Genomic DNA, 252,702 nt, shown 5'->3' with positions numbered 1-252,702 from the left:
TGAGGGTTGCACCAGCTAGAGGGGAAATGGGGATTATTTTTTTTTTTTCTGCGTGCTTGTCACATCGAAATGGTCTTTATGAACGTGAGGAAGTTTCAGAGGTTATGATTTCCTGCTTTATTTTCCCTTAGACTGTCGAAAGAGGCTATACATGTTGTCCATCAAAAAAAAAAAAAAAAAATGAAGACCGTCAAAAGGAAACATTTTTTTCCCCTTCTCTCTTTGGGTTATGACCCAACAGGCTATGTACCATTAATGTAATTAATTTATTTGAATTAGTTTCTAGCATACAAATGTATAGGATTTTGGTAATTAGTATGTCATCCTAGGTTGATTTTACCCCTCGTGCTTATTTATCGAACCACAGACCAAGGGTGCATCAGAGATGCAAAATTTCTTTTAGAAGTCTCTGGAAAGATGGTTTGCTTTCTAAAGCAGTGAAATTCTGTTACAGGAAAGAAGTACAGGTTACCAAAAAAAAAAAAAAAGGTATTTTTCCTTCTTGAATTAACTTTGAAAATAGTTTAAATAATGATTATTAAATTATTTAATTTAAGTTTGCAGCCCCACCTGGTCCCAGGTAAACGTCACCTTTTAATTATTGGGGCCCTCAGAGCCTTCCTATCGTAACTTATTTATTTAACTTATTCAGCATCTACGAAAGGTGCACTGTATAGTTTATAGTTTTTATTTAAAACAGTGGAGAGCACTGCAGTTTGTTTGCTGTGGGAACAACAGAGCAAAGTCTGGGGACGAGCAAGGACTATTCAGCCCGAACCTGTGCATTCAGAAAACACGTGTCGAGACCCTGCTTCACCTGCCCGGATGTCGGGGCTTCTTTGCAGAAACTGGGAAAAAAAAAAAATAAGTTTTCAAAGATCATAACAGCAAAAAGAGAGAAACCCTTACACTAGCTGCTTCCAAGAATGAACTCTGTGTGTGTGTAAAACCACCAAACAAAAAAGGGAAGAAAAAAAAGCAGAAAAAAGAAAAAAAAAAAAAGGAAAGACTTTCTATTTCTAGTGAGAACCAAAGAAGGCTACCTCACTGACTTTTTCCATTTGTAATTTTAATCGTGTTGATGACACCAAAGATACCAAAGATTTCTTTCTCTGTGCGGTCTGCATTTTGCTTGTGCTCTTTTATAATTTTAATTATTCTCTCTGACATATGGTATGTACAGCCACAGCTCAGATACCCCCAAAGAAACAATTGTCAATGTGGCGGTGGCTGCTAATTTGGGAAGGGATATTTTCTGTGTTTCTCTCATGTGTTCACGGTCCCCTGCACACGTTCAGGATTCAAGTTCAGATGCTGCTGTAATTGGACTCCTTAAATTCCAATTCCAAATTGGTGAAGAAGACTGGTTGGAAGTGACCTTGATTCTTAGCCATGACCTCTGTCCTCTCTTTGGAGCTATCCCAGTACAGATTTCTAATGTCCTGAACCATAGAGATTCTAATCATTGAGTGAAGGAGCTGGAAGGGACCTTAGAAATCCTTTAGTCCAAGCCCCAGAGGCCTGGAGGAGTGAAATAGTTGTCCAAGTCAACCGTCTAGAGCCAAAGCCCAGGCAAGCTCCAGGGCTATACCCATTGCTCAGAGTGCCCTTGGCACGAGATGGGCCACATGCTGGCAAAGGGAAAGGGGCTGTCCTTCAGCAGTGAGTGGGGCCTGGGGCTTCTCCCTTAACCTTTTCACTCTGTAGAAGTAACCACGGGCATTTCCATGTCTGTCTGGTTAGAATCTCAACCTAAAGTCACATAGGATCAGTTGCCTGGAAAGGCGACCAGTCCCGAACTATTCAAGCCCACTGAGGGGTTTTGAGCCTGGAAGTTATGCATCGATCTGGGTGACCCCCGTTGAGTCCCCGCATCACAAAGTGTTGCTAATGTAAACATTTAATTCAGTGAGAAGAGAAAGTTCCTTCTTGGTCTGTCGAGCTTCAATATTAGACATATTTTTAGGTGATATTTATCAGAGAAAGGGAGTGTCATCACTGCACATGTGACAGTGATGCTGTTCAGCTTCTGTCCTATTCCCCTTGGCTTGTGGGTGTTGATACTTTGTTTCTAGGCCAGCTCTGTATTTATGAGAAGGTTAAGCCTTACATCCGCAGGTCCTTAAGGATTATTCATTGTAAGTGAGAGATGACACTAGAATTTCAGAGAAATGGATGGGCCACTTTAAGAAATGATTACTTAAAGTTACTTCTCTCTTCCCTTCTTATTCATAAAATTAATGGGTCTTCTCTAAGTTTCTTTTGATTCCATTAAAAGATTAAATCACTGTTAAGACCCATTCATCAGAGTGATTTGTATGTTAGCCAATGAATCATTCTCAGCTTTGGACCAGATGGGTTTCAGACGTGTGCAAAGATCCACCGTTAGTCTGTGTTTACTGAGGACTAGTAGTTTTCACTTCGAATACTGTAGTTATCTTTGAGCTTTTGAAACGACCATTAGACAAGCTAAGAAGGGAAAAGACCATTCAACCCACCAGCCCATGCATCCAAAGACTAGCTAGTGGAGGAACTGAGAAGACAGATTGACAGCCTAGGAGACACCTAACCCCTTTCTGCAGTTTCCAGTACAGACAGAGGTGCAAGTTCTCTCTGGTCCAGACAAGCTCCAAGCTCCATCCCCCCGCCCCCAGACGAGGCAAACTGGTAAGGCCTTCCTTCCAGATAGCGAATGACTTTGGTTTTCTTCCCTAATTCCTCTTAAAAATAGAATCCTCAGAATACCTGAGAGACATAAATAAAGAAGATCGGCTGGGAGGACAACAAAGTGCTCCCCTAGGAGCAAAACACACCCACCTTACCCCCAAGACGCACACACACTGCGCTCCCCTCCCCTTCAAGAGGGAACTTAGCGAGAGCAATTACAGCCTGAACACAGAAAACAGAAAACATCCCCGGTTGGCAGACCCCTCCTCAGCAATCCCCCCCCCCCACCCCAGCCTCATGCTTCACTTGCAAAGTGTGACATAACCACGGGACGAGTGCCTTGCTTGAACCAAAGCAATGATTTAGCCAGTCTGGACCTCTCTGTGCTTTTTTTAATCCTTTCTGTGAATACCTCAGCTTCATCTGGGCCTCCATACGGTAAATGGGTGCGCTCATTGTACTGTGGTGCTTTGCAATGCAGCCCTGCAAAGAACAAGATTTGTACTAATACCAAAGGTTCTTTCTCTCTGTCTCCTCCTTCTGCCTCCCCCCCCCGCCCCGTTCTTGTCCCTTTTCTAGTTTTTCACGGTTCCAAAGCTTTAATATGAATCTGGGCATGATGGCAATGCAGACCGCGCAAATCCTTACTGAATTTTCTCAGATATACCTCATAGATACTAGTGTTTAGAGTAATGTTATTATAGCGTATGTAATAAATTATTCACTGTTTCTTTTGGTAACTGTGATTTAAAAAAAGAAAAAAGAAAAAAAAGCTTTATACGTTTTAGGTTGTGCTTTTGTAATAGACAAAAAGGTGCGCTTAAAAAAAAAAAAATGTATGTTCTTTTCCCCCCCGCCCTTTGGATTTTATTTATTCTGGATTGGGGAAAGTTGCAGAATGAGCCCAAAGTTTACAGTTTCATATTTTGCTGAAGAAACAATCTGTGTTCATTTGCTCTGTTGAAAAAAAAGTTATTTTCTACATTTGTGCTACTTGGTCTGAACAATTAATTGTTCTGTGTTAACAGTGTAGTATTATAATTAGCAACTGCCAATCAGTGCTATAATTTTATGCATGAGGCTAAAAATTTAGCAGTGTGATGCATTGTGGTCTTAATAGCAACATTTTTCATTTTGAACTAGATCTTCCCCTTTGGTTCAATGGACTTTATTTATGCATGGGTGCCGAGCGTTTGTTAGCCGTTGTGGAACAGTTGTGTATACATTAAACTGTGAAAATGTACACAGTTCAGCCTCAGACATTGGTAATATTGGTTTTATTGGGAGATGTCTCACCTCAAAAAAATACCTTGACGTCTGTTGGGATTTCAAAATGAGTCCAACTGAATCGAGTTCAAATTTTAGGAGAAAGGTCATTCCAAGTTTGAGTTACCAACGTGCATTCCACAAATTGAGATCCTCAGAGCCCAGCAGTATCGCTATATTCGAGAAGGGGTTGGAAACAAGCGTGGAAGAAACAACTCAACTCTGCATTTTTAATTTCCTCGAAAAGGAGTCCCTTTGGTTTTATGTTCATGACCTCAGACCTAACTGACCATGTAGATGAAGATGTGAAATCATCCGGCCCTAGCTTCTCCGACATCTCTGCTTGGGAATGGCCACTTAATGCTTAGTTTCTTCCTGTATTTTGTGGACAAGTCAGTTCTCAAAAACAACTCAAATGGTGTCCGTATCAGTAATTATTCTGGGCTTTTTTTCCCTTCTCTTGGACAACCCACCAGCCGTTCCAGTGATTTAGGTAAAAATTGATGGCCATTCCCCCAAAACATCCCCTGTGCAGTCATCTCATGGTTCTCCCTCTTGAGGGTCAGAGGTGACCCTATTTCCTACCCGACAAGGTTTCGCCTATCCTAAAGGGAGTATAAGAAGTTTTGAACCCCAGTTTTGGAAAACCAACTTGGCTTAAACTCCCCCGTTTTCTGAAGCCTCTCTATCTCAGAAAGTATTGTACGGTTGCAGTGGATTGGGCAAACTTGTTCTTTCTTACATTTGGGGTCTGAAACTCATTCTCAAGTTTTGTACTGATTTCCCAAACCATTGTGCTTGACATAAAGCCAAACCAACTGCCCAGCCCCCTTTCTTCTGCACAGGAGAGTGCAGTTTGGGAGACAGTGGTGGGAAAGCAGAACCAGATCTACTCTGCAAAATATCAGAAACCACCAAAAATAGAGCATTCAGAATACCAGTCAATGAGAATTTGGGGGAATGTGCTTTCATTAATAAGAGAAACAAACATTTTTTATTTGACCTTATAAAGTAGATTGTGATCACAAAAGCTTTGTAAAACATATTCTTCTTAATTTTTTCCCCTGATTAATTTGCCAAAGATGGGAATGGATATCAGAATTTTAAGTTGGCTTTTGTAAGACAGTTAATGATTGTAATAGTGTTCCATCTTCCAGAAAGCTTTATATGATCTTCTGCAATAAACCAAACAGATAATTTGTTTCGGTGAAATTCTCCTCACACGAACCCACAAACTACTCCTCCTGATGCAGATACTGTAATATCTACGAAGTTCAAATGCATCTTCGATCCAAAGTAAACAGAGGAGTGTCTGAGACATGAGCGTGCCCAGCCCTTTTTATTACAAGCAACGCCTGGGTCTGGCTCACTAGGATTTGCCAAGAAGACTTGTCTTATGAAACTCAAGGTATATTTTGTTATGCCATTTTATGTCCTTTTTTTTTTTAACTTTTGTGGAAAGTGATATGTTGAATCAAGTGTAAGCTGAGTTTTTCAGACAACTGAAGTAGCTACATCGTGAATGTTATTTTGTTATTAAAGGGTTTTTACTCAATGCTTTGTGCCAGTGGATGTCCTTTCCTTGGAGACACAGAACTATGGAATTCCCTCAGCTTGGCCTGGATTTCACATCTGCTGTCATGGGGGAACATGGGCCCAGACTGGGAAATCAAGGTCATGGGCTAGAAGGTAGATTTGGGCACTAGGAAGAGATCTATCTGCCTGAGTGTCACTTTAAAGAGAGCTGGGCCCAAGCTCACTAACCTTTCTCTCTCTCTCTCTCTCTCTCTCTCTCGACCCCAGCACTTCTCTGAGATCCCTTAGTGTTGAGCCCATGCCAGCATGAAAACAGACCCCAATTTGTACAGGAAAGGGAAGGAAGAAAAAATAGCAACCCCAAATCTTCGGTGGCTCTCCAGGCTCTCATCTCTCTCCAAGCTGGGCTCTATCAGCCAGGACAATGGGTGGGCCATCTGGTTGGCTTTACCATCTTGACTACTGTAAAGCATCCAGGTCTCCACAATCCAGTGGGGCTCTTTCAAACCAGAATCCCCCTTACCACTCTTTCTCTGCATCCTGGTAATCTAGCTATTTTATCTATAACTTTGTATACAGTTATTGAGAAAACAAAAATATTAATAGGTTTTCTGCCATCTTGTTTCTAATTTGTATTTTAGCTATTCCCAGGTCTTTGATCGGGAAGGATACCAGAAGGCAAAGGAGACCCCCACCTCCTCTCTGATCCGTGCTCTTCTCCGAGGGAGAGGGGCAATGTACATCGCCCATGGTATTGATCTTTTGTGGGGGATAGGCTGAGTCAACCAAGAACAGGGCCTGTCTCTTCTGGAAAGTCCTACTAAAAAAAAGAACGTGGGGTTTCCCCCATCTTCCTTGCTTTGACTCAACTTGGCATTTAGCTCAAGAGTTAGTTTGCTCTCTAGGAAAGGGTTTTCAGATTATGACTACCTAGAAAGAAGGTGAAGTAACTTTCAGATGACGACTACCTAGGAAGAAAGTGAAGTTTTTTTTCAGATTATGTCTACCTAGGAATAAAATTTTTTCAGATTATGCTTCCTAGGAAAAAAGGTGAAGTATTCAAAGACTAGCTATTGGGTCGGTAGTCATACCATTAACAGATATTTCCTTGAAGGCAGAATATAATTTCCTTTCTTTGCTAAGTTATTTGGTGTCTAAATGGTGTCAGCAAACTTTTTACCATGTGAGGTTGTAAGACATCTGTCCAGTTGAAATTCCTGAAACAGGAAGACAACTCTCACACTAAAAAAGTCATAAAGAACATCCAAGTTTGGCAGGCAGGGACTGGGGTGATGTGGTCATAATATTGGCATTGGCTTTCTTTTAATCCATGTCTCCAACCACCAAATCTTATCCGCCCCCTCAGTCCTAGGGCAGTTTAGGCCTTTCTCCCCCAGCCTAGGATGCCAAACAATTTTACGGACAGATATCATTAGGAATTGACCAACATTTCAATTAGTTCTCTTCTCCATCCTTTGCTTTTCTCCCAGAAGGTGTTTTCCTGGACTGCAGAGAAAGAGCGTGGCCGATTTTTTCCATCTTTCCTATTCTAATAGCTCTATCCAAATTAATATTTTATTAGTACAGTTACAGTAGATTCTTTCTTGGTCAATGAATCCTTAGTAGAGAAACTATCCTTCCACCAAAGTGAGTGACAAGAAGTTCTAGGATCTTTTCTTTCGTGGGCTTTTGTTCTCAGCCTTGAGTAAGTCCTAGCTATTTTCTCCCTTTAGGCCCTGACCTCGAATATTGATTCGGGGGATTAAAACACCTTTTAATTTCACATGCTGGCTTGTGGGGCTTGAATCCTTCCTTGCAATCCATTGGTTGTTTTGTGGTTTAAAAAGTGACTAAGATTAAGAGAAGGGAGGAAGAGGAAAAGAGAGAAGGATCTGCCCCAGCTCTATTTAAAGTTTTAAAATGTAAGGAAGAGACTTATGAAGCCATGGGAAAATGGCTGTAGAGTGGCTAATATCCCCTGTACTCATTCAGAACCCATGCTCTGCCATGTGGCTTCTAGCTTAGCTCTTCTAGAAACCCAGTCCTGTAGTAGAAACCCAACTACCTTTCACAGGTCTCTGCCCAGATTCCAAAGGGACAAGAGATCAAAGAGTCACATGCACATCTCCTGTCCTATTTCTTGGTTTTTCAGATATTTTCTCCAAGAAAATCGCAGAGGAAAGCTTTAAACTTTATTTTTAGTCAGTCCCTTTGACATCACCTCTTATATTGAAAATCAGGAAAACACCCCCCCTAAAATTTGCACTCCCTTCCGTTTTGAGAAAGAAAACCCACACACTAGTTAATCCACATTCTTCTTTTCTTACACCCCAAGCTGTAGTTCCAAAGCATTTTCTAACACAGATTTCGCCCCATCTCAGACATTGTAAGTCAGACTGTGCTGAAAGATATCCCAGCGATGGTCAACAGAATATATGTTCAGTGACCGCCCTGAAATCCTGGTGGGGATGAGGATCACACACCATTATCAAGGGGCTGCTCACCCCTTGATAAGCTCCCAGTCCTTTGCAAGATTTCTTTGAGTGTTAATTGCATTTTCAATTTTGCTCCTTTCCTACCCTGATGTTTTGTCCACAACATTGCTTACACTGGATTCTTTCTATTTTTATTCTTATCATTAAATGGTAGTGCTGTAAATTCTGCAATTAATGTCAAATAAACTGCTTTCATCCATTGACCATGGCTCAGTTGGCTTCTTTCTCTTTTCATGGAAAGGATTAAGCATCCTTCTCCTATTGCCTCCCCTTGTAGTTTCCTAAAGAACAGTAAGGTTGCTCGGCTTAGTAGGATTGCAACTTCATGAACTCTCACAGGATGCGAGGCACATTTTATAATCAACAAATCTGTCAACCATGTTATCAACCACAAAAGGTTAGGGATGCCTTGTAAAGACTGAATTATTCTTAACGCATTAAAACATTAGAGATGACCTAGCCTAAATTTGTCCTTATGAGGTCACATGTGGTGACTCAAAAAGGGTATCACTTTACTGTCACCATATAGAATATGAAACAAATGAAAACAAACACACACATCTGGGGCCAGAGACCTTGTGTGGAATTTAGGCTCTGCTGTAAATTATATAGTTTTCAGCAAGTCCCTTAAACTCTCTGGGCTTCAATTTTTCCAACAAGGTTAAGGTTAGGATAGGTTATATCTGAAGTCCTTTACATCTCTTGTTAAAATTTTTGAAGATATTTATAATTTCCTGTAGGTCATATCTTGACTCATTATTTTTTTAAAGTTAATGAGTTAAAGAGTTCTTTTATTCATTTTAAATTTAAGTATCCCCAAGCTGCAAAGGAGTTCCATTAGGTAAATCTTTGCCCTAAAGTAGAAGACCCACCTAAAACCCAGCCCACGAAGCACTAAGTTCCTTTATCTAGGCTAGTGGTTTCCAATTCCGGCTACATTAGAATCACCTAGAGAGCTTTTAAAATATACTGAACTTAGGTTCATCACAGACCAATCATATTTGAAAAGACCCCAACCATTTATGTATCATTAGCTTTTGTTATGTAATGAACCACTGTAAAACATAGTGACTTAAAGAAACAAACATGTTCAAACACACACACACACACACACACACACACACACACACACCCATGTTATAGGTCACAGTTCTGTTGGTTGTCAATTTGGACTGGTCTCAAGTGGGTGGTTCTTCTGGTCTTGTCTGGCTCATGTATCCACATGTCAGCTCCCCAGGGGGACTGGCTGGTCTAGGATGGTATTTCTTTGGACCCCTTATGGCCTGGGAATGGAATTGGTATAATTGCTTCTGTCCTATCCTACTGACCCAAGAAAATAGTAATAGGTCTAGCCCAGATTCACAGGGAGAAGAATGGAAGGAGACTCTAACCTTTGATGGGAAGAGGTGCACAATCACATTGCCAAAGGAGGAGTGGAATAATGCAGCCCTTTTTTGCAATCTGCTATAATCTACATGTTTTAAAGTTCTCCTAGAGAGTCCAATGTCCAGGCAAACTTGTAAAATACTACTGTAAAGCCTACTCTGTCTCTGTTTTTTTCCACAACCCCAACCCTAGTCTGTGCCAACTTTTTCAAACACCTTGGACTCATTTTATGAAAAAACTATTGATAATTTCCAAACTCGCAGTGTAGGTATCACCTATAGGCTGACTTTATATAATTGAAAAAATCTGCCACAGACCAAATGATTTAGACACTTACTTTCTTGGCAGATGAGCTCCTAGTCTCAGCTCTTGGTGTCTGCTCACCAAGCCGTTCGTTCCATGTGGAGAGTTGGTGGGAAGCACTGGAAAGGCACGGACTTCTTCCTGCTAGGACACTCTGGAGGAATTCTGGGCTTCCCCAGCCACATGCAAGTAAAAGCCCTGGGCCTAGCACGACCTTGGGGCTAATCGTGGAGATCTTGAAATAGCATGGCCTTTGGCTCTAAGATGGAATCCCTCTTATCTGCTATTGGCATCTTTTGTCCCCATATGGCTTGCCCTTATTTATTCAGCCTACTGGACAGAGAAAATCATCTTAGAGAATAAACATGCTAGGCTAAGTCTAAACTAAATGATCTCCAAAACCTCTTCCACCTCTGATATCTGCTGCCTGAAATAATCCATCAGTGTTACTCAGAATGTTAAGCAATAGCTAAAGTTGGAAAATTTCAAGGATAAGAGACCTCTGGTCTCACTTTAGCCCTGTCAGGATAGCAGAAACAAAAGAAATTCACAGTCTAGGTGGATCCTTTGAATGGCCCTTTGAATTGGGCTCATTGAGGAAAATACTTTTTCATGAGGCCATCTGTCTAGCTTTTGGTTAAAGCCATTTGATGGGATGGGGTATCCTTAAGTCAAAATACCCCAAATTATTAGCCACAGTCCTGACAAATCCCCTCTCTTACTCTTATCTGCTTCCTGGACTCTTCCCTCCTTAAATGGGTCTATTTTTAAGTGCGGGGGGGAGTACCTGTGAAAGGAAAATAAAAAGTAGGAATAAACAAATCCCTGTATACCCACCAAACACAAAGAAACAGTGGTCAGTCCACAACTTCTCATGGACAACAATTATTTCTGGAAGGTGCTAATAATGGTGGTAGCCCATGCTGGAAGCACTCATCCTGCTGTCACCTCCACAACCCTCCCTCCTTGCACAGCACAGCAACCCCGTGCAGCAGGCTGGGGCAGGGCTCCTCATGGCCCTCTCACAAATAGTAGAGTGGGGATGTAGCAATATATATAAGGAGGAAGCAGCAGAACCAGCCTTCAGACCTAGACCTCAGAGTTGATCTCCTTGTACCTACCTGGTCATAGTCATTCAGTGTTGCACCACAAGGACCTGGAGATTAGTGTGGCATGCTTTCTCTGGGCTGATAAAACATAGACCATGAAGTCACTACTACTCTATAGTCATCTCTGCTAGATTCCAAATAAGTGGCATAAACAATTTTTTTTTAAATGCCAAGAATTCAGAAGAAGTGGGGACCACTCTAATCTGGGTTGATCCAAAAAAAAAAAAAAAAAAAGGCTTCTCACCTCCTGTAGATTTCTACATATTACATTTTATTAACAAGCTCAACCAAGCACAGCTCAAGCATGGCCAAGAAATCTAGATTTGGGGGAAGAGATGACATGCCTCCCCCTGCGTAACTAACCTCTAATGTATGGTATTCTCTTCAGATGATTAATATTTAGATCTCTGAATCAGGCTTTCATTTTTACCTCTAGCTCTGATTCGGGAGGGAAACCAAGGTTTTGAGTCAGATGATCTGAATTCATGCCCTAGGTCTACCACTTACCAATATGTAAAAGTCACTTAAATTCTCTGATCTTCAGTTTTCTCATATATTGGGAATAAGAATATAACAGTGTGTTACTGCCCTGCCTAGTTCACAAAGTTATTGGGAATATTAGGTAATGTGGTACATATGGATATGTGCTATTAAAGATAGCTATCATTTCACAAAAAAAAACAACAACAACCAACCAAACAAACAAAAAAACCGAAGTCTGAGGCTCAGAGAGGTTAGGTGAGTAGTTGCAGGTAACACTAGTGGAGCCAGGATTTGAGCCCAGGATTGTGAGTTTTCAAAGTCCATGTGAAAGTCCCTATTGAAACATGGATTCCCCAAGGGAAAGGTGAGGCGTGTTTTGGTACTTGCAGCAAAGCCCACCACATCATAAAGCATTAATGAACAATTAGCCCTGACAATAGAAATGTAACTAGTAGAAGAGTAAACTCACTTGTTCTACCATGCAAAGACTACTCATAAAAATTGTCATGAATTGACTAAGCCAATTTGGTCACGCACAACATTTAGGCTCTTTCCGGTGGCTTTGAGATGGGCAAAAGTTACCTACTTCCCCAAAACTCCCTGTCAGATTTTACAGAAAGTGAGCCTAAGACCAAACACTGCGACACACAGTATTAGAATTAAATAAATTCTATTGAGCAAATTAGTCACTACGCTAGGCATACTGCCTGCTCTATGACCTCAATGAAGCCCAAGTTCTCTGTCCTGTAGGGAGCTCTAAACATACCCTACGCAGACCCAGCAACATTCCAGGGGCAGGCTATTGTTAGCCCTTGGGCAGCATCAGACAAGAAGCAACTTCCAAAACCAAGGTTGAAACACAAGGTCTCTTAGGGATCAGACCTCCTGGATATTCCCCAGCTGTGCAGGCTAAAGGTTTCCCTGGATCCTGACACCTTATGCCTGCAGAAGAGGGTGTGAGGGGTTCTCCAACCCACTGTCTTAAAGACCTTCCATCTTACCTAACACCAAAATCCTTTTGTCACATTTCTCGTGATAATTGATAGTCTACTATTTTCACCATTAAAACTCTGCTTCTGTACACAAAAATTAATTAGTTAATTAATTAATAAAACTCCACTTCTGGGTTCAGTATGCTAATTAGCCGAGCTGGGCGTTGACTGGGATGTGGACAGCTGAAGTACTGATGTGAGTGGTGGCTGCCCCAGAGTGAGACCTTTCAGAAACGATGTTCACTGACCACCCAAGGCTGTACACCCTTGATTAAGACAACTTACTGCCCCCCAGACGGAAGCACAAACAAACTGACACAAATTACACCAAACTATCTCTGCTAACATCTGCTAAAATAAGTCACAGTCATGGGACGCCTGGGTGGCTCAGTTGGCTAGGTGTCTGACTTTGATCATAGCTCAGGTTATGACCATAGGGTCATGAGATCGAGCCCAGCGTCAGACTCTGTGCTCAGCGTGGAGTCTGCTTGTCCCTCTCCCTCTGCTCCTCTCCGCGCCCCCTGATCTTTCTCTCAAATAAATAAATAAATAAATAAATGCAGTCTTAAAAAAAAAAAAAAGTCACTGTCATTACAGTAAAAGTTTGTGTTTTATCCACATCCTATGTTAGAAAAGATTGAATAGCATTTGTTAATTTCAATATAAATAATAACATTTTACACTGCATTTATTTTTATTCATCTCATTTTTCTCTACAGCCTACAGGGCAGGTCTTATTATTCCCAATGAATAATTAAGTACTAAGAGTTTAAATCACCTTCTTCACCTTCACCTAATAACAGCTTAGGAGGATGGATGTTTACTATGTGCTGGACATTGTGCTAAACTCTTCACACGGTTTATCTCGTCTTGTTCTCCCAACTACTATACTACTATACGTCAAACTACTACAGTTCGAAAGAACTGGTGTTCAGAGATGAAGTAACTTGCTGCAGGTCACTACCAAGCAGCCTGACTCCAAGGCGAAGTTCTTATTTCTGTAGTTTCCTTCAGCTCCTAGTGGAGCTTAGACTAGTTCTCACAGCCGGGAACCCCCTGTTCCTACGTTCTTTCAACAGGAAATCTTGACTATTAAGGAACAGACATGGGTAGAAGTGAAGGTAAACATTTCAAATGCTCTTCCAACATCTCTATACAATGTGCTCACAGCTTGATGCCATAGTTTAGGGCTACTAGGAACTGGCTGCCGCTTCCGAGTCTTCATTTCGCCCTTGGGGAACTCCATCCATGACATGCTCTTGGAACTCTAGGGAGCTGACACCTAAGATTTGGGACTTCTCAACCACAGAGAAGCATACAGAGTGGGAGTAAGAGTTCATTATCGGCTGTGTGTACTCAAAGTGTCCACAAAAGTGAATTTTAATTCAATTTTTTAAAGGTTTTATTTATTTATTTAATTGACAGAGAGAGAGAGAGCGAGAGAGGAAACACAAGCAGGGGGAGTGGGAGAGGGAGAAGCAGGCTTCCTGCAGAGCAGGGAGCCCGATGAGGGGCTCCATCCCAGGACCCTGGGACCATGACCTGAGCCGAAGCCAGACGCTTAATGACTGAGCCATCCAGGCACCCCTAATTTAATTATTTTAAAGATTTATTTATTTTGAGAGAGAGAAAGAGCAAGAGTGCACACATGTGAGTGGGGAGAGGGCAGAAGGAGAGGGAGAATCTCGAGCAGACTCCCCATTGAGCACAGAGACCAACGTGGGGCTCAATCTCATGACCCTAAGATCATGACCTGAGCTGAAATCAAGAGTTAGACGTTCAACCAGCTGAGCCACCCAGGCATCCCAAGAATGAATCTTTAAAGGATGCTAATAGAGCTACAAAATTGAAGCCACAAAGAAAGCAGCCAGTATTGGTATGAGCAGTGGCTACAAATACCTCTCCTTATAGAACTGTTTTTGAATAACCTCGTCTGAGCGCTAAATGATCCTCACCGTCTTTGTCATAGTTATTGTCACATTACCTTCACTTTCACCACTCCGGCTGGATTTTCAGACCAATAAAAAATCCTCCTGTCTTCTCCTAAACTCAGAACTAATTGAGAAATGAGACACAGAAATGAAAGTCTTTTTTTTTTTTTTAATCCATTTTATTGGTAGAGCTGAACTGGAGAACATGCATTATATTTGCGACCAACGGTGTTTCCTAATATAATCCTCCTGAACTGAACCTTTCCCCCAAACCGCCAGCCAACTTTTCCCTCTTCTCCATCCTGTTTTCCTTGCCCCTCCCAGCGGCTGCTCCCAAGAGCACTTCCTGGTAAACCTGTGGACCTTGGAGTCTCAGGTCTTCCTCCCAGAGAACCTAACCCAACACACCTACTGATATGACTTCCTCCACTCCACTCTCCCCTCCCCTAACAAAAGCAGACATTAACTCAGGGAGGAGGAAGGAAAAGGGAAGAAATCTATAAGACTGAACTAGTTCCTAAAGTAGATTGTTTGAACAGTAAGAGACAGAGCTGGTATTAAATGATAAGACTAAGTTCCTGACCTATTCCCCCAAAGCACCTGAATAGGGCTCTTGAAGATCAGAGATTTAAAAAAAAAAATTAAGAGGCTCTATCCTCTTTAAATATCTAAGACATAAGCCAAACTAACACTGTGACTCAGTGACACAAGAAGTGGGATCCAAATTGGCCAAAGGCTGAAGGTTCTGGGTGTTTGAGTCCACCCGGGAGTATGGGAGGCAGTGCTGGGAGCCAGATGTCCCCCAAGAGGAGAACACAGCCATCCCCAGCCTGTGTTGGGGATGGACATGGGGTATGAACCAACTTGAAGATAGAAAGTTGGGAAGTTGTTGCTATTCCTGAGCATATCTTATAAAACTAGTATCTTTCCAAGGATATTTTCATTAGCACAATGTTTGTGATGACAACAAGCAGATGTTAAAAATAGAGTAAAAGCAAATCATGGAACAAGAGACAACACCATCAAAGGAGGTAGCCCCTTTTTTCCATGCTCATGCCCCCAACTATAATGGCTCAGGTCACCCCAACCTGCTTAGCCTAGCTCCCTTCCCACCCTGCTGTTGGAATATGGCTGGTCATCTGGGACTGAAGATTTGGGGTTTTAATTAGAGTTCTATGGCTGCATAATAAATTAAGACAAACTTAGCAGCTTAAAACAACAATCATTTATTATCTCAGTAGTCCAGAGGTATTGGCAGGACCATGCTCCCTTGGAAGGTGCTAGGAAAGGACCTCTCCCTGGCTCATCTCTTAACTTCTGGTGGTTTGCTGGCAATCTTTCATCTTCCTTGGTTTGTAGACACATATGGCTCCAATCTCTACCTTCACATGTTCACAGGATGTCCTCTCTGTGTATGGATCCAAAATTCCCCCTTTTTTAAGGACACCAGGCATACTGCCTTAGGGGCCTCCCCTATTCTGATCTTAACTAATTGCATTTGCAATGACCATATTTCCCTATAAGGTCACAGTCAAAAGTACCAACACTTAGGACTTCAACATATGAGTTTTTGGAGAATACAACTCAATCCATTAACAGTCAGTATGAGAAAGTGTGCCTGGTCACTGGACACTTGAACTTTGATCAAGACCTCTTGGTTATATAGTTAATTAATTAGTCATTTATACTTTTTCTGCTTCATTTTAGATGTTCTTATAATTTGCTCTTAACATTTTGTGGAAAGAAGATAAAGAGATAAGAGGAGAAATAGGAGGTGGGGAAGGAGAAGGGGGAAGGGAAAAAGAGAAGAGAGTGAAGGAGAAAGATGGTGTGTCACTTATTATAATGCTGTAAGGCCTGGAATTGGCAAGTAAGGGCTTAGGTTCTATAGCCTCTTTTTCCAGAGGTGTATCAAGGGTGGCTGTGTCCCCAAAACTGTCTTCAACATTACTCCAACCACAATATCCAAGATCAAGGTCACCCATACAGATTAAATCTTATGACATATGTTCATAAGCCTTAAATTTCACAAGATCTAAAATATTCTTCCAGTGGATTTTGTGGCAAAGGAAGGCTGACAAGAGGCATCAAAGTCCTCTACCCTCCCCCACACACTGGCCAATCTACAATTAGGGACATTCCTTTTCTAGAAAAATTGCCCAAGGTGAAATATCAGTGTTCTCTAAGTTCTGCTGTGAGGTCAATTCCAGAGCCATGGGCAGCTTCCAAAACCATTTTCTGCCCACAAGTTCTCATGACCGCCCACCACCGCTCAACTGCCTCTCTCCTGGCTGGACCTCAGCTTGCTCAGCATCTTCCAGCAAGTCCAGCAGAGGCGAAAGGAGATCAAGAGTGTAGGTCTTGTGATGCTTCAAGTCCATAGGGAAAGCAGAGCAGAAGAGAAGAAATGGGGGGACCCAAAGAGAGATTTCTACCCCAGGAGAAGTTCCTCCACCCATGAATGTGCTACCATCCATTTTGGCAGGCCGCGGGGTATCTCCTTTTATTAAACGTGTTTTCTTAACTTCTAAGGTAATTTTAGTTTGCAGGGTGTTTCCTTTTTCCAAAAACAGTTTCAAGTATAAATCAAGAGGAACCACCTAGAGAAACAGAAGCACATCGGAGACCAGATTCTTCTTAAAGGTGTTGGTGCTCCTCTGTGATATTACTCATGCTTAAGTCATTCAGCTTGCCCATGGGATGTGGGGATCAATAAAGTGATATAACCACAAATAATAGATGCCTACCAGTGATATATGAGCAACGAGTCTTTAAAGTAGGCAACTTTTAAAGAAGGTTCAAAAACATTCCACTCTGAAAATGGCCATCTCCAATGTCGTGAAGCTGAAGTCCCTTCCTGCAGAGTTAGTGAGTGGCAGACAACGGGCTCTGGTTGTCAGGCAGATGGGACTAAGGAGCCCAGAAGACCATCTAGGGGTGTCAGAGGGCCTGGCCAGATAGCAGAGAGCCCCCAGAAGGGAACTGTGCTCTCAATAGCTGTGCTTTGAGGGCCAAATGTTCTCAGAGGTGGGTAGGGACAAAAACCTTTTTAGAATAATAGCTCCTTTGGGTCAGAAAAAGGATTTTGCAAAAACTCCAAGTCACTTTCTAGTGAGTTTTGCCCTCTCAAAATAAGGGATAACCACTAGGCTACCCTTTTAATCCACTCCCACGTGTCTTTAGGCAACTAAGCTGATCCCGTTGGACATCCCATAGGCGTCCAGGTCAGAAGCAGAGCACCTGCTCTCTGCCAGGTACTGGGCTCCATGTTCAATAAGCAAAAACTCATACCCATAAACCACTACAGTGGTCCTAGCACATGAAATAGATGATTACCATTATTCAACATCTTCATCACCATGATTATTAGATCCTAAAGATCCAGAAATAAACAAGACAAAGTTCTTGCTTCTAGACAGCTGGCAGGTAGCATGGAGATATTTAATAAATCATTAAGCCAAGGAGCATGTAGAGTAATAAGTGCAAGGAACAGTAAGTGCAGTGGCAGAAACAGAGCGCCAGAAGAGATAAGACATTATGGGCTCCTGAAACTGGGGTTCGGTAGTGGAGAAGAGCTCTTTGAGAGGACGCTAGGGTCTGTGGTAGACTGGAACTGTGTCTGCTTAGATCCTTATTCCCCAAAATTTCCTTACCTGCCTAATTCTGGGTTAGCTGAGCCATAAGAGATATTTTGCATAAGATCTAGAAGCCAGAAGTAAAGCAGTGCTCCCCACATCTTTTCTGCTAAAAGTAAGAAGGTTGATGCAGGGCTCTAGCACTGCTGCGCATCAAACATGGGGTTGCCGATCTGCTGATTCTCCTTGCTTGTAGGGGGCAGATGCCCATCCTGTCACTCCTGTCCCACATCTTCCTTCGGCTGCTCTAAATCAGCAGGTAACCAGGCTCCATGGTGAAGGGCATCAGCTTTCCCCCCCATCTTCATCAGGGAGGTCGGTCTGGAGACAGGGACAGATGAGGATTCCAGCTCACCCCGTGGGTTCCAGCTCATTCTTGCTCCCCGCACCTCACACAGCCTCTTCTTTGGTTGTAGTTTTGATGTCATATATAAGAAACCATTCCCTAGACCAAGGTCATAGAGATTTACACCTATGTTTTCTTCTTCTAAGTTTTTTTTTTATTTTTTTAAAAGATTATTTATTTATTTATTTGACAGAGAGAGAGAGATCACAAGTAGGCAGAAAGGCAGGCAGAGAGAGAGGAGGAAGCAGGCTCCCCGCTGAGCAGAGAGCCCCATGCAGGGCTCGATCCCAGGACCCCGAGATCATGACCTGAGCCGAAGGTAGAGGCTTCACCCACTGAGCCACCCAGGTACTCCTTCTTCTAAGTTTTATAGTTTTAGCTCTTTTGTGCAGGTCTTTGATCCACTTTGAGTTCATTTTTGCATGTGGAGTGAGGCAGGGGTCCAGCTTTACTCCTTTTCATATTCTTCCGGCAACATTTGTTGAAAAGAATATCCTTTATGGGGATAAACTGTCTTGACAGCTGCCTTACCTCACATTCTCACCATCAACGTGTGCAGTTTCCAGTTTCTCAACACCCTTATCGACATTTGTTATTGTCTGTCTCTTCGATCATAGCTGTCCTACTGGATGTGAAGTCATGTCTCATTCCGGTTTTGATTAGCAATTCCTTAATGACCAAGAATGCTGAGCATCTTCTCATGGGGACATTAATTTTTTAAATAAATCTTACTTTTAAAAAAAGTTATTTATTTATTTGACAGAGAGAGACACAGCGAGAGAGGGAACACAAGCAAGGGAAGTGGGAGAGGGAGAAGCAGGCTTCACGCCCAGCAGGGAGCCCGATATGGGGCTCGATCCCAGGACCCTGGGATCATGACCCAAGCCAAAGGCAGACCCTTAATGACTGAGCCACCCAGGTGCCCATAAACTTTACTTTTTTAGAAGAGTTTCAGATTCACAGAAAAATTGCCAAGATAGTCCTGAGAGTTTGTTTCCCTATACCTCGTAACCAGGTTCCCCTCTTATTAACACCTTATATTAGGATGGTACATTTGCTACAATGAATGGTTCAATAATGGCACATTATTCTTAATCAAAGCCCATATCTTATTCAGATTTTCTTAGTTTTTGTCTAATATCCTTTTTTCTTCCTTCAGGATACCATTACATTTAGGCGTTGTGTCTCTTTAAGCCCCTCTAAGCTGAGACAGTTTCTCAGATTTTCCTTATTTTTAATGATGTTGACAGTTTTGAGGAGTACTGGCCACGAATTTCGTAGGCTGTTCTTCCATTGGGATTTGTCTGATGTTTCCTTCATGATTAGACCAGGATTAAGGGTTTAGGGGAGGAAGATCACAGAAGTAAAGTGCCATCTTCCATCGTCCTCACATCAAATCAAGGGTTTATATGGTCACTGAAACTCCCCCCTTGGCTGGTCAAGGCAGACACCCCCACCCCCCCACTCCCCGCTTCCAGGCAGTGTTATCAGTTTTCCCCTCTGGGAAGCTGCTTTCTTCCCCCTTCTACGCCATCCTCTTTGGAAGGCGGTCACTACAGGCAACCGCACTGAAGGAACGAGGTGTCTTTCTTTGTATCCACTCCCTACTCCTGGTTTCCCAGATTTTCAGAATTGCCAGCTCAGCTCGAGTCTAGACCGAGGCTAGGAGCCAGCCGCCACAGAGTCGAAGCTCGCTCCCTTCCCACCCCTGGGCTTTCCAAGGGAGAGGAGCAGCCCTGTGTTTTTGAATAGTTCACCTGTCGCTCGTCATCTCCTGGAGGCAGCCGTCCGAGTTCCCAGCAAAGTTCCAGTCCTGGCAGTTCTGCACAGCATTTTCTAAATATGCTTTAGTCCCCAACGCAGGAAAAGACAAACAAGCAAACAGAAAACAGTCATCGGATCAATAGCATGCACACACACACACACACACACACACGCACACACACGCACACACTCACACACACAGTGTGTATGCAGAGCGGGCCTTCCGCAAAACTCTGAAGCACACACAATTCAGCCTCAGTGCCCTTTCACTGCTCTTTCAGGCTCTTCCCAGAGGCCTGCGGGTCCCCGTGCTGACTGCCACACCCAGGCCTGACCCCACTGGCCCTAGATCTCTTGGCAGCCCCCCTGCCTCCTGAGCCAGGACTCCATCACAAACCGATTAGTAGTTCGGCTTGCAAAACTGTAGCCTGGGCCGGAAGGGTGGATGGAAACAGCAAACCTTCTCCAGCGGAGGAAAGAGGCCAGGGAGAATGGTTTGGCAAAAGCAATGATTTTGAGGCTATTTACCTGTCCTTTTTGGAGACCTTTGAAAGTTACCTACCTCTGTGCTTCCAGCCTGTAGAAAATGTAGGCATCACCTGGCGGTGAGAAATGGATTCTGCCTCCCGGTGTCTCCATGTCACAGGGGATCTGGGAGCTGCATTCCATGCAGATCCGCATTTCTGTCTCTCCCTCTCCAAGCCTGCTTTCAGTACCTGGGTTTCCCAATAGCCCCACCATGGCTGCCAGCCACCGTTGGCTTCTCGCGTTCCTAATCGAACTCCACTTTGGAGCTACAAGTCATTTCTCAGAAACTTGGGAAACTTTCCACTTTCTCCCTGTGTGAAGCTTCAGGAAAAAGGTTTATCTTCCCCTCTAGGCTTATTTTTACTGAGCTGAAGTCACTGGAGAAGCCATACAGAGACTGCGTTTTGATCAGACCGCTTTCTTTTCTTTTCTTTTTTTTTAAGATTTTATTTATTTATTTGTCAGAGAGAGAGAGAGAGAGCTAGAGCACACGCAGAAGCAGGCAGAGGCAGAGAGAGAAGCAGGCTCCCTGCGGAGCAAGGAGCCTGATACGGGACTCGATCCCAGGACCTTGGGATCATGACCTGAGCCGAAGGCAGAGGCTTAACCGACTGAGCTGCCTAGGCGCCCCAGACCTCTTTCAAATGCGGCAGCCCTTTAGCTGAATTTCAGTGACTGTGCTCAGCGATTTGCAAGAGAGAATAAAACAAAACAGAAGCCCACTCCCAGAGATTTCCCGTTGGTAAAAGTGCGGACAACACAGCACTTACCGTCTACTCTCACAAGTACATTGTCTCCTTGTTCCTTTCACGGATAATTATGGGCGTTCTGCACGGGGGCCCCTCACCTATGTTGGCAGCCACGCCACATGCGAAGCATAACGTGGTCCACTTTCCTTCAGAAGTTCACAATCCCATCAAGAGGCAAGGTACGTACATAATATGGTTAAATAACCTTATACAGTAACGGGACTGTGTTTTAAGCAAATGCTCTAAGATGTACTAATGGAGTTCTATGCCCAAATTCCAGTGCAGGAGGGGCTCCCACACATCCCAGAAGCAAGCACTTCTCGGACGCAGTGGGGCATCTTACAATTTAACTCCATTCTGACACTGTCTTCTCGGAGACAGCATCAGACGCCACAGGGTAATGGCTCAGTGCTGTATGACTACCCTCCCTGTTGACACCAATTAACCACGGCGCTTCTGACCCACCAGCCACAGACTGGACGTTCTACCAAATCCTCCTCAGGTCCCACTCATTAGCTAGAGTAATGCACAGAACTCAGAGAACTTTTACTCACTGGACTCAGGAACAGCCTGGTGGAAGAGATGGGTAGGGCAAGGTATGGGGGAAAGGTGTGGAGCTTCCCTCTCAGTCCAGCACACCACTCTCCCTCTCTCTCCCCATGTCCAGCAACACAGAAACTCTCTGAACTCTCTCCTTTTGGATTTTTATGAGGCTTCATTACACAGGCACGATGGACTAAATCACTGTCCCCTGGTGGATGAACTTAATCTCCAGCCCCTCTTACCTCCCAGGAGGTCTACAGGTAGAAATGAAACTTCCAACCCTCTATTCAAGATTGGTTCTCCTGGGTGGCTCATTTGGTTAAGCAACTGCCTTCGGCTCAGGTCACTGATCCTGGAGTCCTGGGATGGAGCCCCACATCGGGCTCCCAGCTCCACAGGGAGTCTGCTTCTCCCTCTGACCTTCTCCCCTCTTATGCTCTCTCTCTCTTTCTCTCTCTCAAATAAATAAATAAAATCTTTAAAAAAGAGAGAGAGAGGGATTGGTTCTCCTGGCTTGACAGTAAGGGCTGAATCGTATTCATATTTGTATCAACAGCATCTTATCTTGTATATGGCAGGACATGAGATCTAGAGGCAAGTGGGAAATGAGAAGACTAAGAAAGATCAGGGCCACTGGGGAGAGGAGCCAAGAGCCAATCAACCAAGCAAGAGAAGCGAGGTCAAGAATCAAACAAGTGTTAGCGGCACATTAGTTGGCAGAGGACCGACCAAAGTAGAGAGGAGGTATGAGCGGAGCTCTGTGGAGAAGCAGGGCCCTGGGCCTCAGGTCAGTCTGCGCCACGAAGCGCTAGCTAGCGCTTCCTAGCTAGCTAGGAACATGCCATCCTATGGCTCCGGCAAGCACCAGCGCTGGGAGGGCAGGAAGGCGGAGCACCACGTCCCATGGGAAGGCTCTGAGAAGCGCCCAGATGCTGTGGCCCCTGATGGCCACGTTGCTGAGAACACTCAGATCCTACAAGCCCGATGCAAGACACAGACTAAGGTGCATTTGTTGGAGACCAGAAGCATGAGCCCTGGGCAGCCAAGAGAGCACTTGGCTTTATTCCCCTTCCGGAGGAAATGTATAAGGACCTTGTGAGTTTCTCCAGCAGATTTTCCAGAACCTCAGTGAAAATTTGTTTCCTCTCTGTGCCCATCTCTTTGACAAATATACACACAATGGCCGTGACGAGAGTCTGTCTCTCGTGAACTCCCATCTCTCCATACCATCCCCTGTGAATGTTGATACAATATTTATTAAGGCTTAAATAGCACCGTTAAGTGCACGCGTTGATTTAGAATGATGGAGAGTGTCCACGGAAAGAAAAGGAATTCAGCCGCAGAGTAGGGACTCCCCAAAGGACAAGGAAATACATCATTAGCTAAAGACTCAAGCTAGCAAACGTCACCAGCAGGGAAAAGCAATTCTTGAATTAGGGCTTTCTTTACACCGATTGTTAGCACCAATTTTTTATAAATACATATTTTTTTTTGTATCTTTACTAAAGCAAATCAACATACAATGTATTTGCTTCAGGGGTACAGGTCTGTGATTCATAAGTCTTCTACAATTCCCAGCACTCACCACAGCACATACCCTCCCCAGTGTGTGTACTTTTAAGATATTCTAAGATAATACATGCATAGAGTTAAAAATTCAAACCACATGGTCTGGCATCAAATGAAAAGTACAGTCATCTGTCTCACCCTCCCTACCTCCACCCAAGTCCCACAGGTCGGAGGAAACCCCTGTTAACCCTTGGTATTTAATTCTTCCAGGTTTCTACCATAATTCTAAGTAATACGCCCAGATCTCAATTTCTGGACTTCCCGAGGGTAGAGAACATCAAGTCATTTCTGTTCTCTGGGAGAGAGGAAGAACTAACCCTACAGGTCCCCTCATCTCCCCCTCCTCTGAGTTTTGTCAGTTACGCCAGTGCATTTACTTCCTCTGTCAGTGGCCTTGATGCTCTTAAACACACACGCTTATACGTCATCCTCTATGTTCCACCTTCCCTACCCGGTATCTCTTGCCTCATCCCGAGGTCAAACGGGGAAAGCCACACCCTTCGCACGCCTTCCCGCACCCGGCTGCCAGCTGGAACTCATGGGAGCATTGCCTTTACCCTGTCAATTGTTCGCACATGCCTGCTTTTCTATACCATCAATTAAGGCTTCTGTTTTGATTATAAAAACTGGAATTAGTAACCATTTAATTATGACTGTGTGAATGTGATTGGGTGAATGTGATTCATAGTCATTAGTCACAGCAGAAATTGTGCGATTGGGGACACCTGGGGGGCTCGGTCAGTTGGGAATCCAACTCCTGATTTCAGGTAGGGTCAGGATCTCAGGGTTGTGAGATCAAGTCCCGTGTCAGGCTCCATCCTGGACATGGAGCCTGCTTGGGTTTCTCTCTCTCCCTCTCCCTCTGTCCTTCCTACCCCTTCCCCTCCCCTTACATACTCTCTCTCACTCTTTAAAAAAAAAAAAAAAAAAAGAAAAGGAAAGGAAAGAAATTGGGTGGTTAGATCCATTGAAAAATATGTCACTGATCCTCTCAAAGGAGAATGTCCCAAGGGCTAAGGTTAGATGGATTTTCTTCTATTCCATCAAGCACTCAAGATCGAGACACATTTTTTGCTACTTTGTGTTGAAGCAAAACTTTCTTCTCCAGGGGTGTCTGGGTGGCTCAGTCGGTTAAGCATCTGCCTTCGGCTCAGATCATGATCCCAGGGTCCTGGGATTGAGTCCTGCATCGGACTCCCAGATCAGTGGGAAGCCTGCCTCTTCCTCTCCCTCTACACCTCCCTCTCATGCTTGCTTGCTCTCAAAAAAAAATAAATAAAATCTTTTTAAAAAAAGTTTCTTCTCTAGTTTTTCATTAGTTTTCTTAGCATTTCTAATTGTTTTTTCTTGCCAAGAGGGGGAGAAAAAATACCTAACTCTTCTTCCTCATTGGGTTAAGAGCTCCCAGCTTCTTTTTTTTTTTTAAGATTTTATTTATTATTTATTCAACAGACAGAGATCACAAGTAGGCAGAGAGGCAGGCAGAGAGAGAGGAAGGGAAGCAGGCTCGCTGCAGAGCAGAGAATCTGATGTGTGGCTCGATCCCAGGATCCCAGGATCATGACCTGAGCTGAAGGCAGAGGCTTTAACCCACTGAGCCACCCAGGCGTCCCGAGCTCCCAGCTTCTTAATTGTCCTACCTATTAAAGGATCCCCATTCTAGTCTTGGAGCAATGTTTAGGGTTTACTTTCTTTATGTTTTAATTTGGGTCTTTAGGTATGCTGGAGAGGTCACCCTGGGATGCTTTCCATTTGAAATCTAGAAGAGTACCACTTTTCCTGGGCCCATAGCTGCTTCTCTCTCTCTCCTGTACTCGTGGGAGAAGACACCCTCAAATAAGTGTATTAATGAAAGATATCTTGGTACATAAAGATTCTGATCTGCTCTGAACCCAGCATGGTTGGAAAACTGTCTCTTTTAACTTCATACATACATAATTTAAGGATTTTCTAGCAGCCACATTAAGAAAGTTAAAACTTGGGACACCTGGATGGCTTAGCGAGTTCTCCCTCTGCCTTCGGTTCAGGTCATGATCCCAGGGTCCTGGGATCGAGCCCCGAATTGGGTTCCCTGCTCAACAGGGAGCCTGCTTCCCTTCCTCTCTCTCTGCCTGCCTCTCTGCCTACTTGTGATTTCTGTCAAATAAATAAATAAAATCTTAAAAAAAAAAAAAGTTAAAACTTATTTATTAGATATTTCACATTATTTTTCTCCTACTAAGCCTTTGAAATCTAGTGTATATTTTGTAGTTGTGGCATATTTCAATCTAGACTAGTTACATATCGATAGCCACACATGGCCTCTGGCCATTGGACAATGCAGGTCTAGAACTTTCTCTTTATCTTTGCGCTGTATCACTTCACCTAAAGATGTGGGTGTTTTTCCCACTTTCTTGCCTAGAAATTAGTATGACTTATAAATTTTAAAACTTGTGTTTTTCTGTTAGATGCTCATACCATAATTTACATCATCACTTCTCTCTTGTTCTTTCTTTCTGGACCTCTCATTACTTAAATGCTTGAGCTCTTGTACTGATATTTTCTGTCTTAATTTTCCTCTTTTTTTTTTTTTTAGGATTTTATTTATTTGACAGAGAGAAAGATCACAAGTAGGCAGAGAGGTGGGGGGAAACAGGCTCCCTGCTGAGCAGAGAGCCTGATGCAGGGCTCCATCCCAGGACCCTGAGATCATGACCTGAGCCGAAGGCAGAGGCTTAACCCACTGAGCCACCCAGGCACCCCATCCTCTCGTATTTTTCTTCTCTCTTTTTTTTAAGAGATTTCACTTATTTATTTATTTGAGGGGGAGTGCAGTGAAGAGGGGCAGAGAGAGATGGACAAGTAGACTTTGTGCTGTGTGTAGAGCCCAAGGCAGGGCTTGATCCCACGACCCTGAGCTCATGACCTGGACACTTAACCCGCTGAGCCACCCAGGCGCCCCTTCCTCTTGTATTTTCCATCTTTTCACCGTTTTACTCTGTTCTGAGAGAGTTCGTGAAATTCATCTTCAGCCATTGTATTTGATTTTTATGCTGGCAGTCGTATATTTTCTTTCCAATAATTCTTTTTGTTTCTGCAGGCTTCTTTTCGTCTCAGCCTGTTCTTTCTTTTTGGGTACGAGATCTTGGCTCTCTCTGAGGACTCTCATCAGATTGTTAAAACTTCTTTCATCAATTATACTTCAGTTGAAAACACTCTTTTCATTCCTGAGATATTTTTTACCTTTGGGTGTCATTTTTCACACCCGTCTTCTCCGTGTGCTGCTTGTTTCCTTCGCCTACTTGGATTGCCGTTGGTATTTACGCAAGAAACACTCAGCGGACTAACTCAGGAAGCCATGATGGGTTCCCTCCAGGAGGGTGTGCGTTTCCACACATGACCTGGCCCCTCACCTGCATCAGGGCAATGATGGTGGTTGATGGTGAACTTAGTTCCTGTGAACTGGCAGTTCCCTATACCCCTTCCCCTACTGGGGATTAAATGAATGGTTCAAGGCAGGTGTCTTATTCTAAGGGCCTGACTGCTAAGGGTCAACAGTGGTGATCAGCCTCCCTGCCAGCATCCAGGCTGGCATGCAGAGTGAGGCTCTGCCAGCTCTCCCAGAGAACTTTCCAGAAGGACTTTGATGATCCTCACAAAAGCAAAGTAGGCGTAGATAGCTCTGGTCACAGCCTTCACAAGCCAACAGCTTCCCATGTACAAAGTACTCATGCACCACCAGGAAGGCTGGCAAGACGAGACAGGGTCTACAGGAAAAGGTTGGGAATTATGAAAGGACCCTGGGTAATTAAGTCTCACACTCTTCTTTTAGAGATAAGGGCCCAGTGGCCCTAAAGGCAATGGGACTTGCCCATTTAGGGACAGAGCCAAAACTAGAGTGTCTCATACAATTGTCACATATCACCCGGCACCATGCCCTAACCCATGAAAGTCCTACTATTTTCAAACACTTCTTGGAGGCGTCCCTTTTTGATGATGCCAAGCTGGGTTTCGGGAAACTGACCTAAACCACCTCAAGCCCAAGAAGGCTTTGGACCCAGGGCACCTAGGTGGCTCAGTGGGCTAAGCCTCTGTCTTCAGCTCAGGTCATGATCTCAGGGTTCTGGGATCGAGCCCTGCATCGGGTTCTCTGCTCAGTGGGCAGCCTGTTCCCCCCTCTCTCTGCCTGCCCTCAGCCTCTCTGCCTACTTGTGATCCCCAAAGTCATGCAAGCATTGGCTGGGACTCAGAGCTTATGAGATATCCTTGGGGGGACCACTTCCACTTGTCCAGTGCCCAGGCCATTCTCCTTCCTGGGGACCTCCAGCATTCATTCGACGGAGTCCCTGAGTGGCAGGAGCATGCATCTCCATACTTTGGGCCAAAGCCCCAAACTGCCCAGCATATTCCAGGCCTGCACCATTTCCAAGGGGCCCTAGGGCCCTGCCAGAGAAGGGTAATGGCAGGAAGCCATAATATATTAAAACAGTAGATTAAAACAAACAAGAGCATTTTGGATCATATTACACATCACTTTCCCCACGTCTGACAACAGAAAAAAATCAAAGGCGGTAAAAGACAATCGTAGACCATAATGGTCTAATAACTTGGTGATAAAAGTGCTTGTGGGAGCAGCGTGGGAGCCGTCTGCTCCCGGTGCAGGAATCAAAGCTCTCCTCCAAATCCACAGTGGCGTGCTCGGAGGCATTACTGCTTAAGTGCTCGGTTAAGACTTCCTCCAAAATGCAGCACTCTCACTGGAGAATCATAATTAGGCCTCTGTTGTGGGCCATATTCACACATTGTGCGTCATCCTTAAAGATGACAGAAAAAAAAATTACCCAGGGCCATGTGGAGTGGATATTAGCTCTTCTACCATTGTCCTTTGCGGGGAAAAAAAAAAAAAAAAAAAATTAAGAATTCCCCTTCTAGACCCACAGCTTTCTGAATACTGAGCACGATGACTGTTTTTTGTATTGCAACTGAAGAGGAAAGGGGGAGGCACTGTGGGTATGGATGTGCTCACGTCCATAAGGAAGTAAGCGTGTCGGTCATTTTCTGTTCCTGGGGCGCTGTCAAACCCAAGGGAGACATATATTCCAGAAAACTCACAGAGGAAGTTCATCAGGAGTACTCCGGGCCAGAGCTGATTCAGCCCTGGAGCGTGTAATCTTCTGAAGACCCCTTTGGACTAAGAGTTTGCATGATGAGGGCTCCCAGCTCCCGGGGAGTCTGCTTCTCCCTCTGACCTTCTCCTCTCTCATGCTCTCTCTCACTCTCTCAAATAAATAAATAAAATCATTACAAAAAAAAAAAAAAAGAGTGTGCATGATGAACTAAAATGCCATGAAAAGGTCCAAGCGTTTTTCCATCACGCCTTCTTTTCTGCTCAAACTTCTCCCTGCAAACCCACTTCCTGTTCCTAAGTTTCTGCTCCTGAGGAACAACTTTTTTTTTTAAGAAATTGACAAACATATCTGCTCATTGCTCAGAGTGTCCACACCAGCCCAGCATGGGGGTACCTCTCCCCTGAAGACCCGTCTGTTCTCATCCCACCCCCTGGGGGAGAGGGGGGGTTGCACCTAAACCTGATCTCAGGCCATCTTTCTTTGCACTCGGAACCTGCCTACTGCTGTCATTTCTTCATGCCCTTCTCTTCCTTGGTTGTTTTCTTCCTACCTCCCATCACCAGGAGCACTTACAATTCCCACTGGCTCTTCTGGGACCCAATTTGGACCTTGGCTGTGTATTGCCTTAGTGCCCTTGGCTTTTTCATGGGCTGGTCTGCCTTCCTTGAACACGTGACAGTCTGTCCTATGGCACGTGTCTCTCACCAAACCCTCGCTCAGTGCTCACAGCAGACTCTCAGTCCATCGTTGTGCAGTTGACTGAGTTGCTGAACCCAGCCACCTGTCATCTGGAGACCTGGGGCACAAGGACAGCAAAATCTCTAGACCGTGCCTGAATTTAATTTCTGCAGTTCATTTCTTCTTGTGCTGTAACCTCCCACCCTTTTCCCCCCAAAACCATTTTCTCCCCATTTTTATAAGACCTGGGGGAAAAAACAGTCCACCTTCTCCTCTCCTGGCTTTGGCAAGACGTGAATATGAGCAAAGAGAGACACAATCATGGAACGGGAAAATACAAAAGGCCTTATAATCCTCATGGTGCTTCCAACCCTAGGGCGTCCATCGTTGCCTGGACATCATCATGTGTGTTTTCTGTACAAAAACGATGAGCACTTTGGCATCTACTTTTGCTTTCCTTTCCTCACTTTTGTGAGCCACCAAAGCATTTGTAGAATGTTTCAGAATCTGCGAAACCACTTCACACAGATCTATCTCATTCGATTTTCGTGACGACTCTAGGTGCCCGGTCACAGATTATTATTTCCATCTTAGAGCTTCTAAAATCTGCCCTTTAATAAGAGCCTCACAGTTAATAAAGGAGGTATCACAAGTCTGTGAAAAAGGGATACATTGTTCAAATGTGATTTTAGGAAAACTGGCTCTCCAGGGGCAGGAAACATCTAAACCCTCATTTCACATGACAAAATAAAATAAATGCCAGACACGTCGAAATTACAATACCCAAAAATTACTTTAAAAATTACTCTAAGAAAAGGTAGGTAAATATTGACTTATCCAATCTCTGCATTGAGATCGAGTAAAGCATTTTTCCAAGCACAAAACAACACAGGGAGTCCTAAGGGAAAAGACTAACGGATTCTATCACACAAAGATTTTAAACGTCCAGATATAAAGAATAAAATAAAAGCAAACAATAAACTGGAAAAGTGTGAGCCCTACGCATAACAGGCAAAAGACTAATATTCTTACTACATAAGATATCTGTATAAATCAGTAAGAAAACAAAATTTAAAAATGGGTAAAGGCTATGAAGAGACAATTTACAGAAGAGGAAATAGAAATGCCTGCCAAATTCACATACGAAAAGCTATTCAGCCATAAAAAAGTAATCTGAGAAATTAAAGACAGTCGCCAGATACAGCCTCTTGCTTATCAAATTAGCAAAAACGATAGGAAGATTGATGGCACCAGATGCTACAAAGGTGTAGTGAGAGAGGAATATAAATCGTATGACCTTTCTGGAAGTTGCTTTGGCAATGGGCTTCCAGAACCTTGAAAATAATCATACTCTCTGCCCTGGTAACTCCTCTTTAAGGACTCAGTCCTAAAAAGTGATCAGAAATGTGGGCTGCAGTGTCCGTACAAGGCATTCTTTAGAAAGTAATTTACAACAATAAAATACAGAAACAAAGTCCCCCAAGAAGAGAGTCGTTGAGATTCTGACATTTCAACAGAATGGACTATCGTAACACCATTAACATTTTGGAATCATGTCGGTGGCGAGGAAGACATTCCTCACATAGTCAGAAAAAAATAATTGAGATAATCCTCAGTGTTTTTCATGAAAAGATCTGGAAAAGGTAAATGGCATAATGGAACGCAACCTCTAGTCACGTGACTCCACCTCCGCTGTTCCCTCCGCCCATCGTGCTCCCTCATTTCACAGAGGAAAAAAGATCCTATGCAGCCACAAAGCCCGCCTTACTCTAAAATCACTTCCAAGTTGGTGAATGCACATGGTTGCAGTTACAGTTACTAGAAACTACCTCTAATTAGTCCTCACGAGTGCTTCTGTGTTCTGCCTCTTCTGTTTACCATTATTTAATATTTAAGTTCCCATGTATCAGTAGAGTCAACAAGAATATCACTTTATTTCTTTAAGCTTTTATTTATTTATTTATTTATTTATTTATTTATTTATTTGAGAGAGCATGGGGAGGAGAGAGAGAGAGAGCAAGCGAGCACAAGTGGGGTGAGAGGTAGAGGGAGAAGCAGACTCCCCAGTGAGCAGGGATCCCGACACAGGACTCAATCGTGGGACTCCAGGATCATTACCTGAGCTGAAGGCAGATGCCCAACAGACTGAGCCACCCAGGCACCCCCATGCATGTCCTTTTATTGATGTGGCAGTCATTGCTATGCGTTCACCAAACCCAATTGCCCTGACCCTCTGGGCGTGTCGTGAGACCACATTCCCCAGCCTCGTAGTTGGGTGAGAACAGATGACTGCCTTCTGGCCACTAGAGTGTGGGTAGTCATAATCCTGCCCCCAGAACTCAAGATCTAGCTCATGAAATCTCCCTTGTTGTCCTCTGTCATCCCTTCCTTCCCTCATGCACCTACCAAATAGAGAGAGGAAATGATGTAGCCCATAATTGTCAGGGGCCCCGGTCCCTGAGTGACTCTGTGGAGTGGACTCATCTGACCCACACAGGACTGTGATGTGGGCAAGAAAACGGCCTTTGCTGTGATAAGTCACCCAGCTTTGATGTGGTTTGTTAAAACAGTTCCCCTATCCTGACCCTGACCTTAGCTACTATCCTCAGCTGCTTGGCTGTTACTGGAACAGATCCGTCTGCTTAACCACTGCTCTGTCTTGGGCGTGTTCATGGGGGCTAAATAATGCCACGATTACATTCGAACAAATTTTGGTTTCTCATTTGCTCCTCTGGCTCAGACTCCTCGAGCATATTCTCCAGAGGGGATGGGGGGGCGGGGGCGCTACCAGTATGCTGCCAAGATTAACTATCTCACAGCTCCTGTTGTGCCAGGCGGCTCCTAGAAATCCTGGAACGAATGAATGCCACACTGGCAGTGCACTGTGTTTCTCCGCATCCGCGGTCACACTGGGTTTTATTATTTTTACTTATGTTTGTTAATTCCTCAGCACCCATTAGAAGGTGCGTGTCGAGAGATTTTACTAAGGTCCCTTACACTCGCAATACCTATGGGAGCTCCTCTCCACTCCGTATGAGGCAGAAAGTGTTTTGTCCTACCGACCTCACCCTACTCCTTACCCTTTGGCCTGCCCACAGACACAGGCCGCTGCGGCGACCTTCTGGGTCCCGCATTAGGAAAGTGATGACACTGCAAAAGGCAGTAAAAGGAATCCAGCTTTTGCTTCTACATTACAAAATAGGCTTTTGGAAACTCACAGCAGAGACTATAGTTTTAAGGGTGGGGGAGAAAGCTTTCTGTGTTTCAAAGTGTGGCTTTTGAGTGTAAGAAGCCTCAGGCCTGAAGGACTCCGGGCATACTGGTGAGACATAAATAATAGATTTGGAAGAATACGTGATCAGTCAGCACCAGACAGCTCTGCCCCAGGCTAGATAAAGTTTCTCGGGGCTGAGGCAGCGGGGAGGTAGAGAGGAAGAGAGGGCTTAAATGGCGGGTCCCAAAGGCAGAGGTGTGTGACAGGAGCCCTGAGGGGCAGATTGTAGCCAAGTCCCAGGGGCTCCACACGTGCCCAGGCAGTCGGGGACAGGGACGGGGGGGGGGGGGGGGGAGAGACGGGGGGGGGGGGCAGCGTGCATTCAGGAAGTGTCCATGCACGCCCACTGTTCTGAACACGGTGAGTACTGAGAGACTGAGCCCTTGCTCTTGTGGAGCTGACATCCTAATGAGGGAAAAAGACAATAAACAAAAACATATGGCTTATACACACACACATACATATATTGGGTTTATATCCATATGCATTTCCACATACATACGGTCAGTGGTGACAAGTGCTCAGAAGACGAAACAGGACAAAGAGGGATGGATGACGCTGTTATTTTAAATAAAGTGCCAGAGAAAGCCTCTCTGAAAGTGTGACATTTAAACAGGGGAGTGGGAAGGGAATCATGAGCGTATCTGGGCATAGAGCATTCTAGAAAGTGGGAACAGTGAATGCAAAGGCCCTGGGGCAGAAGTGTGTCTTGGCGTAGATCTGCAAGGAGGCCACTCTGGGGATGGATTTAGAGAGACAGAGAGAGGGCGGGAGAGAGAGATGAGTCAGAGAACTAGCAGAGAAGCAGAATACAATCAGCTGCTCTGGTCAGAAAGGACAGAGGGAGCCTTAATACTGGGGACTCTCTCCTCCTTTTCTAGAGCAGTGTCTACTTTTCTGGCGAGGAAGAGCCAAGGCAATGAGGGTGGGGTGTCACAAGAGGGAATGTCTGGGCTGTAATCACATCAGATGTGACCTATGGCCCCAAGGTGTGCACAGTATCCTCCGGGCTCCTCACTGCCAGGTCATTGCCCACTGTCCTCTCCGGAGCTGCTCCATGGTCTCTCCCCAGCACACGCAAGACAGCTGGCCTCTCCCGTACCTTGTGATGGGTGCTCGCAGGGTGCTAAGCCAAATCTGCAGGAGAGACTGGTCTTTGCACCCTGCTCCCCTCCTCTGCTCTGCACCCTCGTTAGCTGCCTCTGCCCACGCTGCCGTGTGCACCGGGTTCCGACACCCCCGACCCTTCCCTGGATTCCTGAGGAATTCAGACTAAAGCAATCGCATTATGTGAAGAAACACCATGTACATCAAAATGGAATAACCCTCCATGGAAATGAGTTGTAAGTCAGTCTCTGATTAAGTGAATGTGGAAGGGGAGGGTTTGGGGGTTTTTTTGTTTTTTTTTTTGTTTGTTTGTTTGTTTTTTTAGCAGTTTCTTACCTATTTTTCTACCAGAGAAGGTGAGGGCACACATGCGCACACGCACGCACGCACACCTGCATCCTCCCAGAAAAACAGGGCTAGGGAGTCTGGCACCAGCTATCGACAGATTGCCACTCCTGCTCTCAATGAACTGCCAGCCTGGGCCTCCTTTTCACCTCCAAGGCCATTTGGCATCACCCCATTCATCTGCGCAGACTGTCAAATTCTCTCTCGCGGACTTCTCCCGTGACCTTCATTTTATTCTCTGCTCATGCCTGAGTGTGGCAGCTGAACCGGATTGATTCAAGTTTTAGCCCTGTCTTGTTTTAATTCAAGAGCTAAGCGGAGCATTTGAATGAACTCGCAGCCTGGCCCGCTGTCAGGGTTCCAAAGTCTGGTTCACGGTGCTCCCTCGGCTGCACCCCTCTCCCCGCCCCATTATCCGTGCTCTGTCTCCAGGTTGGCTTCTGGGTGATGTTCACGGTTCACGGTTGGTTAAAAATGACATCATCGGAGTGACCGAGAGTAGATTAATGTTCATTTCCATCTATCCATCCATCACTGGAGTTCCTGGGTTCATTAAGTGTGCTCCAGTCACAATGTCCCTCCGTTTCCCATAATTCATCGAGGGGCCTAATGAACTAGAATGGAGCTTGTCAGTTTCCCCCGGTTCTGAGTAGAAGGGACAACGGTTCTTCCGTGCCAGGCGGCTTCTATCCTAGAGAGAGAACGTGAGGGGAGGCGGGCAGAAAGGTCTGGCACGGTGACATAAACACATGGTGTGCTCATTCATCACGGCCATTTACAGACACCGCGATGAGCTCCCACCCGGCCGGGGATGCTCGACTCACACCTTCTTCTTCTGTCCTTGGTCTTCAGTCTGATTGCTCCTTTTCAGATAGTCACCTGGTCCCTCCGTCCTGTTATCTTAGGGCTGGGTCAGGCATAAAATGTCACATCCAGGCCCCCATTGAATTCTCAAGACTCTGCTCATCCCCCTACCCATTTCTTCAACTCACCAAATATTTATTATTTGCCTTGTATGTGACAGGCCCTGTGCCAGGTGCTGAGGTATTCTAAAACCTGCAGGGGATCTTGGTTTTATTCAGGTTCGGGGAGACCAACAGACCAGGCAATGGCCAGCACCAAAAGAGAGCTCGCTGTGGCCCTCCCAGCAGCCCGACAGGTGCCAGGCTGCTGCGGTGGAATGCCACACAGCCACACAGCAACAAAAAAGAACAAGCTGCAAACACGAGCAGAAGCTGGGATGAATCTCTGGGAGCAAGGACGAGTGTGAGAAGACAGGTGGGAAAGAGATCGCCTGCTGCAGAGTTCAAGACCATCTAGGGGCGCCTGGGGGACTCTGTCATTTAAAGGTCTGCCTTCAGCTCAGGTCATGATCCCAAGGGTCCTGGGATCGAGTCCCACGTCGGGCTCCCTGCTCAGCAGGAGCCTGCTTCTCCCTCTACTGCTCCCCCCGTACTCGTGCTCTCTCTTGCTCTCTCTCTCTCAAATAAATAATATATAAAATCTTCAAAAGCAAAAGAAAAAAAGAACCTCTAAAATTTAGAGAAGTCAGAGTCATGGTTACCTCCGGGTGGGTGGGTATTGACTTCGGAGGGAACCCTCCAGCAAGCTAACTGGGTTATTTAAGGTGCTCTGCGTGGTTGTTACATGAAAGAATGCAAATGTAGAAGGGAAAAAAAAAGGAAAAGATAGTTCATTATCTACAGTTGCTAACAGGAGGAGGGGCACCGCGCCGCACCACGTGGGGCCACACAGAGAAGCACCAGGGTCAGTCAGAAGACAGAAGGAGCAAGTGGAAAGTCATGGGCAAAAGCCCTTCTTGTGGTTTTTGTGGGAAGGAGTGGGTGAGGTAGGGTAAACAGCTTAGCAAGCTCGAGGTTGGATAGTTTCAAGCATTTCAGCAGGCTCTCAGCTCTAGGGGTGGTTCCCACTCCTCCCATAGCTGGCCCTGGAGTGGGTGATTTGGGGCAGGAGGATTGGTTGGAGTATATGGATTTGGGATTGGCGGGTTTGCAGGTAAGTTGTTTGCTGTCCCTGGGAATTAGCTAAGGCTAGGAGGGGCAGTCCCTGCCTGGGTCTGCAAGGCCCCAAGATGTCAAAGCATCATAAAACAGAGAAAATTAAAGATGTAATTAATACACAGGCTCTCCAAAAATGACAGTCTCTGCCCTTGAAGAAGTCACAAACCTCAAAACAAAAACCATTGTGGTGAAGTTTGCTACCATAATGGCCCAAGAAGAGGTACCAGTCACATTTGGGGATGTCTGCCCGGCTCACAACCTGCCACTCCTAGGAAATACACCCCAAATCTAAAGGAGTAGTGATCATCAGGTTTGTAATTCGTGACTTCACCCTCCCCCGCACCCCCTGCCGTGGCTAACCGGATCCAACTAGCCAGCCAATCCCATGTCCTCTCTCATTAATCTGGAATCGACATCCAGAGACCACAGACCTCTTGTGGGTGGGAATCGTAACCATTCATCCCAAGAACCTGCAGAGAGTCTTACCTCACCATACAGACCGGTGATCCCCAGCCCTGCAGGCCCATCAGAGCCATCTGGGGGGCTTGGAAGAAATACGTACACCTGGGTCTCAACTCGAGCCCCTGACATCACAATCTCTGTGGCTGGGGGAGCTAGTGTCTGCACCCCTGCTCCCAGGCTGACTCCCTTCACAGCTGCAGCAAATCTGAACTCCCTGACACTCTCAGACCCCCAGAAGCACCACTGTGTGCAAGTGACACGGGACTGGGCTGTCACTTGCATGGCTAGCCCCCGTATCCAGGGACTCATGGGACATGGGCGCGGGGAAGCCAGGGGGATGCTCCATCACCGTTCTCCCACTAAGGCTTCTAATAAAATGAGCGTCCATCAGAGGAAGATGTGTGGTGCACCCAAGAAGTCGATATGTCAATTAACCAAGAGACATTTTTAGAGAGGGGGGATGGAGGAGAGGAGTCCCGGCCGAGCTGCAGGAGAGGTTGGATGCCGAGGGGTGGAGGTACACGCTCATGGAAACACACACGCACATGTGTAGTCTGTCTGGTGGAGAGGAGGAGACCGAGCGTGATACACACGGAACCAACAGCACCCCGCGCAGTTAGAAAAGAAAAGCCACTCTGATGTGGCTGGTCCAGGAGGACTGCCCGGAAGTGGGGGGATTTAACCTGGTCTTTTGAGGAAAAGTAGGTTTCAGACAAGTGTTAAAGGCGGGGGGCCCGTGGGCCTGGGTAACGAGCCGGGGGCTTGAGGGAGTTCTCCCCCCCTCCCCGCCGTGCTGTGGGAAGCCAGCCCCGCCAAAAGGCGTGTTCTCTGGCCTCTCTCCAGCCAGCTCCCAGAGCTCTGGTCAAAGGAACAGTTCCGATGTTCATCACTCTCTAGCAGACTCAGGGTTTGCCCCTTTTTCCCATCGAGCAAACCAGAAAAACTCAGGGATTTAAACTGCCATGAGTCCAGATCCAGGAAAGCACAAGGACCCAAGCGTGGCCTCTGATCTCTGGGAGAGCAGCCCGGTGGTCTCAGAAGAAAGGACACCCGGGGACTCCCCCCGGGGCAGACGCCACCTTTGAAAGGCACAGGTGCATCAAACACTTGAAACTCAGCATCCTCACCTGCAAAACACCTACTCTGAGAGGCAGGAACAGACAAGAGTTTTGTTCCTCTGGCTTAGCTCTTCCCAGAATCCCTCAGTGCCTGGGGGGCCTGGAGTAAGGAAAAAACCCGGCCACTCCCAAGAAAATATGCACAGGCCATCCTATGCACATGTTTGCAAATCCCTCTCCAGTTTGAGAACCAGCCAACCCAGTGAGAGCCATCTTCCCTCCCCACCTCTTCTCATTTCTATCAGCTGCCCCCGGCCCTCCCTCCTCCCTCTTGCCACCCCACCTGGACCCCTCACTCCTCAGCGGCAGTCCATTCTCAAGAATTTAACCTCAAACTCTCAAATCTGGATTTCTAAGGCCTTCAAACCCACAGCCTCCATCTGAGTTACAGAGCAGGGGTGTCCCCTTTCCTTGCCCTTGGGGGGAGCTCAGATTTCTACACACCCTTTAAAAAAAAAAAAAACAAAACCCTTCCCTCCATTTGGGCATGAGAATTAACATCTGGGGACAGATGTCTCTGGGCCACCTTTGTCCTGGGGCTCCGTCTCCCCCTATGTGCAGTCCAGAGTGGACGCTGACCTCTCTCCAAGGACGACCCCTCCCCCTGCTCCTGATCCTGTTTATGGGCTTTTTTCCATGATGGCAGCTTCTTTGCAGCTGGAGGCTTTCAGCCTCGCTCAGCTCTGCTCCTTTCTGCTGCGGAGGAACATTTCCCATGCCACTGGGGAGCAGAAATGCTCCTCCCATGCATTTTTGAAAGACCTCAGAAACCTCTGCATAAATCAGAAGAAGTTCATTTATGGTTTTAGAATATTCTGGATCATTTATTTGGTGTCAAGGTGCCTGAGCCTGAGCCTTCCCTTTTCAACCCGCGCCCTGCAGGGCTCTTCTGCATTTCCTTTGCATGATTGTTTTGGTTTGCCCTGAAATGCAAGCCAGCCACAGGGAGACCTTTATCATTATTCCGAATAGATTTTTCTCCTTTCTAATGACAAACTCTTTGGAGGTTTGACACGGAGCCAGTGCCTTTTCCCCTTTTAAAAACCAGCAGCTCCTCCAGAGCTCTTCCTCCCCAGCCACGCAGGCCGGGCTCTCAGATTTCAGCCTGTCCTTCCTGAGAGTTGGAACAGCACCCAGACATCCTCCCGGTGACTTCCTGCTGCCTTCATGTCACCCAGGGCAGGCAGCCTAGAGAAAGGCGCCCCAGATTGTGGGGACACCCTTGGAGAATGGCAGCTTACCCCGACAGCTTGCAGATTTGGCATGCTGACCTCCTGGGGGCTGTCCTACCAGAAATGCCCAGAGAAACGAAACACGCAGCTGACATTTTTAGCAGTTTGCACAATGGCTATCCCTACTCCACCCCACCCCCAGGCTTTTTTTACAACCTTCCCAGCTATGGATTGACGTTTGGATGGCCGGTGTTCCCTGCTTTTTGCTCTCTCAGTATTTCCGCTACCCCAGATCATGTGACGGAGACCTAAACTCCTGTCCTCAGAGGACAATCAGAATGACACCTTTAGCGTTTGTGCTTGATTTTATGGCCTCGTGATCTTGTGCCCTTTGGAGTTCAAAGGTCACATCAGGCAGCAGGCAGGAAGGTTTTTGATGTAACCTCTGAGCCCCAGAAAACAAAAGGCCAGAGGCCCACAGAGACAATCCATCTAAAAATGGCCATATAGAGAATGCAACTCAATCAGCCTGGACCATGCAAATCACCCAACATTTTTATGGAGCGCCCTGATAAATTCAAACTTATCAGAAGAAGGGACACAAGCCCCACAATCCCAGTACATAAATCAAAGCTTGAGAAAAGCAAAGAAATGAGTTTACAACCGGTTCAGAATGGAAGGATTTGCAAGATGTGATTTATAAATTGTCTTTCTCCCCCCTCCAACCACACACAGGCATGCGTGCATGTGGGGCGCACGCGCGTGCGTGCACACACACACACACACACACACACACATACACACTGGTCAGTACTATGCCACTGTTTGAAAATCAAGCATTTTCTTTTCTAAAGGCTTGCCCAGCGCTAAGTTGGACAAATCAGTGAGACCCATCAAAGGCCAAGTGCTTCCTCCTTTGCCGCCGGAACCATCCTCAGAAACAGGCAGTAAGTCAGTAGAGCGGGCAGCGGACAAGAGAGATGAGGACTTGTCCCATTCTGTAGAACAGATGTCACCTCCCATATGACACAGAGTGTCCTTCCACAGCCCTCAATCCCTGACACACGTGCCCCCAGGCAAAGGTCAGATTCATTTTTGAATTGGTTAGGCTGTGGAGCAGGTCGGCCCCCTGTGTTCCATGACTATTACAGTTTTACTTCTCCAAGAAAGAAACACCTACGAGTGTGTGTCTAGCCTGGCAGAGAAGATGCTGGCACTGGGACATAGGCCTTTAGAACTTTGCCAAATGAGTCAAGAGGAGCGAGAGTGGTGTTCAGAGAACAGACCACAGGCAAAGATGGGCCTTACCCTTTTAGACGAGGACTGGGTTTGTGGCTAAAGCGCGCGTCCTCTTCTACGGCGAGACTGAAGCGGTGTGCGGGAGCTCCCAGATTCCCAGCACCGATCCTCCGTGTGGAAGAAGTTCTCTCCGCCCTGTCTCACCCAGGCTCGTCCTCCTCTTTCCAGTTTTCGTCAGACTGTGATTTCGCTGGGAGGGAATACATCGTTGGCTCGATCTGAACAGTAGCACAGCTGCGTTTGATAAAAATGTGCCCCCAACACCGGAACCCAAAAGCAACGTCAGATGGGATTAGGAATTCCCAGAAAGAAGTGAGGAAGGACGAAGCCCGGTCCTACAGCTGGAAGGCCTTGAACAGGCCACCCCGCCTGCCCCCAAGCTTCACTTTCTTCATCTGTAAGTTGGAATCACGCTCCTTTCCTCTGCGTAGACGCTACCCCAAGGGTCCAGACAGCACCGTATTGGCTCACGATTTCTCTGGTTCTGGACACTCTAATCTGGGCACAGGAGAACAGACTAAACCACTATTTCTGTAACCCTGTTCTCCCACTCAGGACTTCCACAGATTATATCCTTCTCATAGAAAACTGCAACCACGGAAACCATTTTCCAAGTGATAACTGAGCAGCAAACATTATTGTTAAGTGGGCCACAACATCCTCTGGGCTCTTCTGGAAGCCCATCCCAAGGTGTGGACAGGAACTAGTTGAGAGCTGGTGCAAACTGAGGTTCCAGAGCCTCATAGTTCCGGTTGGGTCTGCCGGACAAGGGCTCCAGGCCGTTGTGGCTGGAAAGGCCAGGGGTCTCTTCATTAGATCACCGACTTTCTACCCATTCCATAGACACTCTGACACTTTATCCAGTTCCACGGGGGCCCGCAGGAGGTCACATGGCTGGCTGGGAAGCATCAGGCTGGGAGTTGGACTTCTCCATCACCAGGCCGTAATAATCCTATACTAGCGAGTGGTTACTGTGGCCCAGGGCGTGGGCTATCTATGAGCTACATCGGCTCATCTCTGTGACCGTGTTATTCTCCTCGTCTCAGAGATGAGGAACCAGAGTCCTGAGAAGTTTGATGGCTCAGATCTCACACCTGGTCTCTGGGGAGGCAGGATTGGGTTCCAGGCCCGTGCTTGTCGCCACCCACCTCAGCCCTGAGACCCCATTTCTATGCTCTGACCATACAGTGCTGTCTCATAAGGGGGATATGTGAACTCAGCTGATCCTAAGGAGAGTGGGGGGTGTGGAGGGGGCTGAATGGTGTCCTCTGGAAAGACACGTCTGTGTCCTAACCCCCCCAGAGTCTGCGATGTGACCTATGTTGGGAAAAGAGTCTTTGCAGATCATAATTAAGGATCTCAAGGTGAGACCATCCTGGATTATCTGGGGCAGGCCCTCAATCCAGCGACAAGTGATTCTTATGAAAGAAGACCCAGAGAAGGCCGAAGGCCACGTGAAGACAAGGCAAAGACTGAAGCGATGCAGGTACCAGCCAAGGAACATGCTGGAGCCACCGGAAGATGCAAAGGTTCTCCCCAGAGCCTCTGGAGGAAGCGCAGCCCTGCCAACACCTTCATTTTGGATTTCTGGCCTTCAGAACTAGGAGAGAATACATTTCCGGATTTTTTTTTTTAAGTCATTCAGTTGGTGGTACTTTGTTACAGCAGCCCCAGGGAACTGAGACAGCGTTTCTTGTCAGAAGTGTTGTGTCGTCAGCATTTTCTGTCAGAAGTATTGTGTCATCAACATTTCTTATCAGAAGGGTTGTGTCATCAGCATTTCCTGTCAGAAGGGCTGTGGCGTCAGAGCGCCTCCCGTGAAGCCAGAGCAGTTCCTTAGGTTTCTGAGGCCACAGCCGTGGGTTCTGTCAATGTGAAATCTCCGTCCTTCCAGGAAGCGCGAGAGCTAGAAGGGCCATGTGGTAAATGAACGCCAACCCCAGCCCAGGCCCCGACCTGCTGTCCTCAGGCCCCTGACCATTGCAAAGCTGCCAGGAGTGGCTCTGGGGACTATTATTCCATGTACTTCTTGCTTAAGGGCACCCAGTTCCTTTCTCTTAGGGAGACTTGGCAACTGAACCCAGACTCGTTCTAGCCTGAGTCAAAAATGTAGATTTACAAATTAGCCAGCATGGGCGTATGTCGGAGGAAGGTTCTTCACTCCGTGGAAGCTTTCCTTTAGATTCCAATCCCTCCCGAACAGCCTTGCAAGGTCACTCGATTTACAAAACTCACTTCCCGTGCAAATGTTTAGGATCACGCCTCTCAGGAAAAGCTTGGTCCATGGTGCGGACTGCCTGCTTGTTCACGCTCAATGTCCGGGTTCTGGGGTGAAGGGCAGAGGGGCGCACTGGGGGTGACACAGTTCTGGGACCGAGCTCAGCACAGACCCGGCGGGACGCAGCTCCTCATTCCCGCTGCTGGAGGGGGTCATCCTTCCCTGTGCCCCTGCTTCTCACCTGTAAACCGGAAGGGCCACCTGCCCCAAACAAGGACAGCTGAGGAGAGATGGCACGGCTTGCCCCTTGCACCCTGCGCTGTGGACATAGGCGCTCATTCGATTGTCGCCCCTCGGACTTTCTTCCAGGGATCCCCAACCTTTCTCGGGTAGGACGCAGGCCACACATCCTGCTTTTGCTGGTGCTGGTGACGTGACCAGCCTGGGGAGTGCGGCCGCCTGGAACCACACCTGGCCACGCCAAGGGCTGGGGGACCAGTAAGCAATCAGAACACCGAGAAACCTGCCCCAGCACAAGAGTCACGAGGCTCTGCCCTATAAAGCTTATTTTCTGCATGTATTTAATATTTAATGAACCCAATTTTTAAAAAAGTGATACAGTTCCAATCCTCAGAAGCAAATCTTAAGAAATACAAAAATATTTCAAGATGCCTCCTCCCAAGCAGATAAAAAGAGAGTGAAGTTTTTTTTTTTTTAAATAGAAGCTTATGCCATGGGTTTTGATACAATGAGATCACTGAAATAAAAAATTATCCAGGACTCTGCTCCTACCTGTGAATCACGTCGACAATGAACCACTTTGCCTTGGATGCTGGAAAAAATCCTTGTGGACGTACAGTTTGGGGAACAAATAAAAGCCCCACTTTCCTTCACTTTCGGGACGGAAACCCCCTTCCTCCCCCCACCAACCCTCTCAACCTTCAGGTGAGCGCACGCGCACGCGCACAGACGCAGCCACGTGTGCACGTGCGCGTCCTCGTGCACACGTGCACGTGCGCGTCCTCGTGCACACGTGCACGTGCGCGTCCTCGTGCACACGTGCACGTGCGCATGCCCCCTCCCCCCCACAAGGAACCAAGAAAGGAATGAAAGGAGATCGGTAATGAGAGAGCCCACTAATGGATTGGCTTAAGTATAGAACAACATCCCATCACTGTTCTAGAAAATAATCAATCAAGCACTTAATTTTAAACATAAAAGTAAGCTGCCAGGAGACTGTTAATAGATAACCAAATAAATTAACAGTGGTAGGTGGGATTTGAAACCAGGTCAGATTTCCCTCTCCCCCACGCTCCCAGCCCATGCATATAAAGGGTTTCCCCAGCTTGGCACCTGATCTCACACTGTTTCAAAGCGAAATCTCCTTTTAGCCAATATCCCCTCTCAGCGGGCTCGTCACTTCAGGGAATTGTCCTTTGTGCGTCTTCCATAAATTTTATAACACCGCTACTTTAAAATATTGATGGGCAACTTGGCCTTGGCCCAGACCCGCAGTGGGTTAGCGTGGACATGAAAACCTTCGGGAGCATAGAAGCAGGAAGGAACATATCCCCTGCTGACCTTTCTTAAAGGGACAATTGTGTGAGTGCGGTGGTTACCTGAGCTGGAGGCCGGCCCGGCTTTGATGGCGGTCCTGCCCTCTGGGAGTCCATCTCAGAGGCACGAGGGGACAGGAGGGTGTGTGGGACACACACAGGCATTGCTCAGGTACCCGCAGACCCGTAAAGGGTAAGTGAAATGCACACATAAGCCCCCAAGTAGTTCTAACCCGAGACTCCACTTTCTCTCAACGCTCAAACTCTTTGCAAAGTTATTGACGAATAAGCATTGACAGCTTCAGAGTCTGTCTCTTCTCCCTCTACTCGTGACCTTCTCAGGGCAAGTGACCAAAAGTAAATGCAACAAGGAACATCAAAGGCAGGACTGGAGAATTGATCTCGGATTCCTGGAGGCTCCGGGAGTGCTCTGAACTTCAGCGATGACATCCATTCCACCGTCACGCTCTCTTCTAATGTCCCCCGAACAACAACCCAGAAAATTCCACCTCCTAGAATAGTCACCACTGAGACCAATACGGCAATTGTCTGCTAATCAAATGAATAACAGCAACAGCTGTCATTTATGGGGCCTTTCTCTCTCTCTCACACACACACACACACACACTGAGCACCACACTGTAGTAAATACATTATGCATGTGATTTCATTGAATCCTTTTTTTTTTAATCTGCAAAAATATCCTTTGATTCAGAATATCCACTTCTAGGAATTCTTCTCCTAGAAGAAACTGAGGATACGTCCAAAGATTCTGTTTATAAGGGTGTTTATCCAATTTAAGCAAAAAATTAAAATAAGAAAAAGTTCCAACAGTGGACAGGTGGTAGAAGAATTACAAGGTATCCGTTCGATATAATACTGTGTAGCCATTTAACACTATGCTGTGAAAGAATATGTATTGACCGATAAAATATGTCTAGGAGGGAGTGTTCGGTAAGCAGAAGAACAGTAGGAACAATAGGACTATATTTACGAAATTACAGAATGTAATACATATAATGCATAAAGTATGTGATGAAATTCATCAAAGTGTCATAGATCATGGGTGGTTTTTTTCATTTTATTTCTCTTAATTTCTAATCTTTTATAATTTCTAATAAGAAAAGTATTTTTTATTATGACCTAGGTCCTATGTCCAAATATTCATAGCTCTGCATTAGCTTAAGAAGAGCCCGTAGCACAGACAAAGCCCTCTCTGGTCTATAATGTGGTTTTGCCACAGTCTCAGCGGACCCTCACAGCAACACTTTTGGTAGACAGAGATGTTTGGGAAGTGCAGAGAATCTCAAACACACACAAATGAAAGAGAATGGTAAGAAGAAGCCAGAGGTTCCCCTCGCCCCACGGGCAGGTGGGGCGCAAGTCCGTGCGGAGCAAGGCTGTCCTTGGCCATGACCCACGGCCCTTCCTCCCCAAGCCCTCCACGTCCACCGTGGGGAGTGTGGCCCCACCTGCTGCATCTGGGGCTCTCAAAGCAATCTGCCTCGTTCCTTCTTTGGCTTCTCCAAGCCCTCCCCTGCCAGGGTTCAGGTTCTCCAGGATTCCTCTCAGCCTAGAGTGGGATGGGTGGGCCAACATTCCAGAATACCTGGGAAGCAGAATCTTGACCGGGATGGGAGTCTGCAGTACCAGGGAGCTGCCTCTGACCCCTGGAGGAAAGTCAGTTATTGGCATCTCTTCCCAAGCCTGCCATCAGTGACATCACAAAAGTAGCTTGGCCGTGGTGGGACTATATACACCATGGAAAGCGGCAGATGCTAAAAATCGGCGCTGCTTTCTTCCCGCAGAGAGCCGAGTTACACAGTTACCAGCCTCCCACTGCAGTGTCACAACTAGAAGTCCATGTACTGCTGTGAAAGTCCCCCTACGCACACCCCGCTTTCAACAGGATTCCGCCTGCATAGACTAAGGCAGGACGTGAACGCTCTGAGGATAACACGTTATTCAGAAAACTCCCAATATTTACAAAACCTTGCCAGTCTGCCTCCTCGCCACCCTCCTTGCGACCACTTGAGTTTGTTTCCGTTTGCTGTGTCCTCTGCCACTTAGCACCCTTCTTTCATTTCTAAACTTGATGGTGGCAGTGAGTAGAGCGGTCCGCTCCCCAGTAGGTGCGGGGTCCGGCTGCGAACTCGGTCTTGGCCCTGAGGCTTCCCTGGGGGACCCTGGGGCCCAGCGGCCTGTCCCTGGGCCACCTCTGCTGGCGCTGCGTGAACCAACTCTGCACTTTCTGCACTTGCGGGCTACGCGGCTGGGAGGGAAACCTGATCAGGAGATAATTCAGTCCAGACGTTGCTAATGCAGACAGAAACAACAGGCAGAAGCGTTCACTGGGGCAGGTCCTTAGTCTGGGGGAACCCATTTAAATTTCCTCGAGAAGCGGCTGTCACCGAGCTGCCACGTACCCACAAAACACTACCCCACGCTGCACGGTGGCCATCCGATGTCTGAGATGCTCCTGAGAGACGCCCAGCTCCCCGCAAGGTAAGGCCAGGTTAACCTCCTCCACCGGAGAGCCCTACCACGGCTCCGCTACGGACTTGGCCTTGGGGGATATGGGAAGGATCAGGCATAAAACCCGCAAGATCACCCCGGCTCCCGGGGATCAAGGGATTGCGACCAAGGATCACCCAGGGCTGGAAAAAATTAAAAAAGGCCTCTCGGAAGCCCAGCAGGCTGACGCAGGCTGCCAAGAGAGGACCTGTCTCTATTCTGGTCAAGTTCTGAGGCGTACGAGGGGCTGGAATGCACTGCTCGACGCAGCTTTCTCTTCTCTGTCACAGACTTGACATAAGAAATTCAAGGAATACTGTTACGCTGAATAATAATAATAAAAACAACAAAAAAAGAAAGACACAAATGAAAAACGCCTGTCTGCAGAGCCCAGCGCTGGGAAAAGGCCCCTTGGCTTCAGGAAAAGTAGAAACTGTGGAAACCAGAGGCACTAGGGAGGGATGACTCTGCGGTGAGGGGTGGCCCTAGTGTGAGCATGCGGGGCGGCTGGGGACCCAGCGGCTGTCGCTCTCTCTGGCTGTCACGGACATCATGAGGTTGGGCCTTCCCGAGGAGCAGACGTGAACCAGGAGCAGACCCTGGCCGAACCCCCGCGGCTCTCGAGAGACTGATTCACGTTCCCTGAGCAAGTCCCAATGGCCGCGGTGGCCCTCACGTGTGACAGTTCTCTGGGGCCGCGGGAGAGGAGAGGCAGCCCAAAGCCGTCCTCTGCAGACCCCTGCCAGCCCCCCTGGCTGCAACTGATGGGGCGAGTCACACATCTCCACTTTCCAGGGATTCTGTTGGTACAACAGGCTCGTGGAATCTTGTTGGAGACCATTGGAATCTTACTAAAAAGATGAAAATTCCTCCTTACCGTGGGGCAGCCTCCGCTCAGAATACACGGTGACGGAGAGAGTTGCCTCCGTGCATCCGAGGAACAAGCATGCAGTCCGCATGGACCATTCCCATCACCCCAGAAGAGTGTCCTTTCGGGCTCTAGTGTTTGATAAACGCTCACCAACCAGCTCTCTGGAAAAAACCACCTATGCATCTGTGAGTGTGTATTTATCGTAAATTTTAGCAGCATAGGGGCGCCTGGGTGGCTCAGTGGGTTAAAGCCTCTGCCTTTGGCTCAAGTCATGATCCCAGGGTCCTGGGATCCAGCCCCGCATCTGGCTCTCTGCTCCGCAGGGAGCCTGCTTCCTCCTCTCTCTCTCTGCCTACCTGCGATCTCTGTCAAATAAATGGATAAAATCCAAAAAAAAAAAGAAAAATTTAGCAGCATAAAAGATATGACACACTTTACACAAACAATAATAAAACACACACTGCTCTTTACTGGAAACCCATATAGTCAATGGGTCCTCAAAGAAAGCCTTTTGTTGATTTTTACCAAGTTCCTGCATCTGTAGGCAGCCTCTGGTAGCAGTGGGTCAACAAGTAGAGGTCTGACATGAATGCTGATTTTTTTTTTTTTATGAGTAATACAAAAGTTAAACAATTTCTTTGGATGCTGAAACTTCATTTGGATCCTTCGGATAATAGTTTTCAAATAATGGAAGGGTATTTCAAGTTTTTGCACTATTCACAATGTAATGGCTACAGATGACAACTTTTCTTTTGCATTACTGATATTTTTTCTGTCACTTTCTTAAGTCTAGATAATCAACAAAATAGTCAAGTCCTAATTTATAGTATTTGCTGATTCCAACAGTGTACATAGCCCCCATCTCAGCCCACTGCAAGCTACCATGATGTCACTGCACTGACTTGGAAAGAGGCAAGGTAACTCGTCATAGATACTGTTTCCACAGATAGCACAATAAATGTAAATGAGCACTACAACAACCATAATAAAATGGAGTAAAAGGGGCACCTGGGTGGCTCAGTGGGTTAAGCCTCTGCCTTCCACTCAAGTCATGATCTCGGAGTCCAGGGATCAAGCCCCGCATCGGGCTCTCTGCTCAGTGGGGAGCCTGCTACATCCTCCTCCCACCTGCCTCTCTGCCTACTTGTGATCTCTGTCAAATAAATAAAATATATTTTTTTAAATGGAGTCAAAGAATTGAGATGTGATGAATTTTGAATATTTGCTACTTTTGGTTTTCATATAATTTAAGATAGAGAATTTTTAACAACTGCTGTTTAATAGACATTTTAACAATCGACCTGCACACCCTGGCTTATATGTCTGTGCGGTCAATTCTATATATATATATATTATTTATATATTTCTATATATTATTTATATATTATATGTATTTATATATAAATATATATCTATATTAAATATATATGTTATATATATCCCCCCCCCAAGGAAAAGACTTCATGAATTCTCAGTCTATTGCTTCTTAACCTGTCAGGCAAGTAAAGCTTTGACCCACAGGGGAGACAGCCGGCAGAAAGGTTGACCCGTGCCTTCCCATACCAGGAGGAGCAAGCGTGGAATGTCAGAGTGACAGCTCTCAAGCAACCAGAAACAGGACCCGATTCCTGCCCAAAGGATTCAAACAAAGGCTCAAAACAGGCTTTTTTCCAAAAATGTTTTTAATTCTAACATCCATCTTAATGGCTTACTATAGGCTAATTTGGCCAGTAGTCTGTTCTACTAAAAATGGAAGCTAATGATTTCAGCTAAAAACAACCAAGCCAGTACTATCAGAGTATATCGTAAGAAACCAATGATCACTGGCTGCATTGGTTTTCCACATCCTTCTTCCTGTAGAGAAGCTTAATAAGATTCCCACAGCAAGAGCAAAAGGCTGTCTTCCTCCCCAGGGACCTAGGTTACGAATGTGTTCTCTAGGGGCATCTACCCCCCAGAGCTCCTGGAAGACTCAGCTCCTGCACCAGGCACTCCTGCGGTCGTGTTAGGTCCATGGGGCAAACACGGACGACATCACCTTATTCCTCTCCAGCACCCACCGGTCCCCACAGCTCAGCTGGGTGTTGTCTAATTCAGCACACTTATCCTTTCCAAAGTAAGTGGATTTTGAAAAGAGGCACAACATTAAGGCAAAGATCAGACAGTAGTCACAACACACAACTGTCCAGCTGGAAGAAATCTAGCAAAAAACAAAAGTCAGAAGTTTTCAGGTGCCACCGTGTAAAGTAACCAGGAATTCTAGTTAGGGAAGCGCCTGAACACCATTACGGCATGACTAAATACTTTAACTGGCAACGATTCAAGCATAAGGCAGGTTTCCTAATTCAGATTCAATCCACTGGATGTATGGACTCTGAAACCTTATGACACTAGTTTCTATAAAGTGAAATATAATATAAATAATATATATAATATAAATGCAGCCAAAAAGCCACACCTGGACTGAGAAGCTACTGAAGTGACTCGTTATGAAGGAATCTCAATTATTAGGCAATGAGAACTAAACTCCTAATATTTACAAAGCCTTTCTGGGACATGACCGTGATGACATGTTTTGAATTTTATAATTTTTAGAAGTCATAAAAGGAATGGTTAGCTTTTGTCTTCCTCTGAGGATTCCCCATATTGCTATTGAGACTAAGAAACTGAATGATTTTAATTCAGGGCACTAGTTTTAGCAACAGCTCCAAACTTGCTTTTCTGCCTTGTGACATCTCAACAGATTGTCCATTTCCATCCAGTGTTGGGACGTATGTTCCTGTGCCGTCTTCAGGATTCCGACAGAAGGGGTTTCTCAGGCGAGGTTAAGAGCTTAGAGTCAAGGTACTAAAGGCCCCCAGCTTAATGCACCTGCGTCCACACGTGGGCACACACAGACATTGAGTTCTCGCTCTGGCCGCCAGCTTCAACTGCTCCTCCCAGCTCTAGCTACACCAGCTGGCCCCTTCCCCCATGACCTTCGACCCCCAGGAGGGAGGAATGAACACAGGGGAGTTCTAGGACCGTCGGCCCATGTGGTTCCTGATTCTGGGTGATTCCTGATTCTGTTCCTCACCTGCTGGTGAGACCGTCTTGGTTTGGTGACATACATTGAAGAAACACAGCGTCACCTGATTGAGCAAATGGCCTCTCTTCCATACCTTAGAGTTTCCTGGATTAAATGCCCAATTTATGAGAACAGCTTGGCCAAGGGGAAAAAACAAAATGCAACAACTTTATTCTAAGAACCTCATCCCACCAAATCAGTGTATTTTCCTCAAAGATAAATTAATCTATTTTCAAGATCAGCTGAACATGTAAAATGACCTACAATGACTTTAGGATTGTGGATCTGAGGTCACTTCTGATGGGCTTAATTTGGGCAACGTGGAGCGGAAAATCCCCCTTCTCTTCCTATCTACATGGCCATCCCTGTCTCAATAATTTCAGTCGTAGAGAAAAATTTAACAGAATCCTTGAGAAATGTAACGTTCTGTCCCTGGGGTTACTGAGCGAGGATGAGTCCTCTGAGGTACTCTCAGGAAGTCATGAGGGCTCCCTCTGCGGTCAGCACCAACGAGTCACTGAGAGACATTTATAGGGCTTTTAATAAGGAGTTTCATTTCTCCTCAAGCAGACTGAATCTTCATTGAGTGTAAACATTTCTTTAAATTTAAAAAAGGTTAAGTAGTTCCAGAAGGCAGATCCTTTAGGAGCGTTCCGTCCTTCTGTGCTGTCTGTCCAGGGAGCTGAGCCTTCCAAGGACCCCGGGAGGCTGCACCGCCTCCTGGCCACAGCGCCCGAAAGTCCCCTGTGCGGGTTGATGCATCAGGTGGAGCCAGGTCTGTTCCCAAGAAGGCGCTGCCCACAGCACACTAGCTAATGAATTACCAGGGCAAACATGGAGACTTCAAAGTCAACACAGAGCATCACTGAGAAGAGCAGTCGTGGGGGCGCCTGGGTGGCTCAGTGGGTTAAAGCCTCTGCCTCCAGCTCAGGTCATGATCCCAGGGTTCTAGAATCGAGCCCCACATGGGGCTCTCTGCTCAGCAGGGAGCCTGCTTCCCCCCCCCCCCACCCCGCCTGCCTCTCTGCCTACTTGTGATCTCTGTCAAATAAATAAATAAAATCTTAAAAAAAATTAAAAAAAAAAAAAGAACAGTCGTGGATTTTGTCCTACCACGTGCCCCCTCGAGTGCAACCCTTCTGCGTCTTTGGTGAAGAACAGTCCCAGGTAATCCTGCTCAGGACAACCCATGCCATGAACACAGATCCCAGTAACACCCTTGGCCTCACTACAAGGGCCCGTCTCGTCCCGCTCACAGTCAAGGATATTATTTCAGACAGCCCAGTCACTGTGGATTGACAGGTTTCCTTAGCAAATGAGGGTTTTCAGATATCCTAGCAAGACTCCTGAATTGCAGGTGCCTGGGTGGTTCAGTCTGGTCAAGCATCAGCCTTCGGCTCAGGTCATGATTCCCCAGGGTCCTGGAATCAAGCCCTACATTGTGCTCCCTGCTCCGGAGAAGCCTGCTTCTCCCCCTCCCACTCCCACTGCTTGTGCTCCCTCTTTCACTGTGTCTCTGTCAAATAAATAAATAAATAAAATCTTTAAAAAAAAAAAGAAGAAGAAGAAGACTCCTGAATTGGAGTTTTCTGTAACATCTGCATAATACAATCAAAGTGAAGCAGGCCCTTAGCAGATGTGCTGCAGGGAGAAGGGCTCTGAGCATATCCTGCCTTCCAGGGCCATCCCACTGACCCAGAGCATTCACTCCACCACGCGACAGTCACCTGGTCTACCTTGAAGTTAATCCCCCCAAACTGATGGAAACAGCCGACTATCCATGCCTTGCACCTTTCTCTGGAAACACAATCTAATAACAGGAAAACAAATTTGGAAAAAAATGCACCTGTTACTCAAACTTCAGAGCTGTTATCAGTGTGGGAAAATTATTAACTAAAATGGACGGCATGTTCCCTTTCTTGTATTCCAAAGTAAATTCCTCCTATTTAATAATTTTGATTATTAACTAACTTGCATTAGTTTTGATTTCACAGAGAGCACGGATCAAGTTGTTAAAACCCTAATGATGTGATAATATTTATTAATATAGTAAATCCCGAATATAGAAGATCTATCACTCCTCTAACACTTCAGTTTAAGAACTGGCTTTAAAAACATCAAAGACATGCTCTTTTGAAGAACAAAGTTTTACAGCTTGGAGGAAAGAGAAGGTAATCATTACAAATTCATTACGGATCCATCAGAGATTTTTTTAATCCATTTAAATCCAGGTATAGGAGATCAGATTTTGATCTTACATTATTTCCACATTTTTAGAACAACTTTTCACTCATAAATTCAAGGTTACAGTAGCATTAAAAATATCCACAGGAAAGGAATGGCATGAGATATAACAACATGATTAATGGCTGTTGCATTAGAGTGGTTATTTCTCTTTTCTCTACTTTTCAAAGTTCTAGTGGGAGGGTTATATAATTTTATAATAAAAATTGTAAGTTAAGAAAGAATTCAAGATTACAAAACATAGCTAACTTTGTAAAATAATGCTTCAAACAAGTAGGCAGAAAGAAGACATTCAACCAAAATGAAGATGTCCCACAGAAAGCTTCACTCGGTCCTGGGACAAGCTTTACAGCTGAAGCCCGTCGTGAGCATTTCCCGGCCTCACCAGCCCTGGGGACAAGAAGCAGGGGGAGCCCCCCTTTCCTGTTGGTGGCACCACAGAGCACAGATGACAAACGCTGGATTTCTATATGTCTATCAGCCTTGTGTACCTGGGGAATCTTAAAGCGCTTCCAGAATCTGTACTTGATTTGGTTTTAGGGTGAAGAAAGTGAGGTTCACACGTTAAGTCCCCAAATGACAAACGAATTGAGACATCACTGGCAGGAACAGCCATTATAGGCAACCACGCCACCTCAGAGGCACTCTGGGCCCCACAGGCTTAGGGAAAGGCCAGGAAACAGTTCCTTTTCAAATTATATTTCCTTTGCTCAACTACGTTCCCTTCAAAAACAAGGACCACCAACTATTTGCACGAGCCTGGAAACAGAGCTCATGCACGCTGACAGCCCACAGCTATCCTTGCAGGGGTTTGGGGCAATAAAACCAAAATCTTTATTTAAAATATGTGTGCATCTATTCAGATAAATTTTTAAAACTCATTTTTTAAATAGCCTAGTGGACATTCCAAACTGGTAACTCTACCCACAGAGGGGGACTATAAATGCTTACTGTACTGGCATTCAAAAATAGAAAACCCCAATAAGGATTTCAGAGTCTGTTCTTCAAGAAATCACACAATTTGTGCCCGAGGGCTGTACAGATACCAGTGTAACTTTCTTTCTTGACCTCTAAATACATCTCCTCCGCAACAGGGGCATCTGGGGGTTGGGCATTTGCCTAATCCCACGGGGTCCTCTGGCGGGGGGTCACAGCTGCTGGCTGGTGAAGAAGGATTTAGTCTCCCTGCAGACAGGATTTACACAGAGCGGACAACTCAGAGTCAACTGCTTGGAGCACAGCTCATTTGACTGGATGTGTGAGAGCACCAGATCGGCCAAGGCCTGGAAGACGGGCGACAAGAAGCAGAGATTCCTCAGAAGCAAAGCGTCTGCTGTGTCCCTGCGCACCTCCCCCTCCCATCTGCCCCAATAATCACTATGGCTGAGGGTTGCTTTTTTATGTGAATTATGACTGCTTTGAACTGGATTCTCTAACATCTTCATTTCTTAAGGACCCTCGGCTTAGAGTAAAGTTAAAATAGAAATTTTAGAAGACATCCTCTTACCCTACCTGCTAAACCCTGCCTCTGGAAGGCAGGTCTTAAATCCGTCATAGTTATAGACGGGAGAAGTAAGAAAATTGGGGCTATATAAAGGAAAAAGGAGCAAGAGTATAAGGAATTCGATTTTATTTTTGTAATTAATTGGAACTCAAAATGTTCTAATATGTGAGAAAACCAATATTCTGTAAGAGTTTCTCAGAGGATTTCTCTCCGATATGTTCTACTAAAATGGTTGTAACACTATAGATACCTTGGAGAACAATGGATTTCCATTAAGAGACTCTGCTCTTCTGATGTTTTCAACTCCACACTGAATCAAATGAGAAAAAGAAGGAAAAACACATACACGTTTTATTTTCCTTTTTTTTTTTTTTTTAAAAAAGAAACCACTACAAAAAAATAAATAAATAAATGGACTTAGATGCATACACAACTTAAAAGCCTGACTTCCAAAGTGTTCCCAGACGGCTCAGAAATGAAAACAGTCTCGGGCCCAGACACAGATGTAGATTTTCACCTCTGTTATCATAAAACTGCTCTCAATTCCTATTCCTTCCCCCACCCGACTACCTTCCCCATAGGTGCTCAGTTTCTAAACCGTTTTCTGAGGCTGTATTTGACAGAATTCTCAAGGAACTCAAATCTGCTTACTGTTCTTTTTTTATTCTACCTTTCTAATACACACTTTGACAGGCTCTACCTAAGCAGAATGTTGCTTTAATTAAAAAATCTTTATGCCTGTTTTGATTCTAAGTGCCAAAAGAGGTAGATTAATTTAAGGTATATTGAATCTAGATGGGTTCCAATGCACATTGGGGTTTTTAAATATATTCTTACATAGAAAAACCCAAAATAAAACCCGAGGACTGTTTTACTATCATCCTTGCTTCCCTCCAAAATACCCAGTTGATTATCCCCCAAATAATTAAGAAACATCTAATTATTGTTCACTCAGGTAGTCAAAATCTTCTCTTTCCCTTTCCGAAATGCTGCGATGGCTTTTCAGTTGTTTCATCTTTTAAATTAACTTTAACCAGCATGTGAAAAATGGTGATTCAGCAAACACATAGTTCTCAACCCAAAAAGAAACTGTATTCACAGTGCTTGGGTGACTCAGTTGGTTAAGCGACCAACTCTTGATTTTGGCTCAGGTCATGATCTCAGGGTCTTGAGACCAAGCCCCATATCAGGCTCCATGCTCAGCAGGGCGTTTGCTCAAAAGTCGCTCTCTCTCTCTCTCCTCCCTTTTCCCTCCTGCCCCCGCCGCCCCCCTGCACGCATGTGAGCATGCTTGCAAACTCCATCAAATAAAAAATATATCTTTTTAAAAAGATAAAAGGAAAAAAGGAGACTATATACTAAAACTCCATGTGGAAGTCAGTGACAACAAGACAACCAATGCTGGCAGTGTTCTTGAACACTCTGGTTGGGAGAGTCAAAGGACACAACTCTGTAGGGCAATCCAGTAAAACATCTATCAACATTTAAATTCCATTTCTAGGAATTCTTCCTAAGAGAATAAATAGAAAAAAAAGAAAATGATGTTTATTACAGAGCAGTTTAGGAAAGTAAAAAGTTGGAAATATCTTAAATATATATTGATCAAGGATTCATTTAAAATAATTATGTAGATCTAATTACATTTATTGATTTAGGTCCATATAATATATTTTTAAGGGGAAAAAAAGGTTACAAAACAGTATGAATAAAATACCATGCAAAAATGGTATTTTATTCATAAATATTCGGAGAAAAAGGGAACTTATTTTTATTTTAATATTAACATCTCTCAGGGTAAGATTTTTTTTTTTTAAAGGTGGGGGGTCGCCTGGGTGGCTAAGTTGGTTAAGCGGCTGCCTTCGGCTCAGGTCATGATTCCAGGATCCCGGGATGGAGCCCTGCATCAGGCTCCTTGCTCAGCAGGGAGCCTGCTTTTCCCTCTCCCTCTGCCTGCCACTCTGTTTACTCTGTTTACTGCCTGCTCTCTCTCTCTGTCAAATAAATAAATGAAATCTTTAAAAGAGAGAGGGAGAGAGAGAGACAGTGGATGGGGAGGGGGAGGGAGAGAATCCTAAGCAGGCTCCACACTCAGTGCAGAGCCCAATCTCAAACCCTGAGATCAGGACCTGAGCCAAAATCAAGAGTCAGACACCCAACAGATTGAGCCACCCAGGTGCCCTTCTCAGGGGTAAGATTCTGAATGCACTCTACTCTCTATGCAATACTTCTCTGAATTGTCTGAGCTCTTTATTATTTGTATTACCAAAAAGCAATCATTTCATCTTAAGAAAAACTCCAAACTATTTTTTAAAGAAACTCGTTTTAAACACAGTCTATTCTCCCAACAAAACAATGAAATAAACTGTAGCTAGATGGTTTTCTTTATTCTCTCTATGGTCTAATTTATTGGTCACTAATAATCCATTTGATTACTGAGGAATAACCTCGGTTTAGTGATATTAATGAATGTGAATTATCATTCAACACAAACAAAACTTACTTTCCAAACACACTGGAATGACCTATATTTGCATGTCTCTTTTTAGCAAGTTCACAGTTAGTCAAGGTCAGGGTGGGATATGGAAGGCACCATTATATGAAATCCGCAGACAACCCTGCAACCTCACTTTAGCCAATTACAACTTCACCATAAAATCTGTATCAGAACTATTGACAAGCAATTTACGCACCCTCTAACTTCTCAGCGTTTGATTGATGACCAGCACACATTGCATAATCACAAACCTGTGGGGCTGGGTGCTGGCTAAAGCTGTCCCCAACCCACTCTCACCCTGCCCTGCACCTGCCACCCAGTCCCGGAGAGGGTGAAGTATCCTTTGAGGCCGGGCCTCCATCAATCACGCATGGGAAGGACCAGGATCAGTTCTGGCAGAAGATGAGAGGGGGAAGCATTTCCTGGGTCCCAGAGTTACCACCATTCCCCACAGAAACAATGCTATAAACTGGACTCAGGTTTCAGGCCGGCCCTCGAAAGCTGTGAGGTAGGAGAACAGTAAGTTTTTCTCTGCTGTGGATGATAACTCACATCCATCTTAGATTACAAGACACTAAGGATGGTATTTGTTATTTCAACAATCAGATTGATCACAACACCGCCGCAAACAGCTAATTAAGTGAGTGTACGGAAGAGGTCAAGGGAATTAGAACACACACTGCTTCGCTGTTCATTCCACGGTCTTCTCCTAAATGACAAGGACTCTTCTATGCCTCAAAACCCACCAAGAACCCATGTAAAAGCCCCAAGTAAAAGGCGCCATCAGGCCAAGAAAAGGAATGATAACACAAGACAATTCTTTCCCTCCAAACTGGTGAGAAGAACAATTATTTTTTTCTAAAGAAAATGTAGTTTATCACTTCCAGGTAGTACAATGACTCACACTGGACAAAACGATGTTGCTGTCAGTAATGCCTGCGAACCAGGTTTCACACAGGAACAAAAGGGCTTCCCTACCGCTGGGCTGACACGGAATTACCCTGATGTGTGCAGACGAACTCAGGCTAAGTGTTACCCAGAATTAGGAGGCCACGGTACATGCAAAAGTTGTAGCAAACAATGTAATGAAATTTTTTTTTCCAGTGTAGTTAACACACTGTGTTCTAGTTTCAGATATACAATATAGTGATTCAACAGTTCTGCATGTTACTCAGTGCTCATCAAGACAGGCTGTGCTCTGAACCCCTCCTCCTACTTCCCTCATGCCCCACCCACCTCCCCTCTGCTAACCACTGAGCAATACTTTTAAATGATACAATTATATCGTTGCACAGTTTCCTTTCAAAACAAATCACAGTTCGTGAATGGGCTTAATAATCACACTCACCTGTTTAGCTAGAATTTGAGAGTACTCGATGTCCAGTTCATAGAGCGTTTCAATGTGATCGCTGGTAAATGCTATTGGAACCAAAAGAATGTTCTTCCTTCCCCTCTCACAAAGCCCTCTGATAGTCTCATCTGTTTGAGGGCCCAGCCAGGGCATCGGACCAACCTGTGAGAAAGGAGAATGGAAGGCACACAGGGACCCACTTCTCCCTGTGTCTGTGGCACACCACAGCCTACTGCCCTGGACACACACATACACACACCCCTCCTGGTAAGAGCGAGGGCCACACTTTACATCTATGTTAGTGGCTTTCAGTATTTCTGTATTAAGTTTGAATCCTTCTCGAAGTTGGCATAATATAAATAAGTCACAATTTCTGTCATTACAACAAAAAATAATACATTAAATCAATGAAATTCAACTAGTCACTTGATTTCTTGTCCATTTCTTGTCCTGCTTGCAGAGTTCCACTACTTATAGTGAGCCATCAAGTTAAAGAACATTCTGTGTATATGAAAGAGCCAAACTGAATCATTTTATAACTAAGTCCTAAAATAGACGTCCTTGGAATTGCTGACTGCCCTCAAGCATATGGAAACCACCTACCTTAGACTGCCACACCAGTCGGTAGGGGTTGGAGTAATCCAGCTTATCCATGACTCTCTGCACAGTGGCTCCCACCTCCTGAGGATAGGGGTCCCCTCTGTTGACCACCTGCAGCGGAGACACACGAGTGTTCAGTCGCCAACACAATGAAGGGTTCTAAGAGCCTCAGGTTGTGCTGTGAGGTGCTGTGATCCAGTGACCAGAGTCCCCCCTTTTGTCTTCTGCACTAATGATGATGCAATCTGAGCTCATTCACCAAACTCTCCTTGGATCTATGTCTTCAGAGCCCAAAGGAGAACAGTGTACTCACGCATCTCTAAGTACCTAGGAATATGCCAAATTCTACATCTGTGTTATTCATGGGAGGATGAGTCTCTCCATTCCCACATCTGAAGTAGGGAAGGCAGGATTGCAAGTGTTGTATGGATGGCGTATGGACCTACTGAATCCATGGGGCCAGTCAACACAGGAGCAAGTGCTGCTGAAGTAAGACAGAGGGGAGAAGCAGCACGGGGGTTCAGACTCCAGACTCCTCGAGAATACCACCTGCGCCTTCTAATCCCTTTAGTCTCCCCATGTGCCCCACAGCAACAGACAGCAAGTTGAGCGCTCTGTGCACTGTGAATGTCTGACTGGTCCTGACACAGCAGCGTGTTAATACTCTTTAAAATGTTCACCAGGAATTTTATTTTTACTGCTTTAACATTTAGCTGTGTACAGGCACCCTAACCCCTTGTATGGCTTGATTGCTTCCCATACCACTTATTACCTCCTAATATACCGAACTATTTTCTTCTGTACTATGTTTATTATCTGTCCCCCACCCCTGCTCTCTGGGGGGGGATGACTTCTACCTATTTTGTTCATTCCTATATCCTATGACAGTGGAAGGAACAGTGCTTAGAATACAGTGGATAGAATAGTGCTCAATAAATATTGTTGAAATGAAATACTGATAAACTATTTTATGATATTACTAAAAGTTAGTTTAAAAACCATTAGAAACCTAAATACAGAATGAAGGAGGGAAATAGAAAAGTCGCCATTAGAAGAGCACAGAAATAACTGCTCCAGGCAAGATCTACTGGAGCGTGCTAAAATTAGTGGGCAAAAGTCAAGGAACAAGGAGACATTTACGTAGTCTCAGAGCATGTCACCTAAGATATTTGAAATTACAAGGAGAAAAACAGAAATCTTACAACACAGAAATCCAGCAGACACTACCTTACACAAATGGCCGAGGATGACATCGCCAGTGGTAGGATGTCTGTCATCATGTACCCCCACACCATGCACTGAGGACAGAGCAACCTGGAATGTTCTTCCCAATACTATAGAGCCTCAGTCGAATCACGGGGAAAGAGCAGACAGATCCAAGTGCAGGAGCATGCTGTGAAATGACTGACGTTCCACTAAATCATTCTTCAAAAGTATAAAGGTCACGATCAGACAGGGAAAACATGAGGACTGTCACAGATTGGGGGATACTGAGATGTGCCAACGAAATGTGACATGGGATGCCGGACTGGATCCCAGAACAAAAAAGGACCATTGTGGAAGAAGTGGTGAAATCTGATCCACCTGGCCTTGGCTCATGGCACTGCACCGCTGTTACCTTCCTGGTTTGGGTCACCGACCTATGGTTATGGACATGTCAGCAGGAGGGGACGTACAGGGAGGGTATATATGCATGCTACACTATGCTCTGTACTGTTTTTGCAACTTTGCCTAAAGTCTAAAATTACTTCCAAATAATGAGTCTTTAAAAAGTCATGAAGGAGGAAAAAGTCATTAGAAGCAAGCCCGGGGGAAAAGAAAAGCCCCCCCGAACAGACTTCTCCCTTCACATTCCCTTGTCTTTCCCCACTCCTCAGTCCCACAGGGGCCCTGGGCGGCAAAGAAGGCTGGCAGCAGCACGCTCGGTCCCTGAGGAAGGAAAGGGAAGTGCGGCGGGAGGTGAGGGAAGGGCAGGCCGCACCTGGAATCGTTCACGTAGAAAAATGTGTTAACTCCGCTCCGGGTTCAAGAGCTCCCCCTTCGGACGTGGCCTCATCACACCTAGCTCGGTTACGAAAAGGAAGCGGCCAGAGCAGCGGGACGCACATTTGAAGAGGATTTGCATGACACCAGAAGAGAGACTATGAACTTGTGAAAATAAAATAGGCAGGCTTCCAGAAGAGAGAAATTTCTCTCCCGAGCCACCTATAGCTGAACCCGCCCCGGCTGGGTGGAGATGGCGGAGTGGAAAAGCGGTAAGGGCTCGACCCCAGGGACCAGCAGGTGGCAGTAAAGACTGATTAGAAGAGTGGCACCAGACACTCAGGTTAACTGCATTAACTCTGGAGTCAAGCCCTAAATGGCACCTCCGAAGACCTCATTCTCCACCTCTCTGGTTCAAAAGCACTGTTTTGGGGCCCGATGATAGCTCTGAGCTGATGAAACTGGCTGCTCATTCCATGCACATCTCTGTACCACCCAGCACACTAGCTCGATCATTCTCGTTTGCACATGCGCAACGAGGAGGGCGCGTGGAGGTGGTATTTTAGCGAATACCCAGCATAACGTGAAAAACTCAGGAGCAACCAGATCCTAATAAGATAACTCCGTATTCACTTGCCAAAATGTGGGCTCTAGTCCTAGCAGATTAAAAACTGTAATCACTTCCTGGAATTCAAATAGCCCCTACCCAGTCTTGACAAAAGAATGAGACCTAAGATAGTTCAGTGTGACTAGAGGCCCTCAGTGCTTGACACTGACCCTGACATCAGATGAGCTCCTTCAGTGGGGCAGGCAAAAGCAGCCTTCCTCTACCTGCCCCATGTACTGAAAATCCCTACTCATGAATACATCTTCCAGTTATCATTTCAAAGGGGGTTATTAGGACAATACCTATTCACAATATTATAATTTGAATTAATTATAATTGGGTTTCAAGAAAGGAGTCTAGTTAAAATGAGCACCTAGGTAAGTCTGAGATGTTAGAACTCATCCTTGTACTGGGCTCAGGATGTTTGAGAAGCTGGGTCCCGTTTGCACATTCAGAAATCCTCTACCAGTCATCCGACAAAACGCTCTTACTTACAGACATCGGCAGGGAGTGAGCTGAAAACAGAATGACCACCTCACTTCTCTTCTCAAGTGGAAAATGGTCCAGTTCTTTCACTATATGGTCTGCAAAGCACTGTGGGGACAGTAAGAAAGGAGGATGAGAAGGAGGTGGGAAGAACAAAATAGAAGGAAAAGAAAATATGTTTAGAATGAGAGCTATGACAAAAATCTCCTGGCAACCCTCAAAAACTGGAACTCTCTTTTTAAAAAATTGCAAACAGTACAGCCTCTTCTCGCTTTGGTTCATCATGAAAATGGCTCATAACAGTTTCAGGGGCCTAGGGAATTTGATGGGAAACTTCTGAAGCTCGCTAATGGCTCACTGAAAATGAGCGCTCTGGATCTGCTTCCCCTCGGGAGGAACAGGGCACACTTCCAGATGGAAAGAAGACACAGATGGGAAGGAGAAGTTGTTTTAAGACCTCTCATTTGCTCGGTTAGCAGGAAAACAGCTTACAGGCTCTTTCTAAATCATCCTCAGTTTGGCTTTCAGGCTTATGACATTAAAATACATTAGACACAAATAGGAGAGGAATAAGAAAATACTATTCTATTTTTACAACCTTCTCTTTCTGAGCCCAGTATTCTCCCTCAGCCAGTCTTCGTAACAACCTTCATAACAACAGATGAGAGGTTGTCCAACTCTCATTAAATTCACAGAGGGGGGAAGAGGCGGCCGGCCTGGGGTCCATTCAGTCACATCTGCGGGACCCGGGCTGCCAGGCAGGCCCCGCCTCTGCCTCCAAAGCTCTGTCCACCAGACCCGTTAATTCCCTCGTCTAGTTGGCACTTTCCGATCTACATCAATAGGTGCTGAAACGCCCGATGTGAAGAGGCTTTCTTTCATCTTCTACTTTAATCATTCTTCGTCACTTAACTCAGAAAGCAAATGCTACGAAGGACATTAATGGGTCAATTGACAGAATCGGAATATGAATGTAGATCAGATGAATTTAAGTATCGATGGTAAATTTACTGAGGTTGAATACTGGATCATGGTTATGGAGGAGAAGGTCCTTGCTACTTAGGTGTCAAGGGTGGTTTTACAGAGACAACTTACTCTCAAAAGGTTCAGAAGAAAACTGTATGCACACACTCGTACAGAGGGTACCAATGACGGAGCGGAATAAATGCTAGTAATCTGTGAATCTAGGCAAAGAGTCTAGTCCCTGCACTATTCTTAGTCTTGGGACTTTTCTGCATGTTTAAACTTACTTCCAGGGGCGCCTGGGTGGCTCAGTGGGTTAAAGCCTCTGCCTTCGGCTCAGGTCATGATCCCAGAGTCCTGGGATCGAGCCCCACATTGGGCTCTCTGCTCAGCAGGGAGCCCGCTTCCTCCTCTCTCTCTCTCTCTGCCTGCCTCTCTGCTTACTTGTGATCTCTGTCAAATAAATAAATAAAATCTTAAAAAAAAAAAAAAACTTACTTCCAAATAGAAAGGTTTTTGAAAAATCATAAAGGATGATTTACCAGAACCACGTACCTTTGCGCTTGTTGGTATTTTGATAAATCAGTGGTTGATACTATAAGAGGAGCAAATAATTCCCTAATCAGCACTGAGATATTACTAATCTCTCCAACCCCTCCAAATTTGGTGAAGAAATGCATGAAGGTACAAGTTGGTGCCCAGAGACTTTCCTTTTCAAAATTTATACTTTATCTACAGAGTAAATATGATTAGATTAGATATAGATTTAAAAAAAAAACAAAAAAAACAGTATTTTCTGGTGGTCTTGCTGTGCCTAGAAACAAAGGATGCTCAGGAAGGACTGTGTTTGGACGGACAGCAGCCCAGGGAAGGAGACCCACTGCGAAGCCTACATGGGAGTCTGAACCTGAAGCTATGTTTACTCCTTTTACCCCGGCAGCTCACCACACAGCGCTATTAGGGATGACAGTAGAGGAATGACAATTTCAAGTAATTACTACCTAAAACAAGTAGAAATGTAGAGTAAGGTGTTATTTTCAGTGTTCGTTTTTAACTGTATTTTTAGTTTCCGATTAGGGTTTGACTTGTTTTTTAAAAAAATCTCTGCTAGATATCAAATCTCCTGTCAGCTCCGTGACATGAAGCATAAAACCTATCTATAAACTTTTGCTTCTAAAAAATGTTAGCATTTTTCGTTTTCTCTTCTAACAAAAGAGTGAGCAGAAACACAATTTGTTCCGGCTTGCAACAGACGCTAAGCCATAGTCTACACCGAGGAGCCAGGGGCCAGGAGGAGGCTGCTTAGATCACCATCATCCATCTGCGGTGTCCTCCACGCGCAATCTCACTGCGGAATGGAGGAGGCAGGCGGCTCTTAGAGCTTTCAATCACACCATCTAGAAGGGCAGATAAATGCCCCGAAAATTCCCTTTCATTTTGTGAGCGGAGACTTCCTCAGTTAAGAAACCTTTCCGTCTTTCTGCTTCCCCCTTTTCAAAGGGCTGAATTTTAATGCAAACCTAATTGCTCGGTGGATCAGGGCAGGCAGATGCTGTGCAGACCCCTCCGCTCTCTGCTACCACATGTCAGTGCTGACCCGAAAGCCCTCGCTCCCAGTCGCAGGCTGCCCAGAGCAAACTGGGAGGGGCAGGCTGGGCTTTCCGCCCAGCGGTACAGCAAAGGGGTGGGGGGCCCTCAAAGCAGAACTACACCCATCCCTGAGGGAAGGCACCTCCTTATCACTTTTACTTAAAACTGTTTTCCACCTAAGTGTTAACCCTTGACATCACCTCTGTGCCTAAGGATCAGGGCCTGCTGCAGGGGAGAGCGGGCCCGTATTTACCGACGTCTGGCCCCACCTAGTGGTGTGAGCTTTTAAGGGCCTCCGGACTGTTTTGCCAGAGAAATGTCCACAGAGTGAAACACAAAGTGGATGAAACCTAAATCACTTCGTATGTCTCCTACCTAGACTAACTCAAAGGCAGAAATCTCCTCTGACAGAAGAAGACTATATTTGTACATTTTAGGGCAATTACCGATACTACTCTCAAGTACAAATGGCAAAAAAAATAAATAGTAACACCAATTCAAAGCTACTGGCTTTCAAATTGTAGTTTTAATTGATTCTCCAAAAACCAAGCATCTGTTCATGAAAATATTACAACTCTATGGGAGAAATCTGAAATTTCTTCTAATATGACTTTCTCAACTGAAATGTTAAATCTATTTTCTTTTTTTTTTTAAGATTTTATTTATTTATTTGACAGAGATCACAAGTAGGCAGAGAGAGAGAGCGGGAAGCAGGCTCCCTGCCAAGCAGAGAGCCCAATTCGGGGCTCGATCCCAGGAACCTGGGATCATGACCTGAGCCGAAGGCAGAGGCTTTAACCCACTGAGCCACCCAGGCGCCCCAGAAATGTTAAATCTATTCTCATGTCAGAACATTTAGATTTAGTACCTTGAATTTTAAAACCTTTTGTCATTTTAAAGGATTTAGAAAATATAGGATCTGTCAGTCATTCAATATATAAATGTAAATTAATGGAAACACTTTGTATAATCTTTCATGTCCTGGTTATTGGGAAACACGAAACTGAAAACATAATTCTGCTCTAGCTTGTAACTAACACTGTTAATCCGAAGAAAGGAGACTCTAACCTTTAATCTTCAAATTTATTTTCTCTTGTCATAACAAGTCGAGTCTCTAATACTTTTTTTTCCCCCCAGCACACAATTTAAGCAAGAGAACAATACGGCTTGTAAGGACATCACACAGTAGGCAGGGACAAGAACCTGACCCACCCCAGAAGCTGAGCAGAGCGGGCTGCGGCCAGTGCCACCTTACCTGAATGAGGAGCGGGTGCGTGGGCCACCTGTCAATGGTGCTCCACTTCATCCCAGGCTTCTTGCCCACCTGGTTATAGTATCTACAAATGGCATTTAAGCTGCTGCCTGAAACATACAGGGGACCACTTAATAGATGCGTGTTGATGATAGTGAAAATGAAAAACAGACTAGTAGAGGCAGGAAGTTCAACATAGGTAACTGCTTCTGTACTGAATTGGTCTAATTACAATCATTTCAACGCTCTAAAATGCAGATAGATTTAACTACCCTGCAAATGAAGATCACTAAAAAGCAATCAGTTGCGATGGCCTTTCAAAGACGAGTACGGCCGTTTCTAGTAAGAAACAGGATGGTAGAGGATTTATGAAATATAACCACCGCTATTTTGAGGAACGAAGTCTAACAACTGAAAGCATGTTAATCCCCTCCCCCCATTATGAAGGTAATCAGCCCCAGCAGAAAAAGTAAGGGGTGGGGAAGAAAGAAAAAAAGAAAATGGCCATGACCCAGCATGCTAATACAGCCATCGTTTTATTCTAGCAGAGTTCTTTCCTGTTATTTTCCTGTATAGCTGTTTCACAAAATTGTAATTTTAGCATGTATGCAATTTTGTATCCTGAGTGCTTGGCATATTTTTATTTAATATTATGAGATGCATATTTTCTACTTTACAGTATTGATAGCCATCTTTTTAAATGACTTGTTGATAAGAAGACTAGCTTATTTAGGTTTGTACGAACATTCTCTATTTTTATCTGCTTCTACAAGATTATCATCATTCCCCAGGGTTAAGTTAAATGGGTAGCAAATCCTTACCAGTAATCTAACAAAACTTGTATTTTTAACCAAGAGGTCAAAATCACAAAAATTCAAAGGCTGAAGGAAGGCATGTGGTGCCAACTCAATGGAACAAATTGGGCAAAGCCTAATCCTACGCAACCAATCCTAACACGGAGGCTCTTTCTCAATGTTAACATAGGGTAAATGTTCCACAACATTTCCCTGCTTCCCAACATCAATGCACCGGTTTCTGCAACGATGAAGGCTGTTAATGTGGTATGTCTCCAGATTAAAATAAGAGCCCGGATACAGCCCATAGTTAAATCAAACGTACACTTAGCCTAAAACTGAAATTCTCAAAAAGATAAATGAGTTTCGTTCCGGAATCCAATGAGTCAGATAAATCCAAATTGAGTCCACTGCATGTTCGAAAACAATGTCTCCAGAAATCCCAGAGTCCCCAGCCTAGTCACACTGCAAGCCACACCGTACAGGCGAATATCATCCTCGGGACTTCTGAAGCCACAGAAGGACTTCTGGAAGCCACATCAGTTCTTCTGGGTCACTCAGAAACATTTGATAAACTACCCGAAGTAGTAATGAAAGGGAAAATAGAACCAAAACAACTGCATGTGATTGAGATACAGGCTATCCTGGCTCTGCCCCAACAACGTGTGTCTAAATGATACAACAGGTAAACAACACTTTCCTGGCCTCCAAGGATGGATGCACTTCCCAAAGGCTTTCGGATCTCTGAGTGAAGATGTACCTGCCTTTTCATGTGAGATGGACCAGGGAAAGGGCGCAAAGACTCTGATAACTGAGACCCACTGGGAGACTCAGCTGTGAAATGAAACCCAGTCAATCCTCTGATACACAAATTACCATCTTCTTAACTTGTCTAATTTTGAGAGCAGACATCTACAGTTGAAGTATACATTTCTTTTAAAGATTTCACTCATTCATTTATGTATTTATTTGAGGGCATGTAAGAGAGAGAGTGCGCACAAGCAGGGGGAAGAGAAGAGGGACGGGGAGAAGCAGCTCCACACTAAGCGTGGAGCCTGACTCAGGGCTCGAGATCAGGACCTGAGCTGAAATCAAGAGCTGTATGCTCAACCAACTGACCGAGCCGCCCAGGCACACCTACGTTTGAGGTCTATTGTGTAAAGCAAGGCAAAGCTATGCTTAGAAATTTATAAAATCTGACTCCTTCTCCAATAACATATTAGCAGACATTTTGAGTTGCAGAGGTATATTTCCAAAAGAAGTTGCAACTCAAACTCTTGAGGGTATCTGAGAACTCAGGCATCTTCATCTCTGAGCGAACATTTAAGGCATACAATAGGCTTTGAACATCTCCTCGGACAGCCTTTTGCTTCCCTTCATAATTATAGAAACAGTACGCACTAACATCCAAAAACAATTTGGGAGTCCAAATGTGCTGAGCCCAATCCTTGAAACAGAATGCAAACAAATGTATTTGTGGGCAACAGTAGAAGCTTTACCTACTACCAATTCTACAGATAAGGACAAACATGACTATTCTCCTGCTCCATCTAAATATACAGGAAACAGCACACAGTAATATTTTCCAAAATCTAGAACACTGAGAGAAGTTTACAAAGGGAACCTCAAGCTGGGCTTTGGTTTAACCAGTAAACCAACCCATAAGTAAAACACAATGAAAAAACATACCAATATTTCTCATGCCACCTGGGTACCTCTGATTTCAAAATGGAAACAGCTATCACCTTTGCTACGTTACTGAGAATATTAGGGTTGCCATAAAAATAGGGTTTATTACGCAAATATAAAAAGTGGCTTAACGTTCATCTCTGATCCATTACACAACTGCATTAAAGCACTGAGGAGCGGTGACCGCCTTCCAAACCCACCGTTTGTGACTCTCAGGCGACTGGCCCATAACTCAAGGACAGACGAACCCTGAGATTTCAAATGGACTGAGCTGTACTCTTGTGTTTCAAGCGGGCAGGCTAGACTTGCCATTCAAATAGAAAATGATTTATCCTTTCCTGCTGCATTCCCTGGTGATGGCTGCCAGGGCCCGGCATCCCTCGCACCCACGGTCAAGGGGAAGGCTCACCTGTTGTGGAGCAACTGTACTGTGGATACTGTGTGAAGGCGATAGCCCTTTCGATCCCGTCTCTCTCCATCTCCTCAATTGCTTCTTCTGTTAGAGGATGGACATACCGGAATCCAATATAGTATTTGTGAGGGGCTATTAGGAGGCATGTGTGGAAAGGAGAAAGTATTAATCTTTATATAGATTCCTCAGAGTGCCAAACGTCATGCAAAGCCCAGAACAAAGAACAGTTAACCTCATTTCCTGGGAGGCTGATACTGGGGGTAAGTTTAGAATATTCCTCAGATCTTACCCAGTCTTTGCTAGTGCTGGAACTTTTAGGCACTATTTTCCGGGATCAACCTCCACGCCCCACCCCCACACCTTTGCTGAGCACAGTGTTTTTTAAAACTCAAACTTCTGGGAGCACCTGGGTGGCTCGGTGAGTTAAAGCCTCTACCTTCGGCTCAGGTCATGATCCCGGGGTCCTGGGATCGAGCCCTGCATCGGGCTCTCTGCTCAGCAGGGAGCCTGCTTCCTCCTCTCTCTCTGCATGTTTCTCTGCCTATCTCTGTCTGTGAAATAAATAAATAAAATCTTTAAAAAAAAAAAAAACAAACAAACTCATACTTCTGTTCTTTAGTCTCTGCTCCTGACTGAGCGAAGAGACACTCAAAGGCAGGAAGGAAAGAACTAGCACTTATTCTTGAAATATAACCTCCTCTGATGTGCCAGATACCATGGTGGACACTTTGCTTCTGTTTTTTCTTTCATTCAAGCCCCATTATTCAGATAAAGAAACTAAAATTCTCCAAGGTTAATGAACCTGCCCAAAGTCACACCAGCAGATGGTGGAGCTGAACGTGAATGTGGGTCTTGCCCCTCCCAAGCCTGTGCCCCTTCCTGTCCCCACCCCAGCCTGCTTCCACCCAGCCTGTTCCCTCCTGCTCCCTTAGGCTCCAGGTCACCTATGTGAGCTCTGGGATACTCAACAGCTGTTCACGGATAACAAACGATTGAAATGATTCTCATTTAATAGAGGAAAGAAACCCAAGAGCAAAGCTTAAATTCGAGACACCCATCCGGATTTGAAGTAACAGCCCAAGTCGGGGTATACCCTTGCCTCCCTTCCCTCGACATTCCTTACACACCCCTTCTCCTAGCCATCCTTTGTCCTTCTCCATCTTTTTGTCCTGGATCTTAAAAACACCCGCCAGCACACAATTTCTTAGGCATTTAGAAAATCATGAAACTGAAAGTTTCCTGCCATTTCATAGGACAAAGCTATCTCCCACTCAGGGATGACACTGGGAATACGCAACATAAATGTTAAGCCGTAACAGAATCAAGATGATGCTACTGTCCTAGCGTGAGCAGGGGCTACACTAAGTATGGGTCATGAAATAGCCACAAGAAACATTTCGGCTGCAGTGAAAGAAAAGGTACACGTTCGTGTATCTGTATAAACAGTTCCTCAGCAACGGGACACAGGCAATGGGCAATCAGGGATACATGTTCCCAAGGACAGGCATGGACGACAGAAAGGAGAGAGAAATGTGTATGTGCATGGGAAGAACGGGCTGCTCTGATAGTCTCTGGCTAGCGACCGCAAAAAGAGGAAGGAAGGGGTATAAGGGGAATCCTATTCAGCAGTCTGTCCCTTCTAGGCTACCAATTTTATGTTCTCTTTTGTAAAATGATGAACTGCAGCTAAAATACACCAGAACGCCTGATGCTGTAAGCAAAGTCCAAATGACTAACTGACTCGCTGAAGATTACAGTGTGATTCATCTGAAAACTGCCATCTACCACCTACCAAGCCCCCCTGTCTGAGGAGCTCTAGGGGACCTAAGTTGAGGTTGAAGTGGAATTTGCCTTCTAATCTATTCTGAGACAATCCTATGACTAGATTGCTAGGATAAGAGCCTCCAATACTACCAGCCGACCAGCTTCCGGCATTTTCCTTCCACCTGGGAAAAGTTGCAGACTAAATGCCTAGGGCCTAGGAGTTACTCCAATATTGTAGGCAAGAGAGGTAGAGTGAGTGCCCCTGCAGATAAAGGCAGGGTGGAGACCTCACTTGGAAGGGAGTGAGGGTAAAATATTCTGTAAGGAACAGATAAGACTTGCTAGACTATTCCATTAAAGATAGCCTGCACAGAGTACTACTGGAGAAGAGCAATGTGCTCCCTCTCTCTCCGACCCTACCTAGCCTGAGGAAACACATGTTTCCCCGAAGGCCACTCGCCGCGCTCTCCTAGTCTACCCTTGGAGCCACCAACCACCCAGAAGTCTTTGGTGACATGTGACCAGGAAAAGAAAAAAAAAACAAAACTGATTGAATTTTTGAGCCATGAAACTTCATTCCTTTCCAGCCCACAGATCAAATGTCTGATTTGTACATGACTCTGAGAGAAAGTTGTGAAATAGCGTAATGCTTTTTGAGTTGTATCATGTCAGGAGCCCTAGGCCAACAATGAATCATAATAAAGGCTCACACGTACTGAATTTTTAACATGTACCATGCACCAGGCTGATGCCTTTCATGATTGTCTTGTGTAATCTTCACAATGATTCTAGTAGTTGGGTTCTGTGATCACCCCCATTTTCGAGATGAGGCTTAGTGGGGTAAGTCATCTGGCTGAACTCCTACAAGCAGGCCCAGGGAAGCCAGCTCCATCTGAAGAAAGCCCATGCTCCTCCCCACCGTTGATCCTGTAAAGAACCACTCAATTATTCTGCAGCGCAGCACATACTTACAGCTGCCTGAGAAGCAGTCACAGTCTACAAAACCAAACTATCATTTTTCAAATGTGTTTGAGATTTAGACTTTCATGAAGTGATGACACTTCTCATCTATTTCCTTCTGTATTCCCTCAATTCCTGTAATGCGGTGTAATCACATGAAACCAATTCCAAGTTATATCCCCTTGTTAAACTGACCGTAGGACTTAACAGTCAATTCTACACAAAGCCAGAGCAAGCTGAGATCTCTTCACCAGCTACTAAGCAATAAGTACTTCCCTAAAAAAATAAGAGTTTGAAACATTTCTATCTGTTCGTAGTCATCGCACTGTTTTGCCTAAAGAGAACTTTCTCTCAATAGAAATAAACAAATAGACATAGTTTAAAAGCACACGTTATGGTTTTGTGTGAAAGTATGAGAAGGGAAGAGGAAGGAGAAAGAGAGGAAAGGAGGGAAGGACAGAGAAAACGGGAAGGAAAATCCACACGAAGCGGGTGAGGGGCCTGGGTCTTCAGCACTGGCTCAGAGCCATTCATTCTGCCAAGCCTTAGACAGCAGGACAAGGAACCTCTTTCTAGGTAATCTGGGCAGGCCCCTGGCAGAGCCACAAAGCCCCACCTGATAATCTTGGTCTTCAGCACAAACCTCCCCCAAAGCGGTTCCCAAACCTCGAGACTATTCCATTTCTCCTCCGTCTGCATTCTGTGTGATCACTGGTCCACCTGTTTTGTGTAGCATTTCTCCAGTTAATCTTAAAAGATTTTCTCTCTGCCCCTTAAGCAGACTAGGCTGCAACTGCAGGGTCTCCCTGGACTGGAAGCTTCTCCTAAGTAGAAACCATGTTTTTTGACTTTGAAAGGCAGTATCGAACAGTGCAGGGCACTCGGGCACCATGGATGAATGAACGGATGGCCAGTCTTGGGCCTCATCAAGCTTCGCTACCATCGCCCCAGAGCAGTCTGCCGAAACTGCCAGGTGGCCATCTATGGTGCAGGAGAGAGCAATAATTCAACCTGCCTGCTCCGAGGGTCCCAAGTATGGGCCACAGAGAACAGTGGTAGGTCAAAGGGTCATCAGCACCAAAGCCCTCCCAGGACCAGGCCCTGGACAAGGTTCCCAGATCCAGAGAAACTAGAAGCAGCCTGAGACAACTCCCTGCCTTGGTGACAATGACCAGGTCACTGAGCTCCATGAAGGTAAGGGTGTGACGTACTCACTACTTTATCCCTTACCACTATACCGTACCTGAGTGTGGTCAGAGTGTGGTCAGTGCTTACAAACACCTGGCGGCCGGCTGGATTTAAGAATGGATGGAAGTGGGAATTACCGCGTGAAAAGAGCAGGTAATTCCCAGTGAATGGAGCGAGAAAGGAGGAAAGATGACTTCTTGTCACATTAGTAACGATTGAGGGACTGGAGAGGCAAGCCACTGAGTGGACACCCTAAACTTATCCCCAAAATTACAAGGAAGAATAATAGACTTTACTTTTTCAGATAAGTCTCTGTAAGATGGAATGCTTAATAACCGATCATTTAAAAATCACAGTTCTGACTATGAAGATAGAATACTGCACTACTACATCAATAGAAAGAAATGGCATCTTGCCCCCTCTTTTTTCCACTGAAGACATCACAGCAACTGAAGGTCTGATTCACACTAAACCTTTTATGGTGATAAACTGTTTAGGACCAGGGGGCTTGTTCTCTATCAGGTAGGTGTGAGTAGGGCACAGCCAAGCTCTCCTCCCCTAATATTTTCAAGACACATTGTGGTGCAAGTGGCTGAACCGTGTAGGAAATGCCCTTGAGCCACCAGCGAAGGCAGGAAGCACACCCGATGCTCAGAAGCATGACTGAACAATTTTCCAAGTGAGCTGAGCTGAGCTAGAGCCTTTGTCCCTGTGTGTGACGGGAAATGGTGGCTTCTGAGAGCCGCTTGAGGGGACACTCAGTGCTGTTCTCTCAGAGCAAAGGGAAATGCTTTTGGTCCCACCTGGGGGGGGGGGGGCGGTCCTCGAGGCTCCTCACTGTATCATACTCCTGTCCTGATTCTGAAGCCCCAAAATGCACCTGTAATGCATGTATTTCATGCACCTTACGTGCACATCTCTTGGTTTAACATTTCTCATATTGGCCCACCTCTGCAACAGATGCTGTCTTAGTATTAGCAGGCAGAGTTTCTTGTCTCGGTATACATAAAAATGATGGTGTGTCCAGCAACGTGCAATGGGTCTTGAATGCAGCTAACTGCAGCACTTACAATTCTTTTCGTGCAGTGAAGGCTTCATTCTGCACATTCTTCTTCTGCATTAGAGGTTCTCAGAGGACAGTTACTAGCTGCATGCAGTCCTCCAGCGCCTCATGCTAGCCAGTATCGCTGAACACCGAGAGCAGCTGCTGAAAGTTGCTTACGGTCTCACGGTTGCCCTGACAGCTAGCGAATACTGCTCTGTTCATCTAATGAGCTTTCTGCACAGAAAGGAAAGGCACTAACAGCAGCCCTGTTCCATTTCCCAAAGATTTCTTTCCGGGGCAATGAGATCTGCATCTTTTCTTCATGGTATGTGGCCTCTTTCTTATGACCTAGCTCAACTTAACCCACGCCTCAAACCTCCTTTTGAAACTAATTGTTCCAAATATTTTGCTCTTTCCTCTGCAACATAAGGAAGTAACAGGCTACATGGCCCACGACAAAGGATAATGCCTGGAGGACAGAGTTAAGGGACCATGCATCACACAGGAACCCCCCCAGAACTGCACCCACCACCCAGTCGTGTTCGGGATGTCAGATCTGATTTGCAAAAACAAGCCTAGTGAGATGGTGATTAAGTACCTGTGTGTGGGGACAACTCATCCAGCAGCTTCACCATGCCTTCTCCCTGCGTGGAGGTCCACATCTTGATGGGAGACCCGCCTCCAATCCTGCGATACTGCTCCTGAATTTTGGGGGTTCGGCGTTTGGCGATGATTGGCGCCAACTTGCTAAATCATTTAACAGGTAGGTAAGTGGGTCTTATTCCACCTGAGCAACCTCAGAAACTACTCAACAGAAAAGATAAGCAAAATTATAAGAAGAGCCTAAGCATATCAAGCCTTTAGAAACAGAAGACTTGAGTGACAACAGCCAGCTCTTTTGGCCTTGAGTAGACCGCAAACTAAACGCTCTCAGAGAGGTGGCCACCTCTGCCCCACGTGACATTCTAGCAACACAGCCTGAAGAAGCAGGACACCGAACATTCAGGCACAGCCCCTAGATGCGTGCGAGCCTCTGTCTTAGCAATGTCTGATCCTACACCTAGTAGGAAGTGGGATATAGAAGACATTGGGAAGCATATATTCCTCTTACTTTAAGAAAATGCATATTAATCATAGATACATTTGCACCTATGAGCAAAGATGTACGCAAACCATACGAATGTTCATTTTAACACGTAAACAACGTAAATGTCCACCATGAGCCACACGTTAAATAAATTAAGGTATGACTCAACAATGCAATTCTATACAGTCGTGGAAAAAAAAACAAGAAACCAGATCTATGTAATCTGTTCTGGAACAATCTCCAAGATACATTAAGTTTAAAGAAAAAAATAACAGCAAATTGTTAAATAATGTACATAAGTACATTCACACTTGTGTCAGAACAGGGAGGATATACATGTACATGCATACCTATATATCTATATCTATAAATAAAGATATGTATATGCTTGCATATGCACAAACTAGTTCTAAATGTAACCAGAAAGATATCTGTACAATTACAGATTTCTCTATTTCTGCTTACACCTGTAACCTCCCAGTGGGTAACTGGAAGGCCGGAATCCCAAGGAAAGGGATACTTGCTTTTTACTGTGAACTTTTTTCTGCTATTTGCATTTTTTATCATATGCATATATACATTTTTCTTTATAAAAAACTATTTTAAAAGAGAAGGGAATAAATAAACGGGGCAGTGGGGCGGGGAGATGAAAGGGGAGAGCCACAGTCCACAGTCACAGTATGAATGAATACTAATCACTGCTTCCCTATTAATCAGCCATCGAGTGCCAAGCACAAATATCTCTGTAACAATCTTTAATGGGACCTCAGCTGTGTCAAGACAACTGCAATTTCCAGAGCTCTGAGAAAGAAAGGGCTCAAGGGGAATTCTACCCGCCCCCCACTTGCTTTCTCTCTCCACTGCAATTCTTGCAGTATCATATTCCTCTTATACCTAATGGAAAATAATAATGCTGCTCTAGCCACTATCAGATATGTATTAAAGCCACTTATTTTTTTTAAACTAAAGAACTGAGGTACACGTAAGGCAAGAGGTGCTGCATAAGTGAGGAAGAAGCACAGGTGCTTAGACATATCTTACTTTTGAATAGGAAGCGTCATGAGGTCTCGGTCCAAGAAGAGCCTCAGAAGGAAGTCGTGAACATCCCCCAGCGTTTCAGGGCCTCCCATGTTTAGCATCAATATTCCAGTTTTCGGCTTCCTGCAGAAAACAAAATGCAATGGTTGATTTGTATCCTCTAAGGTACAGTCTTGGTTCAGGAGCAAATTCACATCCAATCTGTTCAAAGCAAAGGTACAGAGCTACAGAGCTATGCACTGGCATCCCATGGCTACCTATCTGGGAACGCACGAGGCTTCCGGTTCCACACAGATCCAGCTCTGACTTTGACCTTGGTCTCCTAGCTCCCTCCATGATGCTGGACTCTCTGGGCTTAAAACGTTTCTCCACTAAATGGTCAGCCCTGAACAAAGATCCCATGCTTTAGGGACCAAGAGCCAGGTATAAATCTACAATTGTCCCGTGGTTGGAGCAACTGTTCATGCGAATGCCTCACGAATACACAAATGACTTGGTCTCTCTGAACATCGGTTTCCTCATCTATAAGATACAGAGTCCACCAACTATCTCAAATGCTGTCTGGAGAACTAAATAGATAGTGTACTTAGTTAATTTGCATGATCTGGAACACAGAAGTTCTATTATACACAGAGAAGCCATGGGTTTCCTAGAAGTTTAAACCTCCACAGTATAAAAGCAGCCTATATCTAATTCTTTATCTGCTCCCTCTCCTTAGTTATTAAATTATTACTGACAAGTTATTTCTTGCTACTCTGCTACCTTCTCCAGAGGCTGCCTTTACTCCTTCTTCGTGTCTCCTGCTACAATAAAGTACACACACTTCTCACGTTGCACTCACCTCTCCACCCTTGATCTACAGCCACTGCTTAGCTGATTCCTACAAGAAACTGCTGTATCTTATTCAAATAGTTCCCAGTCTAAAGAATCAAGCACTGAATAAGCCAGAAGAAGCAAAAAAAGAAAATCAAACAGTTTGGGGGAAGTTAAATAAACAAAAGGATTATGCAAACTCCAAACCTCTAAATTCCAGAGCCGCTCTGGAGCCTGCACAGACTAAACGGAGCCAGGCCAAGATGAGTTCCCCATCCCTAAACCCCTTCAGGGTGCAGGATGGAGCCAGAGTGGGACCAAGGGCCTCCTGCATGCTTCCAGTAGCCACCAGCAGCCCAAGCCTGGAGACTTGGAACTCTGAGGTCACAGCCAGAGATGAGAGGCCAGAGACTGCAGGCCTGTGTGGTCCCATGAGTGGTAGCCCTGTGACAGCAGTGAAAGAGCCTGTTGTGGGGACACTGAAGGACAAGGAGTGTTTCTTCCATTCATGTGCTTTTTTCTTTTTTTTTTTTGCATCTGTAAAAATTTATATATGATTTACATGCCATAAAATCTGACACTTTAAACTACAATCCAGTGGTTTCTAATATATGCACCAAGTTATGTGACCATTACAACTATCCAATTCCTAAACATTTTCATTACCCTGAAAGAATGTCTGCACCCCGCAACCTAGAGACATTCCCCATTCTTCCTCCTGCTCCTTCTTGGCAACCCCTGATCTGCCTTCTGGGTCTATGGATCTGCTTATTCATAGAAATAGAATCACATAGGGGCGCCTGGGTGGCTCAGTGGGTTAAGCCTCTGCTTTCAGCTCGGGTCATGATCTCAGGGTCCTGGGATCGAGCCCCGCATCAGGCTCTCCGCTCAGCGGGGAGCCTGCTTCCTTCTCTCTCTCTGCCTGCCTCTCTGCCCACTTGTGATCTCTGTCAAATAAATAAATAAAACCTTTTAAAAATATATTAAAAAAAAGAAATAGAATCACATAATATGTGGCCCTTTGTGTCTGGTTTCTTTCCCTTAGCATACAATTTTCAAGGTTCATCCATGTCACAGCATGATTATCAGTACTTCTTTCTTTTTTCTGGCTGAAGTCATCTCCATTCACTCTTGATAAAGCAGCTGAGAAACGACCAGACTGCAGTTTATGTCAAACACCATTGTTACAAATGCGGAGGGGTCCCACTTTCTAACCCTCCTCCGTCAAGACTACCTCAAACTACCGCAGTGGCTGAGCTGGCCCTGCCGAGATGGCTCATTTGGAGAACCAGTCCTAATGTGTTCTAAAAAGTCAACAAGATCATGAGCACATCTTTATTGCAATTTTAAAGAAACACTAATGTGGTGATGATGTGAGCCAGGACAGTGTGTCAAATGTATACAGGTGGAAACTGTTTGCTTAAGCAAACACAAATGAAGCAGAAATCTGAATTTCTCAACCTAAGTTTCCAAAATAAGAACCAATTCCTGGGGTAAGGGCAGTGTTGCATTCCAGGGACGTCAGGGATCTTCCCATTTAGGATGAACTAGGTCCACTTGTCACATCACTGTCTTGGGCCAATGAAGTAGGTCCATTTGTCACATCACTGTCTTGGGCCAACCCTTCTCTTCCTCGGCACTCCTGGCATTCTGGGCTGGACGGTCCCCGGCCGTGGAGGGCTGTGCTGCATGTCGCAGGGTTTCGGTAGCATCCTGGCCTCTACTTGCTGGGTGGCAACCGCACAAACCCTACCCGAGTTGTGACCACCGAAAATGTCTCCATACATCGCAAATACGCCTGGGGAGTGGGAGAGGAGAGCTCCCCCCTCCCTCTGCTGAGAACCACTGGGTTAGAGGAAGGGGGTTTCCTCTCTTTTTTACTAAACCAAGCAACTACTTTGGAAGGTGGTCATTGTCCTACAACTTTTCCACCTCCTCTGTCCAAAAGTCCTATCAATGAATTAACAAGCTGGTATTTAGTTTTCCTTTCTTGATACCTGAAAATTCCAAATTCATTACACTGTGAAACTGTAATACTCCTTTAATCTTTCTTTTTAGACCACCAGTGTTCTGGGATCCTGTGTCTCACCCTCAAAATCTGTGACTCACAATAAATTAAGCGCTTTTTCCCATGGACTGCTGCCAGTTAACAGATTACTGGTTAAGAAACCCCAAGCTAAGAGACTTACCTAAGCCACAGAGGGTATCAATGTGCAAACGAGATTTGGAACTGTTTTCCATCTATAACACCTGAGCTCAGAACAAGAGTGGCTTTGAATTGGATGTTACTCTGCTCTGCAAACCCATGTTTTGTAAACCATGATGAGCTTACACATGAAAGAGATGCACATGATTTGAAAATACCTAAATACACACGCACTTAATTCAAAACTGTGTTGTGCATGACGAATGGCGCATTAGCGGTCCTAGTCCGACACCCTCTATGCGAGAATGTGAAGTGCAAAGCTTTAGCCATGATCTGTCTCTCCTCCCCTCCAGACACAGCCCATCTGACACCAAGCTCTGAATGTCAGGTTCCGTTTGTTTGAATGTAAAAGTATAAAAGCATAACATATTTAAAACTTCTCCCTCCAAAAGGTTTCAACACTTTGCCTATGGCTCTATCCCCCCCCAAACCTCAGTTTCCTCAGTGTTCAGTCAACGTACCCAGAATCACACAATGAAAAATAACACACACAAAATAAGACTATCCATGTTCATAGCTGTATTGCTTTCACGGAACAGCCGGTCTAGAAGAAAAGTCAGGAAGTTAATAGCTCACGGCAACTTTCCTTCTTTCACCCTGCTAGGGTTGGAGTGTGCTATTTCTGTGAACTTATCTAAATGATTGCCTTTTAGAGTCTTATGCTGCCTCTGTACCAAGGAAGACTCAGGCACAGCTGTGGCTTCTGTTATGGAAGAAGACACCCAACAACAACGCCATGCCCACTGACGTCCACCAGCAAACAGCAGGCCCTTTCTTCCTTTAATAAATCGCAAATCATATTATTTCATTTCTAATTATGTTCACTGTGTTAACAGTGAAAAATAATGGGCAGAGTTTACTATATATACTCTTGACAGATTAGTTATTCTTTATCCTATACAGGACAGACATTTCATAGGGGTAATTATGTTAGGTTTGTAAATACACTTCCAGCATACATATAATTTGTGTTACATGACATATTCCAGAACTAAATTCCTACATGATTTGCAGACTGTACTGAGCTATGTGTCCTTTAACAAAAGCCCGTGGGATTTTCATTTGTCAAGCATACCTCAATAAAGCTGGGAAAAATTTTTTTAATAAAAAATTTTAAAAATTTGTAAAAACTTTCAAAAAAAATTTAAAACCTTGGAGGGGGGGTATGTTTGTGTGTGAGAGCTGTACTCTTCCTGCTATTGAAAGGAAGCCAAGACTCTAACATCCCACTCTTACATGCTGGCATGCCCCAGCAGCTTTCTCCTCAAGCAGCTTGCATCCACAAACACAAATTCTTAGTAGTACCACAAGTTAGAGTCCTACCTCTTCCCCGGTTGCACCTGTGGTTTTGGGCTTCTGGCACGTTGGGCTGTTTCTGCGGTAGCTGTTGCCGTGGCTCCCATGGACTGGCACCTCCATGGCTGGCAGGTCCTCGAGCCGCCATGCACCACTGTGACAAAGTTAAAGCAGCAGCATGAAATCTAGCGGGGAAGTAATTCCTTTGGAAGAGGTCCTCAGAGCAGCAGTCCTGGATTTAAAACTTAAAGAGATGCTGTAGCACAGGTTTTCCCAGCATTTCTCTGCACATAGGTCAAGGCACTTAAAATCCCTCTGACGAGGTGGGGTGGCGCCCCCTAGGGCAGCGTATCAGGACTTGCAGGGAGCTTTTTAAGAAACACACCTCCTCACTCAGCCTCGGCAGATTCTGAAACGATCGCTGCACATTTCTGGAAGTTAATGGCAGCAGCGTGCTGCTGATGTGAAAGTGAGAAGCTTGCAGGACAGGCTAAGAACCATTGATTTAACCATCAAGCCAGTTTTCCACTGTCAGTTGCAGACCTCATCAGCCTATAAACTTTCTCACTTAAAGCACCTGTGCTAGGGACCCCAGGGTGGCTCAGTCAGTTAAGTGTCTGTTTGGCTCAGGTTGTGGTCCACTGTCCTGGGATCAAGTCCTGTGTAGGGCTCCCCCTCCCCCTGCCTGCCGTTCCCCCTGCTTGTTTCTCTCTCTCCGTGTACGCACTCTCTCTCTCTCTGACAAATAAATAAATTTAAAATCTTAAAAAAAGAAAAAAAAAGCACCAGTGCTGAGAACCCTAGCATTGCCCTTGGGCCCTGACAAGGGTACTTTAGAGGGCCCATTCTGGCCCTCCTCCTGCTGCAGCCCCCCCGCAACAGGGTATGTGGTCTGCACAGCCAAGGATTCAGGGACCCCAGAGTCCATGGCCCACATTCCTGACCAGGCTCCCAGGACCCAGAACCCCAGGATTCCCTGTCCCCAGAGCCCCACACTCAGCGCCAGGGTCTGCACTGGCCTCCTTCCTAGATCTAGCCTCCTGAGTGCTGGTTGTACCATCCATGCAAGCAATTCTTGACCCGAGGGAAGCTATGTGCGGGGGCAAGATCAGAGCTCAAACACGCAGCCTGGAGTGTCCGCCCAGGCATATGCACAGGACCCTTCACCATGCAGGGCAGAGCCGGCAGTGGAAAGAGAAGCAGGGAAGCCTACAGGCCAGAGGTAGCTCTCTACAAGGCAGCAACATTTTCTGACATTTCTGACATTTCTTCCAGGGCACGATGAAGATCTAGCTGCCAGTAGTGGAGAACATATCTCACAGCTTGCTAGCTGGCTATCCCACATATGATATGTGGGTCTCCATCTGCACTCTTGTCCTGGCCCCACAACAGTTAGGTGTGGGCCTGGAGAAGCCACCAGAACTAAGGAGTCCATGGGCCCTATTTAGCTGTAGCAGGAAGAATCTTCATCCTTAAACGACCTACAGTGAAATTAAACTGAAGCTATACAGTAGGTCCTCAAGATGGCAATGTGGGACAGTGGTTACTGCCCCACCCTGTACACATGACCTCTCCCTTCTCTGCTCTCAAACCAGTTGGTCTGAAAACAGCTGAGATCAGTCTCCTTCTACCCTCCTCCTACTTATGAGTCAGAGGAGACCGGGTGAGGAACTCAGGCTATGTGTCAGCAGATCTGACTGCCCCCAGTTCTGCCACTTACTAGTAATGTACTGGGGCCAGGCTACACTCTTTCTGAGCCTTCGTTTCCCCAGTAAAATGTCGACACCTTGCTACCAGGATCCTTGTGATGATTACAGCCAAGGACACCCGTGACGCACTCCCCACAGCGCCTGCCATAGATGATCAGTGCTCGCATTAGCTCCATTTGTAAGAGCATAGGGAATACACCTGCTGATTTTTTTTCACCTATCCTGTCTATAAGATATAGGAGAATGGTATCTCCAGGCCCTTTAGATTTCCAACTATCCATATTGTGCACATTCCCAACAGAGCCAATTACGTGAGCTTGTGCTGAACAGTCCTTATTAACTCAAAGTGAAAGTGCAAGAGATTGACATAAAGAAGTTCAATTCTGCTCAAATGAAGTCTCAAACCAACTCACATCTCCTTATTTTAGACAAGTTTAATTCTGAACTGCATGAGATTTAACCAGGTTCTCAATCATGTCACAATGTCTGTGATTCCTTATATGAATGAGATTATACTGGGTTCCATGGGGTATCAGAATAGAATTGGGGCATTACATGATTTGACTGCTGGTAATAAGATTTCCCCTGTGAATCTTAAAAAGGGAGTGGCAGAAGGGAATGAGAGTGAGACTAGAATCGTTAACTAGTACATTAGTACTTCCTCGGACAGCTGGGAGCTTTTCAAGCTGCTGATCTGTTGAGCCATGCCCTACGCTTACAGAATCCTCCGTAGTTGAACAAATTCTCAGGGCACTGCTGCTAATAATGGGTCCTCTGTGCTCGGGACTTAGGGTTAATATACCCACCTCTCAAGAACTTCTCTATGACACTCCTCTCCCCTAATGATCTGAAGATTTCAGAGAAACAAAGAGTAGTCTCCGACCAATTAGTATACACGTAGCTAAAGTTGTTTAACTATTCAAACAAAGGATCAACTGAGACTCCTGAATATATACTCAGCTCACAGCTTAAGAGAAATCCAAAGGCAGAGACAGCATTGTGTGGCACAGAGTGTCCGTGTTCCAGAGCCAGAGAGATCTCGTGGAAACCCCTGATAGTACCAAACAGGCTGTGTGGCAGCACCTGGGCAACTCAAAGAACTATTCCAAGCCTCACTTTTCTCATCTGTAAAATGGTGATAAGGCTAACCCTGCAGGACTGTTGTGAAGATTAGGAAAAAAATTTTAAATCTACGTCCAGCCCTAACAACAGTACCAGACACACCACATGTGGTTAAATGAGAAGAATACTCAGTAACAGGGACTTGCCCACTTATGAACTAAGACCAGGTATTCTAACCCTACTTATGACATGAACTGCTCGTCCACCTGTGGAAGGCCTACAAAACCATGAAGGCTATAAAACTAAGAAAATGCAGAAGAGACTAGAAAGAAAGCAAAACTTCCTAACTCCTGGACAAACCCAAAAGGTGAAGCATTCAACAGTTTATCCGTAACTTAAGTTCATGGGTATCAACTGGTTCTCCAAAACCAAATTAATATTTTGGATGCTTAGGGTTGGGGAAGGGGAGGGTATAAAGGCACACAAGCACTTAAATATGTAACGGAGCCTTTTCCTACCACATAGGGGATGAGGTTTATTTCAAAAGGTACTTACAAAAATAGGTACCATTTTGAAAATTAGCAGAAATAATGTACTATATGGTGACTATTAATAAACACTTGGAGAGGGGAGGTTTTAAAAAAAGAATTATTTTCTGGTATGGCACCAAAATGTTCTAGTGTCCCTAATTTATTTATTTTTTTAAAGACTTTATTTATCTGAGAGAGAGAGAGATCACAAGTAGGCAGAGAGGCAGGCAGAGAGAGAGGGGGAAGCAGGCTCCCCGCTGAGCAGAGAGCCTGATGCGGGGCTCGATCCCAGGACCCTGAGATCATGACCTGAGCCAAAGGCAGAGGCTTTAACCCACTGAGCCACCCAAGCACCCTAAGTGTCCCTAATTTAACACTAATGCTCTTTTTTTATTATTCCAGAATTTTTTTTTCTAATCATGAAAGACATAGGTGCTTAATGTAGAAAATTTGGAAAGAAAAGGCAAAAAGAAAAAAACAATAATTCATTAACCTACCCACTTTCTAATTAAAAAAAAATATATAGTATACACAGTATGTGGCCCACCCCAGGGAGGTTCTTACTGATTCTGTAATATGCTAAAAACATAGTATAAGACTTTGCTTTTACACTTGTACCTTCAGAATTTGTTTTCAAAAATACTACTCAATTTTTTCCAACCCGATGTTAATTCCTTCATTTCAACAAGATGATTAAGGTATTATAACTACATCTTAAAATCAGAGTCCATAATTCAATTGACTTCAAATCCACTTTTGTTATGGTCTCTGAATCCTTCCACTTAGTTACTTATAATCTGAACAACAAATCATTTAAAGTTTCTCATGCTGTTCTATGACCTCAAATGTAGAACCTGTCAGATTTTCCACAGAAAGGGCGGAAGAAAGAAAACACTAATTCAATCCACCTTTCAGCTCCATTACTGGCACTGCGCGTCCTCTTCTTAAAAGTTAATGCCTTTTGCTCCCAGTACCCTTAGGGACCTGACCCTCAGTATAAACTGGGTCCTAACCATCTTTCTACAAAGGCACCTGTAATAAGTTGATGGAAATTCAAAGTGGATTCTCTCCATTCCTTCTCAGTGGGCACCAGACTGGGGAACTGGGGAACTGCTAAGAAAAAATAAGGCAGGTCCGTGCCCAGTCACCATTCAGCAGCAGTGGGCACGCTGCGACCACCATCACCAGGGAGGGAACTCCAGGACAGATGCCTGCGGTGATGACCACGATGCCTTAGTTATCATCCTCCCTGGCAGGTCCTTAACACACCCTCCCTCCCCTAACGTTCCCAACAACCCCCTGACGCCCATTTCTGATTTTACATGTAAGAACTAAGGCGCTGACAAACTCCCGCACTGCTCAAGGCCACCCAGCTGACCCGCGGTGCTCCCGGACCCCTCCCGGCAGCGCCCCGCTGTTGACCCACGTACTCTCGCCCTCCCAGACGGCCACCCCTTTCCGGTCCCACCTCCACAGCGCCCCTCGCCCCGTCGCGCGGAGCTTCCTGCGCCGCTCCCAGAAGCCCCCAGGCCCGGGGTCCCCGGCGCCGGCTGCCCCCGCCGTCTCAGGGACGCCCGCGGCGGAGGCGGCCGCGACAGCCTCACTTACGCCGGTCGCGGAGCAGGGCGCCCGCAGCTCGCACGGCCGCAGCCATGTTTGTGCCTCCTGAAAGCATTCCCGGGGCAGCCTCGCCCGGAACCCGGGTTCCTCCCGCGGTGGCGCGATCGGGTGCCGGGCCCCCAGGCGCCGAGCTGCGGCCACCGCCACCCCAGGCCTTATCTCGCGTCGTCGCCCCCCTGAGCCCTCACGGCGCGCCTGCTCATTCGCTGCAGGCCGCACCGGGCAGGGGCCTCAGGGGCGGGGCCAAGGAAGACACGCCCCTCGCGGGAGCCGGCCACACCGCGGGGCGGTCCCGGGGGTAAAACCGTCCCCGAGCAGCCTTAGTGGCGGTGCCCCACCACGCGGCCGTTCCCGGTGCCGGAGCCGGGCTCGGCCCCGGATCACCCTGAACGAATGCCCTGGTGGCCTCTGCCAATTCGGCCAAGTCAGGAACCACAGCCACAACTCAGCAAAGGACTTTCCAGACATTTCCGACACTCTTCCCGAGATGCCGAGGTTGCCTGTGCCTCAGTTCTCCAGTCGGCTTGCCTTGTTACCGCGCAGATGTGCCGACCCACTTTCGTTATGCGTGGTTTGCAGAGTAGGGAAAGGAATTGTTTTACGAGACACTCGTGAGTGACATATTACTCGATTTCTCTGTAGCGTCTCCATATCGCAGAGTTTGACAGGTGGGACCAGAAAGCAAACATTATACTGCTAACAGGAGGAAACAGGAACCTAGGAAAGGGAGGCTCAGTCCAGCAAACGCGTTTCTGGGAGGGATGCCGTGCTGGAGTTTGTGGGTATACTTGCACACCCTTGCAAGGTAGCTCTCGGGCCCCAATCCCGCACTCGCGACAGGCCCCTCCCTCATTTCTAGCCATTCCTGCATTCCCAGGCTTCCGCCTGCCCACCCTGCCCACTGTTCTGTGCATCTCAGAGTACAAGACCAACCTTGGAGCACAAAGGTCTCAGACGTTATTCATTCGTTGAACAAGTACTGACCACCTACTGCGTGCACTGGAAGACAGCAGTGAACAGACCAGACAAGTGACTTATGTGGGGGTTAAGGGAGAGACAAAATAATGAGAATACGTATTATTTGAAGTGATGATAAGCGTTAGAAAGAAGGAAGCAACGTGAGGGAGATGGGGGAAAGGGAATTTGACGTAGATGGGTCAAGGGACGCCTAGGTGGCTCAGTCAGTTGAGTGTCTGCCTTTAGCTCAGGTCATGATCCCAGAGTCCTGGATCAAGCCCTGTGTAGGGCTCACTACTCAGCAAGGAGCCTGTTTCTCCTTCTGTCTGCCACTGCCCCTGCTTGTGCTCTCTCTCTCTCTGACAAATAAATAAATAAAATCTTTTTTAAAAATGAAATAGATGGGTCCGAGAAGTTCTCACTGACATCTGGACAAAGGCCCGAAGGAAATAAGGGGGCAAGCTTCGTATAACATTCCAGGAAGATGGAATCCAGATTGAGTTAAAATCACCTATCTGAGGCTCCCGGGTGGCTCAGTGGGTTAAAGCCTCGGCCTTTGCCACAGGTTATGATCTCAGGGTCCTGGGATTGAGCCTCACATGGGGCTCTCTGCTCAGCAGGGGGCCCGCTTCCCCCACACCCCTGCCTGCCTCTCTGCCTACTTGTGATCTCTTTAAATAAATAAAATCTTTTAAATAAATAAATAAATAAATAAAATCTTTTTTAAAAATCACCTACCTGTAGCATAAAATTAATGTTCCTGATTGAGTTAGTTTATTATTAAAGTTGGCCCTCCCTCTGGTTATAAGCCAAATGTAAAATATCATATGAAATGGATTGTCCTTCATGTTACCTGTGTGATCTTCAGATCCAAGTAGGAGATGTTCCCTGAGAAATGAAGAATAAACTTGCTCCAAGTTCCAAACTGCTTTCCTATATATTTTGCTAACTCTACCCTCATAATTAAAATTACATTCATTTATTTTGCCCTTTAGACATGCTCTTTATAGTGTACTTCTCTACCTAAAGCTTAAACCCATTTCTTTTAAGGAAGCTGCACAAAAAAAGCTCTACATTTTGAACTTCTGTTCTAGACAAAGTGCAGACTTTGTCCAGAGAACAGGTCCAGAGAACTAGGAAAGACTGAGAGTTTTAGATGTTTGAAACGCATGGGCTCTTCTCAGCTACTCTGGAAGGCTCTGGATGAGTCACCTCTCCTTCCAAGGGCTGTGCCCTTTCTGCTAGGTAGAGATAACAGGGGTCTTCTGGCCCCTCCTAGGGAGATGCCGATGATTAGTGACAATGCACAAAGGTGCCAAATCTCATAATCAACAGCTGTGACAGGTATCTGACCACAGAGGAGAAAGGAACTAGCAACGCATGCTCTATTAAATATATCAACATAATAACATTTAAAAAAAAATGAATTGGCACCATTTCATGCATTTTATTTACATCTTTTATTTTCATTTGTACTAGCTTGAAAAGGACTCATTCAAAATCCCTCATGTATAAAACCTCCCTGATCCACATATTAAGACTCACAGGTCAAAATATTAAAATTAAAAATAAATAAATAAATAAAGACTCAAAGGTCATAGATGGAAACAGAACTTCATTATTTCTCCAGAACAGAGAGTATCATAAAAATTATTATTTCTAATCTATGGCTTATTTCTTAGAAACATCAAATATAATAGCTTTCCAACAAGTAAATTTTTATGTTTTTATGAAAGCAAATAAAATGCATTTTATACAGGTCCTTTTCAAAACTGATTAGAAAACACAGCCCTTAACCCAGAAATTGTGAATTCTAAATATGGATTGATTGATTTGAGAGAGAGAGAGACACAAGGAGGAGGAGGGAGCAGAGGGAGATGGAAAGAGAATCTCAAACAGACTCCATGCTGAGCATGGGGCATGACTCATGGCTGGATCTCATGTCCCTGATCGTGACCTGAGCCAAAAACCAAGAGGTAGATGCCTAACTGACTGCGTCACCCTGGTGACCCAGAAGTTGTGAATTCTAAATGTGGGTTTGCTAAGAAAACCAGAAAAGACCTTAAAAGGCTAAAGAAATTTATAAAAGTGCATGGCATTTGTGTGTGTGTGTGTGTGTGTGTGTGTGTGCATATGTACATAGAAATGCATTTTTTCCTGGCTTACATATTTGTAACAAAGGTATATACCACTTCCCTTAGCAAACAGAAGGCCAAAGACACAGTCTCTGCGCCAACTTGATAAGCCGCACCCCTATCACAGGGGAGAGGGTTTGTCTGAGCCCGGGTGACTTAATTAGTGAAGAAAGCACTCTCCTGTCACAGACAACACTCTGAGTTCAGCCTTTGGTCTTAAATGAAATGAACTTGTTGGTTTCAGCTCAATGCTTCAGGGAAGGGCAGGGGGATCACCTAATTCATTATTTGTCATGATTGGCACCTCTGTGGTACACACACCAAATTTAGATTACTCAATTCTGTCTCCTTAATCAGAAAAGCAACAGGGCAGGAAGGGGCGGTGTGTGGTACAAGAGAAACAGTGGCTGGGCGAGGCAGGCAAACGGTGAGCTATAACGATCACTCTGAGACATCAGATCAATGGTCCCCACATTGTTTTATAGCAAGGAGGTGACCCAGTTTGGGCCAATGTGGCATGCATTTTGAATTCCTCTCTTCACCACACAGAGCCTTAAGCCCACAAGTGATGATGGGTTTGTTAGTCCATCTGCACTCATTCCTGAGAGTCCATGATAAGCAGAGAGTACAGATGGACTAACAAACCCATCTGTACTCTCTCACCATGGCGCTGGGGAGGGGAAGGATTAAGAGTTAAGGTCAGGGGCAAGCTGGAAAGTTCTCAGGCCTTGGACCTTTGTCTGTAATGGACTGGTGATAGTCATGACAGTCGGTGTTCGGGGCTGTGCCCTGGGGAAAACAGTTGAGCAAACAGGTTCAGGCTACAGAGTGTGCGACAGTCGCGGCGGGGAGAACAGACAGGAGACAGTGCTGGCAGTGTTTTGTTTGCTTTCAAGCACAGACCTAGAAGGATGGGGGGGAAAGGGAAAGGGAATCATGGCAACGGGATTTTGGAAGCTGGAGGGCAGGTGGATACATGGTTAGTGATTTAGCAGACCCAAGAAAACCGACTCCTTCCCTGGCCATCATCCTAAGACAAGAACCTCGGAGGTTTACATGACAGAACCCCTAGGCGGTTCAGAGTTGGTAGTACCAGGCACCTCTGGAAGTGGGGATGACGAGAGATTCCAGAATGAGATGGACTGAAAGAGGGACAAAGAAGTCCGATGGCCCAGGTCCCCCTACAGCAGCAGCCGACTGACCCCACGCACCCAGCGGCTGGCTGGGGGTCATGTTGCTGGGGAGGCCACACCTGGCTCTGACCTGAAGATGCCAGGTGCAGCGCTGAGCAAGTGCACGTCTCCTCCCCACACACCCGAGCATCTGCATCCCTCCTGGGAATTCTCAGCAGGTAACTAAGCACCACCCGACAACCGAGGAGAGACTCTGACAGGAGAAAGAGAGACCCAGCCAAGTAGAAGAAAACCATATGGAAGAAACAGGGAAGACGCACGAAGAAAACCTGGATGAGAGAGACCATAAAGATGGAACGTTTTGAGGCCAGAATAAGAATTTTTAAAAAATTTTCTTCCCCCTTTACTTTGCTAAGAGATGAAAAACCCAATAGAAGAATTGGGGAAAAGTAACTCCCAGAAAATAGAAAGCAAAATAAATAAATAAATAAAAATAAAAGAACATTTCAAAGGCCTAATATTCGAAGGCGCTGGCTGGGTGGCACAGTCAGTTAAGCATCCGTCTCGTGGTTTCCACTCAGGTCATAATTTCAGGGTCAAGAGATCGAGCCCTGTGTTCGGCTCAGCATGGAGTCTACTTGGGATTCTCTCCCCCTCTGCTTCTGCCCCTCCCACTCGTGCTCGCTCACTCTCTCCAATAAATAAAATCGTTATAAATAAATAAATAAATGGCTTAATACCTGAATAGTAGCAGTTTTAGTGAGAAAGCAAAACAGAAAAAAAGACTTTCATGAATGAGGCAATTTTAGAAACTTTATCACAACTCAAGAGCTTGATTTCCTGGATGCGAGGGTCCTGTCAACCACCCCGTGGAATGGACGCAAATTCCCAAGAAATAGCGTCATGAAATTTCAGAAGAGTGGGGACAAGTTTCCGAAATAGGTCATATGTCAAGGACCAGGTATGAGAATGCTTAGGGATTCTCAGTAGCAATACGGGAACCCAGGAGTTTGAAAAACTGGGGGGAAAGTGCTTGCTAACCCACATTTTTCTATGGAGACTATGATTCAAGCGGGAAAATAGGTGAACAGATATTTAGATACTCAAGTGTCTCAGTGAATTTCCTTTCCCCGCACCCTCGCTCAGTGAGCTACTGGAGGATATGCACCTCCAAACCAAGGAAGTGAACCAAGGTGGGTAACATAGGACATAGGAAATGAGATGTCCGATATAGAAAGAGGGTGTCCAATAGAGAAAGGCAAGGGGATAGTGAAAGATAACCCCAGGATACCTGTGCCACGAACAGAGGGTGGTTCATTCAGACTAAAGCACACAGAGGCTCCGGAAGCTTCTGTGGAAAGATGTAACTATGGCTGCCTGGTGTTCCTCACTGATCAGCACATTAGTAATGAACCATGAGTCCGAAAGAAATTTCTCAGTGTGAGAAACCCAATCATTTAATTCACCAGCAATTGCCAAGGACTAGTATAGTATTTGGACATCATGGCATCCTTTTTTTTCCCTAGAAGGGCTGAATGAAACATACTGATTCTCAGTTTAAAGTAGTTCAAGATCTGGAGTTTAAAACTTTATTCTGCCACTTAACTACATGTGCAGCTTTGGGCACTTTTGGCGGGGCCGGGGAGCCGGGGAGGACTTAAGGGAGAATTTTAAGCAGGCTCCACACCAAGCCCAACGCAAGACTCGATCTCACAACCCTGAGATCATGACCTGAGCCGAAATCAAGAGCCGGACACTTAACCGACTGAGCCACCCAGGTGCCCCATTTGGGCAAGTTTTTAACCTTTTTCAGCCATTATCTCAGGGCTAACAGAAATTATCCAAAGTTATTATGAGGATTAAAGCCCAGGACTGGGCATGGCCTGACACAAGGCACTCCTGCATTAGTGGCAGCTCTCATAACTTGGAGCACTTCTCAATACACCTTGAAAGCTAAATGGAAACACACGGAACATTTTTGTACCCATCGGCTGATATCGAACAGGCTTCACTTGCCCAAAGTTTCCAGTTTCCCCACAGGGACTAATGAGAAATAATTAAATGAGGACCTACAGTGATAATGCAAAGCTTAAGGTTGAGTTTAGAAGTAGCGGGGAGGTACTTAGTGACGGTCAACCTAGTCCTGGAAAAGCCTTGCCTGGGGAGCTTCTAAAAACCATCATGGACCCATCCCTGAAATTTGGACTCCATTTGTCTGGGATAAGGCCCGGATACCAGTGTTTTTCGGGTCTACAAGTGACTCCAGTGTGTAGGAGGTTGCTTCTGATAGAGTTGAACTGCTATATAAAGAAGAAATTACTGGGAAATGCTAGAGACGTGTAGATGCAGAGTGGGGAGGGGAACTGAGCCACAAGGGAAAAGCAGGCTGGCTAGATGGGCTGCAGGACACGCAGAAAGAGGGAAAGTTAATACCGAAGCCCTTCAGTTTCCTGGAGTATCAGCCCCCACGTGTCTCCAAAACCTCCAGCAGGTCTGCTGTCAAAGCGAAGAGGGTTTTGATGTAAGAATCAACTTGAAGAGCCACATCAGGAAAGAGCTGTGAGAGGAGAATCCCATAGGAGCAGAACTCAGACCTGGGGTGTCTGTGGCTGGACACACGGCGGGTCCATGGGACACCAGATTGCAGCGACAATGACACAGTCAAGGGAAGAAAATCCTCGCGTATGGAGTTTGCTGCTCGCTATGCTCAGATTCTTGGCATCGTGTCACCACAACCTTGACAATCTTATCCCCACCTAATTCCACAGCTTTCCCTCAGGATTTAAAACTCTCGATTCATTTGCACAATTAAAATTTAGGTTAACTGGGTCTAACCTCTTCCTCAAATTCTGAACTGCCTAGATGAATCCAATTAGAGCTCATTCATTCTTGCAAATATTTTTTATTTTAAAGATACAGGCCAAATATACTATAAATGCCTCATTTCCATCTGTCATTTCACTTAATTGAAAAACAGGATATAATCTAATGTGTTGAAAAATAAAGAAGATTCTAAAACATGACTAGAACCTACACCTAATGTGAAAAAATTGTTCCTTTTCATTACCATGTGTTTTTAGTAGTACCTACTAAATTTAGTAATATCTAATTTCACATATATACATCATGAAAAATAAAAAGATTTTTAAAAATGCAAAACATATGAACCAATGTAAGACTGAGGCGTTCAGCTTTAGAAAAATTAAAGCCAGCAAATAGTTTTTAATGTGTGTCCATTTATTGATTGCTGGGAATACAGCCTACTGAGAATACATGACATGCATTTTGGGAGAGAAATTAACCAAATCTGAAATGAAGCCATTCAATAAGCCTGCTGGGAGTTAATAAGGTAGCAGATTAGATCTAAAGTCACAGTGTGGGAAGAGTCAAATGGCCACATACAGTTGTCATTAAGATTCCAGCTGCAAATTCTTTTGGAACTTACTTATTCTTAATTACTTAGAAACTACCAGGAAAGAGAGAAGATCACTCTGCCTCTTTAGCTTAAACTAATGCAAAGAACAACAACAACAACAAAAAGAATTTGCTGTTATTTCAAACTGTTTAACGTAAAATTCCCATTTTTTTTAAATCTCTCCACATCAATTTTGTATGCTTTAGAATTATAAGCAGCTATAGGATTAGAAAAGATTAATAACCAAAGCAAAACTGTCTTTGTTTGATTCCAGTATCTACCAATGAATTTCACTAATCCAGCAGATTTTTTACACCACACTGTCAATTTTCCCTCAAGATGTTTGCTGTAACTTGCCTGTACAATAAAATGATATAAATTAAAGAATTCCAGTTACACTTAACAGGGCGGAAAGATTAAGTTACTGGAATGTCTTAGATCATAATTAAAATCTGCTTTATGATATATGTGATACGGACGATGCAAAAACTACAACCTATAACTGGATAAAATGCTGAACTGGACTTCTGACCGTAGTGTTACACGCCACATAGTTCCCCCAAACTTTGTGATGGATGGATGGTGTTCCTCAAAATGCTAACACTGACATCACTTGATATTCACATGATTTGGATTGCTTTTCATGGGAGAAAAAAGAAATGGCCATACACCAATGGAATAAAAAAGGGAAGATTCTGGCTTTTTGTTTTTGTTTTTTTTAAAGAGGCAGTCTGTTCCTTTCATAAACTGTATTCTTTCCTTAATGCTTCTGGAAGAACCAGTTATGGCTTGCAACGCTGGACAAATCGTGGGTACAAGCATACATCTCGGATGTGATACCTATTCAGAATCCAGGTCAAGAATCGCTCCAAGCCCAAGCCATATCCTCCATGAGGACACGTGCCGTACTTTCTCTGTTTAAAAAAAAAAAAAAGAAGGACTGCGTTGAGCAAGGCCAGCAGCTGGGTTGTTTTTCAAATTAAGTCAACGTATTAGACAAAGACAAAACTAGTCACATGCCACATTACAACCATGAAACTGAATACAGCTCGTTCCCACATCAAAGTACCACACTGAATTCTCTCCTGTTAAGAATTCCAATTTATACAGAACTATTAAAATGAAAACCATTTAAAGAGTGTTAAAAACAGGGCGCCTCGGTGGCTCAGTGGGTTAAGCCTCTGCCTTCGGCTCAGGTCATGATCTCAGGGTCCTGGGATCGAGTCCCGCATCGGGCTCTCTGCTCAGCAGGGAGCCTGCTTCCCTCTCTCTCTCTGCCCACCTCTCTGCCTACTTGTGATCTCTGTCTGTCAAATAAAAAAAAAAAAAAAAAAAAAAGAGTGTTAAAAACAAAGCACAAAACTGTTTACCTGATCTGTGTACCAGTAATAGGGAGTGGGGTCAATTCCTTCCCTTTTATAACCTGCCAGTATTTCCTCACTATCCCAGATACGCATTGAGCCTCCCACAATCTCACCGACGTTGGGCATCAACACGTCAACCTTTAAAAACAAGTAAATAAAATGCAGTTACTACCAGGCTATAGTTTCAAAGAAAATCACAATTAAACTCATAGCTAAAGGAGCACTATGGTCATGTAATACTCAAATAATCAAAGCCTATAATTTAACAAGATATGTTAAGCCCAATCAGAGGACAAAAGCCACTTCTTTAAATACTGCCATGCTATATGTATAATGAAATATTTGCCATGAGCTCTATCTTATTCCAGTGGCAGTCCCCACCCCCTTAGAAAGCAAAATTACTAATACTATTTGAATCACAGACTGACAGATTCTGTAAGGCGGGAATCCTCAGGACATCGCTGCATATAGAAGGACTTGATCTCTACAGGAAATCGACACAGCAAGATGGGCTCATTAATGGTGTCCGTCATCAGTCTCTCAGGAGCTTCTGGGATATCCTGAGGTTAAACAAGACTTCATTAACATTTACAACTCAAAATGCAACAAGACAGAAGCAGCTCTCACCCATAGCAGCCCTTCATGTTATTAATGTAACGTAGCAGAGACTACACAGCCATCCACAACCCATACACACGGTGGAAGCAACACTTTCTTCCAAAAACAATAAAGATATTTTAACAACTCACACGCAGTTATTAAACCAACTGCAAGAAGACCTGCTTCCCATTACAATAGATCTCAAGCGCCATCTGCTTGAGGAATGAAAACCCACCCAACAAACCCCCAAAAATAAAAAATTAAAAAAAAAAACAACAAAAAAACCACTTGAAGCCATTATCACTGAGACTAGATACTGCGTAGTTATTTTTTTCAGTGGCCAGTTTTACCAGCTCTGAAGCAAATGTGGTCCACTTAGTCCCGTGAGGTATAAGACAATCAGTGAATGCTCCAAAACATCGTTGGTCTATGCACATCCTGTGTTATTAATAACACCAATCCTTAAACTTTCTTGTTATCTGGACTTCTTGCCTGTTACAGTACATCTATATGGCTTCAATGGTGGTAAGAAAGAGCCCTAAGACAAATAACCAGTGTGAAATTTCCAAGTGTAACTACACCTGGAACACTTAGCCAAGAAATGTCAAATAATGATGAACCAAGTTAATCTGCTCCTGTCTCAAAACACCCTTCAGTAACCCACATATAAACTCAAGGTAATACTGAAAACTCTCGTCCCAGGACAAACCGATTGAGAGAACTCGACAAGACTCATTGATTTGTTTGCTTTAAGAACCAAAATGGGGGGGCGCCTGGGTGGCTCAGTGGGTTAAGCCGCTGCCTTCGGCTCAGGTCATGATCTCAGGGTCCTGGGATCGAGCCCCGCATCGGGCTCTCTGCTCAGCGGGGAGCCTGCTTCCTCCTCTCTCTCTGCCTGCCTCTCTGCCTGCTTGTGATCTCTCTCTGTAAAATAAATAAATAAAATCTTTAAAAAAAAAAAAAAAAAAAAAAAAGAACCAAAATGGGGCTCCGCAATCTCCTGGCACAGCTGTCATGAGGCCCCAGGCTCCGGAGACCCATTGGAGATGAGTGGGATGGTTCTGGTCTCTCAGCTTTTATCTGCTCTATATACCACAGTAAGATTTAACTGGGGGTAAACAGTCTTACTGCAGGCTCCAAAAAGTTGGAAGATTCATCTTCCATTCATCTACTGGATGTAGGACATGGAACATTCATCTACTCTGGTGACCTCATGTGCATGGGATGACATCAGAATACGATAAATGCTGACAAGCATCAAGGGCTTCCTGAACCGTGGACCCTGCCAGGATTTTAGCTTTGAGTCCTCACAACTTTGCAAAGCAGCTGTGATCTCTGAGGAAAGAGGGTGGGGTCACTGGCCTTCTGTCACACAGCAGTAAGGACACAGGTAGGAGCTAAGCCACCTGGGGGGGGGGAATTTCCTCCAAAGATGGGGCTCTTTTCACTCCATCACACTACTTTGCTAAGTTTTAGGTAATAACACTTCTTAAATGTTTAATACAAAACTTTGTCACTCTATACCACCAACAAATCATGAAATGGTAAGAATAATTTATATAGGTCAAGAGTCCTGTTTGTTCTCTCTGTAAATTCCTTCTAAAAATTAAAGCTCTAAGCAGTAGCTGCTCCTCTTTTATCTATAAAGTAGACTTGTAAATACTATGTAAGAAATGGTTAAATGCACTGGGAAGAGGCCTTCACAGTCTACACCTCTAGTATGTCCTCTCAGTGTATCTGGGATGCCAGAGCACCTTCCCCAGTCAGGCCTTCTCTCTTGGGTTTTGCATTTTAACCAACAGCTGTTTTCTTCTTTGACTCTTCTCCACATGGAGGGGCTTCAATACACTCCTTTGCAGGAGGCTTCCTTTTTGAAAGAGGAGGATACTTTCTCCAAACAAATAAAACGAATATACGCGTATCAACATTTTGCATAAAATTTTAAAGCCTGAAATTTTGCATGAAATGTCTGAGGCATCGTGCCAGCCTAAAGAGCTACCCCTAGAGTAAAGTCAGGAGCATGGACTGACCACGGAACAAGAGGAAAAAGGCAAAAGATGAGCTGAGAAGCCTACCATGGCGCTAATATTTACTGACCGCCACAGAAGTGGACTAAGGCCGACTCTACATCTGTGGACTCAGTGAATCCTCAGACAGCCCCAAGGAGGGTCTGTTGTCGCCATTTTTTTGACAAGCAGCTGCCTCCTGCATTCCTGGTTCGTTCACCTCAGCAGCAATACACTTAGGCGACGCATACCTCTCCAAATTCATAGAAAGTTCCATCTTCTTTCTTTATGTTGTGTTCCTTGAGCCACACAATAGCATCTGAATAGTTCATCCGCTTAAAAGGCCGTTTGGGAGGCTTGAAGTTCTACAATAGCAAGAAAAAACAGAGTGTATATAAAGAAACCGGAACACTAAAATTTCCATGTTAGGGAAAACTATCCGTTGTTAGTGTAAAATGTTATTTCAGACAAGAAAACAATGAGGACATTCCTAAAAATGGAAAATACACGTGCCCTCCTCCTATGTAAAATATTATAAAATTATTGGCAATGACTAGTATCAAATTTTACTCTTAAAAATACAGGTACAGAAATGAGTGAAGGTGGTCAAAAGGTACAAACTTTGAGTTATAAAACAGTCAGTTCTGAGGATATAATGTGCAGCAAGGGGACTACAGCTAACAATTATAAATGTGAAAAATTTGCTAAGAGAGTAGATCTTAGAAGGCTGCAGCATAAAAAAGAACAAACTGTACCAAGGTCTGGTAAGAGATATTATCTAGACTTATGATAATCATTTCATAATACATACAACTATCAAATCATGATGCTGTACACCTGAAACTAACATAATGCTATCAATTTTACCTCAAAAAACAAAAAATAAGAATATAATATGTGTATACATATGCACTTAGAGCAAAGCCTGCCACGCCATTAAATCTATAAAAACCGAAGGTGAAGACATTATCTCCCCCCTTCCCCCACCAAATCATGACTTTGCATTTCCATAAACAGCGCACCTACCGGGTTGAGGTCACGCACTATGCTCGCTGCAGGTGATTTCAAGACTCTATCTACCACGTCACAAACCAAGTCCTCCAATCGGTTCAGGAGCTCATCAAAGGTCAGGAAAGGACACTCTGCTTCCACATGAGTATATCTAAAGAACAAGACACGAGCTGGCAACCGCTCTACTTTTCTGCGAAGTTTCTCTTAAGTAAGGATTTTAACATCGCAAAACTGCACAGAAATGTAAAATTCCAGCACCGCTAACCAACTCCCCACTCAGCACATTAGCTTTATTTCAGTTTGTTTGGTTTTTTTTTTTTTTAAAGATTTTATTTATTTGTCAGACAGAGACAGCAAGAGAGGGAATACAAGTAGAGGGAGTGGGAGAGGGAGAAGCAGGCCTCCCATTGAGCCCGATGCGGGGCTTGATCCCTGGACTCTGGGATCATGAGCTGAGCCAAAGGCAGACACCCAACGACCGAGCCACCCCAGTGGTCCACGGGTTAGTTTTAGAGTCCCTACCTAAAAAGAGTGATTTCTTGTTTATTCTTAACATATAAAGGATCAAAGAAAAGTGAAAGAAGAGAACATCGCTAGCTATGGCCCAGGAGGCAAAACTTCATACATGGCTTCCATTAATTTGTGGAATTGCCCTCCACACACTCTTAAAATATCCAATTTTTTCACACTGCCTACATAAAGACTGCTACACTAAACGTATATTCTTAAAAGTGATTTTTTAAACAAAAATAAAAAGACAATTCCGTACTCAGCCAGGTGCCTTCGTGTTCTAGACTGTTCTGCCCTGTATGACTGTGCAATACAAAACACATCTCCCAGAGCTGGAATGCAGGTCTCCAGGTACAACTGAGAGGACTGAGTCAAAAATGCCTCTTCCCCAAAATAGTCAAGCTTGAAGAGCGTGGCACCTCCTTCCACTTGGGTTTGCACTAACGTTGGAGGAGTAACCTGTTCAAATGAAAAGGGGGAGTAAGTTGAGGCCGACTGTGAGTGCCACTATTCAAGTTTTAAAACGGCCAAAGCTATTGTTTGTTTGCAAAAGATGATGAACACACACTTACTTCATAGTACCCCCTATCAAAGAAGTGATCTCGAAAGCACCGGGTGACCACGGAACGTGCTTTCAGGATCTTGGACATGTTTTCTCCCCGGATCATCATGTGTCGGTTGTTGAGCTGGACGTCCACGTCAGACTCCTCGTTAATCAAGTTATCAGCACCTCCAGCAGGGGCCAGCCCAATCAGTTCCCAGAAGTCACAGCTCAGCTCATGGCCACCAGGGGCCTCCATTTTAGAAAGGCGGGGGGGCAGGGAAAAAGGAGAGAGAAGGAAACAAAAAACTAACATTATTGGAGATTTTAATTTACATCAAAATTGTTGGAAAGATATTTTTAGACATCATCATTATCAGCCTACCCTTCTAGACAAAGACCTAATAATCTGATTTTATTTTGATATTTAATATTCCTTTCAGAGTAAATCTACACATGATTTTTAAACAACAGAAAAGCAAAAACTAGAAAATAAATGATAATCTTGCAACTTGGAGTAACTACTAACTGCTGTTATCATTTGATGTATCTTCCTAACCCTTCCCCGTTAAGTTAAAATATCATTTTATCGACACTGAAACACTCCTTAAAAGCAAAGGTTTTACTGAAAGCTGTTTCTCTTCGGAATGGATATATGATAGAAATTTAAATTCTCCCTAGTAATTCCATTAAAAGCAATTTATTTTAGAAGCCACACATCACAGAATATACAATTATCTTCGTGCCAAACCCTGGAGAGCAAGTAACATGTCATAACAACTCCGTTCTGCAAATCACATTACTTCAGTGAACTTGAATCAGATATTCATGCTTAATGTAGGTTCTTTTACATGAACTCTGGGAAACCCTCCGATATCGATATTTCTAGTCTATTAAGGAGTACTCTCGGGGCTCCCTCTGGTGGTTAATAGGTCACATTTGTTTGTTTTCTTTCCCAGCCAACAAATATAACCACAGTAATTATTTGAAAAGTAATTACCAACAAGTAACCATTACGTGCCTGTTGGCTGGAGAAGAAACAACTCTCTGAATATCAGAATTATATTTAACTTTCTCTAAAAGAAACTTTCAAATTCTATTCAGGAAGTTTCAGATTTAGATTACTGCTCTTTCCTGAAGTTTTTAGGTAGTTTTTTTTTTTTAAGATTTTATTTATTTATTTCACAGACAGAGATCACAAGTAGGCAGAGAGGCAGGCAGAGAGAGGAGGAAGCAGGCTCCCCACTGAGCAGAAAGCCCGATGTGGGGCTCAATCCCAGGACCCTGGGACCATGACCTGAGCCAAAGGCAGAGGCTTTAAACCCACTGAGCCACCAAGGCACCCCATGGGTAGATTATTTTTATTTCCAACTGGCTGAAAAGTTATTCATGCATCCACAGCAAAGTGACTGTACTATGGCCTATGAGGGTTATTTATGAATTTTATAAAGTTGGAAATCCCTGAGTGTGTGATATCATATGAGTTGTACGGTAGACATATTTCCCTGGAAGAGGAAAAGGCATCCTAAATTTATCAAGTACATCGCATCTGTGTATTTATTCACCAAATCCCTAAAGTACAAATAAGAACACTGGAGAACAAAGACACACTTACTCACCCACTGAGAAAATCAACCTACTCACCTGCTTGCCCTTTGGGGTCAGATTTAGCATTCCATACACTGCAACACTACTCTCCGTGGCCAAGACGACCCCATTGTAACACTGACACTACAAAAAAGATAAAGTCCGTATTTACTACTCACATTTACATTAAGATGTATGTTCTGATGTATAGAAAGCTAAGCAGATTACTCAAATAAAAGTTACCTGTCTAAAACTAGTAAAAGAAGATGGCCATCGATTTTTTTTAGTATTAACCAAGAATAGCTATTTTTATGGGAGGGTTCATCTACAGAGAAATATGTATGTAAACAGATATTTTACATATATACATATGCATAAATGACAGTAGCCCACATCCCTTAGAAACATCTGAACAGCTTATTTTATTTTCTTTAAAATTCAGACTGCTGGGATAATAAACCATCCACCTGGGCTATGATCAACACTTGCTAAAACCGCTAGGACAGAAGTGACAGGTAGCTTTACAATGGAGGGATCAGGCTAACAACACTTCAACCCACTATCATAAAATCATAAAAAAGGCAAGAGGACATTATGTGTCTTTGATGTGAGACAATGAGAAGCGCACAGCCTTGCCCATGAAGTAGTTGTGCCAAAAAAGATATCAAACTAAGTCAAACAAAATGAAAAATCCCCCAAGCCTGAATTTGATAAGCTTGTGAGAACTACAGAGGAGAGGAACACGTTAAATGACCCCTGAGGAGGCAACCAACCGGACTTGGAGTGGAGGAGAGCCACTGGACAACGAAACAGGTTGTTTTAAACAAATATGGTAGAAAAGACAATAGAAAGGATGAATGGTTACAGATTGAAAGAGTTTCAGAGCCACATCAGCTCAGTGCAGTACAGAGATCTCGTCTGGGTTCTCATTCAAACCAAACAACTGTAGAAAGACGTTATGAATCAACTGGGAGAATCTGACTGATATTTAGGAGTTGCCTGTTTGGGGAGGGTGTAATTAATATTAGCGTGGTTATAGCACAAATACTTTTTCTTGGAGATGCGTATGCAAGTGTATTTACATAAAATGATACGATGTCTAGGGGGGTCAGGGGGTGAGCAGTAAACCAGAATTGGCCATTTACTGGTCATTACTTGTTAGGGACTTAGTGTTTTTGTCCCTCCAAAATTCCTATGTTGAAATTCTAGGCCCCTGTGTGCCGGTATGAGGAAGTGGGCCCTTGGACAGGTGAATAGGGTGAGATGAGGGTTTGCTCCCCCTTCTGCTCTCCACCACGCTAGGATGCGCCAGGAAGCTGGCAGTGTGCGGCCTGGAAGAGGGCCCTCCCCGGAACATGACCATGCTGACACCCTGAGCTCGACGTCCAGCCTGCAGGACTGTGAGACAAATTCCTTCGTTTATATGCCACCCAGTCTATGACTAAAACCTTACTAAAGCCAGGTGATGAGCACATGAGGTTTCTTTATACAGGTGACTTCGAACAATTTGGGGATTAGGGGTGCTGACCCCCTGAGCAGTCTAAAATCCACATACAACTTGATTCTCCCACAACTTAACTAACGGCCTACTGTTGACCAAAAGCCTTACTGACAACATAAAGTCAACATACATATATTTTATGTGTCAGGTGTATCATACTGTATTCTTATAATAAGTTTGAGAAAAGAAAGTCATAAAGAAGAGAAAATTCACTCATAGTATTGTAAAAAAAAAAAAAAAAAATCCAGGCCCCAGCAGACCCATGTAGTTCAAACCCATGTTGCTCAATGTGTGCCAGAAATTTTCTCTAACAGTTTAAAAAATATATACAGATTCTAAAATTCCCAAAACTAACAATAAAGGAACTTACTGAAAAAAAACAAAAAAACAAACAAAACACCAGATTTTCAGTGAGAAATAAGAAAAAATATCTACCAGATCATCTGACAGGACACACTGAAGATAGCCTGTACCGTCCCGCAACACCAGAAACATTAAATTCTTTCCTAAAATGAGAAAGAAAAATGAGTCCTGACCGCTCTCAAGGCACTTAAAAGTACTTTCTCATAATTTAATCTTATAATAGGCAACTCCACGGTGAAATTGTTACGAGTTCAAACCTCCCGCGTGGCCCCCTTCCTCTCAAGTGGCCGCTGGAAACATCACTACTCAGTATCTGTGCGGCATTTCACCTTCTTCCCCGTATTTCCGCATCCTATGTGAGCCTCATGATCCACGTGATCATGGGAAAGCAAGACTGTCAGAAACTTGACACGAGGGATTGTGTCTCCCTCACCACTGAATCCCCTGCAAGGCCTAGCATAGGGCTGTGCACTCAACGGGAGGCAGATAAATACTGCTGCCCAGGGACGCCTGGGCGGCTCAGTCAGTTAAGCCTCTGCCTTCAGCTCAGGTCATGATCCCAGGGTCCTGGAATCGAGTCCCGCATCAGGCTCCTTGCTTGGCAGAGAGCCTACTTCTCCCTCTGCCTCTGCCTGCTGTTGCCGCTGCTTGTGTGCACATGCTCTCTCTGTTAAGTAAATAAATAAAATCTTAAAAAAAATATATATACACACATATATATATATATATACACACACATATATATGTTTATATATATGTGTGTGTATATATATATGTGTGTGTATATATATATGTGTATATATATATATATGTTGCTGCCCAGAATCCCTTTTCATTTATGCCCCATCTCTTTTTATGAAGGATGTGTAACTACTTATAATAAAATACATGTAATAAAATAATAGAGCAAGCAAAAAGTCAGGACTGAGAAAAGTAGAATGCAAATACACTAATTATAAAAGCCAACACTACTGCCGGGAATGAATTTCAGAGTTGGCTCTGCCCTTCCTGTAACACATCCCTTTCATTAAATAATTAAATTCAGCTAGACAAATATTTACTGGATACTCCTGATCTCTGTGATTGCTTCCAGTTAAATAGCACTTAAGTAATTTTTAAACTTGTAATAACAAATTTAGGATGTAATTCACTATCTTCTTTTATAAACTAGCACCCTAAACTAGAAATATCCCCCACCTAAGCAAATGTTTTTATGTTCCTCTTCGTCTAGACCAGGGATGTTTAAAATTAAAGAGAGACGAAAGAAAAGCTCCACCATTTACCTTGCCTACGCAGCCTGTGGACCCAGCCAAACACCTTTACTCTTTGGCCTTTGTATCCTCCGAGGGCATGAATCTTCACCTGCGAAATTGAAGTCAGTAACGTTCGACCGATCATGTTATTTATTACATATCAGCTTCTCCACTAATGCTAGATGGATGGCGGTAAAGTATTACAAATTCACAAATGATGCAAAATGACAGTCATTCTACAATAAACGTTCATCATATTGGAGTGGTTAAAAAAAAAAATCCACATCCTTCTCTTAGTGCAAAACTGACACTGAGAACCATCTGGAATTTCAGATACTGCTACATAAAATCAGTGAATAAATGAATTCGTAAGAGCAACGAGTCTGCGTGAACCCCTCCTGCCCTCACAGGTCCTCCCGACACACAAGGCAGAAGCTAGCCAAGGCTAGCTATTGGTTTGGAGGAGGAAGGACAGAGGAGTACAGGAAGGGGAGGGTGAAAGTGGCCAAGACAACTTCATCACTAAGGACACAGGAAAAAGACGACCACCCACGAGCAGTAAGAACTATTTGAAATCTAAGCATGGCCACTCGCAGCCCAACATCTGTTCTAAGAAAAAATGCAGAGGAATCCAAGTCACAGAATCACAGAACATTTTATCTATTTCAAAAAACCATGAAAATCATGGATTTTGACCTCCTCATTTTACAGTGAGGAAATGGGACACGTAGGGAGGGCGACACTTAGCTGGCTTTTAGGTGGGGCAGGAATCGTTCAACACGTAATTACTAAACTTTATGATAAAGTGAACCCCCAAAGGACCAGCTTCATGACTTTAAAATGTTATTTTCTCTCTATCCCTCCTAAAAGGAAAGGAAGGGCGAACAGTGTCAAGGAGCACACCAGCCGGCCCGGCCCTCGGACACAGAACCGACAGTCTGACAGGGTGTGACGGCGATATTTGGGACGATATGTGTCACACTCACACATTTTGGCTCGGGAAGATCTGGATCATTTTTAATGGTAATCTTCTTTGCTTCTTCCAGGTTCTTTTCTCTCCGCAAATTGTCTTCTGCCTAATTTTTAACAATAAAGCAGTCTGTTAACACAAGGTTTCCAGTATTCTAACTTAAAAAACATTCACAGCGGCAAAATCATTGCTCACCTCTTTCTTTTCCCGGGATTCACTCTTCATTTGTTCCCTATGCCACATTTTTTTAATGTTTTTCATCTGTGATTTAGAAATAACATCCCACCTCTGGAGAGAAAAAGAGATATTTATTTTTTCCAGAATCTCTATGTTATGATGAAAATTTATTTACAAAATATAATTCGGTAGAGTTTTTGGCTCATCCTACCTCATTTTCTTTTTGTGAATCTATGTAAATGGTTGGAAACGGTTCTTTTCCTACTGTCATCAGAGCCTTGAGCGGGAAGGGAGAAAAGGAAAATTTAATATTGTACCATATCTGACATCAAAATAATATCCTAATTATGAGGTAACTTCAACCATCTAGAACACCATCAAGAGCCAAGAAGAGGGATGTTTGGGTGGCTCAGTCGGTTAAGTGTCTGCCTTCAGCTCAGGTCATGATTCCTGGGTCCTTGCTCAGCAGGGAGCCTGCTTCTCTATCTTCCTGCCACTCCCCCTGCTTGTGCTGTTTCTCTCTCTCTCTCTCTCTGACAAATAAATAAACAAAACCTTAAAAAAAAAAAAAAAGAGCCAAGAAAAAAAAATAAACCCCAATGGCCAAAAGTGAACACTGAAAGAATGACTGGTCGGACATACTAAGAAAACTTTGCTTAAAGCAGAAGCCATCCAGTCCTTTCACAAACAGTTCTAGCACATGTGTCTACACAATACAGTTGATCCCTGAACACGGGTTTAAATTGCGTGGATCCACTTACATGCAGATTTTTTCCCACAGATACATTACAGTGCTGTAAATACATTTTATTCTCCTTATGATTTTTAGCATGTGCTGTTTTCTAGTTTACTTCTTTGTAAAAATACAGTACAGAATACACATAACATTTAGAATATGTGTTGACTGTTTCTGCTATTGGTTTATGTTACTGGTATGTTACGGGCTTCTGGTCAACTGTAGGCTATCGGTATTCCAGTTTTAAGGAAGTTGAAAGCTGTATGCAGACTTTTGACTCTGCAGGGGTCAGTGCTCCTAGCCCCGCGTTGTTCAACAGTTGAGTGTATACAGTTTCCCGGTACAAGTAGACTAGAAGCAGCAGATTTCCAGTGGCTGCGGGACCGGCAGGAAGTATACTAACACCAGAGGAGAGACAACTGACAGTAAAAGTCAACTGAAGATCACACCTAAATGGCTCTTCTTCATTAAGAAATCAGGGAAGTTGTTTCTGAAACTCTTTCAGAAACAAAAGTAACGGTTAAGAACATAAAAGGCTAAGCTTCACTTAATTTGAAAAATTCCTATATGTAGAATACCTCTTTTCATAAATACGAGGACATGTCAGGGGTTGCTGTGCCATCTGTATTTTATGGTTTGTATTACTTGATTAAGTCAGCCAAGAAATGTAATAAATTAATCTCTCTGGTTCTATGATCTGAAGCTTGTGGAAACAAAAGGTCTAGTTCCAGACCTGGAAAATACTTTTCATCTTCTTTTAACACTAACCCCAACTCAATGATCACCGCAGAGGAGGGAACATGGATCTCTTAAAAACATCTAAGAGAAAAAAAAAAAAAAAAAAAAAACATCTAAGAGAGGGGTGCCTGGGTGGCTCAGTGGGTTAAGCCTCTGCCTTCCGCTCAGGTCACAATCCCAGGGTCCTAGGATAGAGCCCCACATCGGGCTCTCTGCTCAGCAGGGAGCCTGCTTCCCCTCTACCTCTCTGCCTACTTGTGATCTCTGTCTGTCAAATAAATAAATAAAATCTTAAAAAAAAAACAAACATATAAGAGAGTTCTTCTTTTAATAACTACACTTGAGAGGTACCTGGGTGGCTCAGTTGGTTAAACGACTGACCACCTTGGGCTCAGGTCATGATCCTGGAATCCCAGCACTGAGTCCCCACATGCTTCTCCCTATGACCCCCCCCCACTCTCTCTCACTCATTCTCTCTCAAATAAATAAATAAAATTTTTAAAAAAAAATTACACTTGGTAGAGATGTTTGTAAATCACTAAGAATTTGCTACCTGAAACTCTCTATTGATCCCTCCTTTTTTTAATCACCGAAATTAAGAGTTAGAAGCCAAACTGTAATTCCCCAAATGAGAACAGCACACTTTGCTAATAGTGACATTTTGCAAACATTCTCCTAAATGTTTGGGGAGCCATAGGAATCACCTCAACAACTGGAAATGAGAGAAAGATTTCCTTCCAAAAATTGAAAAGCAAGACTAAGCTTCCCCAAGTCTCACTAAGTTCATGCCCAGATTTCTTCTTTTTTTAAAAAGATTTTATTTACTTATTTGATGAAGATTGAGAGAGAGAGCGAGAGCAAGCACAAGCAGGGAAGTGGCAGGCAGAGGGAGAGGGAGAAGCAGGCTCCCCACTGGGTTGAGAGCCTGAAACACAGGGGAGGGGACGGGACTGGATTCCAGGACCCTAGGATCATGACCTGAGCTGAAGGCACACACTTAACCAAGCCAGGTGCTCCTACCCAGATTTCTTCTAAATGGACTCCTAAGAGGCCTCTTGGTGAATTTACCACTAGAATCCAGATGTGATCCTGAGCCTTGAGACTCAAAGACTTAACTGATATCCGTACACTAAGAACGGACTCATCTCTCGGAGCAGACACTCAGTAACTCATGAGTCTGGAATGCTAATTTACTAATATACTATTACTTCTCAGGATCTAAAATCCTCAAGTGAATTTAGCATATTCTCTCAGCAGGATTCGGAAAAAAAGAAGACACATGTTAAAAATGTTCAAATATAAGTTTAAATATATTCACCCAATACTCTTACAGCTACACAGGTGTATACATTCCTCATTTTCTCTTTTCTGAAAATTCTCTCCAAAATCTAGTGCCTGAGATAGTTATTGACAAGTCAGATATTAACAGACACTAGTAATTAATAAATGTAGTCATTTTCTGAATGAGAAGAAATACTACCTTTAAGCCCGTTTTAAAAGGTTTCTCCTTGGTTCCATCACCTGTAGCATCATTTCCCTCTCGATCGGAGACATAGAGCTCTGCTGTTTTACAAAAGGAGAATGAGTTATTCATTTGGGCCAGTAATTATTAGTCATTTCATACTGTAACGACTTCATGCATTCTTTATCTTTGTGAAGAGAACAAGCATCTGATTAGTAAAAATTACCACGGCCCAAAAGAAATTATATCACGATTCTTTCCCACGCCTCTAACTCAGTGACCTCTATCCCATAAAAACATACTAGCTACAAATCTGGCTTTTCAAAATGAACTTTGATGATTTTAATTTGTGATACTGCTTCTAGCTCCTTGATGAAGGCTTTGAAGTTGGCCAGACCAGACTGGAATGTTGGAGGTTGTACCTTAAAAGCCAGGATGACTCCGGGGAATTTCACTTAACCCATCTGAGCTTATTTGTCTAGGAAATGAGGGGGAAAAAAACAATACCCATCTTGAAGGGCTGTACTGAGGCCGCAATGAAGTAACACGTACCAATCAGCTATCCCAGTGAGAGTGCACCGATGTCAAATAAATACCGCTTCCTTCTGATCTTTAAAGGAAATAAAGCTCTGAGCTTATCGAATTGCACAAGACCTTACAACTAATTAAGTGTGAACACCAACATCAATCCTGGTCCCTTTTTTCCTTTTTCTATTGCACCACACGGTCTCCCCGGAAATCTCAATATAAATGAGGCTGTGTGAAAGCGAATTAGAATTCAAGAGTCCCTTCCGGACGATCACTTCGAAGAGCTTACATATTTGGGGGTACTCTGACGTCTTATAGTGCCTCGCGGTGGCTAAGTCTCAGCTGAATCACCAGACTGTTTGCAGGGGGGCAGGGCGAGAGGTGGCCGCCATCCCAGTCGCCGGACAGGGTAGGGGTGCCCGAGGAGGCCTCGAGGGGGGACCAGCCCCGCCCAGCGAGTCGCGGTCCAGCAGGGGTCCAGGCTCCTCCCTCCCCCACCCAAGCCCCCCCCACCCCCGGCTCCAATCTTTCTGGTACAAATATCAGTGGACCGCCCACTCGAAGCCAGGCCATCTGCCGCAGCTCGGTTCCTGGCCCATGTAGTGTTCCCGCTCCACTTACACAGCCTGGAATCCCCGGGCTTCACTCACCTAGTACCATCCCGGCGGTCGGCCCGGTCACCTCCAAGGACATCGTCTCCAACACTCTGCCGCCTTGTCACCCCAACGTGCACCGGCGGCTTCCTCGACTAGGACGTTGCATCAGAACGTCATGCATAGGTCGCCCCAGTGAGTCACCCGAGCGTCGCGGCGCCATTGGTTACAAGAGGATAGGATAAGTGGGCGGGTGTCGCTGCTGCAGCCATCTTTGAGCCGGGCAGAGGCAACTTCCGGGTCCGCCGGTCCGCCCCGGCACGCTCGGGCTTTCCCGGTCCCGGCTACCCCGGACTCCGTGGCCGCCTAGACCCACTAGGGGCAGCAGTCTTCTCTGTCTTCGGTCCTCAGCTTCCTACTTTTTCTACTGAATTGTCCAGTTTCTCCCCCAGCTGTAGGTGCGGTGGGGCCCTTTTGGAAACTAGACCAATTTCGTTCCTTAGCCCCAAATGTTGGAATGCTTGTGGAATTAATGTCATCATCAAGTGTATTGAGCACCGGCCACGAGGAGGGGTGGGAGCGGGTGTCAGGGGCGTGAGAGTAGTCCTATCTCACGTGCATTGCCTGTTGTGAAATATCAAGGCCGCTTAATTTTGCAACCTACGTGGATGACCATGTAGTACTTCTGTATTTATGATTCGGATTATTGATACTTTTATTTAAAGTTATAAGGATCGCTATTAGGGAGGCTGTAATAATGTTGTGGGAAAAACTAGGGCTTCAAACCCGCTTGGAATTCTGGTTCAGCCTTTTACTAACTGTGCTTTGGGAAGAAGTTCCCAACCTAAGCTAATTTCCCTGTTTGTGAAGGATGATGTAAATTCACTGCCCAGCCATAATAGATGCTAAATAAAGGGTAGCTAAAATTATCATACTTCGTTGAGTGAAATACCAGAGTTTGTCTTTGAGTGGAAGGAAAACTTACTTGCATTACGAGAGAAACTAAAAATAACTCCAAACATAAGTTCAGACTCTGGAGAATATGAACCAAATACTTTTCTTCAAGAGTATGTCATCCAGTTTCATGGACTTCCCCCTTTCCCTCTTCGCTAACTTTTTTTGTTTGCCCACACATATAATCATTATCTGTTGCTGCAAAGCAAACCCCAAAGCAAATTAGAGCTTTGGAGCTTAAGACAATGAACATTCATTACTTCACAGTTTCTGAAAGTGAGGAAACCCCAGGGTGGCTTCATTGGGGATTGGGTCTCCAGGTCTCCTGAATCAAGCTGGCCGGGGTCGCAGTCTTCTGAAGCTTGGCTAGGTGAAGATCCGCTACCGGGCTCACTCATGGAGCTGCTGGCAGAAGACCTAGGTTCTTTGCGGGATGGGCTCCCCATAGCGCTTCTAATGACAGGACAGCTGACATTTCCAAAAGCAAGTGATGAGAGAGAGAGAAAGCTGTATTAGTTACCTATTGCTGTATAATAAATTACCCCCAAACTTCAACAACATTTGGCTTCTCACGTTGTCTGTGGACCAGGAATTTGGGTCTCTCAAAAGGCGACAATCCAGGTGCAGGCATCATATTTTAAGACTCTGAAGTCTCACCTGGGATGCATCCTCTATCACGCTCACTCAGCTGAGTGCTGGGCTCAATTCTTTGCCACGGGGGCCTCGCCATCAGGCAGCGGGCTTCATCAGAGCAGGCAAACAAGACGGAAGCCACAGTCATTTGTAACCTATCCTTAGAAGTGACATCCCTAACCTTCATCATATGCTGCTTTATTGGAATCCTGTCACCTGGTCCAGCCTACACTCCAAGAAAGGGTTTTACACTAGTGCATGCCTATTAGGAGGTAAGGTCAATGTGGCCATCTTAGAAAGCTGCCTTCCCAAACTGCGGTGCCTCTTGTCACCTGATTAGTGAGGTGACATTTCATCATTTCTACTTACTGTTTTGGTCACATGGACCAACCCTCGTACAACACGGGAGATGACTACACAGGGGTGAAGACCAGGAGGTGAGGCTCAGCGGAAACCTTCCCAGGGGCTGCCTGCCACCAGCAGGATGAAGTTCTCTTCACCCTGCCCCGGGCCCCCAGAGGCTGACTGACGGGGACTGCATCAACGTGCTGTCTTCTGGTCAGATACAGCTAGAGGGGAGCCCAGGCAGGAGAGCAAGAGGGAGGACAGTAAGCTCGGGGTATTTATTCGCCCAGCTGCCTTGCCGCAAGTTGGCTGCATCTGGCTCCAGTCAGGTGGCACTAAGAAACCGTCACCTGGACTGCCCTTCATGCACTGTTTGGCTCACAGTCTCAAGGAAGCAGAACTTTCCTTGCAGTGTCACTTAAAGGGGTCACTTCCAAGAACAAAGTGAATGAATGAAATGAAATGAAAATGAATGGCATTGCTCTTCTGTCTCCTCATCCGACTCTGGCCAGCTGGGGCCGCCCCCTTCTCGTGGTCCTCGACTGTCGGTCTCGGCGCCCACTCAGGGTTGTCCCAGTCTGGGCTAACTCCTACTTCTCTCCAATCTCCAGATGCGAGTCGCAGTCTTAACACTGTGATGGCCCGCATGGGCCACCGTAGCAGACAGCCTGTTTGAACTCAGGGCGCGCGACGCCGGCGCCGCCATGTCGTCTCCGGGCATTTCCGCCTCTCGCTCACCTGGTCCTGCCTCGTGGCTCCACCCATTACCTCCAGGTGTGGGAGGACGCTCCGGGGCCGGCCCTCGCCGCTGGAGCGCTGCCCTCAGGGGACTATCTCGGAGCAAACCCCCAAGTGTCTATAGCGTACTCTTGTGCACTTAGCGATAAGTTCCTCCAAAGAGTCTCCAGAGAGAGAATAGGCAAACATCACTGTAAGCACCTTTGAGGCTCCTTTACCTGTCCTCAAGCCGGGAACGGCGGCAGGGTGGGGGAGGGGAGGCCCAGAGTTTTGGTAATTAGCGAGTGGTCGAGCAATCCAAAAATCTCAGTCCTGTTTAAAACTGGCTCGAAACTGCAAAGAAAGAGTGGGAGTGGGAGTGATTACGATGAAACTTCAGTTTAAGCAATTGTAAACGTAACTTTCCTTTTGTTGTAAAGTTTAAGCGCTTAGGTTTGCTCGTTCATTTCAGTGATTTCCAGGCTTCATGTTTGTGAACTGCTCGTTTATAAGCACCGAATCTATACTCTCTCCCTTAAAAAAGAAAAAAAAAAAAAAAAAAAAAAAAGGAAAAGTCATTCTAAAGTTCTGCTAGATGCTTTCCTGTAAGGAGGTGAATGATGAAAACTCTGCAGCTGGGGCTCTAAAACCATAGGATACATGCAGAGGATACCAGACTCTTCCGTTCTGCTTCAGTGACCCTGACCCGGTTCCTTCACATCCCTGAGCCACAGATTTTTCCACCTTAAAATGATAATCTGGAAAGGTTGTTACTAGATCAAGTATACAGAATGCCTAGTATATGGTTGGCATCCAGTAAGCCTTCTGTGTTAGGTTAGAAATGGTATTAATAATCACTGTTAATCTCTTGTTTCATGATTCTGCACGATTCAAATCTTCAAGCCTTGGACCAAACTGCTGAGGCTTTCCCGCGGACCTGCCCCATTTGCACATTCACTCCCTCCCTCTTCATTTCCTGAAAGTCTCAGGAATTCAGGATTCAGCATGTCTCCAAATCTGCAGACCCTTCTCACTGCCCCACTTCTCAGCAAATGACTTGTTTCTTGCTCCGGGCTGTTAAATAGGCGCTGTCTGCCTGTCCTCCCTCAAACTTCCCTATTCAACACCTACGCTGTCCTTCTAGGACAATGGACTAGTGTCCTCTCTCCTGACAACTCCTGGGCAGGTCTCCCAGGTCTCCACAGCTCCCCAAGCTAATCTCCATTCCAGCCCAAGAGAATACTTAAAAAAATAAACCCAACCATTTTATTTTCCGTTGGCAACCTTCCACAATTTCCTTTTGCTCTCAGGATCCCCGCCATGTGCCCATGCAGACTCACCAGGCTGAGTATGGTCCAGCCTACCGTTTCTTCCTAAAAGTACAGTTAGCATCAGCTTGGGCTAGTTTCTTCACTGATTGTCTTGGGTATGATGGGAACTTGGGATAGCCTTTAAGAAAGGTGAAGAGAGAGGTGCGTGGGTGGCTCAGTGGCTTAAGCCTCTGCCCTCAGCTCAGGTCATGATCTCTGGGTCCTGGGATGGAGCCCTTGGGCTCTCTGCTCAGCAGGAGCCTGCTTCCCATCTCTCTCTCTGCCTGCCTCTCTGTCTACTTGTGATCTCTCTGTCAAATAAAAAAATAAAATCTCTAAAAAAAACTTTAAAAAAAATGGATGTTGAATTTTATCAAATGCTCTTTTTCATCTACTGGGATGATTGTATGATTTTCATCATTTATTTTGTTAATGTGCTATATCACATTGATTTGTGGGTGCTGTATCACCTTTGCGTCCCTGGAATAAATCCCGCCTGACCATTGTGTATAGCGCTTTTAATGTGTTCTTGAATTTTGTTTGCCTATATTTTATTGAGGATTTTTGCATCTATGTTCATCAAGTATATTGACTTGTAATTTTCTCTTGTAGTATAGTCCTTTGGCTTGCTATCAGGGTAATGCTGGCCTCAAAAAATGAATGTGGAAGTATTCTTTCTCTTTTGATTTTTGAAAGAGTTTTAGAAGGATTGGCATTATTTGGTAGAATTCACCAGTGAAGCTCTCTGGTCCTGGACTTTTGTTGGTTGGGAGGTTTTTTGATTACTGCTCCAGTCTCCTTACTAGTAAATTGGTCTGTGTAGCTTTTCTGTTTCTTCAATCTTGTAGGCTTTAGGTTTCTAGGAATTTATCCATTTCTTCTGAGTTGTTCAATTTGTTGGAGTATAAGTTTCATAGTATTCTGTTATGATCATTTGTATTTTTGTGGCACCACTTTTTTCTTGGTGTGTCTAAGGATTTGTAAATTTTATATATCTTTTCAAAAACAGCTTTTTTTAAAGATTTTATTTATTTGAGCGATAGAGAGTGCATGTATTCATGGGGTGAAGGACAGAGAAAGAAGCAGACTCCCTGTTGAGCAGGGAGCCTAATGCAGGGCTGGATCCCAGGACACGGGGATCATGACCTGAGCCAAAGGCAGAGGTTAACTGTCTGAGCCACCCTGGCACCCCAAAACTAGCTTAGTTTCATTGATCTTTTTCCCTTTGCTTTTTTAGTCTTTATTTCATTTATCTTTGCTTTGACCTTTGTTTTTGTTTTTGTTTTTTCCTTCTACTGAGTTTGGGTTCTGTTCCTCTTTTTCTGGTTCTTTGGTGTGTAAAGTTAGGTGTTTTTGTTTTTTTTTGTTTTGGTTTTTGAGATTTTTCTTGTTTCTTGCGGTAATGGTTTATTGCTCTGCACTTCCTATAGGTTTTGGTATTTGTATTTTCATTCGTCTCAAGGCACTTTTTATTTCACTTTTGATATTTTTTTTGACTCATTGGTTGTTCAGTAGCATATTGTGTAATGTGCGTATGTTTGTGAATTTTCCAGTCTTTTTTTTTTAAGATTTTATTTATTTATTTGATAGACAGAGATCACAAGTAGGCAGAGAAGCAGGCAGAGAGGGAGGAGGAAGCAGGCTCCCCACAGAGCAGAGAGCCCAATGCAGGGCTCCATCCCAGGACCCTGGGATCTCAACCCAAGTGGAAGGCAGAGGCTTTAACCCACTGAGCCACCCAGGTGCCCCCAGTCTTCTTCTTGTAATAGGTTTCTTGTTTCATCCATTGTGGTCAGAAAAGATGCTTGGTATGATTTAAACCTTCTTAAATTTATTAAGACTTGTTTTGTGGCCTAATATGTAATCTCCTGAATAATGTTATTTGTGCACTTGAAAAGAATGTATATTCTGTTGTTTTTGGATGGAATGTTCTATATATATTTGTTATATCTATTTGGTCTAATGGAATTTTTAGAGCAAGTGTTTCCTTATTGATTTTCTGTCTGGATGATCTATCCATTGATGAGACTGAGGTATTAAAATACTGTAATATTATTGTGTTGCTGGTTATTTCTCTCATTATGTCTGTTAATATTTGCTTTATATTTTGTTGCTACTATTTTTGGGTGCATATATATTTACAAATGCTATGTGCTCTTGGTGGGTGATCCTTTTATCATTATGTAATGACCTTCTTTGTCTCTAATTATAGCCCTGGTTTTAAAGTCTCTATTATCTGATGTAATTATAGCCACCCCGCTTTCTTACTGTTTCCCTTTGCAGGGACTGTTTTTCTGTCCCTTCACTTTTAGTCTGCATGTGTCCTTATATCTGAAGTGAATCTTTTTAGCATATAGATGGGTCTTGTCTTTTACCCATTCAGCCACTCTTTGTCTTTTGATTAAAGAATTTAGTTCTTTTACATTTGAAGTAGTGTGTATCAACTATAGATGTTTGCTTTGTGGTTACTGTGAAGCTTACACTTAACTTAGTAACAGTGTATTTTAAGTTGATAATAACTTAAGTTTGAATACCTTTTATTTTATTTTTTTTTAAAGATTTTATTTATTTGACAGAGAGAGAGAGATCACTAGTAGGCAGAGAGAGGGGGAAGCAGGCTCACTGCTGAGCAGAGAGCCCTATGTGGGGCTCGATCCCAGGACACTGAGATCATGACCTGAGCTGAAGGCAGAGGCTTAACCCACTGAGCCACCCAGGCGCCCCTAAGTTTGAATACCTTTTAAAGCTCTACATTTTTAACTGCACCCCCCCACACCAGTTTTATTTTTTATCAGTTTGTCTTTTTATTTTGTGTATTGCTCATTAAATTATTATAGTTACAGCTACTTTTACTATCTCTGTGTTTCAACTCTATACAAGCTTTTTTTTTAAGATTTTATTTGAGGGGCGCCTGGGTGGCTCAGTGGGTTAAGCCTCTGCTTTCCGCTCAGATCATGATCTCGGGGTCCTGGGATCGAGCCCCACATCGGGCTCTTTGCTCAGCAGGGAGCCTGTTTCTGCCCCTCTCTCTGCCTGCCTCTCTGCCTACTTGTGATCTCTCTGTCAAATAAATAAAATCTTAAAAAAAAAAAAAAGAGAGAGAAAAGATTTTATTAGACAGAGAGAGACAGAGATAGTGGCAAAGATAGCACGTGCGTGTGTGGGATCGGGGTTGGGGGGAGACACGTGTGAATGGGGAGGAGAAGGAGAAGCAGGCTCCTTGTAGCAGGGAGTCCTCGATCCCAGGACCCTCAGATCATGACCTGAGCCGAAGGCAGAGGCTTAATCGACTGAGACACCCAGTCGCCCCCCTATACAAGCTTTTTAAAATATCAATCCACCACCTTTATATTAGATTCTGAATTTCACTGTATATTTACCTTCACTAGTGAGATTTATACTTTTGCGTTTTCCTGTTATTAATTAGCACCCTTTCATTTCAGCTTATAGAAGTACCTTTAAGCTTTTTTTTTTTTTTTTTAATATTTTATTTACTTATAGGGTGCCTGGGTGGCTCAGTGGGTTAAGCCTCTGCCTTCGGCTCAGGTCATGATCTCAGGGTCCTGGGATGGAGCCCCGCATCGGGCTCTCTGCTCGGCAGGGGGCCTGCTTCCCCCTCTCTCTGTGCCTGCCTCTCTGCCTACTTGTGATCTGTCTGTTAAATAAATAAACAAAATCTTTAAAAAATATATTTTATTTACTTATTTGGCAGAGAGAGAGATCACAAGTAGGCAGAGAGGCGAGGAAAGCAGGCTCCCCGCCGAGCGGGGAGCTCGATGCGGCGCTCGAGGCTGGGCTTGATCCCAGGACCCCGAGACCAACCCTGAGCTGAAGGCAGAGGCTTAACCCATTGAGCCACCCAGGATGCGGCGCTCGAGGCTGGGCTTGATCCCAGGACCCCGAGACCAACCCTGAGCTGAAGGCAGAGGCTTAACCCATTGAGCCACCCAGGTGCCGCCACTTTAAGCTTTCTTCTAAGACCGGTGTAGTGGTCTTAGTGGCTTTTGCTTGTCTGAAAATCTCTTTATCATTTCTGAAATTCTGAATTGAAACACTGCGGGGCACTGTAATTCTTAGTTGAAAGTTTGGAAGGTTTTTTTTTCTTTCATTACTTTGAGTATATCCTGACACTCCCTTCTGGTTTGCAAAGCTTCTCCTGAAAATCTGTTGATTGTATAATGGGGGGAATCTCTTTTACATAACAAATTGTTTTTCTCTTGATGCTTTTAAAATTCTTTCCTTGTCTTTAACTTTTGAGATTTTAATTATAACGTGCCTTGGTTTGAGTCTCTTCAGGTTCTTATTTGGAACTCTCAGGGCTTCCTGGATCTGGATGTCTGTTTCCTTCCCCAAGTTAGAGAAATTTCAGCTAGCTGTTCTTTCTTCACGTGAGCTTTCTGCCGCTTTCTCTTCTCTCCTTCCTCTGGAACCTTGTAATGCACATGTTGGACTGTTTGATGTTGTTTCTTAAGCCCTATAAGTTATCTACCTTTTTACACTAGGGTTGGGTTTTTTTGTTTGCTTGTTTTTGCTGCTCTGATTGGGTGAGTTCTACTGCCCTGTATTTGAGTTTACTTGTCCGTCCTTCTTCTTCATCTAGTTTACTGTTGAACCTCTCTGGTTATTTTTCAGCTCATTGATTATATCTGCTAGCTGCCTCATAGAGGAGGCTCTACGGCAGCACCTAGATTCAGGCTGATTGTAAGACCCCCTAGGGCAGCAGCTTACAAATACATACAGTCCTACAGGACAGCAAGCATCGAGTCCCACTGGCTACCTACGCTGGGCACCTTGGAAGTGTCCCTAGAGTGTCAGTCACAAAAATTGGGGTGCCAGACAACTATGTGAGTTCCTTTTTGGAGGATACCAGCAGTCTGAAGGAAGGCCGGTGGAGTGCACAGGCTGGCATCCCCTGACTTCCGTCCCAGTACAGCACCTTAGAAGCTCCCTAGGTGTTCGTCAAACCAAAAGCCTGCCCCTTGGGCCAGAGCTCCAGGGCCAGCAAATAGTCCTTTATCACAAAGAGTGGGGGGCGGGGGTTGGTGTTAGCCCGTGTGTGGTGTGTGTGTGGTGTCCTGGAGTTTGTAGCAGGCCACAGTTGGCCTCCCCACCTGTTACAGTCCAGTGGGCCACAGGAATGCAGATCCTGCGGGCCACCAGAGCTAGGTGGTGAAGGGCCGTCCACTGGGTGGTGACTGTCCACAGCAGTCAAGGCCTCGGACATAGAAACTGGTACCAGACCCGTGTACAAACTGCCGCCTGGGCGATGCTGGCACACTGGAGCGCGGCAGAAGGAGAACACAAAGCTGGTCCTCTGAGGTCCCTGGAAAGGCTCTCAGACGGCCCTCAGATGTGTGCTGGGTTAGAAGTCTACCCTCTGACGTAGCTGTGGAGATGAGCTCGTGGGCCTCTTTCACAGGAAAACTCAGCTCCTCGGACTTGCCTATGGCTGTGCTCTGGGAATGGTAGCAGTTAAAAACTCTTTTCTCTGTTGGTTACAGTCCCGTGTGACCCATGCTAGGCAATCTAGAGGTGTCACCTCATAGCACCCGCAAAAATTGGGGCACCAGGTGAGGGTATAAACTCCTTTCTGGGAGATACGGACTCTAGATGCGTGCCAAACCAGAGGCCTGCCCCTTGGGCTGACACTGCTGGACAAGCACATCACAGAGAGCCTGGGCATTTATTTCAGTGGGCTGGCTGTGCAGGACCCTGGCAGCCAGCCGAGATCTTGTACCTGATTGATACAGTCGTGTGGGTCCCCGGAATGCAGGCCCTGCTGGCCCCCAGAGCCAGGCGATCAAGGGGTGTCCACTGGATGGGTGCTTGCAAAAACCGGGTTGCCAGGTGTAAAAATGGTATGAGAGGCAGTGAAAAGCTCTCCTCTGGGAGATACTGGTGCTCTGGAGGGCAGCGGCGGGGGCGGCATGAAGGTGGTGCTGAGATTAACAAGTGTCCGCTGGCCTCCATCCTTGGAGAGTACCCAGCAGTCCCCCAGATGTGTTAAGTGAGACACCTGCCTCTCAAGCTGATGCTTTTAAGAGCAGAAAGCCTCTTTGATGTCAAGTCTGGCTGCTCCTAGGCTGGGCTGTAGTGTGTGGGAGAAGCCAGGGGCCTGAGGCCGGTCCGAGCCATTTCTCAGTTTGCTCCCTAGCCTTTCAGGCCTCATGCATGCAATCCTTGTTGGTTTCCAAAGCTCTAAGTTTTAGGGCCTTATTTCTCAGGCGTGGGTCTTAAAAGTTGGGCTTCCCGATATGGGGCTCAATGCTGGAGGTGGGGTTTTCAGCAAGACTACTTTTCTGCCTTGCCTTCCTCGGTGTGGGGGATTTGCCCCAAGTTACGAGTCCCTCAGCTTTTGTTTGTTTTCGGAGGAAATCGTTCCGGGTGTAGCTGTGGATCTGCTGTGTCCATGGAAGGGAGTGGGTTCAGGATCTGCCTTATGTCTCCATCTTGAACTGGCCTTATTCCTTTTTATGGCTAAATTATATTCCGTTCTCTCTATAGCCCACATTTTGTATATCCACTCAGCTGGGATGGACATTGAGGTTGTTCTGCCTTTGTTGGATGTTGTGAGTAGTGCTGTTGTGAGCATTCATGTGCAAATATTTGAGTACCTGTTTTCAAGGTTTCGCAGTGTGTATATATGTATACACTTTGGAGAATTGCTGTTAATATGGTAATTCTGTTTAACTTCTAGAGGAACCGCAGACTGTTTCAGCACTGGTAGCCGCGTTTTACATTCCCACGAGCAGTGGATGAGGGTTCCGGTTTCTCCACAGTCCTTGCTAACACTTATTCCCTGCCCCATCCCCAGCCTTTTAAGTAAGCTCTACACCCGACATGGGGCTTGAACTCACAACCGCAAGAACGAGAGTCCCGCGCTCTACTGACTGAGCCAGCCGGGCGCCCTTCCTTTTCTACTGATCGTCATCCTAGTGGATGTGACGTGGTATCTCATTGTGGTTTTGATTTGCATTTCCCTGATGACTAATGTTGTTGAGGATGTTTTCATACACTTTTTGGCCACTTACAGGTCTTCTTCAAAGAAATGTCAATTTAAGTCAAGAAAATCGTTTTTACAGTGTTTTCTGACAGGCCTTTTTGTAATTATAAATGCACCAGATGTTTTATTGTAGCCATAACTTTTTTTTTTAAAGATTTTATTTATTTGACAGAGAGAGACACAGTGAGAGAGGGAACACAAGCAGGAGGTATGGGAGAGGGAGAAGCAGACTTCCCACTGAGCAGGGGGCCCGATGCGGGACCTGATCCCAGGACGCTGGGATCATGACCTGAGCTGAAGGCAGACCAGGCGCCCCTGTAGCCATTAACAGTCTAGCAGATTCTGATGGGACTCTTAGAAGCTGTCTTATAATTTTCCCAAGTTTCACTTACATCACACAAAGGCAACAGCTGCTAAAATACAGAGTCCGTTGGGGCACATTTGGTTTTGCTATCACATTGGAGTCCCTTAAGAACTACTTTATCCCCATTGGATATCATTACTGAACAGTTTCTGGTATTGATCGTCAGTAAGAACCTTTAGGTGGTGCTCTTTGATTAAAAACATATATTCCTCAGGTGCCTGGGTGGCTCAGTTGGTTAAAGCCTCTGCCTTCCACTCAGGTCATGATCCCAGGGTCCTGGGATTGAGTCCTGCATCGGGCTCTCTGCTCAGCGGGGAGCCTGCTTCCCCTCCTCTCTTTGCCTGCCTGCTTGCTTGTGATCTCTGTCAAATAAATTAAAAACAAACAAAACATATATTCCTCAACCCCTTTAAATACAGTAGGACATCCTAGGGGAAAAAGTGCCCCCCCTTTTAAGGGACTATATCCTATGTCTGCTCAGAACTTTTTCTTATACAATTTTTCTTGCAGAGTCTGATCTGTCCCGTGTCCTTTCACCCCATTTAAAAAGGATTGCTCTGGTATAGACGTTAAGTTCTGCTCCAGAAGCCAACTGTCAATTGTGAAATAGCAAAGGTGGGGGGGGGGTCCTAATTTTCCACCTTAGAAAGCACCCAGGCTGAGGCTCTCTCATCACCTGCTGTCAGTTTTGCCTCCCAGACAAGTCCCCCACGGATGTCCTTCTACAGAGAACCTCCATCTCTGTGGCATAGTCCTTGGGCGCCTGGGTGGCTCCATCGGTCAGGCGTCTGACTCTTTGATTTCGGCTCAGGTCCTACAGGGTCCTGGGATACAGCCCTGCATCGGGCGGTGCTGAATCTGCTTCAGATCCCCCCACCCCCAACTTACACCCATGCTCTGTCTGGAAAAAGTATGGCATAGTCCCATTTCTTTGGTGGGGTCACAGTTTTCCATCCTGTCCAGGAGCGGCCTGTCCGTCCTATAGCCAGCCAGTCATGCTCCGCCCTCTCCCAGCCTCAAGCCTCCATTCCCCTTCTCCTCATCTGCTCTCTTGCCCCTCAACGCCTTAATTTCCCTTTGATCATTTACTCAGCCCCTACTTTTGGTCAAAGGTTACCTTTGCTTTTATTCTACCTTCAGAATTGAGGTCATTTTTAAAAACTGCGCCTTACCTAAGTATCCAAAGATGCACCCTGTCTGGACACAGTTGCCCTTGCCGATTATTAATCCGCATCCGCCGGCCTTTTACAGTCTGAGGGCCTCTTCTCTCCCGTCTCTGCTAAGACTTAGCACCCTGCCCCAACTTGTATTTCTCACCGCAAGAGGACCCCCGTGTTTCTTTAGCTCCTGTCACATCCCCTACTTAAAAGATACATTCCAAAGATTTTACTAAAGCATTTATTTTTTAAACAAAAATATACATTAAATCTCAGATTTACAGAATATAGAAATAATTTATCCAAAGCAATTTGCATTTTAAAATTGTTAATATTGCACCCGACAGTGTAAGTCTTTGACACATTTGCATTGTCAACTTTTCCCACAATTCACAAAACAGGAGAGAAAACTGAGAATTATACAAGCAAACTTTGCTTTACCAAACAAAAGAAAAAACAATTTTTTTTAATTTACAAGATAAAGTTGTAAACTTCCAGAAATTTACTTCCATAGGATAAAGACCCATACATTCTTTCATCATACCTAGAATATGAACTATATACATGTTGTGATTTTCTTACAGGAATTCAAAGGGGACAGATATTGGGAACATTCACAGCCTAATGGTAAAGAACAGAATTATTGAAAACACTTCTGTATCTTCACTAGGATATGGAAATTAATGTGTGAAAAACACAGAATGAGAAAAGCCTCTAGAAGAATAACTTTTGACTCTTTGAGGACAGTTTCCATAATTGATTAAAATTAATTTCAATTTTTGAAGGATACACTGTTAGTCTTAGAAATGTGGCTGCCAACAGCCTTTTCTTTGAAGACAAGACAAGTGAAAATGTGAGACCCCTGTTCAAGTCCCTTATAAAATACATATATAGGCAGGTATAGAGTTTGCTTTTCAAAAGAAAGCTTTACCCCAAAAAATCACAATTTATCACTGATGTCCTTAGTTTTTAAGAACTTTTTAAAAAAGCCCATAAATATTTAAACACATCTTTTAAAAATGAAAGTAGGGAAGGAAGTGGCTAAAATAATATGCAAAGTAAGAGTAAACATACATGATGCACACTTTTAACCTGGTAGTAAACTTAGCAGATGGAAGGCTTGTACTTATGAAATGTGAAGTGGTTTCCTTGAGCTATTAAACAAATATGAGGAGAAGAGGAAACCACGCAGTTCATTACCAACTCTGAAAAAGTCATCGGACCACTTTGCTTCCAGGTGATGAACATTCATGAATTTTTTGTCCTTGCCATTATAAATACAAGATCTTTGTTAAAAAGGTAGCCTATGGGGAAGAAAGCAGCCTCTGGAAATTCGTGTTGAAGGTCCCAGGTGGGATGATCTAAATGTGATTTTACAACGGGTACCATTTGAATTGAAATAGAAGACATTTCCTAATTCGAGACTGGATTAACACGTTCCCTTTGAATCATAAAGAACACAGGTGAGTAACAGGACTTGGGAAGGTATCCTTCGCTATTGCAACAGTCCAGCAGCCCTAGGAGCTTGTGATGAAGGTGGCGTCTTTAACATCCTCATGACAAATTCAGGGTTTTCTTGTCTTAAAAAAGTCCTGAGAATCTTTCCGTAAAAAAATAGACATTTGTACCCGGGGGGCAGGCGCGTCAGCTCTCCACGGTCCGCCGGTATTCGGCGGTGCCCTCGGCGATGATGGCATCCAGGGGGGAGCGCTTCTTGCGGATGCTGCGCCCAGAGGAGATGAGGTCCGCGTAGCCGCGCTGGTGCGAGAAGGCGTAGGCGGAGCGGCGGGAGGACACGCCCCGGCGGAACACGTGCTGCCGCCGCTTCCACTGCTCCTCGGCTTTCAAGCGCTTGCGGTGCTTCTGAATCTGCGGACAGCAGAGACACGGAAGGTGTGGGATGGCGTGGGACGCCGCGTGACAGCGGAGGGGGACAAGGCAGGCGCTAACGTGGATGGGGGCCAAGCTGTCTCCTGGAAGGCGGCGGCCCCGGCCTCCTCTGATACAGAGAGGTTACGGGGCACTGCCAAGGTCTCCCAGCCAGAAAGAGGGAGCCGAAAATGCCACTCGCCTACGCTACTGGATGGCGCTCCCAGGAGCTGGACCGGGGACTTGCCTCGCTCAGCACCGTCCAGGAACAGGCTCGAGACCTGGTCTGGCCCCAGAGGCCTGGCAGGAGTGGGCGGGGGCCCTCCCATGCCCCATTCCGGGGCTCCTGAGGGAAAGCTTCTGGCGTCCCCTGGCCAGTGAGGTGTCAGGAGATGCCCAGAACTGCAGCAGCCAACCCCCAGCTCCAAGCTGAAGCTATAGCGAGGATAGCAGAGGGGAGCGATGGAAAGAACCCCAGTCTTTTCTAACAGACATTAAGGTGCTCAGTCCCCTTAGATGACTTAAGGTGCTCAGTCCCCCAAGCCTGCTAGTCAGTGTGCGAGCTGGAGGGATGCATTATTTGGACAACTTGTAGCTCAGAGGATCCTGCCAGAAAAGGGGGCATTTTTCTTGAAATGAAGAAAACCCCAACCTCTTCGCAGGGAAAAATGTTAGTATCATAATTGTTAAATTGAGCAGATAGACCTATGGGGTTCCTTATACTATTCTCCCTTTGATAATGTTTAAAATAAAAAGCATGCAAACAAAAATCCCAGTCCCAAAGGACTTATTTGCAAGATGGAGTTAAAGAGAAGTAGTATGTAGTATTAAAAAATGTTCACACCAAACTTGCCACGGATTTAGAATTTTGCAGCAAAGCTGCTTTGGGGACAGGCCTTGCTTTCTGTGAGGGGCACTCAGAATGAGGAGAATACTAATTTTTCTGTACCTTATCACTTTCTGATGGCCAGATGGTCATTGACAAGAACCGTATGGCGACGACGGGCAGCAGGCACACGGCAACGGTCAAGATGATGGTCAGCCAAATGTATGGTTGCCTCAAGGCGTTTGAGGCTGTGCCTGTAAAAACATGGACGGTGAGTCCCAGGGTCCTTCGTCCTCAGGGCAGAGTGACCATTCCTTAAGCCTTAAATGATTGTCTGTGGTAAACTTTCACAGATTGGCCTCCCCAGAACATCCTGTCACTGCTGAAGGAATGAACATTTTAAAAACGGCACGAAGCAGAGTGCCTGGGTGGCTCAGTCGCTAAGCATCTGCCTTCAGCTCAGGTCATGGTCCTAGAGTCCTGGGATCGAGTCCCGCATCAGGCTCCCTGTTGGGCAGGAAGCCTGCTTCTCCCTCTCCCACTCCCCCTGCTTATATTCCTTCTCTCGCTGTCTCTGTGTGTCTGTGTCAAATAAATAAAATCTTTAAAAAAATAAAAATAGGACTAAGCAAAGCAAAATGAGGAAGGCAAGTGTACATCACTGAACCACTAAATAAGGAAAAAAGAAAGTGTTTTTTGACATTGCATTAGGTAAAAATGCAAAGTTAGGCCATCTATACGAATACATTTTTCCAGGAATTTACTTTCCAATTTTTAGTTTGAAACTCCAAGTAACAGTAGTAACTCGCCCTGCCATTAGTATGACAGCCCTTATGGCAGGTGTTTTATGCAGGTCATGCCATTTAATTACCTCTGAGGGATGAAGAGTAAACTTCTTGCAACACAAGGAAATTGAGTTGTGGAGAAGTAAAGATTTCCCGGGGTAACAACTAGCCCTGGCAACTCCTAAATTAAACCCTATATCCATCTGACTAGAGCCTCGCTTTTTCCACTGCAGTTCGGCAGCTAATTTATGTCAGAGAAAGTAATAATTCATACAACTAGATAATCATATATAACGACCCAATTTTATAATTAATATCCCTTAGAGCCAAATCTATAGCAGTGTTCCCTGTACTTACACCGTAAGTTTATAAAAGTAGTGGCCTTAATTTTTGAAATGTGTTTTTCACTGCTAAATAAAAAACACTCCCTCCCTTTGGGAATATTCTAAGTACACGGCGTACTAATAAGCTTTTTAAAACACAGAGTCGGGTGTTGTATGAAAGGAGAGAAGGTTAGCACTCTTCTTGACAAGGATGGAAGAGGCCCTCGGGCCTGACAACACGCATACGGTTAAGGCATTGCCACCTACTTCGTGGCATCTAACCAACATTTGGGACGCCTGGGTGGCTCAGTTGGTTGAGCCGCTGCCTTTGGCTCAGGTCATGATCCCAGGGTCCTGGGATCAAGTCCCGCATCGGGCTCCTTGCTCAATGGGGAGCCTGCTTCTCTCTCTGCCTCTGCCTGCCTGCCTGCTTGTGTTCCTCCTCTCTCTGACAAATAAATAAATAAAATCTTAAAAAAAAAAAAAAAGAGTCGGTGAAGAAAAACAATCATCAAAAAAATGACCTCAATCCCAAGAAAAGGGTTATTACCACAGCAAATGTCTTTTTACAGCTGGCCATTAAAAAAACCTCCAAAAACAAACTAATTTTTTTTTTTAAGAATTTATTTATTTGACAGAGAGAAATCACAAGTAGGCAGAGAGGCAGGCAGAGAGAGAGGAGGAAGTAGGCTCCCTGCCCAGCAGAGAGCCCGATGTGGGGCTCGATCCCAGGACCCTGAGATCATGACCTGAACCGAAGGCAGAAGCTTAACCCACTGAGCTACCCAGGTGCCCAACAAATTAATCTTTTACAGGGAAACTAGTTTATGGGGGACTTTTTTCCTCATTGTGAATCCAAGCTACTCTATTTAATAAATTAAGAAATTTGTAAATTCTAATTCATGATATTTAAAAATTTATAATTGGTATGAAATAGTTCAAATTCATTTTAGCATTTATCATTTGTCCTATTTTATACAGCTGTAAACCATTTCCAAACTATTTTTGTAAGTTTAGTTATTGCTTTGCATACATTTTTTTTTAAAGGTTTTATTTATTTATTTGACAGAGATCACAAGTAGGCAGAGAGGCAGGCAGAGGGGGGTGGGGGAAGCAAGCTCTGTGCTGAGCAGAGAGCCCGATGCGGGGCTCCACCCCAGGACCTTGGGATCATGACCTGAGCCGAAGGCAGAGGCTTAACCCACTGAGCCACCCAGGCGCCCCTCTGCATACAGTCTTCTAATGATGTGGTAGGTTTTCCACTTTTGAATTCTAAAATTTCATCATATGGGACTCATACCTTGATTAGCTACTATAATATTAGGTCTTTGAACTATTTCCATTTTTAAAAACAATTAGAATTGCAGTGGTATAATCTTTGATTTTTCCAAAAATTGGTATGTTTTATCTTTAGGTGTTTTCCCCAAGTGGAAATCCTGGGTCCAAATGTATGAGAAGTTTATGGTTCATTATATATTTCCAGATAGTGCTTTGGAAACATCATATTATCACGCTACCAGCATTATGTGATACTCGATTTCCCAGGAACATACCAATATTAGATTTGGGGGGGGGGGATCTCCTGTCTAACTGAACAGATGCACAATTGTATCAAATTTTTAAATTTTGCTTTCTTCCTGTCACATTATCCCCACACTTCCAGCCCGCCACCATCATTTAGCTACCAGTCAGGACGTTAATTTTCACTAGCAATAACTTACACGTCATGTTATTACTTAGAAGTTACCTTGGAGTCTAAACCAGTAACACTTTTCTATACCTTTATTTTTGGAATTTAGAAAATACCAACCTGTAAATTGAAATGCAGAGGGAAAGAGGACATGTATTCCAGCACTATGAAAGTCAAACATGATGCCAAAATAAAGAGCGATGCTTCCAAAAATGGAGAAAGCATTCACAAAAGTCCAGTAAGAAGTATCCAAGCCAATCTGTAGAGAAACCAGAGAAAAACAGAGCATTCACTTTTGGGGAGTTACCAAGGAATAAAGAATCTAAGGATTCTGAGAATAGAATGCAACAACTCAGGCATGATTTGGCTTGAATACCAAACAATCAAAAACTATCCTTGGCTCAGGCAAGAAGCAGGAAATGTGCTCAGTGTAAGGGGTGCAGAGAGCATTTGCATTTTGTAAGGCGGCCGAGGCTCAGCGGGAGGGACAGTGGGAGCCAGGTGCATGCACACACTGGTCCGTGAACAGAAACGCGGGGAACTGACAGATACTGGGAACAGTCGACTGACGCCATGTACCTGGAAATTCACTGTTATTATAAGAGCAGAAGCAATGGTCACAGCAAAAGACTGGTAGTCTGAAGGCGCCTCTCCATCCTGTCCCACAGTTTGCAGATACGCTCCCAGAGGTATGAAGAAGAGAACCATCGATGTTAAAATTCCATGCACCAAGCTTACAAAGAACTTCTTGTAGTTGAATAGTAAGTCTCTTTGTCCTACGACGTACAACCCAGGGAAGCGGAGGCTCAGTTTGTCACTCACATCCTTAAAGGGAAAAAACACACGAAAAATAGTTGTGTACCATCCAGGACCCAAGAGCTCCGAGATCCATTCCAATTTCTCTCCCACAAAGAGTTTCAGCTTAGTTTTAGGAAGGCAAAACCTCAACAAGGTTAAGTCCTGAATGGTTACAGTGTGCAGAGACCAACCCCTTTACTTCAGTCCACCGTTATTTGCTATTTAATTAAGAAAGGGACTAGGTAGAGATCTATTAGTTTGCTACTCATAGAAGGAAAGCCAACAGTCATGTCAAAAAAAAAACTGTAGGGAAACTATTTTTACCTCCTGGGAGCATATATTTTAATTTTTTTTTTAGAAAGTCTTTTCACATCCAAGTTGACGGGTTAATTCCAGATTATTCTTTTTATTCATTAATAACAAAGAACTGCTCCTGGATGAAATGTGCACTAATTTGGGAAATTGAACACAGACGTTTGGAGAAAGAGTAAAACAATTTTAAAGTCACTCCTCTAGAGACAGACTATACTGTCAGGTGTCTTGACAAGAAACTCCTAGTGTCCAAAGGGGAGATAATAAAACTCTCCTGTCCATGAGTTCAGCCCAGGCACAGAAATCCCCTTTTGTCACTGATGTACAGAAGTACAGCAGCTATTCTGGTCGCCAAACAACAGGACAAGAATAGGGTTTTCTCGGGAAGCCATGAAAACCAAAAGAATGCACTGAAATAGTCGCTTTTAACTTCTCAAACAGGGGCCCAGACGGCCCTGAAGTGTCCATGTCCGCACAAGGCTCCTACCTGGTCAAGCAGCCCCATGAGGAGCACGGGCAGGCTGGAGTAGAGCACGTTGTAGAGCGTGATGAACCAGTCCTCATACGCGGTCTGTGGGGAGAAGACCGTGGCCGTGTCACCAACCAGCACCCGCTGCCCACCCAGTCCACGCGTATTCCCCTCTCCCAGAGCGGGCAGGGCCCCGGCTGTGTGAGGCCTCTGCCAGAGGCACATCCCGTGGAATGGGCAAAATCAAAGAGCTGAAACAAACCTGCCTTCCAACATAGATGGGGGATACACACCAAAACATGTTTTGCAAAAGGAGTCCCTTCCCTTTGACTAATGCTGGCAAATACGTTGGTGCCTATCCTTTTTACATCCCTTGATTAATGAATTAGAATACATAACACAAAAACCGGTTCAAAAAGCACGTAAGGTATCGTTCAAATGTTCTTTTGCTTTGCGAGTCTCACGTTTCCATGTAAACATCACATGCAGAAAGTGAATATGAAAAACGGGCTGCTGGAAGCGTAAGCAAGACCATGCGCAAATGGGCCCTCAGGGTGGCGGAGAGAGCTGGGCTCACTCATCGCCACCAGCTCCACACAGGCCTGCGGGGAGCAGGTCGAAGGCCCTCACTGTGCTCAAGGCTGCCCCGGGCCCTCGGGTTTGGAGGCTCTTCTGATACCACCTGTCTGTGGCATCAGAAGTCTGGACAACCACAAGCACTGATTTTAGGTTCATTGTTACTAATGATATTTTTCTGCTGTATCACCATTTCAGCATGTTCTGTATGTCCCCCAGTGCCATTTCAGCACTAACAAAACCAAAAATCAACAGGTGAAGAGAACAGATTGATGATCATCCAAAATTTATATAATCCCTGTAGCCTGTCACAATATCATTTTATATGTTCAGTTTTGAGTAATTTGTTCTCACTATTAATGGCAAGGTGACCAGGGAAAAAAAATCTAGGGTAAAGGCAAAGACACGTAACAAAAGCCAGTAGGTCAGGAACTAATCCCAACTTTCTGAAGGGAAAAGTATTTTTTAAGGCACCAGAAACCTTTTAGGAAAGTCATCTATAATCTCAACCCATGCCTCAACTGTTGAGAGAAAGAGAGCATACAAACCCCAAGTATGGAGGGGAAATGTTTTGGAAGTAGAGTTTTATTTATGGAAGACTTCTACTCATCAGATAATACTAATGATCGCTGTTACCTGCGCAGAGTACCCATTGAAGAAGGAGTACCAGAAATGAACCAGAGTGAATGCGAAGTTCTTATAGAAGAAGTAGCGCAGGAACTTGCACATCCGTATGTAGGACCACCGGCCGTGCACCAGGAGCAGCCTCTGCAAGTATCGGAACTGGGCGAAGGAGTAGTCGCTTGACATGACCGCCTGCATGCCTTCTTGCCCGCTTATGCCAACGCCGATGTGGGCAGCTGTGGGGCAGGGGGAGCACATACGTGAATCGTAAGCTAATTTTAAGGTGAAACACTGAGGTGATGAAAGTGTTTCCACAGCAAAACACAGAAACACATTCTTGGAACAATACACGTGAAGACTCCTGCTCACTGCCCCACCCAAGCTTCTGAACTCGATGTCCAATACGGGTTGCTCAAAAGAGCACACGCTGGGGCCTCTAAAAGGTATTTGTGGAAGGATCTCAGGTGGGTGGCAAATTCCATTAGGATTATTAGCCCAGCTCGTTAGCCATCCTTCCCGCCCACGGGGTCAACCCGAGGAGTCCGTGCAGACTGTGCGTCCCTGGTCCCTGCGTCCCTGGCCACGGCTGAGCTGGCTGAGGGCAGATAGGTCCTCAGCAGCGGATGCTACACACTGGCCCTCCCAACCTCCCTGCCACCCTTGTTCTATGGGAAAGGTGGGAAACACACAAAAACCTCACACCGCTCAGACTCCCTGGCACTAATTCTGTTTGTGAATTGGGTTCCATTGTTACGACCCACTTGAAGTGGAAGTCGACGCGAGCTGTAGCTCAGCACCCCTTTCTTTTTTTTGGCATTTCTGCAGCACAGTTCATATCCTCTCTCCAGCTGCCTGGATGTTGATAGACAAAGGCTGCTCAACTGAAAAGCCCTTCACAGGAGCCTCAAAGCTAGAAGCTCCTCCAGTAAGTGACTAAGATGTTAGAGACTCGTGCTAGCACCTGCTTTCTTCCATCCATCCAGAGCTTTCATGAGCACCTGGTCCCCTGTATTAATTACTTCCTGCTTAAAGTACCCAGCGGGGTCTGGTTCTTGTACTAACCTTGACTGAAAACCCAAGCTGGTGTGATCAGTGTCGCTTTCACATTTTGGAATTAAGATTTGGGCGTGTTTGTGTTTGGAATTTTAACCTGTACATTCTTGAGTTGTGGGACAGAGAAAATATATATATAATCCCCCCCTCCCGCCCCGAGGGGCAGAGAAGTGAAGTCGTCTAGAAAGAGGGAGAAACCAGAAGCTGGGTTCCTGGTGCAGCTCCAGGTCCTGGTTCTAGCATCTTTCTGAGGCCTGGCTTCTTGGGAGGCACAAAATATCCTTTTTTTTTTAAATTTGGGACAGAGAGAGCAAGAGTGCAGAGGAGAGGCAGAGGAAGAAGCAGACTCCCCACTGAGTGGGGGAGCCCGACATGGGCTTGATCCCATAACCCTGGTATCACAATCTGAGCTGAAGGCAGACACTTAACCAACTGAGCCCCCGCCCAGGTGCCCCCATCATCTTTTAAAATAAATATCTTTTTGTCTTGAGCTTACTTTAGTTGTTCTCTACTATTTGCAATCAAAAGTATTTTAACAAAGATAATATTAAACTTTCAGCATTTAATCGTGGCCCACCATGACCTTAAGAGGCACAGTTTTTTTCTGGGGAAGGTTCCAGAATGGATAAAAATGAAAGTCAAATTTTTATCCGTCCTTCCAAAAGTCACTTAGTCACAGTTTCAACTTTGAGAATTACGAACTTTATCTAGGTCTTAAAAGACATGGAAGTAAAGATGTACTGACATCAATTAGAGAACATGTGTTGGAGAACACAATGTATTTTTGCTTAGACCTGAGGGCGACTGCCAGCTCAGGAGGGTTTCCAACTGAAAGATGCTCCCCAAATCCTGCTGTGGTGGCAGAATACAAGGTCTGGCAAATTCAAAGGAACACAGTGACTTGGCCAAACCTAAGTTTTCAGCAGCACTTTGCAATTCTAAAAAAGAGAATAAACTGCATGTCTCAATGTTTATGATTTCTTTCAAAACACATCAATAATTCTTATGACTAGTCATGGTTGCCAAACTGCCCTTTCCTCCCAAACCGTGGCCTTCTTTCCTGAACAAGCAACAAAGGGAAATATGCAGATGCTCCTGGAGCCAGGGAGGAGGAACGCCCGCCACAGGCCCTGATGTCCAGCCCAGCCTTTTTGCTGAGCACACCAGGGACAGTATGTGAAACGAACACGGCCACAGCTCACAGGGGATTCAAGGCAACTGAACAGATGTACTTTGTAAGGCCACACTTTTTTCCCCCTATGATCTAAATATAGACACCTGAAGCTTCAAAAATGTAATTTCAGATGCCTTACTGGTAGGCTCCTTCATAGCTGTTTAACAAACCCGTCATGTCCTCACGCTTTTCTGCCTCTGTCTCCCCTCTCATGCTGCTTGTTCCTTCTTAGGGTGTTAGACCTTCTTAGGGCACCAGCCAGCAGACCTCTTCCAGCCCAAGAGAGGGAGAGAGGGCGGGCAGCCCTGGAGAGTCCTGGAGTCCATATGGCAGGTTTCAATTCCCTCCACCTCCACTGGGCTACACTACTAAACGTAGAACATGCTAACAAATGGCCAGATTTTTGGACATTTAAATTTCACTGTACTTCCTTCTACGCAAATATCATTTCTGCATACTATTTTTTATGCAGACGAAAGTGATGCCAGTTTTTCTAAAGTACAAAAAGGCACTATCAGTACCTGGACTTCTGAGAAGACCTGCATTTCTTTGATTTTCATCCCAAATGGAAAATGAACTAGAACCGGCTGTAGGGGCAAGAAACTGATAGCATTTGGAGCAAGAATGCCAGTCCTATGGGAGGGTGAACACATGCAAGACACACTGGAGAGGAATGACAACTAGCGGTGGCCACAGACATACACATGATAAAGAAGACATACGTCATACAGCTGACTCCTGCTGAGGAAGATAAAGTTGGAATATTCTTAGTATAGATCGAGAAGGAGGAGGAGGAGACTCTAAGAAAAGAAAAAGACATGAATTACAAAATAGGCTGAATTAAGCCTAGTATACATTATACAGTTAAAGTAGCCAGCATAACAGGACATGGGTGGTCATGTAACAAACAGTTCATCTTAATCATACCACAAAACTGGAGGGGACATCAAAGAGAATATTGTTTTTTAGATGAGAAAGCTGAGCCTGAGCATGAGCCCAAGGTGACATAGCATGTTGGCATCATAGTGAGGACAAGCATTCAGGTCTTGCTAGCTGGGGCCTTTCCATTATGAGAAGCTCCCTGACAGGAACACAGGGAGAGAAGAAAAACGCAAAAACCAACCCAGGATTCAGACATGTTGATGAGGGTTTGGTTCTGCACACTTTACTACGAGCACAATGTATTTCTGCGTGACAGGACTCGGTTCTTCCATTTTGAAGACCTAGGGTGCTCCAACCAGTGAAATGACCCTTGACACTCTTCTAGGAAGATCAGGAGGCTCGTGAGACCACGTTGGAGCTTTGCTTCGGTGCCACGTATGTTACCCTGGTCACCCAGTTTGCCAAGACCAAGAAGAAAGCCCTAGAAAAAGATGCTCAGAGGAAAAAAAAAATGCTCTCAAAACCCAAGAGAATTCACTCCAAGCTCAGCAGAGATTTTTGCAAAACTACTAAATAGCAGGATTTTTTTTAATAAGCCTTAAGGAAATATGGAGAAGTAGCAAGAGAAGGAAAACAAATCCACATGTATGTAAAAGAGGGCAACAAATAAGGCTAAGTTCCCCCATCTGGAACTCATCTTCCACTTGGCATTTCCCAAGTGGCACTGTCCTCCCTGCTCTCGCCTACTGGGTAGCCTGAGCTTCCTGAGGGCAGGGTCATAGGTGTCGTCGTCATGCGAAAGGCCTTTGTCAGGCATCTGCTTTATGAAAGCCTGAGCAGTGACAGTCGGAAAGACTACGCCCCCCCGCCCCAAACATCCCTGCCATTGCTTCTCTCTGGCAGCTCCGGTGGCACCGGCTGTGGGCAAGACTCACTTTTGATCATGTTTACATCGTTGGCCCCATCTCCGATCGCCAGCGTGATGGCCTTCTTGTACCTCTTCACCAGGTCCACCACCATCGCCTTCTGCTTGGGGGTGACCCGGCAGCAAATGACGGCGCTGCACTCGCACGCCAGGTCGACGAAGTTCTTCTGCCGCTGCTCTTTCCTAGCTTCCAGACACCGCTTACTTTGCGTGCGCATGCGTCGTTCTTCCTCGGTCCTTGGGAACTTCAGCTTCAGAATCTTACTTCTCTTGGTCTTTTTCTCCAGAAGAATCTCATTCTGGGTGGAATCAGAGGATTACAACCATTTGCGTTTTTATGTCAAGAGTGTCATTCCCAAGACCTTAATCATGTGATGGTTCTTGGGTTACATCATGGCGGATACTGTTCTGACTAGAAAACCCATTTACTATAAAATTTAGAAAATACAAAAATGTACAAAGAAGAAAATTAAAATGACCCATTGATTGATGAGGCAGGGATAACCACGATTACCAGTGTGATATAATTCCCTTTGTAGATCATATAATATTAATTCTCAAACTTGGGAAATTGCCCATTCATTTGCAGGCTAAGAGATTTTTAGGTTGGCAGTTAATATGGGAAAACATCTCAAATCAGTCCACAATGAACTGCTTTAGTTTAAGCCAGAGGTACAGATACAGTAATGATACGCACCAGCCAAGAACCAGTGATTATCAAGGCACGGTTTTCACCAGATGGAAAAAAAGGTTCATGCACTGGGGGTACAAATTTTGCATAGACGCCACCTCTATTCCTCTGGTTTTCCATCCTTGTGTGAAGAAGAGCACTGGGGGGAAAGAAATTTAAGTGTTTTAAGAGTACAAGACTATAAACCGGCCCTTGACTGTGAGATATTTTAGACAAATAATCTTTTTAAAACTGTGATTTAAAAAACACATAAAATTTATCATAACTATTTCTACTACGTATACAGTTCAGTAGAATTAAGTATATTCACTTTGCTTTGTAACCAATCTCCAGAACCTTTTCATCTTTCAAAACTGAAAACTCTATACCAATTAACTAACTCCCCATTTCCCCCTTTCCCTGGTCCCTGGTCACTACTACTTTATTTTCTGTTTCTGTCACTCTAGATAACTCCTGTAAGTGGAATCATACAGTATTTGGTTTTTGTTTTTGTTTTTGCAATTGGCTTATTTCACTGTCCTCAAGGTTCATTCCTATTGTAGCACATGTTAGAATTTCCTTCCTTTTTAAGACTATCCCACTGCATGGCTATATTACGTTTTGTTTATCCATTCATCCCTCCATCGATGGGAATTTGGGTTGCTTCTACTTTTGGCTATTGTCACTAGTGCTGCTATGGACTTGAGTATGAAAATCTCTCTTTGAGTTCTGGCTTTCAATTCTTTGTGATATATATCCACAAGCAGGATTGCTGGATCATATGGTAATTCTATTTGTGATTTTTCTGAGGAATCATGATACTGTTTTCCATAGTAGCTGCATCATTTTATTTCCTACCAATAGTGCACAAGGGTTCTAATTTTCACATGCTTGCCCACATTTGTTATTTTTTGCTTGTTGTTGTTGCTTTTAGGGTTTTTTATTATTGTTGTTTTAGAGATTTTGTTTATTTAAAAGAGAGAGAGATAGTGAGAGAGGGCACAGGAAGGGAGAAGAGAAGAGAATCAGGCTCCCTGATGAGCAGGGAGCCCGCCGTGGGGCTGGATCCCAGGGCCCTGGGATCATGACCTGAGTCGAAGGCAGACGCTTAACCGACTGAGCCACCCAGGCGCCCTGCCCTATTGTTGTCTTGATAGGAGCCATCCTAAAAGGGTATACAGTGACAGGTTATGCTGGCTTTAATTTGCATTTCCCTAATGTTTAGTGATGTTGAGCATCATTTCATATGTTTGGTGGCCACTGGTACATCCTCTTTGGAGGAAAGTCTATTCAAGTCCTTTGCCCATTTTTAAATCTGATGACATAATCTCATTAAGTCTTAATTCCTCCCGCTGTGGGGCACCATGTGCTTGGTGCTTTGTTATCTGCCAAAGACAGCTCACGGAAGACACAGCTGAAAATATGTTCACAAGCAACGGAAGAAGGCAGGCAATCTTGATCTGAATTTTAATACCTGGCATGAACCCCCGGTGTATCATAAGCAGTGGCTACTAGTTGGCAAGAAGCAGCTTACTCCCACAAAAAGTTATGTTTGCTTTTGAGAAATTCTCAGTGCTTTATATCAACAAGTAATTGAGAAGACCGCATATACTACATTCATGTGAAAGAAAAATGAGTTATGGAATTTGGGAGTGGAAGGGTCCACAAAGATCTCACCCAGACTCTTCCTTTACAAATAAGGAAATCAAATCCAAGAGACATGAGGTGATTGACCTGCACCAAACTGATAGGAAAATGGCAATGAAAACTCAGGTCTCCTTACTCTCAGCCCAGAGCTTTTCTCATGACACACACACAGCCACTGTTCTCCACCTTAGCACTACTATGTCTCGGGGCCACGGACTTCTCTTCTGTGTGTGGCTGTCCGTTGTGTCATCCGATGTTCAGCAGCATCCCTGGCCCCTACCCCAACCCCCACATTATGACAACTAAAGATGTCTCCGGACATTGCCAAATGTTCCCTGGAAGGCAAAATCACCCCCGGTTGAGAACGAGTGCCCTAGAGGATTAGGTATCTGTTACTTTTTTTTCCTGCATTAATTGTTCATTTTCAAGTTGAAATTAAGGAGTCATCAAGACAAATCACTAAAAGGCTGGAAGAGAAAAAACAGAAAGTTCCCCATCCAAACCATTATATAGGAATCACCCTTTCAGGAAGCATCTACAGAGAAAGATGGAGTCAGCCCTTTAGAAAGTAAACCTAACTAACAGCAGGCTCACAAAATTTGCTACTTGCATAGATTTTTACCTTCTAATTTAGCTCAGGGCCCAATTTTCAACACTTGAGAATGAGAGACCCGAACTCTATTAAGGCCCCCATCTATAAGAACTAAGCCCATCTGGCCATTAGCCAAATCACTTGAAACCAAGAAACTACTTACGTAAACGTATTAGTATTTATTTGTCTATCCCTATTTTTTAAAAGCTAAAAAGCACAAAGAGGCATGGTTTATGCAAACAGAACTGATCTATTTAGATGTTAGAGCTACCCGATTTTGTCTAATTTAGCTGAGTGCCCAGTATACTGGAACAGCTCGCAAAAGCTCTAGCACCATCATTAGAAGAAAGAAGACTAACCACGACCATCAACTCCCTCATCATCTTATCACTTCTCCGCCTTTGGGCTAAGCTCAAGCATAAGTCCCTCATCATCCTACCAGACTAGGCATGTGTATCTGCCCACAGCTTCTGGCCTTGGGACAGCCTGGGGGAGGTGTTGTAAGGAAATGATTTGAGAAAGAAATATAGCTGTCAGGACAGCACCACCCAAGAACTTCTGAAACACATTCTCAGCTTTTTAACAGGACACGGCTCTTCCTGATGCCTTTCCAGGTCCGCGGTGCCCCTGGGTTCTCGAGGGTTCAGGAGAAGCTATGCTTTGAAATATCCCACCCCATCCAGACAAGTCTGGAGGTACATCTCATCCAAGCAAAACTGTGGCGTTCTTTCCTTCTGTATTTCTTTCAAAATGTAATTCTTAGAAAAGGCAGCACATGGAGAGAATTCAGATTAATTGGCTAGTTAACATCTTGATCTCTCTCTCTTTTTTTTTTTTTTTTTTTGGTTAGCAGGTAAGCACAGAGGACTCCCCAAGGAATAGAGAGAAATGGCCCCTGAAAGAGTAAATAAAGGCCCCAAGCTCCCCTAACTCTAAAGTCTCCGCAAATAAAGACCAAATCATGATATCTTGGAACTACCTGGGTTCTCCTGCTTCATTTAAATGTGAGGAAAACTGTCTGAGGGGACAGTCAGCTCCCATTTCTCCCCATCTGCCTCTAGTTTTGCCTTTACTTACTTTATATCTTCCCCATAGCAGATAGTGGTGTCTTCAGTCAGAAGTTCACATGCAAATCCTATATTTTCAGCAGTTTCTACAACAGAAAAATATTAAGTGAGGGTATGTGTTGTAGTGAGTGCTGTGTATTGTGTAAGACTGATGAATCACAGACCTATATCCCTGAAACAGGTATATAATATATAACATTATATGTTAATAAAAAATAAAAATACAAAAAAAATCTAAAAATAAATAAATTTTAAAAAATTAAGTGTTGTTCCAACTGATGAATGATGGACTTTAGCTAGTAATGAGACTTTTTTTCAAGTCATGAAATAGGCAGATTCAAGCCAGTATGCTCTTTTTTTCTGTAGCAATGTATAGAAATCACACAAAGGGGAGAAAAAGCCCATTTTCTGTGATAAAATAAGTGAAGTCAAAGTCTTGTTTGAGATGTTTTCAGTTATAAAAAGAACTGTATCATCAAACACATGAACTGGTTATTTAATAAATCAGTGTTCACTGAAATACTAAGCAGTCAGTTCCTGTGGTTTAATCATTCTGTTATAGAAGAAAAGAAAAGATAACTATTTCCACAAACCTTTACACAGGGCTCCTACTGGAGATCCCCCCCTTTTTTCCATTACCACCCATTGTTACTTGTTTAAGGTCAGGACTTCCCTTAGCTTATCAGAGTGTGTAATCCATTAACAACGTTAAGGTAAGAGAAATTATCCATTTTCCACAGGAGGCTTGTGGAGTGAGGTAGCAATGCCAAACAACTCCTTGTTGAGCTCTGGATTTAAAAGATAAGATCATCCCTTGGGTATAAAATTTTAATTAATCATTTTAAAGCAATAAAATGGGTCAGAAAACAAGTGGTTGATCAGCATTCTGTTTTGTTCCCTTCTGCGCCCAACATAATGGCAGAGTGCTGGGGAGGACAGAAGGGACAAAAGGGATGGTCCTTTCATCAGAGGAGCTCACCTCTGGCTGGGGACATAAGACTGATCCCAGTCAGCATGGTCTGTCTAACCAGGAGCTCAATGATAAGACATAAACTCTGCTACTGAGGGGGTTTGCAGAAGGATGCTGTCCGAGGGAACTGGGGTATTGGAGAAGGTTTTCTTAAAGAAATGGACAGTGTTTGTGCAGGATGGAAAGTCTGAGAAAGTCATCTTGGGCAAGGGAAATAGGAGCTATGAATATTTAATGAATTAACAGATACGCTTCTCCGCAAACGGAATTACCCTTTTTGTCTCCAGTGAGTACCCAGATCTTAATGTCGGCCTTTGCGAGTTTTGAAATGGTTTCTGGGACTCCATCCTGGAGCTTGTCTTCAATTGCTGTCGCTCCCAGTAGCTGGAATGTACATTTAAAACAAACAAAAAAAAGAATTAGCGAATAAGGTCAAAATATTCTGTAATTGCAATCTGCCAACCTGTAACCAGAAGAAGGGCTAATTATACCCCCTAGTCGGTGTCCCGCTGGGGCGGACGGCCAGCAGTGACTGGGAAGGCTGCTGTGTTTCGCACTCACCAAAACCCAAAACATTCAAAAATTTTTTTCTTAGTTTACCAAGATAAAAACCTAAGTATAAAATTAAGGACATTAAAAAACCACTTTCATTGTCTACATACTTCCTCAACGGACACAAGCCACTTCCTTTCACTAAAGGTCGATACTAGCTCTTTGTTGAACATATCCTTCTAACCTAAACTCTCCAGGCAGTAAGTGTTCAATTTTGAGAAATTTCACTTAAAAAAACGGTATGTTTTTCTTGTTTCAAGGTTTTGCAAAATAAAAATCATTTCAGTGATTCTCAAAATGTAATGAATATGTGCTGGCTGGTTATGTAAAAATCATAATGCATTTTAATGAGTGATACAAAAATAACAGAATCTAATTAGAATCTCCATGTTTTCTGTCTTTTGGTTTCTCATAATGGCAATTTCTGTTGACTGCTGAACAAAAGAAACTCAAATGACCTAGTTCCATTGTACCAATTTGAAATGCTGAAGTTAGAATTCTCTTTCAAGTATGAGATTAAAAATATAACAAAACTTAATAAAACTTCCAATTCTCTTTAGAATATCGAGTTGGGAAGGTTAAGACTCACAATTAAGTCTTTTTCAATCTCTTCATACACTTTATCCAGAGCTTCATCTCGGTTGGTGGAAACTAAACTGGCGGCGATAAACTTTTTGTTCCATTCTTCATACTCTTTTTCTTCAATTTCCTTGTAGCAAAGGCACAGAGTTCTAAGAGTCTCGCTTGCAAAGATCTATTCAAAAGATAATCCATCCAACAAACAATAGTTAATTTTATGTAATTCAAGATCGAGTTTTTTGAAGTTATACAGTAAGAATTTAAAAAGAGGTCATGAAAGATAATGAATTCTGAATAAATACATTCTGTGGACGAGATTAAACAAATACTTTGTTTTTCTAAGTATTCCCAGGATCCTATCTGTAGTTCCCAAATTAGTTAAAGAGAAAAGTATAGATTGCTTCTACATCAGGTCACTAGAGTGAAAAAAACTTTTTCTTGTAACGACTCAGAAAATAACAGACGAGGGAGCTGCCTTGGGGGGTGTACTGATGTCGTAAACACAGACCTGACAATTTTATAACTTGTTCCCATAAACTGTTACGAGCCGAATCAGCTGTGAACTCTCAACCAAGCATTGTTTCCTCAAGCCAATTCTGAAATACCTGAACCCCTGTTAAAGGTGAGATAAAATATTTAAATGAAAAAGAGTGTCTGGAAAATTTAATCATGGTGAACACATTTAAGCTATTTTAAATAGCTCAAGTGTGTGCCAGTAAAAATGCTTTATTACTTCACAGCTGCATCTTGGCTAGCCAAGATGGCAGAACTAGTTCCACCAACTGACTGTTCACTTTCGAAGATTCTTTGGAAGGTTGTGCATCTGTTTGATTAAATTGCCATTTTTCATATCCTCATGACAAATTATCCATTGTAACTGCTTTGACAGCCTATCTTAACTTAAAATGCGATCCCAAGAAGTAACATATAGAGGCTTCTTCCTGAAGGACCTTTGCCTGGTCCCAAAACTCAACCAGACCCTTAAAGTAAAGGGAAGAAACTACCCTTTACTAAGCACTTACTAAATGCTGGGAACTGTGCAAAATGCTTTCCCTTGCAACAACCTTCCTTGGTAGGAATTATCTTCTTCCTCTTCCTCTTTCACATGGGCAATTAATGCTTCAGTGAAACACAACTGTTTCTCCAAGAACACAAAACAAAAAGGCAGGACTGGGATATCAGGACCGATGGATGTCCTCCATACTTCATTGCCATTATTGATAGAACCAAAACAGTAAGAGGATTGGTAGGCAATTCCAAGGGCGACATTTACAGAAGCATTCTGAATTAATTGCAATTATCACTGGACTAAGTTCACACTCCCCTCAGATAACAAATTTGAAGTAATGAAGACCAAACTGATTTACTGACAAACACCTCAAACTCAATTATCCACCTCATTGCTTTGTCATGCCCCATCATACACGAATGCTCTTTCCTTCATCGTACACTAAGAGGCTGGTGGAATTCCTGGAGCCCACACAGATACTAAGACCACAGCTCGCTATGGTTATGTAGCTTGCTCAAGGTCACTGGAAGAGAGACCAGTCATTACCCTAGGCCAGCCCTGCAGATGCTGCCAACCTGGATGCTGGAAAAGACAGCATGGCCATGTCCCAGGAAGTCAGCAGCAGGGGCAGACCCAGAACCAGCCTGCCATATTCCTACATTCATGCCCTTTCCACACAGCTACATCGAGACAAGGGAGGGGCCAAGAGTTAACACAGAACTTTCACTTGATCTTACAAGAGAGTATCAGAAAAAGGGTTTGCAATCAGTGGCATAAAGGGTAAGGGTGGGACTTACATCCAGGGCATCCTGTGTCTCCTGCTTTGTTGGATTCATCTGATGTAACCGTTCGTAAATCACCGTGTCAGCCCCTTTACAGTAAAGCCTGATATTGCCTTCTGGGGTTCTTACTAACAGCAAGAGAAGGAAAAGCAAATAATGAAGGTGGGTCTGATTTTGTAATAGAAAACCACATTTATAAAGCTAATCTGAAGGTTAGTCTGCTAATAATTCACCATTAATTTAAAATCATGAATGTGCCTAGAAAAACTTCATTCACTCTGAACAAACTCGGCAAACCACCACCTACATACAACGTAAGAGTGACATAAATATGAAAAGATTCCTTTTTTCAGCTCAGTTTTTCATATTCTTACTTAGTTTTGCAGCAAATATTGACCGATTCCCAACCGTGTGCCAGATTCCCAACTGTGTTCTAGTTTCTTCCATGATGCCTTCTTTGTCTATACCGCAGGAATCTTTCTTTTACACATAAACTTAAAGCCTTCAATATTGGGAAGTACTCATCCTCTCTACTTGGTGGCCTGTTGTCCTGTGCCTGGACTGGAGGTACACTCCTGCTTCCTAAGCACAGCCTTGCTTTTCTCTGAACCCCTCTCTTGCCGCCTCTCCCTTCCCTGATCCCAAATGCAGAGCAGAAGTGCTCGGAGGGCCTCACAAAATAACGTGTGTGGCTTGACCACCCACCGTGTTCCCACCCTCGAGTCAGCACCTGGTGGCTCATATCGTGGAAGAAGGCCAACATTTGCAAGATTCAGAAGATATACTGCAGGTGTCCCTTTGAGTGACGGACACCAACCAGAATGCCGGGGAAAAAAACGGGTTTCACTAAGTCTGTGGCAATTTCCCAGGAGCCAAGTGGTTCATTCACTGCCTGTGTTATTCTGGGGACGTTAAATAAAATGTGCAGAAGGCAGCATCTAGGACGCCTGGGTGGCTCAGTTAGTTAAGCAACTGCCTTCATCTCAGGTCATGATCCTGGAGTCCCGGGATCGAGTCCCTCATTCGGGCTTCCTGCCCCATGGGGAGTCTGCTTCTCCCTCTGACCTTCTCCCCTCTTACACTCTCACTCACTCTCTAATAAATAAAATCTTAAAAAAAAAAAAAAAAGGCAGCATCTAAATGATTGATAGAGGGGCACCTGGGTGGCTCAGTCATTAAGCGTCTGCTTTCAGCTCAGGTCATGATCCCAACGTCCTGGGATCAAGCCCTGCATCAAGCTCCCTGCTCAGTGGGGAGCCTGCTTCTTCCTCTCCCTCTCCCCCTGCTTGTGTTCCCTCTCTCGCTGTCTCGCTCTCTGTCAAATTAAGTAAATAAAATCTAAAAATAATAATAATAATAATAAATGAGTGATACACAGACACACTCTTGAAGGAGACCTACCAATGATAGACATTCGCTTCCGGTCACTGTTGAAGTCCAAAATGGCAAGAACATCGTAAGTCCTCTCAGTTCCCAACTCACTGATGGTGATGGTGTTCTGGGTCCTTGCGAGGAAGGCAAAGCCAAAGTTCCGGGCCGCGTTCACTAGAGCACCTTCGTCGGGAGAGGCCGCCTGGTAGTTGAGCTGACCTAACGGAGAAAACCAGGGAAGCTGTAAAGCCAGATGCAGAGCTCACCACCCCGAGCTCACGGCTGGCGTTCACGTCGGGGGTAAGGATGTAGTGCAAAGCCCAAAACCTCCCCAAGAAAACAAATCTCTAATTCTTTTTTTTTGGGGGGGGGGGTTGATTTACTTTTTATTCTTTTTTTTAATTAACATATAATGTATTATTAGCCCCAGGGGTACAGGTCTGTGAATTGCCAGGTTAACACACTTCACAGCACTCACCATAGCACATACCCTCCCCAATGTCCATAACCCCACCACCCTCTCCCCAGCCCTCTCCCCCGAGCAACCCTCAGTTTGTTTTGTGAGATTAAGAGTCTCTTATGGTTTGTCTCCCTCCGGATCCCATCTTGTTTCATTTATTCTTTTCCCACCCCCACAAACGCCCCACATTGCATCTCCACTTCCTTGTATCAGGGAGATCATATGATAGTTGTCTTTCTCCGATTTACTTCAAATCGCTAATTCTTAAGAAGTATGCCAACATTAACACTTGTCAAACTTTAAGGGTTTTATTTCTAATTATAAACAGTAACATAAACTAGAAGTAAAACAAAACAAGACAAAAACAAAACAACTGGCGAGGAATAGGGGAAAGGATTCCTATAATCCCACCATCTGGAGGAAAAACAACACTACTGACACTGTTACAATTCTTTCCAGTCCTTCTGAAAATGCCTATTTTGGTAACAGTTTCTATCATATTGAACATACATTTACACCCTGGTTACTTAAACCTTATATTTGGAGCATGTTAACATAGCTTTAAAGATTCTTTCTAAACATTATTTTAATGAATGTGAACATGTCACTATTTTCCCATTACAGTCACTTAGCTTATTTCCAAATTTTTCTGTTCTCAAAAATAACATCGTAATAACTATTTGGTCTGTGTGCAGAGGTTTTGCTGACTATTTTCTAAGGATAGCTTCCCAGGAGTGAAATTACACTGCTGAAGAATTCTGATAATTTTTAAGTCAGCTGGCAAATATTACTCATTTATTTTCTACAAGGATTGTACCCTTTATCGTCCCTCTGGAAGAGCATGCTTCTGTCACCACAGCCATAGTCCCATACTAAAAAAAAAAGAAAAAAGAACCCTCAAAATTCATCTGTTCCATCGCCTGATGTTTAAAGTTAATTAACGGAAAGTTGCCTTCTGCTCATAAGCACACTTCGACAAGTGGGATAAATCTCACCACGTTGCGCCAAAAAAGGCAGACATGCAAGTCTACACGCTGTGACTGTACTTATACCGACCACAAAACCAACAAAGCTAAACCGAGCTGTGCCAAGTCAGGACTGGTTAGTTCCCTCGGAGGGACACTGACTGGAAGACACAAAGGGACTTCTATGGGACTCGTAATGTTCTGTTTTTAAAAAATCTGGGTGTTCATGACACGGGAGGATTAGTTGGTGAAAAAAACTCAGCCATATGCTTGTCTCCATATACATGTTGTACTTCAGCAAAAAGTTGAAAAATGTTTTCCATTTTTCTTTTTTTCTTTTTTAAGATTTTTACTTATTTGAAAGTGAGAGAGAGAGATCATGAGCGGCGGGGAAGGGTGGAGGGAGCAGCAGGCTCCCCACTGAGCAGGGAGCCTGACACGGGGCTCGATCCCAGGAGCCTCGGATGGTGACCTAAGCCAAAGACAGACACTTCACCAACTGAGCCACCCAGGCGCCCTGCCATTTTTCTACTTCAGTTATTCTGCCTCAAAGCAGAAAGAAAAGTACTTCTACGGTGAGGTGAATTTTCACAGAAAAAGGCATTTCGTTTCCCTCCATGGTTTGAGCAGGATGCAGACCATGGAGGCATGGGGAGCTTTTTACACCATCGGTCCACCAGGAAGGGGGGATGCTCTGGGGGGAATAAGCTATGGCGAGAGTGGCACCTCCATACCTGGCCCCCCCACACCCACCGCCCCCACACTCATCCCCACACAGACCCGCTTCCCCCTCACACCCGCCCCTCTACACCTGCTCACATGGCTCATTCTAATTAAGTCCATATCAATCAATTCCCAATTAGTAACTTAAGATGACACTTTAGATTTTCTGTTCACCCAGAAAGTCATATACCAGAAGTTACGAACATACAAGCTGAATCCATCCATTCCAGATGGATCCAGATGGATCCATACACTCCCGAGGGCAAATATTTGACCAGAGCTAAACAAGCAGCAGTGGGGACACAACCCCTCCCCTGGGCCAGTGTGGCTGACACCCTGTCGTATGGTGCTGATGGCAAGCTTATTTCCAGCAGAAAAAAAGCAATGAAGTGATAAAAGGTGGTAAAGTTCCCATGACTAAGACAATCCTATCTGGAACAAGCACTGATACTGTTATCATTACCCAAAACCACCCCCTTTCCATTTGGTTCTCATAATGGGGTCACAGAATTGCACACGAGTAGAGACAGGAAGGAACTCAAAGAGCTGGTCCAAACTCCAGCTTGATGTTTTGCAGGAAGAAACTGGGACAAAAAATATCCTTCAGGAACCATTTCCAAAGAGAACTCCTTATTTACTGTACAGTTGGAGGCAACCAGAGAGACACTCTTTTCTTTCAGAAACTAATTTGTGGACCATGAAACCCGCGCAGATAAAAAGATTCTCCAACCACAAATCACATCTTGGCAAGCCTGCCACCAGAGCTTTCTCTGGCAGGTTCTAGCCCCCCATTTCCCTGTCACCAGCCCTGAAACAAGGGACCTCTTTAACAACCCCCTCAACAACCTCACCCCTTGCAAAGCCTTGCTGAACGTCTCCCCCATTCAGGACTTCCTGGTCCTTCCCACAGACCCCACCCACACCCAGGCCCACAGCGCATCCAGACTTCACAAAGAAAAGGCCTCCAAGCCTTCCACACTCTGCTTGCACACAGCTCCGCGGGAGGCAGGAATCAAAGGTAGCCCTGGGGTTCCTGCCCACTCCCCCAATACCACCCACCCATGTACACACACCTCCTCCAGGTTATTCAAGTGCTAATCTAGGTCCTGCTGGGAACGGATTTTGCAGGTGTCATTAAGGTCCAAATCAGTTGACCTCAAGATAGGGAGATTATCTGAGTGTTCCCAACCTAATCAGGTCAGACCTTAAAAGGGACAGGGCTTTTCCTGGGGAGAAAGATTGGAACCATGGAAGGGGTTCCATGGAAGGGGGATTCTTGTTTCCTGGCTTTGAAGACAATAGGGGCCACGTGGCCAGGAAGAAGGGAGGCCTGTAGGAGTAGGGAAGGAAGACCTCCGTCCTTTATGGAAAACAGAGTCCTGCACTCTTCCCTGTGAGCTTGGAGGAGGACTTGGGAGCTCCAGATAAGCACATGGCCTGACCTTGATGTTAGGGAGATCTCCAGCAGGGAGCCCTGGCATACCATGCCCAGACTTTTGACCTACAGGACTAGCAGCTCATGAATGTGTGTTTCCAGCTACTGAGTTGTGGTCACTCATTACAGAGCAACAGAATACCAAAGCCACATCTCCAAGCTCTGTCCCCAGGTGCCTCCACAGGGACCCCACTCTCGAGTCACAGAGACTGCCACTGAGCTAGTCTGATGGCTATGGCAACATGTGTGAAAGGACTGCCTCCCTCTCCTGTTGATGTGATGTGTGATGCATAGTGAAAGACTGACCAGTCTCCATTATTTCTACAGAAGAGAAAATGCAAGAGCAGAAGCAAAGGCGCCCAGCAGGCGTCTGGGACTGCAAGGGGACGCAACCAGAAGGGGTCTTGCTTGACCTGCTGCATGGGTCAGGCAGGTCCATGGGCCTTCTGGGGCTGGATTATCGATCACAGCTGGAGGAGCAGTTCCCAAGGTCCTTCCAAGGGACCCTTTCAAGGTACTTCATATATCAAACCCCAACCAATTTCTCTTTTAGCCTCCTGCGCCTAGATCCAGCTGTATTTTTATTCGCGGTGGCGGACAGCAACTGCCCATCATGGACTGTGTGAAAGAAGTTTCCTCGAGACGTACAACTCTCGGCTTCAGTGGACAGTGGGACCAAGAGCTTCACAACATTCGGCTGGAAGGACACACCAGATCGTGAACTCCACTGAACTCCAACCTTCCACCTGCCAACACGGAGGACACTGGTGCTCGGACCCAAGACCTGGTTCTGTACCATGTGCTGTGGCAGGAACCCAGATGGGGCCGGCCCATCTCTAGCAGAACAGGGCTCTTCCCGTAATATTGCGGGGAGGAGAAAAGAACATATAGGCCATAAGATTGAAGGATGTTTGCCTAAGTCAGCTGGTTAGTTCTCAAAATACCGCCACATGCTATTGGGGGGGGGGGGCAGAATAATGTTACTAATGAGTCAAGACCTAAGAGAACCATGTTGCTTAGAAACATCACAGTGGATCCTTACTGTATGAATAAAATGTGCTCGGCTAGAAACAGACCTTGGTCAGCGTGTTGGTTACCCACGACCTGGTGTGTCCCTGTCTTCCCCCACTTTGCCCGCTAACAGGCTTCCGTGTATCTGTCCCCATTTGAATTCTGTGGTTATCTCACTTTACTGCACTGTGAGAGCCAGCCTTGGAATGGGTTTCTTTGAAATCTACTGAAAGCAGTGCACGGAGCTTGTACACATTCAGCTTTTCTGCATATTCCTTCCCCCCAGAGAGTTCATACTTGCCACATGTGAGGTCGCAAGGTCAGAAAACAGAAAGGCCCTGTCCTCTGACCTGAGGGGAGGCTGGAGAGGCAGACCATGCTTCATTGCAGGAGTGCCAAAAGGGTTGCTTTTGCACTTTCGATAATGCGCAGGTATATTTATATAACTTACTGTAATGTCTGTGTGTGAAAAAATGGCTAGCTTTCACTGACACAGGACCACGTTGCGGCAACAAAGCTGGCACAGCTGTATTTAAGAAATCTGCAAAGCGGGGTACCTGGTTGCCTCAGTCATTCAGTGTCTGCCTTCGGCTCAGGTTGTGATCCCAGGATCCTGGGATCGAGCCCCACATTCGCTTCCTGTCAGCAGGGAGTCTGCTTCTCCCTCTGCCCCTGCCCTACTCGTGTGTACTCACTCACTCTCTCTCTCTCAAATAAATAAAAATCTTAAAAAAAAAAAAAAAAAGAAACAAACAAACAAAAGAAAGAAAAAAGAATTCTGCAAAGGAACCTACAAGTCAGCTTTGCTGGCTCCCATGCAAATACACATTAATTATGCTCCTTCCCATGAAAAAGGCACCTTAAGTGAGCCTAGGCTCTGGTGGGTATTACTTCAAACCCCAAACACATCTGAATCCAGAAAATAAATTCTCTCTGAAATTATTCTGTAGCAAGATTGTTCAAGTTCAAAGTCCCCTTATGATCCAGATAAGGCTTGACTTTTCACTCTCAATAAATGTCAAGTAATAGCAGGGAGGGAAGATTGGGATTCTTCCAGTAATAATGCAAGAGTCCATCATTTCTGTTAACGATAAGATTTCACTTGCAAAGCGATAAACACATCTGGAGCCATAACTGTGAAGCAGATGTGCATTTTCAGAGCCTGAGAGCTGGTTTCCTATCTTGCCACCTCCTACACCAACGGGGTGAGGGCTCGCTGATGTTCACTGAGTAAAAGAAACACGTCCGGTACCTTATATGCACGTGAGTGCCGAGTGTGAGTTACCTGTGGACGAGAACCCTGTTCCCTGCATCCGAGATGCCAGAGACACACTCACCGTCCAGACGCTCCACCATGACCGTGTGGCAGACCGCAAGCAGGAAGAAAAACTGGCGGACTTCCGACTCTTTCCCCGACTGGATTTGCTCAATGAGATAGTGGTCATGAAACACAAGCTTTCCATCAGCAAACGTATTCCAGCTAAAGTCGACTTGCTGAGAGAAGTGGAGGGAAGAAACGCACATGAGAGTCTGAAAATGTGCACGTGGGTTTCACAAATCAGAGCCGCCCGTCTTCGGAGCCAAGTCGTTCTGGAAAAGTGATCTTGGGATTTTTAACACACTCTTTAGTGTCAAGAGGCTCACACCTGTCTTAAAACAAAAAGGCACCCTGTGGTGGGTTTGAATGGTCCCCCAGAAAGATACATGGAAATCCTGACCCCTCTGGTAGCTGTGAGGACGACCTTATTTGGAAATAAGGTCTTTGCAGATGGAATCAAGTTACGATGAGGTCCTACTGGATGACAAAGGACACTAATCCAGTGACTGGCGTCTTTGTAAGAGGAGGGAAATTGGGACGCAGACACACAGATGCCCAGGGAGACCGTCATGGGACGACGGAAGCACACATTTTAGGGTTGGGGTCTGTACGCCAAGGAATGGCAAGGACTGCAGTCCACCACCAGAAGCTAGGAGGAGGCAAGGGAGGATTCTTCTCTAGGACCTCAGAGGGAGCATGGCCCTGCTGGGAGCTTGATTTCAGACTTTGGGCCTCCAGAGCTGTGAGAGAATGAACTTCTGTTGTTTTCAGCCCCCCATTCTGTGGTACATTGTTTCAGCCATCATGGGCAACAAATGCACACCCCTGAACCCTTCCCAAGGTGAAAGGACTCACCTCAATCTTGCTGTGACTGTTTTGCAAAGCATCCCGATGGTCTCCTGAGGAGCAAACAGGACACAAGAAATGGGAGTCTCCTCCCGTGTGTGGAGGTCCTGCCCCACCTTGCTTTGGTTCTATGGGTCTCAGCCTGTTTCTGGATAGCCTTCAAGATTAGAACGACTTTCACATTTTTCAAGAGTAGTGAAAACAAGAGAACCTAACAAGAAAATCTGATGCCAACGATATACGGCCTGCAAAGGCTCAAATGCTTTCTACTTGGCTCTTTACACAAGAAGTTTGCTGACTGCCCCCCTGGCCCCCATCTAGAGGTTCAAATACTGGTGCCTCTGTCCTTCCACACAGCATCCTCCTTGGGGGCCAGACTCCTGTCCCTTGAAGTGCTTTACTTGGCCCCCCTCCATCACCATGTACATGAGAACTACCATTTCCTGGACCCCCCAGTGTCCCACCACCTTCCTCCGGACCCCACATCTGAGACGCTCCTTACGTGAAAACACATTCACAGTATAGTTTTCTACAAGAGAAAAGCACATAGTGCTCTAATTGCTCTTGTAAAAAAAATCGTATGAAGTGGGTGCCTAGTTAACTCAGTCAGTTAAGCATCTCTCTTTTTTTTTTCTTTCTAGATTTATTTATTTATCTGAGAGAGAGCGAGAGAGAGCACACAAGTTGGGGATGGGGGCAGAGGGAGAGAGAGATTCCTCAAGCAAACTCCCTCTTGAGCATGGAGCCCCACATGGGGCTCGATCCCAGGACCCTGAGATCATGATCTGAGCTGAAACCAAGAATCGGCCACTTAATCAACTGAGCCACCCAGGCGCCTGACATCCAACTCTTGATTTCGTTGGGGTTGTGATCTTGGGATGGCGGGATCGAGCCCCACGTCGAGCTCTGTGTTCCACACGGAGTCTACTTAATCCTCTCCCTCTGCTCTTTCCCCCGCTCGTGCTCACTCTCTCTCAAATAAATAAAATCTCTTAAAAAAATAAAATGATTAAAAACTGTATTAAATCTTTATTTAAAAGTCAGAACATTCTAATTGAATACAGTATTAGCCTTAATATTTTTATAAATATGCGCATGTTTCAGGATATTAGAATGCACATCAGCGTTTTCAAAATAATTGTGGGGACATACATACAAAATTCACCATGTTAACTATTTTTTTATTTATTTGACAGAGGGAACACAAGCAGGGGGAGTGGGCGAGGGAGAAGCAGGCTCCCCACCGAGCAGGGAGCCCAATGCAGGGTTCGATCCCAGGATCCTGGGATCATGGCCTGAGCTGAAGGCAGACATTTAATCGACTGAGCCACCCAGGCGTATCCCACCTTAACCATTTTTAAGTGTATAGTTCAGTGACATTAAATACAGTCCCATTGCCATGCAGCATCACCCCCCACCCACTTCAGAGCTCACTCATCTGGTAAAGCTGAAACTCCGTACTCATTAAACAGTAACTGCCCATCCTCCCCTCCCCCCACCCCCTGGCAACAACCCATTCCGCTTCCCATCTATGTAAATGTATGTCCTTTTGTGACTGGCTTCTTTCACAGAGCATGGTGTCCTCCAGGTTCACCCATGGTGCAGCGTCTGGCAGAATGTTTTCCTCTTCAAGACTGACTAATATTCCAGGTGTATGTGCACCCCACATTTTATCCACTCATCTCCTGAGGGACACTTGGGTTGCTTCCACACTTTAGCTATTGCGAATAATGCTGGCAAGAACATGCTTGTGCAAATCTCTCTCCCCATCCCTGTTTTTGGTTCTTTTAGGTTCACACCAAGAAGTGGAATTGTTGGATCACACGGTAACTTTATGTTTAATTTTTTGAGGCACGTGTGCCTACTTCTGACTGTTGACCTCTCCCATGCATGTGTTCCTGAGGCCACCAGCGAAGCCACCTCAGAACTCAGCCCAGAATGGCCACTAGGGCTGGGATCAGGGAGGACACCGGCAATTCTGGGAAGGCGGGCCCTGGTCACACGGACCCCGGGGGACCGAGCGATGGCTTCCACTCACCATAAATTTGCCCATTGATGCAGCACTTCTTAAAGGTCATGATGTTTTGCGTGAGTGTCCCTGTCTTGTCTGAGAAAATGTAATGGATCTGGCCGAGCTGCTCATTCAGCGTGGTGGTTCTGGCCTTTGCAGGCGTGTCCTTCTCTGGATAGTACATCTGCAGGTCCCAGTTTATGAAGTAACTCTGTCCAAGCCGGATCACTTCCACACTGGGAAGACAAGACGGAAGGTTACTCTGGATGGTGCTCTCAGATCCGAGAGGCAGGGAGCGGACTTCATCTACACTCGCGTGCACGGGACGGGCTGCCCATGAGCCCTGCAGGGTCCACGCGCCCAGCCTCCGGGTTCTCCTGACCAGACACATCTTTCTCCAGCCTTGATTTCTCACGCAATCCTGAGTATGTCTGACCCCAGTGCCCTGTGGGACTGCGACATGGTGACAATGTAGCAATCCCTCTCTCATTCCCATGGCACCTGGGGATGACTGGAATGGCTATGCTCACCTCTGCCCCCAGCTGGAGGGGAGGGTCCACGAGGTTACAGACCCTGTGTACTCACAAGTAGGCCCTAGGGCTCTTGGCAATTAACTCCTACACTATGATTCCACACTGTGAAAAAGCAGGTTTTTTTTTTCCTAAATTTTTATGGAGATAAAGAATGTCCTAAATAGATACTCTAGAAGAATCATCTCAATTTTAAAACTCTAAGGGATTAAATATATTGCAGTTCTAAGCAAGCTGTTTACATATTCAGCCAAGGTTGAATGGGCAAAAGATGTCTTAAAATAAATTAAAGAGATGGAAAAAGAACTCCTCTCACCCTATAAGTATTTCCTGAGTGCCCTCTATGTACAGACACCATTCTAGCTACAGGAGGCCACATTAGGAAACAGAACAGACAAAATCCCTGTCTTTAAGGAGGTTACCTTCTACTGGGGACAAATACAGAAACCTGTAAATACAGCATGTGGTGAAAATTCCCCACAGAACATCAAAGCAGGGTAAAGGGAAGATGGAGAGCAACAGGGAACGGAAGTGACTTCTAAAATGGAGTGGGTCCAAAAAGGCCAGCGTGCTAAGGGGATGTCCGAACAGAGGCCTGAAGGAAATGAAAGAGCAACCATGTAGGTTTCCAGGCAAGGACCAGAGCAGGTGCAAAGGGTCTGTGGCAGGTACTGGCACCACCCTGAGGAGTAACAATGGGGCTGGAGTTGAGGGAGCCTAAGGAGGGGGCGAGGTATAGGAGATGACGAGGGGGAGGAGGAGAGCAACAGACCATACCAGGCCTTGTGGGTCATAGCGTGGCCTCAGTAATGAGTTTATCCTGAAGGCAATGGAAAGCTACCATAGGGTAGAAAACAAAGCAGAATGACCTGATCTGACTTATCAGATCTAGAAGGACCTTTATTTCCAAGAGAAATAAGGAAATCACATTAATCACGACATGATTTTTTAAAAACTGAAACTGACACACAGTTTATTTTATAACACACAGTTTTAAACAAAATAATCTGTTTAACAGCTCCCTCAACAAAGGTAAAACTCATCTCAGTTTTTTGTTGTTGTTTTTTAAGTGACTGCAAACACATGGCTCCCCAGGCCTCTACTCCATGGTGAGAGAACAGCAGTAACTACATATAATAAAATTACAAATCAAACAAATGCACATGTAATAAAATTAAAATAAAACAAGTGCTTCTAATTACAGAAGTATATGTGATCCTGTATGTCTCTGGGCTGTTACTTAATTGGAACTCAGAGGAGACTCTGGCTCCTGGGTATATTCCAAGACACAACTCCCCATCCAGGGGGTCTAAAATCCAACTGCTGAATGACAGCAGGCCTTGAGATTAAAGAAGGAAAAAAGTGAACAAGGAAGGAATCTCATCAAGCAAGGTGGTCACCACTGTCAGAGACAGGACCTTGACTCCTCTATTGTGGTTGAGATTGAGATGAGAAACAGAACATTCTGAGAGGCAGACTGAGGGCGGGGAGAGGGGCATTCTCCATGGAAAGTAGTGGCCAGGAAGCATTTTACAAGCAAGGGATGTGCCAGGTGGTAATAAGAAGACCCAGCTAAGAGATTAGGAAGGCTCCTGAAAAGGAAAACAACTAAGTTTCCCCACGATGCTAGAAATCTCCACCTGCTCCCAAGGCCCTTTCTGAAGCTTGGGCTCTGAAGTCCACGGAGAAGGAATCTTACCAAGGAGTGACTTCTGGACTCTGGTGGTCTCATCTGCAAAGTGGTCAAGACACAAGGTGCTGTGCCTGGCACGGACCAGACACTCCAGTGTTGATTTCCTTTCCCCCTATCACCCCCAATTCTGAAATGAATGTTATCTTCTTACTTGTTCCTTACGGCCTCAAAGACCAACAATTACTGATAGAACTAAAGGTGCGAAGTTGGGAAAATGTGCTCACACTTCCCTTAAAGCAGGAGGCCCACGAGAGGACAGCCTTACCTGACATAGAGAGAGATGGGCACCATGGTGTTTAGAATGATGATGTAGCCCCAGAAATTTAGGAATCCACGGTAGGACGGTGTATAGTCTTCTCCATCATAGAGGTACCAAGAATAGTTGCCAATTTGAGCTTCCCAGTAAGCATGGCCAATGGCAAGACCGGCAGAAACCAGGATGAGAACAACAAAGATCTAGAAGACACAAAACACTGAAGTATATTTGGAAGACAGACTGCAATCCCAGAATGTCACAGATGCTAATTAACCTTGCTGAATACCTCGCATGTCAATAATTTAGTAGTCAGTAAAAACAACACACTTAAAGGGAAAACGACACCAGCGGGATGCTTTGAAAGCCCATTTGAGTTCTGTGATTGACTAATTTGTCCTACGTCACACATATAGGCACAGTTTTGTCCCCAAAGCTATGGTTCAAAAGAGAAAGTGGTATCTTATGTTCAAATCCTTAATCGTCCTTTAATGCCTATAGGGCATTCAATCCATGACCTTCAGTTTGAATAATATCGTACTGCTTGGGGAAGGTAACTTATGTGAAATAATTTCAAACAATGCTGACTTGGGATGCTTAGAGAAAATATCTGAAGGAATAAGTTTTTTAAGCTAAGAGAATTTCATCCAGATTTGGGTAATTATTCCTAAAGATTTAATTATCACTTCAAGTTTAAGGTCACTTGAAAAGTGGTACCGTAAGTATATCCTGTTGGGGAAATTATGAGGATACACTTAGGGGATGAATGCAAAAGTCCACTGTCCTCATGGTATCTGGTATTTATGGGTAGGAATACAATTTCCGAGGACTGATTTAAATTTCTGGACACAGATTCCAAAAGTGCTCTATCTCAAAACCATGTGGCTCAGCAGGAGAGGAGAACTCATTGTGAGTCCTTTGGCCATAACCAGGACAATGATGCTGAAGATGCACTTGAAAAGTTCAAAGTTTTCATGAAATGTCGGATCAGAGAAAAAAAGAATTCTTTCTCAAATCAGTATATTACTTTTATATGACTTTGAACATATATATGTAAAGTACTGTAAGTTTTAGAATTCCCCAAAACCTTATGAATTCAAATTAACCTAAATACTTGCGAGAAAGTGAATTTTCACTGGGAAATCAGAGGATTGCCTAATATTTGGAGCCAAGCCTGAGATGCTATCCTTAAATGACCTTGCAAGGTTTGCCTTTGGCTGACATCTGGGAACTTAGATGGAAGGGTTTCCTTTTCCCTTATTTCCTGATAAGAACGGCTCTTTGTGCCTAACTGTAAAACAATATGGTTTATGCCGACCACCTGCGTTCTTCCAGGGAATCTGGAATTTTGATACCCACCTGGCCAATGGTGCCTGTGTGAGCAGATCCCAATAAAACCCCAGGCATAGACCTTCCCTGGTACGGACATTTCACATGGCCTGTCAGAAACTGTTGCTCAGGGAATTAAATGTGTCTTGCCATGTGAGCCTACTGGGAGAGACTCTTGGAAGCTGCCACCTGGCTTCCTCTAGACTCTGCCTCATGGGCCTTTTGCCTTTGCTGATCTTGTGTAGTAAGTTACAGTAAGTCATAGCTATGAGGCGAACTAGCTGCTCTAGTCTATGAGTCCTCCTAGTGAACCACCAAAGCCGGGGGTGTTCTTGGGGACCCCTCAACACACCTTATACTTAGCCTTGCCCTTTATGTAGACTTATACAGTGTATGTCAGGGGGAAAAGTTTGTGTTTACAAGAACTACCCCTTGGGGAAACTAAGAGCAATAAAATCAGCCCTACATTGACTCTAGGAGCCCAGTCCCGTGAACTTATCTTGGGCTCCCTGGTCACTCTAGTTATAAGACGCTCCATCAGAGGCTGCTACAACTGGAATTTCAATTCCCAAAAGGATTCTCCTATTGGAGGTATGGCATTTCTGAGAAAAAAGTAAGCGAGTCCTCTCTCTCCCATCTAGCCTTGGAACACCGCATGCGTTCTTCTCCTTGGCTCGCAGAGGTAAGATTTCTCTGCATAAGAAAAGCCTAAAACAGGGGCACCTGGGTGGCTCAGTGGGTTAAAGCCTCTGCCTTCGGCTCAGGTCATGATCCCAGGGTCCTGGGACCGAGCCCTGAATCAGGCTCTCTGCTCAGTGGGGAGCCTGCTTCCCCCTCTCTCTCTGCCTGCTTCTCTGCCTACTTGTGATCTTTCTCTGTCAAATAAAATAAAATAAAATAAAATAAAATAAAATAAAATAGGCTAAAACAGCATTACAGCAAAAGACAGTAGTCTAGCCTCTTATATACTGAAATAGAAAATAAGTACCGTATAAACCATGTAGTTCATCAGGTAATCGATTTTAGTTCTTTTAAACCTGGTTTTCCCACTATTCTTCATTATTTTCGTGTCAGCACCTAAAAGCAGAAAATTCAGTATGATTAATACTTGGGAAAATCAATTCACGGCCACGTCAATAAAATTACTCTTTCTTTGGGGCACCTGAGTGGCTCAGTGGGTTAAAGCCTCTGCCTTCGGCTCAGGTCATGATCCCAGGGTCCTGGGATTGAGCCCCACGTCAGGCTCTCTGCTCGGCAGAGAGCCTGCTTCCCTTCATCTCTCTCTGCCTGCCTCTCTGCCTACTTGTGATCTCTGTCTGTCAAATAAATAAATAAAATCTTTAAAAAAAAAAATTACTCTTTCTTCAGTTTTGACGGACAATGAACAGAAAAAACAATCCCCTCTTTAAGACTTAAAAGCAAGTATCAGATCAATATCCCAAGAAACTCCGATATTACCTGCAAAAATGACCAAACCATGGCAGAAATCCGTGTTCCTAATTACACAGCCACGTAACAAAATTTTGTCTGCATCCAGAGGAAAACTTGTGTTTCTCCAAAACAGTGTTCCTGTAAATTTATCTAGTCGATTATTGGGTTCTTCGCATTCAATAAAACCTTTAGAAAAATATGATTCACATAAGTACTCACATACAAAAGAGCTTGTGGTTTTAATTTTAATTAACTGGGACTGAGTTGAGCAACTAAAATTTAAAACAAAGACAGACATGTTTGCACAAACCATCAAATGTTGTCAGTGAATTTTCTCTTTGGAGGTATTGGTGTGTGATTTCAAGTGCCATTTTGAACTTTAGATTGGTTTCTCTAAAAGGAGAGGAAAAGAAAATTAAATGAGTAAAATTTGGAGCCTGGAAAGGAAATATATGAAAAATGCTACAAAATAACATTAGGTATGCCTGGAAGCAAAAGCCAGGTCATTAGCTTTTCCGATTTTCAAACTCTGTTTGCCTTGGAACTTTGGATTTAGTGAGGTTATTTCCAGAACAACATAAAAACTTCCTTGGCAATGACTTGGGCCATGTTGGTCCCCTTCGCTGTTTGTTTTTATGGGCCAATATGGTTGGGACGGAGGCACCCACGTGCTTCCTGTCCTCCTCCTTACTAACTTCGCTTTCGCCACCCGCCTAGACTATCAAACTGCTATTTATTATTATTTTTTAAAGTTTTTATTTATTTATTTGACAGAGATCACAAGTAGGCAGAGAAGCAGGCAGAGAGAGGGGGAGGAAACAGGCTCCCTGCTGAGCAGAGAGCCCAACATGGGGCTCCATCCCAGGACCTTGGGATCATGACCCGAGCTGAAGGCAGAAGCCTTAAACCACTGAGCCACCCATGCGCCCCATCAAACTGCTATTTAAAAACTTAGTTCCTGGGGGCACCCAGGGGGTTTAGTCACCTGAGCATCAGACTCTTGATTTCAGCCCAGGTTGTGATCTCAGGGTCACGGGATCGAGCCCTGCATTGGGCTCTGTGCTCACCACAAAGTCTACTCGAGATTCTCTCTCTCCTCTGACCCTTCCCCCTCCCCCTGCTCAGGCTCTCTCCCTAAAAGAAACAAATAAAATCTTTAAAAAACAACAACAACAAAACTTAGCTTCTAATATTTAATCACGCTAAGATGATTCTACAAGACGTATTTGTTACAGAAAGTGCTTGGACTCTGTCAACCTATTATTTCCAGAGAGAATAACTGGATCCCTTATCTTTGAAAGAGAATTCTATGTAGGAGCAGAGGTGGGAGACTTATCCTCCAGCACGTGGCATTTCCCACCCACAGAGCAAGGAAGGTGCACGCTCTGGAAAAAGGAGTCAGGCTGGGCATCTGGGCGCTGGACGTCCTTTTGTGGGCTCCCCGAACACAGACTCTGGGGTTCCCATATATTCAGACGCTGACCTACGGCCCTCAACCTTCCCATTTTGTCTGTTCTGACAGGGCCTGTTGGGATTTGCTACCTTTGAAAAGTTTTAGAGGCTCTCACTCATGGGGATAATGGCTAGTTTTATAGGGAAGACTGATCAGCTGACCAACTTACAGAGCAAAGACAGACCTGGTGCCTCTGAGAGGACTTCAGCTCTCCACAGAGAACTTAGGGGTATCTAGGGTGTGAGGTAAGGTGCTCACCTCAGAGGGGGAAGTGCCAACACTAGCTTGGAGAACCAGCACAGGGGAGCAGCGTCCCAACCCGGCCACTCGCTGTGTGACCTTGGGCGGGCTACCTCATATCCTTGTGCCCCCCTTTCCTCACGGGTAACGTCGAGGTGGGGCCAATACTTGTCTCACAGGGTTGCTGAGGAGACTAAATGAGCTAATACATAACACTAAGGCAACACAGTAAGCACTCAAGCAATGCATTCCAAACTGGTCAAAAGCAGTGGCAGTGTAGTAACCAGAACCAACAAAGGGAAAATCCAGGAGTGCCTACTGACAGATACTCTTTAAGAATCTGGTTTTTTCTAAAACAGATTATACCGACAGTCATTCATATGCATCTCGACATCACGACACTGCTCAGTTGTGTACAAAGGGCTCAGGCATCCATGCTTCTACGTTCCCTCAAAGTTGGGGGAGGGCATGCTTGAAATCCCTACTTTACAGATGGAATTGGGAAAAAGAGAGGCTGGTCTGCTGGGGACACTGTTGGGTACCCAGCAAGCGCTGGGGGCAGGGCCAGACCTCAGGCTCCTTTTCATGATGCAATTTTCAGTGGAATGAATGTACCCTCAACCGTCGGCCTCCGAACAGGCCCAGTGAAGACCCACTTACCCGTCCAGTTCGGCTGTTTCAACATAGCAGAGGCTGTTGGGCTCCGAGCTGGACAGGAGCAGGACGTCAGCCTGCTCAGAACAAAACACACTGATCACACACAGATCCCCAAGGCAAAACTGAGCACCAGAGCCGCTGGGAGGTCAACACACGAGGCATGCAGGGTTTATTCACTTACGGGAATAAAATCATTTTTTTTCAGGCGAATGACATCTCCAACTTGAATCTCTTTCCACTTGGCAACTTTGAATCTAAATGTTAAAAATATTGATAGTTTATTGGCTTTTTCAAAGTTACTGGCAAAAGATTTGGAATTATTCTTTCTAGAAGCCAACATTCTGGGGAAAGCGGGACTATCACAGAGAAAGGGTTTTCCTCAAAGTACAGCCATTGAATGATGAAACCACACTGAGTGGTTGTGGGAATCACAGTCTCCTCTAAAGGAAGTGGTGGTGATGGGGACTTTTGTGACCTGTTCTTTCCTAGGTTACATAGTGAAGGCTAGAGGGGGCTACTTAAATGTGCAAGCAAGGAGGGATACCGGGCACCGCCTTTGTTTTTGCTCACGTCCTGTGTGCTCCTACCTCTCCTGCTCTCTTTCCTTTGGGCTGTCCACCACCTGCTGAGGACGCAGGTCTCAGGTGATCCCGGGGCTATTTTCAGTCTTAAATTTCATAGGAAATGCCCTTTAAATATCTCACAAGTCAACATCTTTTTTAAACATCTTTTTAAAATATCTTTTAAAACAAGTAGTCTGTTTTAAAGATGTTCATCTATAGAAAAGGTATCCCTGATAGATACTGCGAATCTATCATAACTAATAATCTTAATATCTTTGGAGGCAGAAATCCAATTACTATGTGTGTCCTCCCATTAATTCATGGATAAAAGAGAGCTGGAGTTGAAAATGGGTATTTTTTTTTTCAACTTAAAATACATCTTAAATATATGCCTATACACCAGTTTCACCAATTTTATTAGAATTTAATACACAATTCTTAATCTTAGCATCAAAAAAAAAAGCTTGGCTCATCTGTCAATAAATGAAGTGGTAGTTAGTTTATATGTCAGTATCTGGGAAACTATAAATTAGAATTGGCATATGAGTGTCAAATTACAAATGAACAAGTTAAGAACCTTCTTCCCACAGCTTTTTGGGGGTATGAGAGACAATTCGGTTGAACCCTTCCACTGTGACATCTGGTTTCCCCTTGGGAGGTCCCCTGCCCTCCCAACAAGGTCCAAGTCTCCACACAGGCTTAACCCTAGTCCAGGGGGAGCTGGGGCCACAGCCCCATCCGATATGCACCCAACCCCAAATTCAAGGCCACTCGGAACTACTCTTTATCAATGGAGTTAACCAGGCTGTGGCCTATCGCCGGGGTCGTGGGGGCTGGCTGTGAATCTTACCGATCTCCCTGACAGTGACTCTAAGTGATTTGAAAGGAAACCTTCAGAACAGAATCCACTTATCGGGGCAGGAAAAAAAGCCATCCAAACAGACTGACAGCGTCTGTATGCAAATTAGACACAGCAGAACTGTGCATCTAAGTCACCTTCTTTTTCTCAGGGTCAACATCTAAAAGAGTCTTTGAACTGGGCCTTCACACTATTTTTTTCTTTTTCACTGAAGTGTGATTGATCTCGAATATCCTAGTTTCCGGGGTACAGCACAGTAATTTGGCATCTTCTCAGTCACTATTTTTAGCCCCTGACTTGTGGTTCTGCCTCCAGGCCCTGCAGAGAAAACAGCTCATTCCTGGTCTGTGACTTGGCACCTCGGTCACAGGGGACGGTAGTTATTTAACATTTATGGAGCACTTCCGGTGTGTCGGAGGCTCTGAGGGACCAAAACAAACAAACAAACAAAAACCCCACAGAAACCCTAACCGAATACCATCAGGACAGTCTCTTTGAGAAACCTAGAGTTCGGGACAGCTGAGACGCCAACACCGATAACCCTAATGAAAGTCAGGCCACGAGACGAAAGAGCAAAGCAAAATGCTCTCGAAGTGCAGAGAAGGGAGAAATCCCTTGAGATGGAGAATCAGGAACGATGTCCAGGTATTTGGGCGGGATCTTGAACACATCGGTTTGGGAACTCCAAGCTGAAGGAGTGAACAGTGTCAACAGTGCCGGGGCGCCTGGGTGGCTGGGTCAGTTCAATGTCTGCCTTCGGCTCAGGTCATGATCCCCGGGGTCCTGGGATCAAGTCCTCAGCGGCAAACCTGCTTCTCCCTCTTCCCTCCCCTGCTCAATCTTTCTCCCTCTCAAATAATAAATAAAAATTAAAAAAAATAAATAAACACAACAGTGCTGAGACCGTAGGGCCCGTAACCCAACTTGGCTACAGCCTCTGGGTCGCGAGGAGGAGACCAAGTCTTAGTAAATTAACATTTCCCTTCAAGGGAAATGGCCACTGTGCTGACAGCCTTCGGAAGGGTTGAAGGTCGGAAAGGTTGTCTCGAAGTCTGTTTCTGAGCACAGTGACCCACTCTATCCCTGTAACTAAGTGGCAAACAAAGGAAGGCACGGTACCTGCCATCCTTAATGACTTCACACGTCCTATTATTGACTTCGTTATCCATTTTATGGCGAGCCTTTAGAAGACAGAAGGCAAAAGGTTATTTTAATCATCTCAAAATAGAAGGTACGGATGCCGCCTCGGCGAGGAGAAAGCCGCACGAGCGATCCTTACCACGTCGTCCACCAGGTCCTTGATGGCCGTGATGCCCAACACCACGAGCAAGGGGAACAGGGTGGTGTACCACGCCAGGGTCGAGATTTCAGGTATCGCCTACCAGAAACACAAGGAAGACGTGTGCCCACGGAGGCATGGCCTCTACAGGTGACTGCTAACTCCAACCTCCCCCAACACCGAGTCTACGCCCTGCAGAGCCTGGAGGAAAGGAAAGGCATCCGAGCCTCCGGCCAGCCTTCTTCCTGCTGCCCTCTCCAGCTTCTGACCTCCAGAACAGATCCCGGAGGACATGCAGAGAACAGGCTCTCCACGGCTGCTTGCCCAGCCAGTGGTCTCTGAGGGTCTCAGGATGGAGGTCAGGATGCATTAGGGAGTGGCTGAAAGCTCATTATTGCTCTGGGCATCTTTGCTACTGGTCCAGCGAGAAAGGGGCTGCTGCCCTCCCAGGAGGCCTTGTCCCCTTGAAGACAGGAACAAAAGATTGGGAGGCAAAAATAGTAAAGATCTCTTGTAATCGTCCTATGGATCCTCAGACCACATAATGTAGTGGCTAAAAGGACAAGCTCGGCAGAGAAATTCCTGGATCCAAATCCTGTCCTGCTCTCTCACTTAGGGCTTTGGGATTTGGAGCAAGTTCCTGTACCTGCCCAGGCCTCAGTTTCTCTGCAAAATGGAGGTTATGATAGCCCTTGCATCACAAGAGAAGAATTAAGTGAAGTAACCAGGCAAGCAACTGGCTATAACTTATTCTAATTTAAATTGCTTTTTCCTTGGAGAAGATGATTAGGGGTGGGCTGGAAGACAGAAAGATCACTTGCCGCATTATTCTCACTGTGTGTAATTCCCCTTTTCCTTGTTTGAGGGAAGGCAGGCAGGGAAGGACAGCTCACCTATCACAAAGCAGAGCCTTCAAATTTTAGTGTTTGTCTCCACACAGGCCTATTTCAAAGGTCCTTCCTGATAACAGGACCATTCTGTACTCTCATGCCTGGAGGTTTCATATTCTACCGCATCTGTCGGGTCTCTGTTTCTCCCTCGGGTTTCCTCGCCACTGCCCGCACCCTGCATCCCGACCTGGGCACACACACACTCCCATCTCATGAAGCCTTCCGGAGGGAATCCCGGCAGATGAGACCGTTTTCTAAATCCAGTTCTGGTTGTAAAAAAGCTAGTAAAACCAAGTGGCTATGCTGCCCTTTGTAACCTGCACATCAGGGGCTAAAGGTCAACATTCTGGCAACGAGAGGGTGTAAAGTTCCTCCGATTCTAACAACAGTTACTACACAGGGAAAATTAATACTCTCCAGGTAAGTGAATCCTTTGCCACAATGGGGACAAAGACTGAGGAAAAGGACAGGCCTTTTGTCCATGTAAAAGCAGCTTGCAAAAATAATTACTGAGATTTATGACTCAAATATTAACACAAATTAATATTCTTGAGGAAATCAAGCATCTGAAGAAAAAACAAAGGGCAAGCAAGCACACAGAAAACCAGAATTTTAAGGTACAAATAATTTTACAAAGTGAAGGTTTTAACTGTAGTCACTTTGGGGAAACCAGTTTTAACACATCAGGATGAAATGGAATTTTTTAAAAATATACAATTAAAATATCTCCATTCGCTTCCTTTCCCTGTTCATGGGACACTGTCGCCCTGGTTCTGGTTCCTTTACATTAGTGTAACTACTTTCAAGATTATACATGTCCACAGTTTCAGTGTTACTGAGTCATCCCAATTCAAAACAGATTTAAGATGCCAAAGGTCATTACCTGTAAGATAAGAAGAATCAGGAAATAGAAATTGGCTGCTCTCTTAAACTGCTCAAACAAATTCATCGGTAGAAAGGAAAACGCATTATACTTGTATGTTTTAATTGCATTATTCTGTTGGGGAAAAAAAAAAAAGAAAGTCACTCTACGTGAGGTCACACATTTGTCCCAGTGTAAACACACCTGCAAAAATCCCTAAAGCCTGATGGCCTATGGTGACACAGAGACATTGCCCAGAAAGACACTGAGATTTCCTTTATGCCTTTTATTCTAAACAGGGTCTCCTTGACTCCTTGGAGGCTCAGGTCAGAGACAGTAACAAGAAGTAGACATTTGCCCTCAAAGGATCTCCACGGCAAATCTGGCTAGAGGACAAGTAGGTGCTGCTGGCAGATTCCTCGACATCTCAGAGCCTCTTAGAAAATGGAGCAAAGCGAGATGTCCGCGTGGACCACAAAGCTGGAGAAGGGACACTCTTTTACTTAAGGAGGGATGAAGGCTACTATGTGCTGAACTGTGTGCCCCAAAAGATATGCTCGATCCTAATAGTAGGACCCATGACTGTCATCTTATTTGGGAATGGGGTCTTTGCAGATGGGATCATGTTACAGCGACGTCACACTGGATTAAGGTGGGTCCTGATCTGACAACTGCCATCTTTAGAAGACGAGGACAGCTGGACACAGACATGGGGACACACAGGGACAAGGCCATGTGAAGATGAAGCCAGAGATTAAAGGGATGTGTCTACAAGCCAGGGGGTGCCAAGGATTGTCAGCCACCTCCAGAAGCTAGGGGAGAAACTTGGAACAGACCTTCCCTCATGCCTTCTAGAAGGAACCAACCCTGCTGACACTGTGATTTTGGACTTCTGGCTCCCCAAACTGTAAGAGAACGAATTTCTGTTGTCTTAAACTAGCCCGTTTGTATCCCTGTTACAGCTGTCCTAGAGAGCTAAAAGACATGTTACAACATGTAAGCACACACTTGACAGGTGTTATCATATTTTAAAGGTAATCAGGATTATTTGAGGTGAAAATATCTTCAAAGTCTCTAAGTCTATCACAGGCAGAGAAGTGGGAGAGAAGTTATCAAGATTCCTTTCAAATTCCTATTACTTTCAAACACAAGGCTTCTGTGACATTATTATAAATTCTTACATAAAACATTAAGAGAGCTCTGTGCACATAGGGAAGATTCCAGTCTACATAATTTTGTTTTGGTCCATGTCAAGCCACTCCTATTCACGTTTATAAAACTGGGTGTGATGAATAATCATGATACTCTATAGAACGGACAATGATTACCAACGGCCCGGGGCCAGGGATAATCTGGAAGGCAGGTGTCTCGTGGAGCTGGAAAGCATAAGGGCCACTGGAGGACGCTGGCTTTTAGTAAAGAGTTTTTAGAAAGTTAAAATCAACTTACCGAGTACTTGCTCTCCTTAATACAAAAGAACCTTGTGTTCATGAAGTGAGGTTGTTCATGGAAGCTTCGATCATTTGCTTTGACTTGCCACGTACAATCTTTTAAAAAGAAAGAGAAAAAAGCCCATCGGGCAGAGAATTAGCATATGGGTATGGGCTGAATTTTGTCCTTCCCAGGTTCAGATATTGAAGTCTGAACTCCCACTCCGTGCCTCGGAATGTAACCTGATAACATAACTTTTTTTTTTTTTTTAAAGATTTTATTTATTTGAGAGCGAGACAGTGAGAGAGAGCATGAGGGAGGAGAAGGTCAGAGGGAGAAGCAGACTCCCCATGGAGCTGGGAGCCCGATGTGGGACTCGATCCCGGGACCCCGATGTGGGACTCGATCCCGGGACCCCGGGATCATGACCTGAGCTGAAGGCAGTCGTCCAACCAACTGAGCCACCCAGGCGTCCCCTGATAACATAACCTTTATATTATACGATGACCTGACTTCCAATTCGGGTTACGGCAGATGTAAGCAAGTTAAAATGAGGTCATTAGAGTCGCCCCCAACCCAAGCGGACTGATGGCCTTCTAAAACAAAGTAAATCTGCACACAGAATGCACAGTGGGTCGAGGTGGTGAAGTCACAGGGAAAACACTGCCACCTCCAAGCCAACAGGCGAGGCCTGGAACAGACCCTTCCTTCCCTTCCAGCCTCCGGAGGAACCAACACCTGCCCACACCTTGACCGCAGACCTGCAGGCTCCAGATCGGAGATAATTAAGTTTCTGCTGTTGAAGCCACCCAGATGGTGACACTTTGTTACGGCAGCCCCAGAAAACTAGTGGACATGTTGTCATTTGACCGACTGTCCACAGAACACTGGGGTTCTAAGAATAATCCTCATTAAACACGAGCCAAACACAATCCCAGAGCCTCGGGAGGTCACAGCTAAATGAAACCAAATTATTATTTTCACACTCACGTATTTGGTTTGTAAAGTTTCTAACCCATTAAATAGGGAGTGAATGGATAAGTCAAAGAAAAGGCCATCATTGACTAATTCAACACTCTTGGGACCTGATCACAGATCAATGTCCTCTGCTCTACCTCACGCGCTTAATGTCACACCCGCAGTGCTGAGTGGACTTGTTCCACTCAGTCAGCATAGACCCAAATTCCCAGGAACCTGAGAGTGTCCACCGCATCTCTAATGCTGGGGGGAACATTTCTCACCCAACAGGTGTCTCATTAAGCCCTTCTCCCTAACCACCCCCCTCCCCCACCGCCCAGCACTAGCTCTTCCTAACCTGATTCTCCTTGGAGATAGTTTTCTCCATGGTTACTGGAAGACGCTGTCTATGGGTTTAGAAGAACAATTCCTATCTCCTGGGAGATCACATCTTCCTCATTCCCACCCTAACCACCAACCACATTCCTAACACCTGTGCTTATCATCCCCTTATTTTTCTGTATAGGTTTATCAAGTACGCACCCCCCAAAATAAGTTGTTCAGGCCAGTTTTAGCTGTATCACGTGGATTCTTCTGTGAATTGCTTTTCCACCTTCAACGCTATGTGAGTTTCATCAACACTAGTGTGGGTAACTGCGCTTTACTGTCACTGGCTTATAGTACCATGTGTATACCACGGGTTATCAGTTCTTCTGTTGGTGAATATTTGGGGTGCTTCTAGCATCTTGCTATTACAAATTCTTTTGCTATAAACATTCTCAGATCGTCTTCTGGAATTCATAAGAATTTTTTCCAGGTATCTGTTTAGAAGCAGAAAGTCTGCGTGATGACTCTCCTCTTTTGGTTGCCCACAATTCTTGCTGCAGCCTCCTCCTACTTCTCTTGACTGCCCCTGAAGGGACAGGAGTCCAGTCTACATTCAGGGACATGGGGCGTTGGGGGGTGGGAAGAGGAAAGGGAGGAGGTGGTGGTGGGATGACGTCAGCTACAGCATTGGAGAACCAGTCAGGAAGGCCTGAGGCAAGATGGCGCCCTAATACTGTGTCTAAAGAGCCGGAGGGTGAGGTGGGGGTCGTCTGACTTCAAGATTGGTATCTCAGCTTGCACCATGGTGACATCACACAGTCAATCCACTGTGAGGTTACCACTAGGCTGTGGGACATAGAGATTCCAACAAAAGATGTGTTCCACTTTGAGATGGCCTGTATATTTATCTAGCCCACACAAAGGAAAGCTGGAATGGTCTCCAGGAAGTCTTCTCTGAGCCTGGGCCCCCACAGGAGCTTGCCCCTGTCTCCTTTTTAATGAGACAACAAGGTTACAGCTTCCTTGCTCCTGAAACCCAGCCACAGTGGTCTCCATGTTCCTCCCTCCACAGCCTGAGACACAACACCCACCTCTCCACCTCACGGTGAGACCACTATTTTGTGGTAGGGCTGGCTTTAAAGTTTCTCAACAAAGAGCCAACCCAGTGGCTCTCTTACTCCCAAAACCTGAATCAGCAGGAGATGGGCTCCTCCCTGATATGCAAAATATCCTGGGGTCCTCTGTGGTATGGCTGTAGCTGCTGCCTCCTGGGCTGGTCCAGACTCGTTTCTTTTTGTCATTTCTAGTGGGTCCACAGCCAGCTAAGGACTCGCTGGAGGTAGATTTCTGAGTTGACCTGTCACCCCCTATGTTATAGCAGTTGTCAGCCATCCTGTGGTGATAGGAACTCCTCCTACTGGGTATCTGGTCCTCCCTTCTTTCCTCTCGAGCTTCGGTGCTGGCCTTGGAGACTCCCTGGCTTTCAACCTGTCCCCTTACATGGCCTTCACTCTGCAAAACTGAAACAAGGGTCCCACTACTGCAGGCTTAGCTGCTCTGGCGACAGGCATGCCAGTGGTCTCCGGGCCTGCAACCAGCTCACCGGGCAGACTGGGGCCCCCCATGATGTGTTGAAAGTACCCATGGAAGATATGCTTGCAGACCTTCCTGATGACTAGGAAAGGTAAAGCTCACAAGATGAGATTTAGTTTACTTCTGGCTCAAGTCCTCTCTGTCGCCACCGATGCCCTATTGATGGAGCCCAGAACCTAATGGAAATTTCAGCGAAAGGGACCTTCTCACTGAGCGATGATGCACCCAGCAGTCAGGCTACATCCACAGAAGGAAAATATTTCCACCCGCCTGGTCTGTTTTATCCACCTGCTGCTTGACTTCTTCTGGCCCATGACGTGTGGCCCCGGAGAGAACATTTGCTCAGTGCTTACTACATATAAGACATCATGCTAAGGAGTCCAGTTTCTCTGACCATTTGGCTGTATGCACTGGGCCTTCTTTTGCAATCTATGCTCCACACCACCCCGAGAAGTCTGCCCACGAGCCGAGATGGGAGGGTTGCTTCTGAGCACAGGGTTGACTTTTCCACCAGGAAGGGCGGAAGTCAAGTACCCGACCTCGCTTGGTTTCCTCACAGGAAGGGATAAGCATAGGGCTACTATGAAAACTCAAGACAAGGATGTCATCCATCAGGAAGGAAAGATGAGGAAGCGCCTCTTGCCATCAGGTCTTCCGCGGACTTGGGTTTGAATGTGCATACCAGACAAACTTCCTTTGTAGGCCATACATGAGTGATCAACCCAGCTGGAATGAACCCCTCCGCCCCCTCCCTGGCACACCGGTGAGAGAGGGAAATTAACAACTAAAGGGACTCAACTATTTATGGAGATGGGAATATATTAAAGAACATTTACAGGTAAGAATTCTAAAATTATTATTTTTTAAAGATTTTATTATTTGACAGAGCAAGCATGAGCAAGCACAAGCAGGGGTAGGGGCTGAGGGAGAGGGAGAAGCAGGCTCCCCACTGAGCATGGAGCCGGATGCACAGCTTGATCCCGGGACCCTGGGATTATGACCTGAGCCACCGAGGTGCCCCTAAAATTATCAATCCTATACAATTATCAAAATAAAGATATACTTCTGAAGATACTGTATTTCCGTTTTTAAAGGATTCCTTTTCTGTTTTACTTTTTTAAAAACCACAATACCATTACTGCCAATTCCTCTTGCCTCACCTTGGCTGCCCTTCATCGGGTCATCATCATGATCGTGCCATTACAAATGGAACTGCACCCAGCTCTTTCTAGCAGAAGTGCAGTTTTACCAAATGGGAAAATTAAAACGGAACCACCAGACAACTCATAAGCACTGTTACACGACCAGAATATGGCGTACACGCGATCAGAACAGTTCTCCCCCCGCTGGAACAGAAGATCTAAATAAAAAGAGCTAAAAAAGAGATTTTAAAGGGTGATCTTGAATCCATTCTAGGTTTTGGTAACTTGAAAGTGTATGTGCTTTTAACAGTTTCTGTTAGCATGCAGATGGTTTGCGACACAGCTCCACCTACCAGTGTCCCAGAACCTCGCTGAGCTGCTGTTCTAAAACCCACGAAGGCTAAGAAGGAAAACAGACTGGATTCCTCAAGAAGCAAGAAAAGGCCACAGGGAAGGGATAAAAATCAATCTCAGAAAAACTCGAGAGGAAAGAATAAGCTGCCCAGTTAGTGAATGAGCTAGATTCATTGCCTCCCCAGTACCCCGTGGTTCTTTTTTGTTTTAATTTTTTATTTAAATTCAATTTAGCTGGGATGCCTGGGTGGCTCAGTCGGTTAAGTGTGTGTGTGCCTTTGGCTCAGGTCATGATCCCAGGGTCCTGGGATCCAGCCCCCCACTCAGCGGGGAGTCTGCTTCTCTCTCTGCCCCCTCCCCTGTTCCTCCACTCGTGTGCTCTCTCTCTCTCTCTCTCTCTAATAAGTGAATAAAATCTTAAAAATAAATAAATTCAATTTAGTTACCATACATACAGTGCATTAGTTTCAGGGTAGGATTTACTGATTCATCAGTTGTGTGTAACACCCAGTGCTCATTACATCAAGTGCCCTCCTTAAGCCCATCACCCCACCTACCTCCCCTCCAGCAACCCTCACTTTGCTTGAAATTTCCCCCATAATTAAGCCCCTAGCCAGTGGTTCCTCCGTTTGTCCTGCACTATGCCTCATCCCCAGCCCATTCTGATGTTAGTTGCTTCCGACAGAAAGGGTGTCTGACCTCAAGCAATGGCAGTGAAGGGTCTACCAGAAATGCCCTTGGTCTCTTCATTTTAGGCTGTGATAACACCTTGGGGAGACTGGAGAAAATAACCAGTAGGTCTTGATCTGCAACATGCTGACCTTAACCACAGGAATTTTCTAGTTAATTTTAGAAACATGACTGCAGTCAAATAATCAAGAACCACCCTATTTCCAGCAAGGTTCCTTGACTGGCATAATTCAGGCAAATCAGAGGGCAAACAAACTAATGCCTTCTCCTGATTCTCCTCTGAGTGTTATGCTAATCGCTTGAGGAAAATTTCAAGCAGGGATCCTAAGAAAAGTGAAGACAGTGTTCTGGGGTTTAAATGCATTTGCAAAACACATTATATCTTTCTGCATCCCTCTTTTGGACCTTCAATGGACCCACTGGCATATTAAGGGCTCAGAGAAGAAATGTATTTAATTGTATTTAATTTGGTCTTTTCAAAATTAATGTGACCACTGGCACATTTTTTTTTTTTTTTAAATCAACACCTACTAATACGGTATGAGAAGCTCTGTGCTAAAGCACATGCCTTTAGGAAGGGCAGCAAAGTAACACCTGGAAATACTCGTCTCTTTGATCAAACATTTACTAAATTACTCACTTGGAACAGAGAACTTTACTAGACATTTGGACCACAAGGCTAATTTACAGAAAAAGAAGAGAGCTTATCCCATTTTCTAGAATGGAAATACTAAGAAAAGAGAAGAAATAATAAATTGACCAGCAAAAAATGCACGTATGGCCCTTTGGTAAAAAGCTCTGAAGATAGCAACTAACAACATTTATAAACCCATCAATTCATGTGTTCAGAAATGCACGTGACATCGGCCAGCAATGGCTCAGAATCATCCCCAAATTTGGTAAATGCATATTCAACACATCTAAACATTGCCACACGATGTTCAGAGTGCTCCCACTGGCACCCAAACCTTTGACAGCTGCCATACAGAAAGTAAGTTCCCCTGGACCCTTATCCTTACTGCTGGTTCTGATTTCTTGCTTACAGACAAGCCAACAACCAAACAGCTACACGGGTTGGTACGAACCACAATGGAGAAGCAGAATAAAAAGATCTCAAGTTTAACATCAAAAGGAAAAACCAACAAACCACAGAAGAGAGAAATGGGTAAAGGGCATGAACAGACATTTCATACAAAGGGAAATTCCAATGGTTCTTAAATATGTGAAAAGATACTCAAGTTCATAAAAAGAGAGTGCAGTTCTTCGTGGAGTTACCAATTTTTAGCCTACAATGGCAAAATACTGGCAAAGAGCAAAGAATCCGATGACACGCTGGGTTGAAAAGAGAGTAGAGGGTCAGGCCCCCTTAAGTGGTCTCTGTGAACAGCAACTGAACCACATCTATCAGATTTTAACACACCCATAGGCCCTGGCAGATGGAGCAATTTCACTTCTAGGAATTTACCCCCCACGTATGTATTCATGCACAAGAGAAATGATACGTCTTGGCACTATTCAACATAGCCCTGTTTATCAGGACGATCAGAAACAATGCCACCATGAGCAACTGGTTAAACATCTACACGACAAAAGTCTATGCAGTCTGCAAAAAAGAGTAAGGCAGCTGAGGTGCTTTTGTGGTTCCGTTGGTTAAGGGTCTGATTTCAGCTCAGGTCGTGATGTTGGTTGGGGTCCCGCGAGCGAGCTGAGTCTGCTTGTCCCTCTCCCTCTGCCCTTCCCCCTGCTCATGCTCTCTGTCTCTCTCAATAAATTAAATCTTTTTTTTTTTAACATTTTATTTATTGATTTGACAGACAGAGATCACAAGTAGGCAGAGAGGCAGGCAGAGAGGCAGGCAGAGATGGGGGGTGTGGGGAAGCAGGTTCCCTGCCGAGCAGAAAGCTCGACGCGGAGCTCGATCCCAGGACCCTGGGATCATGACCTGAGCTGAAGGCAGTGGCTTAACCCACTGAGCCACCCAGGCGCCCCTCAATAAATTAAATCCAAAAAAAAAAAAAAAAGGAAGAAGAAGGAAGAAGAAGAAGAAGGAAGAAGAAGGAAGAAGAAGAAGGCAGCTTTCTATGTACTCACAGAAAGATCTCCAAATCACATTAAGGGGCAGAAGTGTCAAGTCAAGAAATGGGCAGAAGACATGAACAGACACTTCTCCAGTGAAGACATAAAAATGGCTAACAGACACATGAAACAGTGCTCATCATCATTAGCCATCAGGGAAATTCAAAGCAAAACTAAACTGAGATACCACCTTATACCAGTCAGAATGGCAAAGATTAGCAAGGCAGGAAACAACAAATGTTAGAGAGGATGTAGAGAAAGGGGAACCCTCTTACACTTTTGGTGGGAATGCAAGTTGGTGCAGCCACATTGGAAAAGACTGTGGAGATTCCTCAAAAAATTAAAAATAGAGCTACCATATGACCCGGCAATTGCACTACTGGGTATTTACCCCAAAGATACAGATGTAGTGAAAAGAAGGGCCATATATGTACCCCAGTGTTCATAGAAGCAATGGCCACAACAGCCAAACTGTGGAAAGAGCCGAGATGCCTTTCAACATACAAATGGATAAAGAAGATGTGGTCCATACACACAATGGAGTATTACTCAGCCAACAGAAAGGATGCATACCCAACTTTCATATCTACATGGACGGGACTAGAGGAGATTATGCTGAGTGAAATAAGTCAAACAGAGAGAGAGTCAATTATCATATGGTTTCACTTACCTGTGGAACATAAGGAATAACATGGAGGATATTAGGAGAAGGAAAGGGAATCGGACGGGGAGATGAACCACAAAAGACTGTGGACTCTGAGAAACAAACTGAGGGTTTTATAGGGAAGGGAGGTGAAGGGATGGGTGAGCCTGGTGGTGGGTACTAAGGAGGGCACATACTGCATGGAGCACTGGGTGTTACATGCAAACAATGAATCTTGGAACACTACATCAAAAATTAATGATGTATTGTATGGTGACTAACATAACATAATTAAAAAAAAAAAAAAAAGCTGGGGTGTCTACCGTACTGTGCTTCCAGGCATGGGACACACAAAATTAATGCACAATAGGGATGCATGCTTATACACATACTGACAAAGTGTGTTTATATATCTGTAAGTACACGGGGACACAGGTTTGTAAGTATTCTTTGCATATACAAGTGTACGTGTATCTCCGGAAGGTCATTTGAGAAACTGATGACATCAGTTTCTTTCTGGGAAAGGAAACCTCATGGGTGAAGAACAGAGGAGACAAGTTAGGACACTTCATCTTCACTGTTCCCTCCTATAATTAGGATCCATGGGCATGCACTACCTTTTAAAACAATATGCTTACAATTCAATTCCTTCCGTCTATAGGTTTACATATGAAGCCAGTATGTAAGTTGCTTGATTTTCTTATGGTCATTATACCATTGTATCTACTACTTTATTTTGTTTTTTTAAAGATTTTATTTATTTATTTGACAGGTAGAGATCAGAAGTAGGCAGAGAGGCAGGCAGAGAGAGAGAGAGGGAAGCAGGCTCCCCACTGAGCAGAGAACCCGACGCGGGACTCGATCCCCGGACCCTGAGATCATGACCTGAGCTGAAGGCAGCGGCTTAACCCACTGGGCCACCCAGGCGCCCCTGTATCTATTATTTTAAAAAGTACTTTTCTAAAGGCACGGATGGGTGGGAATAGATCAAGAGCGAAGAGTACAGCACTGGGTGGCTCAGTGCGTTACAGCCTCTGCCTTCAGCTCAGGTCATGATCTCAGGGTCCTGGGATCGAGCCCCGCATCAGGCTCTCTGCTCAGTGGGGAGCCTGCTTCCTCCTCTCTCTCTCTGCCTGCCTCTCTGCCTGCCTGTGATCTGTCAAATAAATGAATAAAATCTTTAAAAAAAAAAAAAGTGAACAATACAGGAAAAGATGGAAGTCTATGCGGTCATGGGTTCTGATGTCCAGCCAAGCCGAAGGGATTCAGGACAGGAGTAGCTGGTCAGATCGTGGTTTTCCCTGGTCACACTCAGAGCAATGAGCAGGATGTATTTGAAGAGATCAGATCTAGAGGCAGAAGACCAGTGCAGTCACTGAAGGGACAGTGGATGGGAGCCTGAGCCAGAACTATGGGAATGCAAATGGAGAGAAGCCAGATATAAGAACTGTAGATCAATGGTCTGAATGTGGGCAAGGAAGAATGAGAAATCAAAATGAAGTCAAAAGGAGAAAAAGATGACGCCAGGGTGCCCGCTGGGGTGACTGGATGGGAAGACAAGCCACGGACGAGCTAGAGGACACAGAGGTGCAAGTCTAGCTGGGGGACTGGTAAACTGAAGACACCTAGAGGACATGTGGGGGGGACATGACCATCCAGGAGCCACAGAAACAGATCTGGACTCCAGGCTGAGGTTTAGGGCAGAGACAGAGACTGAAAGGTACTAGACATGCAGATGTGGGTGGAAACCAGGAGCATGAATGGGTTATGTCAGAAGCGAGCGAGGAGGAAACAAAGCTACGAGCAGGCAAGATATTTAAGTAGTGGGAGGAGAGGAGGAATCCAGGAAAGAGACTGTGAGGCTCAGGGAGAAATCAGGAGAACTCATGTCACAAAGGTGAGAATGCATGAGCCTTAGTAGCAAACAGAGACGTGCCCAGTAAGCAGACACGAGAGATGCCCTGTGATCTGGTGATCAGAATCCCGTCAGTGACCTTATGGAATAAGAGAAGTGTCCTCTGGATAAGAAAATAAAGGGGGGCTGGGCCCACTAGGTGGTGGTTTTAGGACAGAGACCCAGGTGAGGCGAGCTGAGACACCTTGCTCTGAGGAACAGGTACACTGGGGGAATGTGTCAGACGACTGTCCTGAAGTGAGGCTGAGCCTGGTGAGGTTCATTTTTTTTTTAAGATTTTATTTATTTGACAGACAGAGATCACAGGTAGGCAGAGAGGCAGGCAGAGATAGAGAGGAAGAAGCAGGCTCCCCGCGGAGCAGAGAGCCCGATCTGGGGCCCGATCCCAGGACCTTGGGATCATGACCTGAGCTGAAGGCAGAGGCTTTAACCCACTGAGCCACCCAGGCGCCCCTCATTTTATTTTTTTAAGAAAAATGAATTTATTTGAGAGAGAGAGCATGAGCAGGGGGGAGGGGCAGAGAGAGAAGCAGACTCCCTGCTGAGCAGACAGACTCGGGGCTCGATCCCAGGATCCCGGGATCATTACTTGAGCCAAAGGCAGATGCTTCACCGACGGAGCCACCTGGGCGCCCTGGGATTTATTCTAAAATATGGATCCTCCTGTGGCCTCACTCTAGACCCACCCTCTCAGCACCTCCAGAAACTCAACCCAGGCTCTGAGGGAGTTTAAAAGTTCCACACAAGATTCTGTTGCGCCAGCAGGATGGAGAACCGTGGAGACACTGACAGCAAGTGTCTTCCTCAGGTGACTTCTATCATCAAAAAACCCACGTTAGAGATGCAGGTTTCAAACCGGCCCTCAGAAAAACCAGCACTGCACAGGTCTCCATGAGCAAGAGCTTCTTGCTCGAGGTTCAGTCATGAATGACATTACTCAAAAGCAGCTTCTGCAGAAGGAGAGAGCACAGTCTCATCATCCCCTCCCCCACCACATACCCCTCAGCCAGGAACCACCCCCCCAACACCCTTCATTTCATGAGCGGACAGCGACTGTGGTACTCACAGAGCTAAAGCAGTAGAAGGCCTACAGCTCCTTGGAGGCAAAAAATAAGTAGCCAGAGTGGAACTTCCGCATGGGGGATGGGTCGACAAGTCAAAATGCATCCACTCGAGTGTAAAATACAGCTCGTCGGCATGTTTCGTGGATTTCCTGTGATTTACGGATCTCGGTGAGCCAGTCTGTGTTCTGGTCCCGGATCAGAATGAATTCACAAATGCTGTAGAGATCCTTCTGGGAGGGTACCGCTTTCCACAGGCAAACAGCTGCCCTCGTTCGGTTGCTGCCACACCACACCCCACCTGAAATCACGCCCGGCGAGGGCAACCTCCTCGATGGAACATTCCATCTTAAATACTGCCAGCCGCCGATCACTTCACCCCAGAAGAGAATTCTGAACAAAATTCTGAGTTGGAGAAGGGTTTCAAAGAAGTGATAGTTTGGGGGCACCTGGCCGGCTCAGTCGGTAGAGCGAGTGACTCCTGGATCCTGGGGTCAGGAGTTCAAGCCCCATGTTGGGCCTAGAGTTCATTTTTAAAAAAGACACAGTTTTCTACCTTCAGGTACAGAGGGCTGCCCATCCCGGGCAAGAAGAAAGGTCCCTGGGGACCGCCTGTTGAGAAGAGCGCCACGTTAACGAGCCAGCTGCTTACGGCTCACGTTTCAGAAGCGCCTAGAAGCTGTTCTGTGAGTGGCTTAGCATCCCCCACATGATGCTGTTCATGGTATTACTGGGCTCTAAACAAAAAAAAAAACAACTAAAGACAAATGACATCGCAGCCTCTGTGTGCCTCGGCTCCAATTTCAAAGTTGTGGGAGCAGAATTAGTTCTGATGGGCAGTCATCATGTTCTTGGCTAACCTCAAGCACAGACGGTATGCAGGCCGGGCAGGTGGGCGCCCCAGGAGCCCAGAGGCTGGGAGATGGCTGTGGCGTGTGGGGGTGTGCGTGTGTGTTTGTGGGCAGGGTGAGGGCCGAGTACTCACAGACAGCCCCCCGACCCAAAGCCATGACCAGTCACCCTCTCCCTCAGAACTTGCCACTTCTGTGATGCAGCAAGACCCAGGAGTCGGTCCACCACGTCCCCAGGATGGCTGTCCGGGAGCCGAAACTCAGGGCTGTCTATGAGCTTGCGGTTAAGAATGTGAAGTGCTATCATTTCCCAGCAACAAGGCGGCTTCGTTCTACATCATTTCTTACCACTTCGTGATCTCTTTTTAACTTCCAGGTGGCCAGCAACACAAGTGGACGTCCCACCGAGGTCCCTGACTTGTGAGGTTCAAAACAACAAACCCCTCTCTTTCCCCCTGCATCCGTCATCCACGGACGCAGAAATCAGTCTCCGAAGGGGGCTGCGAGAGGATCTCCCAAGTTCAACGTGACCTTCTTACTTCTCATCAACGAAGGGCATCTAATTTCCCTTCTCTTGAATCAGATCTAGCTTCGGTGACTCTCTCGTGACCGAGAGATGCTCACCACAGGTGATGCTGCCTGAATTCTGCAACCAGCTTCCGCTGTGATCTTGACCTTTCAGGACGCGGGTTCCTCAGACAGCCCCACTCAGAGGACGCTCCACCGCAGCCCCAGTGCCACGCTGGCAGAAGCCCAAGCCACGGAGAGATGCTTCCATCTACAGACCCGTTCAGCCTTTGAGTTACTCAGCTCCGGGGCCAGACCTGAGTGAAGAAGCTTCCAGATGATTCCAGGCTCCTGGTGGTTCAAATCACCTTGGTTGTTCAGGTCTTCACCTAGCTGAGGGCCCAGACACCTGAGAGCAGAAACAAACCACTCCTGCCACGTCTCGTCTGAACCCCCGACTCACGGAATCTGTGAACACCACGATGATGACTTTGTGCCGATAGGTCTGGAGCGGTTTTTCATGCAGCAACGGACAACCAGACCACCCACTGGGGCGCCTAAGCCGGAAGTGATTGCTCAGGCCTCCTTTTCTCTTGACCCTCGGATCCAGTGGGATTTATGAAAGTCAAATCCCTGACATGGGTCATGATCTGTCACGTTCTCTCCATCCCGGCCATCTTGGTTTGGGTCCTTACCAGTTTTTACTCGGATTACTGTCTGCTCTCTGCTCCCTGCTGGTGCCAACACGGAATTTCTAACATAAATCCATGCCCCCTACATAGTTGCTTCTTCTGGGCTTTGCATGGGATAAACATGGCCCCAGTTCTCATGAAGCCAATAGTCTGGTGGGACAGAGTCACACCGTCTTCAAGGACATAATCCTAAATGCCCTCAGGGGTATGAAGGAAAGTGTAAGGGGCTCGTACAACGAGGGGTGGGGGTAAGGGGTCCGCTCCAGGCTAGGGCTGGCCCTCACGGAAGACTTCTCTATGGAAGTGACAACTCCACTGAGAGCTGAAGGGTGAGAAGGAGCCAGGCACACGGAAGGGGCTGCACTGGGGAAGCGTGGGAAGTCACGGGCTGGCGAGGCTGCACGAATCAGGAGCGAGCGGAGGGCAGGGTGATGCAGCACAGCGAGAACGGCTGCGCACCGCAGGTGCCACAGGCAGGCAGCCGGGAGAGGACAAGAGGCCCAAACCACAGGGGCCCAAGCAGCCAAGGGAAGGAGCTGGAGTCGGATCCCAGGTGCAGGCAAGTCACTCCCCGCCCCCAGCCCCACCCCCACCCCCATGAAGCCTGGACTGGGAGGACAAGCGTGGCCATGCAGCAGCCACGCTGGGAGAAGGCTACTGCACATCTAGCCATGTTATTTGCACCTAGAATGCGGCCATGGCTCCCTGGGGCCTTCAGGACAAGGTCCGGACTCCAGCCCCAGCTCGCCATCTAGGCTCCAAACAGGCTCGAGGCTCCCTGCACCCTCAGCTCCTCGGAGCCCCCCATCACGCTGCCACAGCTTGAACACCCTGCACCTGACACCATGGTACTGATTTCCCTCTCACACTTAACTAAGGGCTCGGCTCAGGTGTCCTTGACCAGGGAAGGCTGCCGAAGAGCGCCCCCGATTCCCTAGTCGCACCCGTGCTGAGGCTCCCGGACGCGCCCGAGCACAAATGCCCGCTGAGCCCGGTGCCCCGGCGGGACACCCCTGCCTCCCCCTCCCTCCTCCTAGCGAGCTCCTCCCATCTCCACCGGACAGCTCATGCATGCCTCTCCACACGGAAGCAGGGCAGCCTCCCCTGTCCCAGCCCGCGGGGCGGAAGCACAGGTCAACCCATTACAAGAGCAGGTCACCGCGTGAGTGGGGCTCCTTCTGCAAGCTTTTGCTGTCCCTGCGGTTTCACGTGTGCCTGCATGAACTTGTCCACGGATGGAGCTTTCTGCTTTCTCTGCTGGAGACACTTACTCCTTGACCCCCTGCGGATATGCTGGACACCTGAGACCGGGGGAAGGCTTCACCTGAGAAACTACAGGGGGGCTAGGAAAGACCACAGGTCTGCAAACAAAAAGGCTAGAGAAGGCTGTGTTCATGGGAAAGGCTTATAGGATGGCAGAGGCAGGGATGACCCTAAATCACCCCAAATTTCCTTAGTATGCGCGCAAACTCATTCCTGGGAAAATGGCCCATTCTTCACCCCATCCACCTGCACAACCATTCACTGTACTTGGCTTTAGTGACAGAAGGAGCTGTTTAAAAGAACGAGTCCACAGCTGCAGCCTGGGGCTGTCCAAGAGAACCTGAATACCCCAAAAGGGGGTAGAGGGGTCAAGAAGAAGTTCTGATGATGGAAAGAAGGGAGGAGACGATGGAAAAAGGTAGCTACTTTCAGTCTGCCATGAAAGACATTAAGGGAGGAATTGGCCAGAGGGGGTGGTGGGGATAACAGCTACCATTTACTGAGCACTTACTGTATGCCTGAAACAGTCCTAAATCCTTTACACTGATTTTCTGATTTAATCTGCACAACTACCCAATGAAGTAGGTACAGATACTGCGCCCATTGCACAGATGGGCCCACTGCGGCATGGAGGAGAGAAGTCCTTTCCTCAAGGTCACACAGCTAGCAAGTCATGAAGCAGGGCTGAAGCCCAGAGTCTGCACCCAGTGCCATTCTTCCTCCCCACCATGCATCTTGCCTCTCAGAGTGACAGAGAGGTGTGGTACGTGCGCAGGTTAAAGGGAGTCGGCTTGCCAAAGGAGGGTCTGAAGAGAGAATGGAGTGTGAAGGGGGAGGTGAACATTCTCCAGAAGGAAGGAGAAACAGGCAGAGTGCTGGGACAAGAGGACGTTGCCACCTGCCAAGGAGGTCAGCGTGCCCAAAGGAGAGGTTGCTACAAAGGTCCGGCACTCCAGAGAGAACAGGCCGGAATGCGAGGGCTGACAAAAGCTCACTGGCCTTGCACTGGGGTTCCTGGGGACTTTAACGAAAGCGTTATGCTCGGGGTGGTGGGGCACCCCATGGAGGGGAAGAACCCAGGGCAACAGGAGGATGTGGTGCTGGAGAAATGGGTTTCCAGAAGCTTGGCCATGACAACAGGAGATGGGACACCAGCCCAAGGCAGAAGGCAGGATTCAGGTAGGAAAGCGTTGCAGACAGGGAAGCTGTGAGGACACACGTAAGCCAGCAGAGCGGGCAGATGGGAGAGGTCACCAATAGGGCAGTGTGGCCGAGGAGGCCCAGGCTCTGAAGAAAGAGCCAGTATGCATTAATCCAGGAACCTCTCCCGATCCCTTATGCATTCCCAAGGACTTCATCTGGCAGCTGGTTCCTCATTGGCCCAGAATTACCCAAGGAGTTGACCTAGGGGACACCGAGATGGTGGGATGGGGGGAAAAAAAAAAAAGCAACCCACAGCATTCTAGAGTCAAGAAATTTTAGGAACATGTGGCTATATAAAATTAAACTGCTTTATTGAATGCTTTAAGTTCTTGGATCCTTTCATGCTAACGGACCACCTTAAACTCCAAGAAGAGGTGTCAGAATTCTGAGTTTCCAGTCTCAGAGGTTACAGATCTGTGTCCTGGCGCATCTGGCAAATGTCATGTTTCCCAGAGGCACCCTAGGAAATGCTATTCTTGTGTACTCCTCAGGAAGTGAGGGCCCGTCCCACAGCATGGGAAACACGCCCATTTGTTTTCGCCCATCCTTGCTCAAAGTAAACTAAGGGTAAAATTACTCCCGTAAAACCTGTGGGTTGATCTCCTCCTCTGTGGCGCACTCTAGCAGCAAGCTTACCCTTGTGCTAGAGTCGCAGCCCACAGCCAAGGTCCTTCAACTGAAAAGCAACAAAATGGGTCTCGCAGAACACCTGCTGAACTCAGCTGGCCTAGGGCATCTTGTTTTTTTTAAAGATTTTATTTATTTATTTGACAGACAGAGATCACAGGTAGGCAGAGAGGCAGGCAGAGAGAGGAAATGAAGCAGGCTCCCCACTGAGCAGAGAGCCCGACGCGGGGCTCGATCCCAGGACCCTGGGATCATGACCTGAACCAAAGGCAGAGGCTTTAACCCACTGAGCCACCCAGGTGCCCCTGGCCTAGGGCATCTTTACGAAACCGACTTTCTGGGGCGCCCGGGTGGCTCAGTGGGTTGGGCTTCTGTCTTCGGCTCAGATCATGATCCCAGGGTCCTGGCTACGAGCCCCACATGGGGCTCCCTGCTTGGTCAGAAGCCTGTTTCTCCCTCTCCCAGCCCCCCTGCTTGTGTTCCCTCTCTCACTCTGTCTCTCTGTGTCAAATAAATAAATAAAACTTTTTAAAAATAAAAATAAAAAATAAAATAAAGAACTGATTTCTTTGAAAAAAATGTCCTTCATATAAAATGTCCAGACAGAGGAAGGCTGAATTGAAACAAGTCAGAATGACCCAACCTTAATTGGGAAAATGACCAAGTGAGAGTATGGGAAAAAAAACAATCAGAAGGGAGAAGAAGGGGTACAGAGGAAAAAGGGAGGGACAGAGGGAGTGAGGGAGGAGAAGAGGAAGCCGATCTGTTGTGGGGTGTGCAGGGCAGAGATGGGAATGTAGGGAGAGAGGTTCTAGCACTTACTGAACGTCCTCTGTGTGTCTGGGAAGGGCAGGTAGAGGTATTAGAATAATATTTCTGAAAGTCACAAGCAAGGTCATTGGACAGGAATTTTAAGAAATGAGAACCACCAGGGGCGCCTGGCTGGCTCGGTTGGAAAGCACACGGGTTGATCTTGGGGTTGTGCGTTTGAGCCTCACACTGGGTGCACATGTAGAGATTACTTAAAAATAAAATCTTTTTTTTTTTTTTTTAAAGGGGGGGTTGGTGCCTGGGTGGCTCATTTGGTTAAGTGTCTGCCTTTGGCTCAGGTCACGATCCGGGGTCCTTAGATCGAGCCCCGCATTGGGCTCTCTGCTCAGTGGGGAGTCTGCTTCTCTTTCTCCCTCTAACCCTGTTCATGCTTGCTCTCTCAAATAAGTAAGTAATCGAAAGAAAGAAAGAGAGAGAAAGAGAAAGGAAAGAAGGAAGGGAGGGAAGGAGGGAGGAAGGACAGGCCACCAGAGTCCCCTAAAAATATAAGCCACCATGGGAAAAGACTATGAAGAGCCAAGAACACGTCTGGGCTCCCTTGAGGCCTGTATTCCAACAGTAGCAATCTGTAAGGAAGGTGACGTGCAAAAGGCATGATCAGGAGAGGGCCCTGAGCACCAAGATGTGAAAGCGGAGTTGGAAAAAACCAGAGGTGAGAGTTTCCGTCCACTACGTGCTTCCCTGACATTTCTGCAGGCACCCAACCCCATCTTTGTTGCGTCCTGGACCTCACGTCAGACAGCACGGCACCAGGCAGCAACAGCAAAGTCCACCTTGAACCTCACTGAGCCGGTTCCCTGCCAACTCATCAGACAGCCACATATGATAGCGACTCCGAGATTGTGCTAGGAAACTGAGAGGTTCGGTGGGAGAAGGAATGAGGAAGAAACACGGTATTCAGGACTGGGGCAGTCAGCTAGAACTCCTTTGCTAACTTGTCGGGCTACATTGGCTTGAACCCCCTTCAAACGACATCCAGCCTGGACCTGTTACGACAGAGGCCACATTCCTGTCCAGATCAGTAGTGTTTCCATTTTAATTCAGCTCGATTATCCTGATTTTAGTACCTTCTGCTTCAAGGCAGAAAGCACTTAAGCTTAACACTCAACAGCTTGAACTCACAGCCAGAAATCCACAGTAAATTCTGATCATTCTAAATGTCTGATATGGAAAACCAAAGACGGCAAACAGTCTACATGGGTCGCCGGCCCGCCAGGTTTTGGAGCCCATCGTGGGCAGAGGCCCGTTTGGATGCGTGCTCTCCCCCATGAAGAGCCTACCCACATCGGGGAGAGAGGCAGTGTCTGGCCAGGGCAAGAGGAATCGTCCCACGAGTGGCATTTCATGCCAGTTGCTCTTTCTACAGGTGAAAATGGTTTGGAAAAAAAACCCCATGGACCAGGGAGCGGAACCCAGCAGGAAAGACGAGGGCAGCAGGGAGTAATCCGAGGGAAGCAGACTTCAGGGGCACTTGGGAGGACAGATGGGCTAGTGACAGAGATTTGGGGGAAACCAGAGAGAATCAGAGGTTATTCTCACCAAGGCTGTGGTGACAACATCCTGAGAGTCAGGAACCATAACTTAGCGGAAATTTCTATAAATGAGAAACCAAAGCTGTTTAGCTGGAATTCTAGGGACTGTGGAAGAAATATTTTCCACCTGAAGTCTGGAGCAAATCTGGGGCCCAAGGAGGAAAGGATCGGCCACAGGAAAAGATCACATTTGCTTACCAGGGTGGGAGAAGCAGCGGAAAATGAAACAGAAAAGCTGCAGGGGAAAAGCCGCATCATGAAAGCTAGTTACGCTTTTTTGGCCTCAATGACGGACTGTCTACGGCTATTTTTAAGAGCTCCCGGGAGAGCCGAGTAGGTGTGACAGAGAGCACATGGCACACAGAGCCTGAAACAGTTACTGTCTAGTCCTGGTCCCTGGTCCAGACGCGGCCTCAGAGCTGCCCCCATTCTGGGCAGGGGCGCCGGCTGCTGCCTGTACGACAGGCCCCTTACAGCAAGCAGAGCCCAAGCCATCTCACGGTCACAACCAACTGAGCAAAAGGTCTGGTAATGCGAAGCTTCCTGGGTGCAGGAACAAGCACATTCTTCCATATGCAACTCCCTTCTGAAAGTAGACGCTAGCCCATGCTTGCCACTTTCCAGGCAGACCTGGTCAGGTCGGTGGAACGGCCCTGTGCACCGAGGACGACGTGTGCCCGTCCGAGCCCAGCGACCCTTCTCCCAGCCGCATCACCCTCGGAGAAGGAAGAGACCTCCTGGACCATCTAACACGGCCGCTGCCCCGTGGGGGCGGACACGGACAGGTCCCAGGGTCCCCGTCCCAGCGAGGTCACCTTTTCGGAGGGTCTCCCGGGTCTCCTCAGCTTCTCTGTTGACTCGGTTCTGTTCTGGCTCGACCGCAGGCCCCTGGTCGTCAAGCTCATCTTCGGTTTCATCATCGCTATAGGGAACCACTTCATCATTAGGCTGAGAATCCTCCTCAAAGGTCGTTTCCGAGTCCCTTTCTGAATTCATGCTGCCAGCAAACTGGAACTACCTGGTTGCAGAGAAACCAGAGCGACTTACAACTGGTGCCCAGGGTTTGGCTGACTCCTGCCTGCATCCTGTTATAGTGCCCTTTTAACAGAACATTCTGGCAACTCACAGGCAAGTGTGTCTGAATAGCGCCCCCCACAGTTCAAAGTAACCTTTCGTTAGCAATTCCATGCCTCAGTGAGATTTAACAACAAAAACATAGTTGCAAACTCTTAAAGCAGATACAAACTTTAAGGTAGTATTTCAAATTGGGCGGCGGGTGGGGGGGGGTTCTCTACCAGGCAAAATAAACTGAACCCATAATCAACCTTACAATGAAATGAAACAGACCATAAAATATGAGAGTAGAGCAGGCATCACGAGAGTCAGTCCTGTTTGCTGAAACTGCTTGACATAACCAACACGTAGACACGTTTATCTGCTTTGTGGCCCTCAATGCCATTACATCTCTCACTGTGGGTCGCTGGCAACGTTTGGGAAACCCTGCCCTCGGACACCTGGTTTCTGCTAAGGCTCACACTCTTAAGACTTTGCTCTGTGATACATTTTGAATACAAGCTCACACTTTACTAAAGGGCTTCCTGGAGCACTCCCTCACCCTCTCCCTCCCAAACGACTCCCACCCACACCCTGTGTGTCGCCTGTGTGTGTGTGAGCACACCCCTGTGTAAAGTGACCGCAGAAGGGACAAGCACAACCTCAGTTATATTAGAAAAATACTGACACAGAGACCATAGGAGACCTGAAGACAGACATACAGCCTGGCTTTATTTACATTAGCATCGCATGGCCATGTACTTGACATTGTTCATAATAGCAGCTCACATTCACTTAGTGGTAACTGCACGTCAGGCCCGGGTGAAATGCTTTGGGGGCACTGGGTCCTCGAAACTTCCCACGGCACCCCGTTGAAGGTATTGCTGTCATTCCCACTCTAGAGGAAAACACCGAAATTCCTTGAATAACTTGCATGGTAATTATTAAAAATTTGCAGCAAAGGGGCATCTGTCTGGGTGAATTGGTAGAGCATGCAAGTCTTGATCTTGGGGTCATGAGTTCAAGCCTCACGCTGGGCATCTAGCTTACTTAAAAAAATTTTTTACGGCAAAAACAACTGCCCTCTTAGGAGAGACCTTCTATCTTGTACTTTCACATTATAGTTTCTTACATGTTTTCATCAAGTCTCAGTTGCCTTGAGTGGAACCACTTGGCTGACTGCATGCTTTGTATCAAATCTAGCATCGTGGACGTCTAAATTTGCTGGGTTTTGTCCAGCATTATTTAAAACCGTAAAACCCAGAAGCAACTTGGGTATCCATGGGTTGGTCACTGTGTAGATAAACTGTGATATCCTCCTACTATGGGATAGTACACAATGTAGACCACGATCAGAAGACTTTTTTTAAAAAGATTTATTTATTAGAGAGCGAGAGAGACTGCATGGGGGCAGAAAGACTGCATGGCAGCGAGAGAGAGAGGGAGAGAGAGTCTCAAACATACTCTGGGCTGATCGCAAAGCCCAACACAAGGCTCGATCCCACAACCCTGAGATGGTGACCTGAGCAGAAACCAACTTAACCAGGCACGCCGATGAGAAGAGTTTTTAAATGACATTGCAAAAGTCCAAACATGTTTAGTTAAAAGGGCGAGTTAACAATCCGTATGTATAAAATAATCCCGGTTATCCAGACATTTATTCATTTTCCAAAATGCCAACAACTGCCATGCATCATTTAAGAGAGATGATGTGTGCACAGTGCTCGGTTCAGCATTTGGCCTCCCATAAATACTCAATACAGTCCTCACAGTACAGTAAGTGTGCAAATGTGAGGTCACTGTTACCGCCGATTGCTCCAAAATTAGGGAATAAAATGTTATTTATAATAACAAATGGAATGGTATGAGAATTTATCCCTTTTAGGCTTTTCCATCTCTCAAAATCTCTTCCAAAATGTACCCACCCCTCACCAGGAGATAAATTATTAGACTACAATAGGACTACATTTAAGCATAGGCATATTCTATTTTAAAACCTTTTAATTGCAGACTAAAACATTTTCCCACTTTCCCAGTTTTCTGTGGGCTAGTAAATAACTATTTCTTGGGGTTTTACACATTTCATTAGCCTTATTTGTGTTTTTGTAATATGCTGCCAGCCATGCTTTAGCTGATACTTAAATTTAATGCACTCTCTTTAAAATTCCCAAAGCCGGGGTGCCTGGGTGGCTCAGTGGGTTAAAGCCTCTGCCTTCGGCTCAGGTCATGGTCCCAGGGTCCTGGGATTGAGCCCCGCATCAGGCTCTCTGCTCAGCAGGGAGACTGCCTCCTCCTTTCTGCATGCCTCTCTGCCTACTTGTAATCTCTGCCTGTCAAATAAATAAATAAAATCTTAATAAATAAATAAAATAAAATAAAATTCCCAAACCCTTAAATGCAAAACTTGCATCAGCAATGTTTCAGAACTAAAATAATGAAAGTGGTTACCATTTTCTGAGCACCTGCTGTGTGTCAAGCAGGATGGCCTTGTGAGATAGATAATAATATCCCATCCTACAGATAAGGGCACGCGGCTCAGCGACTAAGTGGCAGGAGTTAGGAGCTTATCTCTTCGCCATAGGGACACATACAGTATTAACAAGTCTGAAAGCACCATACAGAAACACTTTTTCATTATCGTGCATGACTTCAAACGAGCCACTTTAACCATTTTCAGGAGTCCGGGTCAGTGTATCCTAGAAACGTTCCATAAGAGATCATTTCCTCATCATGATTACTGGCAAGCGTCTCCATGCTTATTTCCCACATTAAGAATGGATCCAGTCCTTTGAGGTGGAGGGAGCAGCCAAAAAGGAGGAATGGCTTTGACAACCACAAGGATATGATCCGAGTAAGCAAGACGTTGCATAAGCAGCCAGCTCCGCGCAGAACATCCACCCCAGGTCAGACTGTGTGGGCTGCTTGGAAAGCAGAGCTCTGAGCTGAGCGGAAGTTCTCTGCAGTGTGTGTGTGTGCGTGTGTGATGCAGGCATTCTGGAATCGCTTTGCTCCATCATCTTAGCACTACCAAAGAAAAATTAGGAAGAAATCACTTCTTTGAAGCCCCAACTGACATGAGGAGCTTTCTGATCGAAGCCATGACACCTGTAGGGCAGGCACTATCTAGAATATGGATTTGGAAATGTTGGAACATCTCTGTGGCACACTGCGGCCACGTGTGCCCTTACTCAACCTTCACTAAGCACCTGCTCACGCCGACCACCACACCATCGCTGGAAACAGACCCTCTGGAGAGTTCCAGGTAACTCAGGGGTACAGGTGAGTAAACCGGGCATGAGAGCCACGATCCACAGCAAGGTCGGTCATTTCTGCTGAAACATACACCTCCAACCCATTCCCTCATCTCCAGCCCCATGGCCGCCACCCTACTTCAGACCACCATCATCTCTCTCTTGCAGTGTTCCCACACTGGACTTCCATGATCACCTTCCACATGCCCCCCCCAGTCATGCCACTCTCCCATTTAGACCCTTCCTAGGCATTCTGGACAGAGTTATGCCCCCTTAAAAAATCACAGGTTGAAGCCCTAACCCCCAGTGTGACTGGGTGTGGAGATAGGGCCTTTAAGGAGGTCATTAAGGCTAAACTATTTTGTAAGGGCAGAATACTATTCTGACAGGTCTGGTGTCCTTACAAGACGAGAAAGAGACATCAGAGAGCTCTCCTTCCATGCATGCACACAGGAGAGGCCATAGCAAGATGGTGGCCATCTACAAGCCAAGAGAGAGGCCTCACCAGAAACCAACAGGACTGGAACCTCGATCTTGGACTTCCAGCTTTCAGAAATGTGAAAAAATAAATGTCTGTGGTTTAAGCCACCCAGCCTGTGGTATTTTGCTAGGGCAGTCCAAGCAGACTGTGGTTTCCCACTATACTTTGAACTAAATCCACATTTTCCCCCAAGTCTGAGAGTTCTGCACAGCTCTGTAACTTCTTTCTTGCTCAATAATCCTCGGCCCCATGGCCCCACTTTTAGCTTAAGCCAGTGAAGTCTTTCCTGCCTCAGGCCCTTTGGACATGCTCCTCCTTCTGCCTAAAATGCTCCTCTCCCAATTCTCGGCATGGCTACTATTTCTCATTCTTTAGATCTCAACTTCAATATCCACTTCCATGGATGGCGTTGAACAGGTCTCTATCCTCTTCTTTCTGCTACCACTAACCTCCCCAACACTTAACTCTCTCTTTTGAGAGGAACTTACCACAATTTTTAAATTGTACACTTTTACTTATCTGTCATCTGTCTCTCCCACCAGACCACAAGCTGTACAAGAACAGAGTTTCATGTGTGAATACTCAGTGCCAACCACCTAGATGTCACACAAAGATCTGGGGAAAGAAAAAATGAACTTTCAATAAAGCCCTCAAAGCTATCTTTGCCATCTCTCCACAGTTCCTACCTACCACACTGTAGAAGACTTCGAGCTGTCAGTGGATGAAGGAGGAAAGCTTGACAGCAATGAGAAGAGGTTGTACACTGGCAATTCAAGAGTCTCACTATTCAAGGCCACCCAAAACTTAGTGCCTAAGATTCTGCTACAGACAGACGAATTAAACCAGCCTGTGGTAAGGTACTGAGGGGGAGCCCTGATCTTTCTTGCTTCTTACTATCACTCCAGCACCTGGCAAGAGCCTACTTCTGCCTCTGTCCTGACAGGGCTTGTAGTCCAGATGGGAGTTAGCAAACGACAGCCTCCAGGCCAGGGTCAGCTGACCACCTGTTTTTATAAATAGGGTTTTATTAGAACACATCCTTGTTCATCCCTTGACGTCCGGTCTAGGCTGCTCTTACACCACAGCAGAGCTGGATGGTTACAATGGATGCCATATGGCCTCAGAGTCTAAAATGTTTCCTATTCGGCTCTTTACAGAAAAAGTCTGTTGACCCCCAGACTAAAACAAAAGATAAGAGGCAGCAGCTATATGTGGTCAATACCAAAGGCCTACAGCTAGAGAAAATGAGTACTGACCTGGGTAAACCAGGCATGCTCTGGGAATATGGAATGAACAACAGGTGGGCTGGTGGGAAAATAGCCCCAGCATAGTTGCCCTATTGGTTGGGAATAGTAGCATCTCAGTTGCCGGAAGCTGCGTAACCGGAGAGCACACACACTGGCCCCCGCCTGTGGGACAATGCACCGTCATCTCCCTCAGCACTTGAGGCACAGTGACCACACCCCCACTGGAGTGTGGCGCTTCCCCATTAATCCAGGAGCCTATAATCATGGCGTCCAAAGTCAATGTGCCTAGATGTTAGCGCAAGTAGGCAAAAGATGTATCAGAATTCTTTCTGAGTCATCAAGGACTTAACAAGGCCATTTCTGGTCACATGATCTTTGGAAATACTCTTACCCAGCTCCGCTTCAGCTGAGCAGCACGGTTTCTTAGAAAGAATATGGGCCTGGATTGAAATCCCAGCTCTTCTACTCACCAATGTATAACTTGGGTGGGTTACTTAACATTTTAAAAGCTTAGTTGTCCCATCTGTTAAAAAAAGAGAAAGGGGCAGGGGGATAGTGACCCTTCAAATACAGTAAGGATTTGCTTAGCTACCTCATGGTGTTAAAAACCCTTATGAAAACCCACAGGGAGTAGATACAAGGTACAGGCTAGTTTCCACTGGGTTCTTTTCAGAGTCCTTAAGAGAGAGGAATTTGCAAAACAAAGACTCAAAGACTACACCCACCACAATGGAGAGGGCCTCAGCAACACCCCCCCATTCCCCCACCCCCCCTACCCGCGCTCCGGCCCAAGGAAGGGGCCTTGAGACCCACACAGCTCAGAGCCTGCAGCCCTATGGGAGACGTTACTCCCTTACCGGAGTTTAAAGTTCAGTACAGTGTGTGGGCTGTTTCCTACCTTACCATCTCCATGAGAGCAAGACCCCAGGATGGGCTCCGCCTTCCGGCAACCATCCTCCTCTCTCCCTGTTCTGTCCCTGACCAGACTTTTCTGCAGTCCTGCCTAAAAAACAGTGCCAGGTGGAGGGAGCGGGGAGGAGTAGGAACCAATTGGAATCATTTATTTATATCAGAGCTTGATTTGGGTCTTTTCCAGCTCTTAATAAAGGGGTGCTTCGTTTTCCATCCTGCCTTCCATCGTGTTCAGTCCTCTTGGTCATAAACCCCCCTAAGACAAGAGGCGTGAAGGACAGAGTTTCCAAACATGTACCCTAACACCCATCATTTGTCACCTAATATACTTAGCTACCAACTACATGCAAGTGAATGAATGAATGATATCCTTCTTCCTTTGTAGCGGAGGCACTGAAGAAGAGAGGAAAAAGGGAACCCAGGCCAAAAGAATTGTCTTTCCACTTTGCGATAAAAAAGCCCGAAGTCCGCAATAACAAAAGCACAGGCTTTTACTGCCATCACAAGGTTTCTAGATTTCAGTGAAGGCAAAGGAGAGCCAAAAAGCTGAGTTTTGTCATGGCCAGGGTAGGATCTGTGTGCAAACACAAAGAGAACCTCAGAGGCTGGGGAAGGCTGAGAGGCCCCGGTCAATGACAGCTTTGTTGCCGCATTTGATTCATGTCCAGCTTAGAAAGGAAGAGTCATGAAATTCATTTTTGTTCATTCTACACCATCTGTTTTTATGGTTTGTCAAGCCTTCCTCAAGAAAGGGTATTTTTAACATGTGTTTTTCCTCCTTTCCTCTCCTATTACTGTTATTATTATAATTAAAGATAATGCAAAGTAGCATAACATGACATAATAAATCTGTGCACTGCACTTCCATGTGTCCTATACTATGTGTTTTCGTATTATATGTTCTATACTAAATAGAATAAATTACAACTTTGTCAGGCAGAATCCATGAGCCTCCAATGATGCCACCACCTGCTGTTCCTGCTCCTGTGTAACCCCCTCCCCGTAACAGTGGGCTGGACATAAGACCTTGCTTGTAACCAACTTGCTATGACACAACTAATGGGATGGTTCATCCATGATTAGGTTACAGGAGATGACGACTCCCTGCCAGCCAGCCAGCTCTCTCCCCTTCCTGGCTTTCATGAAGCAGCTCCCCTATGGAGGGGCTCACATGGCAAGAAACTCAATACCTGTCCAGCCAATAGCCAACAAGGAACTGGGGTCTTCAGACCAACAACCCTCAAGGAAACGAATTTTCCGTATGTACGTCATGGTGACTACAGCTACCAATACATGTTGTATGTTTGAAAGTTACTCAGAGAGTAACTTTCTTAAGATCAGAGAGTAGATCTTAAAAGTTATCACAAGAAAAAAAATTGTAAGTATGTAATGGTGATGAATGTTCACTAAGCTTAACACTGGTGATCATTTTACTATATATACATATATCAAATCATTATGCTGTACACCTTAAACTACATGTTATATGTCACCCATAACTTAAACTACACGTTATATGTACACCTATAACTACAATGTTATATGTCAGTTATAGCTCAACAAAACTGCAAAAAAAAAATTTTAAGGTGGGGGGAAGTAAATAAATTTTGCCAACAACCACAGGAACTTGGAAGTGGCTTATCCTTCTTCAGTCCACCCTTCAGATGAGACCACCCCCCACCCCCAGCCTGGGCTGATGCCTTCACTACAGCCTCGTGAGACCCCAGAACAGAGGACACTGTCAAGTCGTACTGGATTCTCCATGCAGAAAAACTGGGAACTAACAAGCGTGTGCTGCTGTAAGGTGCTAAATTTTGGAGTCATTTGCAATGACAGAGAACTCATACATGTATCATGAATCACGAATAATCAGGATTCTGGGGTAAGGCTATTTCTAAATTATTCTGAAGAAGAGCCCAACCTAAGAGGCAGCAGAAATCTTCTCTGTAATCCCAGTTAGTCCAGACACTGGCCACACCCCTCTTGGAATCTGTCCAACACTCTGCAGAGTAAAAGCCAACAAGCTTGATGACAGTTGTAATTAGACAAACTCATGAAGCAATAGTAATAAAACCTATCTAAGATCTAGATTAAATTTAAACTTTATATAGATATTGAAACATGACTCTACTGTCCCCGGGACAAAGAAGGTTATATTTTTTATTTCCTCCTAAACCGAAACCTAGAAAGCCTAGAAGCCTGGGATAACTCCCGTAAAACTAAGGGACCACAGATGTCACCATTGTGGGGACAATCAGCCAAGACCTTTCCTAAGGACAGAAAAGTCTTCTCTGGGGCCACAGCTTCATCCTCCACTTCTCTCAAAGTCCACCGTGGAGCCCTGTGCCACAAAGGAAGCAGACGACCGTGTGGTACCACACGACTCTGCAGGCTACCGTTGAAAAGGTGCAGGGAAACCTCAGAACTTGGACCTCTAAAAGAAGGGCAGTTTTCTCATTTTCCTGGTGAAACATAGAGGATTTCTTAGTGATATTGTCCCAACTCTGTCATGAGCTCACTAACATCCTCCAGCAAGGATGAGGACTTATTAATATGAGGCATCGCCTTATGGATCACTAAGTATCTTTCACATTTCTCGGCTCTAACAATCATCGTGGACTCATTCTGAGATGTGTGGCCGTGCACTATGGTTGCCATTTTACCAAAGAGAAGACAGAGATGGTGAAGGCCCAGGTTATTCAGCTCAGTAACGTCAGATTAGATTGAGGCCCTCTGATGGCACAACCAAGTCTGTGCTACATAGATTGTGCGGTACAGTTAACACATGTGGATTTGGACTGGAATTCAAGTTCTGTCCCAGAAGCACCTGAGCCTACCCCCCTCCTTTGAGCTCCCACTGCTTTCTCCTGCCACATATCAACTGAGAGCATCATCAGTCACAAGAAAAACCTAAGCAAAAGAAAATGGGGCAACTGACAAAAATAAAGCAAACTTCGTGGTCTACAGACTGACGTATACCAGCAAGTAGAGAAATTTTAAATGTTCCCCAGCTTGTATCACATAGGATAGCATTTAAATCAGTAATGATTTCCTTGGTGTTTTGAGCTGGGGATCGGAGAATCACAGAGGAGAGCAAGCACTCAGGGTGGGTGGGGAGAGATTTTCAGGAATGAGGAACAGCTGGGTGAAGACTGGGCATCGGGCAAGCATGAGGCACCCACCCACCTGAAAGATTCAGGGTGCAGGAGAGGAGCTGGGGAAGGGCTGCTTGGAGTCCTCTGCCCCGACCCTTGAGGGCTTGGCCAGGCTCTCTTCCAGGAGTGGAAGGAACCACTGAAGGTGTTTGCAAGGAGAGGAACACGATCCGCACGGTCCTCCAGCAAGATTAATCCGATAGAGGAGGGAGTGTGGGTGGCCTGGAAGGTGAGAGCCAGACAAGGAGACTGCCCAGAGGTCACGCTGGCCACCGAGCCATCGGCTGTTCTGGCTTTGTCATCTGTAAAACCAGGCAGTTTGGGTCCTATTACCTCCGCAGTCACAGTCAGAAACAACTCTTATGTGAATGCAGCTGAAGCAAGGAGGAATACAGGCCTGGATCAGGGTGGTGGCAACCAGAAAAATGTGTTCAAAATTAAGACCGGGTGGGGCTGCCCTTCTTTTGTCTGGAAAACTAAAGGAAAAAGTAAACAAAAGACTAGCACTGGTTCCCATAGGATAATAATGCCGGAATTCCCCAAATGTTTACTTTAGAGATTCAGCCTCAATCCACAATGTATTTTTATAATAAATACTGAAAGTTAGGGAAAAAAAGCATTGTTTGTACAGTCACGCTTCATTCTCACTTGGTAGGGACAATGGCCTTATTTTTACTTCATTACTATTGCCTCTATGATTAGGTTTTTAAATTTTATTCGTGCTTAAATAATATAAAACCATAGGGACTGTACAACTGATAGCTGCCTGAAGGCAAAACCTCCAAGGTGAAATAAGAAATAAATCTGTCAAGTTAAATTAATCTGAATGCTTGAAGAGTCACCAACCTATGGGTACGTGGCCGCATTTAATGTAAAGACAACACCACGGGGTGCCCGGGTGGCTCAGTCGGCTGAGCATCCAACTCTTGATCTCAGTTCAGGTCTCAATCTCAGCATCTTGAGTTCAAGCTCCACATTGGGCCCCATGCTGGGCATGGAGCCTACTTTAAAAAAAAAAAAAAAAGGAAAATTGGGGTCCCTGGGTGGCTCAGTGGGTTAAGCCTCTACCTTCAGCTCAGGTCATGATCTCCGGGTCCTGGGATCGAGCCCCACATCGGGCTCTCTGCTCAGCAGGGAGCCTGTTCCTCTCCACCCCTCACTCTGCCTGCCTCTTTGCCTACTTGTGATCTCTCTCTCTCTGTCAAATAAATAAATAAAATCTGAAAAAGAAAAAGAAAGTTAAGACTACACTACAGAAAGACGTAAGAACCAGCATAATTTTCCAGAACTAAACATGAACCTTAAATATGCAGAAAGACAGCTTACATTCCCCCCAGAGTCAATAAGACCACTGTTTGAATGGAAAGGGAAGTAGAAGGGTCAGATGTGTAAGTAACTGGAATAATAAACATACAGGGAAAATATGAATAAGACGAATAATCAAAGAAAGGTACAAAGAGGAAAATCAAGACACTATTTCATGCCTTATTAGGTTAACAATATTCAATTACTGCATCTCGTGCTGGCTGGGATATAGCTGAATGAATGCTTGCTCTCTCTCTCTCTCTCTCTCTCTCACACACACACACACACACACACACACACACACAGGCACACACGCAGCGCTGCTGCCACCATTGAAACTGGTCCATTCCTTATGTATAAAAACAATATAGCAACACTTTAAGTGCCAAGAACACTACAGGTATTTTTAACATTTGACCCAATGATCTCATTTCTAGAAACTCTTCCAATATAAACCAACAAGTAAAATAACGATTCACACAAAACTTTTGGTGGTCGTGATTAGCTATAAAAAGTGCAGGAACAGAAACCACCTGGGAGTCCAACAGGATAATGGTTTTATAAATCATGATTTTAGGGCGGCCGTTAGAAACGACAGCCACAGAAACACGAGAAATGTTTTCCATACAACTTTAAAAGGGGGGGAAGGTCAGAAATCAGAACTGGGTCCTGTTACTGCAGTTTTGCAAGTCATACACGTGTTTTAGAAAAGAATTTTTGCTCTCAAACAAGAGACTGTGTGTTTCTCTTTCCAAAAGGATCAGCAATTGGTAACACCTACCTACCCCTTACAGCCAAAGACTACCAAGCTGGCAGTTATGTGTTGGGCTCATTTCATGAAATCTTCACAATATGCCCCAAAACAAAGTATCACTCTCATTTTGAAGGTTAGGGGACCCCTCCAGGGTCATACAGTAAGGTTTCAACCAGATCTGTCTGCCCCCAGATTTCTTAAGATTTGTCACAGGGGGAGAAAAATTGCATCAGGGTAGACTCTACCCACCCACACTTTCGATCATTCTTTGTCTTTGCAGATGACTACAAATCCAAAGACAGCAGCCTGAGAGCCGGCTCGTGTCATCCACAGGCAGCTGCTGGGCTCAGAGAAGGGATGGCTTGCATGTCAGGGCAGGACAGATGAAACCTGCCACATGCACTCCTTCCTATCATAGTACCTTACAGCGCATTCGTAAATGTAAGATCTAAGAGTCTCCTAGCGATCATGAGATGCCATGAAATCTAGTCTGTTTCTGTCCCCTTCCTCTAAGAGCCCTTTACTGACCTATACTATGTGTAGATGGAGACTCCAAACCAGTGACCTTCATGCATAAGGTCAACAGATCTCAGGAGCCCTGGGCACAGGTCCAGTGACAGAGTGATTTACAAAGTTCGTTCCTCACCCCTTGTAATCTGCATCCTAAAGGTCTGTGAACCTATTCATGTTTTCCACTGAAAACCCGAACCCTCTGAAGACACCCTTTTCATATGTAAATATGTTTTAAATTTTCCAAGTGTTCCTATAGAAATATGTGCCAAGGCTTAAATGGACACGATGTATGACTGACACATCAAGTATGATGGAGGCAACTACCGGATTATTTTCCTAGACACTGGCATAGTTTCATGAGTATCTGTGACTGGCCAACAGAACCTTACTTCTTACTCCATTTAAAAGTTACCATCTTCACAAATTCCAGGTCCCAGAAGTCTAAGGGGCAAGGCCACATCTTCTATTAAATCACCGTCTCCTCTGCTGTATTTAAAGTCAGCTTAGAGGACTCAACTGAGATTACAAACTCTTCCCAGACAGCTGAATTCACGTCAGAAGTTCAGGACCAAGACTATCCTGTAAACACATGGTTAAGATTTCATATGTCCTTCGGAAACACGTTTGGGCGTATACCACCTCCAGAGTTTCCTACAGGGAGGGGACAATCCTAATTGCCTGTTCTGGCTTTCAGATTTTGAACTGGTCAGTCAACAGGACCGTCTATGTTTCTCCATATCGAATTGTTCTAAGAACTTAACTACAACACTTATAAAAGTGAGCTTCTGAAGCTCCCAGGGTTTTCATGGGATGCTGTTGGTGAGTGTTTCCAAGAGAACAGACCACACATCCTATGGATTAGGCCCAGAGCTAAGTGCTTGATATACGTTCTAACATCATTTGCTGAGGGTCAAATGATCATCCCCATTTTACAGGTGAGGAAACAGACACTGAGAGATCAAGTTCTTTCCCCAAGCACATGTAGGTGGTAACCGGGATAAAATTCGTTGTCAATAGTCTGGGCTCAGTCACAACACTCAGTGCCTTAATTGTACCTATTATCTCCGTGGCACAAACTGGAGAAGAGACAGTTCCTCTGATCTGCAGAAACAACTAAGAGATACAGTTAAATCTCTGTTGGAGCTGGAATGGGTGGGTACCCAGCCATCTTGACGTCATCCTCTGATTGCGACCCTCAGGGTGGAAATGGAGAAGGGGGAGGGGCATAAAATGGAGGCACCCCTAGGAGGGTGTGTTCACCCATGCAGGAGAATTTCTCCACTACTATCTAGAATCCAGGTCTCTGACTTTGTAGGGAATACCTTTTGCCCTCTGTTCCCATGAAGAGAAGCAGTCTTTAGGGCTGGTTTCCTCCTGGCCCATCTTCTGCTCGTTCCCCACATGCACGGTTAGGCGGTTTTCCAGAGATGCCCCGTGGCTCTCCTCCTCAGCACAGCTCCTAGGGCAGCAGGACCCAGCAGTTCAGCTGCCATCTCTTTTAAATCTGACTATGGAATATGGCAGAATTTTTATTTAAAGAACTATGGTTTTCAAAAAATAAGAAAAGAAAAAGAAACATATGATGACTGGTGCTTAGCCCATTCTCCCAAAGAGCTAAGAATGAGAGACCGTGTGTGGGATATTGTGATCTATAATAAAAAGTATGTATTTGATCTTCTTCCTGTTCTTGGCACAGAGCTCCCCAAGCCCCTGGAATTTCCCAAGTGGTGAAAGTGATGAAGTTCTTTTGTTATGTTAGCGAGGTGACTTCTGGAAAGCACCTAAATAAGCTAAGGATGAGAGGAAGGGGAAAGGGGCTGGAGATTGAGTTCAGTCACCAATGGCCAGTGATTTCATCAGTCATGCCAATGGAATGAAGTCTCCATAAAAACCCAAAAGGAGAAGGATTGGAGTTTCGGGGTTGGGGAACACATGAAGATTCCAACAAGTGATTTGCCTGGAGGAGGAGGCACACGTTGCCCTGTGCCTCTCTTCCATCTGGCTGTTTGAGTTGGATCCTTCTGTAATAAGCCAGTGATCTATCTCGTAGGGAAACTGAGTTCTCTGACCTGCTCTAGCGAATGAATTAAACCACAAAAGGGGGTCGTCAGAACCTCCAATTTCCAGCCTGCCTGTCGTAAGCACCAGGTGATAAGCGAGAGTGGCAGGTGGCATGTGAAGTCGCGGGGTAGGGCAGTCCTGTGGGACGGAGCCCTGAGCCTGTGGGATCTGATGCTATCTCCGGGGAGATAGTGTCAGCTCAGTGCTGAGGTGTACGACACCCAGCTGATGTCAGATCCTTGCTTGGTGGTGTGGAAAAACCACACACAACAGGGACTGGGTGCAGAATCCTTAATGCAATTCGTCCAAATTCCCACAGCCAGTGGGGGCCAGGCTGTCACTGCAGGGACCCACCAGGAGGGGAGGAGGCGTTCACTGGCTCAGCTTACAGGTATTAAGAAAGCACATTCCCCGTAGAAGATTCAAAAACCGGTAGCAAAACCAACCAAAAAGTCGTAATTGTTATTACTCTGTTATTACCATGAATGGGTCGTGTCCGTGATAAAATATGCCTCCTCTCAAAGATCTTTTGCTGTAGTAACCACTCAGTTTTGTTTTACTGCTGTTTTGATAACATACAAGCATCAAAAAAAAAAAAAAGCACTTTAGAAAATGACTTATCCTATGATAAACACTGGATTCTACAGAAGCTAATTCTGAGTACTGCTGGTTACACAGTAGCCCCCACCCCCTTGCAAAGAATGTTTAAGTCAAATACTGCTCACTGTGTCTACAAATTCAGAACTCACCACCCCCACCATGACTGTGTACCCAAAAAGGGAAAGTTGTGACTAGTTTCTGTTAACACATTACACAATTAAGACATAAATGACCATATTTCCTTTTCTCTCTTCTAATTACCCAAAGGTAAAACATGCTATTTTTTTTGCTACTTAACTAGATTATAAAAATTATTTGCAGGAAATACCCGGAAGAAACAGGTATTTAATGCGAATAAGGACAGCCTGCTCAGATAGGGAAGACTAATGCCGGCCCTGTACAAACACATATTCTGATTTGCATTTTAAGAGAAAACAGTAAAAAAAAAAAAAAAAAAGAGAGAGAGAGAGAGAAAACATAAGCCCAAAGAAGTTTCTAACATTGATTAAAACATCGAAACCTTTTGAGGTTTTTTGTTGTTGTTGTTTTACCTTTTGAGGTTTTAAAGTACCAATGAAATAGGCTTTCTACTCCATCTCCTAAAAAACATGACCCCAGGAAAAAATGCCAATTCATTCCAGAACTTTTTTCTTCCAGTGATATTTTCCCTTCTTCCTCAACGTTTGCTTCCCTTTAAAAACTCAGTACCTTTTAGGAGCTTTAGCCCGGTGGTGGGGGCTTGGATGTGAGTTAGTGACACTTACCCCATTCCCAACCCCTACTCCCAAAGCCATGTAATAAAGGGAGAACTTTTGTTTAAACTCTGAAGTGAAATAAAATGAAAAAACCACCAGCCCAAATGCATTTGAATATTTTTGCTCTTCTATATGCCCCACACCCCCCCTTTCTCTAGAGACCCAGACTTCAACCCACATCTCTTGAAAGGACTTTCTTGAATGTGACTGGACTCATGACACAGAAAATTTACGTCTTCAACCCTACTGTTATCGCCATACTATTTATAACTTTTATCATACTATTACTAATGTTTATATAATTTTGTAATATTTAACATGTGATTTAGGTGAAGGCATTACTGTAGAACTCTTGAGTTGAATCAGGAAGATCATTTCTTTCTTTAGGAAACAGAGCTCACTGTAATTGTTCTTTGTAGGTCTAGGGAGGAAGCAGGCTTGGCTGTGTTCAGAGGACTCTCCAGTCTACCTCCCACTCCACCTCTATTCCCAAGAATTCTCTGTTCCCTCAGCTGCCCATCATAACCCAATGTTAGGGATACAGCCCCAAACGGAGCAAATCTGACTGCCCTAAACGTTGATATTTCAGCAAAAACAATCCTCCTGACTTCCCAAAGCTCTTTAAGAAAGAAAACAAATTAAAAGAAGAATAAAGAAACCATCATTGGGAATAGAATGAGGGGTTTAAGTAATCCATAAATCATCATAACCAAGTCAGGAATAAATATATATGTACAGTGCATAACCCAAGAAAAAACTACTTACAAACCTTAAAATACCACGTAGATTTGAACTGCAAATATCTGGAACTAATTAAAATCTTTTCAAAGCATGTTTTAAAAGCACTCTGAAAAAATTGTGCTCTGGGCTGACCTAAGGCCATCCCTCCATATTTCATAGTTGTGATACAGGCTTTATCACTGTACAATCAGTGAAAAGCCAAACCACACTCAAGACCCCAGGCTGGGTTTTTTGGCCATAAAAGAGGCCATCTATGAGCCCTCCTCAGCCAGACCCACCTAGCAGCTCTGTCCCTGGGCTCATTATTGGTTAACACCCCAACCCGAACTCAGAGGCTACACCCTCCCTTTTCCTCCTTCACCTTAGAGCTCTGGCTATGAAGAATTTGTCATCTTGCTTTCCAAAGTCCAAACCCCAGGCACAGAAAACGTTTTTGCAGCTAATTCTGTGCATGTATCACAAGAGACTTACACATTATGGATGGATGCTGGTCCCTGTTTCAACCGTTAGGCTGTTAGGACAAGAGGACTCCTTTGAATGACATTTACATTTTGCTACTGAGAGCAAATACAGAAGACAATTAACGTCCAGTGCATTCTGCATTCTGAATTAACAGCTCTCGAGGACGGCTGGGCTAGGTCCGATGAGAAACCTGTGAGATTATTCAGGATGTCATCAGAAGCTATCACAGATGGAGTGCTTCATGGGCTACTCTGGAAATTATTAGTTTCACATGCCATCAGAGATTAGCCTGATCTACCTGTTGCCCACCCCTCATGGCAGGTTCCTCCCAGCTCTGCCTCCTGTCCACTCCCAGGGACACACTGACATAGTCGCCAAGGCAACAAGGCACTTTGTTCCTTTCCCACATCCTCACACCCTGATGCAATGGTTTGTTTGTTTTGTTTTTTTTTTTTTTCATTTGTACTGGAAATTACTGTCTGCCCAGCCCGTTCTTTGTATTCCAACTCGCACTGTGCTTGGTTTTGTTTCTAAGAGTAAATTTCAAAGGCTCAGGACTCTGACGACCCAATCACTTACCACTTACGACCTGGGGGACCTTGGGGACCTTGGGGAAAGTATCCCCAATAAGCCTCCTCATTCACAACATGAAGATAATGCCTATGTTACAGGGTCCTCAAACTTCAATCTCCAGTTAAAACCCTCGGCAGGGTGTATGGGACCTGGGACCTGGGCAGCTCCAGAGTCAACAATTTCCGACAATCTTTATCATGGTATGAACAAGTGAAACACTTAAATTTCAAAACCAAGGTTAATAAAAAGATGCACTGGTTGAGTTTGCTTTGAGATAATACAGGGAAGGAAGTAGAGGAACAGATTCAAAACCCTTCATTGGCCATGGCCATGAACGAAGTGGGGGGCTCATTATATGACTGTTTCTATTCTGTATGTTTCAAACCTGCCTCAATTAAAAAAATGAAACAACGGGGCGCCTGGGTGGCTCAGTGGGTTAAGCCGCTGCCTTCGGCTCGGGTCGTGATCTCGGGGTCCTGGGATCGAGTCCCGCATCGGGCTCTCTGCTCAACAGGGAGCCCGCTTCCCTTCCTCTCTCTCTGCCTGCCTCTCTGCCTACTTGTGATCTCTGTCTGTCAAATAAATAAATAAAATCTTTAAAAAAAAAAAAAAAAAAAAAAAGAAACAACGGACTAGCGTTAGAATAAACTAACGTACGGACATTAGGTCACCGTCGTATGTGGCATGTTATGTCCTCATTCCTAACACAGGCTCTGTGGAACCCCACGCTTTGAGCAGCTACGCGCCCATGTTGAGAACCCAGGTATCAAATAACTCAAACGTTAAATAATAAGTCTTTTCATAGTTAAAAAGAGTATTTTTAAATGACATGGCATATTTCCCGTTTCACAAAATAAACAGCGAATTTCACCAAATAGTTCCTAAAGTGAAAACGTAACGGGAAACTGAAACATTTTGGTAAGTTAGGGCTGCCCTGTCTCTGCGGTACCAGGGGCGGTGTATGGACTCTTGAGATTGAGGAGAACATTCAGCACTGAACCTTGTTTTTGTGCATTATCACCGCCTTTCTTTTAAGGACCATTTTTAGCTCAAAAAACTGTTCTCATCCTTTATTATGTCATTTTCTCCTCCAGCACATGAGTAAAACAGTGCTACTATCCCCATTTTGAGGATGAGCAAACTGAGGCCCAGAGAGCTTACGTGGAGGGCGCAAGGTCATGCAGCTGGTTACCATAAGCACTGCAACGGGAGCCACGTCCAAACACTCCAGTTGCCAAGGTCAGTCCACACTGCCAGGTCACGGCATCCCCCACAGCATGCCCACGGTCCATTCTGGCGCAACTGGGATGAGTCTGGGCTCGGGGTCACCCTCCCTGCCTGTGGGGAGGCCTCCGGAAAGTTCGTTAAGTAACACTGCCGTTCTTCAGCTTGCTAATTTGCAAAATGGGCAAAACAGCAGTGCCTGCCTCTGGGGGTTGCCGTGAGGATGAAATGAGCTGATACAGATAAAACTCCTGGGACAGAGCCAGACCCCAAGGAAAGGCACAATAAATATTAGCCATTGCTAATCCTATGTGGGAGAATTAAACACTAAGAGACCGAACTGTGTGACCAAACTGAACCCTTCGGGAGCAGCCGAGAAACTACTACGGTGCACGCCCGGGCTCCAATGTACCTTCCTCTGAATCATTGATAGCTAGGGGAATACCCAGCTCGTTACCTGCTGCATCACCCTAGGAGTGAGAGAGACATTAAATATTTTACTCTCCCAGCTGCTCACAACAAAGCAGCCTGCGGTATATCCCATTACCTCCTTCTCCAGCTCTCCTGAGTGAAGAGGAAAGCGGTCATAAAACTCAGAGTCTGGAATTTAAAGTAGCATATAAATGGGACATCTCACAGTCCCTATTTTTGCATAATGGATAAAAGTGGTTTGGGGGTTTTTTTCATCAAGAGAAAGTGTTATTTCCAGAAACAGAAACCGTTTTTACATCTGACACCTGCCACGATATACGGTATCTGTCTTGCCAATAAGAGACACACTATACCTGCCTGCCAGAAATAGTCTGGGTTGTTTATCAACAATGTGTAATTGTACATCGGAAAGCCTTGAGCTGAACGTGTTCTTCTACCCAGATATTACATGCCTGTCAGAACTGCTTTCTTAAACACTTCCTCGGAAAGCCTCCTATTTAAGTATAACTCAAGTAATTATATAACCATGTCAACATTTGGGAAGGGAAAGGTTAAAAGACACTGAATCCTCTCCTTTGTTTCCTACCAAGATAAAAATCCTTGATAAAATTTCCAATGGTTCTGGAAATTTCACATCGACTGTTTAATCAAGTTAATCCTTGATTATTTACATGTTTAATGATTGATTCCTTCACTCTCTGTGGATCCCAGGCTGGGCTCCCTCCTGGTCAGCTGCTCAGTCTCACCTGTTTACATAGGCAAGCTCCCAGAGGGAGTTTTTAACTTTTAACTATTTAAAGAATAGGCATAAGGGGCCAATACCCTAATCTTTCCCAGGCCTTAAATACAGGAATCCTTCTTATTCTGTTACGTACTCTACACAGTCATAGTGGTGCTCAGCCCAGAACACGGGGGCAGCCTTTCTGGGATTGGCGTCGGATTTCCAAATACCCAGACCAGCTCACCACCCGACCCGCATGGAGTTAGAGCAGAAACCACACTGCACAGCCAGCTGAATACAACCCACAGCCATGAGCTCTTCCACTCACTCACTGAGGGTTTCATGTTTGTTGAAATTTTAATTAGTTGCATTGAAAAATCTGTTGATTTTGCATAAAATCCAACACTTAGGCAAAATGACCATGGTGGGGGGTAGCGGCTCTTCTTCTGAGTGATGTGTGCTGTGCCCCACTTGCTCCAGTCCCAACCCCATAACCACGCCGCAGCCAGCCCGACCCTCCCCGGCCCTTGCAGGAATTGAATTTGGGAGAGTCAAATACCGCAATGATACCCATTTTACAGATAAGGAAACTGAGACTTGGAGGATAGTGATTTCCTCAATGTCATACAACTAGCAAGTGGCAAGCTGGAGCTGCAGTCAAGGTCGGCTTCACTCCAGAACCAGCGGTGTTTGTTAGGACCAAGCTCTGTGGCTCACCTGTCCCCTTTCAGTGAGGGAATTAGCCTGTCTAAGGGCGGACAGACACACCTGGGTAATTTTCAAATTCTGTATCTGCAAAAGAGAAAGCACCCGCTAAAGGTAATCCATTAGAGGCTGCACTGAATTCCAAAACATAGAGAGAGCCACAGATTTGCCATGAACTTCTTAGAAAAGTAAAAGAAAAGAAAAACCATCTGCCCAACTACAGGGCGGTTCCACATTACCAATATTTGCTGTTGCTGACCTACATTCAACTGTTGACATTTTACACCATTCGCTTTACTCTTAGCTCCCTCTCGTGTGTGTGTGTGTGTGTGTGTCCCTCTGAACCATCTGGGAATCAGCTTCACCACTTCCCTGTACCCCTAAACACCTCAAGGGGAAATTGTTCCATTCCCTACATAATCATAATCGAGCAACCAACTTCACAAAAGTCAGTATTAACATGCTACCTAGTATTCTTCTTTTATTACTGACTCAATACTGGCCTTTAGAGTATTATTTTTCCTCCAGGATGAGATCCAACCCAGAGTCAATTACCTTAAATGGCCAAGTCCTTTAATCTGGAATGTTCTATTTTTTGTCCATGATGTCATTTACTGACACTGAAGCCTTAAAAAAAAAAAAAAAAAAAAAAAAGGATACGGTCCCCATCCCACCCCTTTTATTTTTTTCTTAACCAGAGAGCTTCTCATTTGGTCTTTGAGGTATCCCCACCACTGCACCCAGTTACGCACCCTGGCTGGAACCCAGCATATATGATGCCGTGTCCTTCTCAGGACCTGGCAAATGGAGGCACCTGATGTCCTCCACTTCTCATTGGGGGTTTAACTTCCATCACTTGGGGAAGGTGTTGTCTGATTTCACCACTGTATTTTTTTTTTTTAACTTGTAATCTGTGGGGCGACACTTTAAGACAATGGCAACATCCCGCTCCTTATCAAAATTTCCTCCTAGTTGTAGCATCCACTGGGGATTCTTGCCCAATCCTTGTCTTGGCCCTTGTGGCTACAGCAGCATGACTCCCCATTCAAGCCTGTCCTTCACATTCATCCCCCGGCCTGAGCATTCCACTGTTAGCAGAGGCTCCCTTCTTCCCAGTTACTTGTCTGTTTATCCATTGGTTATCAGTATGGAAGCCCAAATTCTATTTTTCCTTCTAACTCTTCTAAGGCTTCTAATTCCTTACTGTCCACAATCAGTGTTCAAATTGCCCAGTGTGTGGCCAGTGGGAGTCCCTTCAAACTGGCACATATATCCTGTGGGAGACCCTCATCATTCTTGGAGCATTTCCATACTTTGCAGCAGTAACAAGGCATTCCAAGCTCGCTGCACCTGTCCCAGGACAGCCTGTTCCTCTCAGTGGGGGAATGACATTAGAGACCAAAGTCTGGGCGCTAGAGGTGCTCATGGCTACTGGGGTGTCTCTGCTTCCTGGCCCTTTGGTGGACAGAAGAAACATACACACATACATACAGATATACTCACACACAAAAATACACACATGTTACATGAGAATGCTTCTGCATGTACTTCAAGAAACCAAGCCCATGCCAAAACCTCAGATTCCAACTGATCCCCACAACTTCTCCCATCTATTACCTGTATGTTCCTTCTCCTTCAGTGAGAAACCTCTCTCCCCAAACAATACATTTACTCCTCTGTTCAATGCTAACATCTAAAAATTGTCTCAGTTCGCTTCTCGGCCTTTTGGCTAAGATCAAGCCTAAAAATTGTCTCAGAATTGCTTTGCCAACATCAGTACATATAACCCCTAAAATAGTCGAGGATGTGTTTGGTCGTTTTCCCATACACTGTCTGAGACGGAGTATTTATAGGAAAACACTGTGTTCACAGTGCCTTGAATTCTTTCTCTGTTTTCCCCCTCTTCACCACGGTTCATTTGAAAAGGAACCGGATTCATTCATTTCATTTGGGTTTCTAGCTCAGGGTTTTTTCCCTCCTTCATATTTTATTGACTTGAATTTATTTTTTGAATATGGAGAACATTACCATGCTCCCAAAAGTCAAAACACTGCAAAAAACGCAAACTTAGCCAAGTGGCTCTCCCTCGCATATCCTCTTCTTTTTCCCACCCACTCCTTGCTGGCAATTCACTTCACTGATTTCCGTTTATTCTTCTTGTGTTTCTTTTCATAAAAATAAGCAGCTGTATGTATTTCATATTTATCTTTCTTATACTGAAGTAGAATATGCGTGACCCTTTTCACTTGCTTCTTTTACTTACTATTTCCTGGAAATCACTAGAAGTCACTTTTTAGGCACCGTTTACAAGTAGAGAAACACTTATGCGTGTGAACAAGTCATTTCCTGGGAATGTTTTTTGAATAAATCCACAGATCCCACCATGCTTTGCTCCCTTCCCCTCCCTCTCTCTTCTTGAAGATAGAAGTCCTCACCCACCCCTCCATGTCCTCATGTCTGGCTTGCCTCTAGGGACTCAACCTTGGCAGGGCTGTTACATTGTGACAGTGATTTTATTAACATCCAGGAAAGATACTCATGACTTCCAGGGACTTCCCCCAGGCAACATTTCAATCTAAAGAGGTAGCCCCAATGTAGCAACTAAGACTATAAGGACATAAAGAAGAAAGTTCCCTTTGTGAACCTTTCATCCCAGGCAGGTGTCTGGCAACTCATGTCTAAAGGAACCAGGGGGAAAAAAAAAGGCTGTTAGGATGACTCGAAACAAATCCATCACCACTGCTGGGAATCCCACTGCCAGTCCTGCCATCGGCAAGCCAACTGTCCCTCAAGGCTACTTTTCTCCCCCTGGTATTGCTGCCACCCTCTCATCCTTCCCACCATGAAGGACAGCTGCTAGGAGTTCCTCAGAATTTTTCGTCAGCACACCAAGCTCTCTGCACACCAACAGGAAGGGGTCTGTGCTGTGGCACCCGGCTTTTCCAAGCTGGCCAATCTCTCCAATGCACAAAGGGGAAAAGATGATGACTAAAAGTGATCCCCTTCCACGGGTTTTTATTTTTTAAAATTTTACTTATTTATCTGAATGAGGGAGAGTGAGAGAGATAGAGAGAGGGAGTGAGCATGGGCAAGGGGAGGCGCAGAGGGAGAAGCAGACTCCCTGCTGAGCAGGGAGCCCCGACTCAGGGCTCAATCCCAGGACCCTGGGATCATGGCCTGAGCTGAAGGCAGACACTTAACCAGCTGAGCCATCCAGGCATCCGTAGTGAGTTTAATGAGCACCTAGAATTATAAATGTCAGAAAGCCACAGAAGAATTCAGTAATACAATTAATAGTCTCAGGGGACTGACAGTTCAAACACAGTCACTGTGGGATAAGGCCTGGGCGGACAGAACACCTGAGGAGCGTGTCCCTCTGTACCTGTCCTAGGTTTTGCTGAGGGAACAGTCCCGTCACCGAGACCCCACCATCTGGGAACAGGGCAGTTCTGGGCAGAGCCAGGTCCAGAAATGCCTGATGAGGGGGTGCCTGGGTGGCTCAGTGGGTTAAAGCCTCTGCCTTCAGCTGAAGTCATGATCCCAAGTCCTGGGATTGAGGCCCACATTGGGCTCTCTGCTCGGTGTGGAGCCTGCTTTCTCCTCTCTCTCTGCCTGCCTCTTTGCTCTGTCAGATAAATAAATTAAAAAAGAAAGAAAGAAAGAAAGAAAGAAAGAAAGAAAGAAAGAAAGAAAGAAAGAAAGAAAGAAAGAACTAATGACTCCCTCCCATAGCCAGCCCCTCTCTACCTTCTTTGTCACCTTCCCCAAACCGAAAACTGGTCTCCCTGGAGGGAAAGAGAAGCCAGTGACTTCCGCAAGATACGGTTCATGAGTAATGCACATCCTGGTTTATTCCTGGACCTCCTGCAACAGCTTTTCCTTTCACGAAACTCTGACAAGAAAATACGCTGATCCTCCCCTTTGTTCACCACTGTATTGGAAAAACAAACTTTTAAAGCCCAGTTGTTTCTTAAGAGATACATATCTAACAGAAATAGATATTCACACCCCGAAATCTGTATGTAATGGATTCTAATTTAATTGCTCCTCTACAATTAAAAAATTGCCTCGGTCCTAGAGAAAACTTATTTAAGATTTTATTTATTTATTTATTTATTTGACAGAGACACAGCGAGAGAGGGAACAAAAGCAAGGGGAGAGGGAGAGGGAGAGGGAGAAGCAGGCTTCCAGCAGAACAGGGAGCCCGATACGAGGCTCGATCCCAGGACCCTGAGATCATGACCTGAGCCTAAGACAGACATTTAACGACTGAGCCACCCAGGTGCCCCTATAGATAGCATTTAAAAAGATCAGTATGCCTAACTGGAATAGCATGTTCTAGAATCAGTAATCACTGGGAATTTTTATTACTGAAAGTGGAATAAGTCATAAAAAATATCTTCACCTCTCCAGATGGGCAGCTTGCTTGAAAAGATTTTCTTAAAACAAGAGGAAATAAGACGACTAGTCCAGCCAAGGGGGGAGCTGAATCATTGCACGCACACACACACACCCTTTTTTTTTTTTTTTTAAAGAGACCAGAGCAACGGTGCCACCCATGCTTCAAGCAATTGTTAGGTTGCCATAAATGCCTTTCTGAAGGTCCTTGAGGCAGTACAGGCAGTGGAGAAAGACTTACACTCTAGTGTAGGACAGCAGACACTAGCACTATGGCCTTAGGCAGACTGTGTCCCCACTCAGCTCACATTTTCCTGTGTAAGCAAAGGTTCTTAACCAGATCGCTCCTTCTGAAACAGGACTACACATAAGAATCCCACAGAATGCTTTTAAAAAACAACAGATTGCTGACCCAGACCTAAAACTGGACTGGGGAACAGAGGTGGACTGTCCTAAGGCTTTTCTAGAAGATGTCGGAGATCCCTTCTGGCACTAAATTTCCTAAGTTCATCAGATTTAAAACATGTTTTTCCTAAGGAGACTTTGTTAAAAAATAGTTTGAGCTTTACAGAAAAACTGAGCCATGTACAGAGAATTCCCATCTACCCCCTCACCCTTTGTCTTGTTGCTCCTGTGACTCACACCTTGTTTTAGAAGGATACATTTGTTACAGCTGATGAACCCATACTGATACATTATCATTAACTGTTAACTAAAGTCCATAGTTTGCTTGAGGGTTCAGTCCCTGTGTTGTACATGCTATGGGGCTTGACACATGTACAATGACATGTATGTTTCCTAGTTTAAATGTCCCCTTGAGTAGGACTTGCTCTCAAGAGCAGGGCACACAGGGACGCCTGGGTGGCTCAGTTGGTTAAGCGGCTGCCTTCGGCTCGGGTCATGATTCCAGCGTCCTGGGATCGAGTCCTGCATTGGGCTTCCTGCTCAGCAGGGAGCCTGCTTCTCCCTCTGCCTCTGCCTGCCACTCTGTCTGCCTGTGCTCACTCTCTTTGACAAACAAATAAATAAAATCTTAAAAAAAAAAAAAAAAGAGCAGGGCACACAATAACAGGCAGCAGGAGAGAGGGAAGTCAGCTGATGTGCACTGATCCTGAGGTTAGGACAAATCAAGGATATTTACACGGAACACTGGTATAATGACCATAAACACACCACAAACACAGAAATCTACTTTTTTTGCTTTTTCACTCTTCCCTCTTAGTACTTAGGATATCTTTTCCAACAGGATGTATCTGTGTTACTTAAACAACCAAATCCATGGGTATTTCCTGGTATGTAATGTGCTTCCCAAATACAATCAATCACAATGACTTTAGAGCCTTGAACTATTTTTCTTAAGAACTCTAAGAGATGACAACTAGGCGTTGACAGAAATTACTTCCCTTGATCCAAAGATAACTGGTACCTGAAATTCTATGAAATTCGGGGGCAAAAACAGTGAGAATCTTACAGGAAATGAAGCTCCTTGAACATACACTTTTGCAGTCATTCAGTCATTTCCTTAGGGATAAATGCCCAGGATAGAATGGTTGTCAAAAAGCCATTCTCTAAAGATGGGGTTCTGTTTCCACAAACTGCATCAGGAACTGGTAACATTCCACCATTTAAATTTCCAAATGTCCCTTCCCCCACCCCCAAATTCCAACAAACCACTTCATGGGCCAACTGAAATAAATTCTATTGATTTTCTTTTAATACAAAGATTTGCTGTACAATAGGTCCTCAGTGTGTACGTTTTAATTCATCAAAGAAATACATTTAAGAAAATCCAGAGCTCTTTCTCTGACATCCTCAAGTTCGCTTTTCTCTTCTAAGTGCTCGGTCGTCAAAAGACAGAAACTAGGGCGCCTGGGTGGCTCAGTGGGTTGAGCCGCTGCCTTCGGCTCAGGTCATGGTCTCAGGGTCCTGGGATCGAGTCCCACGTCGGGCTCTCTGCTCAACGGGGAGCCTGCTTCCCTTCCTCTCTCTCTGCCTGCCTCTCTGCCTACTTGTGATCTCTGTCTATCAAAAAAAAAAAAATTTATAAAAAAAAAAAAAAAAAAAAAGACAGAAACTAACAAGTGTAGGTAAGGAGGTGGAGAAGCTGAACCCCTCGTTCATTGCTGGCGGGAACAGCAGGTGGTGCATCCACTGTGGGAATGGTACAGTTGGTGTCTCCTCTTTGAAAAAGCAAACACAGGAGCACCTGGGGGTGGCTCAGTCGGTTAAGCCACGGACTTTGGATTTCAGTTCAGGTCATGATCTCAGGGTTGTGGGGTCCAGCCCTATGCTCGGTGCGAGTCTCCTCGTTCCTCTCCCTCTGCTCCTCCCCCTCTGCTTGCATGCTTGCTCTCTCTCAAACAAATAAAATTTTAAAAAAATTTTTAATAAATTAATAAATTAAAAAATCAAACACAGAATTACCTTATACTCTAGCAACTCTATTTCCAGGTATACGCCCAAAAGAACGGAACACCATGTCCACAGCAGCATTAATCCTAACAGCTAGAAGGCAGAAACCACACAAATGTCCATCAACAGATGAGTGGATGGACCAAGCGGGGTACACGGATGATCCCTGAGGATCTTATGCCAAGTAAAACAGGCCAGCCACCAAGGGACAAATACATTATGATTCCACTTCTACAAAGTATCTAGAGTCGATCAAATTCATAAAGGCAGAAAGTGGAATAGTGTTACCAGGGATAGGGCAGAGCGGGCAATGAGGAGTTAGTGTTTAACGCGTGTAGAGTTTCAGTTTGGGAAGATGAAGTTCTTGAGAGGGACAGTGGTGATGGCTGCACAACAATAAACATTTACTTATGCCATTGAAATGTACACTTAAAAATGGTTCAAATGGGAAAAATGGTTCAAATGGTAAATTTTGTTTTTTTTTTTAATTTTACCTTAATTAAAAAAAAAAAAAAAGGACTCAGTTGTTCTTTCTTTCCTCTGGAGAACAAAGAGATTTAAATGGATTTCAGCTAAACATTTCTGAAGTGGACAAGTTGCCCAAAGAATAACGGATGATTTCTGGAGGTACTTCTTGAGGATCAACTACTCCAGTCTAGGCAGTGTGCTAGGGAGACAGTGACAAATAGAGAGTCACAGATCCCTATCTTCGCCGGACTTACAGTTTAGCCCAGAATTTCTGATTCAGGAGGTCTTAAACTTGGGCCTGAGAGTCTGCATTTCTAGCAAGTTCCCAGGCGATGCTAAGACTCCTGGTCCAGGGACCCCACTTGGAGAAGCTCTAGCATAAGGGCAGAGATGCACAGGTAAATAAGCAATTTCAATCAAGTGTGGAAGAGGCTATAACAGGGATCCACCCAGGATGTCTACTGGCAGGGGCTCCCATCAGTCCTAGGAGAGACCAAGAAAGCCTTTCCTAGAGGAGGTGCTGTAAGACTGGACATCTAAACCGAGACCCACGGGACATGCTGGAGAGAGGCAGGGGAGTGGGAGAGAAAGGGCACTGCAGGCAGAGGGCACAGGATTTGCAAAGGTCAAGAGAGGAGAAGGTGCACCCCGTGTTCTTGGAACACAAGACTTTCCCTGTGATGGGAAGTTGGGGGGTGATGCGGAAGGTGATGCTTGAGGGTGTGAGAGGTGAGCAGAGACTATGGGCATTGATTGAAGACCTCAGAGTTTATCCTCAAGGCAACACAGAGCCTCAGGAAGGGCTTTCAGCATTAATGGCTTTAACTCTAAGGACATAGGCCTGAACGTGACCTCTCTGGCAGGGCTTATGTCTGGCACAGACATTGCCTCTGGGGGTTAGGGAGGGGCCAGAGACACACAGTCCCTCTGATTCTAGGTTGATCCCACCTGATCCTAGCTCTAGCTTCTCCAAAAGCCAACAGCTACCTGAGTCACAGGCTGTTCTATGAACAGCCCAGGTCCACTGGCCAGTCCCATACAAGGATCCCCTAATCATGTGAGGCTCTTTAACAAAAATGAAAGCCAGTTCTTCCGTGGCATTAGCCACATTCAAATGCTCATGTGGCCAGTGACCAGACAGACAACATTTTATAATCACAGCAAGTTCTATCGGACAGCACTGGTCCGGGAGATGGAACACAGGACTGGACTTAAGACGTGCCAGGCATCTCGGTTTTACTGCATTAAACCAGCATGCAACTGGTTTGGGCCTTCATGAAGGAAAACTCAGAAATACAAGCTCTAAATTGATTTTTTTTTAATTACAGAGTAAAAACCTAGACAATTAGGAGCTCCTCCTCATATATACCCAAGCTATAAATATCCTTACATATTCCTTATAAGAAGACATTAAAAGAATATTTTTTTTTCCAAGCCACTACAAAGAATCCCAGAATCACACTCACTCTCCAAAGCCACTTCTAAATCCTTAAAATAACTGGCCAGGGGAACAGAGGGAGGATAATATACCCTAGATTAAAATTCTACAAAGCCATTTTACTGTTTACATGCCCAAAAGCTAAGCTTTGAAGGCTTTTTCTCTATTGTTCATTCTACCTAGTTCAATACACAGGATTCATAATATTACATTGCTAATCCTTACTCTAAGTTCTAAAAATAAAAGGCAAGAGACATTCATGCCAAGTTGGTAACAAACCCCAAGTGAGGACAACTGGAAAGTGATGCGGGGAGGAAATGAGTTCTGCTCCAAAATGAAACACACGCCCAGGAGAGAGATTTAACCCTTGGGCTGACCGTGCCAGCCATCGTTTCTAGCCAGTTAAAAAGCCCAAGAAGCCAGGGGTGGCTGAGGACTGATGCAAATAAAAATCCAGCGATGTTTTTCTTTTCCCAGTCGCTCAGAAAGTAATTGCGCAGCCTGAGGAGGGAGGCAACACCCAAGAGCTCTGGTTCCCCCCCGGGGCTGCCTCCCCTTGAAGGCTGGCAGGGTGGGGGGGGGGGGGGGCAAGTTTCCAGAGAGATCGAGATAGGTCCAACCAGATTGTCTGGGCATCCAAGTCCCGATGCCAAGGGGACAGGTGGCTTCGGGAAGCAAACTGAGGCCAACCACACATCGCATATTTGTTCAACATTCTCCTGGCCCAGGCATGTTAAGGGGAGGGGCATCTCGGAAGGAGAGCTGAGTGTCTGTACTGCTCAAAAGCCCGGGAACCCAGAACAGCCCCATCCTCCCAGCCCCGTGGGGTCTTGTGCCTGTCCGCAGGCCGGCTGCCTGCTCCTCGGGCTTTATCTCTGCCCGGATCTGCCATGCAGGGATGGAAATGAAGATCTAATTGGCTCCCTCCTCCGTGCCGTGATTAGAGCCCTTCCTGGGGTGAAAACCAGTTTCTCTAGAGCCTTCCCAGGGATGCCCACGGCCTTTTCACACCAAACCACCATGAAGGGAAGGCCATTTATCCACCAATCCCCAGTTTGGCGACCATCCACAAGGACTCGTGAGAAACAGCATTAGGTCCCTTGGGGGGCCGGGGTAAAGCAGGAAGCAGTTAGTCTGCGGATTATCTCAAGGGCAGGAAACACTGAACAGGACCCCGGAAGAGTCAAGAAGGGAGTACGGAGAAGAGACGGGAGCACCATGCCGGCCGCATTTCCAGATGCACAGCAAAAGGAACAGAGTATGCAAGAAGCGTTTACTTGTTTTCCTGACTTAGCAGTGTATTGATGGTGACACCCGCCTGCCTTGCTCGAGCCAATACTATGGGACAGGTCCTCTTCCAAGCACTTCACACACACAAATGCATTTGGAGCTCACAAGGGCCCAATGACATAGGTTCTGTTGTTCCCATTTTGCAGATGAGGACACTGAGGCCTAGAAAGCCTCCCAGGACCTCACAACTAGTATATCATAGAGCCTAGATTCAAAACTAGTCCCTCAGGTTCCCGCATGAACTGTCCTGCCTGGAACTCCTTTCTCTTGCTCTCAGGCAGAAGCAGAGGGAACAGCACGGCCAGCCTCCCACGTGCCCCACTCACCCCCAAGCTGTTGATAGGAATCCAGAGATTTTAGCTGGTTGTCTGAAGATCAGAATGGATCTTTCCAGACTCGTCCACAAAATGCTCACTTGCCTCGAGAGGCCTGCGTTCTATACAATACGGTACTGTGGCACTGGGTCACCACGTGCAATAATGTTTATTTCTGTGGCTGCCAGGAGCCCTCTCCCCACTGCTCACCATGCTCAACTGGTGGCCCCACAGGAGACACAAAGCTCCTCCCACTAGCTCCAGCCGGCCTGCGCTGAGAACCCGGCCAGGCCACAGAGACAAAAGCTTCCAGGGGTGGGAAGGGCCTAGAGGAGAAGGAGAGGGGGATGGGGGCCTTGAGATCAACTTCCAGCCGTCAGGGTGGCTTCTCCGTGGGGCAAAGCACACCTAAGGACAGGTACCCTGGGCCTGCCTGCCACGGCAGATTTCAAGGGCACAGCCATAGATCTGTACGCAAAAGCATCTCCACGTGCCCGCTGTGAAAGAGAGCTAGAAGAACAGACAAGGGACAGTCAGACATGGGTTACTTAATGTCCCCTCCCTGGCAGGGACATGAACTTTAATTTTTATCATGAAATCTGGGTTTCGTGCCAGTACCGCTGATAGGAGAATTAAGAGGGTTAATTTTCTCCACAGCCATTTCATAGACTCGCGATAGAGCCATTTCTCTTGGAGACATACCCCCTGCTTTAGGGGACAGACTGGTCGTCCTTTGCACAGGCAGATGGCATTTTACCAACCATCCTACAGCCCACCCCTCGGCAGTGGGCTTCGTGCACTGCCTCCTTCAAGGCCATTCCCTCCTCTGCTCGACTTCAAACCCTGCGACTCGCCTTCTCTGTGATTCCTCAGTGTCTGAGGTTAGCAGGTTTCCCTCACGAAGCTTCCAAAAAGCCTAGTGATCTGCGCTTTAAAAGTCCATGTGTAGGGGTCCCTAGGTGGCTCGCTTGGTAAAGTGTCCCACTCTTGATCTCAGTTCTTGATGGCTGGGTTGGGAGTTCGAGCCCTGCCCCGGGCACAGAGCCTCCTTGAAAATCAATCAGTAAATAAACGTCTATTGCAGTGTTTCCTTTTTGGTACGTGATGAGCCTTCTGAGTCAGTGGCAAGGGCCACACACACCAGCTCTAGGGCGTTGCTTCAGGTCTGAATTCTACTACAATCCCCCATGTTGAAGAGCAGGGATCTGATCAGAACACATTCAGTTTCCCGATCTGAGTAGTGTCAGACAAGAGAAGTTCGTTTTCCGGTAACGTCAAGGGGGCACCCTCAGCATTTTTCTTGAACAACCAGGAAAACCACATTCAGAAGGGAACACAGCTTGAGGCCCAGAAACTCCTGATAAATACTCAGGAGAAGAAAAGGCAGAGTCTACCTTTAGCTGTGAGACAAAGAAGCCACACTGTAGAGCCCCGAATTCCCACCACAAAAAACCTTCCAGAGCTGAGGTCAAACTGTAATTCTATCATATCCGTGTATTATAGAAAAGAGTAGTCATAAGAAACAAGCCTCCTAAGACATAAAATTCCACCATTTCCTCTGTTAATCCAAAAACCACGTGATTGTGGAGCGCCTGGGTGGCCCAGTGGGTTAAGCCTCTGCCTTCGGCTCAGGTCATGATCTCAGGGTCCTGGGATCGAGCCCTGCATCGGGCTCTCTGCTCAGCGGGGAGACTGTTCCCCCCCCGACCCCCAGCCTGCCTCTCTGCCTACTTGTGATCTCTGTCAAATAAATAAGTAAAACCTTTAAAAAAAAAAAACCCACATGATTAGAGATATATATATATATATATATATATATATATATATGGAGATATATATATATATGGAGTATATTAAAGATATTCACAGATACAAAGATCAAATATACATGAATATGACATATATATATATATACCTAGAGTATACAGTGACATATAAAATAGGAGCCCTGTCCTCCTCTTGCGGTCCAAAAGGCAACACTGACCAATATCCACGTCACTATAACTCAGTGTGGCAGGTACTAGAAGCAGAAGCCACAGGAGAGAGCAGGGACCTCAAGGAAGGATGGAGAGAGGATGGGAGTTATTTGAGTTGGGCGGTGATCAGTGTGGGAGACGGGAAGTAAGAGAAAGACATGTCAGGAGAGGAAACCAAGGGGATGCCAGGATTAGCTACGAGAGCGTAGGCAGGTGTAGGAAGAAGACGGTTTGAAGAGGAGGCTGGAGAGGTAGACTGAGGCAAGGCTGGGGAGGCCTTGCAGGTGGGAGGCATTTGGAACTGTGTGCTCAGCAAGCAGAGGCCACGAGAGGCTCCTCATGCTTCGGACAACTATCTCCAGGTCTTCAGACAGGTAATCCGCCAGCGGCTGGTGGGCAAGACAGGCCTCCTGTCCCTCCCATGCTTCCATCTCCGGGGAGACAGACAGGAATATGGCCCACAGAGTATCTACACTGTGACAGAGTGATACTGGGACAGGGAGGACATGGAGATGTGGGAAGGGGCAGGAACATTCAGGAAAAAGCAAGGACGGCCCCAGGGGCTGAAGCACCAGCAGAGCATGGAAGGAGGGGGCGCGCCCTTCACGGAAGTGTCCGTGTCAAGAGCCTGGGGCCTCTTTCCCAGCAACTGGCCTCATCAGATAGGCAGTTTAGAAATGATAAGCCTGAGCAGGGACTCCAGGAAGAGAGGAAGCCAATCTGTGGCTGAGACAAGACGACAGGAAGTCCCTACAGTCCTGCGCTTGCAGACGACAAAGACAGGAGAAGGCAGGGCAGGGAGAGGGCTCACTGAAAGCCCTTCCCAGGGAGAAGCAACAGCTTTCAGACAGATCTGAATATCCCTTCCCTCAGGGAGCGTACGCGCTGGTGGGAGGCAGATGGCGCAGGACACCACAGAGCCTGTTCGCAGCTGGGAAGGAAGATGGAAAATGCGACAGGAGGGGCAGCAGACAGGTGGGGTAAGCCAGTCCCACCAGCCGGGGTAAATGGGCAGCCAGAGTGCAGCCCAAGGCAAAGGAGGCAACAGATACTTGTGGGTTGGAGCAACACTCACCTTGTGAGAAAGACCTCGTGACCACGCAGAACAATAAATCCTCATCTCCTTCACTGTTATAGTCTTGACCCCTCCCCACCATTGCATTTCTCAGCAGCCCACAGACGTGTGCTTGTGCATTTCTTCTCCCTCTCTCCATGTGGGAATATAAGCTCCATAAGGACAGAAATATGGTCTCTTTTTCTCTTCAATGAATCCAGAACATCTAGAACAGTGAAGGTACTCCAGTGTTTTGTGGGAGGAAGGAAGGAGGGAAGGAGGGAAGGAGGGAAGGAAGGAAGGAAGGAGCCGGAGAGAGGAAGGAGATGGAGAGAGGACAGAGGAAGGTGGGAAGGAAGGAATTCTCACTCCAACCATCAAGGTCCCAGGTGAGTGGCCTAAAATTAAGAAACATTAACTGGCTCTCAGATTTCTCCATATGGAAAGAGATCCTGTCAGAGAGCGGTGACCTAAGGAAGCATTCATGGGAAACCTAACCGTTCCTGTGTGGCCTTAGTCAGAATGAAAAGAAGTATGCCAGAACAAGGAACACACAATACACTGGCTTCCAGTCCAAGGAACCATGAGTCACCAAACCATGACCGCCATCGTGGCTGTCTGTAGGGTGCTTTCTCCACTGCTCTCCAAACAAGAAATGCAGGGCACTGGCGGATCTCGTGACGATGATCCAGGTGGGCGTACTTCTTGATTCCATTCCAGTCAGCGCCGACACTACACACCAAGGAAACACAGCTAACACCCGTGTGCAACTGAATCCCGAGGCACTGTTCTTTGACCTCTGGGGCGAGCTGTCTGGCATGCTGCCCGTAACAGTACAGGTAACGACCGTAACGAGAATAACCACTTCATACTCATATGGTGCCTTTCTTCTAAGGCATTTATTGGCCTTCAAACACCATGTTTATTGGGTCTCCCGATCCTTGAAAGCTACGATGTCGTCACCTTCCCCTTGCAGAGAGGAAACGGAGACAGGAACAGGTGACGATGTGAGGGAAAGGGTGCAGAGCCACCCAAGGAAAGACTCAGCACCCATTCCACAGCCAGGGCCACCAACCAGACCATTAACAACCGTTACCCAGAGCCACCACGGGGGCAGGCACAGAGACTCCGTAGAGGAGCGAGAACAAGCCCTTCTCTTCAGATCTGTCCTTGGGACTCACTCCACAGCTAATGCGGAGCCATCTTGTTCCCAGAAGCAAACCACACACGCACCCCTAATTTTTCACAATAGGGTTTCTGGGGAGAAAATTCTAGAACGACCATCTGGGACATTTTCTGGTAAGGAGAGTTATTTCCATCTCCCCGATTCCCCAACGATCAAGAAGCTATTTCGTGATGGCAGTCTCTCAAAAGCAGCCCCTCTGGATAGTTTAAATACTATCCCACCCAAGAGGCAAGGGGACAAACCAGGTGGCTTCATGAGGCCCATTCTATGACTTGTTATCTTCATGTCTCTCCAAGGTTTTTCCACTGTTGCCTTAAGTCAATTTCTTATCTGTGAGGTTCAGAGCAGAATCCATTGGCAGGAATTATGTAAGTTTTCCATCGATTATGTATCAACCACGTTCCTGATTCTGAGCCCAAGCTGAAAGTCAAACTTCACTGCTATGTGGGTTCTGTGTGGGGGCGGGACAGGTCGGCACACAGCCGTCATGTACACATTTGTAAATGCAAAGACTCTCTCTAGAAAGGCAACCGATAAACTGGTAAGGGCTGTTGATTTAGGGGAGGGGAAGTGGGCACTGACACGGAAGGAAGAAGACTGACGTGACACTTTATACCCTTTTGGACCTTTCAAAGACTGTAGCATTCACGTGTTTCACTTATCCCAAAAATTAAACTGAAAAACAAACAAAAATACATGGGACCACTGAAGCTTAGAAGCTATTTTTGTTGGAGTCCTTCATCACAAAGTAACCATGATGATTTCACATGTTGCCTTACCGATGATGCTTGGCAACTCCAGCACTCACGACAGATGGAGAGCGCCCCAGCAGCAGGGGACACTTTAATTGTACCTTCAATCTGTGTCCTTTATGAGTTACCAACTGCTGCATAACAAACGACCCCTGACTTTAGTCACTGAAAACACAGTATTATCTCAGTTTCAATAGCTCAGGATCTTGGGCCTGACCTAAGCCTCTGCTTCTCCACTTGCTCACAGGCCTCCTGGCAGAATTCGGTTCCTGTAGGCTGGTGGCTGGAAGCTGGCAGCTCAGAGAGCAAGTCAAAAGGAGGGTCTTTTTTCCACCCTCACCTTGGAAGTGACCTCCCATCCCTTGTGCTATATTCTGTTCATGGCAAGTGCATCATCAGGTCCAGCTCCTTGACAAGGAGAGAGGTCGCCCAGAAACAGCAGAAACCACAAACTACACTGACAAGAATCCAGAGACATTTCAGCGGGGCCCCAAATTTGGTAAAAAGTCCCTTGAGACAGCTCGCATGCGACAAGCATGAGAGGTCTAGCAGTCGATGCAAAACAGGGAGCCGAGACTCCCCACCAAAAAACCAGGAGATGTGAAGCATTACAAGCATTCACAGAACTGGAAGGTTCCGGAGGGGGGCAAAAGTAAAATCCCAAATTCGCTTTTAAAAAATCAAAGGGGTATCAGCCCTGGTGTGATACGTTCTCTTTTTTTATTTTAGCATCGCTGAATACAGTGTTTACATCTTACTGGGGGGGGGGGCGGGGATGATTATCAATGCTTAGCTGTGTTATGCAATAAAAGGGAAATGAAACAGGCAATCACGTTAAGCATTCTCTTTTCGCTGAGCCCTCTATAAAGCACTGTAGTACATCAATGCCACAGTTGAAAAGCCGGCTCAATCAACTGACCTTTGAGCCCACATTTCTGATATCCTATTTGATTATCATGAATCTCCTATTCCCAAATTGGTCTCTCTATATAAGATGGTCTTGGAGATGCCAATAAATGGAGAATTTTTTTTTTTAATCTGAAGTTGGAAAAGGTAAAGCAAACGAGGCCATTTTAATCTTTTACTCACTTAACTAAACCCTTGAAAGGATTAAAAAATATTTAACTTGTCGATTTCCTTAAAATGTCCTTCTGCGGGGGAAAACGGATGAGTTCGCAATGACTGTAAACATAACTGAAGGTTTTATAGGATTGACTCGGTGAATGGCTCCCTTTGGCCGGCTCCCACATCCGAGATGTGCAGCTGTAAGGGACATCCTGTTGCTTGCTGGTATACATTAACAGCTTGGGAATTTAACAATGAGGAGTCAGATCTTATCACGCTGCTGAGCGTTGGTAGATTGCCTTCCATTCTGAACTGGGATGGGGGTGCGTGCAGAGACCAAGAAAAAGAGGACTTCTGGGAAGGTGTGTGTTGGGGCGGGGAGAGTCAAAATTATATCCGCAATGTGAATTTTCAATCGTTTGCCAGTCACACACAAGGCCAGAGAAATGATCCCATTTTACAACCCTTAAAATCTTTTAAGATTCATTTATTGTAGAAAGAGGGAAGAGAGTGCATGCCTGAGAAAATTGGGGGAGGTGGTAAGGGGGACAGAGGGAAAGGGAGGGAGAGAATTTCTAACAGACTCCCCGCTGAGCGCAGAGCCTGATGCAGGGCTCCATTCCAGAACCCTGAAATCATGACCTGAGTGGAAACCAAGAGTGAGCCACTCAACGGACCAAGCCACCCTGGCACCCCAAGCCTCAAAATCTTTTCACTGGCTTTAGCCAAAGGGGCTGCCTTGCAATCAATATTGTACACCATATGTGAACTTATTTTTTCTGTGAACAGTTTTACCCAAGAGGAGGAAGATGTATGTGGTTTCCCATGTCCTCCTCTCTTCTGTTTGCCCACAACCACCCCTCCTCCTCACCCTGATTAGGAAGTGATGTCTACGGGGTCAAGAGTCAGGTGTAAGCAGCCACGTCCCTGACTCCCTCATGATCTGGACAGAAGCTCCCTTGCTGGTCTCAGCAACGTGTGCACAATGCATGTCGCCGGCCAGGGCCAAACGGGGCTGCTGGGGGTCGGCCAGCTGCTTAAAATTCATAAAAATGGACTTAAAGTCCACTCATGTAACCACTGTTGGTCAGATGGGAGTAACCTCCGAAGAACAGAAGAGACCCTCGAACACCAGTTGGTTTACATCAGAATCACTTGGGGAAGGTCCGAAAAGGGTCTGACCCTGGAGTTTCTACTTTCTCAACTTCCCAAGGGGACACTAACACACTGCAGTCAGGACTGGGTCCCTGGTCCAGGCTGAAGGGACATAGGAATTTCTGCTCCTGCCCATCATACCTGTACTCTATCTTCTTAAGACTGTTTCACACCCGGGGCACCTGGGTGGCTCAGTGGGTTAAAGCCTCTGCCTTGAGCTCAGGTCATGATCCCAGGGTCCTGAGATCAAGCCCTGCATCAGGCTCTCTGCTCAGCAGGGAGCCTGCTTCCCTTCCTCTCTCTCTCTCTGCCTGCCTCTCTGCCTACTTGTGATCTGTGTCTGTCAAATAAATAAATAAAATCTTTAAACCAAACAAACAAAAAAGACTGTTTCACACCCGCCCGGAGAGCTTTGTTGAGTTTTTGCAACAAAGAGTTAAAATGGTAAAACAGAACCACCTATTTCAGAGCTGTAAGGGATGTTAGAGAAAATTTCCAAACTCTTCTTTTTTGTGAGAGGCATCTGGGGCTCTGAAAGGTTAAGGGAGGGGAGTGCTGGACTATATTTCATCTCCCTGCGCCCTGTGTCCCCAGCTGGAAAGCAGTGACGGATGGATGGAAGAAATCATCAGTTAGTGACTGCCTACTGGGTTACAGACCCTTTCGGAGAAGGGGCTACCATGATCATGACCCTTAAAAGGGGAGAAGCCATCACAGATTGTCACAGTTTAATAAAGTGCCAGGAGATGCTCTGGCTGCCTTGGGAGCCTGGTCCTTAACGCAGCCTGCGGACAGGCTGCGAGGGGCTCCAGGCCAGGACCACACCACAGGGGAATCTCCGATGACAAAGAATTGTGTCCCTCAAGGAAAGGACAGATGGGGCAAAGGCAGCCTGCCCTCTCTTTAGAATTCTTGTGACCTGAAGATACTGCAGGTAAAGTATTTTGTCATCAGCAAATCCCAACAGAGACGTGAGCTGAGGCTGGGACTCCATCAAGCCTGCCCACAGCTGCTGCAATCACAGAACCCAGTCCTGAGTCCGAGTGACACTTTGGCTCATTTATTTCAATCCCTTCCCGCATATGCTGATACCCCAGCATTTCCACAAGCTCCCGTGAACCTCAGACACACTAAAAGACATCCCACAGAGGGCAGATTTCTCCAGTGTCTACTTTCCAGGCAATTCTCTGCCTCCACTATGCATTGGAAACCCCCAGATGTACCCCACCTGGGCGACTCCCAGCGCTCAATCCCCCCACCTCCCCCTACCACCACCACCATGTGGGGGACTCAGGGCATCAATACAGCTGACTCTCCCCAGGTGACTCCCATGTGCAGCTGAGTTGAAGACCTTCAGACTGAACACCCCCACCCCCGGAAAACTCCCCAGTCACTGCTGGTTTACACGTCTTGACGCAGGCTCCAGGTAATAGGGAATCCTTTGTTTCAGTCTGGACTATGAGGGGGTTCTTTCAGGAAAAGAGATTTACCCTCCAAATGATGACTGGCCCGGATTAATACTAGTTTGTCTTTTTTTTAAAGATGCACAGGCGGACAGGGGAGCGGGGCGATTGCCCAGAAGGAGCAGAGAACAGTGTCCGAGCAACAGACGTGCTGTGGAGAAGCCGTGAAACAGACAAGGTGCAGATCACAGGAGAACGCACCTGGGGGAACGCAGGACGGGTAACATTAACGGGCCTGCTATCTAACAACGTGCCAACATGCTTGCTGTGGTCCTCTGACAACAGGTAACAGGACAGAACATCGGGGCTCAGAAACAACGATGTGTATGTGTGCACTTCCTTAATGACACTGGAAGGCCCAGGTAATAAGAACTTTAAAGTTATCAAGTCACAGCTGGAAGATGCTGCCTAAAATGAAGCCATCAGAGGTCTCCTTGTTCCACAGAAAAGTCCAGAAGAAAATTTTCAGAGAAAATATGGAAGTCGTGTCTTCCACCCTCTTTCAAAGGGCCTATAAGGATGGAGCTGCTGTCCTTTCAACAATAAGCTGGTCCTGCCCAGCCTCTGTGCCCTGCAGACCGGCAGCCCCGGCATCGTCCAGAGCTTGGGAGAGTTGCACAATTTCACCTTCCAAACAACCCTTTCACAAGATTCCCCAAGAGATCATATACGCATTCATGTTTGAGAAAACCGTGGTTTACACTGTCGAAGTAGCCACTTTTCTGGGTGGCTGTGGGTGTCTCAGAGGCCAGAGCTGCTTTAGGCATCCTTTAAAGTATTTTCCACACCCCAGTTGGAACCCCCAGGCATTCTTCAAGAACGTCCTCCAGTTTAAACCCCCTCTTAGGAAGCTTCCTGAACACCCCTGACCTGAGTGAGTAACTCCCTTCTCTGTGCCCCCTCACCCCTGCAGGCTGGTCTCCCTTCACTCACCCGGCCACCCAGACAGCAACCACTCCCACTAACATCCCACAGATAGTGATCAAACAGAAGCCGCAGCCATTCCGTTTGCCACTGAGCTGCACAGAGCAGGACAGATGTGGCCCCTTCTCTGGAAGCTTCCAGACTCAGGGAGCCGCACACCAAAGAACCCACAAGCAAATGAAGGGACGAGAAGAAGCGGGACCTACTTTTACGAGGGGTGATCAGAGAATGCTCCGATGAAATGAACTTGAGCCCCAAAAGCAAAAGATAAGGAGCCCTTGTGGGGAAGAGCTTTTCAGGCGAGAAAGCAACAAATGTGCAGGTCCTGAGACAGGAAAGGGCCATCATGCTCCAGAGGCTGAAGCAGGACAAGAGTGAAACTGGCAGGGGGTCGCAGGCTGGACCTGCTAAGCCACAGGAAGGAGGTAAATGTTATCAGTGCCATGAGGAGCTACAAAAAATTTCACAGTTGGGTACATATGTGCTCAGGGACCCGAGCGGCGCTCTGGACTGGGAATGGAGACATCAGCGAGGGGACTCCTGGCGGGGAGGGGAGCTCAGGAGGAGGGTGGTGGTGGCTTGAACAAGGGGGAGGCAGTGGACACAATCAGGTAGACTCAAGGTCTCGTGGAGGTAGAAGCAGCAGACCTAACAGGTGGACTGGAAACAGAGGTCGCAGGGCACCTGGGGGGCTCTGTCTGTTAAGTGTCTGCCTTCGGCTCAGGTCATGATCCCAAGGTCCTGGGATTGAGTCCCTCATCAGGCTTCCTGCTTAGCGGGGAGTCTGCTTCTCCCTCTCCCTTACCCGCCCCCCTCATGCTTGCTCTATCTCAAATAAATAAATAAAATAAAATAAAAAAAAAAAGGAAATGGCGGTCGGGTTGGCGCAATGTGGAGGAGGAAGGGGTCATGGTTCAAGTTCAAGCGCCTGGCTTCAGCACCAGCTGGAGAAGAGTCATTCTAAACCAGCTTGGGGGTGGGGGGGGGCGGTCGGCGCTGTTCTGGAGACCCAGAGACCCGGAGGGCGTAGAGGACAGGCTGGCAGGGAGAAAACCGCAGGAACTGGTGTATTAACTGCACTGAAAGCCACTGAAACGGAGCAGATTCTCTCGGAAGCAGAAGCACGCGGGGAGGGAGTCCTGGGAACCGGCATTCTCAGAGGACTCTGGTCCAAGGTGTAGGGTTAAGATTTCCCCAGCCCGGCACTGTACATTTCGGGCGGGATGTCTTATTCCAGCTAAGAGGGAAATGACATTTCATATCAGGTAACATTAGCAGAAGCGACTGCACCATTAACTTCAGGAATGAAAACATTCCTTTCTTATTGAAAGCATTTTAATGATCAAATATATCATTGTCAGCCTTTTTTTTTTCCCTGCATTAAATGCTTTCCTTTTTAGACAATAGCTTGGGCTTTTTAAGAGTCTGTCACAGCAGCAGCTGGCTGGCTCAGTCCTCAGAGGGTACAACTTTCAATCTCAGGGTTATGAGTTCGAGCCCCACACTGGGTGTAGAGATGACTTAAAAAAAAAAAATCTTAAAAGAGTCTATCACAACATTGGATTATCAAGTACTAATCATTCTGCCATTTTAATTTCGCTACTAAGGATATGGGCAAATGTAGGCTGCTCAGTTGGTCTAAAGATGGGACCTGGGGTACCTGGGTGGCTCAGTCAGTTGAGTGTCTGCCTTTGGATCAGGTCATGATCTCAGGTTCCTGGGATTGAGCCCCATGTTGGGCTCCCTGCGCAATGGAGAGCCTGCTTCTCCCTCTCCCTCCTACTCCCCCTGCTTGTGCATGCTCTCTCTCTCTCTCCCTGTCAAATAAATAAATAAAAATCTTTAAAGAAAATAAATAAAGATGGGACCCGCACCAGTCCAGGAAATAAGCAAAGAAATAAAACAGAAATCTCAGGGTCACCTGCTAAGTGGAGACCAATGTGGGCAGAGGTCGGGGAGGAAAGGATCCAGTTAAATTTAACGTAAATAGGGAGAAAGAGCTGGGAATTTTGTTGGGTAGCCTCTAATCTAAGAGCCTTCATTTCAATATAAATGTGGTCATCTAAAGGTTCATGAAAACTAGGAACCCCCAAAAATGTTATAGGGAGTTTTATAAAAAGAAAAAAATCAACAGTCAAAGGAGAGATACTATTATCTTTGTTTGGTACAAGGGGTTAAAATACAACCAGATCTAGTAAATATCGACTGAACCCTTTGGGACAGAAAAAGGATTCCTAACCACTTAGAGCTTAATCAGACAAATTCTAAAGTACAGAAGGACTGGCCAGCAGGATGTTAGGATAAAAGTATTATTTGAGGGGTGCCTGGGTGGCTCAGTCGGTTGAACTCAGGTCATAATCCCAGGGTCCGGATCTGATCCAGCCCAGCATCCAGCTCTATCTATGCTCCAGGCACAGCCCTCTTGTATGCCCCCCTGGATCCCCGTTTGCTCTCTCTCAAAGAAATAAATACAATCAAAAAAATATATTGTTTGAAAGATTTGAACTATTTTTTTAAAGATTTTATTTGTTTATTTGAGAAACGGAGATCACAAGAAGGCAGAGAAGCAGGCAGAGAGAGAGGAGGAAGCAAGCTCCCTGCTGAGCAGAGAGCCTGATGTGGGGCTCGATCCCAGGACTATGGGATCATGACCTGAGCTGAAGGCAGAGGCTTTAACCCACTGAGCCACCCAGGCGCCCCTGGGCTATTTTTTTAAATTTTATTTACTTTTTGACAGAGAGAGAGAGAGAACACAAGCAGGGGGAGTGGCAGAGGGAGAAGCAGGCTCCCCACTGAGCAGGGAGCCAGATGTGGGGTTTGATCACAGGACCCCAGGATCACAACCTGAGCGAAGGCAGACAATTAACAACTGAGCCACCCAGCTGCCCCTTTGAAGTATGCTAACATAAAAATTTGAAGACAATGAACTTTGTGATATTAACAAATCCTAAGAGTCCTCTAGACTGAAAAGCACTGTGCCATTCCTACCTTGGTTCTTACAACAGTCAACATGTATGCTCCCTTAGTCCTCTAACAAGTACAATCAAAGCCATATTATGCTTACTGATTTCCTCGGGACATATGCAAAGGAACCTATAAATAAAATAGAACTTCATCTGATAAAAAGTAAGCATAAAATCCCACCAGAACACAGAGGCTGGGTAGCGTGGGAGCGCTCTAGATTTCCTTTTGTTATTCTGGCTGGGTCTTTGCTGGGAACTTCCTCTTCAAAACTGAAGTTATGCTTCATTGTCTTAACTTACAGCTTGAAATTATGCCCACCATGTAACTTTTAAAAGTTGGAATCTTATGGCATAGGGGACTGTGCAGAGAAGGACATCAGGAAGATATGCTATCACATGTAGGGGTGTGACAGGAAGCACAGGAAATGGGAGCTTTGAAAATTAATTGACACCACTGAACTCAAAGTGGTGAAGAGGGTCCTAGCCCAGCTCCAGCCACAGACCATCCACCCAGACCTTGCTCTCTCCCCTGTGTCGCTCTTCCAGTCCATGGGGTACCATCCAGCCCAATAACTGCCAAGTGAGAGGACTTCAAAGCAATGAAATGGTCTAAAAATGTACAGTATGTTACTACTAGCCAAGGTCAAAGCACTGGTCAGTGACTTGGCCAGATCAGACATCTCCTGACCCCAAGGCCTTTCCCCAACACCGTGCTGCTGTTTATCACAAATAATGAATATTCATCAAACACCAGGTAAGTAACACAACACAGCCATTTTGAGAGAACAAGTAAATCAACCCTTCTCCCACCCAATCCCCCAATTTTCAAAAACACAAGTTATCCTCAAATCGCAAACAACTTTGTGTTCCAAAAGTTCAATTCTGGGTAGTGTTTCTAAATAAAATGCAGGACGTGAAGTTAAATCTGAATTTCAGATACAAAAAAAAAAAAAAAATTTTTTTTTTGTATAAGTACGTCCCAAATACTACGTGGGATATACTTATGTTAAAAAAAAAAAATTGTTCGCTGTTCATCTGAGATTCAAATGTAACTGTGTGCCCTGTATTTTCATTGGCTAACCAATTTCTGGGTCCTTTGTAATGCTTTTCTAATACAGCTGTGAGGTTCTGGAAAGAACCTCACCTTGGGAGCTGAGAAAACACAGTTCAACTTCCAGGGGATTTTTTGTTTTTGTTTTTGTTTTTCAACTTCCAGTTTTTGAGGCCTCCGGCAGGTTATAGCTCCTTCACTTGCAAAAAGAGGCCAGTAAACACATACACCACACAATTTAAATGCCTGACTATCTGAGAAATCTGGTGACTTTATCAAGTCCCCATTCAAAACAAACTGGCCCTTTCCTGCATCTGATAAACATTTTGGTGTGTGCACAGTTGTTCTGTGTATTAGACAATATTGCATCAGCCCTCCATCTCCTCTTTATCCATAAAGCAGGGCCAGTGCCTTTGTACAAGTGCTTTTTTTTTTTTTCTCAAACGCAAATGCTTTATTACTTAAAAAAAAAAAAAAAAGAGGCTGAATGTATGATTTCACAAAAATCTATCAAAATTAAAAGCCTGACCCTGAGGATTAGGATGCACCGGCTTCATAGGCTCTCCAACGTCCTTGTGGAACTCCAGAAACTCACCTCCACACCTCCAGTTCCCAGAGTTACGTGTCTCCAGCCAAGCTTTCTGAACCTATCTAAGCTTGACCTCTGGCCTCTCCTGGGTGTCCCAGCCACTAGAACTGAACATGACAGAAGCTAAACTCTTCCCCTTCCTGCCTGCTCCTCTGCCTCTGAGGTCATAATCTTTAGTTGCTCACATTAGAAATCTGAGCCTCACCACACACTTCCTTCTAGGAGGTCCTCAAATCTGATCCACACCAAGACCAAGACCCCACCTCTCAAATACAGCTCCTATCCTCCATGTCTCATCTCCACTCCAGTCACCTTGGTCCTCACCAAGCCTCCATCATCTCCCTCAAGGACATCCAACTGCTTTCCTGCCCCCCAAACGCATTCTGCACATCATAGTCTGAGTTACCCACCGAAATCAGAAATCAAATCATGTCACTCTGCTCCTTAAAAATACTCGAAGGCCCTCCCATCAGTTTGGTCCCTGCCTACCTCATTTCATGCTTCTTGGCCTCACCATGACCTCCTCCAGCTATTCTGGCCTTCTCACAGCTCCTAGAACACAAACTGAGCACTCACCACAGGGTCTTTGCACATGCCCTTCCCATCAGCTGAACCAGGGGAAGTCTTAACTGGTGCTTCTCATCCTTCAGGTCTCAACTCAAGTATAATCTCCTCCAAGAGACACTCCTAGGCGATTTTTTTTAACCGTGGTTAAATCATGCAACAAAAATTTACTGTTTTAACTATTTTTAAGAGTATAGTTCAGTGATACTAAGTACATTCACCTTGCACTGTTGTGCCACTATGACCATCACCCAGCTCCAGAATTTTTTCATCATCCCAAACTGAAATGCTTATTAAACAGTAATTCCCCATTCCCCTTCCCCTGCCCCTGGGAAGCACTGTTCTGCTTTCCATTTCTGTGAACTTGACTATTATTCTAGGTACCTCATAAAGTGGAATTGTACCATAATGGTCCTTTTGAGTTTGGCTTATTTCACCAAGGACAAGGTCTTTAAGTTTCACTCATGGTACAGTATGTGTCAGAGTTTCTTTCCTTTTGAAAGACTGAGTAACATTCCACTGTATGGATATACCATATTTGTTTATCCACTCATCCATCAACAGCCCATCCAGGTTCCTCTGGGGCCATTTTTAAGTAGGATCTCATTATTCTTTTAAGAGTGTCTTATTTTATGGGGCGCCTGAGTGGCTCAGTGGGTTAAGCCTCTGCCTCTGGCTCAGGTCACGATCTCGGGGGCCTAGGATCAAGCCCCGCATCGGGCTCTCTGCTCAGCAGGGAGCCTGCTTCCCCCCCCATCTCTGCCTGCCTCTCTGCCTACTTGTGATCTCTCTCTGTCAAATAAATAAATAAAATCTTAAAAAAAAAAAGTGTCTTATTTTCCTTCAAGTGCTTATCACAGATGGTAATTCTAAGATCGGTTTGTTTCCTATTTCCTTTGTTCAACATTTTAATATCTAGTCCTGCCACCCCACCCCTAATGACCCTTGTAAGTTCCACGAAGAGGACATGTGTGTATTGTTCATCCTCTCTTAGCGAGCATTTCCCAGCACAGGCTCTGGAGTGTCGAGGAGGATGCGATAAGTAATTGTTTAATTATTCAATGAAAGAAAATCACGAGGACACCAGAAAGCCATGGTCCTTAGATGCAACCACAGATTCCATGCACTTGTCAACTGTGAAAGAGAACAAATTAACGCACATGCATGCGTGTGTGTGCCCAACATGTGTGTGTGTGCGCGCTCACACATGCATATACACATACACACTTAGCTCTCTCGGCACAAACAATTCCCTTTGTAACATGTCAGTTGATCTCTCCATGACTAACGTTTCCATTTCCTGTCTTTTTTCAAGAACGCATCATGTGCAAAAGTAACTGGTATATTCAGCAAGGAAAAGGAATTAAGTACAGATAAATGTTACAATGCGGATATCTCTGCTCAGGGGCGCCCAGGGCGGGGTGCGGGCCGGGGAGGGGGGGACTCAGTCACTTAAACATCCAACTCTTGGTTTGGGCTCAGGTCACGACCTCAGGGACATGAGATCGAACCCCGAGTCAGGCTCGATGCTTAGCGCAGTCAGCTTGTCCCTGTCGCTCTGCTCCTACCCCCATGCTCCCTCGCTCTCTTGTGCTCTTGAATAAATAAATAAAAAGTCTTTATCAAAAGAAAACATTCTGCTAAGAGAAGTCACACACAGAAGAACAGATGTTGTAGGATTCTGTTTATGCAAAATGTCCAGATAGGCAAATACACAGAGTCCAAGAGTGGGGAAAGTGGACTGGACCTCGCCAGGAGCCAAGCAGAGGAAGGAGCAGGAGCCACCGCTAACTGGCGCAGGACCTCTTTTTTGGAGAGATGAAAAGATTCCACAACAGACTGTCGTGATGGCTGCACAACTCAGTGAATATCCTAAAAACCACTAGATCGACACTTTAAAAGGATGCATTATAGGTACTTGAATTTTATCTCCACAAAGCTGCTTAAGAAAAAGACCACGTGTGTGTGGGGGGGCGGTGGTGCTGGGTGGTTCAGTTGGGTAAGCCTCTGACTGGGTTTCTGCTCAAGTCATGACCTGGGAGTGGGGAGATCGAGCCCCGCCTGAGAGGGGAGTCTGCTCAAGAGTTTCTCTGTCCACCCCCACTCCAGCCCTGCTTGCTCTCACTCACAAAAAAAAAAAAAAAAAAAAAAAAAAAAAAAAAAAAGACAACATGTGGATGGAGAGGGAGGAGGCCTGCATCTGAATGGTGGGAAGAGCTTGTCTTTCCCAGGAGGAGACGCACAGCTAGGGGCCGGCCCCATCAGGGCAGCCCAGGAGAGGCCATCGCCTCCCTCCGGCAGGCAGCACAGGGCCCCCTGCCCCGCAAACCCTGTGGATTACAGACCATCTGCCTTCCAGGAAAGTCCTCTGCTTTGTGCAAACCATTGCCTTTTTCTAACACCAGTCTTCCCTCCCCACCCCCACCAAAGCAGGAAGACAGGCTCTGAAGATAAACAAAGGTAAAGCCCTCTGGACCAAGATTTTACATAAATATGCATATTTCTGAAGAGCCTCTTTATACCACAGCCCATTGAGTTTACAGCATTCTGAAACTCAGATTTCCGTCTGCAACCCAGGTTCTGCCAAGAAAGCTATCTTTGGCTCCTCTCTAACGCCCCACGGCCGATCCATCCGGAAATCCTGTTGGCTCTGCCTTTTCATATATCCACAACTCTCTCCTGCACAGAGACTCACCCAGGTCCCAGTCTCCACCACAGCTCACCTGGGTCAGCTTCCCGCCTAGTCTCCCTGCCTAGGACCACCCCCCACCCCAATCCCAGCACAGCAACCATAATGACCCTTTTAAAACGCAACCAGACCAGAGATCACGCTACTCCACTGGGCAACATTCCGCACCAACCACCCCCCCGGGTCCTGCACAACGTCAAAACATCCAAGCCAAGTCCTTATACGCCTAGGAAGCCCTGCATGGTGGGGCTCCCCCTCCCACTGCTCCCGGCTTCTCCTCCCACTCCCCTCCTCACTCACTGGCTTGAGGAACAGCCAACCACCTGTTCATGGGCTTCATCAGACCAATCAGGAACCAAGCACCTGCACATTAGGGCCTCTGCCCAGAGAAATTGGTCCCCAATGCCTTTAGGGACACTCTGTTCCCAGATCTTCAAGGTTCCCGCGTCCCTGCTGAGTCTTTGCTCAAATGTCACCTTCTCCACGTGACAACGGCATCCTGTTCTCTCGATGCCCTCCTCCAGGCCCCTCTACCCTGTCCAGCTTGCTGTTCATCCTCCCCCTCCCCAGTACTTATCGTCAGACAGGCCACATCATACCCGTTTACCACCTTTAGTATCGACTGTTTCTCTCCGCTCTCTACAGGGTGGGCCCACGAAGAGTGTCTCTTCATCGACGGGATTCACCAACAGATGACAAGTGCCTGGCACACAGCATGTGCCTTTTAACATCTCCTGGGCAGCCGGCAGGATGGATCAATGAGGCCTCTGTTTCAGACCAGTAGGCTAAGAAAGAGGGTCCACTAAGCGGAACGTCGGAGGAGACAAAGTTCCTTAGGAGAAACCGAGAGTGTCCTTCTTTGGACCATACTGGGTGCCTGACCAGTTCCAAGGAGCATATCCACCCCCCCAACCTAAGGAAAGGTTAGAAAACAGATTTCAAACACCGTGTGCTCTAAGCCAAACAAGCCTCAACTCGGGTGAACAAAAGCCACTCGGCAGAGAGAAAAAACCACAAAGGACAGCCCTGTCAATGAGCAAAGCCACCAGCCAAAGGTCAGGATACACATGTACTCAATGCCGAACGACAGGATTCTCAGTGCCAAGAAGGGGAGGTGGCCACCGGCACTGAAAGGCTGCCCCAGGACAAGGGTGACCTCAGCGCCCACCACCCACCCCCATCAGGAGTCCATGCCTTTCCCCAGACTGAGAGCCAGCTTCCTGGCCCAGCTCTCTCCCTTCTTCAGTGCAAATGCACTAGCCTGGAGATGGATAAGGACCACAGAGCCTCTGAGCCAGAATCGGGCTGGGCTCACCATCTCCCCTTGCTAAGAGGGACAACATCCAGAGACCAGAGGGAAAGAGAACACCCAGGCTCTTTTCTTACCAAAAAAAGAAAAAACAAACAAACCCATAACTCAGACCCTCTGCTATGCTCACAGGCTTCAGCAAAGCAGGGAGGTAATCCCTAGGGCAGTGAGCCTAGAGAAGAGATCCTCAAGGCATTTTTTTAAATGAATGAATGAATTGGGACTGTCCCAAGGGTCTCTGATTAGCACTGCTTACTAGGCACCACAAATGAAAGACACAGAGGGCACGGATCCTTTTGGGAAGACTCAAGTTCCAGAAACTCCTGGGTTCTGAACACAGAAGAGTAATTTTTTTTTTTTTTTTTTTTTTTTTAATGAAAGTACAGAGGCTGAGGGAAAAAGATAGCAGGTGGGGGGTAAAGGAGACCCAGAAGTGCTCCATATGTCCCAAGCGACTCCACAACCCAGAACCTCATGTTTGTGACTGAGTGGGCGTGTCCATGGGCCACCAAGGCCAGTTGAATTTCATGCTGTCCCCAAACGTCTATGCTCCAGAAGTCAAATCCTGGATGTGAAGGTTCAGAATCTCACCCCTACCCTAAGAGACTCTTTCTTGCCAGGGCTTGCTGCAAACAGTCACCTATGTTTTTTAAATAAATACCAACATGCAAAGTGATTCCTGTTTCCTACATAGTCTAGGAGAGAGGCAATTGCTGGGTGAGCAATCAATATTTACTGAGCAATCCAATGACAATGTAACAATAAAACAACTTTTGGGGAGAGAGAGAGAGAGGAGAGAGGGAGAGGGAAAGAATCTTAAGCAGACTCCATGTTGAGTGTGGAGCCCTCCTCAGGGCTCGATCTCAGGACCCTGAGATCAGGACCTGAGCCAGAACCAAGAGTCGGACGCTTACCCGACTGTGCCACCCAGGCGCCCCAACCCAATACCAATATTAATGACTATGTCTTACTGAGCTCTGTGCCAAGCTAAATTTCGCTGCATTCATGCTGCTATTTGGAACTCATCACAAACCTTGTGAGGTGCTGCTGCTGTTGTTATTATTATTATTATTATTCCATGTTACAGATTAAAAAACTGAAGCCAGACGGATTAAATAACTTGGCCTAGGTTATGCGGCTAAGCAAGCTGTGAGATCCGGATTCCAAGTTAGGTCAAAGGACTGCGAAGCCCGAAAGTCACCAGCCTCTGGGCTCCAGGGGCCCTGGGACCAGTATGGAACATACTTCCTGTTGTGCATGTTTGGGAAACAATGTATTTAAAAGCACAATGAATTCAGAAGTATTAGGGAGAATACTCATGTATTCTTAGGATCAGATGAAAATTTCTCCGTTTTCGAAAAATAAGAACAAGAAACAAGACTGTATTATACATACACGCTTTCTAGCTTCTTTCTCCACTGCGCTAGTCTTCCGTTAACACCAGATCTGACAAGATCTTAGATTGGGCAATCTTTTCAGTTGGGCACAGGGACGGGCATTCAGGAATAACCTGGTTAACAAAATGAAGGATAAGCGATCTTCTTTTTGTGTTATTAAAACTCCCTGGCAGCAAATTAATTTTTAAGTAACAAAACATCTACAGGTGTTACGAATACAATTAAGCTAATTGAGAGATGCCAACAAATACCTGAAAACTCACTCCCCCCGCCCCACCCCCCCCACCCCCGCCCAAGAAACTTCCCAGGAGAGGGATCTAGAAGCAAATACAAAAGCAATCTAAAATTATGCACTTAAGGACTTTAAAAACCCCTTTCTTTAGACATACATGACACGGATGGACCCCACAAAACTTGTTCTAGTACCTAAAAAGCAAGTACCTCTGCATTCATCAGAGAAAACATAAATAATAGATTCAAATCTCGCTAGAGTTATAAGGATCACCTGGATTTCATGAATGTTGTTTATGAAAGGAATTCAAACCAGCAAGGCAATAAAATACTAAAAATACACCGAACAGGCACCAGGGTGGCTCAGTTGGTTAAGCCTCTGCCTTGGGCTCAGGTCATGATCCCAGGGTCCTGACATCGAGCCCTGCATTGGGCTCCCTGCTTAGTGGAAGCCTAAAAAGAGTCTCTTCCTCTGCCTTTCCCACCTGCTGGTGCTGTCAAATAAATAAATAAAATCTTTTTAAAAAATACATCAAACATCTGGACATTATACTATTTTTAAAATAGCAGTTTAATGAAGAAAGAACATAGGAACACCTATGTTTAAGGGACATTCACCTGTTCTCTCACTAATTCTCTCAACAACAACCAAAGGAAGTTGATAATAACTTTTTGGGGGGTAAATTGAGGTCCAGAAAATTTAGGAATTTATCTAAGTTTAGACAATTTAAAAAAGTAAATGCAGGGCGCCTGGGTGGCTCAGTCTGTTGAGCGTCTGCTTTCAGCTCAGGTCACAATCCCAGGGTCCTGGGATTGAGTCCAACATCAAGCTCCCTGCTCCGTGGGGAGACGGCTTCTTCCTCTCCTTCTCCCTCTGGATCCCTGTCTCTCTCCATCTCTCATAAAGAAAGAAAATCGGTAAAAATAAATAAACAAAAATAAAAAGTAAATATAATAAAAAAGTATAAGAAATACAACTTAAAATAAATAAAAGAACTGAATGAAATCCTGCGGGAATCTAAATCCACAGGTTTTCCACTACTCCTTGCTTTAGGAAGATGAAGGAAGGAAGGAAGGAAGGAAGGAAGGAAGGAAGGAAGGGAGGGAGGAAGGGAGGGAGGGAGGAAGGGAGGGAGGGAGGAAGGAAGGAAGGAAGGAAGGATAGGCAGGCAGACAGGGAAACACCTCACAGCAGGAGGTGATCCGTCCATGAATGCTAAGATCCCCAAGACTGAAATCCAGGCCAAACATGGAGCCTTAAGTCTGCAGACTTTTTTGTTAAGCCATTTGCTTTACCAAATCATTTTTAAAGACTGTATTTATTCATTTGAGAGAAAGAGCACAAGCGGCGGGGAAGGGGAACAGAAGGAGAGTGACAAGCAGGCTCCATGCTGAGCATTATTTTTAAGTCTCAATTTAGGGGCACCTGCGTGGCTCTGTAGGTTAAGCATCTGCCCTCTGCTCAGGTTGTGATCTCAGGGTCCTAGGATGGAGCCCCACAGGGCTCCCTGCTCAGTGGGGAGCATGCTTCTCCTGCTCCCCCTGCCTGCTGCTCCCCCTGCTTGTGCTCTCTATCGCTCTCAAATAAAATCTTCAAAAAAAAAAAAAAAAAACTTTTAAAAAAAATAAAGTCTCAATTTAAAAACAAAAATTTTTTAAAAGATTTTATTTATTTATCTGACAGAGAGATCACAAGCAGGCAGAGAGGCAGGCAGGCAGAGAGAGAGAGAGAGAGAGAGGAGGAAGCAGGCTCCCTGCTGAGTAGAGAGCCTGATGTGGGGCGCCATCCCAGGACCCTGAGATCATGACCTGAGCAGAGGGCAGATGCTTAACCTACAAAGCCACGCAGGTGCCCCTTAAAAACAAAATTAAAGAGAAAAAAATCTCCTAGGTCCATCACTACCAAGAACAAGTGCACCCTGGCATGCATTTTCCTTAAAAGCCAGAAGGAAAGCTTGAAAACAGCCAGAGCTGCTCTCACACAGATGGCATGTACGTTCACCCCCATCAAGCCGCAAGAGCCTTATTTGGCCCTCCGTAACAGACAAGAATCACCAAAGCACAGCCACCAGCAAGCGGCCAAAGAAGAAAGTGGTTAAGGTTTCTTACCTAAAATTACAACAAGGAAGCCTCCAGCACATAATGAAAGTCATTAAGAAAATTCGGAGAGTAACTGCAGGCCGACTTCTCCCCCAGAAAGGAACCAGCTAATAAGCATTCATTATCTTTGGCACGGTGAAAGTATTTATAGGACGTTCACAGAAAGCCTTCCCCAATAGGCCCCACATTAACGAATGGCATTTTAGGTCTAACACCAAAGTGCTCTAGAGACCGTGAAAATTCACATTTTGTGCTTTCTCTTTTTTATACACCCTAGTATTCACCATCCCTGGAGATTTTATCACACATTTTCAGTTTTTGTTCCTAAAAGCAGTCAACCTTCGCCCATAGCCTACTGCGTGCCTGGCGATCTCCAGGCTCGTCGCCGGTGCTGTCTCCCGCAATGCTCAAGGAGTCGAGGCAAAAATCTGAAGGCAACGCAACCAGGAAGATGGGAGAGAATCTCTTCTCACGCCAACGGGGCGGGCAGTTTCCGGGAAGGGAGCCCGGCGGGGTCGGGCGCTGAACGAGGACTTGGACTCGGCCGGGGGCACCGCGGGCAGGCGGGAGGAGTCAGGTGGGATTGGGGGGCACTCGCGGGGCGGAAATGCCGCCCAGGGGCCCCAGACCGGCGCACGTCAACTCCCCTCCCGCGTTCCGCATCCCCTCCGCCCTCTCGTCCTGCCCCTACAGCTGTGGCGAATCCGCCTCCCCAGCCGCGTTCCGGGACCCGACGCGCACACCCCCTCGGAGAAGCTGGGCGGACAACTGAAGGCTCTTCTTTCCCTGGGGAGTGTGTGCGGAAGCGGAGGGTTCCATTCTCTGCAACCTCCGCGGCGACAAGCTGCAGCTCCGCACGCACAGCCGCCAAGTGACAGCGCCGGGCATCATACTGGGGAGGGAAGGAGATGGCCTGTGGCGGTGCCACCGGAGTTGGCGGAGACGACCCTACCATCACCGGGAAAAGTGTCCCTCTTCCCCATCACCTCCCGACCTGCGTTAAAGCTCACGAAAGATGCCAGGAGCGTACCTGGTCCTGCAGCAGGCGCCCTCCATCCCTCCTCGCAGGTGCGCCTGGTACATGAGGTCCTAAGGGCTTTTTCAGACACGTTGGCATCGGCTCCCAAAGGGGGCCCCAACAGAACTTGGCCACGGGAGACTTCCAGAGGCGCGGCAGACACGGCAGGAAAACCACTGGCTCTCCCCTCAAGGGCCTGCAAATCCTGCCTGGCTCGCCCCTTAAAGCTTAACCCCAGACATGTGCGTGGCAAACCCAAACAACCCAAACGCCACCTGCGAGTTCCCTCTCCTCCCGGCAGGTGAAACCTCCTGGACGTCTCCTGGGAGCTGCCCGTCCCGCCAGCCTCTCCATCCCCGAGGCCGCCAAGTTTCCTACAGCCCCCACCTGAATCCCACCCCTGTGGGCTCCCGAGCCGGAGGGCGCGGACAGCTGGAGCCACCGCATCCCGGATCCCGGGAGTCCGCCCGCTCCGGGGCGGCCAGAGGACCTGTGGCACACCGCGGGATCCCCCGGGTGGGGAACTCTGGGGGCTGCGCGCCGCGCCCCTCCTTACCTGGCGCTCTCTGGCCCGGACTGGGACATCCGCCGGGGGCGCGCCCCTCCGCGCGCTCGCTGCGCACCTGGACGCCGCCACCACCGCCACCGCCTGGCCCCAGCCCCGGCGGCCGCGCTAGCGCTTCATGGCGCACGGGGGCTGGCTCTGGGCCCCGGGAAGCGTGTCCAGTTGGCGGCGGCTCCTCTGGCTCTCGCCTCTCACCAATGGCTCCCCCGCCTTCTCCCGCCCCGCGTCCGTGCGCCCGTCCTCAGCGGCCGCCCTTTTCCCTCCGCACCCCCAGACCGGCCAAACTGGTTTCTCCGCTCCGGGGTGGTGCCTCCAATCTCCGGCAGCCGCGGCTGGGGCTGGGGTTGGGGCTGGGCGGGCCCGGCCGTCAGCCCTCCCTTTGTCCCTCCCGGGGGCGGAGAGGGGCTGGACCGGGAGCCCCTGGGAGAGCACACCAGGCCCAGGTCCTGCCTGGCGCCCTCCGTGCGCGCTGGCGGCAGGTGGGCACCCCGGCCGTCCCCGGAGCGCGTCCCCGGCCTCGCCCGACCAGCGACCTGGCAGCTGCGGTCGCTGTCGGCTCCTCCAGCGCCCCCGCCTCCCTGGGGGCCGCGCTCGCCACCCCGCCCCACCAGCCTCGCGTCATTTTCCCGCCGCCCTCCGCCAGCCTGGCCGCCACCCGGGGTCGGTGACCGCGCCAGCCCGGAAAGCTGGCCGGGCCGCGGCCTGCCTGGGACCTGGCCTCCCTCGGTAAGGGGAGCCGTACACTCTCGACGCCAAGTCACGTTCCAGGACCGGTCACCCAACGCGCGTCGCGGTTCACCACGCGGAGGGTGGGGAAAGGGACTACGCCGAAAGACCTGGAGAAACTTATTCTGGGGTGGCAGCAAGCAGGCCTTCTGCGGGGACCAACCTTCTTCACCTTTAGGGGGTTGGGGTCTAAGTAGCCGAGGTGCAGCGGGTGAAGTGGCACGCGGTAGCTGGAAATTTGGGACTCGCGTGCGTGGTCTCCGGGCTGGTGTCTGGGCTTGTGAATCTCGCCTCCTCAACAATCTGCACACTGGAAACTCCGTTCAGCAGAAGTTCACCCACAATGGAAGAGTCTCTAAAGAGAATCGAAGAATTTGCTTAGGGGCGCCTGGGTGGCTCAGTCGTTAAGCCTCTGCGGTGGGTTCATGTCAAGACCCCAGAGTCCTGGAATCGAGCCCCGCATCAGGAATCCTGCTTCTCCCTCTGCCACTCCTCCTGATTGTGTACCCTTTCTCGCTGTGTCTCTCTCTGTCAAATAAATAAATAAAATCTTCAAAAAAAAAAAAAAAAAGTGCTTAAAGTGTAGTAGGGAAGATAGAATTCACAGATAAATATCTAGTTACCTGCAGATCAGAGTTTCAGGTCCCAGGCCTGAGAGTTCAGACACCAACCTGGGGGCTTAAGAAAGCCTTCTCTGAGGAGGCCATGCCTCAGTTGGGGCTGGGAGAGCCACACTTTCAGGGATCATTGTTGGGTGGAGAGGATATTCAAAGAATAGCCCACTATTTTTCCTCCTGGTATGTGAAAGATTCCACTGGTATCGTTAAACCCTAAACTGCCCTGAGTTACTTTTTCATTAGACACTCTCGATTTTTTTTTTTAAGTAATCTCTATGCCCAACGTGAGGCTTGAACTTACGACCCCAAGATCGAGAGTCACATGCCCCACCCACTGAGCCAACCAGGCATGCTGTCACACTTGACTTTTGAGCAAGTGGGCTGGTCAGTCACTTAATCTCTCTGGGCCTCAGTTTCCTCATCTGTAAAATGAGACTGGATTGGATGACCTCAAATGGTTCCTTCCATTTTCTGAACCCAACAGCAGAGCAAAGGTACAGAAGCTGGAAAACACAGGGACCAGTAAACAGCAATGGGGAACACCAGTTGGCTGACAGTGCAACGGCTGTCCATAGGGCTGGAGGGGTAGGTTAAGGAGTTTGGGCTTCCTTTTGACAGCACTTGCAAACCATTCAAAGTTTATGATCACAACTGTTGCATGATCCGTGTTGTGTTCTAGGGAAAGTATCTAGACTAGTTTGAAAGAAGAGAAGACTGAAGATGAGGGTACCATTTAAGAAGTTAGTATAGCAACATAATGTGGGCCGGAAGGACTTGCCACTGGAAGGAGGAGGAACTTTCAGGGACAGCATCAGAAGTAATGGCAGGGCGCAGAGTGGCCAGAATCTATAACTGACTGGCAGACAGAAGCGTGAAGATGAGCCAAGTTCCCCAAGCTAGGTGCTGGCATTAGTAGGAACAGCAGAGTCAGAAGGAAGACAGGCCACTGAGGAGGGCTCTGCCCCATCAGGAGAAAGGCCGGTACACCTAAGAGTCAAGAGAGGATTCTAGCCTAAAGGAAGGATCCCTTCTTCCTTGTACATCTACCAGCAAGCGATCAACCTGTCCAAGAAAGCATTGCATAGAAGACAGACTACACTAAGATCCGTCCGGTCCACACCTAAACTCACATCGAGTCAGTAACATTGCTGTGGCTGTGTTTAACACCCCTGTGTAGACACCAAGATTTCAAGCCAGTTTGTTTCTCTTACAGACCACATGGAGTGGAGGATGGGGAGAGGTGGGGATAAAGGGACATGATGGGTATTGTTTTTGGGGTGCCTGGGGTGCCTGGGGTGCCATTCATTGGGGTGGCTCAGTTGGTTGAGCAACTGCCTTCGGCTCGGGTCATGATCCTGGAGTCACAGGATCAAGTCCCACATCAGGCTCCCTGCTCTGCAGGGAGTCTGCTTCTCCTGCTGACCTCTCTCTTCTCATGCTCTCTTCCTCTCTCATTCTCTCTCAAATAAATAAACATAATCTTTAAAAAAAATAAAGATTCATTCATTTAACAATAGCACTTAGTACGCGTTGACTGTTCTAGTTGCTTGGATATATCAGTGAACCAACCTGGCAAATTGTATCTTTTTTTTTTTTTTTTTTTTTTAAAGATTTTATTTATTTATTTGCCAGAGACAGAGGGAGAGAGAGTGAGCAAGCACAGGCAGACAGAGAGGCAGGCAGAGGCAGAGGGAGAAGCAGGCTCCCCGCCAAGCAAGGAGCCCGATGTGGGACTCGATCCCAGGACGCTGGGATCATGACCTGAGCCGAAGGCAGCCGCTTAACCAACTGAGCCACCCAGGCGTCCCTGGCAAATTGTATCTTAAAAAGAGACAATGCTTTGAAAAAATAGAACAGGACTGGCTGGGAGGGGCCACTGAGGCAGACTTCTAGGGTGCTATAAAAATTCTGTATCTTGACCTGGGTGATGGTTATATGAGTGTACACGTATGTAAGAGTTCACTGTCCTGTACACTTAAGAGTTGTACATTAAAAATACATAATAAAAATAGAGTAGGGTTAAGAGATTAGGAGTGGGAGAAAGAGTTGCAATTTTAAATTAATGGTCAAGGTAGGCTTCACGAAAAGTTGGGATTGGAAAAGATTTGCAAGAAGGTGAAGGGGTTTCACTCTAGGGGAGAGAAATTCCTTGAAAACTCATCTCACCTAGAACCCACCAGACAAAGCATGTTCAAACCCTGTCCTGCTACGTTGCCCTCCCATGGGCCCTCCGGGTCATTGAGAAGGCGGCTCTCAGAGCTTGACAGTTGCCCTTGCTGAGAAAGCAAGTAGCTCACCTCGAAGTCCTGACTTTTGTCCTCTGTGAGAGAACCATGCCAAATTTCAGCTTGTCTAGTCAGGTCAATCCCTGAAAGTGTTTCATGGATGCGACAAAGATTGATTTTGAAATGAATCTTCCATGAGTCACTCTGTCCTGGAATCCCGCCCTGATCCCACCAGCCTCTGAGCTGCTTTCTCAGCGTACCCCGATGGGATGGAATAAGTATTCTGGTTTTATGGAGAAGCCACTCCCACTCCATAACCAACAGCTCCCCCTTGCAAGGGGAAAATAATTCCATGTTGGGGAAAGTAATTAACAGAAACACCCATTTCTAAATAAGGCTAACTGTTTTTCAGGGTTTGCCGGTTTGCAATTTCCTGTTTCTTTTTGTTTATTATTTTTTTTCCCTTCTCTCTCTCTCTCTTTTTTTTTTTTTTTTCCTTTTCTTGGCAACACTCCTGTGCATTTCCATGATGTGGGTAGGAAGGCTGGGGAGGTTCCAAGAGAACGAACTCATTTTACTGAAAATTCATTTCCTAGAATTTTTTCCTACAAGATACGAGGTAAAGAACGAATGTTTAAAGGGAGGTATACTGACTGTATTCATCTCTTTAGTAAGCTCAGTGGTCACTTTAAATAAACTAAAGCATTTAATGCCAACAGAAAGGTATTCAAGCCACACTAGGTGCTACCGTAACCCGTGTCTGGTGGTCAAGATTAACTCAGTTGGAAGGCAATTTTTTTCCCAGCCGTTTTCTTGCCCAGCTCCAGAATTCTAAACATGATAAGAACGTACCTCTTAAGTGAGTCTGTCTTTGCAATAAATGAAATTAGAAGCTTCAAATAGTCTGCCTCACTTTCTTTTAAATGTCATTTAAAACAACAGATATAGGTGATATCATCTGTTGTCTCTGCAAAAATGATTTTCCAAATTCTTCTGATTTAAAGGAGGCAATACCTCCTTTACTACTTATTGACTTCTTTTTTTCTGACCACCATTTTAAATAAAAAATTGGACTGCAAAAGAAATCTTAAACATCAGGGAACTAAGCGTGTCTCCGTTATTTTGTTAGTATCCATGCTTAACATGCAAGAGATGTCAGGGGAGGTGATATTTCTCAGCACATTAAGTTCACATCTCTTTCTTTCATATTCATGAATATGTAAATATATAGAACTCATCTACAGTTTTTTTTAAAAGGAGATTTTCCTTACCTACTATCTATATGAAAATGTCATGAACATTACATTGAACTAATAACCCCAGTTAAACTTAATTCATAATTAATCAACAATTTTGAAAATATCTGGTGACCATTTAGCATACAGAGCCATGTTTTCACATGATCGTAAGAAGTCTGTATGTATTCCATTTTCATCATTTACCACGGTGTCATGAGACCAGTTTTCATCATTTACCTTTTACATTTTACACAAAAACAGTTCGCTTTTCCAACTTCCTCCCTCATCCCTCACGAACTAAGTTCCCACTATTCCAAGCTGCTTGCAGTTCACTGAACTCTTTTTTTTTTTTTTTTAAGATTTTTTATTTATTTGACAGAGAGATTACAAGGAGGCAGAGAGACAGGCACAAAGGGAGGGGAAGCAGGCTCCCCACTGAACAGAGGGACCAATGCGGGGCTCGATCCCAGGACCCTGAGATCATGACCCAAGCCCAAGGCAGAGGCCCAACACAGTGAGCTACCCAGGCACCCCAGTTCACTGGGGGCACCAGGGTGGCTCAGTCAGTTAAATGCATGCCTGCCATTGGCTCGGGTCATGATCTCACAGGCCTGGGATCGAGCCCCACATCAGGTTTCCTGCTTCGGCGGGGAGTCTGTTTCTCTCTCTGCCTCTGCTCCTCCCCACCCCCACTTATGCATGTGCACTTGCACGCTCTCTCTCTCTCTCTCTCTCCTTCTCTCTTTCTCTGTCTCAAATAAATAAACCTTTAAAAAAAATGTCCTCCTGATTCATCTGCCTGGTCTCCAGCCAAAGTAACTTCCTCTGGGTAAGCCTTGCCCCAGATGCCCCCAGACAATAGTCCCCATAGCATAAGGAAGCCTTAATCCCACTGTATTTTAACTATTAACCTGTGCTTATTCCCCACTGCATGGGAGCCCTTTGACACCCAAGACTGAGTGGTTTTTTTTTGTTTTGTTTTTAAGATTTTATTCATCTGACAGAGAGAGAGAGAGAGACAGCATGAGAGGAAACAAAAGCAGGGGGAGTGGGAGAGGGAGAAGCAGGCTTCCTGCCGAGCAGGGAGCCCAATGCAGGGCTCAATCCCAGGACCCTAGAATCAGAACCTGAGCCAAAGGCAGAAGCTGAATGACTGAGACACCCAGGCACCCCTGAGTCTTATTCTTCTTGGTCTTTCTTGGCATCGAACATTGCTCTGTCACCTAAGTGCCTAGTAATTCTCATGGCAGGGTCTGCATAGTCATCATTCTCAATATTTGTATTTTCTCCTGCTGATGATTTATTTAATCATTGCTATTGTTGAATATTTTTGTATTTACCAGATTGGCTTCCAGAAATATCTGACCAACTACAACCCCCCACTATTTCATTTTTTTTAAAAGATTTTATTTACTTATTTGAGAGAGAGAGAGTGAGAGAGAGAGCATGAGAGGGGGAAAGGTCAGAGGGAGAAGCAGACTCCCCATGTAGCTGAGAGCCTGTTGTGGGACTTGATTGATCCCAGGACTCTGGGATCATGACCTGAACTGAAGGCAATGGCTTAACCAATTGAGCCACCTAGGCGCCCAACCCACCACTAGTGGGTTCTAAGGCTTCTAAACCTCTTACTTTCCTCCAGTTCTTATTATTTAGTGGGTTGTGATTTGCCCTCCTCGACTTGCTTCTAGAAATGGTGGGCCCATGGTACAAGAAGAGTTTGTGTTTTATTAGAACTGGGACATTTTTAAGCCTTTGTTGACATCACTGGAGCAATACAAAGAATGGTATTCAAATTCTTCCATAAAGTTACAGCAGCCTAGGCTGTATATGAATACTGCCTTTTTAATTTTCCTAAACTGCCAGCCAGCATGAATGATTGTCCCTCCCAATTAACTGCAAGAACAAAGCAATAAGAAACACTGATCACACAGGCAAAGACCAAAAAAAAAAAAAAAAAAAAAAAAAAAAAAATCTGGAATTGCACTGCCTTGATAGTGTTTATGAGGAAATGGGCATTCCTAGGCTGTTGGTGGCTGTGTATTGTGTGACTCCTTTGGGAGGAAATACAGAAGCACATACCAAAACATGTGTGCCTTGTGCCACAACAATCCGTGTCTAGGAATTTATCCTAGAGATATATTTAAGCATTTGCACAAAGGTAAATGTACACACATATTCATTGCAGCACTTTCTTCACTGCAAAAGACCAAAGGTGGCCTCGATGCCCATTAAAAGAGGTTACATCCATAAAACAGGATAATAATCAGCCTTGTTAAAAATTAGGAGACCTACTTGTGCCACTGTTTGGAACATCTCCAAGATATACCGTTATGTGAAAATGCAAAGTACAGAAGAGTATGCGTGTACAAATAAAATTTATGTGATGTTTACAAGTTGTCTCCATTTGTGTAACATATAAATAATATACATGTGTGTTATATATTTGTGTGATAGAAAGATAGATAGATAACCTGGAAGGATACACAAGAAATTATTCACAGTGCTCATCTCTATAGAGGAGACATTTTCACAAATGTCTTTGTACAGTTGAAATTCTTTTTTTACTATGTCCCTGTATAATTTTTAAATTTAACTTAGTTTGGTCAAAGTAATAAATACGTATAGTTTAAAAGCTCAAGTAGTACTACAAAGTTTCTAACAAAAGACAATAATGCTGCTACCCCACCATTTCTCATGCTCAAATGTTCTCCAGAGAACATTTTTTTTTTTAAATATTTTATTTATTTGACAGAGAGAAATCACAACTAGGCAGAGAGGCAGTCAGAGAGGAAGAAGCAGGCTCCCTGCAGAGCAGAGAGCCCGATGCCGGGGCTCCATCCCAGGACCCTGGGATCATGACCTGAGCCGAAGGCAGAGGCCCTAACCCACTGAGCCACCCAGGCGCCCCTCCAGAGAACTTTTTATTGGTTCTTGCATTTACTTTCACAATACGAATAACATGTTTATATTGCTATTTCTGATGCTTTTCTGTCTTAGACATCATCTATGGACTTCTTGCTATGGGGGAGGAAGAGTTAATTGTCATGCATTCTATTCCCAGCACAACAATGTGCCCACACACTCACTCACCCTTTCTCCCATCATAATTAGATTTCTCCCATCTATAGTTAAATCATGTTCAGTGGATCCAGTATTATGACTATGGGAATATTGTTTGCACCTAAGCTACATGGTATTCTATGATTATATTTCCTTTCTCCTAAAGTTTTTTATTTTGACCAGGGTTAATTATTGCCTTTCTTTTTCCCCAATTACTAACCCCCATCTTTTTCCTACCATTAATTTAGGCCTTAAATTGCTCACATAACCACAAAGCTCCTCTCAGGATAGACAACACATAACTTATCAGTTTACATTCTCCCTCCTTGCAGTGTCTTCTGCTGGAGCCTTCTGTCCCTGTTCCTGTGTGAATATTATTGTTGTCCTGCAGGACTTCCCCTCACCGTCCTCCTGAGGCTTCCTGCTACTTCACATTTTCGTTTTTGTTGGACTTGATAAATCTGGTGGAGCACATCTGAAAAAGGAAACATGAGAGAGGAATATTTTGAGGCTTACTATGTCCATTAGGATGCCTTTAGTGTTCTGGAATACAAATGGGTTGTCCTACCATCATCATCATCATCATCATAATCATCATCATCAAATCTGTAAGTCTCTGGAGTTGGAGGGTTCTCAGTTGGGTTAATGGCTCAGTGATTGCATCAGAGCCCAAGTACTTCTCATACTTCTGCCCTGTTTTCATCATAGTGGTGGCGATGTCCCTCTTCCAGGTCACAGGTGGCTGCAGCAGCTAGCTAATTGTATTTGTCAGAAACCGGTCATCTGACCAATCTTAGCTCGGTAGAAGACCAAAAAAACAAGTATATGTCATTATCAGCACCCATTGTGGGAACTGGTCTTTGTCAGTAGGGATGGAGTTTTAGGAGAGTAGCTGTTGGATAGGCAACCCACAGGACCTATACCTTTCTACATCTGGAAATGTCTTTATTTCACTCTCATAGTTTAACTGTATATTGAACTTGAGGTTGGAAAACACTTTTTTTTTTTTAGAATTTTTTAGAATTCCTTAGCATCTAGACTCCAGTGTTGCTGTCCTGATGTTTGATGTTATTTTGATTCCCAGTTCTTTACAGGTGATCAACTTTCCACTTTTAGGAAGGTTTTTCTCTGGTTCTAAATTTTTACTGGAATGTGTCTTAGTGTGGAACCCCAGAATCAGCCTCTCACCCTCTACTACCTTGCCCCAACCCATCCTCATTGCCTTTTGTTCATGTGCAAAACTAACTGAAAACCAATGCTTTTACAACCAGAGTTGTAACCCTATAAATTAATTCACAGAGAGGTATCAAGAACTTGAAATACTTCAGTGAGCTTTCTTTCCACCAAACATTTAGGCCTTCATGGTCTTCAGTATTTTTATCCCAAATGAATGGGTAAAAGGTGGGAATTTCACAATAATAACTGATAGTTAAGAAGTTCATATTTAAAATAAAATCTTTTAAAGGGGGGTCCTGGGTGGCCCAGTCATTAGGCATCTGCCTTAGGCTCAGGTCCTGTTCCCAGGGTCCTGGCATTGAGCCCCACATTGGGCTCCCTGTGAGCCTGCTTCTCCCTCTCCCACTCCTCCTGCTTGTGTTCCCTCTCTTGCTGTGTCTCTCTCCGTCAAATGAATAAATAAAATCTTTTTTTTTTAAAGTTCATATTTACCTCTGAAACTAATAAAAAAAAGAAGTTTGTATTTTTTTACTTTTTAAATCACAATCAGGTTCTAACCCTGACTATTCCTCTCTTTCTTTTCCTTCTTTCCTTCCTTTCCTCCTTCCTTCCTTCCCTTTCACATTTACAACCCTGATGCACTTGGAATTTATGTCTTGTGTATGACATAAAGTATTCCTCTGATTTTATTTTCTCAAATGGCTAACCACACATCCCAAGCCAACATTTGCCTCTGTGATGAGATGAGATGACACTTTCATCATATACTAATCAGGCAGTTGCATCTGTTTCTCTTCTATTGCTGCTTGCGTCTGTGCACCAACACCACACTGTGGAAAGCCTTCCTAGTTTTATTTAATATCTGTTGGAACCCATCCTCTCTCATGGCTTTTCTTCCCCCTACCCCAGCCTTTTGGAAATATATTTGATCTATAACACTGTGTACATTTCAAGTGTACAACTGATGATTTGATACACATATATTATGAAATGTTTACCACAATGAGGTCAGTTAACACATATTCCCCCCCCCCTTTTTTTTTACAAATTAAAGTTGGGCATCAAAAAGGGTGAGGGGCTCCTGGGTGGCCCGGTTGGTTAAAACATGACTCTTGGTTTCAGCTCAGGTCATGATCTTGGGGTCATGCCATTGGGCCCCATGTTGGGTTCCCCACTCGGTGCAGAGTCTGCTTAAGATTCCCTCTACATCTGGGGCTTATGTCTTAACTGCCCCTTGCCCATGTTATTGACAAATGCCTTGTGGTTAATTAATTGCCTTATTTGAGGACCTTTTGCAGAAATCATTTCTGCAAAGACTGCAAAGCAGAATGCCAGTGCTGTCCTGTCTAGCTGCAGACAGGATGTTATTGCTGTTTGATTTTAGTTGTCCTGACTCCCTATTTTCCTGTTGGGGACCCTGGCCCTGACTCCATACCTGTCCAACTCACTCCTAACAACAGCAATATTAGAACCCACAAATAATCCAGAAGGACAAAGGATAGAGCTGACTGATAAAACCTATGCTACCCTCAGGACAACTTTATCTTCTAGATTATTAAGGACTTGATAGTACTGAAGCCTGTTGCTCCCACTTCTCTTCCCTTAGGGTGAGGACATTCCCAAGACGTTCCTCCCATTCTCGTGCATTGAGAGTTCTAGCTGACTTTCCTTGCCCTTTCCACTCATGAGAAATATGCCAGTATTTAGAACACATGCCCAAACTAAACACAACAAACAAACAAAAAAAAAGGCTTTTTAAGGTATGCTTCATTTAAAAGTAATTTTTAAACCCCTGTGCATTATGGGGCACCTGGGTGGCTCAGCTGGTTAAGCGTCTGCCTTCAGCTCGGGTCATGATCCCAAGACCCTGGGAGTGAGCTGGGGGTTGGGGAGCCTGCTTCTCCATCTCCCTCTGCTGTTCCCCCTGCTTGTGCTCTCTTGCTCTCTCTCACTGTCAAAGAAATTTAAAAAAAAAAATCTTTAAAAAAAAAATGTGTTAAAGCCCTGTGCATTAAAATCTAAACAATCTATGACATCTGATTGTGGGGCGCCTGATAAAAAAATCAATCAGATTCCATCTCGTGAGTCAAACATTACTGCGCTTCTCCGAGTCCTACCTTTGAGTCCTGCACAGGCATCTGTCCTATGACTCACTTAAAATTAATTTCTAAAAAAAATTAATTTCTCAAAACTGTTGACAATTCAGCGTTGGCAGATGGTGAGGTCCACGCTGGCTCATGCTAACTGATGCCACGTAACCGCTAATACACAGCGGCGATTTTCAAACTCTTTTACAAAGTTTTCTCTCTCTTTTTTAACCATAAGACCTTAAAGCAGGAGTGTCACGTGAGGAGCTGACCTACCTGAATCCATGGTGGGACCCCGATGGCAGGTCTACCATGAAGCTAATGGCGCCCAGCCCTCAGGGACCCTCAAAGGCCTTGTGCCTAAGTTTGTTATATTTAATTTTGTAATTGTTTTTTAAAGAGCCCATCCCTCCACCCCGATACAAACCTTGGGCCCCACAAAACCTGGTTCCCCCACCAGCCAAGCCCTAGCCCCTCTCCCTCTCCCTCAACACTTCAGCCCCCCTCCACGGAACCCCAAACCTGTGGGGGAACAAAATTTAAAAATGACCTGGAAGATGGTACAATTTCCGAACTAGGAATCAGGGAGAGGGTCTGAGGCCTGCACCTCAGTTACCTGCTAGGGCCTCTTACGTGCCTCCTCGGGTCACCTGACCTTTCTCTGACAGAGATCCTTCACATGTAAAGTGGGTGTGTGTGACCAAATGACCATCAAGGTCCCTTTCGAAACTGAAAGCTTTTGATCCAAAGTCCATCTCCACTGTCTCTCTCATGGGAACTTCTATCCTCGGGCTTGTTCTTCCATCCCTGAGGTGCTAGGAAGTCTCATCCCACCCCCCCTGACATCCCAGGCTCCCCTAGGCTCGGCCCAGGCCCACCTTCTTCAAGAAGGACTTCAGTGATCGTGATGAGAGAGCTCACTCTTCTCTCCATGGTTTGGTATGTCTTCTCCTGCTAGATGTCAGTTGGGAGAGAGAAATGACAGATCACAGCTACATGTGTTAACCCTTCCAAGATTATCGTCATTTTCAACAGAAATTAATGTTTTAGCTCGATGACCTAACTCTTGGTGGTTGGTGGTGAAATTTTAGGCAGCAGCTACAGCCAAGTCTGAGGAGAAAAGATCCTCCTTGAGCTCTTGGAGCAAGCATTCTTTGAGAACCCCCCTCAAGTTACAAGAGGCCACCACCCATTGTTCCGGAAGCAAGAGACCAACCCGGGTTGAAGGACACAAGAGTCCTGTCAACATGGGTACAAGGAGAACCTTATCTCTCTTGGAATGTCATTTGCACTCACACAATTGTTTGGGTTAAGCAGTGGTGTGGTGCACACTTGACTCGCTGAAGGGAACCTTTGTTCCCCTGCTTTCTCCCTAGTCACACACCCTGACAGGGGTGATCTTCCTCAGCTACTCCTGGCCACCCTAACACTAGGGGAAAGGAAAAACAAATGGTTAACTATTAGAGATCACAGTCCTAGAAGACACGAGTCTGCATCCGTTTACAAATGTCTCAGTGATTTACAAGAAGAAAAGCATTCTTAGGTTATTGATAGACCCATAACTCAATTCCTGGAGCCCTCACATCACCCTCCCCTCCATAGCGATGTGGGAAACAGAGGTAGAAAGGAATGTAAACAAAATAAAATTTCCTGATAACCTGAAGTCCATGAACAAATACTTGAGTATGACATTCCTTTAGGAAACTCCCAACTGGTCTGAATGTTAACGCTTTGCTAGAGGGAAAAACCACCTTAGCTTGACCCCGGCAAAGCCTCCAGGATCCCGAAAGCCTTCTTTAGCATATCAAAATCCTCTTGGATGCCTCCCTTTGTCCTTACCTCCCCCAACTCCCAAGTATAGAATCTGTCCCCACTCACACCACCAGTGCAGCTCTTTCTGCCCACAGGTGCCGTCCCCGTGCTTTAATAAAATCACCTTTTGCACCAAAAACATCTCAAGAGTTCTTCCTTGGCCTTGGACCTTGGCTCTGGACCTCACCCACAGTTAAAAACTACATCCCCATGAGAGATAGAAACAGCCTTAAAACCCTCAACCACCCAGCCATTTTACGCAGTTGGAAACTGAGGCTCCAAGGCCAGGGTATGGCAGAGCCCAGCAAAATGAAGTATTAATGGCCCCAGCACAGCCCGCTTGCCCTTTCAAAGTGGGTAGGTGCAACTTGGTCCAATTACATGTAAATACTTTTTAGCTATTGGGGTGCCTGGGTGGCTCAAGGCCTCTGCCTTCAGCTCAGGTCATGATCCCAGGGTCCTGGGATGGAGCCCTGCATCGGGGCTTCCTGCTCAGCAGGGAACCTGTCTCTCCGCCCCCCCCCCACTCTCTGCCTGCCTCTCTGCCTACTTGTGATCTCTCTCTGTCAAATAAATAAATAAAATCTTAAAAAAATACTTTTTCGCTATTAATAAAGCCAAATGACACTCTGTTGAAGAGGGGGGGCATTTCGCTTGTTTGTAGCTTTAAAGAAACCAAAATAGATTAGTATATAACCATTTTCCTAGAGTATGGGGACCCATGAAAGGAGACCATGAATTTCAACCCTGAATCCCAGAACTCCAGTCTGTGTGTTATTAAAAGGAAAAAGAAAGGGCGCCTGGGTGGCTCAGTGGGTTAGGCCGCTGCCTTCGGCTCAGGTCATGATCTCAGGTTCCTGGGATCGAGTCCCGCATCGGGCTCTCTGCTCAGCAGGGAGCCTGCTTCCCTCTCTCTCTCTCTCTCTGCCTGCCTCTCCGTCTACTTGTGATCTCTCTCTGTCAAATAAATAAATAAAATCTTAAAAAAAAAAAAAAAAAAAAAGGAAAAAGAAAAAATAAATAAATAAAAATAAATAAAGGAAACACCTTTGTATCAGCACTGGTAGATTATCGTTCCTCCCCCATGGGCTGAAAGAGGAGAAGCTGGTCCTACAAATGTCACCTGTATCAGGACCTGAATTGTTTTGGAAGGAAGAGAGATTCCCAAAGCTTGAGCAATGCGAAAGTGATCGCTGCTCTGGGGAAGCATGAGGTCATCTGCACGCGTTGATTCATGTCCTCTTACCTGCCAAGCACCTGGCTCCCCTGCAACTTCCCTCAGACCAGTCTCTTTCGGCTGCTGTGGCTGCAAAATCTTCTTTGCACTAAGACTTCGTGAACCATCTTCAGAAAGCCCGGTTTTCGTCTTCTTTGTGAATGGGCTCAGGGCTGCATTTGTTTCATTCATTTCCTAAAGACTCATGCATGAGCCCCAACAGTTGAGCAGCAGGGGGGACACGGTGCGGGGGTGGGGGGGGGGGGGGGGTTGGGGGGGGGGGGGTACAACTAGCCAATAAGCCCCATGCCCGTCCTCAAGGAGGTGACAGCTCAGTGGGAATGCGGGGAGGGAAACAAGCCATCATAACACCATAGGTAAGCTGGGTAGCAAGGCAGGAGTGGCCCTGACTCATTCTCAGAAGTCACAGAAGGCTTCTTGGAGGAGGTGCTATCTAAATAGAGATCTAGAGGATGAGTAGGAGTTTCTGTCCTCCCCTGAGTCACTGTTCAGTGGCAGCTGCTGTCATGGGACCATTCCTCACTCCAGATCTACAGAGCAAAGCAGCGAGGCGGTGGCTAGAAAAATGAAGCACCCTCCCTCTTGGTTCCCTCCAGGTCTGTAGACAGCACTTCATTCACTCTGGAAGGAGTCTGAAGCCAGGGCAAGGGTGGGGCTAAGGGGCAGGGATGCTTTCCTCCCCTGAGGACACTGAGTCA

General features: G+C 45.6%; 3 protein-coding genes and 1 non-coding gene across 9 annotated transcripts; 1 reads left to right on the top strand and 3 right to left on the bottom strand.

The window, feature by feature from the left end:
- Positions 1-52,121: 52,121 nt before the first annotated feature.
- FECH (ferrochelatase) lies at positions 52,122-84,602 on the bottom strand. Of its 5 annotated transcripts, XR_004385575.1 has the most exons (12): positions 84,388-84,602; positions 79,506-79,632; positions 75,167-75,286; positions 73,637-73,785; positions 68,079-68,213; positions 65,190-65,296; positions 61,391-61,489; positions 58,309-58,416; positions 57,703-57,867; positions 54,111-54,170; positions 53,864-53,943; positions 53,542-53,639 (listed from the first exon to the last, which is right to left on the bottom strand). XR_004385575.1 is itself a non-coding variant. In XM_032882420.1 (11 exons), the coding sequence occupies exons 1-11, from the start codon at positions 84,452-84,454 to the stop codon at positions 53,505-53,507; spliced, it is 1,272 nt and encodes a 423-aa protein (XP_032738311.1). In that variant the 5' UTR covers positions 84,455-84,602; the 3' UTR covers positions 52,122-53,504. The 5 variants fall into 5 exon arrangements, 4 of the variants coding, with proteins under 4 accessions (XP_032738311.1, XP_032738313.1, XP_032738312.1 ...); XM_032882420.1 differs by lacking the exon at positions 53,864-53,943 and having other exon boundaries at positions 52,122-53,639; XM_032882422.1 differs by lacking the exons at positions 53,864-53,943; positions 84,388-84,602 and adding an exon at positions 84,209-84,330 and having other exon boundaries at positions 52,122-53,639; positions 79,506-79,635.
- An 8,081-nt stretch (positions 84,603-92,683) lies between these two features.
- NARS1 (asparaginyl-tRNA synthetase 1) lies at positions 92,684-108,175 on the bottom strand. Of its 2 annotated transcripts, none has more exons than XM_032882418.1 (15): positions 108,037-108,175; positions 106,877-106,959; positions 104,134-104,199; positions 103,941-104,033; positions 103,762-103,851; positions 102,806-102,884; positions 101,595-101,665; positions 99,716-99,802; positions 98,103-98,324; positions 97,790-97,989; positions 97,036-97,171; positions 96,261-96,374; positions 93,832-93,963; positions 93,410-93,541; positions 92,684-92,953 (listed from the first exon to the last, which is right to left on the bottom strand). In XM_032882418.1, exons 1-15 carry the CDS (start codon positions 108,077-108,079, stop codon positions 92,822-92,824), a joined length of 1,680 nt encoding a protein of 559 aa, XP_032738309.1. In that variant the 5' UTR covers positions 108,080-108,175; the 3' UTR covers positions 92,684-92,821. The 2 variants fall into 2 exon arrangements, with proteins under 2 accessions (XP_032738309.1, XP_032738310.1); XM_032882419.1 differs by having other exon boundaries at positions 106,877-106,956.
- Positions 108,176-121,879: 13,704 nt separating this feature from the next.
- Positions 121,880-238,135, bottom strand: ATP8B1 (ATPase phospholipid transporting 8B1). Its single transcript, XM_032882416.1, has 28 exons — positions 237,818-238,135; positions 183,326-183,528; positions 164,265-164,362; positions 162,837-162,950; positions 161,064-161,162; positions 160,904-160,965; positions 158,544-158,616; positions 158,366-158,436; positions 156,323-156,405; positions 156,040-156,198; positions 155,570-155,658; positions 153,265-153,455; positions 150,804-151,012; positions 148,775-148,818; positions 147,939-148,095; positions 142,038-142,226; positions 140,652-140,764; positions 138,856-139,020; positions 137,987-138,098; positions 136,755-136,830; positions 133,466-133,598; positions 132,779-133,067; positions 128,747-128,970; positions 127,553-127,636; positions 126,535-126,780; positions 126,076-126,214; positions 123,281-123,411; positions 121,880-122,331 (listed from the first exon to the last, which is right to left on the bottom strand). The coding sequence occupies exons 2-28, from the start codon at positions 183,504-183,506 to the stop codon at positions 122,107-122,109; spliced, it is 3,756 nt and encodes a 1,251-aa protein (XP_032738307.1). The 5' UTR covers positions 183,507-183,528; positions 237,818-238,135; the 3' UTR covers positions 121,880-122,106.
- LOC116882275 lies at positions 124,433-124,558 on the top strand. The gene has a single exon (XR_004385609.1). It is a non-coding gene; the product is annotated as a U6atac minor spliceosomal RNA (small nuclear RNA).
- Positions 238,136-252,702: the final 14,567 nt, after the last annotated feature.

This window comes from Lontra canadensis, unplaced genomic scaffold, assembly GCF_010015895.1.
Source record: "Lontra canadensis isolate GAN:19392208 unplaced genomic scaffold, GSC_riverotter_1.0 scaffold82, whole genome shotgun sequence".
Taxonomy (NCBI): Eukaryota; Metazoa; Chordata; class Mammalia; order Carnivora; family Mustelidae; genus Lontra; species Lontra canadensis.
The sequence above is the reverse complement of the archived record's forward strand: the minus strand, read 5'-3'. Positions and strand labels throughout refer to the sequence as shown.

What these genes read in the sequence shown, in the direction of transcription:
- FECH (XM_032882420.1), bottom strand. Translation starts at nt 84,454, where the DNA reads ATGCTTTCAGGAGGCACAAACATGGCTGCGGCCGTGCGAGCTGCGGGC. An exon ending in CAGGTGCAACCGGGGAAGAG is followed by an intron (nt 75,287 to 79,505) that starts GTAGGACTCTAA and finishes TGTTTTCTGCAG; the next exon opens with GAAGCCGAAAACTGGAATAT. An exon ending in GTACAGTTGCTCCACAACAG is followed by an intron (nt 65,297 to 68,078) that starts GTGAGCCTTCCC and finishes TGTATGTTTCAG; the next exon opens with GCAGCAGCTTAAATGCCATT.
- NARS1 (XM_032882418.1), bottom strand. Translation starts at nt 108,079, where the DNA reads ATGTCCTTGGAGGTGACCGGGCCGACCGCCGGGATGGTACTAG. An exon ending in ATCTTCCCGAGCCAAAATGT is followed by an intron (nt 102,885 to 103,761) that starts GTGAGTGTGACA and finishes TCAATTTCGCAG; the next exon opens with GTGAAGATTCATGCCCTCGG. An exon ending in TGACCCCAAAGGGCAAGCAG is followed by an intron (nt 98,325 to 99,715) that starts GTGAGTAGGTTG and finishes TCTAAAATGGAG; the next exon opens with GCCCCTGGTGGCCATGAGCT.
- ATP8B1 (XM_032882416.1), bottom strand. Translation starts at nt 183,506, where the DNA reads ATGAATTCAGAAAGGGACTCGGAAACGACCTTTGAGGAGGATTCTCAG. An exon ending in TAATCACTGGTTCTTGGCTG is followed by an intron (nt 133,068 to 133,465) that starts GTGCGTATCATT and finishes GATTCCACCCAG; the next exon opens with AATGAGATTCTTCTGGAGAA. An exon ending in TCAATGGGTACTCTGCGCAG is followed by an intron (nt 127,637 to 128,746) that starts GTAACAGCGATC and finishes TTCTCCCCACAG; the next exon opens with ACCGCGTATGAGGACTGGTT.